Genomic DNA, 252,144 nt, shown 5'->3' with positions numbered 1-252,144 from the left:
CTGCCCTCCTTGTGGAGAGGGTAGGATGTAGAAGTTTAAGCTTGATACACATCTCTGAGTCAAAATGCATATGTTGCCCTGCTAAGAATATACACCAATATGTGTCTGAAGAAGAACGGTGTGGGAGACAGATGGTGAAGGCCAGAGAATTGAATTATGGTCGAATAGTGCAGGAGGCGAGTTGTTGCAGGATCCCTCCCTCGTGTTGCAGAAGTTGGAAGGTGGCCCAAGACCCACAGGAAGGACAAAGAAGAAGGTGCTCTGTGTGTAGGCTGTGGAACCACTGTGGGTGTTTTAATCCTTGCTTATGCCACGTTGTTCCTAAGTGGTGTTGCACAAGTCATCTACTAAAAAAACTTCCAAGCATGGTCACTTTTTGTAGTTTTGTGGATGGACAATTTCAGATAGCCAGAGCATTCAGAAGTGTGTCTGCAATCAGTGGGTGCTCTGAACAGAACACAGAAAAGGCTACAAAAATGCTGCCTAGTCTGAGAAAAACAACCCCAAATATATGACAGTGGGCAAACAAAATGAGTTTCTTATAGGCATTTAAGATTTTTAGCTCAAATCATGCTGTGTCTTATTTCTTCTTTGTAACAATATATAATGCTACCCGTGTGCTTGAGAGCGGGGCTTTTTAACATTTAACTGCTGTTAAATTTTGAATTTGTAATTTTAGACCAGCTGAATTTAGATCGTAAAGCCACAGAAGAGCCCCTGGGGTTCTGAATTCCATGAAGTTGGCGGATGTGAAGGGTATATTTCATAGGAATCACAGGTTAAATGAGATACATGAAATGAAAATATTAAGTACGTGGTGATTGTTGAAGAGATTAATATCAACCCTCTTTAAAATTAATTTGGGTGTGTATTTACAGGTGACGTCTGTATGAGAAGGTCACACCAGAATTGCAATAGCAAATCATGTCAAGTTTTACAGCTTCATTGTGCAGCATTGTAGCATCTTCTGTGTAGGGGTTTTAGTAACTCAGAAGTACAAAAAATTTATGTAGTATAGTTCAGTGTCTTAATGCAACTTATTGTTCCGAGGGGAGTTTTAGTTTAGAAGGTTCACAGTGCGTATTACAGAACCTAATTTTACACCTCATTATAATTAAAATGACATCCATCTTGGTTTTTTATTGTTTACCCATAAAATGCAACCCAAAGCTAGGAGTGAAAGCAAAGTTTGCCCCCACCTAAATGGTAGTATTTCACAGGTGTTTTTTTCTCTTTTGCAAAAGATATGAAGATTGCTTTCACAGAGTAAAAAAACCCATGTGTTATCTTACTACTGGTATCTGGATTAAGGCATGAAACAAAGTTAATCATGACTTGGAATATCTGAGCAAACTAAACCCCTCAAGGCAGTGAAGAGAAGAGGGCCTCCACTGCAAACTTGACTCTGTGCCCTGCAAAAAAAAGCTTGGTTTTGCTTTTGGTCTCTCTTCCCATTTCTGAAAGTACATGATGTTCCTGAAAAGTAGCCCCATCTGAGATACAGGGTAGTGTCTCATTAATCCAGAATATAATAAAAAAAGGAAAACCTGGTCCTTTTCTCCTCCTGACTGACATGGCATCTTTTATTGTTCTTACCAAGCAAATAATTACTGGATTATTTTTTTCCTCCAAAACATTTCTTCAAAACAAAAGTTTGCTGTCTGCAAAAGTTATTGTCTCTTGAAAAGATTGAGGAGATCTTTCAGAGTGTAGCCTTGTCCTGAATTATGGATTCCCGATTAAGTTTTATGCTGGAGAGAAGATAATTTTAACAATTTCAGTTTTCTTGCCGTGTTTAGAGGTCAGAGCCACTTCAGGGCAGAACATCCACAAACCCTCCACAAAGAAGGTGCTGTTCCAGCACGGCTTCAGACCAGCCAGGGCAGGGCAGAGGGATTCAGGTCTGCCTACATAGGTAAGTGCAGCCGTAATTATAGATGATTACCTTCCAGGTCACGCTTCTCGAACTCTCCGTACTGTTGATGTCTAACCCTGGAGACATGTACAAGCCGTAGTTGTCTGTCTGTCTCATATCTAAGTTCTCACCCTTCTGGGTGAGACTCTACAGCTTGTAAAGTAGATGTTCTTCATCCAGTCTTGCCCAGGAGCCTCACTTAGTAGGTATTCTCACAGCGTGTGTGACAGGCTCCATGCAAAATTTAGGTTTTGTAGAAAAGGTGGTCAAAAGAACCATAGATGGCATCCCGTATGACAAAATTACTCAGAACTTAGCGGACTTCTCTGGAACAAGAGATTTTCTTAGAAACAAGATGCCTCAGTGCATCCTAGTACTAGATTTTTTTTCTGGACCACTCTGTGCTTTGCCAGTTTATCTCCAGCAGATTAAGTGTAAACTGTGAACATTTACGTGAGACAGGATAAAAATGTTGATGCAGTAACTACCAGTTCAGAAGTCACGTACTGGCTTTCTGGAAATCTGGAAAACAATGTCATGTGCCTGTGCAAGGAGACAAAAGCAGCGATGTAGAATAGCCCTGTGCACGTGTCCTAGCTCCCAGATACATACGACATGGATTTTGGCTTGTGTGTGGGTAGGTGTTGCAGAACACTGACTGTGGTGTAAATTCACTCTAACTGATTTCTCAATAGTTTCTCTGGGTGAGTATGTCTGTCGTTTTCACTGTCTGGGCTTTTCCATGCAACTTGGAGATTTGTTTGGTGACCTGGATAGTATAGACAGAGACAGCTTCTGCTTTCAGATTGGGAAAGGACTTGTTTGAGGTTTCTTCATCTAATGTAATAGCGATGGGCATTACAGGACCCTCTGGATGGGATCTGATGCTAAATAAATTCAGATGTGGAATACTATGCACACTGTTAATATGGAGGACAATCATCTTAGAATTCCCAAACTTAACTCATCTAAGTAACAGCAGTGGTTTGGTGGATATTGGCACCCACAGTGTGTGTCAACAGGGAAAGTCATGATTACTGACTGTGTGTCTATAGGCAGAGACATCCCATATTTGTTCACTCCAATATGTTCCTGGCTCTGTATTCTCCAGCTCTTTGTAGACCAGAATCTAAACCCCCATTTTTATCTACTCCTTTTCAGGTAGCTGCTGCATTTACAAGTCTGAATATAGGGCAATGGGAAGGTTTTTTTGTACTTTCAGCCAGCTATGGAGTAACTTGAATTTTTTTTGCATGTGTATAAAAAACCCACATAGGCAGAAATTTGCAACAACTACTGCGTATTTTATTACCACCACCTCAAGTACTGAACACGATTTATGTAAGACTCTACACATATTTCCTGCTAGAACATGAACACATCATTAGTGCGGACACTTAACTTTTATTTAGAGCAAGATAACGTGTTACAAAACACAATGTGACACCACAGTAGAAATTATTCCTCCCATTCTTTTATCACTGCCTTCTAATGAATACCAATAGTCACATTCTCTTTTACCTAGGGTGGTTCAACCATTGCCACATGTCAGAAACCTTTAAACAGTTGTTTGGGGCTTGACTGATTAATTTGCAAGATGCTACATTATGTAAAGAATTAGAATTGCATAATTAACAGTTCTGTGTCAGCCAGAAAGACTGCCCACTCCACGCAAGGCAGATGTCTCTGCTATGTGAGATTTCAGCTGTCTGCCCAACTGGTTTGGGGCTGCTGTTAAGTCACTGGGAAACACAAGGAAGACAAAAACCCAAGACTTCACGTTTGCCGCTGTGTTTGCGGGCTGAGACTCGCACAAAGTGTGCTAAGAAAAATAACTGTAATCTGAGAAGCCTCATCGTCACTTATAGCACAAATATCCTGTAAACTCTATTCCAGGGTCCCTTAAGGTGGAGAACTCGTGATTCGGGATTTAACTCACTATTGCATTATAAAGGGATAGGATGGAAACCTGATGAGGACAGACTATACCATATCTGCTTACTGCTTGTACCTTCCTCAAAAGCACCCAAGACTAGTAATTTTGGATTTAAAAAAAATACAAGAATTAAGAGAATCCTAAATCACAAGTAGGGCAATATTTCATATATGTGGGCTTAGGTTTTTTCTGGGTCACCTGCAAAATTGATGTGACTTCATAGGAAACATGGCATTGCCTTCTCTTTGCTATTTATTACAACTGAGAACTCTTTACTGCACAGCAGGTCCTCTCTGAACATCAGAGATATTTAGACTTTGGCTCTACAAGACTAATATTTAAATAAGGTTAATTATGTAAACAGCACCATTAAATGTAGTTTTAGAAACTCCTAATCTACAGCCAAACTTGGTGTTAACAATTGTTGTTGTTGTTGTTGTTGTTCTCAACGCCAAAATCTTTTAATGCCTGTTGTTGACTTATGAATGAATTAGTTGAACAATGAGGTGATTGAATGACTGGACTACACAGAGGAAACTCTGAAAACAACTGTAGGCAAAATACTGTTAATACGCAAGCTAAATTAACTGGACATAAATAATGTTTTCTTAATGTGTTCTTTCTTTACTCTGTTCTGGTGGTATTTTGATCAACGATGCTTTTAGTTAAGACAGACACATGAATTTAGCGTGTCAGTGTCAACACAGAAAATTTCAAAGACCAAGGACAATCTGAAGTTTTTGGGTAGTGATGAGACCATTGAGATATATGTTGTGGAGAGATTGCAGACCTTGGAGCATTCTGCTGTTTTACTGTGTTAGTATACAAGTTGGCTCCATGCCTTGAAGGCAGGAATTACGGTTGGATACGAGATGTTAGCAAACATATTTAATAGCAGCTTTTGGCTTTCCACGCAGGCTCCTTTACAGCTTTACATTTTGGCACTGTATGACATTGTGAAGCTCCGCTGTATGGTAAATGCAGGATTTCCTGACGTTAGTGACTGATTAAAGGATTACAGAATGCTGAAAGTGCTTTGGTTTTCTAATAGCGTCGCTGAATATTTGCTGCAGAAAAGCTGTCCGCAGCCTTCCTCGGATTTCTCTTCTGGCTAATCCCCATATTGACTCAGCAGTATGGAAGCAAGTTAGCAGCTTACCTTATCCAGTTCCTAATGCTCTGTGAAGGTGCTCACTTAATAGTCCTTTCTGTCATTTTGCCATCGCATTTAACTGACTAACAGATAATCTTCCCTGTTTTTCTATTTATGCATGTTTGTGTTCAGTGAAGTAGTTTACAGCTCTCACAAGTCATCAGACCTTCCAAAGGCAACTCAGAAAGGGCAAGAAGGAACAGGGCTTTTATTCAAGGGTGTGTCGAAGTGTCTGGTGTGACCGTGGAAGAGGAGGGAGCTGTGGAAGGGTGTGTTTGGGCAAGGGCAGCCAACCAGCCCTAGAAGCCCAGGGAGTGGCTTGGAGTGGGGCTGTATAACGGGCAGGCTGAGATGGTTCGCCCACTGCCCGGACACAGACTGGTGAACCTCAGTGCTGACTGCGCATCTACCAGTGCAGATGGCTCCACAGACTGGCTCCACTGAAAAGGGGACGCAACCTGTTTCAGCCTTTCTACAGCATTTCACTTGGGAAGAAATCAGAAGCCACAACGGCCGCGGTCAAAGTCAGGAGCAGTGGCTGGTGATTGACAGGAAGGTTTATGATGTCAGCAAGTTTTCCAAACACCACCCTGGAGGCAGCCGAGTGATTAGCCACTATGCTGGCCAAGATGCTACGGTAAGGTCTAGGAGGCTGGTGGAGGAAGGTGGTTCCATCGGCAGGGCAGGATGACATGGTGGGGAGCGCTGGTGGTAATTGGCACCGTGCCTGGTCAGATAATGTACTGCACACGTCTGTGCCATCTGTAAAAATGCCCTTCTGGTTACCTTCAAGGTCAGAGTTACCCTCAAGATCAGAATTACCTGCTGTGCAAATTGTAAAGCTCTGTTTAAGTTCATTACCCCCTGCTGTGCCAGAATTCTCTTCATCTTTTTTTGCTATGTATAGTTGTATTACATCCCTTTGAAGAGAGAAGGACCAGAACTACGTGCAGTAGTCCAGACTGTGGGTACACTGTGGATTTATGTTGCATTATAATGACACTCTTCTGTCTTGCTCTCGATTTTTATTCTGCTAATCTTTATTATTCTTTTTGCTTTTAAAATGCTGCTATGTTCATATATTCTGAGAAATACACACTTTGACAGAAAACCACGACTGGAAGGTGTCTCAAAAACTCATCTGGTTCATGACTTTGCCTGAAGTCAGGATGCAGCATTTTTTTCCAAGTACTCTGGACTCTGCTAGAGCTCGTAATTGTATATATATCGTGAGAATTATCTTCCTCTAGAGCTCATAATTATATATATGTGTTGTGAGAATTTTCTTCCTCTGTGTGGCTTACTTTGCAAATATAGATAATACGCATTGCAGAACATTACATTGATGCCAAATGTTGGAGGTCAGGTGCGTTGCAGATGATAGTCCTTAAAGTTAATCTCTCATAAGATGATAATAAGGGCCTAAGAGCAGGGAGGAGAAAAGACAGGTTGCAGGACTGAAAGGCTTGTGTTTCTGTGATAAGGATCTGTGATGCTGACACTGTGGATAGAAACGGCTGTTTTGAAGCTGCAGTATAGATACTTACAGCTTGACTCAGTTTTTGAATTCCTCACAAGAGGGAGCTACATAAAAATGTATAAAAAACTGTAGGCTGAGGGGCACAGAATCATGATGGAAACATTTCCCCAGTCCACTGGGTCTGGATAGAGTTACTCATTTGTCACTGTGACAAAGGGCCACTGGATATCTGTAGAAAGCTCAGCCGTCCAAAAAGCCACCTTGCTCTGACTTCTTCCAGCCTCACGTACTCAGAGGTAGACTGTCTCTGAACAAGAGACCCCAGAGGAATGTCAGACTGCACAAGGGAAGTCCTCTGCCCTCTTCCAGGGGCTTAATCCTGACCAGATGTGTGCAGACTTTTTTTTGTGTCATGACAACCCACAGTGATTTTCAGAGTCAAAATCAGCAAGTACCTGGCTGCTCAGGCACTGAGGATTTTGTTATATCTACTCTTTCTGGAAGACAAAAGAGTATGGTCAGGCTCTTTACCTTTCTTCTGGAAAATTCACTGAGGACATGAATTAAATAAGAGGTTTGGTTTATCTGGCATTTCATCCTTTATTCCATAGTTTATATTTGATTTTGAAATTGGTATTTCAGACGGTTCCTGGACAGACCCGATTGTGTCACTAGTGTTACCCAGTTCCCCAAAACATCAATCAGCCTGAAAACTGACAGGGAACTGTAAGAGATACCCAGCTAATCCTGCTGCGTATGGAGCTTCGGCAGATATTGCCTATGGCCCTAGTGTAATAAAGACAGGATTTTAAAAACATCATCCTAAGCATGGCAAAGACACACCTCAGCCGTTGACGTGTTTTCCTGCTCCTGGTTCCCATCCACAGGGCAGGGCTGCTGGCTGGAGCCTTCTAGGGAAGGACTGTGCTGAAACAAGCAGATGAAAGAGCATGTTTCCCTCTGCAAAGGGTTTTTCATCAAGCACTTTCATGTTCGTTACGAGCCTCACCCAGGTACTTTTATGAAATGTACTTTCTTGAAACTTCTCCAGCTTCCTTGGGCCAAGCTCCAGCTGACAGCAAAGAACGACAGGAGCAACCAAAGGGACGAAAATGGACAGAGGAAACTGGATTATGTATTACATCAAAGACCTGGAAAAAAGAGAGGCTCAGCATCTGGTGTTTAGTCACATACCCTTTCTAACCCCCTTTGTGTGTTTTTCAGGATGCCTTTGTAGCATTTCACAATGATAAGACTCTGGTGAAAAAATACTTGAAATCTCTGCTCATTGGGGAGTTGGCACCAGATCAGCCCAGCTTTGAGTCTAATAAAAAAGTGAGTGTCCTAGAATCCAGCTGTGGGAACGGCTTGGGGTTCAGGATGGGAGGAGAGGGAAAATAAGAGCGCTAGCAGAAGTAATTTCTGAAGCAGCATGCCTGACGCTGTGCCATAGGCTGGGTGGTGGGGAGGCAGCTGGCAGTGCATGGAAACATGCACCGTCCCGGAATCACAAAATCCGCACCTGGGGGCGAGGAATGAGCCCTAGAGCCCCAAACTCTGGTCGGTTCTTCCCATTGCGATAGCTCAGTCACAGAGCTTGAGCAAGAGTCACAACTTGTTTTCCAGTGTCAATGCAAAACCAAGATCTGTTGATCTCATGCTCATTTTTGCACAGAGACCCCTCTGATAGAATATCTCCATGGCTACTTCGGGACTCCTGGGTCTGCTGTGTTACATTTTCAAAGTAGACACTGCATTAATACTCACTTTACCCACAGAAATCACTTTTAGAGGATTTCCGTGAGCTGCGCTGCACCATTGAGAAGATGGGACTTCTGAGGCCAAATTACGTCTTTTTCTTCCTGATTTTCCTTCACTTTGTGGTACTGGATGCTGCATCCTGGCTCACGGTCTGGTACTTTGGGATATCCTTCGTGCCTTTCCTGGCTGGCATGGTGTTCTTCACCATTGCTCAGGTAAACTGCTGACAGCTGTCCAACACTGCAGATATGTTTGGTTCTTCCAGATGGAGAGGATTAATGAAATGTCTATATCCCAGTCACTGCTCTTCTGCCTCTTCTTAGATCCTGTTATCTGGCTGAAGGCAACAAGCACGTTCCACATCACAATTTTTGTTGCCTCCAGTAAATCTCGTTTTGCTGACAAGCTGCTCACTAGGCTTGGTGGGGTGTCGTGGAGCTGGCAGGTTTATGAGATGGGGTGAGCTGATCTAATCACTTATCCCAGCAGAAGAGGGAATATTTCACTCTGAACTCCACTTTTGGCTCCATGTTCCTTCTGTTTACTGTCTGATGGCTCTGGTGTTTGTTGGGTCTTTACGAGCCAATTCCACTCACTAGCCCTGAACAGTTTTCTGCTGGATTAGTAAACTGAATCATAGAAGGGCACGATACATGTCAAGGTCAGTGTAGGGAAGGGGGGAATAGGACTTTGTGGCCCTTAGGTGGGAGAAATTGCAGTGGGAGGGGAGGAAGAAAGCAAGATTTTCTTAGTTGCACTGAAACCTTAGGTTTGCTCAAACACCCATGGAACAAGTGCAGAGTAACTCACTTTTTTAAATAATCGGTTGTATTTGCCTAATATCTGCTAAGGCAGTTATTCATCAAAGAACATTCTTGTATTTCCATGGGAATATGAAATGCAATGAAGCTATGGATTTGGAAATTCTTACACTTTCTAGCTGGTTACTTGGAAATTATATGTTTGCGATGGGAGCAAAAGACTTCCGTGCCGTAACAGTCAAATTAATTGTAATGATGCTTTGCTGCTTTCCCTTTAGCTGCTCCAATAAAATCAATATCTGGTTTTGAGCAGCTTTAGTCAACAGTAGCCTGGAAGGAAGGTCTCAGCACTGAGCAGGTAAGACAGCAGGGAGTGTTTCTTCCCCAAACCAGAAGGAAGACACGCTCACACCATGACGTTACAGACTCTGGAGGCAGCTGAATGCACTGCCCTTCTGATTCTGTTTCCTCAGTGATCCTTTTGTCTTCCAGATCCAGATGGGCTGGTTCCAGCACGATCTGGGTCACTGCTCTGTCTTCAGGAAGCCTAAATGGAATCGACTTCTGCAGATTGTTGTGATAAATGTTCTGAAGGTAATTGCCTCACGGTGGGAAGATTCTCTGGGGCTAATCTGGACTGAGCAATGGTTGGGAGTGTCCCTACAATCAGGCAGTATCACCTGTGAGGAAAGTGTAGTGGAGCCATCAATAATAGGTGGATAAATAGTGATGCAATTGTTGATATTGTTCTAGTCTGAACCCCTGGTCTTCAACTTCTCCTGCAGGGATTACCAGCCAGCTGGTGGAATCATCTGCACAACCAGCACCACGCCAAACCCAACTGCTTCCGCAAAGACCCTGACCTCAACATGCACCCTCTCCTGTTCAGCCTGGGAAAGCCGCTCTCCGTGGAGGTGAGCATGGGGACGCCCGGAGAAGCCAAGGTTTTAAGGACAGAAAGCTATAGAGCGAGGTTTAATAACAACAACCCACACCGTGCCTTTCTGCAGAAACTCATGATAATTCCCAAAGTGTTCCAAGGTCTGAGTCCCGTGGTTATTATGATGCTTAGGCATCAGCTCCTGAGAAGCAAAGTCTTAAAATCAGTGCTTAAGTTCTCTGTGTTGATAGAAGAGCAGGGTAAGCACCTTGAAGGCAGGCCAAAGAATGAGTCAATCCACTTGCATTAGTGTTAGAAGTTCTTAGTGATTCTATAGATGGTGAGTCAGATGTTCTCTCTGGGTCCTTTTGGCTGTGGGAGCTGTTTGGCACCTAAATCCTTCAGGACCAGTATAGCTGCCATGCACAAAACACAAGTATAGCAAATTATTTCTTAATCACAAATTTTATGGCTTTCATAAAAATAAAAATCATGAACAGACCCTCCCTGCATCCTTATGACTTCTGATATCATCAGGATAGGCAAGGTCTCTTTTGCCCTTTCTTTCCCTGGCAGTAAACAGGGAAATTTCAGTTAAAATTTCAGAAAAAAACCACTAAAAATTCTGTTTATTCATGGGGTGATGAAATGGCCTCTTTGCTAGATAACCAGCCTCTTAAAATAATGTCTCTCTCTCCTTTAGCTGGTAGTAAGCAAAGAAATTCCAACTCTCCAAGGCATCTGGAAAATTCCGGCTCTGCTGTCTCAGAAAGACTCCTGTAAAGGGAGTTGGTACAAAATACTTATTCATAGAAAACTGTTAGTTGCAACTGGGAAAGATTTTGTCAGTGATCTTCCAAAAGCTCATTCATGGCTATATATTCTATGTGAGCATCTAGAGTGAGCTGGCTGTGCTAGATTGGGTTCGATGGAAGTGAAAGTGTAGGAAATGAGTTCTCGTGTTTTCCTGCTTTTTAACAGAAAAGGGTCAGGCACCCTGTGGATGGGCCAAATGGATTTCAGTGGTTTCATTTAGACCAGTTCATTTGTTTTGTTTCAATTTCGATCCAGTGAAGACATCTTTGAGGTGTTCAAGGTTTTTTTCTCAGTAAGAGGGGACCTCTGGAAATAGTTTGCTTTGCCTCATTATTTTGTCCTTTGAAGAATCACAAGCACAAAATTTGCAGATAGTGTTAAGAATCCTTTTGTGCAAATAGTGAAAAAATGCACTGTGAAGAAATAAACTTTGTGCTTTTTGTAAATATTTCATCTCTTTGCTGTTTCATGTACTTGAAGGCAAAGTACTCGGCCAAACAAAAAGGCAGATGTCTTTATAGCGTGTTTACTACTTTGATCTTGCGGAAATGATTTTACAGCCATTATAGGATAGCATCCAAATGCTCATGTAATTTCTGACCACTATCTCCTCTGTTACTCAAAAATCTGGAATGTCTGCACCCTATCTCATCTGATACAGAAATTCAGATGTAGCTTTCACAGCAAACACCTCCTGCATTCATCACCCACCAAGTTTCCTGGTTTTCTTGTTAATAACTTGTTCCTCCCTCAGCACTGATAGTCTCAGCACTCTATGGTGAATACAGGGAATTAGTTAGATTGGACTTTCATTACCATCACTAGAAACTTCTCCTACAAAATTCAAGTGACCTCTGAGCATTTTTGTGATTTTTGAGTATTTTTGTATCCTGCCATGAGTTTTGGAACTCTCCTAAAAAAGGGGTCTGTTCTCACATTGGCATAACATTGATATCTGGATACAGAGGCTCACATGAAATCTGCTCCTCTCCATTGCTTTGGAACTTCAGTACCTGCTTTTAAAGAAGAGGGGTTGAATTAGAGAGATCGAGATTAAGAAGTAGCTCTCGATGTATTCATTAGACAGGAATAAGAAATACCTTATGAAGTCTCTCAGGTCTCCAACTGGCCCATTACAATGTCTTTTCATTTTTCAGCTTGGAAAAAAGAAGAAGAAGTTCATGCCTTACAATTACCAGCATAAGTATTTCATCTGTGAGTATCCCCGCTTCCTTGCAGTGCTGTAGGAACTTCCCCTAAAAATCCTGACTGCATCTCCTCCCCAAAATGAAGGTTTTAAAGATAATCCCATTGAACTCACAGCTTCAGGAAGCTTTCTTCATGTTAAAGAAGGTTCACATGAGGAGGAATTGCCCCTTATTTCTCTGTTAGGATTATGTGATGTTAGGTACTAGATAGGAGTGAATCAAGTGTGAGGAAGAAAGTGATGGGAAAGAGATGAAGAAGTGGTGAGATGAAAAGAGGAGGAGATTATGTGGACACGTGAAAGTCAGTCTAAATGGAAGACAGCAATTTTTCTTCTACTGGAAAGAAGAATCTTTCTTCTTACAGCAGAATATTCTGTAAGCGTTATGATGCAGTGAAATTACAAATGTCTCTCTGTTTTCATTCTTTCCTTCAGTTTTGGCACCACTTGCAATTATACCCTTCTTCCAGCTGTCTATATTCTACTATGCAATCAAGAGGAAAAAGTGGTTGGTAAGCACTACTTGTATTGGCTAGAAAACCTTACAAAAATGTCACCGCTCCGCGGCTGTATTAACCTTCAACTCAGGTGATTGGGGGGTTTAAGATAGAAAAGGCTGATTCTAGGCTTGCTGCAGCAGGAATGCAGTCAACGGATCCAGGGAGAATTTTTTAGAAGGGGCCTTTTACCCCCTTAGCAGCTGAATAATATTTAACAGAAAACTATCAGACCTCGGCAGAGTGTGATTACAGGGCTGTTTCCTGGTCTTTAGTTACTGGTGGTAAAGTGGGAAAATATTTCTGTGGGAATATTTCAGGGATAGACTCAACTTGAGGCAGAATGATGGTGTGGAGCTTACTCTTGATGAGTAAGACATCACAGAAAGATCGTTTTTTATGCTGCGGTTCAAGTACAGGGGAGAGGAAGGAGTGGAGAGAGTTCATCAACAAAGGTGTTTTTTTGTTTGTTTGTTTTTTTACAGGACCTGTTATTGATTGTAGCTTTCAACATCCGAGTCTGTCTCATGTATATTCCTTTAATGGGATTTAACAATTTCATGGTATACTACTGGCTGTCCAGGTAACACGCAACATACCCAAAGTCCCCATGACTAATATTTGTAAACAATATTGAGCTTCAATGGAAATAAATGAAAACTAGTCATACTTACTACAATTTTCTCAGAAATAAATAGCCAAGAATAAACAGTATAATGTCAGGGGGGTGGTGGTGGCTGCTCAGGGACATCTGCAACTACAGATTGAGGGGTTCTCGAAAGAAACTCCAAAATCCTGAGTTACATAGAAGTGCTCTTTTACTTAAGATGAGACTCAGGAAAGTGTTTTAATGGTAAATTTGGATGGGATTAGAGATTTGATAAGTGTTTCTGTGTTTATCTGCCCAGGTACCTAGAGAGTAACTGGTTTATTTGGGTGACGCAAATGAATCACATTCCAATGGACATTGATTATGATAAGAACAAAGACTGGGTATCTACGCAGGTGAGAATCCCCTTTCTTCTGGAGGAGTGGGTCTGCAGTTCTGCATTATAGGACAAAGACAATGTTGTTATTCTCTTACCTTTAATACTGAGTTAATGAGGTTTGTCCCTGCCATTCATTAAATAGGCATGCATTTCTGTAGTTGTCAAGACATTTAAAACCTTAGTTGGAAAACAGTACATCTAGATTAAAAAAACAAATCCTGTTTTTTCACTGAAAGGTTTTGACATATTTTTCACAACACTTTTCCCTTCCTATTATAAAAAAAAACCACTGATGGTATAACAGTCAATATCCTTTTTAGGCCAACTAAAGAGAAGCAAAGTGGGACTGGGTACATTTATTTTTCACCCTACAGGTTACAGGTTTACTGCAGATAAAATAAATCTGACAAAATTTAGGTCTGATAAAAATGAATATGTAAATACAACTTTACTCACATCTATACTGCCTCCAGCAGTATAATCCCACATAGTGGGTTCTAAGCATTTTTTCCTATATTAAAAGACCCAGCCTGGTATTCATCTGACCAAATTTGGATGTCTACATCTGAACGCCTGCTACATTCATTGGAGAGTAAGAGCCATTTCTAGAGCACGATTCATCTTACTCTAATATACTTGTACTGGTTTGAGGAAGCCAGAAGAATGTTTTTTGTTTCTTTATTGGGCATCTTTTCTTTCCATCCAAGTGCGAGATGTAAGGAGAACCTCTTAAAAGAATCACAGTTGGGGCTGTGTGCATGCCAGCAAAGCTTTTCTTTCTGAGCAAAGAGCTAGCTAAATTAACCTATATCCCAACAACCCATTTCAGTCTAAACTTCGTTTAATTCTTCAGGGCAATGATGGCTATAACCCCTGACACTAAATTGCTTTTTATGCTAGATGAGGATGGGTAATGATTGCAGGGGTTCAATTATCAGACTTGCAGAAAAACGAAATCATTTCTTTCTTTTGTCTTTTTTCCTCCCAGCTCCATGCAACATGCAATGTGAACCAATCTTTGTTCAATGACTGGTTCACTGGGCACTTGAACTTCCAAATTGAGCACCAGTGAGTATGATTATGGGGACAAGAGTGGGAATAATATGGGGCACTTAAAAGCAAGAAGGGCCATGTAGTCTCACATTAAACCATCTCAGGAGACCCTTTGCTCTCCTTCTTGGGGAGGGCAGGGAAATATTTTGAATGGAGGGAATAGAGAGTGGTGCAAGTGAAGTCTTAAAATAACTCTCTCTTATTCAATGCTGCAGCCTTTTCCCCACAATGCCTCGACACAACTACTGGAAAGCAGCTCCTCTGGTGAAAGCCCTTTGTGACAAGCATGGCATTGAGTATAAAAGCAAGACTTTACTGACAGCCTTTGTAGATATTTTGCAGTAAGTATCAATTAACAAGACAGTTTCGCACTGTAATAGCATGCAAGGGTGGGGGGCATAGGCAACCATTTCAAATCAACATCCATGGAGAGATCAAACCTAGAGTTTATTTAGGTTTTTCTAAAGACACACTTAATTTTCAAACATTTTCAAAGTTTCAAAGATTTTTTTCTCTTCATTAAATCCTCTCAACTCATTCCCTGTAGTCAGAGTTGGCTATGAGATGTCCATGCGGTTTTCAATCCATTTTTTCCATTTACATCTAAACTACAGTTTGCTTCCCATGAAGTTGAATATTGTCTTCCCATAAGTGATTTTTTTACTTTCTGTTCTTGCAGTTCACTGAAGGATTCTGGGGAGCACTGGCTTGAAGCATATCTGCATGGATAGAAACTGGCAATGCTCAAAGGGACCCTCTTCACCAGACAACTGCTGCAAAGAGTCAGCACAGACCAACAGTGTGTGTGTGTGCCTTCTGGCATAGAAACTCAGGACCTGGGCAAAGCTAATTTCAGTAAGAATGGGTGGGAAAGTGGGTTAAAGATACATTTTTTCTTGTTCCAAACCATGAACCTTTATTTTTCCTGCTCTTAAACTCAGCATTTAGAGCCATGATGAACTGGGCCTTTAAACCTGGGAGAAGTAGCTCTTGAATCAGCTTGATCAATTTACTTCATTGGAAGTGCCAGCTCGTTGCTTATGGAAAAGGTTTGAAAGGAAATCCTTCACAGAGTCATAGAATCACAGAATGGTTTGGGTTGGAAGGGACCTTTAAAGATCATCTAGTTCCACCCCCCTGTCATGGGCCGGGACGCCTTCCACTAGACCAGGTTGCTCAAAGCCCCATCCAACCTGGCCTTGACATTTTCTAATGTCATTTATAGCTAATATAGTCCATTATGAGACAATTGAGCTATACTGGCAAAACCTATATTATGCTGTATTCATTTAAGCGACCTAAACCCATGAAGGTAGTCTCTAATGGCAAATAAGTAGACAATTTGCCCATAAAGGCAAGGGCCGTGTGGAAGAAAAGTGGTTCTTCTCCTCTGCCATTCACATCCAGAACTCTGTGCTCCAGCTTTCAGTGGACAAACCACCCAAAGGAGGAAAGTGTGAAAGATCTTAAAATGAGATACCACCGTGAACGAGATGACCCATCTGCAACCCATTGATAAGCAACTTACATGTATTACAAGCTACAGACAGCAGCAGCCTTCTTCTAGGTAACAAAAAATATCAAGCCCAACACACAAAGCAGAAGGAGTTTGGACTTTTTATTTTTGCCTTTGTTTTTTAAGAACATCTCCATTTATTCTTTTGATTTATATTTTTTGTGTGTGTTGGTGCAGGTACTAATAACAATGTTCTGGTTATTTCCTAATAATAGCTGACAGATGCCATTGAAAAGTGTTCTGATTAAAGAAGTAGTTATTAAAAAACTGCTTTGAATGTTATTTGAAAATCCCTTCTAATTCTAACTAGTACCTAGAAAAATTCTGTGTTTCCATATCCAAGGTTGGTTAGAATGGTGATATCCACAATTGTGTGCAACAGTAGTAACATTTTATAAGTATTTAAGTGAGAGTACTGTCTTAAGATGAATGCAGGGATTTCGCTGCATGCCCTATTTGCTAATACATGAAGACATTTTAAAATGGATGTCTTGGTAAAGGTAATATAACTATTAAGGCTTCCTACTTTTTTTACCAGTGAGACTTGAAAGCTGTGCTGAGTAGAGCCTGAGTCCCACTGAAATCCTCTAAATACAAGAATGACTCAGAATGGTTCTTTCTGGTGTCAGCCTCATAAATGAAACTGATCATTTGTTGCATTTAGTTAGCATTCTACTCATTTGAACATAGTAATTTATTGAGTTGGTCTTTTTGCAACCTCATTTTAATTAAAAGTTTCTGTCTCTTTAACTGGTTCAACAGGCTCCTCTGTGTGAATAGTCATTTCTTTATCATCTGCTTCATAAAGGTTATTAACAATTAAGTTGGTTTATCTTTATCAATTTCTAACACGGTTCACAAACTTCAAGGGGTCAGGGTAACACCTGATGAGAAGTTGGCAAGCTACTTTGTTTTGCATTCGCACTGAGGTCTCTAATAGTCTGAACTTAATGAGTAATAATTGGAAATTGCCCCACCTGTAACACTGGTATAGAAGGAAATAAAATGTGCACAGTGAAAGCTTCTTCAACAGAAAACTTATGTGACTGAGAGTAAGAAGATTGAAATTTGTGCTTAAACAGTCTTCTGGAGACTGTAATCTTATTCATCATGTTTTTCATAACTGTAATGTTCCCTGAAAGACAATACATGCAATCTGGAATACCTGGAAGAAACAAGGAAATTAGGGAAATAGTTTGCAGAATCCTGCTTGCTTCAGAAGTTTGTGCTGAGATTCTGCTAGTAGTGACTTTTCTTATTCAGGTAGAGCAAAAGAGCAAATGAAATGTGGCACAGTCACTGACAGTTGTTCAGAATTGAATTATGCTTGTGCAAGAATAGCATGTCACGCAGAGTAATGCAGCATGCTTTTTATTCTGCAGCAACCATATGCCCAGCTTCTCACAGTATTTCAATGTTTAATTCTAATTGAAATAATGGGAACTAAACCCCTTGATATTGTCCAGCTTGTATACCCAACTGTATTTGCATCCTCAAAGTTCCTTTGCCTTAATTCAGGGATTTAATGTAACTTTATATTCATAATTAGTCAGCTTGTCAAACAAAAATATTTGTTTCAAGGCCTTACCTTTCTGAATGGTCAAAATTTCAAAGAAACCAGAGACTTTTGAGAAAAAATATAATCCAAAGGCCAACCTCTACTAAAATGTAGTTTTGAAGAAATATCAAACCCAAAGCAAGTCTCCTGGATCCGCCATTTCAGTAATTGTACAGATAAGAGTAAATATAAGAAAGTGCAAATAAGGTTGAAGATCTAGGTCATATGTCTGGAAGTCTTTCTGGTTTTAAGTGATCAGACTGAAATGCAATATTCCAGAGGATTCTTTAAATTGGTGTGCAGGAAGAACTAAACCACTTACATTCCTTCTCTTTCTATTCTAAACACCAAGTCACTTCTTCAAGCTGCTGCTCCCTTCATCTCTTCTTCTAACTGACTGAGCAGGGTCACTTCTCACAACAAGCTTCTCTCTCAAGCTGGTAATGGACACTCTGAGTCTGTCTCCCTCCCACCATCCTCAAATACTTCACATACCTGATGATGTTTAGGCTTTTTTAATAAGAAATATAGACAATCTTTTCTAGTAAAAGGAGGAAGAATGTAATAAATCTGTTATTTCTTCTTCCACCTACTTTCTTGTTCCCATATTACGCAACTCTATTTCCCATTCACTTCTCAGCTTTTCTCTCACTCTCCTCTTGGATAATTTTACTCATTGCCTCCTTCAGCTTTTTTCCAAATGGATTTCCATCAAGCTCTTTCCCACCTTCAACTCGTGAATATTTCCTGTCTCCTCGCGATTAGACAGACTCAAGGCTTCCTACCCTGTAGGTTCTTTGAAAGATTTGAAGGATGCTGACTTGGTGGCTGGTTGTACAGATAAGTAATGCCAATGAAGCTGCAGCAAATGTACTTACACAGACCAAAAAGGATTATGAAGCTTTGGGGATAAGGATAAGCTTGGCTTAAAGCTTATTTCATGATGAAGGGAGGCATATGCGGTTACAATCCCTCTCCTAAATTTATATCTTTGCTTTTGTTCTTCACTCAGGCTCTAGATTTAGGGATGCAATTGGATAAGATGGTTTGCGTGGAATCTGACTGAAACAATTTAGAAATGGAAAGAACAACTCCCTTTTCTACTGATGTCTTGCTCTGTGTGGCAGGACCTCAGCTTAGCACCTGCCCTCTTTCCTCCCACCAAAGGGTAAAATGATTCCCATAAAAAGCTTGTGCACTGACTCCTCTTACCACCCAAGCCTGCCAAAAAATGCTAGAGTTCTTCAATTGCATAAAGTCTTAAATAATTGATTGGTGGCCAACCTGTTTGTCGCCTGACCTGAAGGAGATTGCAATATATGTATATAATGTCTATCCGTTAAAAGACAGTCAACCAGAAATAGAGGTGATATCTACAATGAAGTCTGATGACACAGGCGACTATATTTCAGCTTACCACCTAAAAAGCCTTTTCTTCAGGTGTTGCCTACTGCTGGCTCAGTAGGTGTGTTCTGTTATTGCTCTAAAGCTCTTTAAATGCTGAGCTATGCTGCTGTGCGTGTACAGAACCGCCTCAGTCTGAGCAATTTTCATCTTATCACCCACCTAAGGGTGGGGCATATTCGGTTTTCCTGTCTGCCGTATCCCCAGAGGGGCCTGATGCCATAGACATGCTCGGAACACGCTTGCCATACTGGCAGGACTGTGCTTTTCAGACAACATTCATGTTTGCTTTCTTTCTAAAATAGAGCTGGAGGTGATCCTCCACTTTTTCATAATGCGGCGGTTATACAGTGGTTATGGCAGTATAATTGCGGAGGTTCAATTCTCTCCCTAGCAAAAGTGATTCGAAGCCATAACGCCCACCTCCCACCCACGTATGGACTGGATGGGGACATGTTCCCCCCGCCTTGCAAGGCGTACCACAGCGCAGCAAAGAACTCAAGACTGGCAGGACTGGCCTCTCGTTTACGGCATTTCTTGTCTCGTTCTCAGAATACTGCTTGGGCAGGAATTCGATCCCCATTTTAGATGCTTTCTACGCCTTAGATTCAATGGCTACTCGTAATTGCAAGAGCAATTTCCATCCTTTGTAATTGCATTCATAAGAGCGCTACGATATCTAAGCTGTTATCTTAGGCAGCCTGGGCCTTTCAGTTGTACTTCAGAGCCCGCCTGCGCTCAAACTCCACAAGGGACTGGAAAATGGTGTGCCGGGACTGAGTCAGTTGTTCCAATGTTGGGTTTTGGTATCCTTTTTGAGGAAATTGCTATCAAGGGACATACCCTGTGCACACACTGCAGTCTGAGGAGCACTGTGATGGGTCTCTGGCACCAAGAAGAAGCAATTTAAAATCAGGATAGTGCCTCTACTGCCTCCCCTTCTGCAGCCATTACTGCCACCTAGAATAAAACAATGTGCCTTGAATACTAGAGGATGAATAGTCGTGTGCGTTAAGTCCAGGAGAAACTCAGAGTAAGAACCAGGGAGATTACTGGAGAGCCTGCAGAAGCTTGTGCAATATGAAGTGGTAACTTTCATAATGCTGTTGTAAGAGCTAGTTGGAAACGTCTGTTATGGTATATGATGTCTTCTGTTACACAGGGCTGGTAGAGTCAGCTACAAGTTAGGCTCTGCGTGTACAAGTTCAAGTCTGAATGAAGCCAACATGCTAATTCCCTGCTTCTCAACGATGTGTTTGGTGCTGAACATGCCAACTTTGCCCTGCAGCATCTTCAAGAGCCAGTAATGGGCTCTTTAACAAACTGTTGAGTTCAGGTGGACACCTGGACACAGGGGATAAGGTGGGGAAGAGGCCAGCGTGGTGATTCTACGTTAAGATGATATGTCCTGCAACGTAGGCATTCTTTTAGGACTGGCAGTGCTGTTGTATTGACAATGGGTATAGGGGTGTTGCCAAATGCACTTCCATGAGAATAGTGGAATCTCTGTGCTTAATGTATGTAACTACAAGAAGAACTAAAGATAAAGTCTGATATGCTCTCTTTAAGATCTGTAAGGGTAGGTAGCTTTTATTTCCTCAACACTCTAATGTGAACTTAGAAAATTATTTAAATAGCAATAAAAAGTAAATTAATTTGTTCAGCTCTTGCAAATTAAAACCTACTTTCACCACTGGGATTTTGCATGTCAAAGAAACCAACAAATACCCCTAAAATAAAGGTGAAAAAAGAGTCAGTACTTGCATTTCAGAAGGTGCCTGTATGCTTGAGTTCTCTGGTTTTCATATCAAGAAATACTCAGCTTGCAAAACCCTGCTCAGGAGGTAGAAATAATCAGAGATGGTCTTTCCTCATGATTGAACCGAAAAGGGTACTAACCTACAGCAGTGTTGGGACCTTTATAAAGTCCAACCCCAGCTGCCCCTGCTCCAAAGTTGGGGTTTTTTGGAGAAACTGAGTAGGATTATTAAGAGGATAAGATGACAGATAAGATGATGGAAGGATACATTCTTTCAGAATTCTGTCAGTAATACTGTAATAGCCATGGTATAATAAATACAGTAATAACTACAACACAGGTAAGGTTGGCAACTTGCTACAAAGTCATGAAGCAATTCCTAACAAGGAAGAGTTTGTTCCGTATTTTTAGACTTGGGTTGAATCTTGATGAGCAGAACATTTCCAGCTGGTAGCCAGCCTAATGAACTTCTGCAGCTTCCAGTTAGACACGGAAGAATGTTTCTCAGTATATTCCTCATCTCCCTGGATTGGAGGTTTCTGTTGCGGCTGCTTTGTGTCAGAATATGAATTATGTCACTATGCTTCAAGTGTTCTTTTTTGATGAGTTTTGAAGACGTTCCTCATTTGGACCCTTGGTCCCTTAAGGGTATTTGTAGCTTATCAGAAAGATGGTGTGCCTGTTATGGCTGAGGATACATGAGGAAAAATGAGATTCAACTGAAACAATCGTTATTGATTTGACTGGCCACTAAACTGAATCCAGTAACGTATGCTTTGAAAAAATCGTTCTCCCCTGAAGGACCTACATCCCTTCTTGGAAGTAGCAATTAACGTTTGAAAACACATATACATGTATGTGAAAATACATCTTTTGGGGATGGTTTAGGTTCCTAGGCAATTTAGATCTTTCCCTATTGACTGCCCTATCCTTAAATATATTTACCACTCAAGTAATACTTACACTATCTGTATATTTATCAACTGGGTGGTTCAAGAGATGTGTAAATGCTTGTGTAAGGAAAAGCAGCAACAGGAACTTTGTTTCTTATGTCATGTGGTATCAGAGAGTCGCTCAGTTTGATTCCCTAAGTGCCCATTTCTGACAGCAGCTTTGCTCTGCTTTGGTTTAAGTATCTAGTGTAAAAAATGCTATGTATTTTAGAGTTACCTATTTATCACTGCACAATTCTTGTGCCAAAAAAATGGTGTGCTGATACACATGGTTTTATACCAGTGCAGTGTGGAGAACATTGAGTAAGAACAAGCTAATTATGCAAATAAAGTCTATATAATCTGCAAGAATTACCGCATACAGAAATCTACGTGACCTTAATTTTCATTCTGACTCATAATTCCATTTTTGTGAACAGTATTGTGCACAGCAGTTGCAGACCATTTGGTATGTAACTGGGGCTTGCTTACGTGGGCATTTCTACCCATTTACAACCTCTTATATCAGTGTAACACAGACTCGTTAAAGCTTCAACTACCTCTGTCTATGGGGCTACCTAGAACAACGAATAGGCATGAGGTGGCATAAGAGACACCACGTTAGATCAGAGCAATATTCCAGCCAGCCAGCCCAGTGTCCAAAAAGTGGATGCCTGAAGAAGGCTATTAAAACAGATTCATTAGGCATTAATTACAATGTCTATTTTATTATCGTACATGGATTGAATACGCAGCGACTTAGTGTGGGAAGGAAAACAGTAGCAGCTCTTGCCACTAAGACTGTTGCTGGCAGTGATTTAAAGGGTAGCTCTTCTCAGGAATTACTCATTCCACTCCCACTGACCTACTAGGATCTTTGAAATCCCATGCTAGATGTCCCAAGTATTAGTGTAACCTTCTTCTATTCCTCTTGAATTACAAAATAGCCTAAGACACCTTGGCCTGTTGCAATAGAAATGTATTACCAGGCTGCAGCTCCTCATGAAGCTGAAAAAGGATTTGTCTTCATTTTTTAACACTTGCTGAAGTGGGCACTAGAGCTACACACACGAGAAAAAAAAAACCCGCAGTAATAATATGTATGAAAAAAAATCATCACAGCTTTGTTTCTGTGTAATTTTTCCTTCCTGCGTATTCGGAGAATGCACACTCTTAGCTATAACATCACAGTAGGAGCTTACCTAAAAATAGAGAGCTAGCCCATAAAAAAAAGTGATTTCAGACTACGATTCCCTGTATTATTCCTGTTATGTCAGGGTGAGCAGAGTCAACCAATTTTGGAATGTTCTATCTTGCTTTCTATCAGGGCCTGCTGGGATTTCTGATGCACTGTTTCAACACACCATTATGAAGCCCCAATTTGCTGAATCAGAAATGCTTTTATTCATCAGCCATGCACATCAATGAGCAAAGCAAAGCAGGCATGTACTACCCATAAAAATACTCATTATAATAGCTTTAAATGTCAGCTGTAGGACATGAGCTAAAAGTTTGATATTGCAGCATACAAAATTTGCTCAATGTATGGGGCGATGATGTAAGCTTCTTAAACCTATGGATAAAGTTGCAAGCTGTGGGTGTGCAAAAATGAAAGATTGGTTCTCAGGGTACTTTGTAATCCCTTTTTATTAACTCACTTCTTCTTTTTACTGCCCTTACCAACTTTTAAATAAAAAAATACCTTCAGTAAGAAGCTGTGACATGCTGACAGCCAGGGAGATAAAATTCAGCCTTCAATCACCGTGTGACCATCCAGCCAATTCCTTATCCACTGAATAGTCCACCCATCAAATCCATATCTCTCCGTTTTAGAGAGAAGGATGCTGTAGGGGACCATGTCAAAGGCCTTACAGAAGTCCAGGTAGATGACGTCCGTACGTCTTCCCTTGTCCACTCATGTAGTCACTCCAGCACGATTTATTCATTCCTCACTCGCCAACCTTATACATTACAAATTATTTAATATTTTTTTGTTTACCACTTATAGTAAAAAGCTACTATAGACACAAGCGGGACAAAAAACCTTCAAAATGGCAGCCCTCATTAGAGTGAAAAAAATAAATTCCTATGTGTAGCTTCTTTTACAGCTTTCTTAACACAAGGTTGCTTTGGAGGTTTTGCAACAGCATGGATTGTCCCTGCTATTTGCCTGCTGGCAGGTTTAATCTTGCAGAATTCATCTTCATTCTGATGAATTAATTGTGTCCTACATCTATTTTAGATTATAAAATAAAATGAAATATTAAAAGATTCCACTTGAAATTGGATTGATGCCCCTGCTTTTTAATCCTTTGAAGTATGTGGAAAGACTCCACTTTCATTTAGTGGTCTCTAAAATATGTTGCATGAAGGATGAAAGAGGAGTGATGGGTACGTGGACTGAGCATGCAAGTCCAGTGTCAAGCCTCACAGGTGCTGCATCAGGCTTGCATTTTATACCAATATCTATAGATTGCAAACCTGAGCCATGTATGAGAATTTTATTTACTGCGCAGGAAGACTTGTAAGCAGGGTTGTAGGCAAGTTAGTAGTCCACAGCAATTACTTACTGTCTAATGCACATAGTAAATGACTGGGATCAGCATGGTGTTGGAAAAGGGATCTTCTGTTGCCTCTCCCTGGTTGCAACTAAAACTCTGCAGTATTTCCTCCCCAAGTTGTCCTTCTTTGCTAGATTTCTTCTGCAACAAACTACTTATGTTGAAAGCAGGCTCCAAGCGCTGCTGAGTTTGAAGGTAGGCCACTTCTAGTTAGAAGCAGTATGTGCTTTTTATGCAGAGGATGTTAAGGCAGCAGGCTGGTAGAACATCCTGACTTCTGTGCTCTCTGGCATGAGATGAAATTTAGCAGTGCATAGTAACATAGTAGGAAAAGTACTGAGGAAACTTCTCCCTGAGTCAAATAATATGTTCTTGGGACTGTGATTTACAGCTTGGCCATCCCTCTAGAATGTGTCCTCTCCAATCAAGCAAGGGACCTGTGTTTCATGAAAAATCTCAACTCTTTTTTGTTCCTTTAGTCCTTTTAATTCCTCGTACTATGAGCATGAGTTCCTCATTTTAACTAATTATACTTAAAAATATTTGGTGACTAAAGGCACTCTTTTATTTTTAACTAACATCCCCCTTTTTCCTGTATGGACTGTTAATTTGGACCCTTGCTACACTTACCAGTTCAAAATCTGAATATCCCTAGATAGTTTAATTGTAGTTGTAAATAGGATCTGTATAAGTTATCTTGCCACCTTCATCTCTTGCTAATAACAACTTGTGAAGGGATTTACCTCTGGCCTACTACCTCCACTTTTGTTACTCCTGGTATTTTACCAGCCTTTCTTCCCGCTGTAAGATGATTTGATATAAATACTGGTGGGATATCAAGTATAATAACCCAGGTTTGGTTCTACATGCCAGGCGGTTTCTCCTTTCTCACCAGCGTTCTCCTTGAGTCGTTGTTTCCCTTGGTCGTGCTCCCTGAGTCTGTATTGCTATAACCTTTCTGTGTCCACCTCGGGGATCTGCTACCTCCTTTTCTCTCTGCACCTCCCCACCACCATTCCAACTGGATTCCCTCCAGCTCCAGTCCTCCTTCTGGTCCTGTGAGTAGGACATGCCCAGTGCAGGCTGGAGTGCACTTTACCCTGGCATGGACCGACTGCCCAGTATCAGTGTGGCTGGGGATGAGTCATGGGAATAAAAGCTTGCCTTCTGCTTTTTTCTTAATGGAAGTGTGACTTTGGAAAAATAAGTGGAATATAATTGCCTTTGCTGCTGCTTCTTCAGAACTGCAAGTCTTGTGGAGCAGAAGATTCCTGGAAAAGGAATACTCTCTTGATAACCAAATTTTTAAATATGACTTCAGATATTAAAAGCAGGGTTGAGACATTGCTGCCTTGTTTATACAGACTATTTTATTGTCTTCCTTGAATGTGTTGTCAGTGTTTAGTTGCATGAACCAGGGTGTGTCTTGTGTTCTTCTCGCTGTAGCGTCTGCATCTGCTGACAGCAATATAATATGTCTTGTCTCTACAAAAAAACCCTCTTAACATGTTTCCCACTGGTAGAGCTACCCTGGGGACAGGGCAAGGTTGCACGGATTTTAAATAAGATCTATGGCAAGGCAATCACGGGTTGTCTCTAATCACAGAATGGTTTGGGTTGGAAAGAACCTTTAAAGATGATCTAGTACAACCTCCCTGCCACGAGCAGGGAAATTTTTCACTAGATCAGGTTGCTCAAAGTCCCATCCAACCTGATCTTGGACACTTTCAATGATGGGGCATCCAGAAGACTGCTACTCATTTTTGTGCCTGGACTACAGACTTTGGTTTGTTAATATGAGGGGGTTTATGGTAAGAGCTCTACAGACAAAGAGAAAAATTAAGCAGTGACCAGAAGCTTCTGTAACTCTGCAACAGCAGTATCTGATCATTCCACATGTCCTTTTCATGCATTGATCTTCATAATCCTTTTGGGAGCTGGGAAAATGCTATATCCATCATAGGGAGAGAAGTCTCAACAGCTGCCTCTAAATGGTTTGAGTGTGCAATGAGTCATCTATTTTTATAAGACGACTGTGGCAGAGAAGGTAACTAAGTCCATATTTCTTGCATCACTGGACCCTTTGTGAAAGCAAATGGCCATATAGATGTGTCTGTTAATATGAAGGGGAGAGATTCAGATGTAAAAAAGATGAGAAAGACGTGCAGAATGGCAAGTTAGAAACAGGTTGGAGACCTTTGAAGACAAATGTTTGCACTAGTAAGAGAAGTGGGCTCAATCCCTTCTTGCCTGACTCTGTCTTGTGTCTCAGCCTACCACGTGGTACTTCTGTCATCTGCTTTCTCTGTACGCGTTCCAGCACCCTTTCACAACATTTCATTGTGATATTCACTTCATTGTGATATTAATGCTGATGAAAAAGTACATTAGCTTGGTGCTAACTGGTGAGCTGACACCTGATAAGCCCAGCGCTGAGCCCAGAAAAATTCTACATTTGTCTTAATGAGTGCTTGCACGGTGGGACTGCCGGGAGAAGGTGGATGGTAAGACCTCCTTCTGTTTACTGGCAACTGGAGCTTCCCATTTATATTGCCCTATAACTTGAACTCACTCTCCACTGAACTCATCTCCAAACTGAACTTGTCCTTTGGGTCGCTGCTTGATACTTTTAGCGTCATCCCCATCTGGAACTGGGAGCAAAACCTGCCTGCTCCAGGTGCTGTCTAGCTCATGTGCTTGCTAAAGCCAAATAGTAGCCGTGGCAATGTGCTCCCCCCAGTGGCAAAGGCATCAAAATGAAGATTAAATACATGTCAGGGTACTACTTTGCGTTTTCTGAAACGAAAAGGCAATCAGTTGTAGAAAAAAGAGGTCAGGGTGCTTAATAATTTCAACACAGTTGTCCACGTGATCTCATTTTCTTTGTAGAGATAAGCATTTAATGCGTGCGTGGGAAAAAGATTGCTCTTCTCTTAGATTTTCAGGTGTAAATTCTCAGGCCCTTCTTTGAGGAGACTATTTCTAGACAATATGGAGACATGGTTTTCAATGTGAAATTACCTTATTTTGGAGTGCAGTCCTCCACTACCTGCTGCGTTTTACCTCAATTTGGGAGCCAGCAGTTCCCCTTATGACCTCAAGTAAAATCAAAGCTTTTTATTATTTACAAAGTGCTTTCAAGGGAGTGTTTGACTAGATCCAAATCTGGAGAAAACTGTTGTGTCTGTCTTTACTCACTAGGGACAAACATCTGAGTTTATAATTGATTGATATTAGGACAATTAATGAGAGGAAGGCTAGAGAGCCTCAAGAATTTGATCAGAAAGCTAGAGGGGTTAAGAAGGTCAGAGTAGTATGCACATAATTTAACTTGAATATATTTTAGTAGCAGAGGCTTACCACAAACACCGTATAAAGAGGGATGCAGTTTGGTGCTTTGAAGGATCTTTGCCTCCTGAGTGGTAGAGTATATACTGATGCACTCAACAGGAGTGATTATGGTCTTTGAATTAGATCAAATCTTGGTCATTGGATCAAATATTTAATTGGTGGGCTACAGTATTCTGTACTTGTTCGGTCTTTCTCTGGCTCAATAGGTCTTGCACCTTTTGCTGCACAATAGCAGTCTTGCTCATAGAGAATAAAGGATTTCTTTCTTTCAGTATGGAAGGGAGTGGGCTGAAAAGTGAGGAGAGACAGCTCTGAGTGAGTTGTTTAGCTATCCATCACAGAATCATAGAACGGTTTGGGTTGGAAGGGACCTTTAAAGGTCATCTAGTCCACACCCCCTGCAATAAGCAGGGACATCTTCAACTAGAACAGGCTGCTCAGAGTCCCGTCCAACCTGACCTTGAGTGTTTCCAGGGACGGGGCATCTACAAACCTGATAACCCCATAATCATAAATGGCATCTCTTTCTCTACTCTTTTGCTAAAAAAAGATGGACTATGTCAGGGCCTTGAGTACACTAACAGGTCTTAACGACCCTGACCAGCCTCACCTGGGACCCACACCACAACCAGGGTCACCATGTAAGCTCAGCTCTGAATCTTCAGCCCCTCCTTGAGCTCGGCTAGGTCTGGCCACGGACCCCGTTGACCCTGACCCATGGACCTGCTTCATCACCATAAGCTTTCTCCTGGCTTTTGGGACTTGGTTGAGCCTAGCTGCCATCCCAGGCCTGCCCTGGTCACCTCTCAGGTACTATGAGACAGATCCCAGCTGACATGGCCCTGCTAGCGGTGGCCTTCCCACTCTCCATCTTGTGGGGACCTGCCCGCCTTGGCCGCATCCTGACAGACTGCTCTTGGTCTGCTGCTATAGCTTACACCTTGAGTGCCATCTAGGGCTTTCTGTGACTCGCTAAAGAAGCTTCCCAGAGCATTCAGACTCTTCTGAACTGACTTGTGTCCTGATCATTTCACTTCAAATCACAGAATATCTCGAGTTGGAAGGGACCCATAAGGATCATTGAGTCCAACTCCCTTCTCCTCGCAGGACTACCTAAAACAAAACCACATGAGTAAGAAAGAGCGTCATCCAGATGCTCCTTGAACTCTGACAGGCTTGGTGCCATGACCTCTTTACTTGTTGAAGTGCTAGAAGAAGTGGAAGATCCTGGCATGATTTCCACAAGAGGAAATTTATTTGCAATTCGCATAGTTTAGAGGTATAGCCTCTCTCAAGGAGAAAAAGAGGAAAAATAATCCAAGTTTGCCTCCTTGTGGTACTGTCCCGCTGTTACACCTAGAAATGGACTGCTTTTTCCTTTTCTTTGCATGAGTTCCTCCCTGTTTGCTGCTGAGACCGAACAGCTGTGTTCTTAACAGATTGCTTAGAGCATCCCTGGCCTTTCAGGTCTTCAGCTGTGATTTTGGAGACTCTTAATGCCAGCCAGCATTGTTCAGCCAGGACAAAGACAGAATGCAGTTTTGCCTGATAATATCTGATACTACAATGCAGTGCTCCTGCACTGAAGTCCTGTGTGTGTAACACAGAAATGCTATCCAAAGACGTGTAATGACAATACAAAAACCTTAATATCCTTCTCCTGGATTACTACTGTTATAATTTCTATTAGGTGTGTTTGAAACTGAAAAGGCGATGTGGTTGTAACAAATAATTTATGGCACACAGTTATGCAGCTGGAGCTGTTCAGTCAAAGCACTGTTCTGTGGGTAAAAGAACCCAAACTGTCTTCAGCAAGAGAGTATGGTAAAATTTGAAGGAGAGCAGGAAGCCAACCAACATTAAAAATATAGCTGAAATACAAGGACTTGCAGGGAAACATAAGGAATTATGGGGAAAGGCTCAGGCAACAGTTAAGGGCTTTTTTCCTTAAGCAGCCCCCCCCCATGGATGAAAGGGAAACTCGTCCTCTGGCAGTTCTATGAAAAATCTTATGCCCAGAGAGGACTGGAACAACATTCTTTGAGACCGGTGGACTTACTCACCAGCACATCTTCAGCTCGCTTACCAGGTACCCGTGATCTTTGGTATTTTTTTCAGCAATAAACAAACCCATGCACAACCAGAAGTGGAAGCCACACCAGGCTACAGACTTTTCAAAATTATTTCTGAATTACACATTGCTATCAGTCTTCTTAGGAAGTAAGGAACTTTGCAGTCAACAGCTGTAATAAACTCATACAAATGAACAACAGGAAAATGTTGGACAGCCTCTGAATCCCAGCCTAAGAAAATGCAGAGTACAGGAAGCCAAATTCTGCACTTCTTGTTTAGAAAGCATGATTGTCTGAAAGACATTAAACAAAAAACCCATTCTTTCTGAATTTTGCTAAAAGTATTCAATTAAAAACACTGAAAGATCTCTTCCCCCAGGACAATGGGCAAGTTACAAACCCCACAATGGTGAGCGGGCAGACCACATGCTGGGTACGATGCTAGCTGTGGCCACGTGAAAATACCAGTTTGTAAGTAGCTCATAAAAGAGAGAAAAAATGAGATGAAAACAGTAACCTTGTTTGTGGGTTAATTTGTAAAAACAGCATATTTGGAAGCCAGGACTACATGGGACTTAAAATTTACAATCTTAAGCCGAAAACTATGTATTTAGAGCAGCCATTCCAGCACCTGTACAAGAAGGACAGTTGTCCACATGGAAATTCACAGTGTGAAGTTCCTAATAGTGCCTTGCTGCAGTTTATTCCCCCTCTGTGTTCTGACTGCTCTGCATCTTGTCCTTTATATGAATTTGACTCATATGTTTTTCCAACAAATGGTGAGGGCTTGTTCATAAACTAGAGAACTTGGCAGATACTTGCCTACACACCTTACTTGCCTGCAAGCCTAAACAGGGTGGTTCAGCATTCTCACCTCACATGGAATTAGTGTTGCTTTTCAACATGATGTGGAGAAAAGAGAAAGCAACAGGCATGTTTCTCTAGCACCTTCTTTTTTGACATAGTTTTGGCTACGGTAAGGAGTTTGCCGGTGTCCAGGAGGACACATGTCATCTCTGAGTATGTGTCTTGGTAACCACAGAAGGTGTTCTTTGCTATCAGCTTACGGAGCCTCATTTTCTGAGGGGGAGAGACTCAGGGTCTGGATGACAGGCCAAAGTCCTCGAATTCTCTTCTGCACAAAACTCCTCCAAAACCTCTTCTCCAAGAAATGGACTATAGGAATAGCTACAGGGCCCCTTAGACAAGGAGCCTCTTCTTTCAATCCATCTTGCAAAAAGTGGAAGGGGATTTACTCTGACAGCAAAATTTTGATCTAAAACTGCAGTAGACAGCAAGACACAGACAAAGCCTGGCCAAGTTGAATATTTAGTTATTCTGCGCATTGTAATTTTTAAACCTGTTTTAAGCTGGCTCATGAATGTTGTGGAAACCCAAGGATGTTCCTTTCAAAAGCAGGTCCCACTTCCTTATGCAGGGCAAAGGGACCTTTTCTAGAATACGTCTAAAATCAGATTGTCAAACCCAAAATTCAAGGTTCAGAGTTAAACTAAGAGTATAGGGCTTTTTTAATCCTACAAATACCAACAATATTTTAAAAATTAAAAGAACATTTTAAGAACTTCAAAGGAAATGCGTTCTTTCCCCCTCTCCTACCCCTGCCCCAAGAAAACCTTCTCCCACCACTCACCAGTTTCTGAGTTCCTCCTATGCACAAAGGTCAAGGTTGCAAGCTTTTCTGAGGAAACATAAGGCACCTTTTTTCCCTCTTCTCTCCACTCCATGAATACAGGTTTTTGTTTGTTTTGGTTTGGTTTTTTTTTTTTACTTTTGTGACTGCTGGGAATGGAACTGTTAAGAAAAATACCCAGAACTGCAGGGCTCATGATAGAATAGCAAGTGCTGATACCACCACTGAAAATGCATTTTGTCCCAGGACACTGGGAGGTCCTGCTGTATAGAAGGTCATATTTCAAGATCCAGATCTCCAGGTAATCCCAGCTGCTGTCAGGCTTTATGTTTCATGCCTAAAACCCAGCACTTGCAGCACTGGGCCAGCCAATATATTGTGGAGTGGTTTGCGTGTCTGGCATCACTGCCTCCTTAGGTTTATAATCTGTCATCAATCAGTATATAAGCACCTAGTAGCTTCCCAGGGCTAAGATTAAACAATTAGTACTCCACTTGGATTTTCAGAAGTATCCCACAGGCAGAGTCCAAGGCCTCTGCCTAATCAAGGATTAGAAGCAATTAAGAGAAGTAAAATGCAATACTTGCATGATATCCACTAATATCCATCACAATGGGGTGGTGCAAAACACTTAGGAAATGTGGTTTTAAAATGCAATCAAGGTCCTCCCAAGGTTAATCCTCCAGGTGGATCGTGGTGCACCTAAAGAAAATACCGTATTAGAACCTGGTGTCTATAGACATAGAAGAAAAAAGCATTCCATCTCATTAACCTATGTAACAGTAATCCAGAAATCCAGCTAACGATCTAGGGTCTGGCCCTCGATGAGTTAGTTTCATCTGGGAGAGGATAGCTCTTCATCCATCAGTTCAAGGATGTGGAGCTGAAAAGAAACGGACCGAGGTCCTGTGCCTGAAATTCAGCAAAGGACTCAACATATAAACTCTGACCCATGTTACGTAGGATGTAACGTCAGTTGGTCCATCAGTCCTTGCTGACAACAGAAAAGGGACACACCACAAGGGTTTTTGTGAGGACAAACTGGATTCTTCTATGCATACATATTTTCTCCCCAAATATTTACATGGAAGTTCACGGTATCCCTTCTCTCCATGGCAGCTGTCCGGGGAATCTCAGGGACTGGGAGATGGGATACTTCAGATGCGCATGAAAATTCACCTTCTTAAGCCCACATTGTTTTCCTGTTCTTTATTCTTATCAGGCACTATAATTTTCCCAGTTCTTTTTGAGTCTGGGCAATACTTTTGCTTACCTCGGTAGCTGCTTTGTCTGCCTCAGTTGTAACATTTCTTTATCTTTTAAGGATGCTTTTTTTGGCTTTTTACCAAAACCTTTTTCCCTTCTGTTTTGCTTAGAGAGTTTTAAATTATGCATACCCTAAAAAACCTCCAACGAACAGTTTCTCTTTGTTACCTTTTGCTGACCAGTAATTTGTAAAAGCTGAAGTAAAAATCAACTGGAAATAGTTAAACTCCTGTACTTTTGCCACTTTTCTTTCAATAGTACAGGTCAGCTTTCAATGAAGAGCATAAAATAATCTTCTAACAAAAACAAGCGAGCATGAAATAATCTCGTAAGCAGAAATAATCATAAGTGAGGACAGGTTCCTAGACTTCGAGCAACTGAGTACCTACATCAAATAATTAGATTCTTGAGCTAACTGATCTGATGACATCAGAAAAGAAAAATAAAATACTGCACAGTTGATCCATGGAAGCTATGCAGGGATTGTGCAAGCAAATATAAAAGTATTTGTCATAATTTAGAAATGTTTTTTTCTAATGACTGTTTGAGACCTGTCAAACTTTCCATCCTGTGCTCCTAATGCTGTAGGTAAAAAACTAAGCATAAACTGTGCATAGAACAGCTTACATGTAAACATTATCATAAGGACCCTGGCAGCACATCCATGAAATAAAAAATTTTACCATAGTAGGTATGAAACTGCTTGTAACAGTCTAATAGGAGCTGTAAGTTGTACATTGCTGATTCTAATAATCAATTCTATTTGCGGTATATGCTGTCCCACATGCTCAGTTGCTTTTGCAGTATACAGTTTTGTAACGGTGATGGTTCAAATAAGTTCCTGAACATTAAGCATTGAGGGAAAACCCCTCGATGTTTCACCCTGCTGAGGAGCGCAGTAGTTTCACCCGCTTCATTTCAAAATTTTCATTCATATGTATGTGGAAGCAAAGACTTTCTTAACATTCGAAGAACACACTGACGACTGGGTCATTGTCACGTTTCAGGTTCTTAGGGACATTTCAACCTGTCCCCAGGTCCCATCTCCTGTGGGCATCCAAGGTTGGGGGGGGGCATCCAAGCCCTAGGGGGGCCAGCTATTCTGATCAAGGGCTTTCTAGGTTTTGCTAGCACTCTTATTTGAGTCTGGACACCTGGGGGGCCCTTCATGAAAACAAGGCTACAGAAGGAAATGGTGCGTGTCTGGATGTTTCCCATGGCATTTTTCCAAATTCAGGCGGTGGGAGCACTCTTTGGCGTGTTCGTGTGGGTAGAGCTACCAACTTTCCCAACTCGTGGTACTTATTCTGCACATCTCAGAAGTTAAATTTGCTTACCAAGTCTAAGTCCTCTTGTCTCCTGGTCCAACCCTGCTTTCCCTGGTTTCTCTGAACTGCGGGGATTATCTGGCCCTCCTGGACTATGCACTGTGGATTAAAAATTGCCCGCAAACCTTAGGGACCATGCAGTCCTCCTTAGATAGGAATGCCAAGATTATTTATCTCCCTCTGTCTGGTTGGTACCCTTGGTCTGAAGATAATTAGGCCTGGAGAGGGGGAAGGGAATGGGGACAGGACAGAAAGGAAGGGAGGAATGGGTGGCACTGGCTGAAGACAGTACCAGAGGAGTAAAGCCAAAACGTCCTCTCTTCGTCTCAAATAAGCAAATGAAAAAGAAAGAGGTTGAAAATTGTTTTTCTATATTCAATTACGTTTATAGATAAAATTAACAATTTTAACCTTATAGATTCTTTAAATGTTGGGTTTGGAGAAGACAATTGAAAATTCTGTTTGAAAAATAAGAAAATTTGATTATAGGTAAGTAGGACACAGAAAACTTTGAGCTTAACTGAACAATGCGCAACTGTTCATTTTGTGCCTGAGCATGAGCAACAACATATGACCATTTCCAGCCCTTATATGAGATGTTTCTAATGTAATAACCCTCTTAAAGGAGGTACTGCAATGCAACATTCACTTATCTATGCTAAACTTCTTAACACTACTTATATTGGTTTATTGAATTTTATTATCTGTTCTTTGTATGTTGACCACTACACTTCTTCCATAAAGGAATTATAATTATATAATTATTTTTATGGTTCCGTATCAATGTGTAAGAAACTCTCAACAGATATAGATTATTGTTATACATATTCAAAGGCACAGATGAAGGTAACTTGTCTGTGATTTATATGGCATTGAATGTTTGATTTGTAGCCTTGTTTTACAACACTGAAGTTGGAGTTAATAAATCCATGCGATTTCCAGAGCTAGTTGCACTTACGGGCCTGAGGACGCAAAGTAAGTTGACCTATACCTAGGCCATCTAGACAAATTTATATTTCCAAATGCAGTTGCAACCCAAAGTCTCTGTTAACCTGATAAATTCTGTTTGGCAAGCAAGAATGATTTGTGTGGTTTGGCTAACATAAGAGCTAACATTAATTTCCCATTTCTGCTTCTTTCACCTTAGCGGGGAAGCAGAAGGAAGATGATCCTAAAAGAAAAGACAAGGTGTGATGAAATGTGGATCCAGCCACTTCAGGTGAAACAAGGCAATTAGGTAACCTAGTGGGTGCTAGGCACAGGTTGTGCAAGGAACCAGTCCAGCTACAAAATATAGATCCTCCCTTTTAATCTTGATAATGGTTCCTAACTGACAGAATGAATTATATGGCCCTGCTTTGCTCCCCCTCGTTTCCCTCAAATAAAACTGACTACATTATTCTCACAGGGTGAGTGGGTGTCTAGGATTTTGTAAGACAATTCTTAGTGTGCAACACGCCAATTCTTGGTTGAGATTAGTTGAATAACCTGATCGTGATTTTAATATTCTGCCTCCCTTGGGGAGAAAAAAGAAGAATCATGTAGACTCATTACTAAAAGTGAGGGACGGTGAATGCACATTGGGAATTGTAAGAGATAATTGTAAGAGAGTAATTCTGCAAAAGGTTATTTTAATTGTTTGCTTTTCTATTTCAATTGCTTCTTCAGACTTTTTCTGAAATTTGTTTCAATCATTCAAATAAAAAAGAAAAGGTTGTGATAAGAGCCGAAAGTACAATTCCTTAAAGAACTCTGTTATTTCACTTATGAAAGAGAAGAGGAAGAGGTAAGTTGGTCACTGTCCATAACAAAGGAGTACAAAGAAAACCTGAGTAGATTCAAGTGCTTCCATTTTCTTTAAATCTTAAACTTGTGCTGCCTCCAGCAATGACTGTTTAGAGAAAGAATATTATCATCAACCCTAACATTGAAGGACTCATTGAATAGGATTCATCTTGCTTAGCTTTATGAAGTTAAGCACCTAGTCTAAGCTAGTGTCCAGGTTCTCTTCTCAATGAAGCGAGATAGCCATCTCTAGATGTAGTTTATGCTGTCCATTTTTCTCAAATTGTTATAGAGCAAGAATAAAATAATTTAGATTATGAATTTTTAGACAGCTAAAGCTAAGTGAATGAATTCGTTCATTGTATCTGAACTATGCTGATGCTCACATCATCCTTTTTTGAGACAGAGAGGTGCCATGGAGCACTTTCTATATCTATGCCACCGTACAGCATAATCCTTAAACCTGTAGATGATAAAAAGAGGTTAGTTTGTTAAAGGAAATAATCTACTTGCAATATAGTGAAATAAAGATGAGTTAAAAATACTTATGGTTACCTACTACTATGTTTAAGTCTTCCCTTTTTTTGTTATGGTTTTGTAGTCATATTTTTCCATCCTTCATTTTCAGGTCATTCTCTATTAGTCAGCCACAAACAGAGCAAAGGAAGCTGCTAAAATTAAAAGTACTTTTTCTACAGTCTGCACATTCAGTATCCCATATATATTGCCTGAGCACCCTTTAGTGTAAGTGAATATTAATATGCCTTTTTTTTTTAAAAAGTATATTTGCAGTGCTACCACATTGGCTGTATTAGCCCAAGAAAACGTCATGTGGCTTTACTGCTTCCAATGCCTGAATTACCTGAAAGACTTAAGTCTAGAGCGATATGAGCTCAGCCTCTCTAAAGATAACTCGTTCATGGAGAGTGTCTAGAGTCTGTATACATGGGCACGGAGTTTCTCTCTGTGAACCGCGGGGAGCTGGACTCAATGATCCTTATGGGTCCCTTCCAACTTCAGATATTCTACGATTCTAACATGATCTGGCTGAGTTCACACAGGAATTCAACGGCTGAGAAAGAAGACAATAAATTTCCAAATCCTGGAATAAAATCCTAAGTGCTGTTTTCATTAATGATGTCTAGAGAGGGACAGTGCTACTGTCTGATAATCACCTACAAGCAACAAGAGGGGGAAAAGCCACAGGAGAACAACGCTGTCTGCAAGCCAATGCTGTGGTGCACCTCTGAAAAAGAAAAAAACAAACTTATATCAGTCAAGGAATTATCAGTAGTGAAATAAAAAAAATTAGTGGTCTTGTACAAGACTGGGGAAATCTCTTCTAGATGATTGTGCAAACAGTTGGTTGCCCATTCTACAGAAAGATTAATTCCAAACTATAGAGGGAGGGCTACTTGGTAGATCAGAGAAATGCTATGTTTATTGCACAATTGAAAGCTAAAAGAACCTAGCAAATTTTCAGGTGACTTTTCCAGTGTTTTTCTCCAAATGAAAAGTCAAGAACCAATACAACTGTAGTCCATATATGTATGTATTTAAATTTTGTAGAACAATATGATTTTTGGCTGTTCTTTGTAGGAGCCTAGTAGGTGCAAAGAAATACTACGTTTGCTCTCACTGATGTAGTGCTTAAAGAGGGGAAGTACCTTTCCTGAGATCTGGTGAAAGAAGCACATGTTATGCCCATATAGTTATAGAAGCGACTTCTCGGAAAGGTAATTTATAGTGTTGTGCAATGTATTTGCACCTACTATTTGATGTGACTTGTCTGTACCTGTTGACACACCTCAGAGGGGCAGGCTGGGTGGATCTTATGAGGCAAGTTGTAATAACCAATTTTCTCCAAATACAATCACAGACAAAGCTTTCTACAAATTATATCTGTGAGTCTACGCAGAGTGTGGACACGGACTATAAGCTCCACGTGCAGGAAATCATTACTGGCTGCTCCATCTCTTGAAATTCACAGTTCCTGCCCTGCATAGGAAAAAGAGAGGCATGTACATAAAGAATGCCCTTCTCTTTGTCTTCGTCTCCAGGACAATATGTGTAGTTACTGTGGACGCTGTCACAAGTTTCTCTCAAGATTTACTTTAAGGACATGAGTGATTCCAGGTTTTTCTGCACTTCTCCCTCCCTGCCACTGCTGTGATGGCAACATAATCACTTCCCTTGCCAAGGCTCTCTGCTGACTTCCCATCACCAGCGAGGACCATGTCTCACCTTCTCCACCATATCATTTGAGACTGGTTTTGTTCCTCTCCTTTCATAATTCCGATGGTTTTTGTTGCATTTGCTAAAACGTATCTAGAGTTGCGAGGCTGTTTCTTTGGCCTTTTCCAAATACGATCTTTGTTAGAGCATCGCTTTCTGAAGATTAGGAAAGGAAGTAGTTATGGCTATTTCTGAAAACCAAGGACTAAGAAATTAAGAAGTATGCAATATTAACCCCTCTCTCCCTCACAAATTGGTGATGTAAAGTGGAAATGAGCTGAGAATATTCCAGGTACACGTAAGCAGTTAATGAATGGGATGGCAAGAGGTCAGTTTAGCAATGCTGTGAAACGGGATCATGTGGAAGAGTCAAGAATTTCTAAGGGATTTCAGCCTCTCTCTGACCCTTTTGTGTAGAGAGGACAGCGTTACATGTAAACTTTCAAATACTCAGCCATAACTCATATCTGTGCTGGTTTGCATAGGTTATATGAAGTAGCAGAAAATAGGGATTCTCTTGCTGTGGAGATTACCTGGAGTAAAGCAGTTGTTATTTGATGGTAGGGAGGTGAAAGTGTAATGCCAGGATCCTGGCCAAGAGACTGAAAGGATCCAAATTTTGAGACAGTGTAATAATCTGTATGGGGTAAGCTATGGCCACAGAAAATTGAATCACCTCATTGCACTGGGCAGGGAGAGTCTAACTGGCCTCTTAACAGAGGCAGTTAACTGAAGTTAGACACTTAAGGTTAGGTATGATGAGTCTAGACCTAAATATTTGGCCTCGTAGGGAAAATGTAGACAAATTCTGTTCACTGCAATTCTAAAATAAAATAAGAGTGTCTGTGTATGCAGGGGGAGAGGAAGGAAGAAAGGTACTGGTAAATTAGGACATCATTCAAATAATGGAAAGATCTGGGCACAACCTTAACTCTGTCTTCAATTCTTCACACGACTGAGTTTGAAATACTTTAACTGTTTCTTGATTTTCAGGTGTTTGAGTTTGTAGAACAGCTACTCTCTAAATGGAACAGGATAACACGAGAGAAAGTTATGTAGACTAATAAAGCTTTCAGTTGCTGAATTTCCTACTTCTTGTTCTGAGAGTAATGCTTCCTGTGGGACTAAGTGGTCATGCATTTCATTTTATGTGTAGGTTTTACGTAGAGGTGGTATGTGATTCTTTATTATCTCTTCCCTTTCTGTCCTCTGTTGTAGCAGCAAGGTAATTGCTGTCAAGCATTGTAAAATTTGAGGTGTGAGAAACAAGAGAGAAATCATTTCCCCATTAATGCTGCAAAATCTTTTCTATTATACAGCAACTTTAAGCGTGCGAGTACGGACGTCTCCGTAACTTTTGTACCCAGCATCTTTCTCAGCTTATCTTCCATTTATCCTATTAACAGGACTAGAAGTTATTCCATGTTAACATACACCAGGAAGCAAAATGTTAGGTGAATGCCTGTTTTCTTTGCTGTGCTGCCTGAGCTGGAGAGAAACTTGAAAAATAAAGTCAGACGGTTTGGGTACTGAATGAGCTTTCCTTCCCCACTTGCAATATGTAGTAATAGTTCCCACGAGCTACCATGCCACAAGGAATATGCATTCTTTGTATATTTTGTTCTTCTCTTCCCTATTCCTGTGACATAGTATTCATAGCTTGGCTCCAATGACTTTCAAATATGTTTTGAGTTCCATGGCACTGGGAAGCTTCTCCTTCAGCTTGACATTCTTAACTGCCTTGTTCAGACATGCAGAGCCACATATTTAGTGCCTCTTCAGCACTGAATTTGTGACAGGGAACTTCTGGTCTGATTTAGATAGAAGTATGGTCATCTAGTGCTTTGAAAAGCAAGTCGGAATGAAGTAAATAGGAATAATGCAAGATTTTCTTAAGAGTTTAAGTTGTTACAAGTGAGGGAAGGTTGGTGGGAAAATGCTTCCGTGTGTTCCCATAATTTCTTCAAGGGGTTAAAGCATCCACCCCACGATTGTGGGTGCAGTTATCACCAAAACAGGGCATAATCAGCTGTACTAGCCAAAAAGGGTGTAACATGGTGTGACAGAAAAGAGATTATATCACTCTCTCAGCTCAGCAAGTCTGTGCTGCAAATCTTGAGTCATACGCTGATGCTTTTTGGGGGGCAGTAGATAAGATCTCTTATTATGAAAGAACATGTTACATCACATGAAGATGCGAGGATACAATTCTGTCAATGCCACCCATCTGTTCATACTGTAAAACCTTATATCTGTGTTTCGGCATAGATAGCTCAGGCAAACACGGCCTCCATAGCACAACTGCTTATGTGACCACCTAGAGTGGTGTGCAGCAGCAAGTTACTAGGCATGAGCATAAGAAATCTTTCAGTCAGAATACAGTTTTTTCCTCTGAACTTCCAGCTTTTTCACACATTATGTCTTTGCTGACCTCCACTAGGTTCCATTACTTAATCTTTCAGAAATTTCTGCAAAGTAGCAAAAACAGAAACCGCCTTTGCTGTGTCATTACCCAGCGGACGTCTCAACACAGTGCTGGTTGGCCAGTGGAGCACACCCAAATAATGGGGAACACCTGGAGAGAATATGGTGAGCATCAGCTCTGTGCCACATCAGCTGCTCCACTAAAACACTATTTATCAGAGCCTTGCTCACCTGAGTCTTTTCTAGACCAGCATTCAGGACCATGAACAAAGTGCAACGAAGAATTTCTCAAGATTTATTACTAAAAGTCCTTGCCAGCATTGTTATTGCTCCAACAGCGTGACTCTGCTGTGTGGCTCTGGAGGATGTGTTTGGATTAAGCTACATGCCACTGGTGATCTTTTCCCTAAAACATGATCTTCAGTTCATAGCAGAAAAGGGAGAGTTTGTGGTCATCAAGTAGTCCCAGGAAGCAACAACAGTTCCGATGTTTTGGACTGGAGGGGAATATGGATCAGCGTGCTTAGGATTCAGGTTTTATGCATATGGTGTGCCACCTCTCAGGTTTTTTGCAGTGGTCTTGTAATCAACTTTTATGAGAGCTATAAAGAGTTTAAGGGATGTTCTGTTATACTTTTACACAAATTCGTTGCTATTTACACTTGTCAGCTTGATCAATGACCAACGAAAATGATGGGCCATGCCACAAGTTGTCTGGGCAACATGTTCCACTCTCTCACCACCCCTACCGTAAAAAATTCTTCCTTATTTTCAATCTAGATCTACCCTCTTTCAGCTTAAAACTCTTTTTCCTTGTCCTGTCACTACAGGCCTTGGTAAAATGTCTCTCTACACCTTCCTTATAAGCCCCCTTTACAGATTGAAAGGCGCTGGACGACATCTTGGTATGCTTGTTGATAGATGCCAACCTTGGGTTCATAACACCGCAGAGGAGCAGAAAGATTAAAACCTATTTTGGGCATAGGCAACTAGCATGAAGCTTTACAGGTATGTCCATCAGGAGATCTCAAATTCTTTCAGACCCATGGAAAGTACAGTGCCTTCTCCATAGCACCAGTTTGGCTGAACAGCCCCACATCAGAAGTCCACCGTAAAACATTAGGACCTTTTCCAGTCCCTACCACGGCAATCTTTCCTGCTTGCTGCTGTAAACTCCAAGAAGTAGCACTGATCCTGCTTCTCATTCCTCTAACATCTTGCACCACATAAGCAGGAATAACCAGAAAAGAAAAAGGAGGAACAGGAGTTATAAGTCCCAAATAATTACTTATGGATAAAACTTGCATTCTCCTCCTATATATTGCATTGTTATAAATCATGCTTTATTTTGTTTATCTATATTTTGTTCTGGCTTACTCAGCTTAATTAGCACTTTTTTTTTCTTTTTTTTTTTGTGTGTGCGTGCTGTTTTCAGAAGCCCCTGTTTATGGAAATTTTGGAGTATGTTTTGTGGCTGGCTGCTCTGATTCTATCCTTCAGTTACCTGTGTTGTTGAAATTCATAGCATCATTTATTACTGAAGTTTTTACTGCTGCCTACACAACTGTAGCGAAAGAGGAACGCGTTGAAAAGATTTTACTGACTCACAGTAAAAAAGGAAGCGGCCTACACAGTCTACTGAATTGATTTTTTACCAGTCCGAAATAGCAAGCAGAGGAAGGCACTTTGAGTCTGATACGCCACTTATCAGGCAAATCAATACCCTGGCTTCTTTCTTGCTGTTCACCACAATTCAAAATCTTTTTCCAAGGCATATTGTTGCAAATATATTGGCAGTTGCCACTTCTGCCAGGATAAAAGAACAAGCCTATGGCACAAAATAGTGTATTAGCAGATAGGGACACACTGAGTCTAAAGCATGGCTGCAATGCAAGCACTACACAGCCCTAATCTCCTCGGATTACTTACTAGGACATTTTCCGAATGTGGGAACTGGTTATGGAGTCCATAGGTATTCAGCTTGTACTCCTGTGGAAATACTAAACTCTAACTCTTCAGCATTTGTGCAGGCTAATGCTGCCTCATATGTTGGCACACCTAAGACTTTCTGAATCAAATGTGATCTTGCATTCTGTTTTCCAAATGCACGTGGCACCCATAATTATATGTTGCCCCATCCTGTCAAGGTTCCTAAGTCATGGAAGAAGGGTGAGGTAGCGGTCCTTAAACCACAAATGGGCTCCTACAATTGATCGATGATCCTACAGCAATAGGGTCCATCAATTAGGGCTACATCTGGCTGGCGACCAGTGGGTCACCAGTGATGTTCCTCAGGGTTCAATTCCAGAGCCGAGAGGGCGGTCAAACACTGGAACAGGCTCCCTAAAGAGGTGATCGATGCCCCAGGCCCATCAGTGTTTGAGAGACATTTGAGCAATGCCCTTAACAACATGCTTTAACTTTTGGTCAGTCCAAAGTGGTCAGGCAGTCGGATTAATGATGGTTGTAGGTCCCTTCCAACTCCACTCCACTCCACTGTTCTATTCTATTCTATTCTATCCTGCCACCAGGGGAGAGAAGGTTCCTGCTTGTACAAATATGAAGGTGTTTGATCTCCCCATGTCTTCGGAGACATTCATCTAGCTAATGTTTCTCTGGTGTTCAAGAATCTGCCATGTCCTGGGATGCAGAAAGGGAACTAACAGAGTTCCTTTGAGAGTCAGCAAATATACTAACTACCTATGAGGTGCAACAGCTCAGTTTGGAAAAATCAAATTTCAGATCTTAACCTGCACGCAGGATTCATTTAGCCCCCCCCCCTTTTTTTTTTTCTTCCTGTTCAGCTTGATGATGTGTGTATTAACATGGTCCGAAAAGGACCATAATGCAGGTTTGGTCCACTTCACCCTGATGTAAGGAAAGGAAGAATGGATTACAGAGCCTAAAACTGTGGGATATGTGAAAGAACAAGTGGATGTCAGGTAGGTATCAAGTCATAATCTGGTGTTTGTCTTTTTAGCAGCTGAGATCTTTTATTGTGAAAAGACAGATTGCAAAACATCTAAAGCAGAGAGCTGCAATACTGGAAATGCCTAAGTTTAGCTTAGTGGGGAGTTCCAGAAAAAACTGTGTAGCTGGCAACTTGAAGTAATAGCTGTGGTTCAAATTAATGAAGTGTTTGTTACCAACTGTATTGTTCCATTGTAAAAATTGACAGATACAATAGCAATTATTAGTATTATCAGCATTTCTTATCAGTAATGCCTACAGGCTGGTACAATAGTAATGTCATGAGTGCCATACAACCCATGTATCAGTCAGCTCCTTCTCTGAACAGGTTATGTGGCTCAATCTGGAGTAATTAAAGCTTCGGTTATCCAAGAGTTTGACATACATCCATGAAAGGACTCAATAGCCTGGGTACCATTTTAGGTACTTGAGGGCAGTTCTTAAAATCAAAAGCTCCAGCTAAGCTGTTGCCTTTCTCCTGAAATCGCCAGGTTCTCAGTGCTGCGTAATACCTCTCACTAAAGTTCCCAAACCCCAGTTTCTGAATCATGCACAGAAGTTGTTTTGGTTTTGGTGTTGTTTTTTTTTACCTCTCCTGTGGCAGTCTAAGGGCACACACATCTTTCACTCATTCAAGAAGCTTCCTAGAGGCAGCTGAGCAGCCGGGTGCTTAATATACTGAAAATATCAGGGGCAAAAGCTTTTCCCTGCCTGTCTTATTGATCCAGTGGAAGCTGCAGCTTTACATCGAAGATGACAGAATGTGCTGGGTTTGGCTGGGAGAGAGTTAATTTTCTTCATAGTAGCTGGTACTGGGCTATGTTTTGGATTTGTGCTGCAAACAGTGTTGATAACACAGGGATGTTTCAGTTGTTGCTGAGCAGTGCTTGCACAGAGCCAAGGGGTTTTCTGCTTCTCACCCCACCGGTGAGGAGACTGGGGGGGCACAAGGAGTCGGGAGGGGACACAGCCGGGACAGCTGACCCCGACTGACCCAAGGGATATTCCAGACTGTAGGACATCATGGTCAGCATGTAAAGCTGGGGGAAGAAGAAGGAAGGGGGGATGTTGGGAGTGACGGTGTTCGTCTTCCCAAGTCCCCGTGAGGCGTGAGGGAGCCCTGCTGCCCTGGAGATGGCTGAACATCTGCCTGCCCATGGGGAGTAGGGAATGGATTCCTCCTTTTGCTTTGCTTGTGTGTGCGCGGTTTTTGCTTTACTTGCTAAACTGTCTTTATCTCAACCCACGAGTTTTCTCACTTTTACCCTCCCGATTCTCTCCCCCATCCCAGCGAGGGGGAGGGAGTGAGCGGCTGCGTGGGGCTGAGTTACCAGCTGGGATTAAACCACCACACTCCTTTTTGGCACCCAACATGGGGTCTCTTCAGCATGTGCCACCTCCTTCTCTGGTGATATTCCGAAATCTTCACCTTCTGGCCAGTCCGTGATCACTTCCAAGATTCTTGGGCGATGGGGCTTTCCTATTCGAGCCTGTTATGCAATCAGTGCAACCCACTGGCTCCAAATGGCATCAGCTGCATGATGTGTAGAAGGGACGCTCCCTTTGGACATCCAGCCCAGCGCTGGCAGTCGAGAAGGTAATTTTATATTTTACTCAGCAACCTGCGATTCACTGAAAAGGTAAAATATCAAGGGGATTTGAATTTGTTTCTCTTGTGTTTTACTAGATTGCCCTGGCCATCTGAATATCCTCAGAAAGGTGGAGAAAAAGATGAAATAGGAAATCTCTCAGTGATGTTATTGAAGCAATTTAACTTCGTGCAGGCTTTTGGGGTCAGAGAAAGCAGCTAAGGAGGTTTGAACGTAGGACAAGGGGGGTTGAATTCTCCCTCCTTTTCTTCTGAATATTTAATGTTGAGTATTCAGTGTAGGAGGGAAGCTAAAAGGAACAAGTTCTGTACTCCTGAAGGTGTGTACTGGTGCACTGGAGATGGCTTATCTCAAATGTTATGAAAACATATTCTGTAAAAAGTACCAGACGTGAGCCTAAGGGATGGCAAAGCCCAGGAACGAGAAGGAAAAGGTGCTTTCTGATGGCCTGCTATGACAGGAGGGAAGCAGAGAAACAGATCGAGGATAATGACTATTAAACTTCTTTTTAAGGCATCTTATTACATTGGCTGTCATTGGGAGCTGGGCTGAGAAACTGACTTTAGTCTTTTCACACCTTCTTATAAAGGGGAAAAGCCATAAACACGATTTAAATGACATAACTGTGGTAATTATATGAGACTTCTCCTGGTTCTTTACACCAGTATTTCTGACTTGAAATACAGACCGAGAACTTTACTAGCCCAAGCAGTCTCAAAAGCAAATGAGCACTGAGGAAAAAAAATATGCAAGTAGATGTGTGAGAATTGTTACAGATGTATAGGAACTAATTCAAATGGAATACTGCAAACCATCGAAAGATAGTAACTCAGAGAAATTAATTTCAGCTTTGATCACATGGTTTGAAAACTCTATCCTAATTGTGTGCTCCTCCATCTGGGTTGATGCTGATGTGGGCTTTAACATGTGGTTTTTTATAGACTAAAGAAATTATTGACTCAGTCTCGGTTTTATAATGTTTTCAAGATTTGTGGTCTGTTTTGAAAACAGAAAATTATATGAATCCTATGATTGCTTAGAAAGATAGGAAAAGCCAAACCAAGTGTTGTTTTGCAATACTAATTTCCTGGAGTCCCTAAGCCAATAGTTTAGTTAATAATTTTACAGATAAGAAGGGGGCAGGGGGAGAGGAAGAAAAAGCAGTTTCACAACTTACCATCAGAACCTGGTATAACATTTTGTGTGTGCCACCCCAGATTTATCCAAGGTAACAGAAGCATCAAGTGCAGAGCTCTGAGGATTATTACTGCAAAGGGCACTGTGGAAGCCTCCTCTTCCCTGCTCCGTCCTTGCTCTAAGTGCAAATACAGAAATATGGGTTTTCATTAGGTTTTAAATATTATAATGAGTTCTTAAGACTGGCATGGTTTGATTGGTTTTTTTAATTGGGTGTAAGAGTGTGCATAACTCATGTTTCTTCCAAAGGGATTCATGGACTGTATCATCCAAACGAGGCTGCAGAGCGCTATTATTTTGCTGGTTAATCCGAGATGTATTTTAAGTGAAGTTTTCCCTGACTGTCAGAGCCCAGTAAGCCTCTCCTGGGACCAGAATAAGCCAGCTGAGAAAAAAAAACACACAACAAACCAAACCCCAAGGGGATCAGATGCTCCTCACCTGTAGTTCCTGCTCTGCATCCTCGCATCGCACCGCGGCTGCCAGAGCCGGGACAGCGAAGGAGCAGGGTTGGGTTTTTAAATTTTTTTTTGGTGGGGGGGGACATGGCACCCAGAGGTGCTGGAGCTTGTGGAGGACAACACCCCTCGGTTTTTCCCAAAGCTTCTCCGCAGACCTCCCTGGGGGAAGGAGGGCGTGGTCCCGGGCGGGGCCGGGGCGTGTCCCCCCCCCCCCCGTTATATACCGCGGTGGGAGCGGGCTGCTGGGGCTGGCCATGCGGGAGGGAGGAGGAGGAGGAGAAGGAGGAGGAAGAAGAAGAAGGGAAGAAGGATGGATGGTACCGCCGCGGGGGACCGGGGAGGAGGGTGAAGAAGAGGATGGGGACCCCGCGGCGGGTCCGGGGCTTCGTTTCTTTACCTGGGAGGAGATCGAGCAGCGGAACGGGGGGGGTCCGCCGCCTCAGGAGCGGTGGTTGGTGATCGAGAGGAAGGTGTACGACATCAGTCACTTCTACCGGAGGCACCCGGGAGGGGCCCGTCTCTTGGAGAGTCACGCCGGGCAGGACGCCACGGTGAGGGGCGGCGGGTGCGGTGATGGGGGGGGGGGGGGGGGGCGTCGCTCACCGGCTCCGTTTTGGGGATGTGGGAGCCGAGGGAGCCGGGACACGGGCAGCATCATGCGGCGAGAACTCGGGAGGTGACTTGGGGGGGGAATCTGGGGGGAGCCGGGGGTGTGTAATGTCACCGGGGGGGGTGTAATGTCACCGCTCCGTCCCAGTTTTCCAGCCTCATGCGATGGAAACAGGCAAATGAAGAGGGTTAAGCCCCTGGGGCAACCGGACTGTAACGGTTTATCTGGCTGAAGTCTTTCTGATTCCTCTTATCTCCGGATCTTGCCTTTGCAGCTGCTGTGAGCGGCAGTGATTGCTTCCAGCCGGGGCGAGGTGCCACAAAACGCGCATCAGCCCTGGGGCGGCGGTGGGAGCTGCTTCCACAAACGTTCCTGTAGGAAAGGGATCCCTCCTAAATGCCACCAGGCGTAACTTGGAGGGAAAGCAAAGGCGGCAAGCTTTCCCGAGCTGTCTTCCAAAAAAGTTTCTGCAGTTATTGCGTGCGGTCCTTCTGACCCTCGAGGTGAACAACATGGAAAGAACCAGGCAGTTACCGAGTGTCCAACTGCTGGCGAGTTTGTGTGCGGGCAAAAAGGCTTCTGCTCATCGTGTTTCCTTGTCTGACTGCTATTTCAATGCCGTAGAAACTTGTGGTAAATGCACACCAAAACGTTCAGAAGGTTCCCTGGAGTTCTTGCCTTCTGGTACCTGCAGAAAGGGTAGAAAAATAGCCATAAATTAACATCTATACAAAGATGTGACTAATGCGATTGCTTCCTTCCTGTGTATTTTGAAAGAAAAAAAACAACCCAAGACAAATAGTTCCCTGATCTTCCATATATAAGGGATATTTGAGGCTCATGGCAATAAAAATAATTTTCAGTCTACTAAGTTTAAATTTCAAATTCTGTATTAGCTGCACTTTGCATTCTGTATTTTCCGTCATTCATTTGGTCTAGTCAGTCCGGTCAGATTTCTTTCACTTTAGCATGCCGGAATACCCCAAACAACAGGTGAACTTGGAAAATGCAGATATTTTATTTCAGGGATCTGAGCTGGTTCTTACAGGTTGGTTCCATGTCCAAATCATGAAGCACTGCAAGACTTCAGCTGCTTGTGTGACACAACTGTCTTCACACACAAGTGTGAAGCACATTAAATAGGCTGTGCACGATAATGGAAAAATGCCTGCTTATTTCCCCTCTCTCTTTTTAAGCATAAAAACTCCAGCTCAGGGGCTGTAAGTGAAATTAATAGGAAGGGGTTTTATTTTGCTCTGGAGATGCTGAAAAACACATAAATCCTTTGGATAACAGCATCATCGCTTCTGACAAGGGACAGTATTCAGAATCTGTATTTATTCCAAATTGATACCTGTGATACTGGAGTATCTTGCCCTGCTTGACCTCTGCACGCTTGCAAGCTGTGTGTCTTGGCCTCAGCAAAAACTGTGGAAGAGTAAAAGCTGGAATATTTGCTACAGGCGTGTCTGTAGTGTAGGTTTGGGTAATCCAGTCCAGAGCAAGCTGTGCTGGTACTAGTCAGCCTCTAACAGGAGGAGGGTAAATCAGTGTGTGTGGACTTCTGCGCTCTCTTGTAAAGCCTGATTATGTGTAAACTATCTGGTTTAGAGCAGACTTGGTTATATCCACGCTGAGTTGCAGTGGAAACATATCCAGGACATTGCAGGTGAAGTAAGAAACTCCTCTTCATTACTAAGAGCAGTTTCAGGAGATAGTGTGAATTTAATAAGCTCTTTAGTTAGTCTGTAAGGCAGAGACAAAAATAAGTGAAAGAAGCATATATTAAGAAAATCCCTAAAACTTTAGTGAGGTCTGTGCATCTTGGAATAGGTCAGTTGCTTAATCTTTTGGATGTATATTATGAAATATTGAGATGATCTTAGTTGGACTGGAAGATTTTTACCAGGAGCCTTGAAAGATGATAACTTCAGAGAGGATGAAAAAACACAGAAGGTGCTCAGTAAGAAAAGAAACCTGAGAAATGGAAAAATGGGTATAATTAATGCCACAATATTAGTAAAGGTGACACTGCACCGAACTGTGAAGAGGAGTCCTTTTATTGCTGCTTTCTGTTGTGGTGTTTTCTCACAAAGGGTAAAAAAGCAGAGTTAAGGAATGAGGTGACTTAGAAAACAGGAGCAACAATCTTGCGACTGGAATTTTTGGCTGAATTTGGCAAAATTTGGTTGAATTTGGGAGACTGTAAAAACATCTGGTGTTGCAACATCATGAAATAACCAGGTACTTGCAATAGATTATTTTGCAGAGAAACTGCTGCTGATTTTTTGATTCATCAGCAATAGCAATTATGTGCACGGTATTCAAACCCACTGTATGTTACACGTATGCCTGTGTTAGTCATGCAGTTGCTCAAACTTATGCCATTGTGGTGTAGAGGACAAATTCTGTGGCAATTTGCTCAAAGAGATTAGCTGGACGACAACTCCTTTTTGTCACGCAGCTGTTCTTAATAAACGTTTGCCCAGAGTAACTCTGGGGCTGGAATGCAGTAAAGCACGGATTCTGGTCTGGTTAGGATGACTAAATTGAATCAGATGAAAGACGACGCGAAAGCAGGCGTGCAAGCAGATCAGTGAGTTGAAGGCATGGATTTACAAAAGCAATTTTGCATGGTTGGAGAGTCTTTAGGGGAAGTTCCTTTCCTACAGCCTGAATTCCCGGCTCAGCTCAGGCTCAGCTGTGCTCCAGGGCCCCAGCTGCCCCCTCCACGCTCTGTCACTGCAGTTGTCCTCTCCTCTGCTTTTCTGCATCCTGGCCCCAACCCTGCCTAGAGGCTATCACAACATTGCTTTTAATGCTCCTATCTTTGAGATCGGCAACACCAGGCCTCTGCTTATGAATTGTGTCCTTGCATTCATTTCCTTCTGAATACTTCCAAGTACTAGAGAAAAACAGAAAGTTCTCTGGTATCGCTTGGTCCTTGATGAAATGCTTCCAGCCTTAATTTAGGAGTGCAATTCTCTACCCTGTGACTAAGAGGAATGACATTTTTCTTTTAAGTGGTTGGATTTAAAGGGCAATTTTCTCTTTTGACAAATTGCACAACAAAGAAGATTCCAGGCTGCTGATCAGAAAGGTCTTTTGGGCACCTGGATGTCCAGGAAGATGGAAAAGTCACTAATAATGGGGTTGAGAAGAGGGGGAAGAAGAAAAGCAAGGGAACTAAACTCTGCTTTAGGTGTACAGTGGAGATCCATTCAAATTTTTGTTATGGAGCTTGCATACCTGTAGTAATTGCAGTAGTGGAAGTCAGACTTCTTCCGTTTGCCAGCTGAAATAAGATCTCCTGTAAGAACACAGGACAAACATGAGAAGAAAAAGGTCAGAAAAAGCTTGAGGAGTTAGAAAGGTAAACCAGCCATCTTTGCTGTTGTAGTTCCTTCAGAGTGAAATTCTTGCTGTGCACAACAGGCTGAGGTTAGTAACGTAGAATTTGTTTTTCTTACCTCTTCCTTTAATCTTGTGCTTTTGCAGGATGCCTTTGTAGCATTCCATGTCAACAAGGTGCTGGTGAGCAAGTACTTGAAGTCACTGCAGATTGGGGAGCTGGCACCAGATCAACCCAGTATTGAGCCCACTAAAAACGTAAGTATCCTTGTAAATCAGGTCAAAGATAGATTAAAGGGAAATATTCTGGGATTAGGTCTTGTTCTTTGTATCAGCATAGCCCCTGGAACAATGGGACCCAGGTTCTTCACAATTTTTTGTGCTACTAATTAAAAACAATGCATGAATATTAGTCAAAATCCACATTATGTGGTTGAGAATGAGATTCCTGAAGATGAATTTTTCTTATCACAGCAACTCTACAGAAATAGCAGAGCCTTGTTTTGCTCTCATGAACATCACAGCTATCACCTTTTCTTCTTTCCCTTGCTTTGAGAAAGAGCTAACCAAGAAGGAAGTAATCCTTTCCAGCTGATGGTAAATTTTCAGACTGTACTCCCTTCCGTTGTAGGTAACTGTAGGAAGAGACTGCAGGCAGAGTGTTTTAGCCTTGAATTAAGTTTCACAGGCTGTACTGGCATTGCCCTTTTGGACAGCCTTCTTGTAGCAGTCTCAAGGTCATTCACAGCACGATCATTCACAGAAGCGCTGTCGATGGTTACTCTCATGGTGCCAATCTGGTGTGTCAAAGAAAACCTCATAAGAGTGGCACAGACAACAGAACAGGAATAGTCTTGGAGTACACACACTCCCTGGGCTGTATGGTCCTTGCTGCTTCCCATTATCCAGGATTATTTGTTTCCCCCCATTCCTTTTAGCCTGCCCTGACTTTTCCTTTGCATGTAGTCCCACACTGCATGCTGAAGGGGGCAAGATGATACGTGGCCCCATGTAACTCAGACATTAGAAAAACAATTTAGAGCAGTCTGGCTGTCCCAGAATGGCATGGCCACACTTCCTATGTAGGTGGGAACCTCATGAACCCTCATACCCATCTGTGGCCATACCTTGCCTGTTTCTGGATTCCATAGCTGGCCTGTACCAGAGCCTGCATGTGCCTTGCTCCATGTAAACTCCATTTCCCCAAAATGATTGGGAAAGTAGGCTGGCAAGCTCCTTTGTGGGTTGGGTTGCATGGAGATGGGAATAGGACTTGGGAGGCATCTGCAGAGCTGACAAAGACGAAGGTGGATTCGTCTAGCACCAGTGTTGTGCTCGTTTCTTCTTCCATCCTCCTTCCTCAGTGCTCACCAGCCTGAGGCCAGCTGGGCTGTAGGTGCCATTTTTCATACAGGCATTTAACCCTCCCCTGTTAACGTTGGGAAGAGTAAAGTGAAGTCATATGCATTGATCTATTGGAACTGGTGGCAGAAGAGGAATAATGTCATCCAAAAGTCCTGCCACAAGATGGCATGCTGTGTTCATGCACATACAGTACAACTTCTTCCATCTGCGCCCTGCGTTACCTGCCAAGAAGGTGATGGAAGAAGCACCAAAGATACCGTCTTAGGGGTTAGGGGTGCAAACATTGTGCTCTGTGATGGCTGCTGCTTGCTCCTCTGCTCTGCGTACCTTATCAGGCAAAGACACCGAGAAGCTGTAGGAGAGCAAGTTTACTAGTGTGCAAGCCCAGCTCTCGCCCATTTGGCCGGATCCTTTGCTCTTTCTTTCCTCCATTAAAGCGGTCCTTGGCTTTTGAGGCTGCAGTGCTATCCCCTAGAAACAGGGAACCTGTTAACACTGGTGCTTCCCACAGAAAATGCTGGTGAAAGACTTCCGAGAACTGCGGGCTACCGTTGAGAAAATGGGACTTCTGGAGCCAAATCGACTCTTCTTCTTCCTGCACCTGGCTCACATCCTCCTGTTGGATACTGCTGCTTGGCTCATTCTCTTCTACTTTGGGACATCCTTAATGCCCTTTATTGTCTCTCTGCTGGTGCTGACCATTTCCCAGGTAAGCAACTAAGCCCACAGCATGTGCGCACAGACTTGCATCAGCTCTCATAATACACATAATACTATTGCAGTGTCCTAGTCCTCTGTTTCCTTACTTGGCATAGTTTTCCTTTGTCGTAAGAAGACAACCGCTATATGGCATGTGTTTACAGAGGATGTAAAGAAGAAATTCTGCATGTGGGGAGCTTCCACTAAACCTAGCAGGGGATTCTTTCAGCAAGATATATTCTGGGGGAAGCCTTAAGAGTATCAGGATTTCATTGTTCCTTTCCAACTGTGACTTTGGAGCAGTGCCTGAAAAATAAATCTTGATATTTCAAGGCAAAGGATGGGTGTGGCAATGTCCTGGTCTCGACTCCTGTTTTTTCTCCCCTCCTGATATTTTCTTTTTCCTTTTCCAGGTCCAGGCTTCATGGTTACAACATGATTTAGGGCATCTTTCAGTATTCAGGAAGACCAAGTGGAACCACTTGCTGCATAAGTTTGTGATGTGCCACTTGCTTGTAAGTACCTGACCCTGGAAAACTTTTTCGATTTGATGGCTTTCCTGTAAAAGTGGGTGTTCTGAAGACTCTGGGGGGGAGAGCGTGTTCAGCATTGGGCAAAGGAGGGCAATTGGAAAGAATCTGGCTCTGAAACCGTTGTACTTCTCTTACTTTGTTCTTCACTAAAACAGGGGGCATCGGCCAAATGGTGGACCCTTCTGCACTCCCAGCACCATGCCAAACCCAACTGCTTCCAGAAAGATCCCGATATTGATATGCACCCTTTCTTGTTTACTTTGGGGAAGAAATTGTCTGTGGAGGTCAGTGTGTGTGTGCGTGCGTGCGCTCACGTACCAGAAACTGGGAGGAACACCTTAGTCAACAAAAAGCACGCTGTACTGTAAAGATCTAAAACTAAGATGCGATGACAGCTTCTGAAATAAGATTGTTTTTATCTGTGTCTACTTTCTTCAGCCTTTGTAAGCAGGTCACAGTTCACATTAAGTTCCTTTAAGAATTTCTTGAACAGCTGACAAGTAGTTGTAAATAAATTAGATATGATGTACATGCATCATTTATAAGGTGGAAAATCCATCAGCAAAAAGGTTACTAGGTCATTAAGTTGCTATAGAATATATCTCAGTAATTAATGATTATTAGATAACTTAGAAGCGGGAATATAAAGTGTGTCTGCAGTTGGCCTGGGATTATTACTTTAATATTAAAGTCTGAAGCTCAGAGATACAGGTGGCTTTGGCATGGCTATGCCTTCTAGGAGAAGGCAGAAGCCTTGCTGTGAAAGGCAGCCAGCACAGCAGGACTGAATAACCGAGGGCTGTTCCTGTAGCTCCGCAGGACTGGTTGTTGGCAGGTCCTTCTAGTGAGCAGAAGTCGTTTGACCACAAAGGACGTTCTCGGCTTGTGCTGCTAGCCCGCTTCCAGGAGGAACAACCTGAGACAATGCTGAAACGCTTTTGCTGTAGTACTTCATCAGTCCTTGAGACCCTCTCAGAGTAGCTACAGCAGTGAAATATTTTTTTCCTTGAAAAACCTTTGCCATCATGAAACTGTCATTTAAGTGTACAGAAACAGAGAAGGCGGGGGGGGGGGGGGGGGGAGAGAAAATACATATGACTATTGGTCAAAAATAATACAACTTAGCCATGAAATATCTAATATTTCACAAAACAAATCATGAATGTGGTAAGAACACAAACCCAATGAAATTCACTAGATAAAATTCACCTTGATCCATCCTCAGAATTATTTTTATCATAACTTACAGATCACACCATCTTTTAATGGATTAAGTGTTCTGGTATAGGTTTTTACTACATCATTCCATTCCAACTCATACCATGGTGGTATCTGTAACAGCCGTTTCCTTCCTACCATACACCAAAGCAGGTTTTTCTTACAGGCTGTTACCTCTATTTTGACTTGTCATAAGCATATCTAGAACTTCTTTTCAGCAATCACTTAATTAATTTTCCCCTACGGGAGAAAAATCTCATGCTTGCTTAACAGTTTATCTCTGAAGGACTTTACAAAGCTGTAAGGCATTAAAGCCTTATACTAATGGAATAAGTGTTTATAGGAAAGGTGTATTAGGTATGTAAACTAATAGGACATACACAAGAGGGAGACAGTAGGAATGAGGGTTGTGGGAAGTGTGCAGGATGAGTGCCTCTGGGGAAGGAAGAATGGAAAACAGCAAGTTACCTGTGCAGATTGCTTAGCTTCCACTCATTTTTTTTTTGCTGTTACTTTTCACAGCTTGGGATCAAAAAGAAGAAATACATGCCATACAATCACCAACATAAATACTTCTTCATCAGTGAGTATCTCCATTCTCCTGTAATACCATGAGGGGTACTAATGGGGCTTGTAGATCTTGCTTTTGACCTGTAGGACTTGAGCAGAACTAAGGTGCCTGCATCAAAGAACATAATAATCAGTTTGCATCTAATTTTTGGAGGAGTTGAAGACCTGACTGGGTAAAACCCCAAGTAACCTGGTCTGACCTCATAGCTGATGCTGCTCTGAGGTCCTGAGCTCCTTTCCAGCCTGAATTATCATATGATCCTATGTGAGATCAGATTTCTGTGCCCTTCTTGACTTGAAACACGTTAATTTGCTTTGAGAATTTCTAACCAAATAGTTTGTTCTGGGGCAGAAAAAGTAGTGGGTTAAAATGATCCCAGGTCATCTTAAAACTTTATTGCTTTGCAAAAACAAGTCTACATCTATTTGGACAGTGAAAAGGAGAATGACTCTTAACTCGCTAATTGAGGAAGTTACTTGGGTGAGTGAGATGAGGGCTCCAGGGACTGTTTGTGAGCTGTGTAATGTATGGCTAATAAAGTGCATAAATGGAGCAGAGGGAAAAATTCAGAATTTCTCCACTGTCGATGCCCTGATCTCTAGGCTCACTCCTGCCTGCTTCTTCGCATCTTAGCGAAGCTTTATTCCTTTTGCAAAGCAGCACAATTTCAACACGGGACAAAGATATTGCCTCTTGCATCTCTCCAGAATAGTCTGAAGTCTGCTGCTTAGGATGCTTGCCTGAAAAGTGGATGGAATGAATTCGACCCCTAAAACCAGCAGAAATGGGCATTTTCAAGGTGTGATTCATTTGACCAATTTTTTCCCTTGACCTCTCAGGATGGCAGGAGCTGAATTCCAGCAGCAGCTCTTCTCTCAAGTGGCTGGACAGAACTAGCAGGGTTAGTTCAGATATGCATATCTTGGATATGCAACTCCAAGATGGCTGGTTAAGGAAGGTGATCCCATGTTACGACGTCATACCACATCTTTCAGTAGTATTCAAATGTAAAGAACAGTCTGTGGGGGGTTTTTTTGTTGTTTTGGTTTGTTGTTTTTTTAAGTACAACTGGGATGTCCATTCAGAATGTTGAGTCTGAGTTCTTCTTGCAACCCAAAATCCCTGGTAAGCAAGGGATTTCATATGTATTCCTGTTGTTCCCCTGTTTTGAACAACTGAATGGGGAGCCAGATAAAGTTTGGAGCTGTGGTAGCCACTTCTTGGAATACTACTCTGTGGCTGTTCCTCAGTTAGAAGCCTAAAATGCAATCTCAGGTTTGTAAGCACTATCAGATTAACAGACATACCTAGAAATGTTTAGAGGCACTAATCATAGAATCATAGAAAAGTTTGGGTTAGAAGGGACCCCCAAAGCCCAACTAGTCCAACGTCCCTGCAACGAGCAGGGACATCTTCAGCTAGATCAGGTTGCTCAGAGCCCCATATAGCACCCTAACCAGTGTCAGTCGGTTGCCTTCTTGCAAAGTCGTTACTGTGGTACTCAAAAGGATCATTAAGTTTCTGGGGTCTTGTCCTCCTTATTTTGGGGGATTCTCCATACCCCTTCTTATTTTCATTCTTTTCTAAAAGAAGCCATGGTTAGGTCTCCATGAGGAAAGGGGAGGCAATACTACCTGTGTTGACAGGTGACAGAAGCAGCAGCAAGCTCTTATGCTGAAGAGCAGGAACCGTTCATCAGTGAAGCTTCCCAGAGCTTCTTGTCTTACCTGTGTTTTACCTCTTGAGGTCAGCAGGCTCCCAGATTTCTTACTGTTTGGTTGCGTTGATGCAGACTGATATCATCCAGAAAATTCTGCAGCCCTAGAACTTCTCGGAATATTCTCCATATTGAGTAGCTGTTCAGAGATCCTTTGCTTCCAGTTTGATTGCCTGTCATTCAGTCTGGGACATGACCAGTGATGATAAATTCTCCCTTACAGCTCTTCCTCCGCTCCTGTTTCCCACCTACTTCCAGTGCCACACATTTTATATTGCATACACAAAAAGGTATTGGGCGGTAAGTATTGCTACTTGTACAACCAAGAAGGGGTCAGTTGTAGGTCTCCAAACTTTCTTCTGAACGTGGAGCCAGCTTCTGTCCAGAGCTCAGTCCCTGCTGTGTGACACCGTATCCCATTCAGTTAGGTCTAATATGACAGTCAGTTTGGTGGAGTGTTTTCAGTGGCTCTGCAGTTTCTACTAAACCCATTATGTTCTGCAGATTGATGATAAAGGCCTGAAAACAAGCAACAGGCTGTTTGGCTTGTACTGCTTTGCTTCATTTGCAGAAGCACCAAGTGTACTGTCTCCTTTGGGAAGCAAATTGGAAGGTCCGTAGCGGTCAGGAATGGGAGGATGTGGATTCGTACGAGCTGTTGCTGTTGATTTGTTAGCAGTATGCATATACTTCGCATTATATCCTATGCCAGGCAGCCAGAATTAATGGTTCGTTCTTCCTTCTCTTGTGCATGTTATGCATACAAGAGAACAGAGCAACTTCCAGCCAAAATGAGATTGCTAGTCTAGCACTTAATTCACTGTGGAGTCCTGGGCAATGATTTGATACAGGTCTTCAACTTGTATTTCTGAATGCATAGTCATTTGCTAATATATTAATCTACTCACTGGGCGTGAATGCTTAGATTCAGCTCTATTATAGCAAGCTGTGCAAAAAAAGTGTTATTAGCTTACGGTAACTTGGATTGCTCCAGATGCTTCAATTTAGCAAAAAGCTACAGGAGCTGAATGTAGATTGTTTTCTTGTACACATAACATGAAGCTTAGAAAAAGATTTCAATGAATGTAATTTATAATTATTTTCTTTTCTTGTTGTCTCTGGTTTTGGTAGGACTTGGCCTGGATGCTGACCTTCTATATCAGATTTTTTTTTACTTATGGAGCATTATTAGAAATAAAGAGTCTCCTGGCATATTTTTTTATATTCAGGTGATATCTCCTTAGAAGGTCCTTCAGCCTTCTTCTACATACTCTTTCCATCTGTGCCTGCCTGCCTTTCTCTGCCTTTGCTTATACCTTTCCGCATTCTCCTTTACCATCTCATTTTTTGCTTAGTTTTTTAATTCTGTAAAGTTAAACTAAGACTCTTCTGCTCAATTGCCAGTTCAAGTTTTATGTTACCTTGTTGGCTCTGGCAGCAAAGAGACTTCACTGAGTGCTGACCAAATTGAGAAATACTTACCTTACACAAAATTCAGTGCTTTGGGTGTTGGGTCTGCTACTGGTTAGAGAAAGAGAACATTTAACAGAAACAGCTTAGCCTGGGCTTGCAAATGCCCAGACATTGCCCAGCAGCATTGGCTTGAATGGACAATATGCTCTCCACTTGGATCATTTTACTGATTCTAATCAGTTTGGTCCTTGGCTACAGATAAAACAAGATGTATACCAGGCTACGTCAGCTTTATAACATAACATATTAAATAGTCATGAGTTTCATAAGGAAGTATGAAACTTCCAGGTTTTGGAAGTTCTTCCAGGTGCTGGATTAGCAAGGCTGGAGTTCAGCCATGTGTTTGTAAGCCGGGCTATGCTGTTATTTCAATGGTTCATCATTGACTTACTTGCCTGTTACTGAATTCTGGCCTCTTGTCTGATTGCACAGGATGCTGGAGAGCAGCTGGTTTGTCTGGGTTTCACAGATGAACCATATCCCTATGGATATTTACTATGACAACAATTTGGACTGGGCGTCTACTCAGGTAAAATATTTTCCATTCTTAAGAATTGTGGCCATACAGGTACAAATTCCAACCATAAGACAAGCAACTCTTCTATTGCGTTAAGGCTGAAAACCTGTTGGTAACTGGGAAGTGAAGGTTCATAGGATAACAATTCATAACATCAGAATAATCTTGGATAACAGGATTCAGTCATGGCAACAGTAAAGGAGGACAGCAATGACAAGTTCATGGGCAACCTAAAATCAAAGCTAGGACCCAGCTCTATTTCCTAAACGTACCCACCTCCCCGCTTACTGCATTGATCCGTCTCGGAGCTTTTCCACTTATGTGGAGATGGAAGTTTGTGTCCTGCTCTTGCTGAGCAATTTTGCACTAGCAGAATGCCAGTGGGGTGTCCCCTCTTTGCAGAGAGACTTATTGGAGTCCAGCAGTGAAGTCTGACCACCACAGAAGTACCCTGCCATCTCTGCTTTTTCTGCAGACACAGTTTTGAGAAGACCCAGGAGGAACTTTTGACTGTTCACATGCTTTTTCACAGGAGTACAGAGCCAACTCCTAGTTTTACTGTGGTCCATGTTAGCCAGTCTAGGTACATCTGCTGGTCCACAAAGCTGAAGGAGGATTATGATCCCTAGTTGGAGGTAGCTCAGCTTAGGCTAAAAGAAAACAATAGAACAGAGTAGCACAGCGTACTGTGCTCTTCAGTCAAATGAGAAAGTACATGTTGGTGACTGCAGCCTGACTTTGCTTTCCTTTCCCCTCCTCTAGCTCCAGGCAACGTGCAATGTTGAGCAGTCTCTGTTCAACGACTGGTTTACTGGGCATCTGAACTTCCAGATTGAACACCAGTGAGTATGCACCCTGAGAGAGAATTTTCTTCCTTTTTTAAAAAAATACTTTTTCTTTTTTTTTCTTTGTCCTATTCTTTATTGCTCTGAATTCTACAAATAGTTGTGGGGCACCAATGAGTTTGTCTTTAAAATGACTGAAAACCCTAAAGAGAATCGTAATGTAATTCAAAACCTTCACTGAACCCACAGGAAGGTGAGAATGACTAGCGAAAATGGAACATGGGCAGGATCTATGGAACCATACAGACAGCAGCAGGGTCTATCCAAAGTAGTAGCTTGTAAGCATTAGTGAAAATGTACATGCTAAGGCACCCTGTCTTTAGTCTGACCCAGTAGTTTAAGCCTACCTATACTGACTACTTACACTATGACTCTGGAGACCGACATTGCAGCTGAAGGATGGGCTTGTCTCCTTTTCTGTGCTATGGAGATGGTTACTTCTGGAGAAAGGGGAGGCAGGGGAAGTAGTTTCTTCCAGTTTATGGCATCACTTAATTTGGAGAAATGTCACTTCAGAAATGCTAGAGACAACTGTGGAAAAATAATGGAGGGGGGAAGCAGGGAAGTCTTAGGAGTTACTTGTGCTAAAAGGGGAAAGAAGAGCCAGGAGCAGCTAAAGACCCTACTTGGTGTGAGCTGGGTGATTCCTGGGAAGTAATAATGAATGTGAACTTGTGAAAGGTAATATTTCTTATGGAGCTCTGGAAGAGAATTTTTCTGTCTCCTGTTCACAGCCTATTCCCCACAATGCCAAGACACAACTACTGGAAGGTGGCTCCTCTGGTGAAGTCCTTGTGTGCCAAACACGGCATTGAGTACCAATGTAAGCCGTTGCTCACGGCTTTTGCAGACATTGTGCAGTAAGTAACACCACACTGGCAAAAAAAAATTGCAGAAGGCTGTAGGAGAGATTGGAATCCTAAGAACAAGAGCTGGCTTGTTCTTCTTGTACAAACCAACACAGAGAAACCCTCGTTTCCCTTGTTCCCACCAACTCTCCCCTAAGCAACCCTGCATAATTTGGCCTCTTGTGCTCTCTCTTTCTCTCTCAGCTCTCTGAAGAATTCAGGAGAGCTCTGGCTTGATGCCTACCTACACAAATAAGACAAGGCTCGATGGTACCATTTGCAGCCTGCCACATCTTTGCATTCCCAGCAAGCTGAGGAGCAGGGACCACAAGGGAGACTATGGCAGAAGAAAATGGATAAGAACTGAAGAATGATTCCAATAGATATGAAGTTACCTGAATTTTACTTCTGGTCTTTCCTGGTGTTTTGCTTCAGATGTGTTAAGAGTGGATAGGGAAAGCAGGAGATGAATGGTTAGAACAGGGAGAAACTCTTTGCTAATTGTGTCTGAGTAGATACGGCCAAAGCATTTTGGAGCCTGAGTATGTGTTCAAGTCAGATCATGGACTACTGCAGCTGCACACACTTAACTTCATGTCAGGGTTTTTTTTAGCTACTTCTCATAGGGAAGGCTTAATGCTTAATACAACATTTGCTTATTTGAAGTCATATGAAATTGCACAGGATTTTGAATTAACATGGTGTTCCAGCAATGTGCTTAAATTATAATAAATTATAATAAACTACATAACACTTGGAGTATATAGCAATTGCAATATGCAGCTGACTAACAACATAACTGTGTTTCCTGTTACTGTTCTCTAGAGCATCCTCATTTTCACAATGCTAGGCACCCCCAGTTGTCAGGAAGAAATACATGGGTTGAAACTGGCTCAAGCCCACTGCTCTCTTCAAACCTTCTTTATTTGTTGTTTGTTTTTTGTACTTTGAGTTGGGCTGAACCATGTATACATTCCCCATGCTGGTCTGGTTTATAACCATGAGGTCTCCAAAGCCAAGTCTGTGCCCCAAAGTGCTCTTAAACACTTCATGCTTGTGCTCCTTCGTGCCACATCCTTTGTCTTTGCTACTCAAAGCTGCTACTATTATACCAGATCTGTATTCTGTTATGTTAACAGGCAGCTATATTTCATTCTACTTAGAGTGACTACTTGTTACAGGTATCTATATAAGACAATGATCATACTATAGAAAGATAAAATAAAAGTAAAATAAATTAGCCACAGACATTTGGTCAAATAGACAAGTTGGTTTATTTGGTTTAGCTGCAACAGCAAAGTTGCAGACAGGCCAGTAAAAGATCAGACTGAACAAGCCTGACAAGCCTCAGTTCTGAGGCTGTGCAAACTCAGTACAAAGTTGAGCCATGATTTGGCTCCACATAATTCATATAAATCATAAACCCATGACAATCACTAAATAGCTCTTCAGGCTCACCTCAGTCTGTGGTGCTTGCACTGCACCTTGACCAGATGCTAGTTGTAGGTGAAGTCACAGCGGGTAAGGTCACTTGCTTAGAGAATGACAGGGCTCTACCAAAAAGTATAGAAGCAGCAGCTAATGGCTAATATAGTTATGAATAAAAATTACTATCAATTAGTGTCATAGGTTCATAGTATAAAAGCAGATCCAATACATACATAAGCCATGTTACTATAAAAGTAAGTATACCCCTTAAACTAGTTTTGTCCTGTTGTAAGTCTGCATTTCTTTGTCAGGGACAATCAGTTATAAAGTGGTTGTTACACTTAGCTGATATAGCCATTTTGTCTAAAACAAAGGCACCCACTCACTGGTTGGGTGGTCAATTGCTCCATCGCTCTCCCCGGAGTCTCCATGGCACGTAGTCTCTGCTTAGCCGCTCTTCAGAGCATTCCTTGTCTGTGTGTATGTTTCTTTGATCTGTCACGTTTCACAAATCTGATCCAAGCTCTTTAAGTAAAATAGAAATTTTCTTTTGGCCTTCTTTTGGAAGGATTTTTTGAGAAATGTTAGGGAAGGGAGCATTAGTAAGTAGTAAGAACAGTGAAAGTCAGCTGCTATTAGTAGTAGAAACTCTCTAGCCCATAGTTATACTGATAGTTATTAGCCATAAAGCTAAAAATAATAGTATTATCCACTACTAGATATGAGTAATAAACCTGGACATAACACAGCTGAGTTCCTGGACCTGAGCTCTCTCTCAATCAAACATGGATTGTTGCTTATAATTTTCTAGTTATAAATAATCCTGGTTTCTTTATTTAAGGATGGCACTAGGAGAAAAGAGTGCTCATATTCTCTTCTATTAGGGAGGCAGCACCAGAACAGACATTGTGTCTTGTACACAGCCATACTGTATTTCTCTCTTGCCAGAGAAGCTGTGATTACTGGGACTAAGGGTGCTAGTACACTCCTGCTATATATTTTATCCTGTACAAAAGAAACTTACTGTATCATCGTGGTTTAATCCCAGCCAGCAACTAAGCACTATGCAGCCACTTGCTCACTCCCCCCTGCAGTGGGATGGGGGAGCGAATCAAAAAAAAAAAAAAAGTAAAACTCCTGGGTTGAGATAAAGACAGCTTAATAGGACAGAAAGGAAGAAAATAACACTAACGATGATAATAACAATAATAACATGACAGTAATAATAAAAGAATTGTAATATACAAAACAAGTGATGCACAATGCAATTGCTCACCACTCACTGACTGATGCCCAGCCAGTTCCCCAGCAGTGATCCACCCCTCCAGGCCAACTCCCCCAGTTTATATACTGGGCATGATGTCCCATGGTATGGAATATTCCTTTGGCCAATTGGGGTCAGCTGTCCCAGCTGTGTCCCCTCCCATCTTCTTGTACCCTGCATACTTTCTGCTGGGGACAGGGAATAGGGGTTGGGGTCAGTTCATCACACGTTGTCTCTGCCGCTCCTTCCTTCTCAGGGGGAGGACTCGTCACTCTTCCCCTGCTCCAGCGTGGGGTCCCTCCCACGGGAGACAGTTCTCCACGAACTTCTCCAAGGTGAGTCCTTCCCATGGGCTGCAGTCCTTTAGGCACAGACTGCTCCAGCATGGAAGAGAACAAGAGCACAGGATCCAAACTCCAGGTTTTAAGTAAGCGAGACACTGACTTTTGTGTGTCAAAGCTTACTAAGGCAAGGTTTATTAACCTCCAGCTTATCAAGGCAGTTTCGAGAGTTCAAGAATAAACTGAATTACCTGAGTGGACTCAGATTTCAGCTCTGCCAGGCAGAAGGAGAGCCAGAGAAAGAGACTAATCTAGGTACTTTGAATCACCCTTGAGAGGAGGCAATATCTTTCCATTAATTAGTAAGACAGTGTTTCTTTGTCTGAAGTGAGTACTATGGTGACTACATACTCAGACCCTGAAGAAATAAAAGACAAACTCTTGGAAAGGGGACTTTGAGAACAACAAAAAAAAATTTATCTGAGTATCAGTAGTTAAGACTACTTTCTTACAATAATGAAAGTGATGAGGTTAATAAATAGAGATCTTGCCTGGTAAAAAAAGATATAAGAAAGCCTCCAATTAGATAATGAATGGACTTTGTATTGTTTGTGCAATGATTGAATTATATGTGCCATGCTCAGCACTGACTTTTACTTAAAAACCTTTAACCCAGTACAGCCAGCCAGAACATGTAAAAGATTTATTATTAAACCATTTTCTGCCTTGGAAAATGTGCAATATTGTTTAGAGTTTAACAGCACAAAGTACAATTCCTGAACCATGGGAGTAAAAGCAGCAATTCCTGAAAATTCTGTGGGAGAAGTAAGGAGTGAAGCAGGACTCAGAGAGCTATCAGTTATTCACAAACACATTTCCACTATTTTAGAAAGCCTTTTAAAATTACCTTAAGTAGTCTTTGAAAATAATTTCCTTGGGTAGATGGGAGGCCCAATTCTGAAGACCAGAATTTGATTTTGGGAGCTTTGACATCATTGGGCTTCTAGCGCAATTTGCATCCAGGACCCCTGTAAGTCAAAATGCAAAATAAAAATAAATAAATAAATAAATAAAGCTGCAAATGTTTTCATTAATTCAGGACCCAGCTGAGGAAAGGTGAGCAAGATTGAGACGAAGGGCTGTGGATAAATGTGGAATAAAGCCTAAGCAATATGGATCAATGCCAGAGCGAAGAGAGGGAGTTGCCAAATTTTCCCCAGGTATCTTCAACTATTCTTATCAGTATGGTAGGTAGCATAGGTTTAGATGAAAGGCTGTCTGTAATTACCTCAGGAAAATATTTAATAGCTTGGTGAGATTTTACAAAGAGGGTATCACTGCGAGGGCCAAAGAAGGAAACATATACAAATTAGTTATACAACCCAACAGAAAGCATTAAAAAAAAAAATTACTCTTATGTAAAGAAGTTACGGTACTTGAAAACAGAGTGGAAGTAAAATTAGTACCACTGCTAGACTATCTTCTCTAAATGTGAAGAATGATGGAAATAATATAAAATATTAACTGACTTCTTATTCTAGAATACAGCCTTTATTCCTGCAACTCTGAAACGCAAATTCTATTCTTCTCCAATGGTCACATCTTGAAATCGGAGGTCCAGGACAGACAGTTTCCACTGGAAATAATATTGAGAGTTTGAATTTAAAATGAAGTATTTTTTCTGATAAATTCTCTCTGGAAAAGGGTATGTTTTAAGAAATATCAGTCTGTGTGAAAAATTTCATTTTATATATGGAACCTCATAGTAGTAGCTAGATGTCAAGTAAATGAAATAAGCACATTCACTTTCTTCTATGTTATAAAGCTGAATGGTAAATAATAAAAAAATCTTAATCTTTAAACAAGAAGCTGTGTCTATTAAAATGCTGACAGATCTTAGCCAATTTTTTATTGTATAATCACACTGTTTATTTTGTGGAAGTGTTGAAACTATTCCTCATCCTGCAGTCTTCACAAACTTGTACATATATGCCTATCAGATGCATAACTTCACTAAAAAAAAAAATAATCTTGTAACTTGTTTTAAATCTAAAGAGCGAGCAGCGTTCAGAAGCAATGAGTGTCAAAAGCACCTTGGACTCTCCCCATATGCAATAAGTAAAGCAGGAAAAATGAGCAGAGATTTCTTCGTTCTTGCTTTTCCAACTTCCCCCACAAAGCCAAGAGCATTGTCAAGACCCTGTAGGCAATAAGAGCTACTATTAGGTAGAGCTACATTGTTTCATCTCCTTTGTATGTGCCAGTTTTGATTTTCCCCCTCATCTCAAGCTACACAAAAAGTAACAGCAGAGTTATTGCCTTATTTAACTGGGTTTAGCAGAAAGATTAGAGGAAAAAAAATGCAAGCGAGGCAAACTATGTTAGACTCCTGTTAAAGATTATGCCTTTAGGCAGAGCAACTATTGAGTAACTGAAAGCAGCACTGGTTTGGCCAGCTTGTTTGCCAGGGTCTAGGCACCTGGTACTTGAGCAGAGCCAGCTGGGAACAGGTCGTGCAGACCTCTGCTCAGGCAGGGGGTCAGCCGTGCGCCATTTGGGCAGGTATTCGCTAAAACAGTCAACAAAAGATAATGTTTGATCAAACAGGTGATTTACTCTGCATATTTTCCTTTGATCTATTATATCAAGGCAACGATAATGGGAAGAAGCAACATGTTTTAAAGGAGTTGTTTTCTAAAAGCGAGGAGGAATCAAAAAGAAGGCTGGACCTGATCTATGAAGGTGAAGTAACGGCAGCGGACTGAAAAGAGCGAGCTGAGGGGGAAGCGAGAGATGGGTGTTTGGGTTCAGGTCTCCCAGCAGTCTGTCTCCTAGACACCCTCAACCCTTCACAGTCTTACAGACCAACACAGTCCAAGTACAGAAAAAGAGATATTAACTTCCCCAAGAGCTCAGTTACCCATTTATTCACACATTTCCAATGGCAACCCCAGCAGCATCTGTGAGTGAAAGCCAGAATTACGGCTGAAAATTCACCCAGCTACCACCCCAGGGAAGGCTGCCTTAAGGCATTTTGTATTTTCATTCTGTGTGGGGAGTGTTGCAACTTAGTCTGTAAACAGTATCTACCATCATCCTTATTCCTCAATAATTCTTACAACATATATGCACAAGGTCAAAGATAGATTCCTGAGACTTAAGTGCAGAAGAGAGATGATTCTTCCCCAGCTATTTGTTTGTAGAAGAGTGTATCCACTTGTGTGTCAATGCCATTGCTGTCAATCCTGATTCAACAATCACTGTGAGACAAGCATTTATTGCACTGAAAAAAAAAGAAAAAAAAAATCAATAAAAAAATAACAAAGTTCCCAATACCGGTCAAAGTTTTAAAGTGGTGAAATCTGAGAAGAATGAGCAAAGAATAAACACTGAAGTTCACAAACACAGCAAATCCATATAAAGCATTTTTGTGATTAATCACATGCTATGAAACAGGAAATGAAGTTTTTCTTCTGACTTGTCCCATTATAGCTTTACAGTATTTGAATCGGATCATTGGATCCAACTTTGATTATAGCAACCAAGCAAAATGCCTTTTATAATCTTGTAATGGTTTGAATGAGATGGATTAAGATCAAGGTGAACAGTTCTGAGGTTTTTGAGAAACTATGAAGACATAGTCTGCAAATTCTTCTGAAAAAGACACAAAATAACCTGTGTCTACTGTTCTCTTCCAAGGTAGAGAGCACAGTATCATCATTTAATGAAACAGGTCAGGCTGCAACTTAGAGGCTGAAAAATGTCACCATTAATCTTATAACAGTACTAGACCTCCTTGATCCAGCTACTTTGCTCTGGTAAGCAGGATGTAAAAATAATTTACTTTTTTTTATTAAAAAAAGTACAACTATCAGTTTACTAAGCTTTAGTGCATGACCTGAAAATAAATGTCAGCACAGCTCCTGAGGGCCTGCTTGCTTTCAGACTGCAACGCAGTGAGATTTCCAGCTGCACTAGGGTTGAAGTTTGACTTTGGGTGGAACCCCACCATGACAAAGGTCAAATTTTTATCACACAACTAAACTGTACCGGCTCTACACAGCAATCCAGGCTGTAAAAGTGTCATCGTTACCAGTGAACAGAGTTATCAGGCTGCTTCACTTATTATTTTTACATCACTGCCTCATTCTTTAGCCTTGATGATTAGCTTTCCCTGAATACATGAATATACAACCCATTACAGCCTTTTGCAAACGTAGGGCTTTTTCAGGAATCTTCTTCAGTCTAAATGGCCCATCCTCACAACTGAAATCATCCTGAATTAGAAGAGAACCTCAGAACTTCTCACGTGGGAGAAGTGTTCACAGGAAAAGGACATTGATACTTTCTTAAGGGGACAGAAGAGAAAGGGAATGCAACAGATGCTTTGCAGGTACCTTAAACAGCTATTTGTGAGAAGATGGTACAGCATGGATTATAAAGGCCTTTAGCTCTTAGTCTGGATTCAAGAGCTAAGTGGGAATCTAGTAATTACAGACAGACAAACCACAAATCCGGCAAAATTGCCTTAATTTCATTTGCAATCATCAAAATAGAGCTGTACTTTTCCCAGTTCTGTCCAAAATGGCCTTATGCAACTGCTTAAGTTACATCCTCAACATCAGTTGAGTCAAGGCTATACTCAATCCAGCTTTGCATATCATGACGACACAACTGTGAGCCCAAACATCAGTTCAGATTAAGTTCTGGAGTATTGCCTGGGAGGAAAGGTCAAGCTTTACCACGCACTGCATATCTTCATGTAACCTATTATCTGAGAAATAAGAACATGCAACATATCACTGGATCGATCCACTTCTGCAGTACTGGTTTGAAGCCCCAAAGCCCACAGCAAACAAAACTCAAAAGTACAGAAAGAATCACAGAATGGGTTTGGGTTGGAAGGGACCTTTAGAGGTCATCTAGTGCAACCCCCCTGCAACGAGCAGGGACATCTTCTCCTAGATCAGGTCGCTCAGAGCCCCGTCCGACCCGACCTTGGATGTCTCCAGGGATGGGGCATCCACCACCAATCTGGGCAACCTGCTCCAGCGTTTCACCATCCTCACTGTAAAACATTCCTTCCTTATATCTAGTCTGAATCTAACCCCTCTTTTAGTTTAAAACCATTATCCCTTGTCCTATCACTACAGGCCCTACTAAAAAGTCTCCCCATCTTTCTTATAAGCCCCCTTTAAGTACTGAAATGCCGCAATAAGGGCTCCCAGGAGCCTCTTCTTCTCCAGGCTGAACCACCCCAACTCTTTCAGCCTTTCCTCATAGGAAAGGTGTTCCACTCCTCTGATCATTTTTGTGGCCCTCCTCTGGACCCACTCCCAATGGGTCCACATCTTTCTTGTGCCGAGTTACAGAAAGGTTTGACTTGAGGCTAGGGTATTATTGCCTTTAAAAACCTGCAGAGTTAAGGCACACGAAGGCTGAATGATGAGTTCTGACTCATACTGCGTGCCAGAATACCAGCCCATGCAGCGCGTGTGCATCCAAATTAGACCCCTCAGGACCTGCTCACTTACAACTGGGAAATACAGTCACGGGGCACACACCCGTCTTCTTCCCATACCCTTTTTCCCCTGAAGAAGACTAAGCAATCCCATATACTCACCCACCTCCTGGCACAGCCCATTGCAACAAACGTCCACTGAGATTCTGGAATCCGCTGCTGCATTTGGCTACTCAAGTCCAAACATTCTGGAAAAGGGAAAAATGACCTAGGAATAAAGGGGAAGGGCCCATGAGATGGAGAGGTACTCCGGGAGAAGCTGTAATTTCCAAAACGTAAGTCTCGAATTCATTCCCAATTCCACTGTTACAGATGTGCATCTAAAATAAAACAGTAATAGGAAAGTGTTGAGCAATTCTCCTTTACACATAACTGAAAATTGTATTGCAACAACCTGTCAAAGGAGTATTCGATTTTACTTGAGAAGAACACCAAGTCAAAACACAAGTGAGATTGTTTACATGACAAGACACAGTCTTTTTATTCTCACAGTAAGTAGCCATAATTGGATTTATCACCTTGTGTATTTGAAGAGCATTATTATTCTTTCAGTGTTGCCTAACCCTCTCAGTGCCTTTTGAAAAAGACAAATTTTACTGTATACTACTTGTCACAGTCGGTTTAGCAGCACAGAACATAAGTCAGTCTTTCAAGCACAGCTACACTGAAATTTTGAGTTTTCAAAACAAAGGTAGCTGCAGAAGGTACATACTACCCACCTAGCCCATTCTGTCTTCTCAACATTACTGCATGAGATGTTTCCTCTCTCCTCCTCATTCCCTAGTGCTTGATTTTCTTTTCTGACTTGACACCACCCAAATTTTAGCCTAACCTCTACTCTAAACTAGTATAAATCGCAGTAGAATTTATTAGTGATGATCATTTATGGGCATAGTCAGATAAAGGCCACCTGGAAAAAGTTAATAAAATAGCTGTCCATGTTAAACGCCCTACTAAAACCTCCACAAGTTCATGTCACAGTGCCCTTTCCACCACACAGTTGGTAGGTGTACTTATCCACTGTTTTGGAAAGGTTACCTTACAATGCACAATGAGGCACGAGGCACACAGTTCCTTACCTGTGAAACAAAAAGTAGAGATCTAGGAACAACGTACTGCAACAAGAAAAGCAGAACTGAACATTCAGGTAATACAGATGTAGAATAAATCTCTATACTGACAGCTTTTTAAAAGGCTGTGTGGTAGCTTTGAGACAAGTGCTGTATTTCAACTCTGCATATTCTGTTAACTTAGTAAGAACTGTCCTTCACTAAAATTTGAGTGAAATGTGATGAAAAAAAACCTTAGATAGATAACCTCATGACAATTCTGTAAATTGCCACCAATGATTTTAGATCAAAAGATTCTTCAGCAAACAGAGGCTTAAGACAGACATCATCAACAAAACCCACAGTAAAGCAGGACAACAACTTCTTCCCATCCATACAGTACACACAATTGTAGGCACTGCTGTACCACAGACGTGAGCAGCATTGCCTGTTCTGAAGGCATAGGAAATTAAAGAGAAGGTTCCTAACAAGTAATTTCACATATCAGAGCTGAGCAGAATTTAGTGCTTGACCCCTACATGCGAATTCCAAGCATCAGCACTGAGTCCAAGGCCTTTGCTGGCAGTCAGGGCCTGTGCAGGGCAAATAACGAAGTTCTGAAATAGACGCCAATTACCCAGAACAGCCTTTGCATGATCTCAAAAAAACAGGTGAAGGTATGAATTTCCCATATTAAAATAAACTATTTGAAAACAGTCACACAGAAAACAGACAACATGCTGCCAAGAGATTTTTAAATTCAGTTTTATTTCAGAAATAAAAGAGGAAGACAATATAATTCATTCAGCAGACACAACAAAAATTAAAGATTAAGCCTTGCTTATTCTTTTCCAAAACTCATTAGGGTTCTATGTTCCAGCAAGAAATATTCCCACCCATTCATGTAGCTCTTCCAGCTCCCACCTGTCTGATCAGGTAAAAATCCAATTGAATCCCAGAACAGAGTAGGCTATCAGTTTGTATTATTTTACTGCGTCTGTATCACAGCTTATTTTTCACAATAGACTGGTAGATGAATGAGATGGAGAAGTAGCTTTCTACAATTTAATGGAATAGCTCTTAGTATCTACTCTTCTTTATTTATCTGCCATCACTTCTTGGAATTCCAGTTCACACTTAAATCCCAAATCAGAAAGTACTCCTATTCAAAATACAACTCAACACAGACCCAGAAATGCATTGAAAAGAAAAAAAAACCTGCTATGATTTGACATTTGTGTAACATTTGCTTGAGCTAAGCGCTAGTAGCTGGGCTCTGAAATCTTTTGTATTATCATTCGTGCTTTTTCCAATTCAAATGCTCATGAGGCAGTGTCAGCAGGCAAACAAGGAAAGCAAGTATCTCAAACGAGGAGTAATGCTGTGCAACTGGGATCTGCACTAATTACACATACACACTTATCTTTCTCTTTGGCAAGGGAAGAGGAAGAAGTAGCAGGCAGATAACTAGCCAGGACTTTAGATGCATGGTGAATTGCCTGATCCTCCTGAGCACACTTCTGAAACTCTTTTGGTCTGTTAGGACTAACTTCAATGTGCAACAGGTATGACAGATTTTTTTGTTCAAAACTCCAACAGTCAGCTTGGACACTAATTACCCCATAACTGGGTAACAATTTCCAAATAATTAGCTAAGAAAAAATACTAGGTGGGATTTTGGCCCTTATATAACAGTAGTTTAAGCCTTGGTTTTGTTGTACGCTTGCATAGAAAAGCACTCAGATACTGACAACATGTTTTCTTAGGCGACCACTACTAAGATTCAACCAAGGTAGTGTCCAGAAATTCCATAATTATTATTTAATTATTGCTCTAAGTTCTCGAATATAAACACTTCCATTCTGTGCCAATTAGTAAGATCTGATTATACTCCAAGACTGAAGACAAAAATAATATTACTAAGCTAAAGAAACTCCTTCGGATCTAAGGAATAACAATAGGGAACACTTTTCAATCCAAAGAGTTCCAAAATCTTTTGCACTGATTAACTAAATTGCAAACACTAGGCAACATTACAACATGCCTAAAATCAGGTTTTATACGTATATCTAGCTATGGATACCCACATTCACATAAACATGCCACTTCAATTAAAGTCTAACTCTGAAAACTAGCTCTGGCTTCATCCGTAGATAGCAATATCAGATTATGGCAGTAAAATAACAGAATTTCAGGAACTATTGGGAATAGTTTTGAAAGTGCTTGAGCTGGAATTTGGCAAGATAAAAATATTCATGCATTTGGAGGTTAATTCCTCAGACACTTGGAAAATTAATGTTTTTCTACTTAATTCTTACAGATTAGAAAGAACAGTTCCCCCCTAAAGAACTGTAAGATGCAAACAAGTTAGTTGTTGTAAAGTGTATGTAATAAGAAAATATCCTTTCCTATCTCTCTTAGGTCAGTTATATTCCAACCTACCATTATTAAGCAAAGATTATCTTAAAATATATATTGGGAATAAAATTTACCTATGTTCAGATAGCTAGTTAGCTTCATTTTGATCATAAGGAATGAGACATAACGAACATTTTACCCAAACTACTACATATCATTTTACTTCTGGAAGGTCAAAAATGAAATTCAAAGCAAGTGTCGACAAATACATACAGATAACTATTTTATTAGAAATACTGAGCAACGTCAACTTTTTAACATGAACAAGTTTACCCGTAAGGATAATCACAGTATTATTATAGAAGTTCTATTGTGTGATTTAGCCAGGAAAGTTTTACGATAAAAAATGAAACAGTATTTTGATTCATCTTATGTTTGTTTCTAGAAATGAAGACAACTTTTAATCATGAATTTCCTTAGAAACACCATATGTTGTTAATAAGCAGTAAAGAACTAGTGTTGAAAGGCACTAGGATTGTTAGCTTGTGTTACCTAGTTTCCAATACAGATACAGGCACTTGAAAGCTTAATAAATCAAGCCTGTAAAACACTTCTGTATTTGTGCGGAAGTCTGCTACATTCATGAACATCTTCAATAGGTTGTTCTGCAGTTGTAAGGACGCAAAATTCATAGAGGAAATCTCTGCAGCACACCTTACAAGTTGGATCTTTCTTTGGCAGACACAGGAGATGTGTTCTGTGTGTATGTCCTAATTATATCCTGAAAGTAATACAAAAGAAATATTCAGAGCAAGTTCCATTAAAAGTAGTTAGCAGAACTTCAGAAAAAAAATGAGCACTTGAAGCAACAATGTTGATATTCTCTGCAACAAGCACTGAGCCCAGGAAAGGCTTGTGGAAATGTTTTGTTACCAAGAATGGGTCATCATTTGGTCTGAAGAATCAACCTGAACACATCGCATATCACATATATTTATCTTCAAGAAGCCTTAAAAAAAAAAAAACCAACTGGAACAAAGTAATTGTACATCATTGGTTAATCAACATTTAATTAAACATAATTAGAGTGATGTTTCCTCATTTTGTAATTCTACATGCACCAACTTCTCCCATTTAAACCAAATGGAAATCAAGACCAATTTCTCACTTAGTTGGATTTACAAAAGAAGCCAAGACAATAATTCACAGTCAGTCAAAATTCAACTACAGAAATCATTAACATACCTTCTTCCCACTTTCAGCATTGTATTTGTCCAGCAAAACCTGAATACGGGCACCATAGTCAGGATGAACATCAGTGAAGTTTTTCACCTAAAGAGAAAGACAGAACAGAAAAGGCAACAAGAACTTCTTCCTCCACTTCAAATGTGTTCTTTAATACCTTTTCTGCTCTGTGGCCTGCAAGCAGTACATATCATAAGGAAGAAGTAGATGAAAACCTTTCCCCAAAAGTTTAAATCTGACAGCCAGAAAGGAGCTACAAACATCTTCAAACACTATTTCTATTATCTCACATAGACCTCTTTCCTGATTAAAACAAAGTTCCATTGGGAAGGATAAAGATCCAATCACTCCCTGGCACTCACTGCCTCCTCCTTGTTTAGAGCAAAATATTACACTGGCAGTCACCTGATTTTTAAAACACCAAGCTAAACACATAATGACATCTTTGATGTTCAACATCAATCCCATTCTTCCCATCAGGAAAAAGTGACTTTAACATGTTATACATTATTTATGTTATATTATGCAAATAGGCACATATTTAAGTGTTCTCTACCAAATTCCTGCATAAGAAAAATCCAGAAGTTGCCTTCTCAGATAAGAATTCCTGATCTTCCTTTCCATAAGCATATTGCCATTTTGACAAAGTTACTAGACTGCAAAAAACCTGGAATAAAGAGCAAAGGCTAAAAACCAAGCAGGCCACTTACAGCTCTCTTCTGAATGAAGAGTTGTGCATCTTTAAGATGATCAGCAATATTTTTACACAGCCTTTGGCGTTCATCCTCCTTCAGCACTTTGGTATAGAATTCTCGCACCTTACAATTGGAAACAAAGTTTTAGTTTGAAATTCCCCAAAGCAAGTCATTCTACCTGTAGCAGCCAATAATACTTACTAGACTTCTAGGATTCATTATTACTGAAAAAAAATAGCTTTCGCTTACTAGTTGGGCAACACTTAAAATACTCAAAACACTTAAACTCAAAAGGCAACCAATTGGGCGGGGTGGGGGTGGCGTGTGTTTGATTGGTTTTTGACAAACCTGCTAACAACTCCTTCCATTTCTAGCTTGAAATAACTGTTGCTTACTGAATTAATGAAAACAAATATTGCTGTCAGGGTCCAATTTAGGAATTCATCACGACATTACATGTATACTCTAGTTTGCATATCTGCAGATGTTAACCGCAAGATGACAAAGTCACAACCTCTAGATACCAGTGCCCAGAATATGGATGGCAAAGGTCTGTGAGAACTCACTAACTGTCCTGTCAGCAAAAATTCAGTTATTCATGCAATTAAGCTGTATGGAGGTCTTCCAAGCTCTCATGAGAGCTGAACTTCAGATTATCTCAGATGCTTCAGAGAGGAGCCATGTCTGAATGATTCTTCTTAATATTCTTCAAACGCATCCTATAAACTCATCTTATGTAACAAGCAATATAAAGCCTTTTTCATACATCATACCTGAGTCACATTATCTTCATTTGCACTATTGAAGCGCTGCACATCTCCCGAAACAGACATACGGCTCTCCTTTACAAAAGGCTGATCTTCCGGACCAGTAAAACTATTTGGATAATAGTTTGGGGCTCCACCTGAAAACAAACAAAAACAACCCCACAAAACCAAAACAGTCAGATGCCAGGTCTCTCAGACTAAGTTAGAAGACAGAAAACGTTCTTTGCCTAGAAGAACCTAAATCAATTACGCAGTTATAATTCACTTCATTAAAAACAGTTGTCAGCATTTTTCTGTTCAAGTACAGCTCACTATCAGGAGCTGTGTCTTCAAGCCAGTGCTTATCAGCACTTGCAAACAGAATTTGAATAGCTTTTTGGGGGGAAAAAATTAACTTGTTTCAGAAATAAGGAGATCTGGCCACTCTCACAACAACATTGCTCAATTTTAATAGACAAAGTCATGGAAGTTATTCAAAGTTTTAGTCCAACGCAACATGAAAATACACTGTCATCTGCATATTTGAAGTACTACTTAACTATGCAGCAGGCTTATTTTAAACACATAATGAATTTACAGAACTGCATAAAGAGAAACTTATTATCTGTTCTTGGACAGAAGCAGCGGTTCTCAAGTTCTTGTTTTCCAAACATTTCCCTCTCTTCCCTCAGCAAGTATTAGAATTGATAGCCCAGAGGAATACAGTGTTTTGGCATGAAACATAGCTTAAGTATATCCTTGTTTACTCTCAGGTGTAAACAGTCATTACCGGGCAAATGCTGACAGAACATAACCTGCTGAACAGAGGCAAAGTTAAAGCTCTAGTCTTGGCATTTATATTCTTGCCTTTCACAATCTCTTGGAAATCAGAAAGCAAAGCAGTTTAACAAAGTGGACTGAGTAGATGAAGGTCAGTCTTTAAGTTTAAAAAAATACAAATGCAGATTTCTCAAAGACATTTAGGTCACCTCTTATTTTTAGAATAGATTTTTACCTAGAAGTAGAAACAAAGAGGTACTAATTAACTTCTGTGAAATAAGTTCTCTGGCATGTTTCTTCATTTTAAATAATTAATATTTCAGAATTTTTTCATTTAAGTCCCTTTAACAAGCATGTTTCTATAAGTCTTTAAAGGAACATAAACTAGGCACATTACTGAATTCATTTGACTGGGGGTGTTCTCCTGCAAACCCCTTTTCTCTTAAAAGGCCTATTTGTAAGTTTTTAAACACATCTTAAGCTTCGCTTGGTTTTTATGCTGTTAAACAAACTCCCCATTTGCTGTCAAAACATTCAAACAAAGTCTCCTTTCCTGGATTAATAAGAGACACATACATCCATTCTAAACAAGTATGTAAAGATGACAAACATTCTACCTTTCAGGAACTAAGAACCCCCATGCCCCCCTTTATCACCCCGTTGTTAACAAAATTAAAAATTAGCCTGTTTGTACCAAGTAGAAGTTACATACATCAAACTGAAAAACACTTAGAGACTTATACAACTTCAGTCTTGTGTGAAATAGTTGATAAGGAACATCCATATGCTTCTTTTAAAGTCTTAAAAATAGACATAGAGAATGCATTCTGTAATCTACACAAGCATGCTTATGCTTTACAGCAGAATACATGTACAAGACCGACGAGACATACAATGGATACACAACTAAGAGCGATGAAGGCAATATAACATATTCAGATTTAAGAATGCTTTCAACAAGATCCCTCAAACAAGAGATAACAGGATAAAAGTCAGTATCTTGTCAATCAGCATCATATCAAGAACACAGGAAACAGAGGAATAAAAGGTCACTTTTTGTAGTAGGAAGAATTAATCAGGTAGACCCTCCTCAAGGATCTGTGTGAGAACTAGTACTATTCAACACATTCATAGTTACCCAAAAAGGGAGCAAATAATAAATTGACAGTTTAGCCTCTGTGAACTTTAACTTAGTCAAAATCAAAGCTAGCTATTTATACTGACACATAATTTCATGATACCAAATCAGTGGATGAAAATTGCTTTTCTGAAAACAATTTTATTTGCAATGTAATTCACATGGGGAACAGAAATACATGCAATTTTATGCATGCACAATCATGGGTTCTAAGATATGTCATTACCTATCACAAAACAGTTCTTTAATTTATTTACAATAGTTTGAAGTAAATTACTTTTTGATTGCTGCTAAGCACTGAATGAAAGAAAGTATTAGGAATGGCACATGGACAAATTCAGGGCACTCTACAGAAAAGAGCATTTGGTGGATTTGTAACAACTGCAGGTGAGGCCTACTAAAGTCAAAAAGGATCTAGTAATATAAGGAAAGGTACTAAAAAGTTGACAAATATTATGAGAGGTAAGGAACAGTTTCCACATAAAAGGAAAAAAAACAGACTGGCAAGTCTGAAGCTCAAGAAGTTATATAGTGGTGTTTGAGTTGCGGGGAAAAAGTCACAAGAGACACTGAACGGTTGAGGAGAAAAAGTAGCATTTCTTATAGCATAATAAATAATATCCAATAAAATGATCTGTTTAGTCAATATCTTAAATCCCCCATGAAGACAAAAGAATTCTGCAGTACATGCATAAGTATCATTATATTTAAAGAGACTTCCATTACTACCTTGGTTGTCAGAAACGCACATTGGTCCATCCCTCTGGTAATTGGCCACACGAGCTCTGAAGGGGCAGTTCACAGGAATTTGTAGATAGTTAGGTCCCAGACGGTGTCTATGAGTGTCAGGATATGAGAAAAGACGACCCTAAAACATTTACCACAAACATTAACTACTACTTGCTGAACGAGATCACTTAAGTGGTATATCCCAATTCAAAGCACTATACGTTAAAGCGTGAAAGGGAAAAGACCATTTCCTTTGCATATATATTCTTGAATACTTCAAATTATGTCCAAAGTGACACTGAGCCACAAACTAACTTTGCTGGAATACCAGTGAAGAATGGCAGGTTGAGTTGCATTTGTGCAGATTGGGCATTTCCTACCAATTTCAGAATGCTAAACCTATTCCGAAGCAGGAAAATGGTTACACATGTAGAGATGAAAATGACTGTAACTGTGCTAAATATCACTAAAGAATAATATAATATTTTCCTACTTATTTTCAAGCTTAGATTTAAAAATTGATTACATCTGAAATACAGTAGTCCCTTATTTATTAACTGAACCGAATTTGAAGCAGTTCTAGCGATATCTGGATGCCAAGAAGACAGACTGATTCTGAACATGAAGTTTGTGGGAACAAAGAGAGCCAAAACAAAAGAACTGCATAATGGTTCAAGAGTTTATCCTGTTAAAACTGTCAAAATACTTTCTTGTTTCCACAGATATCATTTGAAACAACAATCTGATTTTAATCTGAAAAATCATAACATGCAAGCATCTGTGACTCTGCAGATAGTATAGTCTACTGCAGCCAGTCTTATCAGATATTCTGACCTGTAAAAAAATCTGATACTACTTCTAGAGAATAGTCTTGCGGTTTATATCAGGGATTAGTTATATCTGTATTTTAGAACATTTGAGGTCCACCTCTCACACTCCTAAGAGTATATAATTGTAAGCTATACTCTAAAAGCATGAATAAATATGCACTGCTGCTATGGTTTTATCCCGTAGTTCTCAGAGTGACAGATTTCCCCATCAACGTTGATAGTTGTTGCAGATGCCCTCTAAATTCTAGATTTTCTATTCCTTTAGTTTTTTCCCGTTCTCTTTATATTTAAATTTTGGATGAGTACATCAAATGGTGATCATTAAAAATCAACCACCTAAATAAATAAATAAATAGTTGCTTTCCATCTGTCAGGTTTACTACTGCTACACAAACAGGAATAGGAATGCTTTCATAAACAGCAAAGCAAACATAATGCTCTTCAGGTAAAATCTTATGTGCATTGTAGCTTACCTGCAGCATTTTATCAGGGCTAGGTTCAATACCAGGTGGCATGTTGCTAGGATCATATGCCATCTGTTCCACCTCTGCAAAGTAATTGACAGGATTCCTGTTCAAGACAAGCTTTCCCACAGGGATGAGAGGGTAGTCACCATGTGGCCAAATCTATAAGACAACACACACACACACACACATTAAAATCAACATTATAGTATTATGCAATTTAAATAATTAGTAGGCAGCATTTGCTTGATTTAAGTCTTGATTGAGAAAATACATTACTGAAGAAATTTATTTTTTGCTAACAAACATTGAGAAATGTCTTATTTAAGAGTCTTTTGCAATTAATACAGAGTATTAATGCAACTTATTTCACCATCCCAGCATAATCTCAGCACTTGAGTACTTAAATGAAATACCCACAATCACTTGACAAACTGCCTAGGAATGCAATATCATCAGTGGAACTGGTAGCATGATTGTTTTCAGCTACTTCAAAATGCAACTAGTTTAACTAGCCTTTTCTTTGGTATATTAGCTTTTCAAGTGTACTTTCAAGTTTAAAAGTCTTTAGCCATTTTGGGAGAGCAATATTAGTGGAATAAAAAAAAGTAATAAACAAGTTTACAGTCTTTCAACAAGCCATTCCTTGGAACAGCAACTGGAAGTCTGACAAAATCAGAGCAACAGTCAGAAGCTATGTTATCAACAACACTCAAAACTAGCGAGCTCAGGGTGTGACTGTATGATCTGAGAACACACTTCAGAAGCCCAGTGCAGCTGTAATGCACAGGCCTGGAATCAAGCTCTATCCATATTTCACTGAGGAAGAGTAACATCAGATATAACATCAATGTAATTTCATCTCCAGAGTTTCTGACTCGTCATGACCATATAATAAAGGGTACGCTTAAAAAACACAAGGGAAGAATAAAAAAAGACAGACTAACTTTATTGATGGGCACTAGTAAGAAAACAGTGCTACTCCATGGAAACTGTTACACTTTTTTATATATAAACTCAGTTCTGGCATTTGCTACATTTTGATCTCATGACCTTTCTTAAACTAGCTGAAATTTAATATTCACAACAGCATCAGAGATACCTTAGTTAAATCAAAAGGATTAAATGGAAACTTCTCTGCTTCTTCAAATGTCATAACTTGAATGTAGAAAGACCATGACGGATAGTCCCCCTTGGCAATGGCATTGTAAAGATCACGTATTCCATAATCAGGATCAGTAGAAGCCAATCTTCCTGCTTCTTCAACAGAAAGATTTTTGATGCCCTGGTCAGTCTAAAAGCAATAAAAGCAGTAGCGCCAGTTACAAAATGCAAAAAGTATTACAGAAATCATTAATAAGAATGTGCTTTAACAAAACTTATAATCCAAGATTGTGATTGTCCATGTTCCAATCCCCAGTAATTTGGGTTCAGAATAATAGCACATTCAACAGCTGCCTTCCAGATAAAAATTAGTTCTCTGATAAAAGTAAATTAAATACGTAATGCTATACCACAGAACGCAAGACATCAAACTTGAAGGTATGATCCCTGCAGCACATCAAGTAAAGAGGTTTCCCCTCTCCCCTTACAGGACAGAGTGCTCCTTTGCTGTCCCATCATCCCACCTTTTCCTACAGATCACATGCTAACAAAGTGAGAAAACAGTTGCAGCCCCAAGGGCTGAAAGTTCTGGATTCTACACAAATCTCAATTTTCCACCCCCCACCCCTATTTCTGTGACATCTTTAGCACTAACTAAAATCTCATTTTAATAAGCTTTTGACAACTTGAACACTAAAAGCTGCTACACAATCACTCTTAGTTTAACATAATGGTTTCCAAAGTCTTGCTTCAAAGGTAGATGTCCAGCCTCCACTAAAGTCTAATGAGGTAAGAAGCTGTGTGGCCTTTAAAACCTCAAAGGGAAGCTGTTTTCAAGCAAGATATGCTGGAGACTTTTTTCTCACAAAAGTGTGGAAGTTATGTGAGGTTCTGTGAGCTTCAGCTTCAGAGCCCTTGGAAACAGAACTTTTATATTTTGGAATACAGTTGAGGTCACCTTCAAAATACTAGATCAATGCAGCTCATATCCAGAAGATAAATGGGCACAAAAACCAGATCTGGACTGAGAGAACTTTTACCTGAAGGAGCACCTGTTGAACCCAAACTACTGTGTAGCCATGAACATGAAACAGGAACATATCACACACCGAATAAAATACATTTCCAGAGGGCTAGAGGATTCTTGCATCTGCACTGAATGATAGCAAGGGAGTCTGATAGGAAGTTCTTGCACAGCTTCACACACAAAACACCTAATGGTATGAGCCTGAAATGCTGAGCTAGATACTCAGAGCTCACCGCACAAGTAGACTGAGTTGTCCAATAACAAGAGACAGTTCCCTAAAGAAGAGTTCTTTATAGTCTAGTAAATACCTATTATGTCGTAGCAAGAACAATGATGTCAGTCATATTTATTAAAGGCATGCAGCCAATATAAAAAAACCACACACACCTTTTTGATTGAGTCAATGCACTAACAAGTCTTTTCTGAATTAAACTTGAAAAGTCACAGAACATTTTTAGACAACCAACCTGTTTAAATTGTTTTTTTAATCCAATATGAGGTATACTTCCAATAGATAACTGGAAAAAAATATCAATACCTTCACATGGAATTTGCAATAAACTGCTCTTCCACTAGCATTAACCAGTTTAAAAGTGTGTGATCCATATCCATTCATATGGCGATAACCATCAGGAATACCACGATCACTGAACAAGAAAGACACCTGAAGAGAAGGATCAAACAATATTAATGGACTCACCAGATCAAGGATAAAGTGACCATTCAAGACAAAGCTCGTTTACTGCATTAATATGCATCACTGGAAGCTATCTTAATGTTATGCATTCCTTGAAGAATTTCTAGTTTAAGTTTTAAGAGTGTTAATGAAATAAGACTGCTTTGGTTTTGCACAAAGAACAATTGTGGATTAAACCTGTGTGAAGTTTTATGCCCACATGATATATTTGGTGAAGACATTAACCTAGCGAGAATGTTATGATTTGCCCTGTAAGCACAGAGGAGGTAAGCATGGATAATTTAAGTTACACATATAAATAACAACTCTTCCCAGGTTAAAGACAAAATCTGAATACTGAAGTCCTTAACAACTAGTTCTTCAAAGTCTTCAAGCAATAAACATACCACCATTTAAACATATTCAAAATGCTCCTTTTCTTTTAAGTTTATGATCACAAAAAATGCTTGCGGTGGTACTTTTTCCAATTACTAATTACTGGAAGGCTTCTGCATGAACCCATTTTCTTTTAGAAAAATTACAACTGCATTTTTAATTTTATATTAGCCTTTTTTGCATATCATTCTTAGATACAAATACATTTCAATAATTAGAATGCACTGTTAACTCCAGTCATTTTTGGAGTTGACCTAATATGCTACACAATATACAGCTTTAAATAAACTTATATGTGGTAGCATTATTTTCCCAGTATTCTCATGTTCTCCAACATTAACACTTTGCTGTTCACCAGTACCTCCACTGCTTTAGTGTTAGAAAACTTAGCAACTTCCCATTCATCCCTATATAAAATACAATTATGAAAACAGAAGAATCCCACCCATTTCATAGACTCTTTAAAAGAAAAAAGGGTAGATACACATACTAGTAGCCTTAAAAGTTATTGTAGGTCTTTCACCTTTACTGTTCCTAAAAGATTATGTAGGCTTCTAGATAAAACATAAGAAAGAGATAGTTAAAAATATATGCTTGTCATAACATGATTTTCTTAATCATACAAAATAAAGTCAAAGGAGAACCTTACTTGATGCAAAGACTCAGGGCGAAGACTCCAGAAGTCCCACACCATGTCTGGATCCTTCAAATGAGTCTGAGGGTTCCTCTTTTGGCTATGGATGAAGGATGGAAACTAATTTGTCCAGAAGTGGAGGAGGGTGGAAGGAGGGGGGAGAAAAAAAAAACAAAAGTTCTGTAACACCTCCAAATTATATAGGGTATACTAAGCAACTCCTGGTACAAAACAAAACAAGACAGTTTTTTCAATACACTTAACTATGAAAGGAATAGCACACGGAAAGATGAGACAAAGTTGTAAGATCACTGAAAAAAATCTTCTATTGTCATACCCCTCCTGCAACCAAATTCATTCACAGACCAGTAAAATTAGGGTAAAGCAAAACATTTACAATTAGGATAAACAAGCTGTTCAAAGCTAAAGAATGCTTTCATTCATTTTGGGACCGATAAAGTAAGAGGAATCTTTTCAAATTTGTGTATCTGAATTCTACTGAATATCTGGCTCATAAATGAATACAGAGATACCATAAAATATCTGTGCAGAACTCCTCCACTCAAGGAAAGCCCCTCTACTTACAAAGTACTGTTAAACTTATACTAAAAACAAACAAACAAAAAAGATTTAATAAAAAGAATTTGCAAGAAGCTTTTAAAGTGAAAAGTCTTTCCCCCGCCTCCAAATAGCCTCAGAATGAAAAAACTGTCTACAGAGTCAAACAGCTAATTTGAACACCAGTGAAACTGATTAGATCTGAAGTTAAAAACACGATAATGTATGTACTTGCTGGCTATTCTGCTGTGGCATATGCACTAGCAAACACAAAAAAATGCGTGCGCTATTTGTGGTATGAAGCCACATAAGTAATCAAGCATTAGTTCTTAAATGTATGTATTTATTTAACACCTTTTCAAGTCAAAAATGTTCAGAACATCTACCAAACAACAAAGTTGAAACGTGTCAAAACAACAGCTTTTGCTTCTCAGTGAAGCAAGAACAAGATGTGAACAAACTTTTGGACGCTTTCACAAAGTACCGTCATCTTTTGTGCTTACTCACCAACATTGCATCCCGAATAAAGAAGATGGGAGTATTATTTCCCACAAGATCCCAATTACCCTCTTCTGTATAAAATTTCATTGCAAAGCCTCGAGGGTCACGAACTGTATCAGCAGACCCAGATTCTCCAGCTTGAAGAAACACATGAACATATAGAAGTGTTATAATAGGAAATGCATACAAATTGTAAGCATAAAAACATAGAGCTTGAGAACATGCCATAAAATCTTAAAAGGGTGGGGTTTATTAAAGTCTTTTCTATACCAAGGAATTTTTGGTGTCTTTTCAACAATACTTCAGGCACTGGAAGTTTCCAAACTGTGAACAGGCACCCACCCAAGCATTCGGGCCACAGTTAAAAGAAAGAAAAAAACCAAGTACTTTCCACTTGAAACAATTAACAGTGGAATTTGCATTATCACTAACAGAGACAACACCAGATTATAAGGCTGAATCAGCTAAAAACATATTAGTTTCTATGCATCAAATGCCAGTGTGAAAGCTCTCATTTGGAAGGTAGCAATCTAAATAGCGTGCCTAATAAAAAGGGAATTTATTATAGAAGAGTTGTAACCCTTTTAATTCCCCTCCTGCTTTATTCAAAACAGTCCTTTTGCTCTGGTATAAAGTTACCCATTGAAAGTGCCTACTGCAATACCCGAGCAAAAGCCTTCCAGAAATATTCAGGAACAGCTAATGATGAAATAACAAGGACACTCATTCTCTCATTAAAAATCGTGTACTACAGAATAGCTAGGAAGAAACATGTTCAAACAGAGCAGGGAAAGGAAAGGTAACGATGCAACAACCCACTTCAGCACACAGTCCACCAATCAAACTCAGCCACATGTCTTTCCCCAGTGTAACATTTCATGACTCCTTAAGTTTTGGTGACACAGAGAAAAGCCAGTAGGCCAAACCCAGCAGCTCCTTGAGCCTTGCTGGACTACTTTGTTCTCTCCAATACTACTCCCAGAACTGAATCCTCATTAGGATTTCTCTTCTTTTAAATACAGATAAAGTAGTAACACATACATTTTGAAAGATCATTTTTCTATCAGAAAATATATTGATCATAATGCATGTTTTAACTAGTATCATTTAAGGTTTTGCTAGTTTATGCATTCAGCTCTTCAAGAAACAAGAGTTTATTTGTGGAAGATTGTTTATTTTTCTTTGCCTAGTACTTACTTTACAGCATTTATCCGCAAAACATTCCCACAGCATAAGAGATTATAGGTACTTAACTTTCAAGTGTTAAACTGCAGTATGCAACTGTTGATTATGAACCATCCAGAAACAAAGCAACCTTTCTGTCAGGAAAAAAAAATAGCTCAGGCTATCCTTCACTCACATTCCAGATGGAAAAGTGTCTACAGAGAGCTCTGACAAAGATGCAGAAGCTGCTTAAGGTCTTACAATTTAAATGAAATTCACAGAAGAGGAACTGGTTGGCAGGAAGCATTTCAAACTACCTTAAGTACATTAAGTGCTCCACAATGCAAACATTGCTATCAGTGTAACTATGGCACACACATAAGAAGATACACAATAGCTTTAGAGCCTTACCAACAGTGGAGAATCGTATAGCAATTGGAGTTCTTTTTCCAATGTGTTCAAACACTTTTGCCTTACAATATTGGGTAATATCATGAGTGACTTCAAAATAGCCAAAGGCTCCTGAAGAAAAGTAATTTCAAAATATCAGATCTAGATACCTTCCTTCCACTCACAGCATATCTGTTCTTCTATTGTGGTCCAACACACAACTTTAAGTCAAAAGGAAACATGGAAATATACCAGTTTAAACACAGTTCATATCTATGTACTAAAACACTCAATTTATTTTCACAGAATGAAATTTACTTAACACAAACTACTATTTGCATGGTGCTCACTCTCCCCTCCTTAACTGATTGTTAACAGTTCCTAGCAGCAACACAGACCTCATTTCTGTATAGCAGAATAACAGACTGTAGCTTTTTGGATGGATGCTCTTCAGCCAAGATTTGCATATCTATCTCGGAGCAAGACAAGTATTTCTTTAATCCTTACAAGTATTGCAGAATTTTTGGTCTACCTGTAAGCTGGATGAAGCAACAAAGTTCTTCCCACCCCCACAGAGGAATTTTTCCCATGTATATTCACATTATAAATTCAGTCCCATGTTTTCTTCTTCTAGGGCAACACGTAACAAAAATCAGAGGTGCCAGTTCTACCCTACTAAGATCAATAACAAATTTTAAAATGAGTTGTTTTCATTTTTTTTAATTTAAATATCATCTTGCTTTGGCAGATAGATACACTGGATGACAAAGACAAAAATCTCTATCAAATAACATGCAAACACACATTAAAATAGAGATGGGTAAGTCTTCCCTTTCAGAGGAATAGGGTACTGTGGAAGAACAGATAGAGGAAGCAGAGATTACAGCAAATACAATAATATATTTCTCTCTCTCTCTTTTTTTTTTTTTTAAACAGTTTTTCAGTGCTTCAAGTTTTGGCATTGAGTTCTTTTAAACCAGGCCTTACCACTGTTGTTGATATAGAATTATTTATTATAATCTAAAATACTAAATTATAGGTAACATAATGCAATTTATCCATCACAACCTATGTGTTAACTCAAAAGCTTTTTAAAGTCTAATTCTACACAGAGAAAAAGTATGTGTTTTTAAACATACCTGCCCCTTTCGCATGCACAACTCTTTCAGGAATCCTCTCTCTGTCAAAATGAGCCATCTCATCAGTGAAAACAACATCTTGAACAAGAAGAGGTCCACGTGGCCCTACTGTCAGAATATTAAGCTTATCCCCTACAGGGTTCCCAGCACCGGTGGTCAAGACATCTGGTTTCTGGAAGCGAGAGACAGTCAGTATCACATCAGAAATTAAAACCCCTCTATATTTAAGCCACACAATGTGCATGGGTGTTCAACCATTATGTGTCACAGGACATATAAACAAGTATATAGCAAAATGACATAAGATTCTGGAACTAGTTACAGAAAATATAGATGTCTAACTACATCATCATGGTACTATATCTGGGGCTATTTAAGAAGGGGAGTTCAAGTCATGTATAACCCAAGAATGTTTTCCATGGTTCAGAAATATTACTTGTTAAGACTACCTATCTTGCTTAAAGAAAAATATGAAGTGTCAACCTTAAAACATGTCTTAAGGTTCAGTTTGCCCCCACCTCAACAGGAGAGGATGGGAAGAGAGAGAGCTAGAAAAGGAGTAGCTGCTAGAGAGTAATAAGGGAGAACAGAGACAAAGAAGGTAATGTCAGTACAGGGACAGAGGCATAAGGAAAGAGCTACAGTCACACAGCATCAAGACTGAAAGTAGACCCACGACTACTGTTGGTCTGGAAGAGCTATGGAAAATAACATAAGCAAGAGCACCTGAGGAATCATCATTCTAGACTCTTGAACCATGGAATGACTAAGATTAACAAAAGCCCTAAGAAGCCCTACTGTCAATAAATGTCCTGTCAAAAGGACAGCAAACCAGAACTTTTTTTTTTTGTTTTATTAACAGCTTTATTGTCTTTAAAGAAACTGCCCAAGATAACCCATACTTATCCTTTCCCCATTCCTTCCATAACAAATTCAAGTTAACCATTCTCATAGGCTACTTAGAGCTGCAGCATCTCATACTGTAGGAGTGACCCTATACCTGAGAAAACAGTCACTCCAAGACAACTTCAAGAAACAGCTGCTGGAACTCTGTAGCATTGAGTGTATACAGCAACTCTGTATAATTGAGTGTACTCCCACTTGCTTAAAAAAAAGTCCCAGTAGAAAAGACTTTGGCTGTATCCCATATGGGGTCATATGCTCCTCTAAGGCAACAATCCTGTTTTACTGGATACTATGGAAAACAGGAAGAAAGGTACATCAGCTCCAAACACCTGATGGTTGCAGGTGCCAGTTTTTCCTGGAGCACATTTATTGTTAGGAGCCAGGGCGATGCTTGTAAAGGACTTAGAAGAACAGAATAGAAGTTAGTACAAAGAAAAAAAAAAGTTTGCAACAGGGTGAGCTCAAATATCTGAGTCACAGATTGTGACCAGTTAACACCAAATCCACAGTTACATGTTGCACTAAACTGACATACATCCAGATGGGCTCTCTATCTGTAACATCCTAACCTCTTCTGCCAGTAGCGTGCATGCACCTGAACCACAGGAAACGCACCAGATTAAACTCACTCATCCCCTCCCGACTAGTTCTCCTTCTTTTAAAGTTCTATAAATGAGAAGGGATGGTGAAGAGAAGGAAAAAATAACCCTTAATGAGGTGGTCTTCATTATTATATCAGCAACTTTATGGGGTTCCAACTTCTATACTGACAATCCAAGTTTTGCTTTAAGTGTTTTATTTACTGTAAACAGGCAAAATTCCCATCTGTATCTCATGGAGTAGTATACTGAACTAGACTAGCCTCCAGTTTGGCTTTTTTTTTTTTCCTCCAAGAGGCAACCCACAAAGGCAGGCAAAAGAACAATTACTCATACATCTACACCCAGAGTTCTGAATGAGGCAGAGTATACAGGGAGAGTTATATCCACCTTTGTTTAACTTGGGTACACAAATAACCACATAAAAGACATTTGACAGGATAACTGCATTTCCAGTGTGTTCTTACTAATACGCAACACACAGTAGTCTAGCTGGCTTCGATTACCAAAATATCTAGGTTCTTTATTCTTCATTCACCACTTCATTAGCACAAAGCTATATGCATAAATTCAACTCCTTAAGTATGCTTGAAATCCTAGCCCACACTGAAATTTTTACAAACATTTAAAAAAGACAATATATATCTGGTTACAAACAGGAAACTGATGTTCAGAAACATACAGAAAAGTTACCTCTTTAGCATTATTTGAAGTATGCTTAAGTCAAAGGAACATCTGCTTAAATCAAAACATTATCTATAGTTTGTCAAGGGAAATATGCAAGAGTAGAAACTGTTCTCAGTATTCTTTCCACTGCTTCTATATCACATGCTTCCTACCTTATAATCTGCTCAGTTTTAAGCAACCCACCTTGACACCTACTCTAAGCCTCTGATTTGAAGAGCCCTCTCTCAGAACACGGTACAGTTTGCAGATGATGAGACTATAAAATGCTTACACATCACAACATTTTTAATTGAACTTTTTGGTCAAGAATTTTTTTCAGAGTTTGCTTAGGGAGAACTACTTTTTTTTTTTTTAATCCAGCTTCCAGCACTACCAATATTTTCATTTTATTTTAATTAGTTATGCTAATTAAAAGCTTCAAGTTTCTCACAGATAAAAGCCAATGTATTCATTTTTCTAATAATAAATTGATTGATTTTTTTTTTCGTATTGATGACTCTGTCATACTGATTTAAGACAGGCAAGCTCGCTGTAATGTGATGAAAAAGAACAGATCCTACCAATCCTAAGCTTCTGCATTTTCCTCTCCAACCTTCTTGTGTTATCATTCAATACAGAAATTTCCATCCTTCCCAGGTGTTCTACGCACACATAGAGACTTCCATTTCATCCTTGCTCTAACGCAGCCTGTGACACAAAAACTACGTGTACAGCTTCAGTACTATTTATGAATTCTGACTACTATAATTTTAAGAAAAGCAAACTTGAGGACTGGATTCTGGTAACTCTTTTTTTTTTTTTTTTTTAAACATAATACATAGCTCTTAAGACCCCTCCAGTCCATACAGCAACTTTTTAAAACCACTAATACTTATGTCATTTTGAAGCAGTGACCAAGTTTCACTCAGTCCATTGAGAAACACAAAAGCTATGTTGCATTAGAGTCTCATTTATCCTGGAGTTCTTCATAAATTCTAAGCAGTCCAGTAGCTTTAACCATGCAGTAGTAGGACTATAATGCATATACCTACACCTATGACCTTCTCCTCTACAAAGCCCTTGCAAGAGCTTGGTAAAAGAGAAGAAAACAAGAAAAAGTGTATCCTTAGTCTTAAGGAGACTTTCTGAGGCCTTTTGATTCACCTATGCTTTTATAATACCTTCTGTGTGACTACCTCAAGGGTAGAAAAAAAACATGCATACTATTTGTAAACTATGCATGCAACAAAGAATAATGGTTTGTAGAAGTAATACAGCCCTTCTCAAACCAACAGGTTAGACTGTTGTCTAAAACCCATTTCTTCTATAATGCTAACATTTAAGACTACTAGAAGTAGTAGCTAAACCCACAACTTTTTGAAACTAAAGCCACCAAAAAGTTTAACAGCTTTACGGCTGTAAAGTCTCTTTTGTGTAGGCAGACTTTCAGAAAGGCTCTTTCTAGCATTCACGTTAGAAGTACAAACACTTTTTTTTTTTTTTTTTTAAATGGTAGGATATATTTACTTTAGTTTCAGGTTAATGTTATGCAGGGCACACAAAACAAGTCCCATCAGTGTGAAGGGAGAGAAAAAAAAACCTCATTAGTTTTAAGAAGAATTCTCATACTACTTTTGGACTTGAGTTTGTTTGATGCCTATATGTTCATACGGTTGGGAGCTGCAAACAGTCGAAACCTTAAAAGATAGCAACTTTTGAATCTGTGTATGTATTTCATTACAGCATTAACCTGCCATGACAGAAAGAAGGGAAACAAAGCCAGGAGAATTTTAGTCACAGCTGTTGTAAACACCATACATCAAAGTACATACTTCCAGGCATTACTGATACTTTGCACCGTATACAAGTCACTTTAAAATTCTAATAAGTCCTCCCTATTTTCTATCTTAAGGTCTCATGACTCCTTATGCAACACAGACTTTGGGTTGCCTCCCAACCTTCAAATTAACCTTGGCCTGTATTCAAATAGTGCTTTGTTACAGAAAAGCCAACATCCATATGAAAAGTGTTACTTAAGGTAGAAAAATAAAATATTATGAAATACACTAGAATATGATGAAGTCACAATTCATCACTGAAGGTAGGTTTCGTACAGTACCTTTTAAATCCAAGGGAAAAAAAACACAACCCAAGATGACTTAACAACTACTAACAGTGGGAACTGAGGCATCCACTGGTGTCTTGCAAGACTGCTGACTAGTATAACCAGCAGAAAAAGTATTTAATGCCAAATATACATTTCTGCCAAAAAATACATAGCAGAAACTGTCACAGTGATCTGATAAAGAAGGGAAATCAGCTCCTGCAGTATTTATGCTTTTATCCAAATATTTTGGGGTATACTCCACAACTTCAGAAGACCGAGTGCCATGCCGTTGATTACGTGTTCTCATTATTTCGCTCAACCACTTGCCCCAATCCACTTCAACCTGGCAAACAAGTCTCCACATACTGCTGAGTGTACTTTATCTTTCACAGTACTCCCCAGTTACATTTTCACTGGGTTCTACCAACGTCATAGCAGAACTGAAAATGCGAATATCCGATTTGAGACCAAAAAAAAAAAAAAAAAAATCTCTGCCCAAGGACTTGCCCGCTGGGGCGCAGGCGAGCCCCATTCCTGCCTATGAGGAGAGCCTGCGGACAAGGCCGCCGTGCCAGCAGTGCTGACCGTCCTTGTCGCTCCCTGCCAGCTGGAGCTGCCAGCCCCTCCGTGCGTGGGCTTCCCCGGGCACAGCACCAAGCCCACAGCTGCCCCTTTACGGGGCGAGGGCTCCTCGCCCTCCGCCGCTCCCCCGAGGGATAACCCGGCCTGCCCCCTCCCTTTCACCCCAAGCCCCTGCTCCCTCCGGGCTGGTTTCCACCCAGGCCGGAGGAACGCCCCGGGCTCTGCGTCCTCCAGCACCGGGGCCCAGCCGCTCCCCACAAGCGGGCAATCCCGCCCGCGGGCCCATCGTCCCTCCGCCATGTCCCCCCCCCCACCACCACCACCACAGCGGGCCGGACCGTTACCGCCTCAGCCAGCCGGGCCGGACGGAGAGCGGGGCCCAAGGGCGCAGTCCCTCAGACCTCCCACCGTACGGCGGGAGGCCCTTCCCCGCGGAGCCCCGGCGGGTACCTGAGAGACCCTCTGGCTCCGCCACTGCTTCAGCTGATCCGAGGCGTCGTCCCGACCGTCAGCCATTTTGCAAGCTTAGGCGACCCCCCAAAAGGCTGGAAGGGTGGGGTGGAGAGAAGCAAAAGCGGGGTGGCCCGGCAGGACCGTGATCATTAACCGGCGAGGAGACAGGGCCGGAGAGATCACCCCGCGGGGAATCGCCGCCGCCCCGCGCCCTGCAGCAGCAGCTGGAGGTAGCGGGAGTTACCGCACCTACGGCTTCTACCCCCCCACCTCCCACAGCGCTGCGCCCGCCCCCCGCTACCTCCTCGGCCAATAGCTCTGCGCCCAGCGGGCAGCCCGAGCTGCGAATGGGTGAGAGGAGCGTCAATCAGGCCTTGTGAAGGCGGGAGGGGGGTGCCGGCGGCAACCGGTCGCCTCAGCTTGAGGGCGACGGCGTGAGGGGAGCGCGGGGTTGTCAGCGTTCCCTCGTTACTGGGGTTTGAGTGCGTGTAATTAGCTGTGTGGAGGTGTGTACATCACTTGATTTTTGGTGTGTGTTTTCAGTTTTGAGATGTCGGAACTTTCTGAAGCTGCGGATGGGGAAGAAGTTATTTTGCGGCGTAGGAAATTACAGGATGAGGGCACTGCGAAAGCTGCAATTACTTCAGGAGTTTCAGAGGCAGGGTTTGTTTAAGGGGGAAAAATATGTTTTAAATTGCAAAATCAAAGTGACCAAGTGTATAGTTAAATGTTCTTCTATCCGTACCTCAGATAAGGCACAGGTGGTACATTAACATTGGTCATAATTCATATGCGCCTGATCGTAAACAGTATTTTTTTGGAGGCCTGAATTTGTAACCTAAACCCCATCCACTTCAGGTTAAGAATAATAATAAAACTCCCTGGGTTATACCGAGAAATAATGAGCTAAATACAGTTCTCCCGTTAGGCAGCTGGAGTTCTGCTCCTTAAAGCGCCGTCTGTGTGCTGAGTTTTCTGTGCTACAGCCCACAGGTCCATCCCTTGTGCTGTAACATCCGTCATTCTGGGGGAGGTCACCTGGCTTTGTGCCTAAAGGATGAGTGACAGGTGATAAAAGTGGTTAACAGACGGTTATTTTTCCTATTTCTGAGGCAAAAACCTTTCAGCAACAGCAATAATCTATCTTAAACTATTAGTTTACATGACATTGGGAACTTGAAAGCTAGGTGAAGATCTGTATCTACCAGTTATTCTGTGGACTTGCCCTTCATGGCACATACTTCTGTATGGGGTTCTTGGACTCAGACAGGTGGATAAGACTACATATACATGCTAGGAAACTATATATTAGAAAACTAGTATATATATACTTTTCCTCTTATTAGCTGTTCCCTAATGGCAATGATTTGGCATAATCATAGCAGATAGGAGACCTGTCCAAACAAACAGAAATTGCCCAAATGTGTTTTGCAGGAGTACTGGCTTATAAAAGAAACTGAGCCAGCAAGTTTTGTGTGTGGGGTGGTTTGGCTCCCCCCCCCCCGCCCCCCCCGCCATCATTCTTGGTAAGAATCCCAGTATGGTTCTTTACAGAATACATTACAACAATGAAGCAGAGCAGTTCTGTTTACCCATAGCCTGTCAGAAAGAAATGAAACAGGGAAAATGCTTATCTGCAAGATTGTGACTACGTTTTTTTCTCTTAACAGATACAAAGAATAGTCTAGCTCATTATTTCAGTTAGACAATTGCTTTATCTAGCATGTGTTATTATGTATTAGAGGGCTAAGACTCCCAAATTTAGGTCTGTACTACATAGGGAATATCACTAATGGTACTCCTTTTCCTTAGTGGTAGGAACAGCAAACTCCCTTTTTTCTGCTTCAGCCTTATTTGGGACATTTCTTTCATGTCTCCAAGTCTCATAATCTTTTCTTCCTCAACATGATAACCAACATCATAAAGAAAAGCAAGAAAGATACATCACCTATGTTTCTAATATTCTTATTCTAAATATACATCATCAGACTACACCTACTACTGCATCTTCTGTGCAACCACTGATCACTTCCATGTACCAGACTTCCACTGCACGGAGAAGATCCTTGGTAAAGTTAAACAGGAGTAAACCCACAAAGATCTAAGCAGTCCTTGTATAGAGGAAAAAACTCTCAATAGTATCAGCCAAAGAAAAAAGTATCCAAGCTTCACAACAATGTCTTAACCCACAGAAACTTTGTTTTCAAGATGTTAGCTCCCATTCTGCAAGCTGTTTGTAGGCCTCACCATCAGCCTTTCTGAGGACATTTAATGATCTTTTCGGGTACTCATTCAGATTTATGTGGTGGTCTTCCATAGAGCTTTTATTTTTTAAGATGACTGTTTTATAAAAGTCTTTTCATAAGAAAAGACTGATTGACAAATCCTATAGAATTAATATTAGGAATGCATACATACATTTTTTAAAATCAAGTAATTGCTATTTTGGTTTGCTTAACCACCAAAATGAGGGAAATGTGGATATTTTCATAAAGAGTTATTGTTTGTTTTTCCTTTAAAGTTTAACACTTCCTATCAACAAACGTGTGTAGATAAACTTGCTTGTCACAAATCTGTTTCAAAGTAAGAGTAACTTGCAAAAACTGCTTCTCTTTCATTTCCCATAAACCCTTCTTATTGTAACTGTAATGCTAGAGGAAAGGATATATGTGTATATACATATGTGTATGTGTGCCTAAAAAACAAGAAGAGATTAAATACTGGCCAAGAAAATATACAAAAAAAAAATAAATAAATAAATCCAAGGGAGAGCAGGTGGCAACATCAATGGCATGTATTTTGATAAATGTTTGCACTTTAGGTTTGCTAAACCCAAGCAACCACGTTTGATAAGAAAGGTCATATACAAAGCTAAGTTAGTGTGAAATAAATACGAAATTTTTCTCTCGTCTTGCCTTAATCTTCTATCTTTTCAGTGAAGAAAGCAATGAGTACTAGTTTAAATTCCATGGGCACCTTGCTGTGGGTATCTTTATTTATTTCTTTTTTTCCCCCTTCTATTTTGATATTTGATTCCTGCGGCATCTTATTTGCCTGCGTAAACCTCCTGTTATATATGCATTAAGTAAACAAACTTCAAACAATTCCAAATTAATCATCTTTATTTACCTGGGGAGACTGGTTCTATGTTGTTACGTGTCTTTCTGAGGCATAATCCAAACCACACTTCACCCTTAATTAAGATTTTGAGAGATTAAAAGTCATAATACTTAGCATTAGTGTTTTGTTTTCTGTATTTATTTAAAGTCTATTTAAACACAAACTACAAGGTCAGTTTTACTCACATATATGCACACACACACAATTGTGCTGTATGTAAAGTTTACATGTAGTTCAGTCAGTTACACCCAAGGGAATGATCTAGAATCAGTCAAGTAGAAGGTCAATAATATCTGTTGCTTTTCTAATTAAGTTACATGAGCACCTAAAGCTTTCATGCTACATGTATCAGCCATCTCGGCTGGCTGACTTGGTACCTACCTCCTGCTTATGATTAATCAGAGTCATAAATGTTCCCATGTTCTCTACAACAACTTTTGGGTAGGTATACTCAGAGTGCCTCTACTACATAGCCAAAGCATTTAACTTCAGCACAGAGCATGGGGGCCCCAATGACTTTTATTCTAAAAGATCAGGAAAGAGAAACACGAGACAGAGTGTGCTCATTTTTAATTAAACTGATTATTGGTAAGAACACTTATCACAGGATTGGGGGACTTAATTTTTCCCCCCTTCTACTAGAGATGTTCAAACTTGTATCTTCCAGAGTATCCAAATTATGTATCTAGAGATGAGGCTTGGATACATTTTCTACCTGTGCCACAAGGATTAAGGTCAGAAAGAAAAAAATAAAGACTCTGCTTTAGGCTCTTGTAATAAAAATATAATTGATATTATTGAATATATTTTCAGTCATGAAACAAATTCATCTACTGCATGTACTCCAACTATGAAGTAATATAATGAAACTGTTTTCAAGACTTGAAATAATAATTGGCCTTGTTATAAATATCCATCCTTGGGATATTTACAGTACCTCAGGAAGCTCTACAAATGATTTTTCCACAGATCCTTTAGCTGTCATGTCTGATGTAAGCATCAGGGCACAGAAAAAGCACTGAAAGAGGAACATATACTACTACTTAACTGTTCACTTACATGACAGAGGATTGAGGGGTAGGTATGGCAAGTACAGTCAGAAGAAAAATGTTGCTATTATATTTTAGAAAAACAGAGAAATATTAAAAAAAAAATGACAGATTGATGTCCATTGTAATACAGTAAATGGAACATATTGTCTGTCTTGATTCCAAAGTGACAATACACACCCAGAGCAATTTTATATGTCGAACTTGCAATTAGATAGACATGAAGTCCATGCTATTAAAGGCCAGCCAGCATCTGGGTGACAGGTACTAAGGTGTTAGGCATAGTACATGGTGAGAAGGAGAGATGGAATGTGAGATAGGTAACAGTAAACTGGGGATCTCTCTATATGCTCTGGAAGTTACGTCTGAAAACATTTTACTGGTTAAACTATCATGATAGTAAGTTTATCATTCAGTAACTTGCGTTATATGTAGTCTTTGATTTTGTATTGTCAGTCATCAGATCTAATGGAAAACACTGAAAATGCTGTGAAATATAACATCTTCAGAAAAGGTGGACTTTAAGGGATTATTGAGAGAATGATACTAGTGGAAAGGGTAAGCAGACAGGAAGTAAAAGCTGGCTTTTATGGAAAATAGCCCATGTATACTGGGCTGTCAGCTGACGGACTGAGAAACTGAGATGCATAGCAAAGAGAAAATGTGGACTTCTGAGAAAACACATGCAGAAGAAAATCAGGAAAAGGCAGATAGAAAACCTCTTTTTTGTGTTTGAAATTTTCCACCATCCTCTGCTGTAGTTATTAGGGCAAGGTCTTAATTTAAACCACTAGAGAAAAAGACTAACCTCAGAGATAGAAAAGTGTGTTACAATAATAATAGTTTATATGTTTCAAACAACAAGTTTTTCTTTTCCTCTGCTTCTTTCATTCTCCATAGACAATAAAGACTTCAGTGATTCTGGAGCAGACATGTCTTCAAACTTTAATAGTGTATGTGGTTAGTAAATGTCAATGGATACACCAGTCCTAGAGTCCGTAAATTCTGCAGTATCTTTACCGAAAAGAGAATTTCATTCATCTATATTCATGTTTTGCAATAATTTATTAATTTTCATAGACAGTGCTCCTGATCACCGTCATCAAGAAGTTGTGTTTCGTATTTAGTGCTGGAAAGTCAGCTGCAATATACTTCTTGACATAACTGAAAGAAGAACAATAATAGAAATGAAGCACTTCTCAGCTGGTAAAGTATTCAAACATGTATTTAGCATTCTGGATATCTCAGTTTTGTATTTTTATTCCTAGAAACTACATTATTAAAATTATTTCACATCATATAAATACAATTTTCTTTTTTTAATGCATTTGCTCTTATTTGATTTTCTTTCAAGCTAGAGCACCAATAATTAAGCTTATGAATGTTTTTCTGCATTTGTTCTCTGTATTATTAGCAGCATTGTCTGAAGCATTTACCTAATAGCAGTTAATAAAGCCTCTATTTTGAAACATGATTTTGCCCATTAATGCTTCATTCTGCATAAGAAAAGATTTAAAGCTAGGCATAGCAATATTATGTTGTTGTTGTTAGAATCAGAAGCTCTTAAGCTTTTAAATGGGTCAACCATCCAGTATGACTTAGTCACATGTGCTTTAAATTACTCAAGTGCTTAATTGGCTTGCTGTATGTTTGCATGTATAAATATAGATGCTTGAGCCAAGAGATACCTTGATACATACAACAGAGGTCATTTTGTATGTTCTAATTTTGTAGAAAGAAGAGAATCCTAAATGAACTGGTTTTTCAAACCAATTGAATTTTCAGAAAGTTAAATGCAATTAAAAATGTTGGCTGCCCAGCAGGACTGGAAAATCAGGCTGTTATTTCATTGCCAGTAAAAATTAGATACATGCATTTGAAAATTTTAGATATATGTCTGTAGCTAAATGCATCAGTATGGCTTTAGACTGATATACAGAGATTATTCATAAAATTCATTAATATGCCAATCAAATGAACTAAACTGAAGCTGCTACTTGGATGTATGAACAGAATTTGTTTGCCCGTTATATATGTTCTATGATCTGTAAGCAGAAGAAAGAGCAGTTTAATGCTGTGCTGAAAAATATCAGTGTAATATTTTAGATTAAAACGAAGAATTCAATGCTGCAAGTGGGATTGTTAGAGGTCTACAGAATGTGAAGTGAACAAAAGAGATTGCATATATGCCTAACATTTAGGTTGCAAGGTTAATAACACCAGTAATGATGAAATTGAGCATGGTTCATAACTCAACTTTCAGTTTGTTTTGGTACTAAAACAATGTTAAAATTTGTCATCTGATCACACATTGTTCTTTACAGCAGTGATTTCTGAATTTTGCTATGAATATAATATCATGGTTATGACTCGAAGAGACAACAATGTGATCATAGGAAGCTTATGGGGGAAAAAACCCAAACAAACCAGCCAGTGGAATGGCAACAAACGAGATGGATTTGCTGTAACCATGGCAAATGTGAACGCTGGGAAACAAGAAAGGACAAAGAAGAAGGTATGTTGCATTCGTAAGGTACAAAACCAGAAAACGTCACTATCTTTGAAACCAATAGGCAAGTAGCTAGACATTCTCCATACATGATCTAGTCACTAAGTCAAAACCGTCAAACCTGAGAGATTTAAGCTGGGCATCTAAGTAATGTTTAGGATCTAAAGCAAGCTGGATTGATCTTTTTCTATTTAAGTAAATTGTGAAAGATGTGACGCTCTGCAAGCAGAGATACATCAAAGACTTACAATGCATGTGACAATCGTAATAGGTACATGTGATACTTGTATGCTAGAGTATCAGTAAGCATTTTACATATATAATAATCTAGTGTGCTGACTTGATGGATCAGTTTCCCATGGAAACACCTGCAGGTAATTGTTGCAAATTCCCAGTGCAGCGATTGCCTGCCAGGATTCTATTAAGATAATAATATTTTCTAAGTTCAACATGCTTATAATCCACATGTAGTTTAGTATGTTTTCTTCTTCACTTTTTTGTCCTGAAAATACAAATACACTTTAAAATATTTAATGGAAGCTAGCTCATCACTGATTCATTTTCATTGTCTTTAAACTAGCAGATTAACAGATGCTGAACGTAACACAGATATTTTAAGATACTTTCAATGAATTGTGAAATAAATGCAGTTTTTAAAATCTGCTTTATTACTGAAGAAGAATTGTGGCTGTCTCTTTAGTTGGCCTGTTTAAGAGGAATAACAGCAATAGACGTAACACTTGAGGTTTGTCCCTTGAGATGGTCGCAAATAGAACCAAGGGAATAATTAATCCTAGGGTGCTAGCACACTAATTAGTATTGTTTGAATTGATAGGAGTTGTAGGTTCTCAGTATCTTTGAAAATCTGTTTTTATTTTGGTGTGAATATTTTAGCCTTTTTTTTCCACTTTAAGTAGCTGTCATTCTCAGTATATTTTACATCATAATAGGAGGCATCTAAGGATGGAATACTGGTAAAAAGTCTGTATACCATCTGCTTACATACCTTAATTTTGACAATAAGAAAGACTACAAAAAATTCCGGGGTCTTATGAGATTCAGAGAAGCAAGGGGCACAGGCAGAGTGAAATACAGCACTGTTAGTAGCATATTAGATAAATATAAAATAGCTCTTTTAGCCTGGAATAATTGGTTCACCACAGTGCCTGCCATATGGCCAGCAGCTTGCTGATGCCCTTTGCCCCAGCTGTCTTGTGTAATGGCAGCATCTGAGTTGTTGTTCTAGTCATTCTGATAAAAGCAGTTTTTCACACTGACTAGTTATATATCATTATAGCTTGCAAAGATGGCCATTATTTTGTTTAAGTCTTATGGAATTGCCAGGGGCTACTTCTGATTTCTGCTGAAGTAGAATAAAAGGCCTGCATAAGCCCTTGACTGTTTCAACCACAGGCAGATGCATGGAACATAAACAGAGCAGCATTTTTTCTGTGTGTGCAGGTATGGCGATTCTTAAAGCCAAAGTTCTCTTTTGTACACTTGACCTCATTTTTCTAAGGTTTTCTGTTCATAGAAAATTTATTGCCTCAAATAGGTAAGCTGAAATTATGGAAGCATGTAATATATTTTAAAAAAGCTAAATAATTCCATAACTACAGTAGTCATTACAGCATTTAGTTAGACATTAAGATCAATTTCAGACATCCTAAAAATTCTCTGTTTTTTACATGTATGGAGAGTTATGGTTTTAAAATGTGTGCCTGCTTTATAAAAGTTGCTGGAAGAGATAATAGTTATTTTGACATACCAGCACAGAACTTGGCTGTTTCATGACAGCCAAGAAGTGGTGAAACTTATCTGGAAACTGCAACAAATTATTAGTTTGTTGGTTTTTTTCCTGGAGGTTGACATTAAGTTACCAGGTTAATTATACTGATACGTTTCTTTCTAGCTACTAATTGTCCCCTGCACCCTGGCTGGCCATTTACAAGATATTTACAGGAGATTTACAAGCCATTTACATTGCCAAGAAACTTATGATATAGGGATAAAATTGAAATACAGATCATAACTTACCAACCGTCAAACTTCTAAACACGCTAAAAGCTTCTAAACAGATCTACAGTGACTTATCAGCATTCCTATCCAGCTTTGTTTATATGCATTTCCTATTTTTGTTGGATTAAAAGCAGTGTTTGTTCTGTGTTAGAACAGCACAGTTGGTTCTGGATTCATAATGTGGACTTTTAAACTATTTTAAGAGGAATACACATTTTTCACTGCACATGCTGCCTTCTTTTTTTTTTAATACTTCTAGTCTAAAAATGTTTGATAAATTTTTACAGCTACAAGAAAGAGTACTGTGTGATACCAACTGTGTAAAATAGGCCAAATTTGACCACCAACTACTTTCAATTCACCAACAGTGAAAACAAATATTTTTCAATAGTCCTCTGGTTATCATATTATTTGCCTGAGGAGGTTAACATTTTTTTTCTTTTCTTTTGTTGTTAATAGGGTAGGGGGTTCTTTATTTGTTTTTTTACAGTGTGCTAATACCTCTTCTGTTTGGTATTGCTATTCATACATTTGCCTGAAATCTGAAAATAGGTTTCAAGATACAGAAGGTTGAGGTATCTTAATTTTCTGTCTGCATGACAGATTCCAGTAGCTTTTCACCATCTTCTTCAGTATTGATGTTTTTGCTCCTTTCCCTGCTTACCAGTCACAGGGATTGTAACCAATATATCCTATTGACAAAAGGCTCCGTTGTACTTGAAAGTTAATTGCCGAGTATCCTCCTATGGATTGGAGATAGACCTTGGTCTATCCCCCTGTATTTTAATGCATGTGAATGAGGAGGTTTTTGTTGTGAACCAGTTCTAATGACTTATCATATGACATCCACCCTCCATTCTTCATTTAATGTATTTATTTTGTCAACCTCTGATACATCTCTGATTCATCATTTTATTGAGCGCTGATGGATCCCATACTTCATAATCCTGGCACCAGCCCTTCTTTTACTGAATCATACAGACTATTCTTATATTTTTTTCAGGACCAGTTACTGAGATGTGCTATGCATAGAACATTATATAGCACTGTGATACTTCCATTACAGATGATGTGTCACAGGTATGCCTTCCCAATGACGTAGGTGGAAAAAAAGGGAGTTGGTAATTATCTACCCATTGCTTACAGCATATGTTTCATCCTGAGCAGCAATAACAAATTGGCCTGTGTCAACAGTCTCCTTGTTGGAAAAATATTCCTGGGTTATATGATAACAAGCAGTCCTGTGTCATAACTGGAATTAGGTATATAAGAAGGTAGACAGTGTTATGTTTATTAAGGCTATGCGTTGACTAGGTGGTTCTTGAGCCAATAGTGCTAATTAATAACTCAGCTACGTGTGCATGTACTGAACTGACAATGAGTTTTGGAACCTTATTATGTGATTGTTTTCCTACTGTTTTTCACATGATTTTACTTTTGGGGTTGGAAGTATGCATGCTCTCCTGCTGTAGCAAAAACATGGTGGTATACACATTCAGCACCTTCACAAGAACAGTGAGATGGTAAAATATTGTTCATTCACATAAAAACTAGGAAAAAGCATACTGCAAAAGTATGAACAGTGCATTATGTAAGGTACTTTTGACTGTCATATAAACTCAGAAAGTTTTCATTAATTAGTACACTCACTTGGTCAGTAAGTGTCCAACTACAAATTCCTGCTCCAACATACTGAGATTAAATCTTCTCATTGAAGAAGGTTTCTTAAAATTTTGAATGTGGGCAATATAATTTGGTGATGAATACTAGTTACTGTGCTGTTATGATGTGATGTAGAGTAAAAAGATTTCTTTGTGTCACAGAATCTTTGAGAGAGAAACAAAGATTTTACCTCTGTCTCAAACTTTGATGTTTCAGTGGCCTACTAGTGTTACAAAGCTTTGTTTTCCATTTTGTTTTTCATAAAAATGCCAATATCTGCATGCTAGGTGAGTTATATAGCACTTTTCACATATGCCTTATAAATTTTAGATATAATTTTATTAAAATTTCAGCCTAATTTTGGGCAATCACTTACTTACTAAATCAGCATTATAAGATACTGGCTCTGAGGTATTTAAACAATATGAAGTATCAAACTGAAAAATTTATAAAATTCTATTCTAGGTTTATGTGCAGGTAGGCAAGGCTTTCTAGTGTACACTGGGAATGCCTAAAATCTCTTGAGTTTATCAGAGAAATCAGAAAAAAGAAAATTAAGGGTCACAAAGTAAAAAGATAGGAAGTTGTTAGTGAAGAGAGAATTCTGCAAGTGAAGGTGTTTCATTGTGTTTTCCTCCCCCCTTATTCTAACATGTTTGGCATTCTTTTAGTAATTATTTTGTTGCTGGAAGTACTGATTCATTGTAGTTTTTCCCACAAATGTGTTTGACCTTTTCTCCCCCTACATTCCAGATGAGTATTATCGTGATAGTACTTCAGCTGTCTGTCTCTCTTGCTTGCCCTTGCTGCTGTGCTGACTCAGTACGTTATTATTGATTCACTACCAAACCAGAACAGCAAATGGTGGCTAAAAGAGTTTCATGGAGTATGGGAAGAATCAAGTTCCAATGCTAGATTTAGACAAGCCTTAAAATGAGCCATGTGTGCCAGATGACTACTCTAGCTACTAGGATTTCCTGGATACATCTGCACTGTCCCTTCGCATAGCTCTCTCACTCCTTGGCCCGGACCTCCATGGTCTAAGCTGTATACTTTGTTCACTCCTGAGGTCTCTCTGGATTGAACATACTAGGTCCCTTGCTGATGAAGCCCTGGTGTGTCTGAAAGAATAGTTGAAAGACAATTGTAAAGACAGTGTGGAGGGCACTGCACAAAGACTGACTGCCTCTGCCTGACTGTCCTCCAGTGCCATCCCAGAAGGTACCAGACTCTGGTCTGCTTCATACCCTGCTTTATTTCATGCTAGACTGTACCACACCTAGCCTAAGCGGTATGGCTTTCTGGAGGGTTGCTGGGCAACCTTGTCACTGCTCAGGATAACCGGAAAAACAACCCAGTAAGTCTGAACACAGAGCCATCAAAGTTTAATAGCTTTTTGGCTTGGGCTCATGAGAAAACTTGGGCATAGCTCTGTTATACCTGAAGATGGCCTAGACTGGAGGTGTCACTTCCAGCACCATCAGCCTAGCACACTGCTAGCAGGTCTTAGGACAGCTTGACATTCCTGAATTCTGTCAACAGTGGTGAGCAGGGCCATTTTAAATTTCAGAAAATGAAGGCAGAATATACATGAAGGAGAGCATGTGACTGCATTAAACACAGTAGGATGCATGCATTGCTTGGCAAGAAATGGCTCTGACAAGCATCTATACATTCCCATGCACGTATTGCCTCCTTGGAAACTTTTCTGAGCAGATCAGAAAAAGTAATGCTCCCTGGGTACAAACCCCATTCCACCTGTACTTCCTATGGAAACAACATCAACAACATGCTGGAATGCAGTTTATAAAATTACGTGATATCATCTTGGTGAAGGGATAGTCATCACACCTCCTGTCTTTTCCTATTGATGCTTTCATGTGCATTTCCTATCCAAGTCCTTTCCGAGGTTCCTAATTGCAGAATATATCTTCCCATGGGGCCGTCACCCTAGGCCACATGTGGCACTCTAGCAAGGATGGGAGGAAGAATACTTAAGGCATTACAGAGTATACATTGTAAGACAGGGTAGGCACTACTGACCTTTTGGTATAGGGCAGTCTCAAAACACAGACGGAAACAGGACAACTTAACACAAGCATGCCTTCTCTCATTAAGTTTCAGCCTAGGATTTCTGTTTCTGAGTGGAATACTGTGTACATGGTGACAGATGTGCTCACACAGCATAGGGAATGCCGGTTTACTCCTTTTACAGTAGGCACCCAAGGTAGCTGCGCACCCACGAGTTAACCAACAGTGACCACAGGAGGCCTGGTAGGACACTGTGGTAGAAACAATTCATTGAGAGTGGAAGGCGTAATGTGTACCAGCTCCACGGCAGACAGGAATGTACACTGCTAATCATCTCAAAGGCATATTCCAATTCAAAATGAGGCACCTGAAGTGTCACAAAGTTTTTGATTCACTCCTCACTGAGGGCAGGTTAGAAAAATACAGCAGCAAAGTTCCGCTACCACATTACACTTCTCACAATATGCATCAGCTTGATTTTTACCCTCACTCTGTTTTCCTGTCCCCGTCTCACTTGCTTTTTCCTTCCTTTTTCTTGCAGTTGCATTTTCTTGCTGAGGAACATGTTGCTGCACAGAGAGATGCCTAGGTCGGTAGGCCTGACACCTTGTCATGATGGGCTGCCTCGTCAGGAGCTGCTCTGGGAACATGATCTGCAGATGACTTAAGTTTAAACCTCCTCCTCATGCAAAATTGCAGGTTTTGTCTTTGTGAAGCAGGTGTCAGTGCACTATGCTGTGTCTGTCTTGCCAATACGTTGTGAACAGAAAGGGGTGCTTCCGCTTCCAGAGGCTTTATGCTTGGGATAAGGAAAGAAAGCAGATCTCTATTTCTAGTTTTATAAATAGAAAGTCATTGGCTTCACTATCATGCAGTTCAGATGTTATGCTGGGCAATCCTGCAACTATTCTAAGCAGTTATGTATGCAAGGTGTTGCGCACTTGTTAATCACTCTGTGAGGCAAGACACCTTGTGCTGATAGTGCCATATCATAGGACGTGCTGTGTTTGAAACTGTGCCACATGTGCGGTGCCTCATCAGTCTTCACATGCACCCCCACTACATGAGGTGTGTCAAACAGCAGTTGTTCACACAGCAATGGGAAAGCTGGTGTTCATCTTTCCCCTGAGCATTCTTCATTTTGCAGTGAACTGCATTACTACACATTTGATAGACACCCTGGAGCAGTTTAAGTAGTGTTGTTGCAGTATTTCCGTACAGCCAGCCTCAAGAGGGAGTCAGTGGGTTACTGTGATTCAGCAAAGCTGCCTAATCCTACAAAGTTTGGTATTCCTTGGGAAAATTAAGCTCTGACTAAGCACAACCAGAGGAAAGCAGAATTTGTGCACGCGGCCTGTATAGACTGTGATGGAGTAGTAGCCCTTGTGAGGGCTGGTAAGAACCTTGTGGTATGAGATCCTGTATCAGCACAGAAGCTGTTGCTAGACTGGTGTATGTCAGTACCACAATAAATACTGCAGCTGTTGTCCTAAGGCTCTGAATGATTCCAGACAAGGTAGAAGACATTTTTTAGACTTGGGTTTTGCTCTGCATTTCCCCTATCGTTTGTCTTCAATTCTTTTCAGCATTATGCCATTCAGCCACTGCATATAACCACTATTCTCAGCATGGACTGATATGCTCTGGGGCATGCCCTTTATAGCAGTGTTAGAGGATTATACTTTATTTGATTTCCTGACAGTTTCCTGACTGATTATGAAAAATACAATATTTAACTATAAATGTCTGTATGGTTATTCTTTCCATTGACTCTGTGATCATAGTGGTTGACTCTTGATAATGTTATTGTCAATACTGTATTACTGGCTAATAAGAGAGAGTTGAGGACATGGACATTACTTTGGTACACACGTGCCAGGAAGCATGACACACATCCGTTGCAATCTATATGTGTAATTTGCTCTATCAAGTGCCTCATGAGACAGGTTAATATTACAGCCAGTGAATGGCTATAGTAATAAGTGTAATTTTGACATGAAGTTCATCCAAATATGTGAGTATTCTGGCACATGGGACTGTAGCAGGTTTCCACACATACATGATATAGTAGTGAAAACATGACATGTGACCCCATGACCAGATAAATGAGACTACTGCAGGTGCCTCCAAAGAATTATTTTACACTGGCAGCTAATCATATATAGACTTGTCAGACCTGGTGTTATATCAGAGCTAGATATCTAGCTGATTAGGGAAGTTTATCCTGCTGTAATTTTGGATGTTATAAATCAATAGCTGTTCAATGCTGAAGAACAACATCATTATTTGCAGCTATTTTGGTAATGTCTGATGACTCCAGGAATGTTCTAGTTGTTTCATCCTTGCGTAAGAAGGAAAATGCAGGCACTGTAAAATTTTAATTAAAAGTAAGAGCTGAAATAAGAAGAAAAGTGGTGGAAAAATAGGCCTCAGTAAGTTTCAGTACATCACTTGCCTTGAATAATATCATATGATGAAGCAAATACTCTTCTATCCCCTTCATTTGATCTGATTTCAGTTGGTATAATACGATTCCCCCCACCGACCCTCACTGGTAAGACCTTGCTGCTAGCGATTCAGAAAGTCTGATCTTGTACCAAGTTATCATCCAGGAATTCAATGCATTTTTCAGATGCTAGTCTTTCTCATTCTGACAGTTTTCTCCACCCTTTGTCATCACAATCATTTTATTGTGTTATTCATAGGACAAAAGAATCAGATGTAGATCCATAATTTTTGTAGTTCCATAATTTTCCCAGATAAGGCCTACTATAACACTTGTTCAGTTGTCTGGTGCATTTAAAACTAAAAAGTATTTTTATACCACCTTGTCTTCATACACTGCAAATTTCTGGACAGAAATTTTCAATGTTTGTTGAGGATTACATTTTAAATTAGGTGAAATCTCATTAGTTATTTCCAAGATTAGCTTGCTTTTCCTATGTCAAAATGTGTTATATGTGAAACTGCTACTGAAGAAGGAGGCTATTTCCTACACCTAACAAGTGTAGGAAATATCTTCAATACTACTTTCATTCTTGGAAAGTGTTTGATTTAAAGATGTCTTCACCTATAAAATGTGTGCTGAATTAAGAGACACTGAAACCTAATTTAACTGGAAATGTTTAAGAGGATTCAGCAGCAGTGTTAAAAACACTAGTGAGGAGAGGGATTCCAAACGTAGGCAGAGGACCTGACTTTGGAAAGGGGAAGTTGTGCCGAAAAGGATTCATCTAGGTGTCCTTCACAGTGTGAAGAGCGGGATTCATAGAATCACGGAATTGTTGAGTTTGGAGGGCACCTCAAAGCAGGGTCAGCTAAAGCAGGTTGTCCAGGACTATGTCCAGTTGGGTTTTGAATATGTCCAAGGATGGAGACTCCACAACCTCCCTGGCCAACCCATTGCAGTGTTTTACCACCCTCATGGTAAAAAGTTGGGGTGTTTTTAATGTTTAAATGAAATTTTTTGTATTTCAGTTAGGGCCTATTGCTTGTTCTTGTTCTTTCACTGGGCACCACTGAGAAGAGCCTAGCTGTCTTCTCTACTCTGCCTCCATCTGAGTATTTATACAAAAAGATACTCTCTCACCTTCTCAAGGCTGAACACTCCTAGATCTCTCAGCTTCTCATTAAACAACAAAAACTCCAGTCCCCTAGTCATCTTTATGTCCCTTTGCTGGACCAGCTCCAGTATGTCCATGTCTCTGTTGCACTGGAGAGCCCAGAACTGGAGTCAGCGCTCCAGATGTGTCTGTCTCATCAGTGCTGAGTAGAGAGAAGGATCACCTCTCTCCACCTGCTGGCAGTGCTTTTCCTAACACAGTCCAGGATGCTGTTGGCCTTCTTTGCCACAAGGATGTACTGCTAGCTCATGTTCAGCTTGTTTTCCACCAGGACTCCAAGGTCTTTTTATGCAAAGCTGTTTTCCAACTTGTCGGCCCCCACCACGTAACAATGCATGGGGTTATTCCTCCCTAAATGCAGAACTTGGTGCTTACCTTTGTTGAACTTCATGAGATTTCCTGTTTGACAATTTCTTCAGCCTGTTCGAGGACTCTCTGAATGGCAACACCTGCTGTATCAATCACCCCTCCCATTTTTTTGTCACCTGCAAACTTGGCACCTGGCCTCCAGTTCAACTTGGTGATGCTGATCACAACCCCTTAAGCCTGGCAGCTTAAGGAGCTTTCAGTCTACCTCCCTGACCACTTATCTAGGGCATAATTTATCAATTTGCCAATGAGGATGTTACAGGAGGGTGTGTCAAAAGCCTTGCTGAAGTGAAGATAAACAATATCAACTGCTCCTCCCTCATCCATCATGCTAGTGATTTCATCACAGAAGGCTGTCAGGTTAGTCAGGCATCATTTCCCTTTCATAAATCAAAGCTGACTACCCTAAATCACTTTTTTGTCCTTAATGTGTTTGCAAATGGTTTCCAGGATTATTTGTTCCATCCCCTTCCCAAGGATAAGGGTGAGGCTGACCAGTTTCTAGCTAGTTGCTTTGAATGACTTCTGGAGAGCACAGTACAGCCAAAGCTGGCCAGTTAAGCTGCCTGTACAGCAGCAGTAAATCACTTTTTTGTTCATCTTGGGAATCTGATGTACGTGTGCACAGAGATTTCATTCCTAGTTCCTTATCTCTCTAATTATATCTACTACAAAAGGCAGCTTTTGAAAGTAGAAAGGTGTTTTTTTTATGTTTCTTATGCTTTTCATATCTGAAAATGTGTGTCAGAAGCAGGCTGATGTATAAAATCTTCAGCAATTAAAATTTTTTAAATGGTCTTGCTTAACAGTCACTATTAGTCATGATAGAATAATTTTGAGTAGTAGTACCTTATCTGTCATTACAAATAACTGTAAAGCTAATCTGTGTTGATTTCTTATGATAAGCAAACTTACCTTACTGAAAAAAAAATGTAGAGTGATCTTTTTAAAATAGAAATTCTGTTTTAATTGACAGTCTAAGGATATCATTAAGGCAAGTTATGTAAGGACAGGCAATGTCTTTTATTAGACTAACTAGTAGAATAGAAAAAAAGTAGGCAGTATTTGTTAGGCAGGAGTGTTTCTGTGGAAGTCTTAATAGCAAAACTTAGTTTTAGCCTATGCTAATCACAGATAAAACCGAGACAGGGAGATGGTAAGATTGCCATTTATCAGCAACAAGCCTGAAGATTTCTTCAGTGTACTCTCTGTAGAAGATTTCAGTGAGTTCTAACTACCTGAAAAGTTTACACCAGGAATAGTAGTATTTCTGAGGATTTTGAAGAACAAAGGCTTGGCCTGAAATTATATGTTCATGAGATTCTATCTTATTTTAAATTTTAATTAGTGCTGTCAAGTAAATTTACCTATGAATTACCAATTAACACATTCTGAAATGTAAATATTGTAACCTTTGAAAAGGCCATTCTGCACAGAATGAATGGGGGAAGAAGGTGACTTAGTACATGTTGGAAAAAGTCTGTCTTCAGCTGGGAAGATACAGCTGATACCTCCATTATTATTTGGTAGTTGGTGAGGTCAGCAGTGAGTGTTTGGTAACTTGCTGAACTGGACGCTCAACTCCAGTTAGACAATAAAGTGAGGGCCTTTGCTGGATGGGGATTTTGCTGTACTGTAGAAAATGCACCAGATGTACATTATCTCTCCATCAGTTTTGCATTTGATTTAGACCTAATATGTGATTCACCTGCTGTAGTCATGCTTCATCTCTACTTTCCCCCCACATCTTCTGGTGTGTGGGCTCAGACTGATTTTCAGGCATTGGGCAGCAACTGTTAACAGAGCTACAGTTTAGTAAAAAAGATAGTTCTGAATGTTGCAGGTAAAATGTAGTTGAATGCCATCATTTTACAGTGGACAAACAGAATTAGCATGTGCTCAAAATAAAGACAGCAGCTTAAGAAGGCAATTTCTAGCAATAACTGTCAAAGCAGTTCGTGTCCCATGGAGAAGCCTGGCTAGCTGTTGAGCCTTTTGGCTAATTAACACCTCCGCCCACAGCTGCAGTAAATAAGGCTTGGAAGTGGCTCCTCTGCCAGGTGCTCTGTAGGTACTACTTTAGGATTTTGGTTGCACCATTCAAGCAGCTTTTTTTTGAGTGCTCTGCTGAGGAGAGTGGTGTTATTTTTTTCTTCTTTTTTCCTGGTGGAAAAGCTTGAGTCTTCATTACTTCAAGTGAGTAAAATAAGCTCATATGGGACCTAGTGGTAAGGGATGTTTATACTGCTCAGTAGCATATATGTGAGTGTTATTTTCTAGGAGTACACTGAACTTTGTGGTTTGAACAAGTAATATTAATCTAGCTATTGATTTGGAGTCTTTGGTACAGGTTAAATTTATGGGGTTTTATGTTTGCTTTGACTGTAATGTTTCTTTTAAAAAAACAAACAAACAAGTGATTGATTAATTTTAAATCAGTTTGATGTTATTTGCCTAGTTGCTATTTGTGTATCGGAGAATGCTGATGCTTTTTAATTCTAATTAATTATGATGTACTTTAAAATTAGAGTTTTACACTACAGACTTTGACAGAATTTTATCAGAGCTAGAATAACACTTGTATCTGAACTCTTTACATGAAGGAAAATGAGGCTTCTAGAGTGCTGTATTATGGGACTTCCACTGTTATATCCTTTATCTGTTTTTCCTATGTTTCTGAAAGTCTTCTGACATCTTCTACTTTCTTTACGCTTTAATTTTAGAGATAAATGATTATAAGAGAATCTGTCTATAGAAAGTTGACTTTATTGAAAATAATTTGCAATCCCTAATGGGACTCCCAGTTGAAACATGTGCAAAAAGAGCCGAATGCTTATTGTGCCTTATAAATCAAGGAATGTTAAGTTGTTTTTATCGGCATTTTGATGTATGACTTGTAATCTTGATTATTTGGGTCGGCAATTTTGTGTTAGCCCAGTATTGTAATTGGTTTCTGGAAATGTACCTTAGTTTTCATAACATAGTCTATAGCTTCGTTACAAATATATGTGTCTGGTCTGAAGGTGAACTATTTTCTTTTTCTTCATATAAAGAAAATAAATTGATTATTTCTTTCCACTCTCATGCTTCTTTTAGCTGTCCTTGGAAATCTGTTACAAAACTGGCTATTTCTAGTCTCTGATACAGACAGTGAATTAACATTGAAGAGCACAGAGCATGTGCTGAACTTGTTCTGTCACGGATAAGTAATGCATGTGAAATTGAGAAGTTCTAGTAGAGAACCCTTATTTGTCTGGTCCTCTTCCTCCCATCCCAGTTTTGTTTTTATTTTTGTTGGGTATGTTGGAGCTTGAGGTTTGAATCTTTGGTAAGGAGTATCCTTTCCATGCTTGGAGGCTTCTGTGTTCCACTGTTTGCCTTTGGAAAAGGCTGGTGATACCTTTGCAGCAGAGGGAGAGAAGGATTTATCAGGCAAAGTGTTATCATATAAGGAAATACTACATGTGAGATTCTAAAAATTAAAAGAGTGTAACTCCTAACAATGAGAAAACACTGCATGAGGGAAGTAAGAAAGCAGATGCTGTTGTTAAGCCAGATGATTTTTGTATTGTTAAATTACTTGGGATGGTAGGAGTAACAAACTGTGTGGGAGTATTGGAGAAGTGTGATAAAGAATAGAAATGATTTGTAGAAATATGTCCAGCACTTGCACAGCTGCATTTTTCCCAAATAATGTCAACTTCCCATTGGCCAACTATGTAGTGATTCTCAGTGGCAATTTATGCTTGCTTTTATGATTGAAATGAATCCCAAGATGTAGACAGAACAGGATGAATTTTAGAGAAGGCTTTTGCAAAGAGGCATCACAAAACAAAGCATAAAGGCTTTTTAGTGAGAAAGAGGCGATAGAAATTGGTCTTACTTCATGCTTCCCATTCATATTGAGTTCAGTGTGAAGACATGAAGGGGGGGGAGGAGGAGATGTTTCTGTGCATGATCTTAGAGAGATGGACAAGGAACTGACATAGTTTGTAGTACCCTTGTTTTGAGGAGGCAGTGGGGACATGTGGGAACAGGAGGGATGGACACCACGTGGTAAACTACCAAAAAGTCAGTTAAGTCTACAGTAGTCCATGGTACCCAATATATACAATTAAATACAGATATAAGAGTGGAAAGATAATCTCTTAAAAAGAAGTGTATTGACTGAATGCGCTGAATGCATGAGACTTAAAACTGTGTACTTTGAATCAGTAATGCCTTGTCTTACATTCAGGCACCTATTTACCATGTGTACTGTCAGCTGTGTTGTCTTTGCTGGGCTTGAATTTCTTGAAAATAGTGCTCAAGCCTGAAAAATATGACAAAATAGCAGAGTTAGCTTTGATCTGTAAAACAACAATCGAGTGAGGTAATTTCTGAACTGTCAGTGGAGCACAAACAAACTGCTGAGGTGTTATGATTTTCACATAAATTGGAATGACTTTGAGAGAATTATGTCTGGTTTTATTGGACAACTTATGCTTCATGTTCATGCTTTCATGGGGAGAAGCTATGAAAAAGCAAAGACCTGTATTATAATTGGGCTTAGATCTAAGAAAGATAAAAGAAGATGTAATATTTTTAAAAAGCAGGTTTGAGGGTCAACCTAGTAGGAAGTCAGTATGCCCTGTTACTTTGTCTTTTAGTATAAACAGAAGCTGCTTGATCCTGTGAGCAGAAGTGCATAAGTAAGAGATAGGGTTTTTCAAGTATTTCATTCATAAATAATAGTTGTTCTGATATATTTTTTCAGTGACACTAAGCAACATGTATACCACAGTACAAAAATAGAAAACAAGATCCCGTAAGGCGTTATGCTTTTGAAGTAGGAAATCTCTTGTATTGCAGATAGGAGAAAAATCTGTGGAACAGTGAATTGCCAGCCATGCAAATAGGTGGTCAATAGCAACATCTGCTCAAAGTATTCATTAGCTATAGCCTTCAGATGAAAGCACTGCGCTCTAGGTCAGATTGTATGCAAATACACCCTTTTGCTTGCTCTATTGCCAGTAGTCATTAAGGGAAGGCATTGCACACTGAGAATAGATTGCTGCTCCATGAGTGTGACTGTAAAATATTTACCTCTAGAGTTTTTAAATGCACCTTTCTAGGCACTGTTTTAACAAAAAAGAAAAAGCTAAAACCTTTGATGTGTTCATTGTTGCCTTGTGAAGTGGGCGTTGTTGCGGTCAGCCTGCTGTTACAAATTTAGACCACTTCAAGCAAAACCTTTTGGCCTTCTACAATTAAAAGACAACAGGACATGACGCTCAGTATTTTTGATTGGAATCTATTTAGTTGAAGACTGAAGAAAATACATATACTCTGCAAGAGCACAAGAAATACCGCCCAGGCTGTCCTAAGCGCAGGATGCCATCTATGGAAGGCAGAGAGAACCGCTGCTTCGTGCAAGTCATTGCAGCGGTGGTTTAAGGGTAATGGGTGCCAAAATTCCTGACTGAAGTTTCCTTCCACAGGTTTTAAATATCAAACATCATTTGAGAGAGAAAACGAGCACAGAGCTTCTGTGTATCTTGGAGAGCAGAAGTGAAATGCCATGTTTGCAAATAAGAGAGCTGTTGAAAAATCAATGCTTGAAATATGCTAAATGACAGATCCTCGCAGTGGCTGCAGTTTCCTGTGTGGAGGAGTGAAATGAGGCTGAGCATGAACAAAATGGACTCTTGGCTACCTTGGCTCTCCGTGTCGGATCCTTGTCACCTACCGCTAACCTCATTTAGGGCTCCATGCCCTGTGCGTCTGCCTGGACGGTTTTAGGCTGAGGTGGCCGTAAATAGTAACGGGCTTGTGATCTTTGGGCGGGGGCGGTTTACTTCTTGTAGAAGGATGTGCAAACTGCATTTAAAAGTTGAATTGCAAGAACTTGAGAACCTGATGTGGGGGATAAGGTCTCTCCTGCCTTTCCCCGTCCCCGCTCTCCCGGCGCGGTGCAGCCGAGGGAGGGCGCCCTCGGCCCGGGCAGGACGATGGTTTTTTGGGGCGGAGGGAGGGGAGAACCAAACCAGCCACCTCCGTTTCGTACCCAGCTCACGGTTCAAGGTCAGGGCCGTGTAAGCCGCCGCACAAAGGCTCCTTTCAGGACCCGGCGCACCGGCTTCGCGGTCGCCCGCGCAATCCCCCCGACCCCCCCCCCCCACTGCTCAAGGCGGTGACCCTTCTCGGGGCCAGGCGTGCGCGACCCTCGCCCCAGCGAACGGCCACAGAGCCCGGCTTAGGTCCTGCGTGGCTCCCGAGAGCTGCCCAGGGCGGGCAGCCCCCTCGGGCCAGCGAAGGGGGCTCGTCGTCGCCCGGTACCGGCGAGCGTCCGCCGCCGCCGCCCGGCTGTCCTCGCCTCCCCTCGCCCCTCCCGCCCGGTCTTATTTGCATACTACCCGCCCAGCTCGGATTTCACTGGCGGAGACTATCCCCACCGCCGTCGCCGATTGGTGTTTCTCCTCGCAGGTCATTTGCATGCGGCGGTGCGGGGAGCCCGGCAGACCCGCGGCGGAGAAGTTGAGTCGGAGCCGCCGCCAAGTGTCCCGCCGAGCGGCTCGCGCGCCGAGCCCGCCTCAGCCCGCCGCGGGCCCCGCGACCTGCCCGGGCACTTGGCGGCTCGGTCCGGTTCGGTCCGGTTCTGCCCGGCGGGACTCGGCTTTCGACCGCCGGTTGCCTCCACAACCGTCCTTCCCCAGGCAGAAGATGGCTGAGGGCAGCCTCCCTGCGGGATGGAGGTAGCTGGCCCTCGGCGGAACCGGCGTGCGGTTCCTCGCCGCTGTGCTGTAAATCCTCCCTCGCCGCCGGTGGGGCGGGCGGCTCCGGCTCGGTAGGCGCAGGAGGGATCTTCCACCCCCCCCGCCCCCCCCCACGCCAGCCTCACCTTTCGTGGTCTTTGCGGTTGGCTTAACCCGTCTTTCCTATGGCTGGGATATACAGCTCTACTCTGAAGACCCTGGAGGATTTAACTTTGGACTCTGGTTATGGGGCAGGGGATTCCTGCAGGTCCCTTAGTCTCTCTTCTTCCAAGTCCAACTCCCAAGCCTTCACCTCTTCTCAGCACAGAGGCAACTGGTGGTATTACTCGGGCTCGATGAACAGTAGGAACAACAGCTGGGATACCGTGAACACCGTTCTGCCGGAAGACCCCGAGGTTGCAGATATCTTTTCCAAGTGTCCTAAGCTGCCGGATCTAGAGGAATACCCTTGGACTGATGAAGACATTGGCAGAATTCTCAGAAAAGGGAAGGGAGATGGCAACGCCAGAACCTTTTCTCAGGAAGCTGTCAGGCGGCTCTCGCAGCTCCTGAGGCGAGCCTTGATCAGGGTCTCCAGGGAAGCTCAGCGCCTCAGCGTGATGCACTCCAAGTGCACCAGGTTTGAGGTGCAAAGCGCCATCAAGCTCATCCAGAGCTGGTCGTTGTCGGAAAGCTGCGTCTTGGCGACTGTCAAGGCGCTCTCTCTCTACAGCATGAGTGCTGGAGACGGACTGAGGAAAGGGAAATCGGCTAGATGCGGCCTCACCTTCTCAGTGGGGAGGTTTTTCAGGTGGATGGTGGACACTAGGATCTCGGTTAGGATCCACGAATATGCAGCCATCTCTTTAACCGCTTGCATGGAAAACCTTGTAGAAGAGATTAAGGCTAGGGTTTTGGCAAGTCAGAGCCCGGATGGTGGAGGAGGGGAGATCTCGGCTGAAACCCTGGAGATGGTTATCAACAACGATGCTGAACTTTGGGGAGTGTTGCAACCTTACGAGCATCTCATCTGTGGGAAAAACGCTAATGGTAAGACCCAGCTTTTACGATTTCTAATCTTCATACCGGCAAGCTTTACGGTGAAATTGTTGGTTTCTATGGACTTGGGTTTTTTTTTTGTTTTTCTTTTCATATGAATTGCAACTTGGTCGTGGTTTTTGTGTGCATCGAGCAGACGCGACAGTGTTACCAGGCAAGAATGATCCTGCTTTATTGTTAAGATGATGTACCAGTTTATAAAAGGTGTGGAGGCTGTGGGAAACCAAGCCCCGTTGTCCTAACAAATGTCTCCTGACTTTCTACCAGCTGCTGTTTTGAGCGTTTTTACTGTAACTGGCATGTAAACATTCTTCTCTGTAACCATAAGATGAAATGTGCTTTATAAGCTGCTCTTCAGAAAATACCACTATTGTTTTTAAACAAAATTTATATTGTAGTGAGTATCTTGCAGTTTCATCTTAAAGATGCTTTTCCCACATACAGCCTGGAGAGGGAAAACAACATTATTATTATTATTATTTTTTTCCTTTGTGGGAGTATCATTCAGTTTCTGAGCAAAAACTTATAACTACGTGTTACTTGGACTTCCTTCTAGTTTAGCAGAAACCTGTATTGTGATTACACCAGTGCAATAAACAAGAGCTTGTGCTTGGCTTGCCAAAGTGAGTCTGTAGGATGGTGCCTCAGTAATGAGAATAACATAGCATTAAGGTACTTACCTCTGTAATTTGTTTAGAAAGCAGACTTTTTGAACAGTTAAGCAAATAAGCAGATAGAGGAATGTTGGCGTCTTCCTATGAGACTGAGGAGCAATTTGAAAGGCTTAAGTCATGACAGTTCTGTTAAGAAGCTGCACTGTTTATTTTACATTGTCACACTGAGGAGTACCATATTTTTCCATGGAAAATTTAGAGAAACATTCAATTTAGAAAACTATTCTGTGTACCACACACAGTTTCATGACTTTTGCTGGCCTCATTGTTACGGTCAGATATTCCATGCCTAATACCTTTCTGATTTAACTCTTTATAAAACCCAGTGGACTGGTCCTCTCCAAAAGATAATCTCATAATGAGAGACAAGTAAAGGAGTGGGTTTTCTCTGAGGAAAAAATATACCTTAGGTGAATGTTAGTAATGAAGCACTTTGTCAGAGAAGGGGTGACTCAACTTCTGCTCCTTGGGTGCATCGATTTCCTGCAGTTCTCCTTTACCAAAGCAATAATGTCGCAATTCAGATCACTAGTAGATAGGTGCAGTGACTGTCCCCGTTGGGTCAGCCTGGTTCAAATTACAGTCTAAGAGGATGGCTGCTATTAGGGTGCTCACAAAAACTCTCTTGTGCACTTTGTCTGCCCTCTGTCCACTGACAGTGTTACTAAATGCATATGAAATAAATGTGAAGAGCCCTTTGGGATGTGCTCTTGGCACTGGTACAAGACATAAACTCTAAAAGTCAAACGTAGACATCTACTTTTTTAAAAACAAGCTCTTAGATGGAAGACTATAAAGGTATGAGGATATCTTGTCCTCTGCCAAAACACTTGTCATAAATTTTTTGTATACTATGGAAGTATTTGTCACCGAGTCCAAAAAGAGGACTCGGTTTCCTCTCTTGTTCCTTATTTAGGGAAACCGGAGTAAATTATTGTTGTTCTGTAAAGTAAAACATGCACTCTCTGCTCTGTGCTTCTGCTACACAGGTTCTGTGTTTAAAATGGAGAGGAAGAGTCAGTTCCTCAGGGAGCTTTTTTTTCTTTTTTTCTGAAGAAAAATCTTCTTGGAAAAATTGCAATGAATGAATGGAAGCTGGTGTTCAATGGAAACATGAGTGACTGCAGGGAAATGCTTATAAATATTCAAACCACCAAATGGTCAGTTATGATAACGCTTGTATGGTGTAATACCAAGCAGTCACTGGCCACAGAAGGATTGGCTTCTGTTGCTTCTTTTGTTGTTCCTGTCTTTCAGATCAATTCTGTCAATAATTGAATGCATTTTTTAAGTCTGAAAATTGAATAAAACTGCACATGAAGGTATCCTGCAATTTCCTGTGACAGTCTGTCACTAGTATTTTACCGGACACAAGTCAGTGAATCTTCTAAATGGCTTTTCTTGCAGTTGTAAGACCACAAATGGTTTTATATGGATGCAAAAAAGCTTGAAATAACTTCTTTATTCTTCTCACTGTAGGAATTGTAAATTAGGACTATTCACATCATTCTCCACAGTGCTTTCAAATGATCTTGTCTTTCACGTTAATTTAAATCTGAGCTAGATCAAGCAGTAAAATAACTGGAACAGGAAAACTTGCTTTACTGTCATTTTTGTTTCCTTTATAGTAAGAGCATTTTAATGGAGTACTCGTAAGTTGCGAACTTGGCGTATGTTTGTTGGTTTTGTTTTATAGCACCGAGTTTGATGTTAGAGATAAAAAGCACTTAGAGGTTAAGTTCTAACTCCAGTCAAGCATTGCAATCTCTGGATGAAATCCATGGCAGCGTACTATGCAGAAGATTGCACTGGATTATCATAATGGACCTTTCTGGCATTATGATCTATTGAATACTATTTTCATTATTAGATCAGGATAGCATGCTTCTTTGGAGTCTAAGAAACAGTAAGTAAATAACATAAATCTTCATAAAGTCTCAAGAGACTGAGGTTTAGACCTGTATTTCTTCAGTGACTAAGCTCCCAGCAAAGACCATAGTCCAGTCACTGTTCTTAGGGCTTTGGAGGCTGAAAGTGTAGTATTCTGTATTGTAACAAATGTGTTTTAATCAGCACCTGGTGTGTGAAGGGTAAAGTTTAGAACTCTGTGAATGCCTAAGGGGAATTTAAATATTATTTTTAAATACATAATAATCTGTGGCTTGCTTATTTATTCGCCATTTCTGGAAGGCTGTTCTTTAATCAACTATTTGCTGCTTCTATGAGACATTTTCTGTTGTCAGCGTGAGTTCTGACTTCATGCTTGGGACTCAGTCTCTCTGCCTTGGAAGGAGGAATGTCATCTGAGCTTATGGCCATAAGGAGTTCTGTAAACCTCTCTGGATGTGTTAATGCCTCCAAAGGTGAAGTCTTTTTAGGCAGAGGCTAGGTGGAATGTTGCAAAAAAACCGCAACGCAAGCCAGAAAGAAAATGAAACAAAAGCAGCAAAAATGATAAGCAGCTACTAAACAACATAGCTACTGGAAGGTAAAAAAAAAAAAAAAAAAAAAAAAAAAAGGAAGTTGTGTAAATTGGAATTAATCGTTTATTTTCTGTTTTTAATTACATGGGAGTATATGAAATGCATTGGTTTGATACAGCTAAAGTAGAGAACGCATCCAGTAGTTTCACAGGGATTTTGAGACATGCTAATTTGGAATATTAGCATCTACTCATTTAAAATGTTTGTTGGGAGATGAGGAGAAATATGAATTTACCTTGGAAGTGTGATTCTTTTACTTGATGTTCCTGTGTTTGACTGATGCATGGTTCATTAGAATCTGAACTGTCAGCACTGCAAATACATTTTGATATTATTGTCCTATTAACTACAGCACTTATGTTGTAGTTAACTACATGGTTATTGCTGAACATGCCTGTGACAGCCAATACACCTGCTGTGCTATTTAATGCATCAGCACATCCTGGTGTTCTGTAGATATGTGTTGACAGATGTTTTTGCAAAAAAAAAAAAAAAAAGGGGGGGGTGGGGAGGTATTTAACTTGATAACACTGTTTCTTCACATATCTTTTAGCTGAAACACTTGAAGTTCTCTGTGGAGGAACTAATCCACAAATTAGCCTGTTGGTTTGCTCAGCTGATGAGCAGTACAAACAGAGTCTGAAATAAGCTCTGCTTGTGTCTTTTTCTTAGAAAGGGGTTGAGGGGGGAAACATGTAACCTTTCCTCAGGGTGGGAGGGAGGGAGGGAATGATTTGGACTCAATAAAATTAGACCAGGGATGAATTTTCTACTCGCTGATACTAAACACCGCGGCACACCCTACCAAGCATCAAGCATGGACTTTGGATTTAGTATCGCTAACTAACCCCATTTTCTTTTATATTTCTCACTGCACTAATATAGGTTAAAAATTATAGCTGATTTTAACACTGAGGATTTTTAGACCTATGGCATATAAAAATTCCTTTTTATAGTTATCAAAATGGTCTGAAATAACTTTTTTTTTTATTTCAGTATAGTCATGGTACTGTACTGAAATCCAGCATGGAAAAAAAATAATTTAATGACATTTCAATAAATAGAATGTCCTTTTGTTATCTGAACTGAACAAACTGGTATGCTCATAAAAAGCCTCATCAATTTTAATAAGCTATCAGCTTTGCAACTATTCAGGAAAAAAATGCATGTTGGAAGGGTGCATTTTGGGGAATAGAGCTGCAAATGCAATCTATAAACTATGCTGAGCAGAAATACAAGGCTAGTACAGCAGTACCATGGGTGATTTGCAAATAGTTTAAAAAAAAAAAATCAAAACACACACCTCTGTCTTCTGTGTAGTCATATCTGAAGCAGTAGTTTGAAACAACGTTGCTTACTGGGGATTCCCGGGCAGGAATGTGATAGACCTACGCACAAGCTTCCATGTTAGGTGAGCTGGTCATAGCTATGATCCTATTTGAACTATGGCTTTGTTCACCTCCGTAGAAATGTACCCCCAGCGTACCTTGTGTGCTTCTACTCCTACACATTCAAGAACTTAGATTTATATCCACAAACCCACAGGGACAAATTCTTTACGCCTAAATGTTAGTGCTTGTATATACATGCTCACCGCTCCTACAAACGCAAACCACTAGATGCACAATTAAAAAATACAAACATCTGCAGATAAGTATCTTGCTTATGCTAAAGGGTAGATCAAGGAAAGCTAAAATGCCTTTTTTTTTTTTCCCTTGTAGTGGTTTTTTTTTGTGTGTGTATATGTATTTCATTTAGTGATAGTAAAGGAAAACTTCATTAATGAAGTAATAATGCTGTCTTAAATTAATCCTTCAAATTGCTGATATTACACCATGGCAATAAAACTTGTGTCCTTTCAGTGCAGTTGGTTAAAGAGCAAGTGCTGAAACTCCCTCAGCGTTTAACTACTAGCAGCAAATGCTGATATTTGGATTTCAGGTGGAATTGGTGTAGGTGACAGCTTAACCTTGTGAAACTGAGGAGCTAGGCCTGTGAAGAAGGAACCTGTTGGAGAGAAAAGTCTGTGATCTGTTGTGTCGAGGCTGAGTGGTTTTTCCACGTACCCCATCTAATTTCTCATGTGATTTGAAACCTAAACTCATCTGATATGGGGAGAGTTGATGGTTGTCAGTGAACTTCCCTAACTGATCTCTAGCGTTACAAATTGCGTCCTCTTTCTTGAGATCGGCAATCAACCAGTGCATGGATGTTGTATATATTCTAGCTGTTTTGAAATTTTAATTCTACCCAATTTAGGGCTTTTCTAAAACTAAATGCAATAGTAACAAAGGGTGGCAGTGAATTTTGAATAAATAGTGTTTTGATTAATGGGGTTGAGATGAAAGATCTTTTTACACTGAAAAATCTTGTTTGGTTGTTAATGTTATTGTAATGTTTTCATGTTGCAATAATTTATTTCCGCTGATGTACCTGGTATGATTCAATTAATCTATTCAATTAATTAATGGTTCATTTAGAGGTTCCTTCCTTATCTGTTTCATTTTTCTGTCTGTTTCCCTAGCACGGGTAATGCATGGGTATGCAACACTGCAAGGGAAATGTTTAAGCTTATAAAGCCCTCTGTTGTATGACACGTAAGAAATAAAGTACTGAACATTCCTATTTACAATAGACTGTATAAAATTCACTTACTATGCAATTACCAAGTTGCAGAGGGGCGTGGGCTTAGGACTCAAGCACTTAAAGAACTGAAGCTCAAAAGTGCCTGTTTGCAGTTGGAAGCTTAAACCCAAGATCTTAATATTGAACTAGAAGTTAGTTCATTTTTAAAAAGAACTCATCTTAAAGCAATGCAAGAAGATGAAAAAATAAGGCCAAAGGTACTATTAATCCTGTGATCTTCACTAAGTTGATATGTTGTCCTTTCTTAAAGTAAAATGAACAGGTGTTTATCTTGAGCAATTTGTCCATTGTGCCAGCAGAATTCAAAAGAAGAGAAGCAGAGGCTTCTAAACACAATAAAACCACTAGATACTCAGCAGTGCCCAGCAAATCCATCAGCAATCTGTATTCTGAATGTTTGGAAACAAGATAAAAATAATTCTTTGTTTACATTTTGGCTCTCACTTTGCATTTAGTCAGTGCTAAGCTTTTCAAGTCAATATATGTGGTCCTTGTTTATAAACATTTTCACATTGTTACAGGCTCAGGACTTTGCAGCCTTACACTCTGGACATTAAGAAAAACCTCTCTCATTGACTAAGTTCTACTCCACCAGTAGTCAACAGAAGGAGATGGCCCTTTGCTCGCGTTGAACTATGAGAATTCAGGCTGATCGACAAAAGAATAAAACCAATAATTTCTGATGCTCTTCTTGTTTTAATGGGATTAATTTACATGTTATTTTGAACATAAGTGCCTAACATGACATTCGGTTAAATCTAAGCAAGCCTGAGGCAATGGTAAAACCAGTACAATGGTGGCTTCATGCTTTCTCAATTTACAAATTGGGACAAAAATATTTCAACAGAACTCTGATTCCTTCCTTTACACAACAAAAGCTACATTTTAAAAACAAAACAAACCAAAAAAAAAAACCCCAAAACCCCCCAAAAAACCCAAACCAAAACCTGCTGGACCTTGTTGAAAGCATCTAAATCAATTTAAGGATTCCAAGCTGTGCATTTGTGAGTTTGTCGACCCTTTTAAACGGAGTCTTCTCATTGGCAGTGCAGGCCTTATCACAAGAAAGCAATAACAGAAAGAGGAAAGGATCCCCAAATGCTGAAAGGTTTGTTCCTTTCACCCAAATGCATCCAGACTTGCCTTCTGACTTAGGTCACAAACCAAGCTGGAACTGTGAGCTTGTTCTGGTCTTTAGGAAACGTTTGGCTACAGCGGGTGTGACTTGGTATGCTTGGCAACTGGAACGAAGGAAAGACCAGTGCTGGGACAGGCCGGCTATGGGCAGGGCATAGCTGAGGGTTGTTTGTCAACCTGTAATTAAAGTGTCTGCCTGCAGCCTGCTAGGGTGGTGGTTGCAGCTTTTGTGAGCGTGGAGTATGTGGGATAGAATTAATAGTGTGAAAGTAACTTCTGAGGGAAGGGTATGCTGTAACTGCTGCTGTCTTCAGGAGTGGAAACGAAGGATCAGTCCTTTCAATTCAAGTTAAATGGAATTCTGAGCTATAAAATCCTTGTCTATTAAAACCTACTTGCTTATGTGTTTTACTTGCAGATGAAAGCCCCTTAGAATTGTAAACTTCCGCCTCATCTGCTCAAAACCTGTTACTTAATGATGTGATTTCATTAACGATAGTCTAGCTGATGTTTTTTGTGGTGGTCCTCGAGGAGGCAGTTGTTTGGATTGGTCTTTACTATGATCTTAACAAGAGACATTTCTTTGAAATAGACATTCAACAGAGCTGAGATTGTGGACTGTAACCTGTGAGAATCATTAAATCGGGTCACAGGGACCGCTCTCAGTGTTCTTACCTTCTTCCTGTTGACCAAGCAAAAGCTGTCCAATGTTCTCCGTATGGGTTTGACACAGACAACTCATAGGTTAGTTGTAAGCCTGAGCACTTGTCTGTCTTGTTCTGGTTGTTTAATTATTACACCTGGACCATTTCTTTCTTAAAACTTGTTTGATGTTCATCAGGCTACTTAACCTGCTTTATTGAGCAAAATAACAGGTTCTGGAGGATGCTGCAAGGTTGCGTTCAGTCATCTGTGTAAAGTGCTTTCAGGCTGTGGAGTGATAGGGACAGTAGAAGGCAAAGCATCTTAATCATCTTGGGTCAGTGTACATCATTTGTGTGTTTCATGTGAGGCTTTCTATGCTAACTGTGCTGTCTTACACTGAGAATATGCATCTTTGCTTCTCTTATGCACAAGTAGCAAGTCAGCTATTTGATCGGTTTGTGAAAGTGAAATTGAAGTCTAAGCCCTGATTATTTTTCTTCTTATTATTTTATTAAAAAAAAAAAAAATAGAAGAAAGCTAGAGAAGTTTCCAGGTGGCTAAAGTGACACTTTTTTGGTAGTGTTACAGTGCCACAGCAGTATATCAGGAGACTGCATTTGGCTCTCCCTGTCCAAAAACTGAAAAAGTCTTGACATAAGCAAAAAAGAGGAAAACTGTGGAAAATGTGCTTAAGTAATTGCTGTAGTTTTTGTGTAGTGACACCAAACTGCTTGAGATGATGAAGGGTATTTGTGGTATAATCATGGGATAGAGACTAAGAACTGAAGCCAAATAAGCATTTCAGACCAGCTCTTCAGTTCATGCATGTAGATTTATGACTAACAACTGATAAATTTGCTCTGGGGCTATTTGAGATCAAAGTAAATGTTGTTTATGATATTTCAGGGATGAGAGGAAAGGAACACTACTGAAGACATAATCTGTTTGTCCTATTCTTTAGTGTTTATAACATTACAGTTCATGTTGGATACTTCTGTTACTTTCATTTCTAGCCCAATCTGCAGTCTGTTGCCTGGGACATGGAGAATAAAGAAGAAAATATGACTGCATGTTTATGCTGGGACCTAGACATTAAAAAGATAAACATGCAGAGGCATAATTATCTATTATTTTCTTTATCCTATAGAGCTCTGGTTTTTTTTCTGAATAATTCCAAGATGACAGTGAATATATTTTCTTCTAATATTTGTATTTTATTGCTTGTGAATAAAGCACACTTTCAGCTGAAGGGCAAAAGTTGAATATTGGCAAACAGCTAAAGTAGGGAATTAGGCCAGTTGCGCCTCATATTCTTTCTTCAAACTGTTTTGGATTTTTGATGTTTTAATAAAATTTAGAAGAATTCAATTTGTTGTTTGCTTGTTTTATTTAAATGATTGCCCAACACTCCATGCAGCACAGACTCATGTCAAACCTAGTAGCTGAAAGCAAACCCCTGCCCTTCTAGTTGCTTTTAGACAGTTCACTCATCTTTAGCTTTGATTCTGCTTGGACGATCCGCTGATGGTCCTGCAGCCTCTCTTAACCCAAAATAGTGTGTCTCAGCCTTCCCTGGTGGGTGAGGAAGCGGTGTCAGGATGCTGCTGTGGCTTGTGCGGAACAGGGACCCGAGCAGGTGTGGAATTTCTGTGGTAGGTATGCACACGTGTGGGCAGAAAGCACCCCTCTGCGTGCCATTATGCTGGAGTGTTGACTTCAGAGGTGTCTTTTTGGAGTGTTTTATTGTGTGCTGAATTTGGGAAGAATTGGTTACGCGCTTCATGAGAAACATTAATGGACTGGTGCACACTGTAAACTTGTCCTGAGAAGTGCTCATCCGTTTCTGCGTCACAAATGGTTGAGAGGTTTCCTTTTTCTTTCTTTTTCAGTTTTTGTGCAATTTCCGGAGATAATACCACAGGTTTAACCAAAACGTTAGGGATGTATGTATGTTGTAATAATATAAGAGATAATATATAATGAAATGTATTTCCTCTGTGGGGGTGGATGTCTCTGGTTAATTGCACACTGAATTTCTGGTCTTTGGTTTGAATGTTATCTTCCCTCCACCCCCCACCCCGTTTTTGTGCTCAGCTTGCACCGGCAGTTTTGTTTAGTCTAGTGATCATAAAAATCGCTCTGGAGTTGAACTGATACAGTTTTATTATGGTCTTAGTATGGTTTCTGGTACTCTTAAGTAGTTATATCAAATTTATAAGGTGTCTTTGAGTATTTTCACTGAAGTGATAGTTTAACAGTGGGGAGAAGAAGATGGAAAATTGTAACAGTTGGCAATCAAGACATAATATCTTTATATCTTTATTAGTTATTTTTAATAAACTGTTTCATTCTATTGTGAATATGTAAAGACTTCTGAAGCTTATCTATGGGCTCGTTTTTTTTTTTCTTTTTTGCAAGGAGTGTTATGAAAAGTTCTCTTATGCTGTGGCAATATACGTGGAAATTTTGGCTGGAGTGAGTATCAGTTTCGTTTGAACTTACACTTCAGGGTGATGACAGTAAGATCAACGAGTAGGAAATTTGTCAGAATTGTTGTCAATGAACTGCTACTGAAAGCAAGCTCGGAATCCGTGCGAGAAGTGCTGCTTACCTTAAAGTTTAATCTTGCTGGAGCCAAAGGAATCACTTCCACTAGCTTTAATGGAGTTTTGATTGGTATACAGAGTAGGTTTGTGAATCTCTGAGTTCTGAATAATGGTTCTATCTGGTGTGGTGTAGGTAGAAGAAGAGAAAGTCAAGAAAACGGATCAGAGTTGTGAACTAGACTCAAGGGGAAAAAATACAGTGTGTTTATTTACCAGTGCTGAGGGACCGGAGGGTTTCATTATGGAATAAAGCAGTGGCTTACAGATTTTAGTCTGTGATTCCTTATAATAGCAAAGGAATGATTTTGCTTATCAGAAAAGACTGGATTCTTTCTGAAGCAGTTGCCTGGGCCCTTCTGCTGTAATCACTTGGATTGAGTCCATGTGTTTGTCTGAGGTGGTTTTGTTTTAGTACTTTGTAATAAACTTAAGGGCTTTACACCTCGAGGTGGGAGAAGCTTTGATGGTGACCGTTCATTCCATGGAAAACCTGGGCGTCCTGTCGTGTGTGTGAGGAGGAGGGATTTAAAGCATCTATATGCTGAGGTAGTTTTGTAGAGTAGTTTTTGTAGTAAGTGCGATGTGGGTGACTGGTGCGTACCTGTTAATATTATTCCTCAAAAAATGTGTGTCCTTCCCCCCACCGCCCCCCCGGCCCCATTCTCTCAGGGCAATGCCAGATGCAGAATCTCTTATTAAAGCTACTTAAGGAAGATTCATGTTTAACACTACGTTTCCCAATGGAAAGCAACCCTGCCATTGTTTCTGGCACTTTTTTCCCTGTGTATTATAATCTTGGGTCTCATATTTTTCTTGCGGACATGTGGAAATGTGGCTTTTGTCATAGGGTATTTTGTAGGATGATGTATGTGCTGCACATCAATAAATTTAGGGAGGGGCCTGTTTTGCTTTGTTTTTTATACAGTCGCAGTGACCTGTGACCCGCTGGAATTGAGTGATAAAACTGTGTGAATTTTCTTCTACCTTGACAGCAGTTCAGAATATAATTTTCCTTTTATAGTACGATGATGTATATGTAAGATTGTGGGTTTTTATATTCACTAGAGAAGGCCAGAGCTTCACTCAGGCAAGCACGATTTATAATTAAAATGAATATCATTTATTAGCATGAAGGTAACTCTTGCCAGATAGCCAAGACTTAGATAATGCGTATGTTATGGAAGAAGATACTAAATTGGCACAGGGCATTTGGCCTACCACCATCTGCAAAGCCTGCACTCCAATTTTCTGCTGTTGCCATGGGTTGCAGACTCAGACAGGAAATCATGGTAGGATGGGAAAGGGTCCAAAATATACACAGCTAGTATAAGGTTTGCAGTTAAAAGAGAGTCAGAGAACAGGCTATCTGTTCTACTGAACAGGCAGTGCAAAGTAAAACTGGCTTGTGTGTGTGCGTGTGCGCGCGCTTTAAATGTCTTTTTTTATTTTATATGCTCATTTTTTAAAAGCTTGAATTTTTTCCATGTAAAGTAACGTGTATAACTTCAAATGATCCATTTATAGATGAGGGGCCCGATTCAACCCTTGCTTAATTGGCCACGCTGGTCTGAAAGAAGACTAAAGCAGTGGAGAATCAGGCCCCTGACACACGTGAAGTAACCGCACAGAGTTTTGTCTTGGCACATCAGACAAAAGAGCAGCCCCCTGCCTCTCCTTCTGTCCCAGCACTCACCACGCTTTGGGATTTGGTTTTGTTTTCAGGGAATGAGGCCTGGGTTCGGTGTACTAATCAAACGTACAGAGTCCAAAGGATAGCTGTGGAAAGCTCCGTGTACGATCTGCCAAGAGAATGGGATGCAGAAGGTGTTTGGTTAGCAGAGCTGGATTGCTTTCTAGTGCTGGGTGGATCGTAGGGTCAGAGTTATCAATGTATTTTCTTTGAACTGTAGGTTGAATCATGGAATACTGGGGTGAATTGAGACTAAGCATAATAATCTATGGGTAATGAACTGCACTGTTTGCAAACCTTCCAGTGTGTCTAAAGAGTAGTATACTACCGGTCAACATATGCTCCCTTGACAGATGATGGGAGAGAATAAATTCTCCATCAGTTTCTGATGTCATTTTTGCATAGAAGATACTCTTTACTGAAAAATAACAACAAAACAACACGGATTGTCATGCTAGTGCCACATTCTGGACTGACAGAATAGGAGCTCAGCAAACTTCTTGTGGCAAAAACCTGAACTAAAACTTTTTCTCACAGGCTCATCTGTGGTTTTTAATTCTAACTGAAGGGAACTATACAAGCGGGTGGTTGGTTCTTCGGGCATTTTTCAACCATAGCTTTTATCTGGGTGTAAGAACTTCTTCCTCCTTGCCCAAGTTGTGCATGTAGTCCCTTTTCGGCTGCATGTAAGAATGGAACTGTGAACAGGAGTAAGGTGAGGTCTGTGTGTTACAGTGCCAAATATTGCTGGATGCAGTGGTGATGTATCTGCCAAGAATGAGACTGAAGCTACCAATTAATCCCATTTAAAAATCAAATAATTTAGGTAGCATTTAACCCTGGGGCTGGGATCAGTGAATGAGGCAGTCTATTTCATGACCCTGTATCTTCCAGTAACTGCTGCTTTTTTATGCATAATATAATCTTGAAAAGACTTGCTGATTTTTATTTTTTATTCTAAATAAAATCTGAATGGAGACAATTTTCAAATTGCGAACTGTCTCAGCCAAGCCATCTGCCTGAGTCTTTAGCAGCGCATTGTATTTCTGAAAAGCGTTCTAGCGAAACATCACAATTCTGAAAAGTTTGAGCTGATTCTACATTAAAAGAGGTGATCCAAAAAGCTGCTGCTGATTTACATGTGGACACTGCCAAGTATTTCTCCGATGAGAGTATATAACAAAGAAATCCTCGAGTGATTGAGTAAGGCTGACTGGAACAATCTGTTGTGGGTTATAGCTCCTTCTGATATTCCACAATTGTGAGAAGCTACTGTCACTTGTATCTTCAATCTGTGTTTTGCTTAGAGGTACAAAATCTTTTGTTGTCAAGTCTCTTGAGCCAGTTGTGGGGGAGATACAATATTTCTTGCTTAAAAATATTCATGAAGCTTGCATGGGCTAGCTTAATCTGACTTTGTCACCCATAGTGATTTCTAGAAGACGACAGAAAAGTTGTATTTGATTTGTCTTCATTAGGGATTGATAGACAAATTCTCATTTGACTTTTGGGTCCAAATATGGATATGAATTAAGAATCAATTGCTTTCTGAACCTTGCTATTTTCTTAACTGTTACTGAAGGAGCTTGCTCAGTGAATATCTATAAAAATGTATAGTATTCATTGTGTAGGACTGGTTCATCTGAGGACGCTTTTCTGTTGTTCGGGGACAACAGGTTACTTTCTGGGCTTGTTATGTGATGAACAGAGTGAGCTTTAAAAGACTCGTGTGGGAGTGATTTCTTCTACTTTTTGTGATTTGCTGTTGAAGAGAAATGAAGCAGTTCATATAAAGCAGCTGCTTATTTTGGAACAAAATCAGCATAACATATTAAAGAACCCATTAATCACTGAGCTTGACCTTAATTTATTATTTAAAAAAACCTTCTTGCATCTATTGTTCATTTTAGTATGCCAGGGATGCTAAGACATATGTTATGTATTCAGATCTACAGGTTGAGAGCATCAAATTAAGTTACAATAGGGAGCAAAACCAAAATGGATTCCTGTTGAAGTATTGGCTCTCCTTCTACTGATTTTTTTTTTTTTTTTTTTTTTGAGTAGAAGGTCTGTATAAATACCTGCACAAATAAAGAACTGCTGTGAACTCTCCATCTTGTTAGATAGTTGCCATGTGTAAATTTTTGTCCTGGGATAGTGGCTTCTTCTATTTGTTCAAGCCTTGCCAACACAAAAGACCTCACTTTCCTGCAAGTCTTTCAGGAGGGAAAAAAGATAAACAAACCAACTTCTCCATCTCCCGTTGTCTCAAAAATCCCAATGCTCATTTTACAAGAGAACTTATTCTGTATTTAGACTCTTAAGTTCCTTGGCAAAGTGTCTCTCTTAAATCCCCTGTGTAGTCCTGATGGTATCAGAAGAGCTTACTATGTTATAATCATGTTAACTTGTTGCAGAGATTTTTGAGTACTGTGAGTAAACGGATCAACCATTAAAACCTAGGTTAGTTTTGAGATGGAGGAAGGAGTCAGTAGATGACTTTTCAAAAAGATTGAATGATTTGGTCAGAGACCTGCTCTATGATTGCATAGGAACATAATACAGTTGTCTATTCCTGCAAACCAAAATGTAATCATAACCACAGGATCAAGCTTTCATTCAGCTTTTAAGGAAGGTACTCAACCAGCATTTTCATTTTATTGGGAGGGTACAGTCAGGTTTGTGGTGTTCTTTAATATATAGTAGTTCATAAAACTGGCGGCCTTAATTGGATGTAACAGTTAGTAGAAGCATATGAGGTGAACCAGAATGAGATCTCTTGGGGTCTGAATTGCGTCTTCTCTTAAAATACGCATGGCTTGGCACAGTGAGTAGCTGAGGTCAAGAGCAACATAGTAATAATTTTGTCTGAATAATGGCATTCATGTAGCTATGTTAATGAGCTGTATTCTGCTGTCTATCGTACAGATTGTGGACTGGACTCGGAGCTTATTTTACATCTATAATGACTTCTGTCTGCAAGAGAGCTTGTCTTGATATACAGTGATGTAATGGATCAGAATCTGACCTTATTGCACTGCTTTCCCACAACTGTTGTGCAGCAATCACACAGCTGTTCACAGATTTTTATTTTATTTTTTTTTTAAATTTTTCTTTTCCCAATTGGCTGCTTTGGGAGACATTATTCTTTGGCCTCAGCTTCCTAATGCAAGTAATCAGCTGCTCTTTAGTAACAACATTCAGACAGAGCAGGCAGTGGTGTTGAAGGCATTAAGCATTGCTTAAGTATTTGGTTCTGCTCAAAATGCTCAGGCCTTTAATGAATATTAGGTTTGTTTTCATAGGCAGTGAATTATGTGCTTCCTCCCTCCCTTTGCCCCTATCTTTTCCTCAGCTTACAACAAACTAATGCAAAGCAGCACAAAGACAGGAATGAAGTGTTTCATATAGATATATCTCGTAGGCTTTTTTTTTCATTAATGACACGGATACAAGCTCTGTTAGATTCAGCATCCCCGCTGACTTCAGGGAAGTTGCACGGGCTAGCAGTTCACTGCTTATTGTTTTGGTTTATTTTTTAAGTATCTTTGATTCATTCATTGTGAAAGTACTGTGAGCTTATGAATTAGACCCAAGAAAGGGTGGGAGGAGGAATATAAATGAATACTTTGGGAGCTGGAAATCTTGACTGCACTGCATAACTACTTGGTCCCATTAGAATCACTGAAATGCTGGTTAGGAGGAGCTCCTGGAGGTCGTCTAGTCCAATCTCCCCCCCATAGTTGGACTCCTGCCAGAACTAGATCAGGTAAGCGATCGCTTTGCCTCTCTAAATCTTGAAAACATCTGTGTGGTGGATCCTATAGCCTCTGTGAGCAACCTACTCACTTTTTAATGAAGTTTCTCCAAATGTCCAGCCTGAGCCTCCCAAGCCACAGTTTGTGGCCAGTGCCCTTGGCTTGGCGCACCCTGTGGTGCTCCTGAGAAGAATTTGACTCCATAATTTTTGGAGCTACCCTTTGAATAGTTGTAGGCTTCTTTTTAAATTGGCCTTTAACATCCTTATAGCCAGCCTATACAAGCCCAGCTCCCCCACCCTCTCCGTGAAGGCTGTGCTCTGTAGGTCCCTGACCATTTTCAGGCAGAGACCCTGCTGGTCTCTCTACAGTTTATCCACATCCCTCTTGAAGTGGGGAGCCTAAAACAGTGTTACCCACAAACTTGCTGAGGCTATGAAGCTATTAAACAATATGGACCCCCAGTATCAGCTCCTGCATTAGCTGCTCATTATCATTCTGCCAAATGAATACTGTATGCATAATACAGTACTGTATATTATGTGGTCTACGATCATCTCCGCCTCACCTTGAGTGCAGAAAGGCCTTTCTGGTTAGAAACTGCTGTGGAATTCTGCCCAGGCAGAGTGCAGGGGAGCAGTGGCAGAGCTCCACAGATGAAGAGGTGGAAGTGTGGCAAAGAGGAGGCAGCGATCGGGAGGCTCTCTCCAAAGCAGTTGGCAATCCCAGGTTTTCTGACTCCTGTCTGGTTTCTGAAGACTTGGCTTCTCTGTGGTACTGAGCTGTTGTACAGCTTTCTGGCCATGTGATTTTTTTTTCCCTCTTTCTCTCTGTGTCTGTTCTTAATTCATGTATAAAATGAAGCTAATGATGCCTCTAACCTTTTGTAGCGCTTCTAAAGTTCAGTGAATGAAAGAACTTCACAAACAAGTGCATTACATCACCTTGTGACCACATGTTCGTATTTAGCTGTCAGTGGCTGTCATGTCCCCTGTCACTTACAGAATGCCTCACATTGTATGTTAGTGTCACCTGATCTTTAATGATATGTTGTTTGTACTAGAGAAACACCTGGAAACCCTATCTTTGGAGCATGCATGCCCTGGCTTGGATGCCAACACTTTATTAGGCATCATCTTTGGGCCAGAGAACTTGCAGTGCAGTTGGACAGAAAAAAGTGTTTGAGGATGAAGTGTCGTATGACTACTCTGTGGCAAAAGCAAGAATGAGCCCAGACCAATTGGGTCCAGGCTTACCACTTGCAATTACTGTTGCCCTCTCTCCTGGAGAGGGACAACATGTCCTGGTATTGCTGAAGTCCTAGACTTGACAGACCGTAGTGAGCGAGATTGTGGCTTTGTGCATGGTGAACAAATCTGGGAAAAGAGAGGCTTCCAACACAGAATTTTCTTCCTGCCAGAGCACGAAACTGAGACATCCCTTGCTCTGAGGAGTCTCCAAAGAGAAATGACTTCATCACTACAGAGTGAGCTTTTTGCTACTACAAGCAGCAATTCTTGACTTCCCTTGTAGCAACTTGTACAGTCCAAACTATTTCTGATGTTTAAAAAAAAAAATCAAAAAATCAAAAAATCCCCCAAACAAAAACAAACCAACAAAAAATCCCCAAAGTCTTCTGTGTGGCAGTCAAACATTACTACATGCTTCTTGCAAATTCCTTTAGCTCTCTCAAATGAGTTAGAGCTATGGTGTCAATGTTATTGCAGCGTATGAGAATATCAGTATTTTCACTGCCCAGACACCTTCAAAATCAAGAGTTTGAAGTCTGGCCTGAGGTCTGCTTCTGCCTGAGATCTAGTCTCAGGTTTCAGTGTTTTGGTTTGGTTTTTTTTTGGGTTTTTTTTTGTTTTTTTTTTTTTTTCTCATTCCCCACAACCAGTGTTGAAGGCACAACCTGCATAATCATTTTAAGCTTAGGAGATGGGAAAGTAGGATCTGTTGGTTATAGCAGACTGCAGACTTAGGTTTGTTGTTGTTCTTTATCACTGACTGCCCTTTTAAAAGTTGCAGTCACTTACATGAATGCTGCCTATATGTACTTGGAAAATTGAGTTACTCTGCTCTATGTAAGTAGAGAACTGAGAAGTGAATATTTTAGTTTATCTACTGCATTATGATGTGGAGCATTCATGAATGAAAGACTCATTCGATATTTTTTTTCGAAAATATGGCTCTAAACACTAGCTGCCCCTTCTTCCTTATACCAGCTGCCAGGAGAACAGGTACAGGATTATGTCTTAGCCTTATATAACCCTTAAAAAACAGAACATCACCTACAAAAATTAACGGACTAATGATATATAGGGAAGCAGTTGAAGAGAGCTTTATGCCAATTAAAATAACAATGCTGCTGACTGTGCAAGTTTCAGTGTACCCACACTGCTTTTCTTCCATCTTTCATGTATTTTGCTTCTAGGTTATAAACTTGTGAAGAGTGAGGTGGAGACCAGGACACTGACAGTTACTCTGCATTAACCTTGTTCAGCTCTTGGACAAAGCTTTTAACAAAACCTGAGCTCATAAAGTAATTAGTAAAAATAACTGATCATACTTGTCATTTTCTCTTCTGTGAAAATGTTGAGATTATGCTGAAACGTTCCTCAAAGAGGCTGGATCTCATTAGCCGGCACTATCAGTTCTGGATGCAGGGTCCCCTCTGAGGCTGGCAGTACTGACGGAAAAAGAGAGTAGAGACATCTTTTTGACATACTTGGAAACTCTGGAAATGTCAGCAGAGATAATCCTGACTAATACATTTTATTTAGCAATGAGGTATAGACTGCAAATATTGCTATACTCCAGAAAATGGTGTTCTCCCGTCTTGAGTAGTGTAACTAAATTAGGTTTGCTAGTAGCAAGAGGAAACTTGTTCCCTACATACAAATTCATGTCTGTCTTTTTCTAATTGAAGTAAACCCTCTGTGAAATTGCTACCCAGAAATGACCTCACTAAGGTTGTTTGCTCAAGCTCTTGGCAATCGGTTTTGAATACTCAATGCAGTAGCCAGAAAGCAGCAAACCCCCCTATAAGCTAGAGAATAAATGAGGTGGTGTTGTCCATTATACCAAAATGCTCTCTAGTTCTTCTCTGCTTTTAGTTCCAAAAACGATTAAAATAGTATTCTAATGTTGCATTTATTAGTTACACCCTGCCATGTGAAACCCGAAGAAATGGCTCTATATAGAATGCTAAAATGCCAGAGGTTAACTGTGCTTCAGTATTTTATATTAACCCAAGTAACCGTAGTGAGCTACTTAAATGCAAACATTAGGAGAAAAAATCCTGCACTATTCTAAGTCTGTTGCCAGTGAGTCTTTGAATTTAGGTAATTTCATGCATGCGGAGGTAGACTTTATTTTTCCTTCATCAGCTAAAATAACAATAAAGCTGAACTTGGTGTATTTATTTAATGAAACACAGGATCCCTGCCCTGATGGTTTTAATCAGTACCCTCGCTATGTGGTAATTAGGGGTTCTCTCCCATGGTTCTGTTTTTACTTAACTTTCAGAATGTGTAGCCGGTTTAAGTTTCCAGAGATACTTGCAACTAATGTTGCCTCATTTACATGCAGATTATCCAGAGGGGACTCTTAAACACACACTCACGTTACAGAAATGCAGATGTTTTCACCACTTTCTTATTTAGTGAACAGTGTTCTTGAGTAAAATGTTATCTTTTGTAACTAATTCATTCCACTCTGTGGATGTGACCAGCTCTTTCATTTCTTGCATACAAGGATTCAGAAGCTGAAGAGGGCTGAGAGCCAGGGTTGTCTGCTCTCCGATGTGCCACTGGATACAGCTCTACTAATTTAAAAGTACACACCTGAAATCAGGTTCAGGCTGTAAATTGGCCACAGAGAAGCCCTGTATGCAATACAGGTCAAGAGATGGGCCATTGCTTTCTCTGGCTAGACACAGCCCATCAATGGAAAAGAAGTCGCAGCAGGCTTCTCGTCTTTATGCTTAATAGCTCCCTAAAAGTGACCTGAGAAATGTTCGTATTTGTGTCTCTAACTGTACAGCTGGGTACCATTTGCTCCTGGCAGTTCATGGAATCACTGGAGATGTGAGGAGGTAGAACAAATATATAGCATTTAAAGCTCTTTAAAACAGCTTCCCTGCATAATATGCGATGTTAAAATACTAGGTGGCAGTTTGGTCCGATATAAAAGTTTTATTGGTATGAGTTTGGGCCAGCCACGTTATTCAGGAAGCCACTACTGAGTTTTCAAGTCGTCCGAAACGTGTGCTAGTAAAACCCTTTTATAAAGCAGTACAACCTCATGCAAGCTCCCTGTATGAGTAGTCATCTGTGTCCTGAGATTTGGCTAGTGGGATGTTTGTGATGTGAATCTCAGTTGCTGGTTCGTACAGGTATACTGCCTGTGAAGCCAGACAGAAAGAGTGAGCTGGTCCCAGGCTTTAGCAAAGGGATTACAGAGGAACCACCTTTGTGTCATGCTGAAACCTATTAATTAAACCTTTGTTATTGCAGAACTGAGTCTTGCTGCTAATTCCTTTCCCTTCCTGAGCATTGAGATTAAGAAGGAACTTTTCAGGTTTTATCCAGCACACTGTGTACTTACGACTACTGTAGGATCAGAAACGTTTCTCACTGTGGGTGTATGGTGCCTCTTTTATACGAACAGAAAAATCAAAAAGCCTTCCCCAAAACATGACCATTGAAGTGATTGAAGCTGAGACAGTGGGGCTTGATTTTTGGACTGCAAAGGAAAAAAAGTTCTATCGTGCACTGTGTGCATGTTGGAATAAATTAATCTGAGAGATTAACGCATTTTGGTTGCAAATACAAGTCAGTAGCTGGAGCGATTTGGGGTCAGAACAGGAGGTGGCCGGGCTGGACAACTGGCATATAAGCGTTGTTTCCTAAATGTGGATATACACCCAACTGGTTTTAAAGGTCTCTGAGACCATCACTGTATCTAGAATATCCCCCTCCATTCTTTAGGAATACTGGTAATTGTGAAAATGCTCTCACAGTAGAAATGCAGTGTTAAGATGAAGGTATGTTGCATTCTGATTGCAGTGGAATCTCTTACTATTTGTCTGAGAAGCTGTTTAGATTCCTAGCTAAATAGGTCTTTCCAGGCTTGTTCACTCACTTCTTTGATCTGGCTTGGCACTTTTCTCTTTCATTCTCTTGTAATTTTTTTCTTTGCAGCTCAGCTGTTCTTAATAATAACAGCTTATGAATTTGGGTACGTACTTTAGCTCTCACTTTGAAAATGAGGGGTTTCATCTTTACAGTTGTATCACAAATAACAAAATTAAGAAATTGGTAATAAAATGTGCTTTAAGCAGTTTCAATAGGAAAGCCTGTTACAGTTCATTGTCAGAAACCTGTTTAACTGGTACCTGTAACAGTCTACTAACAGCAGCTTAACTTTAAACCTATGCTTACTAAACACAAAAATACCATACGCTTACAACAAATGTAATTTTCTTTTGTGAATAAAATATGGATACATAAGTTCTTTTAAAAATAAGGTTTGTTCTTACATGTTGTGGAAGAGCTGGTGTGTGAATACAGACTGCAGTTTGGAAACCCGTAAGGAGGTAGAGATTGTAAAAGAATTGCTCAAAATTCTTCCCCTCCTTCATACTCCTCGCCCAAAAAAGGGAAGGATGACTGAGAATGAAAATTATTGTGAGCAAACAGTAGGGAGCCCAGTACTGAAAGGATTTACTGTTCCAGTGTAGCACTGTACCAGTAGTATACTGTACTCGCTGTAGTGAGTTCTGTAGTAGCATCCCATGAAGAGCACTGAACTGGGAGAGGGGGGACTAGGGCTGTCTCCTGCTTTCCAAATGAAGGATTGGATATTATTCCTGCTTTTATGTTGTCTGAATGGCCAGTTGGTAATACTTAATCATTGGATGCAATCAAAATGTTTGCAAATCTCTCCAGGTTTGGCCACATTGGTTCTATGTGAATGTAATGGTATGTGGAAGGTTGTGGGTGAATAAACGTGACAAGCTATAGCCAAGGCTTGAAAACATGAGACCTGCATTCACTGCTGGGGCTGTTCTGTTGGAAAAAGGAAAAGGAAAACGGATGCCTTGGGGGGGTGAGAAAAGGAAAAGAAAAGCAGATCCCTTTATGAAAATGAGAACACATTATAGGATAGCTTTGCTTGTATTTGAGTCACTGTTTTTTTTTTCTAGCACGGTTTGACTTCATTTGATTTGAATGTTGCGGCTAATAGTACAGCACCATACCCATTGAATTGATGTGGCACATTTCAATTGGAACTGTCCAAGGCCACCTTTCAAGTCAGCGTTAGGGTTGGGATTGAATTCTAGATGTTCTAGCTGTTTTAAGTTTTGAGCTTTTGTGCTCCCCCTGCATCCTCCCCTGTCCAGCTGTAATTTTAGAGGTTGTGATTATGGACGGCAAGTTGCACTCAGCACAGCACCAGTTGACGATGAGATTCTTTAGTAGTGCTTTTATACCACGAGCATCAAGCCTTCAATGAAAATAACAAAAACTGCAAGACCTTACTGTGATAAAAATCACTGGTGTTTGGAGTGCTTTCCACAACTTCTTTTAACAGCTTGCTTTTCTAATATTTTTTCTCTAGCCTTGTAGGTTGGGACAGTCATGAAGGACAACAGTGAAAATGTTAGTAGTTAGTTAACTCAAAGGATTTACTTTCTGCTCAGCTGTGGCATTCTGTCAGAAATAAATTTAGTGTATCATGACAAAATATTTTAAGACATACTTCTCACTGTGCAGTCACCCACATTTGAGTAACATTTCCATGTTGTAGAAAAGCAAACCACTGTGCATACTCATTACAGAAACATGTTTGTGCAGCTCATCATAGATCACATCCAGCAACAACCTACACATTCCCGTCTGGTCACAAATGATTGCTCAGCCCAGCAGCAATCCCACTTCTGTTTTATGATAAGCTAGGTGGTTTCCTTATTGCAAATTATGGGAAGGTCTCTTTCTCTTTCTTTCTGAAGCACATAGTCATCTATTTTTGGATTCGGTTTGTATCGCATTCATGATGACTCTTGCCGGGTACGTCAGAAAGCTTGTCATCGTTCTTTTTTTAAATATTATATAGCTGAGTAGAATTAGGGCATACCACACACATGAGGAAACCCTCTCTTTTCCCTTTCAGCTATACTGAAAAGCTGTATTAGTTCACTATGTGTTTATACAGATCACTAAGCATTGTAGGCAGTGTAATAAGAGGTGGAGAAGCTCTTGTGAAGATGACACACAAGAGTTTCGGTATGCTGCTTCTGCTTCACGCCCTGCTTACAAAATATTGCAAGGACTCAAGCCAGGAGCTGTAAACCTATTGTTGTTATAATAAATAACTTGCGATTTTTATAAAGTACCTTTTGTTAGTGTTTTACAAATACTAAATAAGCCTTGTAGCACCTTATTAAGGCAGAAAAATATTGCAAATTTAAAATAAAAAAAAAAGGAAAATTTGAAATGTATGCAGAGGTGATTTGTTTAAAATTACACAAAAAACAAAGTGGCAAAACTGGAAAGAAAATCCTCAAACATGTCTCAGCTGATATTGTGGTGCTACCTAATGGACAGGTGTGCTGTTAGTTGAGGGCTTCTGCCAGCTCATTGAGAGCTGAAATAGATGTGTCCCGAATGTGCTGTACTCTGTGCTCTCTGGCCAGCACAGCAGCTGGTATGAGATTGTAGCAAAATGGAGAAGCTTCTAGAGCAACCCCAGGACTACATGAATTTGCAGCCCACAAACAGTGGAGGGGGGACACGACACAGCAAAGCATCTTCAGCATTTCATTATATCTCCAAACAAGAAATGGGATGCTGTAGTCTTGAAATTCCTTCTGATATTGCATAGTTATTAGAGGGTGGTCTGCATGAGACTTACGGACAAAAGGTTGTGCTATGCTTAGGCCACAGGGTGTTAACTGTTTATTTTAAGAAATTCTTATGATTAGAGGTCTTGCAGTGAATTTTGCTGGAGAGACGTGCTCCTGCAGCTGAGTTGAGAATGGGGGCTACCTTCTCAGATCGAGCAAATTCTCAGTGCATCACACAAGTTGGTTACAAAACTCCTTTCCATGTTGAAAGTGAAATCTCAATCTGTTTCCGTTTGGTTCTTCCCAGAAGGGGAGAGTTTTCATTTTTTTACTGCCCTGTGGTAGACGCTGAAGATGAAGGGGGATGCACCTGCTGCTGCATTTTTCTCTTTTTATGCCTACTGCATGTGTGGGGCTGCATAAAGAGCTCATTACTGTCTCTTTTATAAAAACTTTACCAAAAAAAGAAAAAAAAAATCTATGCATGAAACTGATCCTTTGTTGTGTTTATGGCTCCTTTTTAGGACTGGACCACAATTTACTGTTACATTAAATAAGAACCATTTTAGCTTAGGTAAAAACAGGTTCTGTCATTAATCAGTTATGAATCATATTTCTTTTTTTAATTACAAATACAAAAATCCAAAGGCCTGAGGAAGTTCACTAGTGTAACTTAGATATAAAACAAAAAGTTGTGACTTATTACTTTCAGATCAGGCTCTGACTTCATAAAATGTATCTGGTGTTCATCTTCGTTACAGCGGTGTATCTGAAATGAGCATCTGGACTCCTATCTCTTATCTACAAAGAAACTTGTTTTAAGCAATGGCCCTTCAGACCAATAAAAATTAGTTACTTAGTAAACTTGGTTATTTAAGGTAAAAAATGAGTTCTGCATGGAAATTTAGGCTCATTCTGTAAATGTGTGTGACCATAAATTTACCTGGTTTAGTAGACTTGGTACAACAGCCTTAAATTAGACATTTCAAAGAAAGGATTTTACATAAGTTGTGCTAAACCTCTGGAAACGTTACTGATTTATGAGTGGCTGAATTTCCTTGTTGCTAAATTTGTTTTAAGATCTCTTCCTCTGGCGAAAAATGATTCCATATCATTTTAAATTGTTGGTCTTGCTGGTTATGCGTAAGCTGTGGGGTGGATTTACTCTCCAGTGTGCCTTGCAGATCTGGTCTAACACCTTCCTGATGTTCCTGCCACAAGGCAGGACAAGACTTGAGCGTGCATCTCCACCTCCTCCCCAATCTGCCTGGTTGCCTGGGCTCCTAAGTTTTCTTCTAAGGAAAGCAGGAGTTTCCAGTACGCTTACGGTCTGCATAGTTGGGGAAATGATGACTGCAGGGAGTCCCTGGAGTGGTCCTGTTCTGTAGGTTAGGCATGACTGATGATGAGGACCAAATGGGGCCATGCTACAACAGGGTAGTGGTTACACCAGAGATGTGCAAAACTTTCCTTTTCTTTGGATAGGTACAGTATTTTGACATTCAGATTCATAGTTTTGCCTTACTTCTGCAAGGAAATGAGACAATTGTTCATAAAAGAGGTATTTTTTCAAGCAGATGCCAATAAATAAGAGCTTAATGAAAGGTAATTGTCCCATATGGGGAAAAAGTTTCATTTTCATCACTGCAAACTGAAACCATGTTGTAGGTGGCTGCTTGCAACAGAGTCCAAACTTGGCCCTGTACATTGACGCTGAGAACTGAGCTGGTTTGTCCTTTCCCAAGAAAGGTTCTGGAGTGCAAATTATGCCTTTTCAACGTGGGTGGCAGCTGCACTGTGTTGTGTTTATGCTGCTGTTGATGGGTTGGTATCCCAAAGCAAGCAACACCTGTGTTTAGGTGCAATAGGATAGAGCTTGGTAAAGATAATCCCATCCTTCTCATGGGCCTATGATCCAGACTGTTGTGGCCTTTTTCTTTGTGACTCCTAGTCTATAACCAGTGGAATATTTTTCCTAGTGAAAATTTCTGGTGCGACTTCCCCCCGCCCCAGTTATAAGTGGAGTGACTTAAAAAAAACTGGTCAAGTTGAAGTAATGGGACAAAGTGACTTGCACAGGTACTACCCTTCCCTTTCTGTGTTATTCTAAGGTAACATACTGTGACGTTAGTTTACAAGGGCTTATATTGTCTGTCAGCACAGTTGAACTATAAAGATCAGCATAAACACATTCTCCTTTGCATTGATTCTTGAACTGCTAACAGAACAGAAGAGCAAGAAAGGCTTGATCTGTGCCCTAAGAACCGATGAGAAGGAACAGAGCTGTTGAGTAAGAGGTTATCATTGCTTCATAGTAATTTTTCGAAGTAGAAACACTCTTGAAACTGGAACTTGAAGAGTCAGGTGCTAGTGGAACCAAAACCAAATAGAACACTTGTGATAAAACAAGTTAATGGCACCCTCCAGCTGAACCTTGCTTTGAAATTGATGAGCAGAGTTTTGTTCCTGTAACTTGAATTGGGTTTTATTTTTGGAGGAATACTTACTAAAATGTGTATCGTTGTTCAGAGTTTTTCCATTTGAGGATTTCAATGCTAAGTAAGCGGTGGTAAAAATTCAGTAAGGCTATCTTAAAACTGAGTGGAGCTGCTCTGCATTAGTTAGGGCTGTCCCCAGAAAGAAAATAGCATACAGAAAGTTGTCTACATTTACACTATGGTTTGCTGATGAATACGAATGCTTACACAGTGTAAGCTCTGAAATATAACTGAACTCTGCAGCTGAGAAAAAAAGATTCTCTTTCAGACTATTCTTAATACCACTGAACAAAGAGAAAAGATCAAAGCCAACCAATCAACCCCATTTTTTGTTTTATTCAATTGATTTCTAAAGGCCCCTGTTACTATAGTAACTCCAGTAGGTCTTTTAATTACAAAATTTGTAAAAACACATCAATTATTCAGAACTGCTGGGGGGTAAAAACAGTGGCACAAATGCTTTTAAAAAAAAAAAAAAAGAAAATTTGCAAACAAACTATTGCAAACAAAGCTTGACAGACTTCCCGTTAAGCATGACAGGGAATAACACAGCATCAGCATAAACACATTGGGTTCAAGTTCTCAGAAAGCAATCCCCTGTTAGAAGGTTCCCCCTTTGGCTAAAGAGGGGAAAAAAAAAACCAAACCAAAACCATTGCTGTCCAAATAAAGCACTTCCCTCTCTACAGATACAGATGGTAGAGCTTATTTTTTATAGACCCTAAATTTAATTACAGTGTATCTGAGCAGAGCAGTTGTGTTATCACATTAATTAGCAGTTTAGAGAACTGTTCACTGCTGGAAGTATTGAATACCAGTGTGTGTTGCAGGTACTGGTTCTATCAAAGAGGAACCATTTAGCAATAATGAACACCTTTCAAATAATAATTGCATTTAAAATAGATGCTGTCATCTCTTATCATCAGGTATGTTTGCAAAATGGATTTATACTCCAAACACACTTATATTGACCATACCAGAAGAGAAGAATTTGAGGCATATCATGTGAGCAATTTCTAAATGCCATCTCTTGACTTGAATACTTACTGAGTTGACGTATTTGGCAGACCTGATGTAGCTGTGGGAGGCAGTGCGTTCTCTGAAGCCATAGGGGAAGGCAGTACTGAAATTTTGGTTGTGAGTCTGTAACTTTTTAAAAATGAGATGCTTTTAATGACTGATATTTGGAATATCTCTCTCTGTATCTTTATTTTTTCCCCTCTGCAGGAAAGTACATATCACTTTTGTCTGTTGTATTCCTTGGTCCAGTATGTCATGCATCCCAAACTTTTATTTCATCTTCTGACAAAGATTTTAATTGTGTGTCCAGGTAGTAAGCTAATTTGAATTTTAGCCCAAACCTAAATGGCTATACCTGTACTAAACTACTACACTCTGCACTGACCCCGCTTGCTTGCTTGCTTGGCTTTGTTGGGAACAGAGACTGCTTCTTTTGGAAGCTCATTCTTTCCAGACTTCCATTTTTTAATTTTTCTGTTTACATGCCCCCTTCTTGCCCCCTGTATGTCAAAACCTGCTTGCTTATATTGCATGGCCAGGGTTTAATCCTACTTTTCACACTGTCTATTCCATTTCTGCAGGACTTGGATCCTCTCAAGTGATAGGAGATGTAGCTATGTGGGCTGAGGAGTCTAAATTCTGTTTAACCTACTGTGCAAGTGCAGGGAAAAAAGCATTTTGATTTTTTTTAAAATAAGCATCAAAAAGCTTGATTTTTTTCTTGAAGAAACTAGTTAGGATCCAGTGTTAGAAGTGATAATAATAAGGAATTGCCAGTGCTGTATAAAATAATAATGGGTGTGGATACCATTCTGACCATGCTAATTAGCACTTATCTCTCAGCCTCTTCATTAACCTCTGACAGTTCTACCACCCCTGCTTTATCAAGGTAGCACTGTGGCTTAAAGTGCACGTGTGGTTGTAAAGCATGATTGGGTTGCAAGCAGGTTTGGTAAGGTTTGTTTTTATCTTTGGAAGTCTAGACCTAATACCTGCTGCATGCAAAGATGCAGGTTTTGGGGACAGGCTTCACGGGAACTCCAGCATATCAATGGGAGATGAAGTTGAATTCTTCCTTGGTCATACAGCAAGCACTCAGAAGGTCTCGGAACAATCTCCTTCACACTGTCTTCCTTCAGCCAATTATATTAATGAAAATAAAATACTTTGTGGGTCTTCCAGAATCTCAGTTACATGAAATTTGTCACATTTATCCTTGCTTCGTGAAACAACAAGCAAAATTAAGTTACTACTACTGTGGGAGTATTATTGGTTTTTTTCTTTTCCTACTAGTGTAGTTCCTATTAAAGTAGGAAGACAATGTTCCTACTATTAACTGAACATGTTTTTATATAAAACAGAACAATAAGGGGTGTTTGTTAACCCCCTAGAATGTTTTGGGGTGTGCTATATTACTTGGCCAGAGTGAAAATGCACCAAAAGTTTTTGAAAAAGCCCCTAAGACCGGTGTGTTTACACAGTGTCAGCAGGTTACAAAATTATTCCTTTGAGATACTTTCACAAACATCACCCTGGTACTGTATGCTTTTTTTCACATTTTTCAAACTCTGGAATTATGTAAATCTAAGGAGTTGTCGTTAACAAAGCTTCAGTGTTGGTGAATTCCTGGGAAAGAATTTGTCCCTCCTTAACATCTTCCATCTTAATGTAAGCTGTGAAGGGATCGTGTAAGTACTGAGCAAATGATAACTTTTTTCACCTGATGCATAATCCATGCTAATGTAAAAGGAATCCTGAATAGTCTAGCCAATCTATTACTCTACATGGTAACATGAGTTTCATGAATACGACTTCATTTCCAGGATGGTGGTCTCCAGTGTAAATGTGTTAAGAATATTAATGAATCTGTCCTTGTAAATGGCTTTGCAGTCTTCAACTGCACATGCAAATTTTAACTCTGCAGAGCTGTACCACAAAGAGGCCCACACAAAATATTGCCTTGCAGTAATGCTGCTCATCTTTAGTGATGATCAGAAACTGGATTAGAAACTTAATTTGAGAACGTTTTGCTGTCATGAAGGTGTGTCTGTTGGGGTCTTCTAAGTGATGAGCTTTGCAGCTGTAGAAGTACTGTTCTGAGAAACCTTGCAACGGCAGAGCCGCTTTAACCTGTGGGCTAACAAGCTGTGGGCAGTATGGAAATGTTTGCAAAGCAGTACCTTGATGTCCAGGAGGCTGGCCATGGCTGCCTGCAGAGATTTCACAGGACAGTCTGATTCCTTGCATCACGCAAGGAGAGATTTAATGATTAATCCTTGCAGTTGAAGGATACCATTGTAACCTGATGGACTGAAAAGAAATTGGAATAAAATTTATATTGCTGTTGAGTATATATTTTTAAAGAAAGGAAAATGTACATTCCTTAAAAGATTTGAATGTGCATGCACAGAGAAAAGAATCACTAAGCTGTCTTGTATCGTTAGCTGCCCAAGATCCTATTGCACTGAACGTGTGTTGACAAACTAGTGTCCGCTTTCCAAAGGCTCCTGAGCATGTGAATGCAGTGAGGCTCCCCTAATTAATCATGGGGCAGGTATGTGTGTAGGAAGCAAGGCATGTTTCAGAAGCTGATTCAAAGTGAAAAGTAATTTTTTTTTTTTTTATTAGGCAACATTTCTTAATGGATAGACAACATTGACCTGGGGCTTAAAAGTAATATTTGCAAAGTTTAATTTTAACTCGGAGAGGTATTCTTCCGTCAGCTCCATGCTTTGAACCATCCCCTCGAGTAGCTTCCATTTTAGACTTAGTTCTTTATTGGCTTGCAGATCATTATTTCTCAGTGTGTGAAGCAGAGCTAATGATACTAAGTTTCAGGACCCATAGCTGTGAAAAGCCCTTGGTTTTCCTTTGTCTTTAAAAATTGGGGTTTTATTCACTAAGAAGTTTTTGAATGAGGACTGTAATTTGGTGGTATATCAAGAACAGTGGAAACAACTGTTTGAATTGGGACTTTTTACAGTTGAAAGTAGCATGTCTGTTGTGTCGAATGGCACAGCCACCTTAAGTTCAAAACTGACACAGATGATGAAGTTTCCATTAAAGGATAATAAACTCTGTATGTCAGTGTGACAAAAGAACTCTCTTATCTCTTTGGAATAAGAACACTCTTTGAAGAGCTTCATAAAAGACTGCAGTATGAAATAAGTCTAGTGGATGGTGATTTTGAATTTCTATAAAGTATATCAACCCAAAGGCTAAAGGGATTATCTGTTAAGTAACAAAATGTGAAAGATAAATGCTTTCCTTCTATGCAGTGAATGGCATCTCTTTTAGAAAGCACAGGTATAAATTGTTCTTTCCCAGCAGTGGTTCAAATTGGGAATCATTCCTTGAAATTAGTGGAGCCATTCATATCCAAGGGATCTAGCTACAGTTGAAGGCTGATTCAGTTTTAGGTTGAATGTAGATCTCGAGTGTAAATAAGTAATAGTAATCCTGATCCAGCGTATGGTTATCTACCTCTGGAATTGGAACACCTTCTTTCTTTTAGCTTTGCTTATGCTTTTAGGTGAATTAAAGTGACCAGGAACAAGGATTAACTAGAATAGGCATATCCATGCATGAATTTACTTAAGAATTGCTCTACCTGAACTAACTAAATGTTTGCAAGCCTGAAATGAGAGGTAGGTTGGATCTGAACGTTTAAATTGGCCATAGTCATATTTGGTGTTTATGGATTACTTTTTATTACTTTTTAATTCATGAACTAAAGACATGAAGCTCTTACTCAAAGACAAAGATCTAGTGGTAGTGAGGCTGAGGAGAGTGTGCTGTTTTGCTCGCTCTTGGCCATATACACAAACAGAGTGCATATCTAACCTGAAATGAGAAATTATTTTACTGCTTTCAAGATCTAGTGCATTAACCATTTGATGACTAGGTACATATGTTGTTTTCTGCTTTCCCCAGGATTAATCTGGGGTATTACTTTTTGAACTGAGAAACTGAGAATTAAAGAGTAGATTTTTTTCTTTTATTTTTAGCTAGCAAGGGAGAAACTGTTTCCATCTCATAATATTCCTTGTGTGCCAAAAATGTAAAAGTCCCCTTTAAGAATTTACAGTTTGGCCAGTGAGCAGTATTAAATAGATCGGGCAAATGGCCGAGTTGTATGCCAGTTAATAACTGGACAACAGTAAATAGCTCTTTATCTGAGAACTGGCATATTGTACATAATGAAGATGATGAGAGGAAAAATTTTACCCTCCTCATAGAAAGGCAATAGAAATAAAAAAAACGAGCTTTGGAAATAATTGCCACAGCCCTATGCTTTTATGAAGTATATATCCACTGAAATCAAAAGGAATGTAAAACTTTCCTTGGGCTAAACAGCTTCTGTCATCTCTGCTGAGAGCCTCTGCATCTTTGCTGACAACTCCGGAGCTCCCTTATCTTCTAATCACCTTAGCGAAAAGCAGGCTTGGTTCGGTGGATGAGTATCTGTGGATGAGGGGCTTAAACACAGAATAACGTGGCCTCTGGAGATGAGCAGAAGGGGAATAGAGATGGGTGGTACTGGTGGATAGCCAAATTTCAATTTATTAAAACATTTGGATGCTTTTAGTACTATTTCATTCATTAAATGCCAGGACACTGGGGAAAAAATAAAAGGGGATGTGGGCGAAAGCTACTGGAACTCAGATTCATAAGCCCCCATCGTTCCCAATTATGTTTGGCAAATGGCAGAATAAAATTAATGATGCCAAATTTTCCTTCTATGCAGTGTGCGATAGCTTAACTATTTTAGCTATTTCAGTGTTGTAAATTATGAAACTGATAGCACACTAATGTGATTCTTTCAGGCTTCTTATTTATATTAATGAGTTTTAGTCATCTAAGGCAAACTGATAACTACTGATTAATAGCTCGGCAACTTTCAAACTGGCATCAAAGGCTGATCTCTTCCTTTTTTCCCTTCTTTTTCTTTTTTTTTTTTTTAACTCCTTGATGGGTTGTGAGTTAAGACAGTTAACAATTAACTCTAGGCTTAATTGAAATCCAGATGTTAAATTCTTGATGGAAGTTAATTTTATTCTGATCATGGCTATAGCTGATTTCAGTCGGGATTTTTTTTGTTTTTTAAAGTAGCTTTGAACTTGCAAAACAAGAGTGTGATTCGCTTCACAATTTTTTTTTTAATATTTGCAGTCTGTTGAAGAGAACTTGCTAAACTAATATTGAACAAAGATAAATTATCATAGAAGCATCAAATAGCTACTAGCAAAAGCAATTGAAACCCCTCAGAAAACCTCAAAATTATCAAGAAAAGGCAAACTGCTTTTTTAAAATCTTTAAGCTGTTTTTTGATTTCTAGATACTTGTATGAAGAGCAGATACTATGTTTTCTGAACACTATGTAATGGTAGAGACCAGAATGAGAGTTACAGGTATGTGCATGTGAGAAGTCAAATAACCATTACTTGTTTAAGAAAATGGGTGGGAGGCTTTGGAAGAAAAATTACTTGCGTGTGAAATAACAAAACCAAAGTCAGTCTCTGAACAAGACTGGGGTTTTTGTATGCAGGCAGCTGCTTACAGGTGTAATCTTTGAAAGCTTGATTGTACAGTATTCAGTCTCTAGGTTTTCTGTTGCTACAGTGAATACAGAATTGACCAAAGCTGTTAGAATAGTCAGTGCAAGTAAGACATCATATTAATATGGGCTATACTACACTAATACCTATATTAGGCTTCAAAACATTCCACTTTTGAAGTAGAGGTTTCCAAAAGCCAAGCAGACAACAACCTAGTAGAGAGTTTGTGCAATTATTATTATAAATGCTCTGCGTTTTTCCTGGACTGCTTATGAAAAATTACATCAAGCAGCTGAAGTTCTTGCCCTGACACTCAGATAATCCAGGTCAGCTTCTGCTTTTCAAACAACTGCCTTCATTGTTTTTCAGGAGGAATATTGGTACAGTTTTCTAAATAAGCCATTCCTCCAAATAAGGAAACCCGATATGCTGAGAAACCTTGGCCTGGAGATCAGAATCACCGTTCCCTAATCAGTATTGCTTTAGAATATATAGTGATGTTGACACTTCCTCTTGGTGCCCGGTGTTTGAGCTTTAAGGCTGTCCTACAAATGGCTTCACGCATTTGATGTGGACAATGATGGGAACTAGATTTGCAAAAAACCAATCACACTGGAGAAAGGGGGAGAAAAAAAAGGGTATTGGTACATATTTAGTCTTCACTTAAGATCAAGACATTTTACAGTCACTAGATATTCCAAACAACATCTGCTAGAAAGATAAATCCATTGTAGTGGAAATTAAATGCATATTTTAAATTCAGACAGTCTTGTATTGTATTGTCAGTGATGTAGAGGAAAAATAAATGTGAAAGCCATTTAAAAAGCTTGTGTAAAACTTGCTTGTGTGCTAAAGAATGTTGTCCTTTAGAATTAGACCCCAAATCAGACTTTCTTGTCAGATTGACTGATTTGTTTCTAATCTTAAGAGTTCTTTTCATCTTTAGAAGCTGAGTTTAAAAAAACTTTAATATTCTGCAACAGAATTATACAACTGAACAATGAGCATCTGCTGCAGTTTGAGATTCCTTCTTCGCTTGTAAGAGTGCTCCAGTTCAGAGTGTGCTGCTGATGTTGGTGTGCCTGACAAAATCTGGTTCAGGCTGTTAACCATCAGGCTAGCAGTTAGCGACTTGCAACACTTGCTGCAATATCCCTACCAAGTTTCTAGCCCAGCTTTCAAAAACTGCACAAAACTACCATCTTTACCAATTTATCTTTTGCTCAGTTTTGAAGAGGCCAACCCAAGTTTAAAGTGTCACTTAACTCAAGCTAGATAGGTTTTGTTTGAGCAGAAGCCAAGTTAGTTTCCTGGAAAATGTTAAGTGAAGATCTGCCTGGCAGAAATAAGATAACTACAAAGTGAATTCTTAATTCCAAATTTTCTCCCCAGAGCTGTCGTAAGATGCAGATACCAAAATAAAAAAAATAAGAAATGAATAGATGATAGTATAAAATTGGGATCCTCCTAATATTCAAGTTATTAACCACAGAAGAAACGAGCACAGATGTAAGGAACTTAATATAAATTACTGAAGCCTTTCAAATCCAACTAACTTAGAAGGACCCTTCTAGCAGAAAATACATTATATATTGTTTAGAAATTGAAGTTAGTCCTAACTAAACTAACTAATACTAAAGATTGCAGGAGCAAGGACTTGACTCTTCTAGCGCGTTCAATCTTCCAAAATCCTAACCTGGCTATCCAAAGTTAAGACCCGGGTTTTTAAAACAGAAAACCCAATTTTGGTTAGGTTTGTTTTCTGGTATTTTTAGCCTGCAGTATTTAAGTTATTCTCCTCATCTGTAAAGCATGGAAGGATGGATGTTTTGTTTACCTTTTTTTGTTCTAAGAAACATTCTTCTATTCATTTGATACTAAAAGTCTGGGAGATGTGCTTGAGAATCACAAAAACTCCCCACTTTGCAACAGAGTGGCAAGTATTGACAAAACTACTGTACTGGAGTCTTGACTTCACACTGAAGGCTGTTAAGAGCTTCCATAGCCCTAATAATAATAATTTATAATTTGGATAAATCTTGCTTTTACGGAGTTTTAGCTTTTGTGAGAAGGTAAGACACTATTTTTACAGTATGTGGACCAGGTTTCATCAAGAATGTCTTGTGATTGGTCTCTGGATGGCTTGTTCCTCTATTTCTCCACTGTGAGCTTTGTGCCAACCTCTGTAACCGCTTACATGCGAAAACCATTCTAGCAAAATACTTAACATATACTTATTTTTCTCAAATGGGAGGAAGAGGAATCAGCCACATATGAACAGTTACTTCTTCATAGCTGTCCAGAGATATCATTCAGTATCCTGTGAGTCACAGAACACAGCTAGGAAACAGTGTCGTAGAAAATTCAGGGTGCAGTTTTATATTACACTGAGTTCAGTCTAAGTTTAGGCTGCCAATGAAATGAGATCCTGTTCTCCCTGGGCCAGCCATGTGCTTCCACTGTTTGTGTTTTCTCTGGCAACTCTCTGACTGTGGGCAAGTTGGATCAGTTTGCTGACTTAATGGAAAACTTGCTTTCAAAACTAAAAGCAAGTTTTCCATTGGATTGGATTGCTGACCTGAGACAGAAAACTGCATAATCCTGTGCAAGACTGAGGGTGAGAATACGTACCTTAGGGAAAAAGAAAATAGGACTTCACCTTTCAACAGCAGCCAGCATAACGTAAAACTGTGACTGTAGGATATAAACCCTAATTCCATCTAGTTTAAGTATACAGAATACTTAAGACCTTTTTAAAACATCAGTTGGCACCTACAGGGCGAGATCCTGATTCTGTGTTATTGGATGTGAACTACCCCGTATGGTTATAGCACTGCATGTGGAAACACTGAAACGGATGGAATTTGAATAGGCAAATACAACATCCTTGGTATTGCTGACTCACTCATTGCCAATGCATTACCTGAAGTACTTGAGCAGCTGTTACATCATGGGTATTTCCTAGAGAAAAAGGAGATAAACATGAAACTTCCCTGCAGTGTAACCTCTTATCAGAGGGTGTGGAACAAGTCTTCGAACATCTTTACTTGACTCAGACAAGCAGGAAGAAGCCTGCTACAGCCCAGGTTAGTGTTGTGGATGAGTGCTTCTCTTTTCAATTTGGGAACTGGCTCAACCAGCAGGAGACTACAATGTCCAGGGTGAAAACAAATGCTTTATGCTCTCAACTCCTGTGGACTAATCTAATCCTTCTGATTCATAATACATGAAGTGCTGGATGGACACACTTTTTTTTATTATTATTATTATTATAGAAGCTTTATGCAAGATCTCATCTCATTCTGATCCACTTTGTTTCCGTTCACTTTGATATGGATCAGGAGTCACTCCGTTTGAAGCCAAGGCATTTATGGAGCATAATATTATCCTTTAGCTTTATTCATGGAAGTAGTCCCTATAGGTAACCTGATGGGATATGCACTGCAGAATCAAACCTTAAGTCAGTGAAGGTGATGGTTTGTTGGACTAAGTTGTATTTATGGTGGGAACGGACACTGCAAAAATAGTATGTAGTAACAAATATGTTATGGTACTTAAAATTGGTGACTGCCATAAATACTCACCGTATCACTCTCCTGCTCCTTGACAGTGGAAAGTAGAATAAAAAAATTAATTTTGCACATTCAGGAGAGCAATAGCCCTACTAGATCTATCATGGACCTGTGAGCAGAGCCAGTCTGGTGTGGCTCCCCAGAGAAATTCTTATCACTGGGAGGAGTAAAGCCGCACTTAGCAGACCTTTGTACATTTTTAGGGGGACTGTTACAGAAATTCATTCTGCTTTGTGCACTCAAGAGCCGGAGCTCTACAGATCAATGTTCTTTATTACAGTAGCTAATAAAAAGAGCTTTATCGGGTTACCTTGCTGAGTAGCTGGTTCTTACATCTGTCTCTGTTAAGCGTTTCCCCATTTACTGCAAGGGCAATCCAGTCCTGTGGCTGTCAGGGCAGCTGTACAGCAACACAAGTGTAGAGTTATCACACAAACAGGAGTTTGCATTGAACAAACTAGCAGGAGCTCACCAGTAAATTCTCTTCTCCCAGCTATTCAAATGAGGCTGCAAATTTCCTGTGCCACAGCACTCATTTTAACTGGCCTGAGCACTTACATCATGGTAAAAATTGTTTAAAAAATGTCAAAGTCATGCTATCAAATATGAGCTGACTGTCCACTGGAAGTCAGAATGTACAATCCTAGCTTGGCGTGTAAAGCATGGCTTTGCAAAAATAGTTTACAGCTGCACTAAAAATCCTTGTGCTTACCTGCTTGCTTTCCTTCAGTTACGGAATCAGGTGGTAACAATGATAAACTGCCTCTCATGGCTTCATCAATGTGCACAAGTGCATTTTTTTGAAGTTGCATTTTAATCTAAGTATAGTTCATTATTAATACACAAGGAACAAATACAAATATGAAGGCTAAACTCCAGGCTTTTTTATGAAAATTGTACATGGAGAGAAATCAGAGTCACAATAGTGTAAGCAAGAGCAGAGCCTGTGCTTTGACTCTTGAAAAAGAATAGGAAATTCCAATGGATGATTCTTTTTGGTCCTTTGCACACACCGGAAGATTGGGAATATTGCTTACCAGGACTGAATTTTGCTGTAACGTTCAGGAAATCTTATTTATTTATTGTATAAAACTCCAGTTTTCCCTAGCCTGTCTGTTTCATAAGCCTTTTTCCTTAAAATTACTAGATTTCTTAATTTTCAGTTTTCAGGTCTGATCAATGAAAAGGATAGAAAGTGTAAAAGTTGTTATGATTTCTTTCAGTATAACCTCTAGCCAGAAATACATGATACTGCAAAACAGGAAGAAAAAAAATGAGAGAAATGTGAAAGCTATTGGTATTCTAAGTGGAAGCCCTGCTCCCTGAAGGATAGAGCTATTTCAAGTTCCCCTTTTCAAATGGAGCATTACAGCATATAATGCAGCAATTATTTTGTTGGGTAGGTGTTTCATTACCAACCTGGGCCTTGGAGGTGATGGGAGAAAATTTGTCTTGACCTTCCAGGGAAGCCATAAAAGAGAAATGATGTCTAAATAATAAATGTCTGGGAGAAATGTGAAATGCCTAACGGTGTTGCACTTAGCTTTTGTGACATCTGTGCATTGTAGTATAAAGAGCTGGTATATGGATCATTTCAAAAGCAGGAATATTTTCTATTGTTTCTTTGCATTTTTGACCTTTCTTCTTCTCCTGGTTCAATCCCTCTCAAGTACAGTTTAATTTTTTTTTCTGCAGGATGTGCGTTTTCCTGGTTTTCCCTTAGGACGGGAGCAAACCACAAAAAGCAGATTTGGAAAAAAACCTTTGATTCCAAAGTGAGGCTGATGGGGTCACGTTCTTATTTACTATACTTTGCCATATGTGCAGCATTTGGTACTGGTAGCCACACAAGAACGAATCTTGCCTTCTCCCTTTGATGATCCTATGACAGCAGGACCGATAATAGTGTGGAAGAGAGCATGCAGGGGGAGTAGCTGCTAGGACATGTGGCCCTGCTTTTTATCACTGCTCAGGGTTCGGGGGTAGGAGTGCAGGTTGCTCTTCGTTTGGGGTGTTGTGGGGTTTTTTTCTTCCTTCATTTTCCAAATTTAGATTTAATAGTTTTTAGGACCAGCGGTTGAGGCTGTTGTCATTCCTAAGCTCTGAAATTTATAATTCTGTAGTGGTGCTGTTTAGTCCCTTGTTGAATGACCATAATGTTTTCTACGTTTCTGCTCTTTCCAATTGCTTTGGGAAAGGCTGATTTCCTCTCTGAGTGATCTATGATAAAACTGATTTTAATGGAAAAATAAATTGCCCTAGAATAAATAGTCCATTAAATGCTCTCAGTTTTAAATCTTTCCTTCTAAACAAGTATGAGTGTTGTCATGTGCTGTTTTTCTTATTTTATATTCCTCTAGATGTAATGGAGATGAAGATTCTCTTTTGCCAAGTGAATGTAATGCCCCCAAAGAATTGCTGATCTGGACAGATAAATGATCGTTATGTTGAGCTTTATTAATGTTCCTAAGAACCGTTGCGTAACGTTATCCATCATGCCAGAGTGTAGGAGTAACTTCTGATTGTATCTGGCTTGAGTGATCTCCCTCATTCACTGTGAAGTTTTACATCCTCAACGATTTCAGATAACGATCGATCAGCTGTTTTTCTGTGGGTGCTTGGCAGCCTTCATTTTACTCCTAACTGAAGCGTTTCTCTTCTTGGCTCAGACTCGGATAGAAGCAATCCTTCAGAGAAGTAAATACTGAACAATTTATCCACTGCTTTATTGCATCCTTACTTGTGTCAGCTAGATCTCTCTGACTCTGTAGAATTTGCAGTAAGGCTTCTTGACACAAAAGGTTTGCAGTGATTAGAAGAGGTGCAAAGGAGAGTGTTTAGGGAGGTCTTCAGTGCATAAAGCAAAACGCGACAGGCGGGAACTTAGGCTGTAGCATCTGAAGTGCTGTATCTGTGAGAGGCAGTGGCTCCCAGCTGCTGACTTCAGAATGCAGCACCAGTGGAGAGCTACTCCCTCTTGTAAAGATAAGAAATTACTGATAAGGAAATAACCAGGATCTTGCCTTTTTTTGAAGTCAGTTTTTAACTTCAAATTTTTCTTTCCCAAAGGGAATATAATCTGATACGTTGGTCTCAAAATGTTGCCTGTGCTAATTCTAGCTTGGAGTCTAAGGAAGCACAAATGATGCTAAACACTGTCCAAAAGGCTCTCCTTGACGTAGAAGCTAGCCACTAACCCTTCACATGATGCTGCTTGTGTTTCTGAGGTTCCCTGCCTCCAAACACAGCTGTACTTCTCCTTTCTTCCCCCTCCATTTTCAATCTCACTTTTCCAGAGTTAGGAGACTTGAGTAGCTTCCCTCTCAGCCCAATTCCAAACCTATTGCATTTGTGCACACTGAGTGCCCTTCATCTGAACTGACCTCAGTGGCCTTCACTAAATCCTCTTTCCATTCTTAAGACTTACTCAGATGCTATTCTCCTTCCTTCAAGGCTCCCTTTCTTCACTGACTTCTCTTCTACTTTTTCATAGCTCCTTTCCACACACTTGCAAATACTAGTGTATTGGATTATTGCTGCTTTATTTGTTCTTTGTCTCTTCCCTAGTATGGCCTTTTGGCAATAAAAAGCCCTTGGTAAATGTTTATGTGAAACATGTCCGTTATAAAACAATTCTGGTAGCTGTCATGTCCCCGTAGGCGTATGTGGACAGAGATGACGTGCTTCTGTGATTTCAGCCATAGCTGGCACGGCTCAGTTTTGACCTGTACACTCAATAGTGTGCTATCTGAATCTTGTCATCTTTTTATTGAGGAAATAGGTATCTAAAGTGATTTAATGAGTATTGGTTTGTTGGAGGTTTCAGATGACTCAGTGTCATATACATGTCTGGGGCGAATGGTAGGGTGATATATTAGTTGTAGAAGCAGAAATGTGATGAGTTGCGAGGACAAAAAGCATGATTCATCTCTCAGTTCATGTCACTATTATAAACCCAGAAAAATACCCAAGGAGTGGCTGTAGCTTAACTGATCTCAGCTGAGAGTTGGTTTTGATCATTGGGAGACATGGCAGTTCTTCTCAGGGCATCTAGAGAGTCTTGGTACCATTCTGACATCATGATGATTGTATATAAGAATGTTTAACAAGACTGTCAGTATGGTGTCATACATATGTACATACATGTGTACATACAAAAAAGTTTTAAAACTTTCATTGTGGTTCTTTAGCTCACGACAGATACGTTTTGCTTTACTGTGTCTCAAGGGAACAGCATCTCTGCTGGCATGTTTTCTTTGCTCTTTTTACTGCCTTTTAGTCGTTTAGTTTTGCCATAAAGAGGTGGTTTAAAAAAAAAAAATAATCTACCAATGTCTATGTTTAGATACATTTATGCATGTTTCCTGTTGGCAGATAGTTGAGATAAGCAAAAGCATGTTCGCTGGAAGGGAGCAATCATCGTTGCCCTTCAGCATTGCAGTGGCAGTATGGATCACAACAGCAGCTTATTATGCAGCTTTTTGGTTTGGTTTTTTTTTTCCCTTCAGTCAAACTGACAATGACAATACCATGTCAAGTGACTTCCCTTAACTCTTGGCATGAAGTGACAGTTCAATCTGTACATATACGTACTTTATTAACAACAACAGCAATAAGTCCTGAGAACTAAGCCATGTGGTTTTCTTCATTTTATGAGGCTACTCAGTAGGGGGTCTGTGTAATGTATGTACCGTGAACACGAAGATGTTTAAGATACAAAGATGTTACTCAGGTTTAATACTGGTTTGCATAGAGCTTAAGAAGAATTAGTTGAACAGTCACTTCCCCCAAAATTACTTGCAGATAGTAGGAAGAAATGCCATAGTAGCTGTGAACATGTTCTCTCTGAAGCCCTCAAAGTAGGTAATGCAGAAGTTACTATTGGGAGCCAGACAGTCAAATACACTGTAAATAGTTAAAAGCTGTCTCAATCTCATGATAAAAAGTCACCCAAAGCTCAGCTGGGCTGACAGCCTTGTTACACTGAACTACCGAAAGAAATTGAAACTGTCTTGGCTTATGTTTTCAGTCCTTTCTGTCAAAATGCTTTATTGCTAAGGTTTAATGTTAGAGAGCTGTCTTGTCGCTTTCTTCACTGGCAGTTGTGGACTTGGGTGCTGAGCCCATTTCATTCTATTTAGGTGAGCATCATGGAGCATTACGTGAGTTGTAGTCTCTGTTTTGAACAAGAATTTCAGAGTTTTACCCAGGAAGAGAGAATGTATGGCATCTCTCCATCCATACCTGAGAGGGAGGCAGGAAGCCAGTGGGGGCAAAAAATGCAATTGCGGGAAGAGCGGAGTGAAGATGAGACGACCTGCTCTCACCTCTGGGATCTGGCTACCTCACTAGTGGAGATTTTGGGTTTTCATGAATTTCCCCAGTTCATCTTGGAAACGCAGTCGGAATTGCAGAGCCCCCATGTAATTGTGAGGGAAGAGTTCTCCCTCTTGCCCCCTGCAGACACCTTCAAATGCCATCTTGACGCAGACTATGATCCAAGATTTTTTTCCTAACAGGTGAAAGTGAGTCCTGGGCACGTGCAGGATTGCTATTATGAGTTTGTCTCACCTGTAAGTCTAATCAGCTCCATACTGGATTTAAGCATCTGTTATGAATTAAGCTGGTTCGTGCAGACCAGCCCCCTGACTTTTACTTCCATTGTTACTGTTTTTCTGGGCTTTGTATGCCTTTCTGTTTGTTGATAGTAAGTTCTCTCCACAACATATGGCTGCTGAAGCATGGTGTCTGCACAAAAGCCACCCTGGAGGATAAGATAAAAAAGATTCTGTGTGGGCAACTACATAGGAAGAATCTTCAAAGAAGTGATATGAAGAACATCCCTTGAGACTTAACTCCTCTGATCAGCTAAACAAACATGGGACCAGTTAATCTTTGTGGCCCACTGGTGAGTTCACAGTGTCTTTCAGAAGTTTCTGACTGAATGCACTTCTCTTGAAAGAAGTGTTAGATGTATCCTACCTAGTGTGTTTGCTCTTGATTTGTGGTTAAAACTTGAGTTGATGGTACAACAAGAAGTATTACTGCCTCAGAGGGGAAGCTCTCAGTAGTGGAAGTGTGGCTTCTCTTTATAGGAACCTGATGGCCTGGTAAAGGCCAGTTAATCTCTGGGATGCCAGCCAACATAATTTCTGGATTTATGTCATGTTGCCTGTTACCACTCTAGCAGGCTTGTCTGTCAGAGCTGGTGCTTCCCCTTCAGAGGGGTTAATTTTGTCTCACTTTCTGAGTACAAGGGAATAAAACTTAGCCTCTTTATTCTTTTGTTCTCTCTCCATTGCCCATGTTAATTTAATTTGACAGCCTGGCGAACAGGATTTGTCAAATAGTGTAACCTTAAGCAACATAGATATTGAAAACTGTGCTTTAAATTTATATAATCCAGATGTGAGAACCAATAAAATGCTCAGATGAAATGAAATGTCAGGCTTCGTGGGGAGAGAAAGGGAGAAATACTATTTGCCACTTATTTTTCCACATGGCATAAAGTGCAGAACAGGGTTCAATCAATTGTATTAGTCTCCAAGAGGAGAGTAGTTTTTCTCGCTTCAGTGCTGGTAGCTAATAGTAAATATAATCGATATTAAAATGCTGAATCTCACAAGGCTTGTTAAGTAAAAACAATTTAGTGTTTGGGCAGTGAAAAGGTTAGACTTGGTAAGTTATTTTACAGCTAAGTTGCTGAGATGATCTTCAGCTCAGAATGGTAAAGTCTAAGTGAATCCTGTAGTATCATATATGAAGTTGTTTGATTACCTCTCTTCCTATCAACACAAGGCACCACTCAAAGAGATAACATTTGTCTCTCTTAGTAGTACTAACAAAAACCTGGTAAGATGTTGCTGCGTGTGTGCTGCATAAGTGAAGTACAACGTCCTATTTAGGAATTTCACTTCTACAAAATATATTCTCACATTATGTGCATAAACCAACTTCTGTTTCTGCAATATTTGTTCTCCTGTATGTAGGAAGAGCCTGAAAGATGGGTAATAATTATCTTAAACTAATTTTCAGCTAAATCTCTTCATTCCCTCTGGTGACTTTTCTTTGGCAGAAGGGAAGAAATACTGAGTAACACTAGGCAATATTTATGAAATAGTTCATTCCCCAAAAGTGCAATTTAATTTTAGCTAAAAATGGGTATTCATCATAGGCCTAATAAGTAGGATTAAAATTTGAAAAGTTTAAAACATTTCCATTTTATAATTAAAAGGCAAAGATTTTAATGTCAATATGAATTGTCATCTTAAATTTGCCTGCATTTAATATAAAAGCTAAAGAAACTTTCAATCAAAACAAAACAATTTTTCATGTTTTTAAAATAATTTGATAGTAAGCCTGAAGTTGTATGCATAGCTCAATAAGTAAATGCTGGTGAGAACACTAACTTGATTTATCTGTACTGTATTGTGGTGGCATGATAAAATACGATTGGACTGTTCTTAGACTTATTTCCATTCTCCACCATATGAATTAGGTGTCCAGAAATAGGTTAGATATTAAACTGTATTTAAACCACCACCTTCAATTCTGCTCTCAGAAGAAACACCTTTCATATTTGAATAAAGTTAGACCTGAGTTGAGACCATCTGTGGTTTTGATCACACAAAATCAAAACACGTGTGATAAGATTTTGCAAATCCAACCCAACTACTGGCTTTGTGTGTCTGTAAATGATGATTTGCTTAAATCAAAAGCTGTAGAAAAAAACCCTCAAAAGGTTTACTGGAAAAAAAGTAATATGAGAAGGTGCATGTGTCAGAATTTTTCTTACTCCTAAGACACCGAATTAGAGCAGCTAGGGAATGCATCCCCCAATATCAGCACAATTAATAAAATCAACTGCTCATGTTGGAGCCTGGTATTTTGTAAACTGAGGTATGTGGAGTTAGTGCATTAATTGACTGGGACACAGCAGACCTTAGCTAAGTTACTCAGTTTTTCAATGACTTTCTGCATTGTCTTAGCACAGAATTAACTCTTATTCTATACCTGTAATATAAGGCTGCTACTACTTCTTAAATCTGAAGGGAGATTTTTTTTATTTTATTTTTTGATGTTCACAAGCCTAATAGGCCATTATGTTGAAAGAGTTTCTTCAGGCTGATAGAAAGGCAAAGCTTTTATCAAAGATAATTGTTGGAATGCAGGTTTGGGACAAAGTTTGCAGTTTCTGCTGGACTCTCCCAGTATCCCACACTTTCCAGGCAGCACTTGTACATTTTGCATGCAACCAGCTTAGAAGTTTGGGCTGATATGACTACTAAAAGGGCAAAATTTGAGCAGATAAAATTTCATAGCCCTGGATGTTTTCCAAGAGAAGTATCCTGTTAGAAATGCAAGGTGCCAGAGCTATATTTGAGAGAGAGAGAATGCTCCCTAAGTTGTTCTGTCCAGAGTTTTGTATATGCTGTCACAGAGGAGTTTTTGCATTAATCACAGCTAATTCAGGTGGAGACAACGCTGCTGAAAGATGTCAGTGAAGGCCGATCCACATTGAAAAATTCCATGTTTTTTAAACAATGCAGTATCTGTCTGGATTCTGGCTCTTTGAAACCTTAGCATAACCAAGCGCAAAAACCTAAGTAGTAGAAGTGCCATTTAAAAAACTCAGTCCCATTCAGCTGATCATATGATCTAGCCTCTTGGGTTTGTTTGATTCATTCATTAGCTGTGTAATCCATTCGTTTCTGCTGTGGTTCCATAAATCACATGCTTGCCAGAGTGGAGAGAGTTATTTGAAAGGATGGAAGAACCATTAAGTAGAAATGAGAGTATGTGTAAAATGTTCACCCTACATAGCTGGGGGGAATGAGCACTGGCCTCTCTACAGTATGGAGCGGAAAGACCAGCGAAACCTCAGCCATTTCCCCTGTTTCTGGTTAACGTAATAAACATGGTACTAGGCTATTCCCAGTAGGGACATACTGCAGCTTCCAAAACTGGAGATAGCTTTCTTCTGTCATGCTCAGCCGTGGCTTTGTATGTTTTTCCTCCAAATTACAACATGGTTTTAATCTAAACAGACATCAGTTCTGTACGCCAAACACATCAAATATATATTGCAAGGATAACAGAATGGAGGAAAGTAACATGGCTCACAAAGTGACCATGTGATAGTACAGGGAAGAGGAGGGGGAATTGGAGGAAAGGGCTGAGCAGGGACCGGACCCCCTGAAGCAAAGCAACTAATGGAAAAAGTGGTCAATGAATAGAGGTATTGTGTTCAACTTCGTGAAGGAGATTCCCCAGGGAAAGGTTAGGTTCCAGGATAAATGAAATCTCCCCTCAAGTGGCATTCTTCCCTATCCAGATACAGGCATGACAATTACCTATTAAGAAACAGAATTGAGAGTATTTATTGCTTCTGTCCTAATTCACACTATTCTACAAGCATCTTATTTTGCCCTGATTGAAAGGGCTGTGTCGTCAGGAGATTCTGCCTTTCTGGAAGATATTTTCTTCTAGGATATCTCAAGTACCTCCTCCAATTTTTTTTTTTTTTTCTTCCAGCTGTTAATACTTGGTGTTGGTGGAAGGAGTATAGGCTTGTTCTACAGTCACTGCAAAACTATCTAGAGAACAGAGTCAGCACTGTGTAAGCCTCCATAGCTTGGTGTCTCTCCACGTTTTGGGGATACCAGATAACAACCAAAGAAGGATGAAAGGTCTGTCACTTTTATTTTCTTGGGCCGCCCGCTGTGTCAGAAAGATTAGGAGTGGGGGCTCCCACAGGCAGAGAGATTGAAGGGTGCCTGCTCTGTACGGCTGGGTGGTAGGTCGGTGCGTGGGAGGTACTGGAGCAATGAGTGACGGCACTGTGGAAAGAAAAAGCTCTTTTGGAAAGGGAGTGTGAATGGAGAAGTGCTGGCTTTGGAAGCCTTAGGATTATTTGTCTTGTGTGAGCTCACAAATTAGTACAGACAAGGGATATACAAATGCTTAAGAAGGCTGTCATGAAGAGTACATGGGACTGAGGAGTGAAGAAACAGATGGGACGCCTCTTGCAACCTGCTGCAAGGCCAAAAAGCTGTATGATGTCATGATGTCATTCTTGTGACATGGTGGTAAGCTCTGTTTCTTTGGCAGTTGTGTTTGGGTTTGTTTGTTTGTTTGTTTAAGTGATTGCTGCTATAATTAGAAAGTTACAGGACAACTTCAGTTTTTACTACAAAAGAAGTTGGTTCTAGCTCCTGTGATAGTGAAATGTCTTAAAAACTGTGGAGTGTAGTCTAAAAATGCAGAAACCTGAAAGTTCCTGAATCTTAGAATAATATCCCAGGATTTTTTTTTTCCAATTCTGCCCTCCCCGCCGCCTTGTTTTTCAACTCCTGAGTGCGACCAGTATTTGCAGTAAAGAAATATATGTTAGCCTGAGCATGGCATATCAGGCACTGATTTTAACTGTGTCTAGTTGAACATTGGTGTTTATGTTGTCATAGCTCTTTAGAAACTCATGCAAGTACTAGATGAAGTGCACTCATGCCTTATGGACTGCTTCAGGTTACTCAAATCCTATTTAGTTATCAAGCATGTAGATATGGTCATCTACTTAGTAGATCAAAGGTATTAAACCAGAATTGTCTGCAGTTGTCACTAATGTGGTGATACAGAAGGACTGTGGTACTTGCATTGTTTTTAGAAAGTTCTCTTGAACTTTTTGGAAAAAGACACGTTACAGAAGTAGTCATGCGGGGAAACGGGCACAAAAAAGCCATTCTCAGAGTGTGAGTGAGAGTGCAAAGGAAACAAACTATGCGTAGAAGGTGTAGAAATGGCTTAAAAAAAAAAAATTCAAGCTGAAACATGTTCTCTTCAATCTATGGTCTCACTCTACAGCTGCTACTTCTCCAGCCAGGCATGCAACAGTTTCATTGCAGCACTCCCTAAGGACTTGGCATTGCTTCGGCTGTCAAGACCAACAACAACACAGTGCTGCTGAAACATATGAAGCACCAGTTGCATGGTGCCAACACTTTATAATGTTACAGTTTTTACCTAAATAGAAGAATCCTGCACTGAACTGCTTTATGTTCAGTTCTTTTTACAAATCTACACCTCTGACTTGTACTTTGAGAAATGTATTTCTCTCACCCTGTGGCTTTTCAGAGATGTTGCACGTTCTCGGTTTTATGCTTTGATGTACTGTATTTTGACAGTTGCTTCAAAGTTTAAGTGGATTGGGCTCCAGAGGGTTGTAGATTCAGACTACAATTTCAGATGGATGAGAATGAGGGAAGGAAGTCAAGTATCGTAACAGCGTCTGAACCCTGGGAAGCAAAACGGTACTCGGTAGCAGAGCCAATACGATAATATAAGAGCAGAGTGCTAGAAGCAGAATTACAGGACGATTGGGACTAAGTCACTTATTTCTGAAAATTTTCTCTTTGGAGCTCCTTCAGTTTGTTTTATAGAGCAACGGAAATGGCCTAAACTCAAGACTAAGGGGAAAATGCTGAATTTCAGATATGCTTCTCCCTGACTCTCCCCTTGCGACCACAGGTAAAATGTTTTGTTTCCAATCTGTAAAACAGGTCAGACGCTTACTTCGCCTCCTCAGAGAGATGGTGTGGGAATTAGTGTCCACTTACAAAGTATTTTAATGTGCTGTCATTCTTTATGGTTCAGAATGGACTTTAACCATAGAGATTTTTCTTTGTGGCTCAGAAAAGACCACACCTACCACATTGCTCTCAGCCTTATTTGAGTTGCCAGAAAAAAGCTAACAAATTGGCATGAGCTCAGAGGAGAGCAATCCAAACAACTTGGGGACTGGCTGGAGGGGTTAAATTAATAACGCAAGATTAAAAGAGATAAATATATGTAGTTTGGTGAAAGCTGTTCCCCTGGAGTTAATTATGCCATATTATTTTAAAGATGTAAATGTTGAAGGATTTGCTTAGTGGTGTGCTCCAGAGAGGTAATTGGCAGAGAAAAGAGGAAGTAAAAAGGAACTTCAAGTTGAATACCAAGGGAGAAGAATTTCCTGACAGTGGATCTGTTGCACTGTCAAGCAGACTTGCAGGGAAGTGCTGAAAGCTCCACTGTTTGAAACATGAAAGTCTCCTAGATGAGGAAGAAGCCCTGAACTGAGATAAAGAAGAAACCCAGTGAGTCTTGTCTGTCTTGATTGCTGTAATTTGAGAGACTCGGATACCATTATTGATATAGCAGCAATGCCCAGGAGCTCAAATCAGAGATGCATGCTGTAGAAACACACGAACAAGCTTTCCGTATCTGTTGTAAAATCTGTAGAGCAGTCTGGATCTAGGCTGACTCAGAAGTTAGTATTGAAGGGCCGCGGTCAACACTCGTATGGATATTCTGCCTTTTTCTGTTCCTACCCCAGCAGAGGCACAGGGGCAGCCTCCTGGCAAGACCAACATGTCTAGCACAGCAGAGCTGCCCTTGGAGTACCCGAGAGGGCAGTGGCAACCAGCTCCTACTGACTCATCCTCCATGCTCAGACTGCAATAGCATGCACAAACACAAAAATACTGTCCCAGGCTTCCCAGGTCCTCCTGATCTCTAATTGTAAGAACAACTATTGGAAAGTTCAGAAACTACAGAGAAGACTTAAGGAGGAAAACTCAAGGAAAATTAGTTTAACTTCCCAGTTAATTATGAACATCTTTTCCCTTTCTTAAATACTTTTGTTTCTGTTGGATTCCAGGTGTTCCTATGCTGCAGCACACACTAGAGTTGACCTGAATATTTGAGGAAGGATAGCTGTGGTGCCCTGGAGTTCCTTGCAGGCAGATTTATCCTGGTAGTCCTAGCAGGTTATGTTAACCCATGTTTAGTGCTGTGCTATTGCAATTACTGTGCTTCCAGTGATTAGGCTGACTTGTTTAGACTTATCACAAGCATCTCTGCAATGCTCAGCAGTCAGCTAAGCATTTTTCCTAGAAAACAGCATCAGCAAACATCAGTATTTCTGCCAGTTAAATAAGACTGAGACCTAAAATCAAACTACTCTGATTGTGCAGTTTATTTAGATCAGGCAAATCCTGAACTCTGGTCTGTAGAGTTAAGGAAGAAGTCAACCTTGATCATGGCTTTTAACTTGCTAGGCACTGGGTTTGGTCAGAGAACTCGATCAAATGTCCTTCATAAACAAAACAGTACGTTCGAAACCACATGTGAGAAATTGTAGCTATGAAGCCTTAATCATATTGCATGGGAAATATCTAAGTTATTCATTTAGCTAGGAACATTTGAATTTCTGAAAAAAAGTCTGAAGCTAGTACTTCAACGCAAAATCCTGTATTCTTTTTGCATCTGTGATTATAAGTATACGTGAGATCTTATAAATAATGCTTCTGCCAAGCTTCATTACCTATGCTGATGAATGCTGCAGGATTTTATTCCCAATCTGTAACAGAGCAATAGTCCAGGAATGGAAGTCTAGTTCTATTCCCTTCCTCTGTCAGCATTTCATTGCTTATCTTACAGCTTTCTGCCATACTAAACCTCAGCCATAGCAGAACAACTCTTAACATCTTTGTCCGTGATTTATGTTTAGCAATGCATTGTATTTACAATGGTGCGTGAAGCTTTAGGGCATCTCAGATGGAGGGTCTACAAAGGGAGCTAAAATCCAGAGAGATGCAGGTGTGGAATTTCAACCTTTTCATGTCGTGGTTTTTTTTTTAGTTTTTTGAGGCTTCTGTTTTGGGGTATTAACTTCAAGATAACTCGTTTAGAAAGCAATCCTAGTAGAATGAAAACAGTGAAATTGTTAGTGTTGCTGAAACTCTAAGAATCAATCCCCTGCTGTTCCTGCGCTGGGTAACTCTGATAGATGAACATGTACAGGCAGCATTTTTATCAGGATGTGTGCTGCCAAGCAATTAACTAAATGTGAAAAAAAGATGTGATCTGGAGTGGAGTGCATTTGCTCTATTCTTTCCAAAAAAAAATGTAAAAAATGCATGCCATATAAAAACCTCCAGAATATTGTTGTCCGTATTCTGGTTAATTAATGGAATAAAAATTAGAAAAGCTGTAATATTTTTGGTTTTGTTGAACTCTTCACTTCAGACTCACTTCTTACCAGGAAAAAGTCTGGTGTAGGCCCTATGCAAATTAAATCCAAGGTGGCAATTCTATTCCCAGGACCAATTCTGGAAGTCAGAGCAGAGTAGCTGATATATCCAGGCTGTTTTAGCTTTCCTTATCTGCTCCCTGCCGTCTGTACACCAGAATTTGCTCTCTGCAACCCGTCACTAACACTGTTCCAAAGAGAAATGCTGTGATAATAAGTAGTAACTTGGCTGTCCCATTCATTAGATATATTGTGACTTAATGATAACATTAATTGAATTGGCTGAATAAGTGCTCTTTGGGCAGGATGCCAGTGTTTTCTGGGAGTTTGTGTAACAGACGTGCTTCTAAGGAAGTGAATGAGATATGAATCCGTCTTACAGTAGGCACCGATTTGGTGTCTGTTCCTGTGGTTCCCATCATCTTACGGCTCTGAAGTGATAGGAATAAAAGTATATGGCTGCCTGTAGTTTGGTGCTTGCAAGCACTGGGTTGTTTTTTTGTTTGGGTTTTTTTTTGTTGTTTTTTTGTTTTTGTCACAGTGATGATGATTGGAATTAGCACTTCGCAGATGGTATTCTCTGCCCTGGTGGCATGTTCACCACCAACCACACTTTTTCTTCCCATTTGGCTCCTGACTGCTGTACATTCCTGGCCTTGGTGCAGATAGGTCAGCGGCTCTTTCCTCTACCTCTTTCTTTACCTTCTGCCCTCTTCAGGTCTCTGGCATAAGGGAAATCAGAAGGCAGGATTACATTTTTGTTCTTTCAGGGATTCCTGCCAGCAGGTTTACTGTTTTTCCTTTCCATTCACTAGACCTGTGCATTGTCCCCTGCTCGTCCTCAGAGCTTTTTTAAGGGAGTGCAGCAGTGCTTCGGATAGGGGGCTCAGCTTCCCTGTGAGACTCCCACCGCACCGATAAACAATAGCTACTGTGCTGATATTGTCATCATGAAAGCTGAGATAACTCCTTCTGATCCGTACTAATGCACAGTGTATGTATGTTACCAAAATCTGACTTCTTTCATTATTTAACTATTATTTTCACTCAAGCACAGGTATTTATAATAGGGATCATTTAAATCATTTACTGCTTCAGTTGGTTAGATGTTCCTTGCCCTTAACTACAAACCTTATATAGAGGCAACAAGTGTGGGTGTATGTAGGTAGAGAGACAAGAGAGGATCTCTTTAGGTATTCTGTTGTGTTCTGAACAGGGATATTTTTTTTTTTTTTCCCCTTCTCTCCTCCCTTCCCCCCCGTCAAACTTTGAGCTTCAGCAAGCTGCTTCTAACTACTAACATATGTCTGGGGGTGGGGAAAGAGATGCAGGAAGGAATACTCCAAGGGGTACAGTAGCATTTTTGCGTTCAGTAAGTTAGTCATCAGCTCTATCAGTTGTAACACAAAAAATAAAATGAATGATCTGTAAAGGAGCTGTAAATCAGAGAGCAAAGTTGCGCTGTTTGTCTAGTGATCACATAGCAGATCATAACTGTCATTTACCTAGTGTTTTCATTAGGAGGATCTCGGAGCACTTCAGTGCTTCGAAGTAGCGAGATGTTTATTGCATCTACTTTACAAATGAAAACATGAAGAGCCAGATGAAGCTAGATCTTTAATATCTTGATTTTCAGCAGCCATTTACTGTTTTCAGTGTGAGATGCTGTATGGAAGGAGTTTTGAAAATTCAGCAAGTAGTGATTGAGTGGGAGATGAAACTGTCTGAGGTGGTGAAGACGACCAAGATCTCTTACTTCTTAATTTGTTCTTTGAACCCCAATATCTTAACTTTTGTCTTCAAAGTCAAACTCCTGTCTGTCCACAGCTCCTGCCTGCCCTAACCAGCCAGGGGCTGTTCTTACTTGAACTTTTTGAAATCTCTTCATTGAACTTGCCCTGATGGTGATGCCAGTCAGCTATCAGAGTTTTGCTTTAGTGCTTTGGCCTTTTACTGTACAAGCCACAACCTGGGGGCCGTCTCACCACCTCATTTTCCCACCTCTGCCTTTGAACACTTGAGAATATTCTTTCTGTCTCCACCCCTCCCAAAATAAGTATTTTTTTTTCTTTTTCCTGTTTTAAATATGACAGACATATGTCTATTTACTTATGCTCCTTAAGGTTGTGATTTCATTGCTGTCTCCTGAGTATCTCTTGGGAAGGCAGGTAGCTGTAGAAAGAAGAGCACTAATAGTTTTCTTTTAAATCAAATTACTTTAATGTATGTTATGTGTGCGGTCAGTATCTCCATTAATTTTTGGTCTCATCTTATATTTGAGTTGCCCATAAAACCTCTATGACTCTTCCTGGGAGTGAGCCAAGAGAAACAACAGCTACAAGGAGTAGAAGCACATCTTCTACATAATTGCAATCACGTTTGAGGTCCACTTGTACTGCAGAATAAGCTTTCTGCTTCTGTATATTCCTTCATTGTTATCACCTGGGTTTCAGCACCGTGGAGGAGCTGTACTGGGCTGAGGCTTTGGTTCAAGTCTCATCTTGAACACATGCTCAGTTTTTTGGTTTTTTTTTTTTCCTTCTTTCTTCTCTCCTTTGTGTTTGCTTAGACTAAAAACTTTGGTTACAAATCTCAGTGAACAAGTCCTTTGAGCTGTGCCAATTGTTTCTGGAAGCTAATTATTGTGTGTTAGTAAATGAACCAGGTAGAAAGAATGTTAAATACATCAGACTTGCAGCAACAAGTCTCCTGTCAAAAGGAAAAATAGTAACCTCTCCCTAACTGATATCAGCAGTTACAGCCACCAGCTGGTAGGAAGGTGAGAAACAGAGTATACCAGGAACAAGAATAGAATTGTAAGTATTATACAATGAGCTTCTTCATGTAGAAAAAAGTTTCTGAAAAGCAGAGACCAAGACTGGTTCCTGTACCACGCGTGGTTGTGTGCTGCTAGTACTGTAAGGAAAGCCTCTTTTTTTTTTTTCTTTCTTTCTTTTTTTTTTCTTTTTTTTTCTCTTCTTCCTCTTGCCCCTTCCAGACTTAGTCAATGCTGCAGTGGAGCAGGAATTTGAATGCTGACTCAGAGGCATCAGCATGTATTCTGTCCTGGTTGGTTTGATTCCTGCTTTTCCAGCTATAGCAGGATTTCTGCAAATGAAGTTTCAGGCTCTCAAATGCATCCACTTGCCCAGAGGGGAATAATGAAATCCAGAACATAGCAATTCAAAACATTCCTGATTCCAAACCAATCCCCTGAGTCACTTAGTTGAAGGGACACAATTTTAAGAGTGAGCTCAGTTCAAAACAAACCTGGAGTTCATTATCAATTTGGACTGATTTAATCTCATAACCCTTCTATTATTCCTTTCTTGGGACTCTCTGAGGTTAAAGTTGTTGCATCTTCCACTGTAGAAAGAAAGTGATGTGCTGCATAGCCTACTCATGTTTATCTGACAAACTCCAGCACTTTGCAGTCCAAAAAGGAAGCTCATGCTAAAAGTAGGGCAGGGTCAAATGGTTTGCCACGAGTCTGACCTCCTTGTGCCTCACTGTATTTATACATAAAATGGATGTGATAATTTCAAAATATGCACTTCATAGTTTAAATACATCTGCTCCCCTTTTTTTTTCCCTGCGTCTATAACATGCCATGTGAAGTAGTTGCTGCGTCAAGCAGATACTGTGCCAAGGTAACAGATGCTGAGACAGTATCAGGTATCTACAAAGTTCCCTCCTCTCAAAGAGTCTGGCCTCGTAAGAGTATAGCTGATAGTGAATTGATCTCAGGTGTCAATGGCTGTACTGCATAATTAATTATAACTTTATATGGCAAGAGAGAAACAGTAATGCTGTCTGTGTTTCTTAATGGTAATAAATGGATCTGTTTACTAAGGATCTATGTCACAGTTCAATTTTTCTTTTAATCTTTCCACCGGTTTATCATTTCATCCAGACTTTTCCATTAATTAGTTATGTCATGGTTAATCCTTGTTGCTGTTCATATATCTGTTCCATCCAAGTAAATTTGTCTTACTTAGGTGACTAAGAACAAAGGCATTTATGAACTCCTGTCTGTGCAGAAAGTGACCCCAACTAAACTATACTTTTAATCCTATGGGTATTGGTCACTTCTGCTCCTGTGAAGTACATGTACCTCTGTTGTGCAATAATATGTCTTTACCTTTACACACATGCTGTAAACTTCTTTTCAGTGTGTGCCTTACGGAGCCTGGGTGGGGTATTCTTAGTGTCACTGAGAAGTGGGATGCTGTGGATGTGGCATGCCACCTGCTCTGTGGCTGGAGTGGCAGTGGGGAGGTAGGGGTTCCTCCCGCAGGTTCGTCCACTATTTAGACTCTGGAAAAAACGGGGGCAAAGCTCTCATTCCTGCTGGCACTGGATGTTCTTCTCGGCTAGGAGTTTGTGCCAGATTCCCATGCATGTGGTAAGATGTGGTCTGCTGATATGGCGTGATTCTTGCACACGAGCAGCAAGTGACATGCCTTGTTATGGGAGCTTTGTCCCTGACCTGTGGACCTGTGAATTTGGAGGTTGGGAGCTATCATGATATTTGGATTAGGTTGACTGTCGAGAACGTGGCCTCTCTTTGCTAAGACCTCTCCCTCTCTGGACAGTGAACGCGTTCTAGATGCGCTACATGCTTTTCATGAATTGGGACAATGGCTAAAATACAAAGCTGTTTTCACTTACAAGCTACAAAACTGTGCATGTTTTCCAGTTGTAACCTAAGGATGTCATTTAATCTTGAGACTCTCCAGCTGCAGAGTAGCCATGAAAGCTCAAGTGAGAGTTTTATTTTCAATACAGAGGAAAGGTGTATGTATTATTCATGATGCAGAATGTAATGCAGTAAGCAGGTATTTGTGGTTTCATTCAGGTCAGTTATTTGCCTCTCAAAAAACCTAGCAAGTAATAGGTTTGGTTTTCCCCCCCTCTGCTGATTATACTTTATCCTCTTTCCTCATACCCTTCTTATCTATTCTTAATTCTCTATAGAAATGCTTCACTGAACATGTCAGATGCTTAGTATTCTGGTGTTCTCTGCATGGGCTCAGACATTTTAAGCAGTTGCTTTAGAAGACCTATAAATTGATTAACTAAGTATGAATAATCTTATCTTAAACTGTTCTGCTTTATCAAAAATAAAGACACAGGAATTGTAAAGAAAAGTTCTTGGTTAAAATTTGAGCATGAATCAAAAATTGCTTCTAAGGATATCTGAGTTTTGATTTGTTTCTAGTGCAAATGATGCATAGTCAAATTTTGATCTGATTTGAAACCCTGGCAAACCTTTGATGTCAGTGAGGTTATGCAAGGCTGGCTTTGCAAGCCTCTCGCCGTTTCCTCCTACGAATACAACGCAGACTCTCAGTCTCTTCAAGATGAGCAAATGGTTCACTGGGAAGTTCACTTGGTTTCACCAAGGTTTTCCCAAGTTTTGATGCGTAAGGCAGAAATGAATATAGGCCATCAAAAGCAAGTTTGATGTATTAACCCCACAATAGCTGGCCTAGGAGCGTAGCGCTGGCTGAATGCCCAATGCATGAACGATGGGTATGTGTATGTATACTTTTGTTTCCCTGCTTAACAGTGAGGTAGGGGGATTCTCCAGTTTTGAGAGGGAAGAAAAGTGCATGCTTAACTTGTCACTGGCCAGGCAAAATAAGGATAATTACCAAATTGCATTGCACATTATTATTGTTGTTTCTTGAAGGTAAGAGATCTGGAGGCTGCTAAAGCTTTAATAAGCATGTCTGCAGATAATGGCATGTACTGCATAGCTCAGCTATTGCCTGTGCTTTTTTGCAAAGCCTTTCATCTGTCAGAATAGGGCCTGAGCCTTAGTCTCTTTTTGCTCATACTGATGTTGGTACATCAGTTGCATAAGTCAGTGGCGTCACAGCATCCTGGTGTACGCAAGAGGAGAAATAGCTCTTTTATACCTTTGTTACAGGTGAGAGTCTTCTCAGCATTGCCGCCTGGGTAGTCCTGTTGTTGCAGTGGGCTGTCTTCAATGTGGCAGTTCAGTGCAATTAATAGGCTACTTAAATATGTGCATGCTTCCATCTGGGATAGTTTAGGCAGAATGTTTAATAGTCCAGCGTGCTCTGTTGTTGCAGTGGAGAAGGGACCATAGGTATTTTAGTTACATGTGGCAGCAACTGTTTAAAAGATGAGCTGTTATGCACTGTAAGCAGAACCAGCCCATCATAAGCTTTCCACCAAAGCCAGAGCTCACCTCTGGGAACTGTTTCCATGTATTAAGACCCACAGTGCAAGACACTGCATTTTCTGTGCGAAAGAGCTTTCAGTCTGCGATGAGCTCTGACTAGCAGTTATGACAACCACAGAAGAAGAAATAAATAAAACAGGCGGATGGAGATGGTCTAAGGAGAGGAGAAGAGGGGCTGCATGTCCAGAGAAGGGGAATTATGGCTGCTCAGTTTGGCAAAACAACTCAGCTAACTGTTGTCAATAGAAACTGGTCCTGCCTTTTCCCTGACTGTGCCCCTGGCAGGTGTATATCCCTTGACTTGCCAGTGCTTGTACTGACGAAGCGTGGTCAGTACAACGAATCCAACTCCAGCTTGTGCCACAACCTCTCATAGGGAAGGGTAGGATTGCTGTAAAGAGCCTAACAATTTGGGATTTGTTTGCTTTTGTAGCTTCTGGACATGGCCTTTCCTGTAGGTCTCCCATGACTCTTGAATGTTCAAATAAGGGAGACTGAGGCCCCCGGGGGGCTGCTGATCACACTAGCCTTATAGTAGAGGCTAACAGTGGTAGAGTGTATGTGTTTTTGCTTGTAAAAAGAAGTGGAGCATGTTTTTAAGGAGCATATTTCCTTTCTGCCTCCCCTCAGTGCATACAGATGTTATTTCAGAGAAAACTGTGCCACTAGACTGGTTTGTAGAAATCGTAGGCTATGCTGTTTCCTAAAACCCGCTTCTCAGTCTCATGCATCTGTGCATGTGCACACTCTTATAACTCAGAAGGGCTATTCTTATAGGTTCCACAATGAGATTTATTTTCTGGGACTTACTGGAAACATTATCAGAGAAAACTCATAGCTAGTGCCCCAGCTATGTTGTGTTTTTCTGTCTGTTTTTTATTATGCTTGTGGTTTTCACTAGATTTGCTTCAGCTGTGATTTATTTTAATCTTCTACTCTGGCATTTACTGTTTAAGCTTTTGCATATTCCATGCATTTTGTTGAGTGTCACTTTGTTTCTGTTCTCCAAGTTGTGGGATTTTTTTTAGGTGACATCCAGGCCTTTGTTTTTCTCTGACGTGCATGGCACCGGTTGTCCAGATCTTTGTCACAGCCGGATTCCAAGTCGGCTCGGCATCTCCCGCTTGACTTGGAGTTTTTGCTGCCTTTTTCTGTCACCGTTACTTTTCTGAACCTGAAAAAGTACTAAAACCCAGGGTCTTCTGGCTTTGAACAATGCTTTGTATACTGATCACACACTGATTTTACCATTTAATGATTGAAAGCTGAAGAGAAATTGGGTGAGAGAATGCCTTTTGAGGCTGTTGAAAGGATTAGCCAGGGTAAAGGCTGAAAACAACAAATACTTCTGGCTAAAGCTGCCCCATAAATGCCAAATGGCACAAGTGATGTATCTTTTAATGCTCACGTGTTGGTGCTATATCTGAACATCCACAGCAGAATCTGTAAGCTCTGCAGGTTGCATGCAGGAGTGTGGCTTTTACTGGTTTAAACTGACAGGATGACCCGCACTGAGCAGGGTGGAAACAGCTCAGGCTTCCAAAGGGAGCAAAGGACTAAGTCAGTTGTGCTGACAAGAATTGCTCCTCTTCAAGGGAGCTGAAAGTCCTACTGTGAAGGTGACTTTTACACAGAAAATATTAAGACAAATCCTCAGCCCTGTCTTCTCCAGGGGCTTTTGTTTGTTTGTTTGGTGAAAAATAGCTGGGAAACTGGTGATTTTAGTTAGGGTGCTTGTGGATTTCCTTAATGTAGTAAAATAACAGTTTGGTGGCATTCAAAGGTATCTGGGAAGATCTTTAAATCTTTTTTATTTAATTAATTATGCACAAGTTCTGGGGCAAGTTTTTCAGCAGAGAGATTATTTTCCCTGTAGGTTTGAGGTGGTTCTATTCTCAGAGATAGATAAAATGTGACAGTTACAGAGCCCAGGATGTCTTTTATTTTTTGCTGTTCAGTGTGTCTGTTAGGGGCTTCCATTTTTTCAGTACTGTGGGCTTTTTCTAGCTCTTGGTCTGTGAGCTCAGCGCTGTTGCCTACAAGACCTGTAGTCCAACACTGTGTGTATTGTTTGGGCAGGAACTTTTACCATATGAATCACAGCCTTGCTGTGATACCAGCTTATGTCATATGTGTCCTGCTCCCACGCCCACAGAGCTCACATAAATCCTCTACTTTGCTTATATTTGTTTTCTTTTGTAGTAAAAAGGGTGGCTGGAAACCTTAGGTGTGGAAAGCGAGTGTGGTCAACTATGACAAGGTTTTCTGGCTTTCCTTTCTCTCTTCCTCCATGTGCGCATACATACAGAGCACAGCCTTGTCTTTCCTTCCTCAGCCAGGATCCAATTACACTATATCCCGGCTTTTTTCCCCTCTCTTCCTCAACTACTAACAGAAACCTGTTTATTAATACAAGCCTCGTGTATGTTCTATATCTTACTGTAGTCTCCCCTACAAAACTTGTGCAAAAGATGCTGTCCTTTCTGCCAGCACTTCAAAAGCAACCACGCTGGTGCTGCCCTGCTAAGCAGGCTGATGTTACGTTAGTGACTTAGTCTGACTGTTCCTTTCAACAGCCCATGCCACTCTTGTATCCAAGCTTAACAGTTTTATCCTCAGTCATTCCTATGCAGCAGGGAAGTGTAGTGTCTCACAGAAATTAAACATTAAGGTTGTCTGCCATGGCTTCTTATCTTGGGGCTCGAGCTTGTGCGTATTGCCTGCTTGTCAGAGAGGATCCTATGTCTTATCTTCAGTGAGCCACCTGGCAGTCAATTAGGGCAAATTTGAACTGAAGCTGTAGCCTTGGGGATGGTATTGGTGCAACTGGCACTGGTCACCTGGCCAGGGACTGTGAGGCCGTTAGTGGAGGTGCTCTGGATACGGCCAATGTCACTCATCAAAGGTCCGAGGGGAGACCTCTGTGTCCGATTGCTGTTTTCAGCAGAGTGTCAAATGTATAGAAACCAACCCAAACCCTTGGTGAACAGCAGGATGCCGCATCAGCAGGGAGCAGTGTGCCCAGCATGGGCGATAGTCTGTCTCGTCCACCGGAGAGCTGGCACCCACAGGGAGATCCAGATTTAGACGTCTGGTAGTAGACTTCAGGACAGGGCTCAAGTACAGATATACTGCTGGCCCAGATATACTGCTGGCCCAATGTGAATTCCTATTGAAATTTTATGGGTTTTATTATTTCAAATGAAACTGTGTAATCATTTAAACCATTTCATTGTTTGCAAGGCTCTGTCCCTAAGCAGAAGAGCGGAGAAGCTAAGTGTTAGGCAGAAAAATGTGACTGGTAAACCACAAAAACTGGAAAAGAATTTAGAGTGTGAATAACCCTTTCCCTCCCCTTTCAATGAGGCTTCAGTTTGATGCAATCTAATGAGCAAAATGCAGTAAGTACTTTTTTGCCCTTTAATTTGGTATTACCAAACCGACTCCCAGGTAGGCTTTTGTTGCCTTAAGAAACTTGAAGGGAACCACTAACACCCTCAGGTTCATTTTTCAGAAGACGTAGAGAGATCACCAAGAAACTATTTCACTCGTAGTTTCTGCCTTAATAGTTCTGAACCATGCAACCCTGTATGATTTAGTTGGTGAAAGACTGCATGAGAACATGATTTGGACTTCCCTGGCCAGTATGAAGCAGAAGATACTCCAGTGAAGCTGATGTAAAATTGCTTTGACTTGAGAGTGGTATAAAGTAGAATATAGTGCTGTGACACTTGCACTGTTTGACATCTTGGGAAAGCGACAGGTTAAAAGCGAAGCCTCCAAAATAAAGCATCAGGAAAGGGAGATTGGTGTTCCCTGTGCCAGACAGAGCAAGTCTGACATCTCTTCTCCTAAATGTTTGCTATGACAGAGAAACTAGTAATTGTGTGAAGCTGCAGGAAGTCACAGTTACAGTTTCGTAAATAGCTCTGATTTTTTCATAATTTCACATGGAATTGATCTCTTTCTGCTATAGTATGGCAAATGATCTTTAAAATTTATTATTATTATTATTATTATGGAGCGCTGTAAACGTAAAAATGACAGCAAGGGCTGCCTCCTTCCCACCCCCTCAGCCCTTGTTTCCAGTGGTATGAACTACAGCTAGTACATTAGCTCTTCTGTTGTTTTGTTGTGTTGGGTTTTGTTTTTTAAATGGATAGCTATCCAGACTTTCTATGTGGCAGGATAAGCTGGTTGCAATGACAGGCTGTAAAACAAATTAATAATAAGAAAAAGTTATTTCAAGCTAGTTTACGTGGAGTGATTTATGGGCATTCCAAAATCACTCTACTTCCATAGTGCAGGATCAGACAGATGATGTTGAATAATAAAATGAACGAGGAATGTTTATTTAAAAAAAAAAAAAAGACTGTGCAGCAGCAATGGCATTCTAGTTGGTTGGGAGAATGTATGAATGTTGAAAAGAGATTAAAGAGGCATTAGGGTGAGCCAAGATGTTACGCTTTTTAAGAGTGGGGAGGGGAAATTCATCCATTCCACAGTCTGGCTGTGAGCCTGCCAACCCTTAGTCATGGCCTTGTGAAAGGGAGCAGAGAAGCTGAACTGACCATTTACTTGCCTTTTATTTTTGGAAGGGGTTCGTTTGGAATAATAAAAAAAAAAAAAAAAAAAATCAGTCTCTTTTACATGACGAAATAAGCCATTTTTCCTTGGCTACTATTTGAGAAAGGACGGTTCTGCCTGTCACAAACTTGGATGCAGTTCAGACTTGCTGTGCCAGAGCCCCCCAAGGGGATGGAGCGGCAGGTCCCAACAGGGATGATGTCATTAACGTCAGACGAAGTTGAAGTTGCTCAGAACCAGGCAGGGAACGTGGAAAGCTGCAAGGAAAGAAATAACTTTCATTTAAAGATGACAACTTAAGTCACAAACAAAGTGACATAGAGAATGGTTAAGTGCAGTTTCAGTATGGATTGGTTCCATGCAAGAGGTGACGGTGGAGCACGTGAGTGTAGCTCTGTCATCCAAATAGCTGTCGATACAGTCAGGCGACGGCAGGGAAAGGCCTTTTCCTCTAATAAGAAGTTAAATGGATCACATGCTCTGGCTGGAAGCCATCCGGATTCATTACTCATTGCAGAATTATGGTAAACTGTCCTCTCTGGAGCCTCTGCTCTCTGAGCACCCGCAGGAACCTGTTCTCTGGTGGGACGCACTCTGACTCTTATTTCATCCACCTGTGGCCCTTCCAGGGTATTTGCTTCCCTCTCCTGATTTTGCCTGGCTCATCTGGTGTTTGAAACCAGTATAAATATGAGACAGAGAGAAGCTGTGCTGCAGAAATGAGCCTTACACATAAAGAATACATTCTCCCATATTGAAAATGCAAATATGTAATAAAAATGCCCATATTATTCCTCAGTTCCTAGGTGTGGAAAAGGAGGCATGGAGTAAAATGTCCCAAAGACCCTGAACAAAAGACCTAACCGGGGATATAATCCGAGAAGCGTAATGCCCTGTTTCTGGGTCTAGAACAACATCCTTCTGTAGTCTACCTTGTGACAGACCAAGCCTCGTGCTCATCTCTTGCTGCAAGATTCAAAGTTTCAAACAAAGTGAAGCTTTGTGTAAAGCACAAAGTGAAGATGGCTGGTGAAGCTGTGTGTCTTTTAGTCTAACCACAACAGATTTTTTTGGTTTGTTCCCCCCCTGCCGCCCTGCCTCTAGTCAGACACTGGCAATAAAGAGAATTTCCTATGTGTGTAACTGGTGATCTTATAAGTCATTTGCCTGCTCCCACTGGCATGCCCAGGCTTGCCTTTCATCTCCGTTCAGTCTTTTAAAGGCCCAGGAGAGCACAGATAGATTTTAGCCTTATCTCATAATTTGTTGTAAAGCAGCTTCTTTGCTGAATAATTGGTTTTGAAAATATTTTCTATCAACATAAAAAGATTGCATTTTCATCAGGACCCAGATGTTGCCACAAATGTAGAGGCAAAGCTCAGCCCATGTACTTTCATGGTGGATCTGGACAGAACACTTCTGGGCTGTCCCTTTGCTCTGCCTTGTGGTCTGCATAGGTTGAGAATTAGGGTTTTAATTGTGAATACCAGACATCTGCAATTGCAGCAACACCTACCTTGCCATAGACAATAAGCTGCTTGCTTTTCAGGTTAATACTTGTATTGAAAAAGCTGCTTTTTCATGACTGTATCTGTTTGCTGAGGGTTGTCTTGCTGTTTGGTTTTGTTTTTTTTTCCCCAAGAGTACTTTGGAGGAAAAAGAGAGTGATGAAGTAGCCTTGCTTTGAGGCTGATATATAGCATTATATATGTTTTATATATAGCATTATATTTTATATAAAGCAACAAACTAATGCTTGGCTTTTTGTCTCAGTGGATCATGAATTTAGTGTTCACGATAGGATCTTGTCCCTGTGAAGACTGAGAGCTTTTGTCTGCCATACCGCTTCCTTCCTCTGCATCTCAGAGCGTTTTCCAAGCATCTCTGAGGCATCATAAGTGGGAAGCAGTATTGTTAACTGTTTAACAGATGAGAAAACTGAGGGAAATGCCTTAGTCACATGATTTAGTGGCAGACTGGAATAAATTCAATATTTCTGCTGCTGAGTCCCATGAGCTATGTACTAAACCTACTGTTGCCTTTACAGCCTCCGAAGTCTTTTCCCACTATAACCTCTGGTTCAGCACAGTCTTATGGTTTATAATGCTGCCCCAAAATAGTTTTCCTTTTCTTCTGAGAATAGAGAAGTTTTTCTTCAAAATACCTACCCTCCCCCAGATTTTATTTTTAATCATCCCCTGCTGAAAAACTCCACATCAATCTGATCTCAGCTTGTCCTTCCAGCAGGAGAGAGGGGTTTGTATAGGCCCCATCCAGAGCAGGGAATGTCAGCGCCTCTCTGGGTTATTTAAGATACGTCTACGATGTAATAAATCTGATGTTGTCATTCTAATGGTACAATAACTTGGAAATGAAAGAAGTCAGCTGGGGGAATATGTGTGCACTGGAAAAATCATCCAGAATACTGTGCTGGAACAGGGGTTTGGAGATTGTTGTGGAAAAATCTTGGACGCCGTTAGTCTGGTGCACAGAAGCAATGAAGCAAAACAGTGATGCTTGTTTAACGAAGGGGGAGAATATGAGAGGCGGCAGACTTCATGCGTCCATTCCTTCTAGACTCTTTTTCATTCTTTTTTTGTAGTGTAGGTTGTTGGCACTATCGCTTAGGAGAAAGTGAGCATAAAGTAAGCAAGCCAGGGGGTAACCAAAACAATACTGAAGTAGACTCTAGCACTTGAATTGATTTATTTTTTTGTTGTACCTCCCAGCTGAAGACACTGAGTAAACTATATCTGTGTGGAAATGCCTTGAGCTTTTAGGCTGTCAACCAGGTACCATGTAGTATGTAGCATAAAGCTGCTTGTTGAAGATGTGTTTCACCTGGAGACTACACCAGGTACTCTGTGTTCACCAGTAACTGTGCAAACAGGAAAAGAATTATTGATAATACCTTCTGTTCTCCCACCGTTTTCCCTGGAGCATGTCTGATTTCCAGAGGACTGGGTTTCCTGCTCCACCACAGTCCTGGGGACCGATGCTGGGTAAGGGCTTTGATGCCTGTGCCTCCCTTTCTCCTGCTGAAAAACAAAGACAGTGATACTGATCTTTCTTTTGTACAGGAGCTTGGATAGCTAAAGAAAGGGATTATGTAGGTATTGTTTAAAACTTAGAACTGCTTTAAAAGGAGGAAGGGCTAAGTTGATTCAAATACATAAATTGGTGTTCCTGCAAAGAGGGGTTTAGGTCTATTCATTACATCCCAGAAGAAAGGGTAGGAGGAATTCTTGGTTTGTTTTTTCAGTGTGTTAGATGAGAAGAGGTTTGGAGAGACCTCTTCCTTCCTACCTAAGAAATGCAGAGTTGGAAGCAGTTCCTAAAGGTCCCAGTTACACCTGAACCTCAGAACTTTAATCATGTTTGAAAAAGGAATCGACAATGATGTCTTTGATGAAGCCTAATTCTGAACCAGATTTTGATAAATATACTCTTCTCTGTATAGTGGGCCCATATGTTCCCTCACAGACTTTCATGATTGATTGAAAATTGAGTCTTCAGGTTTCAGGCAGTGTACAGGAGTAGGTAAAAAAAACCCCAAACATTTTCCTTCTCAGTGCTCGGTGGAGAGAAGAGAAATGCTAATATTTCTAAAGTGCACTTCCTTTTGTTATAAAATACAATGAACAAAATTGGGAATAAAACCCAATGCAACAAATGCACTTAACTTTTATTTGTGGAGACGATGTCTGGCAGCACAAATCAAAAAGACAATATGGCCTCTTTGAGATAGATGACCTCTGTTTGCCCTGTAAAATTTCCTGCATTCTGCTTTTCATTAGCTATTTGCTTATGAGATTTATATACTGTATAGATAAAAAAATATATAAAATATGAACTATGGTACGATTTAGACCTTAACACAGACCTTAGGGATCAAGTTTGTAAGAACTGGACTCTTTGTGGTTTGATGCAACACCGTTCTTACTCAAGTTGATGCGTCAGATCACTGAAATCAGTGAAGGCACAACAGCTTCTGTAATGATGGCTGAAATGCTCTGTCATGCATACTTAGGAGTTGTATTTTTCCATCTGGGCATGCCCTTGGTATTCGTGGAGGTATCTGATAGGGAGGAAGCTTGCTGGTAACTTGGAAGGAGCCTCTTCGTCCTGGGCAGATATTTGATGATTTAATGAAAACGTTAGCTCAGATACTAAATGCTTTTGGTTCAGTGTTACAGCCTGGAACTTCCCCCAGCCCAAAAGGATTAAGAGATGATTATATTTTTTTCCCCAGAATGTTAGTTCTGGTGGGAGATTAATGGGAGATTACTGGAGATGTTTAAGAGGATTCACTGTTGTAAGAATTGAATGTTCAGAAGCTGAACCTCATTTCAGGTCTCCTTTCATCAGAACACGCCAGTGTGTATGGGGCGGGGAGAGATGGAGAAGGTAGAAAAAGTCTTTAAAAAAAAAAAAATCCCTTTTACATTTGCCTAAAGATCTTATTTGTGAAGAGGTAACATACTACCAAATAGAATTTATGTATAGGCAGAAAAAAATCTTAAAAGAAAAAAGTCTTGCACAGAGGGTGTCAAGAAGTTTCATGGAAACCCGTGTTCCCACGTCCTGATGTTTGCACTATACTAGGCAACAAAAGCTGCATGCGTGTGAGCAGAGAATTTCCTACCTTCTTTTCCTCAGTTGCAGAAGTTTTTTCTTTTTCTGTAATGTAACAGTGATGCTTGTACTTCCGCAGCTTTTACCCAGAATTGCAACACATTTTAAGATGACCAATTAGTCAACACATCTGTGTGAGTAATGTCACAGATAGTCAGAGATCACATCTTCCCAAACTGCCCTGTAACAGTAGCCTTCAGGGCTGAATATGGTAGCTGTTAAAAAGCATACAGCAGCAACTTTACACAGCAGTTTAGGCCAGGAAATGAAGAAAATTTTAAACTACACATGTCACAAGTGAGTTAAAACAGTTGGAAAGATACTGTTCACATTAAACCGTATCAGGATATTTCATTAAAATTTCAGCTTTCAGAAGGCAAGCGACGTGAGCTTGAACAGTTGTACCTCTCAGAACATGGTATGCAAATTCACTACATTAGTAAAGAAATTAATCGTTCAAAGTTGGGAAAAAGCAGCCTGTGGGTTATGTCCAATTCTGTAGCATTTGTGTCCTCAGCAGGCATAGCCAGACTGAGTCACAGGCCTGAAAGCTCACGCGTGAATCCTATGTCTGCACAATTACATGAAAGCCTTTACTTTCATTTGAAAACAATGGTACAAGAATAAGCTTCGGATCGCGTCCTCAGTGACTGAAACACTATAGGAACCTCTGCCTAGCTGAAGAGAGTCTGAAGTGATTGCTCTCTCCTAAGCTTTTTAGGCCAACGCTAAGGCCCTCAGAGCATCGTCCACATGTTTTGATGGCAGCGATGGACTACGTGTGGCAGCCAAGCCTCCCGGCTCCTCAGTAGATGCGCTGGCTGGCCCAGCACAAGTACTGTGGCGATGAGCATAGACTCCTCCGTGTTTCCCGCTTCTCTGTGACCGTTTTTGTGGGGAAGGAGAGAGGAGGAATCCTGAGCAGGCCAGGGCTTTAATGAGCTGTGGCACTGGGAAGCGCTTTGGACTTGCCAAATGTGCTAGTCCAGCCCCGAATTCTCAGCGTTCCCCACACTGGTTCATAAGAACAGGCGAACATTTTGTATGTCCGCGGGATAGTAGTTTTCCTTTCTTAATTGGTAGGACAGCATTGCTGTGTGGGGGCAGCTACTGGTTTTTGTTTTCCTTTCACCCCAGCAGTGGCTGTATTTCCTTTTTTCCAGGAAGCACTGCCTATGAACTACCTTGTTTAATGTATAAGAAAGTTCTTTTAGATACTTCAAGATAAAAGGCATCCGTAACACTGCTTCAGAATTAATGATGTCATGCCAGCTCCATCAGCGAGTTTATGAGTCTTGGCTTCTTAGACTCTCGTAAAATAGGTAATTTACCAGTTGTGCTAAATGAGAGAAATCACCCTCCAGCTGAAGTTGGGAACATGCATGCTTTGATTGCTTTGGTAGAGGAAGAGAACATTATTAGATGAGCTGTCATATTGTAACTAGATCAGTGCTTTATTTTATTTTGGAGTGAAATTGTCTAAATATTGAAAACGTGTTCTGTAATTATGGTCTTTAAAATACTTAAGCATCAACTGGCCTTTTTGCATGTGTTGTGTTTTCCATTTTTAAACACAGCACCACACATAGAGTTCCTTGGCATGCTGGCACTGTACTTAAGTCTAACTCATCATCAGCACCAACGGTTCTATGGCTTTTGGATTGGAGCTACCTTGCGTTCATCTATCTTTAAGCCTGAACAAAGAAAGCTCACGTCTGAGAATGGTAAATTCTGGAAGTATTAGTAAGAGATGCTCACTGTCCTAAGAATCTTAAGATGTTTTAAAAACAAACAAAAAAACCCTCAAACCAACCCACCAAAAGCCAACCTCAGGAGTAAAGAGAAGAAACGTCTTCATTTCTGGTTACAGGTAGTAAGTTTAGAGGCAGAGTAGTGGACCTGCCCATCTCCCTAGCAGAGCTAGGGAGAGAACCCAGACCTCCTGCAAAACCATTTCTCCCTGCCTTTTGTACCAAGCAACTTGCTAATTTGAGAGTAATATTGTTCCAGTTCTCAGGCTATCTAAGCTGATGTAATATTTTGGCTGCAGTCAGGTGGATCATAATAAATTTTCTGGAACCATTTCCAGTTCTCTGTTTCTTTTCTTATAAACAACTTCTTGCATTTGGCAAATTCAATTTGTCTGAGAATGCCAAAACTACGGATAAGTTTTCTGCTAATTTCTAAAAGTAAGTCTTTTACTATTTTCTCTAAAAGCAGAAAAGGTAAATTTAAGGGATCCTACTTAATTTATGATTTTCAGTATTTCAGCAGTTTCTGTTATTTCTACAAGATGTTGTGGCAACGTAAGGGTGTGATTTTTGTGACAGCTTAAGCCAAAGTAAATTGGGTTTGCTGCAGTCTCGCCCGTCCCCTTTTGCCCCCAAACATGTTCCCACTGCCCCTTTTATGCCTGCACTTGCATTTATGTGTTTATACAGTGCTCGTGCTGAGGTAAGGAGTTGATGTGACCAAAGCTAAGCCTACTGAGAGAGACAGCCCTCTATTTCCTGAAGCATCTTATGATACACTGCACAAATTCCAATTCTGACAAAAGCAGAGGCCAGGAACACAAAGCTCGGGGTCAAAGTAGAGAGGCAGGAGCATGGCTGCTCTAATATCGGAGGTAGTTCAGTGGAAGTTGAAAACAATGTAGGTGGTAATGAGAGTACCAAGCCTTCAGTTCATTTTTAATGCTCTAGGTCTCTTTGAGATGCTACCTCTTATCTGTGTCAGTCTGCATGGAATGGGTAATGTGGAGACGGATGGGTGCAGTCTGGCCTGAAGCACGTTATAGCGATGATCTTTCATCAGGTCAGCTCTTTAGAGAGGGTGAGAGGTGATGCAGTCTCCAGACAAAGATAACAGATTAGGCAAGTGCCTGTCACCTGTGGGGTAGGTTGATGTGAGAGCTGTGATTTGAGTATCCCATGCTATTTGCACCGCAGATCCAGAGCTAGCTGTGAGAACAGCCGGGGGATAAAAAGCTTGTTTTTACTGACTTGAGTGTCCAGGCACTTCATCTAAGACATAACACAGGGACTTGTGTTGCAAACACAAACACAGGAGAAACATTCTTCTTTTCTTTTGACAATTTTGGACAACTAATAGCCAACTCTTTCACATCTGGGAAATGAGAATAGTAGAGGCTGCAGGAGTTAGATGTATTTCCTGCTCTCAAAAGCTGCAGCTTTTGCCACCTGTCAGTGACACAATGGATTTTTAAACACTTTATAATATAGCTCTAGCTACTGCATATGGCCAAACCAGAGAGGTTTGGGCCTGACTCACACTAAAGTTTTCTCTGTGCATACCAATTTTTTTGCTGTCTTCTGGTTTTGGTAAAACTGCAGTTGCCAGATTTGATCCAAACATCTGCTTTTTGCTGCTGGCTTTGTATAGTTTTATACTCTAGCAACATCACCAGGTACTGAGAAAGCTTTTCTGTCTGGTCCTTGGCTAGGTAAGTACTATCTGTGACTGCTGGTTTACTGGTAAAAATGAGATTACAGGGAGAAACTCAATGAGAAAGTGGAAGAAATCTCTCTCCTATACTCTAGCGATAGTTTGGTGGACACTGCAGTGACATTTCTCAAGGTGAGGTGAAGGAGATGGATTGCTTACACCTGAGTGAGACACCCAGCAAAATACAAATAGAGTAATAGTGGAGCTGGAGCTCAGGATTCCTACTGGCTTTACACAGCACAGAGATTTCCACATTAGTTGCTGTCAGCATGGAGACCCCTTGACATTATTAGGTCAAAGAAAGGTGCTAATCCATCACAGAAAATGGCTCAGCACTTGATTTATATTCATTTATCTTTGCTCTGCACAAATGCTTTGTTCCTTATCCTTCTTTGAATCAGGCCAGCCTAATATATTGGCATCTCAATCATCATTTGGCTCCTACTGAGATGAAGAAGCAGTGGTCGGGCCTGCGGGGCTGTAACAGTAAATCAGTGATTTATTAGTAAGAATAGGGCAGGAAGGTGAAGAGGATCTTGAAGAAAATAGGTAGTTAGGAGACTGTAGCATTTTTATGTTTGTGTTTGTCTGATTATTCTGCCCTCAAGAACTGTAAAACAGCAAAAACAAAGCCAAGTGTCTTCAGGTTTGAAAACACAGTATTAAAAAATTGATTCCTTTATCTTTGTATCTTATTACGGTGATCTGGAAATTAGCCCATGAAGGTATGTGTGGAAACTGAGTGACTTTGCCCAGATAGCTACAATGGATATCGGGTTCCATCCGTATTAAGAGAAGGCATGTCCAGCTCTGCTGGATCACCCTTTGTTTATTGTGCCGCTTTTCAGGGAGTGAGGTAAGGGGAAGAGAGACAAATGATTTTGGGGGTTAAAGGATATAGAGTGTTCTAAGTACCTCAAGACCCTGGAAATTCTTAGGAAGAATAAGATATTTCCAAGATAAGAAAGCAGAAGTGGCTCTTACTTACTGGACTGTTTTCCATTGCTCTCCCATTCTTTCACTAATTCCTTCATCAGGGAATGTTTTGGGTTTTTTCCTGTTCCTTTCCCACCATTCTTCTCTCATGTATCTATTTCCAGCCTTTCTGAGTCTCCTGTGTGCTCCCTTCCATTCCCTGTTACTGTTGTATTTCTTTTTGGGAAAAAGATGGGTCTAAAGTAAAATTTCAACTCCAAATAAATCTATGTTGTGGAGCACGTGGGTTTCAGATCAGCGATGTGTCCTGTCTCCTATTCCAACCTTTACTCCTATCTGCATTTTGAAATTCCCTAAATGGAGTGCAGTCTAGTTTTAGCATTTACCAGCTTGTCCTGTTTTAACAGAACATTCTCTTATTTGAACTGTTGCTTCAATAATTTGGTGAAAGGAACAGAGTGCCATTTGAGGGAACAAAAAGTATTCTTGGGTAGTTGAGCCTCCCCAAATCTGCATCTGCCATGGTTCTAGCTTTTGCTTTCCTCCATGACAAATTTAAAAAGCCTTCTAAGACATTTTTTCTTGGCAATAGTCAAAGCTATTAATGTTACTAGGATATAGTGGTTGCATACAAACAGCTGGATCCAGAAAGTGATTACTTATGTGGCATGGGATTATTTATGTGGTATGGACCTTTGCTTTTCAAGTACTTCCATGCTGTGCATCTCTGCTATACAGCAGTAGAGATGCTGCATGTTACCATCGGAGAGAAAATCGTAATGTAGAGCAACGTAGTCTGAGTTCAGCAGGGAACCAACAAAATAAAAAATATTAATTTTATAGTCTAATGACTACAAAGGTTTTATAGACAGAGGTAATGCTATGATCATTTATTTTATAAGAAAAAAAAAAGTTTTTCCAGCTATGCTATTTTTTTTGTCAATGAAAGGATCTTCCTCTGAGAGCCAGTTTTCCATTATTTTCCTAAGAATTGTGGGAAGGTTCCCTGTAATCTTAATCTTCACCACTAGTGTGTGAGATGCTGCCGTAGGAATATCTTCACATTTAGGAGCGGGCTTGTTCATTGTTGGAAATGGGTGCTAGCTGAAAAGGGGGAGAGGAATACAAAATGATAATAGCTGCCTCCTTTTTTAATTGCAGTCAGTTTGTGTCCTTCCTCAGGTCATCTTCTTTAGGAAGTACGTTGCTGTGGTCCTGCTGTTTGAATAGCCCCTGACTATGACTGTGGGCATGTTATTTTAGCACAGTATAATTCAAGATTACTTGAAAGATAACTGACTTCCTGATTTTGAAAGGCATTTAGAAGAATGGTCCGCACAGCCGTGGATAAGCAGGTAGGCAGTCCAGAGTTTGTTTCCTACACCTCAGGTCCCGCAGAATTTGCCAGCAGTGAATAGGGATGGGGCTGAGCTGCTCTTCTGGCAAAAGTGCAAGAAATGCCACTTTATTTTGCAGTTAGCAGCAAGGGTTCCATAACATTTAAAGAAAATTATTTTGGTTCTCTCTCTGGTAGAAATGGTGAGTGCAAAATCACATTATTTTTGCTTATTGTCTGTGAGAACAACCACTTTGGTATTTGGAGCGCTGGCTATGCCCTTGCCAAAGCTGTTCTGGCACATGTGTGCTCACTCTCTCAGCCACACAGTATTATTCCTCCTGGGGACACTGTCAGTGTGAAGGAATTCACCTCTACAAATAATTATGTTCCAAGTGTCAAGAAAATAATTGCGTGCTATGAAATGGTGTAATTGGAAACTCACGTGCAAGAAAGCTTTAAGAAGATAGCACACTGGCAAAATCAATTGAGTTGAATGGTTGAATCCATTACAGATATAGTGCACGGGTGTAATAAAGATACTAAAATGTATTTTCCCTGTTAAAAAAAATAAAATAAAATAGAAGATTGAGATTCTAATTTTCATCCTCTACGCAGATGCTGTGTTAAAAAACTGAAACATGTGGTAGTGTTTCCAGATTCTTCAAAGAACTATGCCCATCCAGTCTGAGCACTGTAAACATTGCTGCTTTTTATGCTTATGCAAAAAAGATGCTGTTCTAGAATAAAAATATAGGCAACCTGTTTTTCTTCTGAGCTATTTAGAGTTCTAAAACAATGCTGGGGATCCATTAATCTGAGTGGTTTCCTGACCAAGTATTTAGATCTTAATGTAAATGTCTATAAATAATATAGTGCCAACAGCATTCTTTTGAAAACGAAATTCAAAGAGGCACTGTTTGAAAAGTGCATACTTGCTTAGGGCAGTTATATTTAGGGCTCTGATGGAAGTGTACAAGTTATGCTTTTTATACAAACTATAAATGGCTACAACCAAGAGACTTAGACTTTGAAATGCGTTTGGCACTTAGGCAATGAAAGAGAGAGGCCAGAGCCTTGTAGTGGAGTTGTTGGGGTTTTTTTCCTGCTAGCTTTACAAATATTGCCAAATTTTTAGAGTGTTGCTACGCCTAAAGGGTACGTTCAAAAATAGATATTGTATCTACTCTTGTTTGTAACTGGTCTAGAGCCTTGAAAGGCTGAATCCTGGGAAGAGTACAAGCATGATGATGATGAGTAGGTGACGGTGGGGGGACAAGAAAGAAGAATGCGGATGCAGTAGTAGAGAGTAAAATAGGTGCTAGAAGCCAGAGCAAGTGACATACCTCATGGAAGAAAGCCAGGCATGAATGTTGATGGTATGAGATGTTCCTTTAGTACCACACATGATGTGAGAAATAAGGGATTGCAAAGATAGAGGGCAAAATTCAGCAGTTGGTGAGTAAGTGGAATTCCTTAACTCTGCTTCTGAGTCTCTAAACAATTGGTCATTGTTGATAAGATCTCCAGGATGCTTTGATGTGAGGAAGCAGAAAGTTGCAAAATACTATCATTAGTAAGCGACTGATTTGCTGTATTGTGGGGAAAATACTGCCAAATAGTTCCAAGCGTTTGAGGAAATAAAAACTAAAAGAGGAATAGCTTCTGTTCTGAGACAGAATTCTTGCTGGTCTTGAGCACTATCAAAATGCTGCTAGACAGTAAACCCTGTCTAATGGTGCATGTCAAACACTAACATTGTTATCTGTATGGTGGAGGTTTGTGTTTATACGTGTCCCAAAAACTTGCGCTCACCAAAGCTTATATTGGGCTTCAGGCAGTTTTGGGGTAAAAATGACAAAGCTTGTGATTCATGAACTACTCATGCATGTAAATGCTGATGTGAGTAATTTACTGGAGCTACACTGACAACAATATTGGAGATTAAACTCTAGGTATCAAACCTACAACATACTGTCTTTTTTCTAGCGAATGACCCAGGATACACCCGCCCCAAGTTTTGTGTTGTCTGGCCAGTGACTCCAAACCTGAATCATTTTTGTCTGCAGGCATGGTATGCATGTGATCATCATAGCGAGACTCCAAACCTTGCCCTCCTGAGGTCAGACTTTATGGTCTCAGGACTGTGCTGTGTTCCACTTAGATAAAATTTCAATTTTATATTGAGTGACAGATGCATATTTCACCCTGACAAAATAAAAACTGCGCGGCTGTGCATCAGAGGGCTGGCGTTGCTGACAGCTAATGGAGACAATCCTTGAGTTGTCTAAAAAAGACCAGTCCTTTAGGAGCAGTAGTTTTGTTACTGTTGCGTTCCTATTTCCTTATAGCTTTTCAAAAATAAGCATAGAATAAACAGTTCTTACGATGCTCTGATATTTTAAGTCATTAACTGATGTAACTGCTGTCTTGATGTTTATTATTAAGTGATGATAGTTTTTAAAATTTTATTTTAATGGCGTATTTACTACCGCTAGGAGAGTCTAACGAGGGTAGATTTTATGAGGCCAAGGGCTCACCTGTATAAAGAAGTTGATGGGCAGGGGTCGAGTAGAGTAAGCTCTTTCAAAAGATTACTCTGGAATAGCTGAGAAGGGATTGCGTGGGATTATTCTGGAGTACTGCCCTGGTCAGATTCTCCATCTCGATGTTCCCTAAGAAAAGGAACTGGGAGTGACAGAGGATATAAATTTACTATCCTCTTTGTGTTTGGCAAGCATACAGATCATGGGATGTATAAATAGAAGAATTGAATGCAAGTAAAGAGGGGTCATTATGGCATGTACAAAGAGCTTAGTCAGACCACATCTGGAGAACTGGGCATGAGTCAAAGACCATATTTCAGGAAGGACAGTGAACAATAAGGAATGGATTAGAAGAGGGTATTGTAGAGGGTATGAGGGTTCTAGCTGGTGCCTGCAGTTGCTGCAGTCCCACTGGTTACTCCAAATGAAGCTGTTTTTACTGTAAAAGCACCTAAACTGGAGACTTCTAAAGAATTCCAAGGCAATGGAGAAAGTGATTTAAACCTCTTCTCCCTAAGCTTTCTAATCCCCACAGTAATGCTGCTAAAGGACTTGGTATTTCTGGAACTGCCACTGTTTACCTGTCGTCCCCACCCCACCCCCAAGGTTTGTTTTTTAGCTTTCTTATATTGTTTCTTTTGTTTCGTGTGTGTGTGTATATATATTGTTTCTTCTTTATAATTTCTTATGGTATTTTTGTTATGTTTGCTAGACTAACTGTCCAATCTTGTATCCACATCGGAATGTCTATTAGGCTTAAATCCATTTTGCCTTTCTTAACCCTTTCAGTTGGGTAAAGCTTCTCTTCTTGTATCATAAGCTCTATTGAAGTGGAATTATACATTGTCACAACATCGTGTCCTTTCATCTCAGAAGTAGCTGTGTCTCAGAGAGCTTTGGGATTGTTGAAAGTAAAAAGGGCTATGTAAATGAAAGATGGGACTGTTGCTAAGGGACAAAAAATGTGCTATTGACACATACGCGAAATGAGGACACTGCTGAAATGTTGAGTAGCATGCAGGAGTGAGATGCGAATGAGCAATGAAGCAAGAACGCTGCTTCTGTCATAACACCCTTAACAGGAATGAAGCAGTTATCCCCATTTTCCAGATAAGTGAACTGGGACACTGAGATTGAGTTTACACAACTAGTTAATGCTAAGTCTTCTGCCTGTTGGACCACAGTCATTTTTTGGCACAGGATTCTGGTTCTGTATTTCTTTCACAGTGTTCATAATCTATTTATACCATGCCTCATAAAACTTTCTCTCTGTTTTTTTATTGATGTTTATAGCCCAGCGTGGGGTTTTCTCTTTAACACGCTTTACTGGATCCTGGAAGTAAGAGTCCTAGAAATGTAGGTAGTTTTGTCTTTCAGCCTAACATTACAGTCCAATGTGGGTCTTCACTTGTCCTCAGACCCTGTGTAGAAGATCCAATGCCTAGAAAGCCACATGTGCAAAATTGTAATGAATCAACCTAGTTTTAGGGTTGTACTTGTTGACATGCTAGCACACACGCTGCTCTTCAAAAGTAGTTGTAGTCATAGTACTAGGAAGCCTTTACAGTTTATATTTACAGATCATGTTCTCAAAGTTCTTTTATTATGACGTATAAAATAGGTAGCATAGTCCTAAAAACCTAGACTAAAGCCTCACAGTCATGCCATTTATTTCAAATCTCTGGATCCAGGTTGTGAGACCAACGGCTCTATGATGGCCAGTTTCATACAGGCAAAGTCTAATGGCACAGGGATTCTGAACTGGGAGATCTGGACTTTGCGAAGAGCTGGTTCTGATGCATGAGCTTAGTACTTGCTTCTCCTCCTTTTGGCTCTGTTTCTCCATCTTGGAAATGGAAATGAGGATAATCACCATCTCATAAAAGCACTGATACATTTTATCTTGCGAAGTATGCTGCTGCTGCTAAACATAAAATTTGCTATGTTTTTTGGCAGTCATTAAAATATAAGCCAAGGATATGTTCCTTGTGCTTATGTTCAATTAAGCACTTGGGGCCAAGCCATATTAGTGGTTGTCCAGAAGACCACAGGGATATGGAAGTGGGATTAATGACTCAGTAAATACTGACTTGGTACAAAACCAAGGCCTTTCTCCTGCATTTATACTCATTTGCAATCCTGTATATCTGCTGGACTCAAATATAATAGTTCTTACAGATACTTCCTACCTTCTCCCCTCCAACTTCCAGCCCAATTCCACCATTTTCATAGCAAAAGTGAGGCAAAGTATGTTGAACGCTCGCAAGTGTGGGATGAGGACAGGGCATGGTTAGTTACCTAGGAGTAAGGAGGCATTAAAATATTTGTAGTGACTGTCAGTAGGCTTCTCCTCTTTCTGTGGCAGTGCATACAGAAGGGTAGCGTTGCAGCTTGTGTTGCACTGCAGCAGCTGTGAGCTCCGCTGCTTTCACCTGCCTTTGGAACATGAGGTGCTGCAGTGACTTGGACCCCTGAAAAGGGGTAGTAGTTTTTGAGAGTGATTTAAAACTCTGTTTTGGGGTATTTTGTTACTGCCAGTCAACCAATGCTATGTGGTTGACCAGACCACGTAGCATTGAGCTACATGGAGGAGCAGACTGCGTGCTTTAAGGCAGCACATCTCTGATAACATTCCTGAAGTCCAGGCAAACTGCGTTTTATTAATTTGAAGGGGACATTGTCTTTACGAGCAGTTAGACCAAGACCAGGGATCCCATGTGAGGGCTGTGTAAGTCAGACAGATCTGTCCAGAAGTGTCCAATTAGGACAGCAGTTCTTCGATGGAGAGATTCAGTTGAGCACTTCCAGAGGATTTCAAGATCTTCTCTCTCTGCTTGAAGCTCCTCCCTCTTCTGTTTTTCCTCCTGTTTTCAATCACAGAATTACTGTTTAATGTGGACGCAGATACAAGCAACTGTGTTTGGTTTTTCTTACTGCTGACAGAGACAAACTGAAAGAGATGCCTGCCTGCTTTATAGCAGAAGCCACGTTATTTTCCTATATGTTAGCAATTATATGCATTGTTTCCTGATCACAAGTCTTTCTCACAATCTACAGCATGACTGTAGTTGATTATAGAGCCTGATGTGTTTAGGTTTGAGTGGAGTTCTATCAGGAATACTTCGTTGCCTGTTTTTTGGGGGGGTGGGGGAAGCCTTTGTTTATATTCTGTCAGAATGATTCTGTCTCATTTCATAAAATAAAGGAGAGTTGAGCTTTTCTAGCAGTGGTTTTCTTCGGGAAGAAGAAAACAGAGCTCCAGGAATTGGCATTAATTCTAGGTGGTGCCCAGTACTTTGAATTGATTGGCAAGAGGGAACTGCATGGCATTGTGTTGCTTGGTAGAATGGGAAACAAAAACCAAGGAGAGCCTTGAATGCTCTTTGCCATGAAGAATTACAGGACTTTGTGCAAGGTGACAGCTCTCCTGATGTCACGGCCAAATTCCAATGTGGGAACTGCAGTTGCAATTGGATGAGGTTTTTACCAGGTCCATTGAAATCAGTGGGATTTGGCTGTTCGCTTTGGTGTAGTCAGGTCATCACCATCTGCCTTCAAAATTTTGGCCTTTCAAATCACAGCTCAGTTCACTGGGATCAGCTATCATTCTCACCTCGCAGAAGGTTTCCTATAGAATTTATCACAAGCCAAACATTGCACAAGTACACTGCTGCTGGACACCAAGACCATTTTTTCTTACTTGGTTTCCTAATACATTTTTCTAGCATACTCACAGCAGTTCTGATTTCGTATATGTGGCTTTTTGTGCTATTAGAAACAATTTCTGATGTATAAAGACAATCCTGAATTTTCTGAGGGCTTTTGTTTCTGGTTGGTTTTGCCAAATAGATACTTGTTTCCTGTTGTCCTAATTTGTGTTACGGTAGTGATCAGTAATGATCGCCACTGTTTTAGGTGCAATGCAAACACAATACACAGAGACAATCCTTGCCCAGAGAACCTTTTTTATTCTGGCCAAAGGGAGAAATCAATATACATTGTATTGTCTCATAGACTTTACTAGGTTTACAGAAAAAAAAAGAAAAGGCACTTTTTCTTTGTCAGTAGTTTACAGTGTATACCCCTGTCCTAATTATATTCCTGATTCTTTGCCTAACCTGTCATGAATACAGCCAGTGCATTTCTTGAAATAAGGGAGTTAGTACCTTGGGCAATTTCCGTGAGGAATCCCAGACAGCAGAATTGGAGTGCTTTCCAGACAAAGTCTCCTTGGCCCTTTGCCACTTGTGAGTAGCCTCATCTTAACCTCCAGACATCATGTAAGTTTTTGAAAGGCATCAAATGGCTGATGAGTTAATCACTATGAAGTTGTCTCCCAACATGAAGGATTTAGTTTAAAGTAGAGAAAGTGCAGAGAAAATTGTTACAGCAAGGTAAAAATGATGGCGAGTCCTTTTTCATGAATGTAACATGCAAACAGCTTGAAGTGTGAGGATAACATGGGTACTTTAAAAATTATTTGAAGTAAGGTTTTTAAATATTCAAATCTTAAAATTCATAAAAGTCTGCATTTGCTTTTATCTTGATATCAAAAGAGCAGAACTTGATGCCAGCATCTGAATTACCATGGACCATTCAGAGAGGGAGCCAGGCTTGCTTACAGAAGTTACCTTGCTTGAGGACTGGACCGGTTGCCCAGCTCAGGGAAACCACACAAGAGTTTTGCACAGCCCTGCTCCTGGGAACAATCACGTTATAGCCAAAGCTCTCAGTAGAACTGCTGCACCTCTTAAAGCAGAAAGATGTCCAAGAGTGTGAACAGACTTTTCCCTGGACCTAGCTCAGACTGTGGAAACATTTTCAGTTGCTATTAAAAAGCATCAAATTACAGACAACAATTTCAAAATCTTTAGGCAAGCAGAATAATTTGAGTTTAAGGAACTGCTTAACTGGAATTTCACCCAGTCGTGACTGCCTTTTAAGATCATTGGCAGCAAGTGCCCATGAACAGGTTTCATATATTAACTGAAGTAGAATAAATATGCCTTTTTTTCCAGCTGCTATTGCAAAAGCTGTGGAAATATCAGAAACAAATTGTTAGCCAGCCATGCCTTAATTGCAGTGCTACGGACGTGCTTTCAATTGGGCTGCTACAGGGTGTTGCCTCACGCCATTCTGGAGAAGTGACTTCTTAGCTCCTTGTGCTCTTGAGGTTTGATCTAAGCCGTGCTCTAATAATAGACTCTTACTAACTTCACCTGGGCTTGGATCCCATACTTAAAGTCTTGGTTAATTAAAAAAAAATTGTGACCAGAATGCCAGGATACAGCCAGAGATGTGTAGGAAATGCAACATAGCCCACATCAGAGAAAATATTGTAAGAACAGTGGTGTGCATGCCTGAATGGTTCATTCCTGCATGGTAATTACGTGCTGTTTCACATTGTTGTTTTGTGGGGAAAACACATTCTTGAACGTCAGGAAATAAATCGGCAGTTTTAACGTGATTTCAAACACAGCGTTTTGACACGAACTGATTTATTTCAGTTAGTTTTGCTTATTTAGTTAGCCGTGATTAAAACCAGTGTTGCCACAAATATAAAAATACAGAGATGTGAATGCCAGATAGAAATAGAAATTGCTCCTATGGTTTATACCATTATAACACCTTTTGGCTGCAAATTTCTCGATTTGGGTTGGGAGGAGAGCAGGTACTGCCATTTGGGGTACAAGTAGTCATCACAATGCAGTTGTCTCTGTTATCAAACAATGCTTTTTTAATTGCTATTAAAGATTAAGTCCTGTTCCTAATTATAATACCAGTGGGCAAAGCTCGACTGCAGATGTCCTCGTGCCTGAATTTCTGATCTGAAGAGCAAAGATGATGCTTTTTCAACTCTGCACAGTTACTGGAAACTTTTTGGAGAGGAAATCCTGATTAGCATGCTGCAAGACATAATAATTGTGGGGTACATTTCTACTTGGCTGCCCATTCGGTCACTGCTCTCTGTCTCAAAAGCAGTGTCGAGAGGTGTGTTTTCTCATTCCCAGGCCTGCTCGTACCTATCGAGACCTGCCAGGCGTGGGGTGCCTTTGTGAAATCTTATGTAATGAGGGCCTGATTCATACCCCACTGCAATCCTAGGGAAAATCCCCAGTGGCATCATTGGGCTTTGGCACGTGACCAGAGTCTCGGTAACTTCCTTATTTCTCTCTTGTACATAGAGGATATTCCTCAGCTATACCAAGGCAGATGAGACCACAAATCTTGTCCGCAACTATCTTGTATGAGCAATTTTTCCAAAAGTAAATAAATCATCCCTGTTTCCTCTTACCCACAGCACCTGGCAAACTGTTAACTGAAAAACTGAGAAAATGTTGTTTCATTTGTGAGCCAACTGAAATCGTTCTACAAATCTTTATTTTTAATTCCTTGTTAGAAAACAGAACCAACTGAAACTGGCTGGCAGAGAAAATGTGCCTTTTTTTTTTTTTTTTTTTTTTCTTCTTCTTTTCTCTTTCTTCTCCCCCTCCTCCTCTGCCTGGCTTAGTAATGTAACTGCCAGTTTCTGTTTTCGCCTCTGTAGAATTATATGGCTGTATTTGAAACTTTTGACAAATCAGTCTATTTTCATTCTCCCTCAGCCATAAATTCAATCCATATGTCTTTAAAACATCCTTTCATAGCTTTAACATGGAAAAGGAAGTGGCTTGGGCTCTGTATAGGAGGCTACAGTGTATTTAAAGCAAGCTCTTCTAGTTTGCATGCATCGCTTCTGTTAGCTCTTAAAGCCTCGACTTCCTAATTATTCAGGTTACAGAGGGCATTGGCAGAGTTTTCTCCATTAACTAACAGTGATGTACAGTGAAGCAGCACAACAGGATAAATCATTCCCTTATCCTCAAAATGTCCAGGAAGTTTTTGATGCAGCCCTTGGCTTTACCACCAAGCAGGATGCAAAGAGGATGTGAAAAGGGTAGGAGAGATCAATTCAGCATAAAATTTCAAAAGAAAACATCAAGACAAAGAAACAAAGGTCTTGCACAATGCACTGCCATTCAGCTGGCAGGGTTTTGTTTGACAAGAATACACAGCACCTATGTGACAGGAGGTCACTGCAATAGGAGTAAAGTATCTCCACATCTAAGGCTGAACCGGGGTCGGAAGGTGAGGGTGGGAAGGAAATATGGGTCTAAGCTGAAGTATATTGGTATGGCTGTGAATGGATCAAAGTTGAAAAATCAGGAATACAGGATGCAGCAGGGTAAAAGCGCAGGCAGTCGTGGCTATAAGCGTCTTCGTCTGAAATCATGGAAAATTTTGGGTCGGGGTGTGCTACTGCAATTGCGGGATAGATCCGTAATTAAAAATATGGTGGCAGCTGGACACAACTGAAAATATGGTAGCAGCAAGGGTACAGGAACACTGGCTGAGTGGACTGCAGAAGGCTTTTCCGAGTCCACCCGGAGTGTGGATGCAGTGTCACGCTGTGTTTCATCCGATCCACCCCAGGGTGCCAGCAGCAAGGCAGGTCTGCTCGCCCACCCGGCCTCCGTCACATATCCATGCTCCCCACCTCACATCAGCTCTAGAGGTCACATTCCCACCCTTCCCTCTGTGCCACACAGAGCAATCATGTGGCCAAAGGATGACAAAATTCAGCTTGCTAATTTGAAGCGAAACTATTCAGCTGATGGATTTCTGGGAGGAAAGCAGCAGAGGCAATATTTTTTTGGATCTGTGTTACCCTGACTTCCATTGTGGTTGCAGATCTGCCATGCTTGACCAAAGATAACGGGTGAAAAAGATGATTGGGAGGAGGTGAATGACTGCCCCTTTTATAGACTGTGTGCATCTTAATGTGAAACTGTATGTGAAGTTTTTTGTAGCATCCCCAGTCTTTGCTGCCATTCCCAGCCAATTCACCCAAATGGTCTCTAATTTGCTATCAATGCAAATGAGCTGTAGGGATACGCACAAAGTAGGATGAGGTCCCAATAACAACTACGCAAAACTGCTTGCAAATCCATTGTTCTATTCAGTTACTGTGCATTAATGCTCACGTGTGCAAGAAGATAAAATGGAAGGAGTGTGTGTGTGGTAAATGCGTTGTGTGCAATATAATTATCTTTCTAATCTCTCTAGTAGAGGGGTCATTTATAGAGATGAAAATCTAGTCAACCTCAGAACTTGTGGGAGTAGTCTGGCGTATCCAAAGGTTCGCACATGTGGAAACCACCGTCTGCGCATTTGAAACTGCATGCAGGTTCAAAGAACTGGCATAGCCCATGGTTTTGTTTTCAGAGTTGCAAAGATTGCAACTACCATTTACCTTGGATGGGCTTGAGGTTATCTTCCACGCCTCTCAAAATCAAGCCTTTATATCTAGAAATCTGCATACAGCTGTTCAGAACTAAGCTGTCTGTGCACAGCTGAGTTGTTGTATAAACAATATTAGAGACTTCACTAAAGCTTTTCATGTAGTTTTATCTCAACTGCAATTTGTTTCTAGTTTTTAAAGGCTGTAGAAACATCTAGCCTTATTCCCTAGAGCCTAGTTTCACTCTTTCAACCATTCCAATGGTATTTACAGCACTGTTTGATTTTATTTGAGCTATTCAAAAGACCTCAAGTCCCCCAAGAAAGGTGTGAAACGTGTTCAAGTTCCCTATCGCTTCTATCGGTAGCGAGACTTGCTTTTCTGCTCCTGTAGCTTCACTTGTAACAGGACTGTTCTTTGCTCTCATCCCCAGGTGTGCTGTCTCTGCCTGCCTACTTTAGCCCATACAACGATGGCTCTGTGTGCAGTGATGGACGGGCTGATGCTTATGCCCAGTTGGAACTCCGAACTTTAGAGCAGTCTCTGTTGGCAACTTGCGTTGGAAGCATCTCTGAACTGAGTAAGTTTCAGATGTAATCGAATGCGGTTTCTTTCAGTGAAGCAGGAGAGCCAGTCCCTCTGCTATTGAGGTCAGTGGGAGCGCTGCCATTGTTGACAGTGTGAGTAGTATTTGGCTAACGTTGTGTAAGATTTAATTGTCTCATGGGGCTGTTTATGAAAATCAGGTTGTTTCATTAGACTGCTTTATATTTAATTCACCTTGGAGATGTACGAGATGTGGCTTTTCTAGCCTTTTCGTAGGTAGTGGTGTTAGTGCCAACAGAGGATGGATGCTTTTGCCTAGATGCCTCTGGAGGTTTTCTTGTACGTTTGTGGAACACAGCAGTGGCACCTCCCTCAGATGGCAAAGAGGGTTCTCTTTGTTAGTGTTTGTGCAGTGGAAACGTCAAGGGTGCAGGATATTCAAGGAAAAGCTTTTTGGTTACTTAAAAAGTGGAGGAAAAAAAAATCTGAGAGCACTTTGGTAACAAAAACTTGTTTAAAACCTTCTTTTTTAATGCTAACCAAATGAAATGTTCCATTCCTAGACTACTCACAAAGCCCCTTTAAAGTAAACAAAAATGATTTGTGTTTTCCCAGTCTACTTTTCCCTTGCAACGTTTCTGCTGGCATCGCTTTCTTAGTCTCCACCATCTGAATGCTAATGAATGTCAGGGCCAGCAAGGAGTTTGTGGGTTTCACCATTTATTTTGCAACCTGCCTTAATTTGAGGTTTTCAAATTCCTTTAACACACCTCTATTTATCCTGGAACACAAGAGAACATTTGTAGCATGGGCCTAAGGTTGAATACAGCTTCCTCTCTCTCTTCCTCTGTCCCTGCTTTGGCCAACTTGGTCATTACATCTAGTGAATAGACCTCCTGATACAGTTGCCTACATATTTTTTTTTTTTTTTTAAATGTTGCTGCACGTTGCCAGAAAAATAAAGAGCGTGAGTGTGCAAAGGAGAAGGAACGTTATTCCGAGCTGAAAATTTGAATTCCAGATGCACTTCTGCTATAACTGCGCAGACTTCTGTGTTAGCACTAGTGCTAGAGGATTCATGATATTCTCGTAAAACATTTAGATCCTGGAGAGTCGGGAGCTACTGAAGTGGAAAGGTGGAGATATCGGAAGGTTTTTCTATTCTGAGGTGGGTCCTTAAACTGAATGTACTATGCGACAAATGAGGGGCATACATTTACATTGCAAATGGAGATTTTTAATACTCCATTGATCTGAACCACTAATAACGTTGTCATGTTTAGACATACAGTAGCTTTGTAGGGGTTTCTCCCTAACTTGTGTAATACTAGAACTCCACGGGTTCAGCAGAGGTTGTTTGGCAAATTCAGTGTATTGCTGTTAGATATAAATAAACAAATAATAACTTCCTAAGAATTTCAGAGGGAGGTGTGACTAATTCATATGTGGCACAGCTAAGTCCAGGGCGCTTTCTCAGGAACCAGCTTTGCGATGGGGCGACTATTTCAGTTCCATCCTTTCCCAGTATTGTATCTGTAGGACACAATAGAGTAACGTTTCCTGTGAGAGTTTTAGGGGACTGTAAAACATAAAGCAACAGAGGATTCTCCCAAGGTAAAAATAGATCCTAGCTATGTATAGTAATCTATGGCAATCATTCAGCTCACTGGTATGGTAGTCACACTACTCAGAGATGTAGTGTCTGAAGCCTTTATTGCAAAGCTCTTACGAGTTTGTAATGCACCACAATAAAAGGAGAGTAAACAGGGTGTGCCCAAACCAAGCTTATTACACAAAGACCAGCTTTATGTGACTGCATAGCTGCTGTCTTGGGGTCATTGCTCTGTCAACCTTTTAAAAATCTGCAGCCTTAAAATCCTTTCTGAGCAGAAACTGTGTAATACAGGTCGTCTTCTTCCAGGCCTCCTCAAGTCCACTAGTACTCTGACACAGAGGCAGGTTGGCTCGAGTTCAAAGACCAAGAGGACTGAGTAGCCTAGAAAGCTCCTGGATTGAGCTTCTTACAGGGCTCAGGGGCAAATTCTGGCAACTTGTGACAGTCAGCATGATAAAGATTGGCTTTTTAATAAGAGAGTCAGGTCTTGTTATTCTGGAGAAACCTGCAGCTAGAGTGAGAATGAGAGAAGCAGACCCTTAAAAGAAGGGATTTCTATATTGAACATAACATCATTAATTTGTCACAAGTGCCTGGGTGGGAGGGTAGAACACCGTAATCCAGTTGAAAGAAATGGGAACGATCTCATAAAATGGTGATGCCGGCAGTGAGAGTAAAGTATTTGTACTGGTGTTACTGGCTTTGCCTTGTGAAAGCTACGCTCTGAGGTTGGGCAGTGGACAATTTACAAAGATACCACTAGTTTTTGTAGGCAGGCAAGAAACTGGTATCTGTGGTTGGAAAGAGGAGAAAACCAGCATTAAAACAGGATAGAAAAATCACTGTAAATCTGCTGTTCTGAATGTGTGGTGACTGAGAGAACTTTCATTCTGTATTTTCTAACTAAAACTTGTCATTTGAAAGGCAGTTAAGTTTCCCATACAACAACCTGCAAAGTGGCAGCTTGAGGACAGCTTATGCCTTAGTGGAGGAAGAAGATTACGTGCACACACAAGACATTTCTCTTAGCTGCGAGAGATTTTATTTAGCTCAAGAAGTGTACTTAAGAGGACTGTGGATGAATAATAAAGAGATGCTTTTGCATGCTTTCTCTTTGTGCAGGTGATTTGGTATCACGAGCAATGCACCACATGCAGTGCTTGAACACCATCCGCCCAGGAATGAGCCCCATTCGGCAAACTCGGCAGCAGCAACCCATCTCCTGGTCCCCTGATGCTCTCCACACCCTCTACTACTTCCTACGCTGTCCTCAGATGGAGTCCATGGAGAATCCCAACCTTGACCCTCCTAGAATGACCCTGAACAATGAACGGTACGTAGGTTGGTCAACTGTTAGTAGTCAGGGAGTTAGGCTAAGGACGTCTCCTTTTGTAGAGTAACCGCGTGTGCACGGGCAGCTCAGGCAGCTTTGTGGGATGCTACCTATCAGGCATCAGTTATTCCTGCAGTCAGGCCAGATTACGTTGTCAGCTTTGCCAAATTTATGAAGCCTTGGAATTGGAACTGGAAAGTGAGCTGTTTTTTCATGCGATCTTTCCGAGCGAGGCACATACTGTATGCTGCCAGCAGGGCTTGTCTAGAGATGCTGCCAAAAGTACGTGTGGTTGCCTAAAGCAGTAAAGACCTTACCAAAGAAAATGTTACCTTCTGAATAGCACCAATTAACAATTGTCATCATTCTCGGGAAAAGCAATGTAGTTTGCTGTGGAGAGGTTTGAAGGGATTTATGAACATCCTTCTTAAGGATTACTTCAGTTGGTACTGCCTGTCTGGTATAGAAAAAAATTTATATAGGAAGCCAATAACTAAACAGAAAATGCAGTTGGTCTCCCTACCTTCTGCCAGCACCATAACTGACTCTGAAAGCAGGCCCATTATTAGAGTGGTCAGAAATTTTCCAGCGGGATGTTTTTTCTGTTAGAAAGCTCCCTGGTTTCCTTCCTGCCCAGCTCCTTGGCAGTCTGCCTGGCAGGCTGGTGGCAGCGGAGAGCCGAGGAGCCTGAGGAGCCCCGGCCACAAGTTGAGTTCCTTGACAGGTCAGGCAGCTCCTGCTCTCCAGCTCCTCAGCTCAAAGGCAGACTGATAGCTGCCTTGCAGTTGCATCCTGCAGGGAGACCCAGGTGCCTCTGGACTTGGTAGGTTTCCCTAGTTCAAAGTGCATATCTGATTGTGTATTCATTTCAGAAATCTTACCTCAATGGGAGATTGTGGTTTCTGATTAACTCTACCCAGTATTTATGCTAGCTTACTCTTTAGATGTCTTTTAGCCTGCCGGACATCAGGCCGATGGCTCTATCCTGGCCCTTCCCAAAAGCAGCCTGTGGTTGGGAAGTTCATAGCCCAGTGAGGTGTGGAAGCCTGGGGAGGGAGGCCACATTCACAAAATAAAAAAGCAAGGTGCTTGTCGGACAGGCGAGCAGGGAAAGGAGAACATCTCTGCAGCTTTGTAAATAACGCTGTTTCTTCCTCCCACCTTGGGCTTTCCTGTACTCAGCCCCAGCTTCTAAAGTTGGTGTGAAATCACGGTAACATACAAATAAATAATTCTTTGAATTCATTCTAAAAACCTACAAAAGTTAGCCCTCCCTCACTTCTTCCTATCCTTTTCTGCACATGTAGGGATTACAGTGCTTTTTTCTCTGCTCCATGCTGATAGCCTGTTGGTTTTTGTTTTTTTTTTTTTATTGAGATGCTTCCTAATTGCTCTCAAACTGCACTGTCTTCAGTCTGTGCATTTCTGACGCTGCAAGTCAACCCTGTCTCATGCAGATGTACGTTGGCCTGCACCAAGCCTGCTGGCTGATTTCAGCAGCCCTAAAGGCTTCTTGTAGCTGCGATCCACCACCATTGGAGCTGTGGCGGATGGCTTCATGGCCAGAGCCTAGCTGGTCAGGAGTAAGAAGACCTCTGAGAATAACAGTAGATTGAACTGTGTCCTTTTAAGGCTCTGAATTTTCAGGCCAGGGTGTAGAAAAACACACTGGACAGAAGTGGCTAGTGGTCTAATTTCAGGCTTGGTAAGTTACTTTAGGTTAAGGGAGACTTCATATAAGGAGAAAAATATAAAGTCGTCACTCTTAAGCTACCTGCTCTGCTACAATATTTTGCATGTGGCTGGTCTGCGTAGCTACATCAACTGGTCTCTTGTTTTCATTCTCTTGGTTGCTGAATTATCTTTCTGTACTTTATTGTAGTTTGTACTAGACCAACCTCTTTGAGGTCTCAGTCTGGCAGGAGCTCAACTATTTTACAAAGTAAAAAAGATTGTCTTTCTGTTTGTCTGACCCTGCCCTAAATCCTTTCAAAAAGAACAATCTGTGAGCAGAACTCAGTTATCAGAGAGGGAACTGCTGTACACGTGTGAAGAACCAAGAGGAATTAATTGAAGTTGAATAAAATAGGAATAGGAAGAGGCATGGCTGCACTACTCAGAGCCCATTGGTAGCTCTGTTTTGTGGGCTCACTAATCTTAGTCAAATGCCCTACCTAGTGCAAGGTTGTTTATTTTGCATTTCATGTTTGCACACTGTGCAAAAAATGAGTTTTCATGAGGCCAGATTCTGTAAAGTTGTATCACTAGTTCCCACAGTTGTACAGCTGAAGCTGCTAAACAGCTTGTATCAGAAATGTAGATTAAGCTTTCTATTTTGTGTTGTGTTCTTTTCAGTACTCTCAGTATAATGATGTTACTGCACCTACTTGTTTTGTACGCTGAGGATAATAAATGAGTTAAATCAGGAGAGCAGTTATCGCTCCAATTGCTCCCAAACAATGCTCTTCACATGGTTCACCGGAGTTTTTTTGGAATGCAGGCTGCAACTCTATTCTATTTTAAAATCCGCACTAGATCCTATAACAGCTGGTGTAAGGGAAATTTCTGCCATTTTTTTCTGACCAGTACTTAGCTGTAAAGGAAATTAAAGAGGATATATTAAAATGGAGCAAAACCTGACATTGGGGGTGGGGCTGGGGTGCGGAACCAGAACCTGAGGACTATCAGGTTAAACAATTGGCTTTGAAAAGTTTGTGAAACCTGGAAATGCAATTAATACTGCCTGGTATACCAGAAATGAACATCCAACCCTACCTTTCATTTGTTCCAAGCTGTATTTGTATGTGTCTTACTGTATTCATCTCTGTGCATATTATTTAGCATAGCCAGTGGAATAAATATTGCTAGCAGCACTTTATAGAGGAGATAGTCCACACTTCCCTAGCTTGAGAGGAGAGATGATTGAGGCTGCGTGTGAGATGCTAGTCTCGTGGCATGATAGATGAGGACACTGATTCACCTAATGTGACTTGGCAAAGCTGTGCAGCCCAGTTCTTTTATTCTTTCCTGAACTGTGCTAAATCAGCTGCAAACTCTGCATTGCTATTTTGTGCATTATGCACTCTCTCTCTCTCTCTCTCTCTGGAATATACTTGTTATATGCACTGCAATCCCAGTTTGTTTTCTACTGAAAAAAAATCTCTGTCACAAACAAGGACAATAATGCTGACCTATTCTGCATTTGCTTGTGCTTCAGCTTCTAGGATCCTGTATAAATCTATCAGTATTGAATACCAGTCTGAAATTTAGCAGAGACGGATGGCTGTTAGAGCTGCTGACTTGGTAAAACCTGATCTTGGGAAGATCTGTGAGCCAGGTTGATTCAGTGGAAGGAACTGCAGTTGTTCAGTACATCTAGTGATCTGACAACCTACTCTCTGTCTTGCTTGGCTTTCTGTTATCTGTGAGCTTTCTGTGTGTCACACTGTGATGCAAAGTGCTGTGAAAATCATAACGCTGTAGGGTCTGGAAGGTCTTTACTTCAACATGAAGGCAAGCATAGAATTCAAGTTCTGAAACCGTGCCTAATGGAGGGTGTCATATGCCATAACGGGCTTTTAAAAGCCTAGCCGAGCTCCTGAATGTGTCCTGCAGCAAACTGTATGAGGTATGAAAACATACACGCTTACAGTGAGGTATGGAAGGCACCCCAATGAACAGAGCCAGTTTAAACTCCTATAAGCTATGTGCCTTATCCATGCTAAACACCTTGGCAACTAAAGAACTGAGGTGGGTAAACTGTAGAGTCCTGCAGGAATGGGGTGGACATCGTAGTCTTTCTAGAGCTTGGCAGATAGAGGAGCTTTCTGGTTTGGCCTCCAGCATGTGAATGATTTGGGATACCAATAGATTGAAACTCTGGGAGGTTTGTGGGTTGGTTCTGTCTGGTTCCGATATTTACCTCCAGGTGAAGGCATTGAAGCAGAAGGAGAGGAGGCAGAATTAAGAGAGAAAGCACCCAGGTATCTTAAGCAAAATATTTGAAATATTTCCACAATGAATGCAGCTGCTTGCCATATGACCAAGCCATGAGCCACTTGGAACCCCAAAAGGAGTTTATTTGTTGCACAGAGAGTAATCCATCTGCTGTTTGGTGTCAAATAGGCCACCTGAGGAGGTGTTTTGCAAATACAGAGTGCCACTTGTGCAATACTTTGGCAAACGAATTAGACCCTGAGGTGAGAACAAGCTGCTTTACTCAGTAACGATACACCTGACTGCCTGAAGGCTAAGAGCTTGTCTGTGTCATCAGAGAGCACATCTGTCTGTGTTGCTGCAAAAAAAGTGTCTCTGCAGGGCAATAAGATTTTTTGAGTTTCTTAGAGATCATATTGTGTCGGAGTTCAGACAATGTGTTTTTGGACCATGAAGAGTGAGTGGACGCGTGGCATTCCCTCCCTCTCTGCTCTGTTTCTGCTCTGGGTTTTTTCCCATTACTTATATCAGGCTGGCTGAGCTTGGGAGCACTCTGCAGTGTGAGATCATGTCCCAGAGCAGCAGAGCATGTTTGCTGGGATTGTTTGGGATACTGTGACTTGAGAAGGGCCATCCAAAGGTAAACGAAGTTTTTCTCCCTTCTTCACTTTTTCCCAAGTGGAATATAAAGCTTTTGCCTTATTTTTAATGGTGTGTCAAGGCAAGAATGCTCTCTCAGTGATACTTATCTTAAGGAGTATTTGTCTGCTCCCTATAGAGCACAAATTGAGGTCAATATTATAGTCTTACTTTACAGCTGGGTGGACTAGTCTACCCTAGGTTAATTAACTTGGCCAGGATACTGGTCCGGCCTTAAAGCTAGGAATAGACACCATTGACTGCCCTGACCCTATCTCTTTTTGGTTATTATGTGCGTACAGCATTTATTGTAGGAAAGTTAGCATGATCTAATACCTAAGAATAAGCAAAAAAGTTGGATTCTGCTTCCTTGTGTAGCTGATTATCTGTGAGTCTTTGGTAGGCTGAGCTTCTTCCTCTGCCAGCTACCCTATTTAAAAAACCTATAAATTGTGTTTGCCTATCATTGATACTGTTGGTCTGTAGATGTTCTAAAAGTAATTCTGGGCTTGTCCAACAGGGCCTGTGGATCCGGCCATGTCAGACCTTTCTGAGCTATCCATGTTGCAGACATGCCAAGTTTTACATGTTGTCTGAGTTTGCTGGTGCATTATTTTATTCCAAATGTCAGTGAGTATAAAACAATTTACATCAGCAGAAGCACACAGACTGTACCCATCTGACTCTGTCGGTGAAAATCCAGTAAAACTCTAGTGACATTCCAGAGCTGATGTAGGATTTGTCAGCTGCCAACAGTAAAATTTGGGGCTTGCCAATTTGATGGAAATTCACAGCTCTTCAGCTGGAAAAGCTGTGGACACTGTAAGAAGCCAACTACAATCACACAGGGGGCCACCTCGTAAGAAAAGAGAAAGCTTCATTCTGTTTTCCATGTGCAGGCGTCTAGAAGGCTTGCTTCAGATTTGCTACCTCTCTTGAGGAGTCTGTTTTGTGATATGATTGTAAACAAACCTGGGCTCACGCAGTTTCTCCCTTGTCTCATGAAATCCTTCCGAAAGGCTGCTGCTCCTTCTGCTGTCAGCTGGACGGCTGCTTTTATCTGCAGGGTTCAAAAGTGACCTAAAATAATTTCTGCTTCCAACAGGACTCCTCCCATTGCATCTGTTACCTCACATGATCCAGGGCCCATGGATAAGCATGCAAACCATATTTTTCAATAGGGTCGAGCAGGAGAAATGGACTAGTGCCTACTCTCCTGTGCCACGTTAGCTGGGCAGTAGGAGGAAGGAGCTGAGCTATCTACTTGGGTTTTCTCTCTGCGGAGTATTTCCAGCAATGCCTGCTCTGAAACATTATTTATTGGGAAAGGATGAAAAATGCATCTGGTACTGCCAGAAGAAAAGATTGTAGCCCTTTCGTGCTATTTTTGAGTGCTATTTGCTCAAATGCTATATTCTTCCAAAATTTGAGCTATTGATTTAAATCGTCATTGGCTAGAACACTTGATATTTTTTGTCTTGCGGCGTATAATCCAAATTTACTCTGGCTAGCATGGAAACCAGAGATGGGTCTAAATTAATAGTTCCTGATACAGCGTCAAAATCCTGTCCAAGCACCCCTTGATTCAATGGCGATCAAGTTTGCATCTCAGCCTATTATGCTCTTAGATTCAAATAATCATGCTCAGACCAGACTGAGTAGACCAGTGGCCTTATGACCTTATTTTATCTTTCATACTTTGTAAAATTCAGTCTGTCCTCAGATACATCAGAGACATGCCATTGACTTCGTAGACAAGGCACTTCAGGACATGGTTTAGTGGGTATGGTGGTGTTGGGTTGACAGTTGGACTCGATGATCTTAAAGGTCTTTTCCAATCTAAACGATTCTATGATTCTACTGAGAGAAAGATAATCTCCAAGTTGTTTGTGCATCTGCTTTCCTACAGTGCTACTTTCAAGAGGCTTCTGGCGCAGTTTCCCTGTCAAGAGTCTTGCAGTGGTTGATGCAAATAAAGAGCCCCTGTGCTGTGGCTATTTCTAAATGCCCAGTGACCATCTGATGAATGGTCATCACATTTTCTAAATTTCACATTTTGAAAAAGCATTACTTTGATCTTACGTAGTACCTTTTTACTTGATGATCTCTAGGTACATCGTTAGAAGTAATTAGAGCCTTCAGCTCTTTCCCTCACGGTTAGCTGTATTCAGAAAACACCTGGCACAACTAAATGTTCATTCTGAAATTGCTTGAGACTGGATCAAATTTATACAATGATATCAATTCATATTAAAGAGAATACTAACATCCCAGTTATTAACGTGAATGGTCTCCAGAAAGTCTTGCTCTGTGTTGCATGGGCATCCAACTGGCAGAAAAGGAAGGAAAATCAGGAATAACCTGCAGAGCCTGCTGCTGAGTCCTGTGTTTGCTTGAGCTGCATCCTCAACACCACTGAGAAGTATCGCTGCTTTCAGAGCTGGTTAAGGATTTTCAAGACAAATCTTTTCTCCAGATGGATGTTTCCAGACTCTCGCTGATCTGTCATGAGGCTTTTTTCCCCCCTCTACTCTTTTTAACTGCAGGTTTGTGGAATTTTATTAAGTGCAATAGCTACATCATTGTCTGTCTTTTAGATTTATCTGTGTCCTAGCCTTTCCTATTTCAAATTTAATATATTTATGTCTGAATTCTTTTATTTTACAGCCATGTCCCATTGTTACCATGCCACATCAGGAACAGAACTTGATACACTTAGTTCAATGGGCTGTGTCTTTGAAAAGGTCTGCAATAAAACAAGTTCTGGGATCTCTCATCTGAGAGATCTTAATATTTTTCTATTCTGTCTACAGCTGCCTCACCAGTCAAGAATAGGTATATACGAATAATAAAAGTAGACCCTGATTAATTTGCCTTGAGACAGAATAATGCTGTAATCATACATTCATGTTTAACAGTACTTAAATCCACTCAGTATCCCTGAAGTCAACGGGGTGATTACAGAAAGGTATGTCAGTGAGCATATTACAGTCCCACCCCCATGCAATAGTCCCATTAATTTGTATTTTTTTTTCCTCAGAGCTATTTTGGTATAAATATACTGATTAAATATGGGGAAGCAGAAGGAAGCCTTACATTGAGCTGTGCCATTATGGCATTGCTTGTTCAGAGTGGACATAAAAATGTGCCCCTCTTTGTCTTAAAGAAAAAAAAAAGCTATTTGCTATTGATGAAAGATTAGTTTGGTAGATTTATTAGAAGAATAAGAAGGCTATAAACAGTTAAGAACAGCTTCCTTCACCAACACTAAGGAGAGAAGCTGTTACCATGTATTTTTGCCGGTTTCAGACTTGGACCACTTAATGTCAGACTTGCAATTTTGAGTTACTCATGCACAAGGAAGATGGAGTGAATGGCCCTATTTCAGAGGCCAGTGAGCTACAATCAACATGTATCTATTGACTAAAATTAACTGTTCATTGGCAGTGGTGTTCCTGACCTTAGGCAGGATTATGTATTTGTTGAGCCCATACTGAATAGTTGCAATATATTGAATATCTTCCACAGTTTTGAGAATCGAGAACATGTATCATTTAACAGGAGGAGTCAGTAGCTTTATCACACTTGCGGTGAGCAACTTTCACCTTCCTGCTCTTTATGGTGACATCTCAGTAGATGTTACAGCAGTAAACATCTAGCCAGAAAAAAAACAGGAACACTTAGAAGCTACTGACTTTTTAACAGGGTCAGAGCCTGTGCTGGTGGGACTCCTTCTACATATGTGCTCCTGGTATCCTAACTGAAAGACTGGAGAGAGATCCAGGATGAAATGTTTATGTTTGTTACTCTGTGAGTGTGTCCATGCATGCTCTGAGAACCATAGCATTGGATATGTGAAGTGAATTAAAACCAAGTCAGGTTCAAGTCAATAGGTGACAGACAGTAGTTATGTTTGGGGTCCTGGTAATATTCCTGCCTTTGCCTGGCATCATCTATTGACGTATTTTTAAGTTGTAATTTTTTTAATTGTTCATTTCTTTATAGTTCAAAGATTGCAAAATCGGAATGTGAGGGATGACCTTGGCAGGGAATTAACTGCAAACCCTGAGGATCGAATTCATCCAAGTGTAACTGCTGAAACTGGCAATGCCGTCTACTCTGAATTAGAGGGTTTTTTTCCCCGCCTCTGTCTTTTATGTTGTTTGTATAAACAAACACTCCTCAATTTTTTTTACCTCTGTGTATCTCACACCTGGGACAGACTAGCCTTTCTTCCATATTACCGGCTGTAAGCAATTTGTAGTGTTATTGGAGTGTTTCCAAAGTAGCCTGTATCTTCTGATCTTTCTCTATTGGAGCAGGGGTGTGGTACAAACACAGATTATTTAAATTCTCTGCAAAATTGCAAGGAGAAGAGCTTCACTGTATACGAAATCGAATAGCCCAGAGCAGACTGCACGGAGTGTAAAGAGACTGCTCTCCTATGCCAGCCTTGGCATACAGGGAAAGCATTACAGGTGAAGAAGAGCATACACACCGAAACAAAAATCTGATGCGAATTAATGGCCATATGTGAAGCCATGTGCCAAAAAGTCAGGCTCTTAGCTGTCTTGAAGCCTTGCTGCTGCTTATGCACTGCTTTCATGGACAATAGTTAAGGATGGTCTGAGAAGTCTGAGGGGTCACAGATACAGGGGGGACAGCTCACCTGAAAGATTACCGATTTCCCATGGTCCTGGGCAACCTGCTCTAGCTGACCCTGGTTTTGAGCAAGGGGGTTTGGTCTAAGCAGTCCCTAGGAGTGCCTTTCAACCTCAGCTGTTCTGTGCTTCTGTGGTTCTAATTATAGTGTTTGTCCCTTAAAGTTGTTTTATGTGCGTCAGCCTGGTAACTTCCCAATCATGGATAGGTATCAATATATTGTTTCCTAGAACTGGCTATTCGGGTAAACAGCGGGTAGTAGTTGATCCTTACCACCTAGCTAGGGAAGTAATAAGGCATTTGACAGTCTTTGTCCTGTCACTTACAAAACATTCATTTGAAAAACACTATTTTCTGCTTTCATAGGCATTTTACAGTAGACCTCAGTGCTTGCTGGAAATCCCCAGAAAGACTGTCTTTGACCTAAACCATTTCTGGCAAATGCCCTCTATTTGTAAAAATGTTTGAAAACTCCATAGATGATCTTTGGCTGTCTTGTTTAGCAATGAAGAGATGACAGCCATTGTGCGTGTGTGTGTGCTACCGCCCTGCAATTACTACAGCTACAGTAATTACTGTAACTACTGTAAAGATGTCCGTGTTAAGTTCTTGGCTTCTGCTCTTCAGTTTCCATCTGTTCAGATAAAAAAGAAGGTGCAAGAAAATGAGAGTCTGGCAACTTAGCTGCCTGGATTCTCTGGGCTGGTACAAACAGAAATCTTCAGTGCCTGTAGGCACCCTGTGTTGTGTATTGTTTATTGTTTGCTGTTTCATGATGAGAAGACTAAGCAGCAAGCTAGCACCAGAAGTGAAGGAAAAATAATCCAGGGCAACTTAAAACAAAACTGTTACAGCGTGTGTTATTAAAAAGGCATTATAGAAATATGGAAATGAATAAGACAAGGTCTCCTGGCTTTTTCTTCCACCTTTCGGACAGTGACTGCCCATTGAAATAGGAGAGGACTGACTGAAAGTCTAAATTTCTCTACTTGACTCTGGCTGGTTTGCTGTCATTTAATATCAGCCTGTCTCCATTTTTTCCTAGGCATAGATCCTTAAAGATGGTGTTGTGATAGCAGTGTAGTGCTCTTGTAACTAATATAAGTAAAAAGCAGTAGCTCTGTGGATGAAAGGTTCTGAACATATTGCAAAGAACAATGATGGTCACAAGCCAACAAGTTTCTTCTTTTTCAGTAATTGCTGTTTCCAGCTGAAGCTAATGTTATTTCCTATTGGACTACACTACAGACCTTCACTTGCAGAACTTGCCTGTTCCCTGACAAAGGAGTTAGCTGGTGCTTTTAACAAAGGCCACGCTAAATAAAGACGCAATTCTGAGCTTTTGCTGTGCAGCAGCCGGGGCTGGCAGGTTGTTGGGGGTTTTGCTCTTATTGTTCCTGACATCTTTGTAACAGAGAGCTAAGCTCTTCTGAAGAGTAAATGTTTCTGGGTATAATTTATGATAATAGCAACAATCATTCTTTCTCTTTGACCTCGTGGAGATTAGAAACTAAGCTTTCCCTGGGGTAATCCTAGATTGGTATGTCTCTGCTTTGTTTCCTTTTTAAAGGAGACCCTGGCAGTTTGCACTTACTCGTCCTATACCTACGAGTGCATGTACTGCCACGACCTGGTGGTCGCTTACAGAGCGAAACTGTGCTGTTTTCATCACATGTTTTTACAGTAAATGCTGAACTGACTGTTTTAAAAAGCATGTCTGCTCTGCAAGACAAATCCTATTCAAATGAGTTACATGTCTGAGCTGATTCAGCTTCGTGGATTTTTCTGGGGCTAAACAACCTTGTGTTGATACAATGCACGCTGGTCTAACGTGTTTGCTTAGAGAGGAAAGAGACGGAGCTGTGTTTTGCTCGTACTGCTTATCAGTCTAAATCTGGAGCGATGCTGCTGAAAGGGGTAGTTTCAGTTACGGGGAACTTGAGTTCCACTGAAGAGTTTGTACCTGGAGTTCTTTCTTCCATGGGTGAGAAAGTATATCATAATGGCTAGAGAATAGAGGGGGGGAGACAGAAGCTGTAAGTTTTTATTGCTAGGCTTGCTGGAAAACCCTCTGCTACAGTAAGGAATTCACTTAGCTATTCCTCACCTCTTCGGCTTCATTCAGAAATGCAAAAGATCCTTCCAGAGAAACATGGGGTCCTTCTGAGACCTTTAGAAGTGCTAGGATTTTTCAGTAGGAAAGGATGAGTTGTCCATGATGCAGTACTAGAAGATAGTTAAGCTAGTTGAGAGAGCGAGCACATTAGCATGAAATTGTAACAGGACTAATATAACCTGCTCAGAATGTATCTTGTTGTAATTATATTGCTTCCAGCATCCAGACTGTGTGATTAAGAGTTACCTCTGTGCAGCGCTGCACGGTGCCAGGTAGTCAGTGCTCAGTTCCCTGTTGTGGCTGCCAAATCCTTCAGGAAGGATCTCCCTAAAGAGTTGCATTAGATCACAGAAACAGAAGTTCCTTAAGTGACTTTCCACCTGGGCATCCCATTCTTCCTTATACAAGAAGTTACAATAGTTTAATTAACTCACTTTAGAACGTCTTTTAGTCTGCTAAACTCTGTGTTGAGACACCCAATATGCTTAAGGGTAAGAGGCCAAACTAACTTAATCTGACTGTACCTGTAGGAAGGGTATTTGCCCCAGTATAGTGATGTGTTCAAGTTTTGGCTATGAACAGCTTTATTCACATAGTCAGGGCTCAGAGGTACCCGTTGTAAAGAAAGGCAAATGAAAACTAGTTGATTTCTCAAATAATTTTGTTTCTTCAGTTTTCTTTGAGGTAAAAACTCTGGGAAGAAGGATACCTGCTTCCCATGTTTTGTATACATTTTATTGATTACTCTTCATGTTTGGATGGCACGGCACTGAGTGTTGATAGAAAGGTTTATTCAAGCAACAGGTAATGAAGTGTAGAGCAGATGAAGACTTTGAATGATAATATTTTTCTCAACAAGCTGAAAAAGAATAATTCTACACATTGCACTTGGCATTAGAATTGATGCATGTTTAACTTCGTAATTTTTAACATATCGTTCATTGACGCTTCTGTGGTTTTAGATCTGCTTTCTGGCAGCAGGATTTTAACGGGGCTGAAAAGAAAAAATATCCTTGTTATTTGGTATTAGAAACAAAAATTATTATTTTGTCATGGTAGTCATTAGCTGAGTGGGTAGCTGGAGCCTGAAATTCCTCCGTGTTCCTGTAGTAACCACAGTGCTGCACCCTCTGCGGTGGTCAAAATGAAGCAGGTTGGACCTGTTGCAAGAACAGGTTTTAGCTGTGTACAAGAAAACTGCACCCTCTTACCCCCCATTAGATTGTTTATCTAATCTAAGACTATTTAAGTGTGCCTTTTTAGGGAGAGAGAGAGATGGAGTAAAAGAAAACCTTGATATGGAGAGTTGTATGACAGTTGGGTTTTTTGATCTGCCTCCTAGCCTGTACTGCAGATGTCATGGGTACAAACAAACATTGGTAGTGTCTTACTCAGTTATTTGCAAACTTGGCATAAAATCTGCAACTCTGTAGTTCAGAGTACATGAGATGTCATATTACCAAAGTTTTATAAGTTGCTTTGTAGGAAAGTATCGGTTATGCCGCTGTGCGTGCTGCTGGCCTCCTATTTGTGCTAGTGGTCTTGGCAACTGTGTGCACGATGGTGTCAGGATTTGAACGTAAGTGCCTTTACGGCTCTCGTTTGCAAGATTGTCATTTGTGAAGATTCCCCCTACTTCTGGTGTTGAACTACATGTGTTTTGAGGAATGGTTGAAGTTGCCTGCTAGATTCTGCAGTGCATATTGTGGGTAATGTTGTCCTTCTGGAGAAATGGGAGAGCACTGAAGTGAGTTAGCTTTATGAGCTGACAGTGTTCGAAAGACTTTGAGACCAGACTTGCCAAAGTTCATGATGTTTTGTCAGCTATGGCTATTGTCTGCAGCACATAAATTCGTTATAATAGGAACTCTACAACTCTGGCCTTAGATCTATAGACCTTTTCCTAAGAGAAAGCAACACAGTTTTTATAGTTCTGTAGCGATGTCATGAGGCTATGAATAGCCAAGGTGGCAAAATCTTCTTAGCTTAATGTTACATGTGTCCTGCCTGCGTCGTTCTTGGTTAGACCAAACTGTTATCTGCCGAAAAATCTCCTGCAGGTATGTATTGAGGTATTGAACCATAACATTATTATTTGAAATTTACTGAAAGTTCATACACTGTAACAGTCAAAGCAAGAGACTGTTCAGCAGCAGATCTAATTAACCGTGTTGAAAGCAGACTTAATAGCTGGAATTTGTGGCATCTGCTGAGATGCGCTACAGCTCCAAATGTTGAAATTTAATGCATGCATACTCTAAATTTAGGATCTTTGGAAACTGAAAGAATTTGAGCTTGACCAATGAAGTCCACCTATCACAATCCCATTGTTAAGCAGTTATGTCTGCCATTTGTAGTGCTACTTAGGTTCATTGATATCCATTGATATGACCATAAAAAACACAGTGACAGAAGCATAAAAAGAGTTTGAAATTGGGAGATTTCACAGTATTAAACACAAATGGAGGAGTAAGGGGATTTCAAGTCTGGCACAGAAGGACTGATTTCATCACAATGGTTGTTTTCCTTAAATTCAGGACACTTCTGTTGCTTATATTTCTCATATCTATACATTTACATGGCACTATTTATTTAATTATCTAAGGCAAAATGCAAACATATAACTCATTATGCTTTCCAGTAAAAACCAAACACATTCATTCACCTCTGGTACCAAACATCTTTGCATGCAACAGAACTCTCTCTTCATTTCTGCACAGCAACTCTTCAATATTTTAAGACAAGAACTAAGGAACAAAACATACCTCCTTGAAGGTATAGGTGAAATATGTTCATTGAGCAGCTTGCCATTAGGACAAAGTGATGTTCTCTTGCAAAATAATAATTTAAAAAATGCCACACTGGCATCTATTTCATCCAGCAGTGATATTACTCCTCCTTATAATCTTTCATGGATGACAGATCTTATGTGTCTTACCTGGCACTGACTTAGAGAGAAGACTACTGCCTATTCATTCACAAATGCTACACCCCGTGGGCTTGATTGCCTTTTATTCAAGAAAATGGACTCTTAAATTTTGGCTGTTTTGTGAGACCACCTGTGATTGTAATACAGCAGCCAGAACCTGGATTGTGTAATTACACTATTGGGTGGAGTGGGTACCTGATTTTAGTGCACGCATTGCATTCTTGTACCTAAGAGAGCTCCAAAATCAGTTCTTTTCATCCGCATGTATTGGTGTGTTCCTCGTGCCTTCATGCTAAATTAGTTTCTGGAATTTCTCAGATTCCAGGAATGTGAAAAGCCAAAAGATTACTTTTTCATTAAGATTTTAATTAAGAAAACACTGACGTCAGCATTAGGTGAGATTGACGTTACAAGAAGGCCATGCTCACAGTAGCGTGACGTGCCACAGAAGTGTAACACCAGTCAAGCAAGTAGAAAAATAGAAGTTTCATCAACTTCTTAGTCCTGAAAATGAAAGAATCATCTTTTAGCCTTGAAATGTTTAGCCTCTAGATATCATTATTTTGTGTTTGAAAATTTCTCTTTTGAAATACTAAGTTTTGGCTTGTGCCATAAGGTAAATGGGAAATGTTTCCCTATTTATTGTGGAAAAACCTTTGCTTTGGTGAGGAATGTCTTTGTTTAGCTGAACAAACTTTGCAGTTATAATTAATTAAACAGTTTTCAGTATTCCAGAACTACACAAAAATATTTATCTTTCTGGCTCTTTGTTCACACAGTTGTAACTCCGGAGCTTCAGGCAATTTTCATACGCATGGCAATGCTCTGCCTTCAGGATTTTACAACCGGGCCCTGAAAATTAGTTCTATGATTCAATCTGGCAGATTGGTTTTGGCTTGAGAATCAGCATATGTTTTTAACATACGCATGTTGGCAAATCAGATTGAAGTCATAACTAAGAGGCCTGTTATCTCAATCCTACTACTGCTTTTGGGAATTAAATATAATGGGCAAAAAAATGACGAGGGAGGAGTCTCAGCGCTGGGTAGTGAAGAACCGCACTGACCCCAGATAAATCTGCTTGCAGAGAGCAATGTTTTTTTGTTTTTTTTTTTCACTTTGCCAGCATAGCTGCTGGAATGAACCATAGGAGTTACCTCTTGGTTTTTCTGCCCACAGGATCAAGGCTAATCCAAGAATAGCAGACAACCCATTCTGGCGCTCTGCCCGTGTTTATCGCTGCCTATCACATAGCATGCTGTTACAGGCTCATTTCTTTAATGCATGTAGTTTGTATTCATGTCCTGCTCCAAAATGTACCAGCATTTAGCTTTGCAGGAGGAATTGTTGCACATGGCAAGGTTCCCTCGGTCAGTCTCCTTGGGGTCGGTCATAGGTATCAGGTCTCCAAATGTCAGACTGGTTCAGGGGAGACCAGGATGTGCCAGCCGTTTCTGGTCCTCCCGCAAAGAAAAAAAAAAAAAAAAAAAGTAGTAGTATTTAAAACAAGGACACGAAGGGACTTTTAAAGATTTTTCCATGTGAGTTGATTTTGAAGTTTGAGGAAGTTTGTGACCTGCTGTGTAACCCAGCGCAAGCACGTTTGGGCTTTTAGAAACTTAAATTGTGAAAGCACAAACAACAGACAGCAATTTCTGAAGGGCGTGCAGATGCGAAGCATCCTTTCTGTGGGTCAGGGCACGCCCAAGGGGCAGGAGCGAGGTGTATTCCCACCCCACCTGCCCAACAGGCACAAGCACTGTTTCCTTTAAAGCAACTGCTGCAAAGGGGCTGGGCCACAGCTAGATCGTGTCCGGAAAGCCTTTTGGGCTTGGAAAATGGAAAGCTTGCAAGCCAGGGTAGTCACCTTTTTTGTAAGAGTTGGGAAAGGCTTAACAGATTCGGTGCAAATGACCTGGGCAGAGCCCCCGTCCTGTGGTGGGAAGAGGCTGTGTCTCAGCGACAACACGAGGATGCTCTTGGCTGGTCAGAGATGGGGTTTAAGACCCAGGTCCTATGGAGGAGATCTGTAGAATTGAGCTCTGCAAGCCTGGTGGTACCAGCTGACACGCAGAGGTGACTGGCAAGTGCTGTTTTCTGTGTCTGATATGAGATTCAGCAAGTCAGTCCTAAGAGTTGCATCTGATCTTCTTGCAAGTGATTTAAACGTACAGCTGAGTATTAACTGAGGTCAAGACTGCAGTTAGGTCCAGAGTCGTGCAAGAATAGTTCATCTCCCAGATTGTCTGCAGTAGTTTTCAGCTTATGGAGAATTTTAGGATGTCGAGGAGTCGGGAGGAGCAAGAGGAGCACGATCGGTGGTTTCCCTTCCTCCGCGTTTCCTCTGTTGAGGTGGCTACTCGCCGTGCCCGTCGGGGATCAAATGCTCTGTGTGTGTCTGGGGGAGGCAGATGGAAGTCAGTCACATCCCTGACCGCATAACTATGACCATATTGTTGTAGTTAAAACTATCGTGTATATCTATCTGACTCTTATCATCAGCTATATACAATTTCAGATGGTTTTAATTATTTTCTCTCTGTCTAGAAACCAAGAGTTCCTTCTGCCACAGCATACAGATGTTACAAATATGTTTTTATAACAAGACACATGGCACATTCCAAAGCAGCACAAGTACTTGTTTTCAGCCTGAAAATGGAATCTTTTCCCTGTTGTTAAAACAAAGTTTGTGAAATGTGATTATAATAAATAAACAACAGACTTGATGGTCTTTTTTAAGATTCATAGTGAGTTCCTAATGATTACTTCATGGTTTTTTTTTAGTGAGTTTCAATTTAGTTTTTACTTTGATTTGCAGTTAACATGAAGTAAAACCTGTCTGATGCTGCACCTTATTTCTCTGATGCTGCACCTTATTTCTAAGTGCGGTTTGCAGACAAGGGTGGAAAAGGGGGTATTTCTGTCTGTGGTTACTAGGATTGGGAAGAAAGATCAGAGCTGCCAGTTCTAGATTTAACCTATTCTTGTACCATTTTATATTCTATAAGCAGAGGAAACCGTGAAGGCAGATTCAGTGGAGAAAGGATCCCAATAAATATAATATTATCCAGATGTTTTTCATTCCATTAGTGTCTGACTGAAGGATAACTCGCTAAACTGTGGAAGTTAGTGTTGTGGCATATCCAAGCCAAGACCTTAGTAACTTGATAATGATCCACTAAAATTTGAGACGTCTTATCTTCTAAGATGTGAGCCAGTTATTGTTTCAAGGGAATTCAGAAGAAAACTTTCTTTTTGGGCCAGTTGGCTGTGATTAAATTTCATCTTCCTTTTCTGTGAAGATCTGGGACCGTCTGCTTTGAAAGACGTGGCATTTGTTGAGATGATCCTTGAATCAGATTCAGCATTGTAATTCCTATCTTTTCTCTGTAAATGTGGGGGAGTTTTGCAAATTCAGTAAAATATTTTGAATCTGAAAGGAGTGGATCCTGACTTAAGCTGGTTGTGTTTCGGAGCAAAGATTTTGTGTTTTTTTCTAAATCATCATTTCTGTTGTTATTTTATTCACGTATAATTACATACTCAGAGTTTTGTATTTTTTTTCCTGCAGCTTGAAGAGGGGTTTAGTGTTCGAGAATCCAAACTGTAAATATGCCACTGTTTTCCACATCAACATGACATGGTTTAGGTTTTGGATACTCTGTCTTGCCTCAGAGTCTCTTCCCTTCTCCAATTAATGAGACTTCACTCTGTTCTCTTTTTGACTCTGTTACCATCCTTGGGGTTTTTCCATCTTGGTGTAAAGTTCAAACAACGCCTCTTCTAGCTACCCTCCTACATGATTCACCATTTTGTTGCAGATTAGTCTTACTCCTGCCTGTTTTTCCCTTAAATAGTTCTGCTCATTGTATGGGGCTCTCCCAGGACCCCTAACTAGGAGCCTTGAAAAGCTATGAAAAAGCCTGCTTGGCTTACTGGGCAATCTGGCAGTCACTCTCAGTATCCCTGCTAGTCACATTACTCCCTTCTCTGTGTGCACATGTGCAATATGACTTTTAAGCTTATTCATTTTAAAAAAATACAAAAGAGAACAGGTGAGACTGAGCTATAGCTTTTTATAGCTGTTCTTAACTCACTTTGTGTTAGTGACTTTGAGCTCTGTCATTTTAGGGTAAAATGGGACTGAACCATAGAGTTTTGTTCCAGCATTAAACTCAAATATTAGCTCACTGCACTGCACTGAAAGCCCTTCCTCTTTTTTCAGTCGCTTGCAAAAAAATCACAATGATCTCTAAAGATCTGGGATTCTCTGCATGTAGCCTCTGTATATTTTCAGTAAACCAAATACAGGGGAGTTATTGTGGCGTACCCCACTTGGACCAGAAGTATTCTGATATTTACATGTGCTTTGTGATGCTAAAGTTTGTGTGTGTTTAAAATGTTAGCAGGGGCTTATAGAGCAGTTGTTACAGATGAAGGGGAGAGAAAGCTGTCCAGTCAAACCGTTTAGAAGACTATGGGACGGGCTGGGTGAGAGACTGTCTGTTGCGTGTGTGTCTCAGGACCAGCTCAGACTGCCAAGAGGGAGACAAATTTTGCTGTTCTCACCTGCTGCCGTTGGGACAGTGTTTTCTTTCCTGCTTTAGAAGAAGGAGATTCTTGTTTAGGAGAACACGGTGTTTCTTTCTTGATGTTGCTGTCACTGTTGGCTCCCTCTTTGTTTTGCTGGAGCAAAACAGGAGGTGATGAAAAATAGAGAAGAAGAGAGGTGGCTGCAGGCAAAATGTCTCCTTGCCTTCCTCCTCTTTTCTCCAGTGATCTTGTCGCTGGACCCTCCTGGGGACCTCCTGGGCACCTCCTGGGCATGGATAGCATGGCTGTTTCTTCTGGGAAGACCTACTGTTTTCCTCTGAGACAGCAGGTATTCCTCACCTCTGAAAGTCAAGCTCCGAGTGTGTTGTCCTAGCATTCAAAGCAGAGGAAGGATGACATGGTTTTCTAACTCCTGTGGAGGTCTTTCCTCTTTTGCATACAATTAACTTCCCTCTGCCAAAAATCTCTTGGCCCCAGGGCCAGTTTCTTTGTGATGCCTGAGTTAACACTGAAAGTCTGTGATCCCACAGCATCTCCTCCAGGACTGCAGCACATGATCTCCGCATGCCAGTCATGTCCTAGGTCATTCTAATCAGATGAGCATAGTACGTTTTCCAGGAAAAACTTACAACTTGCTATAAATTCTCTGCCAAGTGCCGCTGCCATCAGACTTCTCGGTTATGTCTAAATAAAACAACGTGTTTCAGTTCAAATGAGGGGAAAAAGCCCACAATAGAGTCCATTCTTTCTCAGAGCATGTCTCACCCAGCTCCAACCTCAATCCCCTTGGGAAGGAAGCGACTGTCCAATTCTAAATGGAGAAAATTTCAGAAAACCTACGGATAAAATATTGACAGCACATGACTGTATCAGACATCGCTGCAGTTCTTTACAAGGTGTGTAATAGATGAGCGGTGTCCATTTTACTTTCCCCTGCTGTGTGCTTTCCCATTTTACGTTTGGCATTGCTCAAAGACAACTTCATGGCAAGAAACTCAACAAAGCCATGGTGGCATTCTTCTTCACAGAAAACAGAGAGTATGTGTCCCTAGTGAACTACTGCTGCGAGTGTGACAGATTCCCAGGGCTGGATCACTTCATGTGCAGAATTTAATGAGCTGCCAAATGCTTCTAAATGTCAGAAAGTCCAGAGGAAAATGCACAGTACAGAACATGGCACAGACAGAAATCAATTCTTTAGCTTGCAGCATCTCCCAGTTAATTTTCCATGAAGGTTTCTCCCCTTCCCCTCCTCCAGTGTTTTTCAGACTGTGAAATGATCAGTGTTTCCCTAGAGGCAGAGAGATGCCCAGGTTAAGGGCCACAGGGATGATAATTGTGTTTATTTTCTAGAAAAAGAGTAATTGCATTTATTTTTAGTGTGATGCAGTGCCAATGTTGGAGTTTCATTCAGTTGAACTGCATCTCTTTCTTTCTGCTCAGATCATGCGATAATACAGCTTATCTGATGTAGTGTCAGTGAGCAAAAAAACACAGAGCTGTTCCCACGAGCATGCCCACGCGGACAGTATGAAGAGAGGAAATAGCTGGATAAAAGAAGAGTGTGTGTGTCGGAGGGAGGGTAGAGAGCCCGTCCTCAAGCTAGAAATTTTCAAGAGAAGTAAAGCTTCTAGAGCGAAATAGAAATTAAAGTCATTGTAGTCACTCCTGATAGAATAATGATTTATCCAACTTGCACAGCAGTATGAGTAGTGGGGTTGAGACAAATTAGGATAGCAGTACGAGGAAAACATCCTTCCTGACATTTCTTTTTGCAATCCAAAGTCTGCTCTCCTTCGGGCACAGGGTAACTAGGCAGTCTGTTGAGCTGTGAGTTTTAAAGCCTTTGGAAAAATCTGTTGAGACTAAAAAAAATAAACAAACAACAAAAAAATCTTTCTCCTTTCTATTCATCCGAAACCAGGTTTTCCACGTTCAAGGTCTGCTTGTGCATGGAAGCCATTTATAACCCTGGCACATGTGAATTTTTTTACAGAATGGAAATTTCTTCATGATAGGTGTTAGTTCTGGTGCAGACTCAATGGTATTTTCTGTTGGCTGACCACAGTCTCTTGCTGCCTAGTGCAGTGTGTAACAGTTACCAAGGTTTGGCTCCTTACCTGAGAAGATCATCAGGACTGTGCTGGATCAACATGGTTCTCTTTCTAGCAGTGTTCCCACCATGAAAGTGTTAGGGAAGCTGTAATGTGGCCTGAATAGCTTATCTACCACAAAAGGTGGTAGATATAATTGCTTTTAAGATTCCTTTTTCCATTGCAAGATTAGTTTTTCCATCGCTCCTGACGTGTTCGCCCCATCTAGCTTTGCGTATTTAATTCTGGTGCTTGTAGCCTACCTCTCTGGCCTCACCACACCTCGGGAGCTTTGAACTCTATACTAGAGGCTCTGCTGAGTACCTAGAAAGTCTAGAGAGTTCACTTAGGCTCCTCCCTTAAGTGTCTGAATTTTAAAAGGTGTAAATGCCTCTCCCAAATGCCTGTTGTGGTGAATTGCTGCTCTTCCCTTAGGGAAGTCAGTCAACTCTAAAGCTGCGCTGGAGGGATTCATCCCATCCCATGTGTCTGGGACAAGTTAGAAAACCTAAACAGGTTGGGGAATTCAAGCTGGGCTTCCAGAAAGTCTTTCAACTGATGAGCTACTGGGTAATTTTCAAAGTAGTGAATGTAGCAGCCCTGATGTTTTGACTGTTTGGCATAGAAGTAAACTGGTAAAAGCAGTAAGTAGGTGTCCCGTTAAAAACACCCTTGTGTTGGCAACCCAGGATTGATCAGATGCTTAAAAGGACCTCTGATTTTGTAGATGCTGCTTTGTTACTCGGAAGAAGAGAAGGAGCAGAGGGAAAAATTGCGCACGTTTGTAAAGAAATAATGGCAGTGTTTTAGAGTGCACTTTGCAACCGGCAAAATGGAAACAGATGGCACATATTTTACAGAGTGGAGTTATTCCACCCTGAAGGATGTTCAAAGTCACACAAAGGGAGTTCTGCTTGCAAATCCCATTATTGATAAATGGTTTCTAACGGGATTGGTGCTGCTTACTCTTACTGTGCTTGCATATGTGCGCACACATATACATGCACAGCTTTGAAAATGCCTTTCATGGGTTCAGCTCCTTTCATTAATGCCAAAATCATTTAATATTTTCTGATATGTATCTTTTTTTCTCTGAACTTTGTAAAGGAATTGGTACCTTCTCCCCTCGGTTATTTTCCTTTGAACGCTTAAATGAAAAGGGCTTTTTTTTTCAGCGTTAATAAATTCGTTACTGGAAACGGGAAAGATGTTTTCAATTACAGCTGGCACGTCTGAGCCTTCCACCAGGGTGGCAGGTATCCTTGGGGAAAACCCAAGCAAATAACAGATCAGTCTGGCTCGATCTTGAGAGGATGGATGAGATATGTGGTGTATGAGAGTATTACGGTACCCATATATTATTGTGTAATCTCAGTACTGTGTTCATTCTTATAGCAGGAGTAAAGGGGACCTCTTCATAAGCTAGTCCGTGGCTGTTATTGCTCTTGTTATTACCTTATTTATATTCCTTCATTGCCTTGCAACCCTTTGTATCAAGTAAAACCTCACTGTGTTGGATGCTGTACAAATTAGGAACAGATAGATTGCTTTTCCACAAATTGCTTACAGTTTAAGTAATGTTGTACATTTATTCTCGCACAGAGATGTCTCTACGTTAGTTGTTACCTTTTTGATTCTACTCATTCCTTCCTAGCAAAACAGTTCACATTAAAACATAGCTGCAACAGTTCTGCTGTGGTCCAGAGGGTCAGTTGTGCAAAAATGGATGCCTGAGCTCTGCATGTAAGAAATGTAGGATGTGAAAAGCTATTGGATACTGATAATGTAACGTAAGGATCAATGGAGGTAGTGCTGAATTAGCCTGGTTTAACTGAAGTTTCAAACAATCAAGAATATTGTCAGTGTTACTAAGTGGGCGGTGGAGCAGCCTGTACATATGGATTATTTAGAACAACAGACACAATTATTGTATAAGCTGCACCGATGAGACGAGAGCCCTTCTGGTCCAAAACAAAGTGTTGGCCCCTTGAGCTAGGGGTGCCTGACCTATAGCTACTAGTAGAAATAGGTCCCTTATATTCAGTCTGGCCCTATTTCCCACAGGGTAAAACGTATTTCACAACACCAGCATGTCCCGGCATGACCCCGTTTTGGGTAAGAAGCAGTTCAGATAACCAAGGCTGAGCAGTTCCAGTTCCTTCCACCTGCTGTGACCTGCTAGTCTTGCTGAGCACAGGGACAGAGTTTGCCTCTGCAGGTGGGTTTTATCTGTGCCGGCCTCCCACAAGCATGCCCAGGAAGCAATGAAGAGTGCTTTTGCATCGCAGTAAAAGATAGCAGGCCAATATTAACTGTGATGTATTTTTTTTCCTTGTTTGCACAGACCCTTCATGCTTCTGCCGCCGCTGATGGAGTGGATGAGAGTGGCTATCACCTACGCTGAGCACCGGCGCAGTTTAACTGTGGACAGTGATGATATCAGGCAGACAGCCAGACTGCTCTTACCTGGACTGGACTGTGAGCCCCGGCAGCTAAAGTATGTGGACTAAGCTTTATAAGCAGCTAAAGTAATTCTTCTTACTGTATTTCATGGGAGCCAGGGCTCCAAATACTATATGGGTGATACATGTTTAACCTTTTAGTATTCCAAGAGATAAAGAAACTTCGGCGAAACACTGCAGCTGGGGTAGAAAGACTTTGTCTTGCCAAAAGTTACGTAGGAAGAGTGAGACAGAGAAGGATTGAAATACAAGTATTTGGGGTTTTATGCCTTAGCCTTAATGACAAGATTATTCTTTTGCTTTTTGAGATGCCTTGATGAAAAGTGTCAGAACCTTTTAAAATCTTCCCCTTGCATATATGTTGAATAGGGATTTGTAATTAGCTTGGTTCATTAGCACATCATAGGTATTTTATTCAGGTTTGTAGTCCTTTAAGTTGCTGTCATTAGCACTGGTTTTGATATCAGGTTTACATCTTGAACTTTAATATAAGGTAAATTCATGTTGCTTGAGTGAATTTGTCCCCCATATACCTTTGGGTTAAATGAGTGGGCGGGACACATTAATAACAATAAATAATACTTTTATCGTGCTCCTAAGTGATTGTATGATCACCTGAAAAGATAAAAATACACCACCATTACTCTTAGAATTATTTTTCATGAACAATAAAAGCAACAAGAGGCTTTTTAATCAGGAGTCCTGGATCTGTTTTTGTTGCTCTTTACCTTTTCCTTCTGGCAGTCGGAAAGGCTCTTGCTTTTTGCTACATCTCTGTCTCCCCATTTGTGAATTGAAGGGTAGTACTTATCACTCACAAAACCTAATGCGAAGCTAAATTACTTGGCGAGTATGGTGGTACAATTAGATGACTGAGTGTTTTGTTGGCTGCAGCTGCCTCCTAGTCTTATTCTCAGCTCTCGGTTCCTGCCGTTCTCCTGAGAGGTGGTACCTGACCGACAGAGAGTGCTGCCAGTCTTTTTAAAAACTAAGTTAAACAGGTGATCCTCAGCAGTTATTTAAACTCCTTGGCTTCAGACTGGAAGGGAGCAGCTGAACTTGGACTTGGCATCTACAAAGCAGCAGTTGTACGTTTAGTCCTGGAACACTTTTCTTGTCCCTTTTCTCTGCCAACGTACGTGTGCTCTGTGTCAAAGCACACACTACTCTGGCTTATGGGTGGATGGTAGGTGCTAGTGTAGGCAACTTAATATGGCTAAACTAATTTTACATATGTGCCTAATGCTTGCCAAAACCTTTGAAATTCTTTGATGAACAGTGCCGCAGAAGACTAAACTAATCCCAAGTACTTCCAGTCAGTTTCATGGTTTTTCTTTCAGTCTCTCCTTTAGAAAGACTTCTGATTTCAAAACTGAATTCAAACGTTCTGCTTCAAAGGCATCCCATCCTATCTCTGCACTGTTTTTTTGTGCACATTAACGCACAAAGCACAGGTAGTCCCTTACTTTATAGATCCTGTACCTTAAAAAACAACCAAAAAAAAAGAGGGCAGGGATTTGGGTGTTTGATTTTGCTGCTGATGTGAGCTAAAAGGAAACGCTTAGAGACAGCCTTTGTGAAAATGGAGTTCACCTCAGTAACTTCAAACTGAAGCCATAATGATACAGCTATGAAATGAAGGTCTTGATAGCAACCCAGGAGGTCCAAAATAATGTAGACAATCAATAAAAGTGAGAAGCAGGTATAAAGGGCCTCAGCCACACTATGTGGGATAATGCAGTTGCTGGATTGTTAAGGGTTAGCAGTACCGGCCCAGGGAAGGAGTATGTTAGAGGTTCCTATACAGTTTGTTGTTATTACAGAAAGAATGGCAATTTTGTAAGAAAGCTAAGATGCTTTCACACCTTTTACCTCACTGAACTGTTCCTCCATAGGGACGTATGGAGTGTGCATTCCCTGCAGGTGAAACAACCTCTGCTTTCAAGTAACACAAGTTATCTCTGTAGTAGAGGACAAAAATCAAAGTTAAGCTTGACCAGGTCTTTGTTCTGAACTGTCTTGCCTGAGTTTTATTTTCAGAGGTTTAAGGATGTCCTGTGATGTGTGGTATGAGACAAAGAGCATTATCTTTTTGCTGCATGAAAGATTGAAACTAACAGAAAACCACCGTGAGGAGAGAGCAGTGCCTCATTTCCAGTGCCCATTATATGATCTTTTAAAGCAGTCATTTGTATCTCGCCATTACAGCACATTTAGGGGAAAAGGAAATCTTGCAACTGAAGCCAACTTTATCCCTGGCTTGCTGTGCGACTATAGGCAAATTGCAACTCGCTTTTCCTCATGATGCACAGGCTAAAAGTCATATAATGATAGCTCCTTGCAGTGGTGATGCATCAGGTAGGGTATGTTGAAATCCCTGAAAGAGTTGTGCAGAAGAACAAAGTATAATTAGTATAACCTGAAATGCAGACGTCTAATATCTGTTCTCTGACACAGACTGATTGGGCAGTATACTCTTCCACAACAAGTGGTTGTGTATTAGTGGATGAAGCCTTCTAATAGGATGCTCTCAGTTTATGTTTGCCGGATAATTTAGGAACATCATCAGTACTCACCTGTTGTTACTGGTTAAATGATAATGTAAGTGGGGAAATGCTAGATTACAGAGAACTGTGTTTCTTTTCCACCTACTTAAATACAAATGCTGGGATTTTAATATTAAGTTGTTATCACACACTGCTTTTGAAAAATATTTTTTCCTCACTGCAGGCTAAATTTACATCACTCACTACCAGTAGTTATAGTAGCAGTTACTGCTTATGAAACCCAAAGAGCTCAGCAGGCTCCTGCTCCCTCCAAGCTATCCCTTCCCAAACCAGGACCTCAGCCCCATCCCTTTCCCTTCTCTCTGGGCTCTGTCCCCCCATCTCGATGTCTCTCAGTCCACCTTCAGTTCTTCGGTTTATCCCCTGGGCACAGCTCAGCGTCCATGGGAGCTGCTCTCTGGGCAACTGCAGGAGCACAGGCTTTACTCTAGGAAGCGTGCAAGAGTTTGCCTCTCTTCTCCACAAGATAACAACTCACACGTGGAAAACCTGCTGTGGTTACAGCTGCTGCACAGCGGTTGTGCATGTGCGAGCTCTTTCCCTCCAGCTCTGGTAGGATGCTCTAACTTTTATTGCACTCTAACAGAAAAAGCTACTTTGCAGCTATGATAGAAGAGCGTGCTGTCAAGCTACCGCTACAGAACAGCAAATGTACAGTAACTTTTGCATGGGCTGAGCCTGCGAGTCCCCCAGGAGTAAAGCTCACAAATTATAACTTCAAATTCTTGTGCCTGAACTGGCCTCCTGGCAGCTCTGCACCAAGAACTACATCCACCTTTTTGCTGGGTCTCTCTGACAGCTCCGTGCGACTGTTTTGTTTTGCTGTTCGCTCTGCAGGGCTCCTTGGTGAATTGTCCCCCACCACCCTTGCTCCAACAGTGCCTGTAAATAGCACTGGGTGGAATCATGCCTGTTAGCAAAACAAACAATGTGCAAAGACAGGTACCATCCCTTCAAAAGCTTTTAGTTTCTGAGGTTTACTGGATTTCAAGTGATGTCATTTTATTTCACTTTTTTGCATAGGATTCTTCTTCTCATTATTGCTATACAAAGTCATTGCATCATATTTTACATAATCTTGTAGCTGCATGATACCGTACCAATTACCTTAGTAGAACAAGATTACTAATTTGCTAGCCTAGCCCTAGGATTTATATATGTCTAGCATTAAGCCTTTTACCTTCCTGTCTCCTTGAGCTCTGTACTGTATGCATCCTAATCTAGTACCTGGGTGCTTCAGAGATCCTGTCTTCTGATGTACTCATCTGCCTTGGAGACACATTTTATTTGCAGATGTATCCCCAAAGAGCTAGTGACTCCAAGAGTGTCGTTTTGCTTCCTTGCTGACTGTTCCCCAAATCGTACCCTGATGTAGTTCCTTTCTGAAAGCAGCTGCGGTGAGATGCTGGTTTCCCCTGTACAATGTGACCGGTCACCAGGCTGTGGAGGGATCTTTGTTAACTCAGCATATTGTTCATACCATCTGCTCACCATTTGTCATCCACTATCAATGCAAGTTCAGAAGCATTAAAAAATGACCAGCTGAATTAAAACTTGAGTAAGATTCCTCTTGAGTCTTCTATGTGAAGTGAGGAGCGTTTTACTTATCTGGCAGGCCATACAAAGTTTCCAGAAGAGGTTACCCTTGCTGAAAGAATCTGATTTTTCAAAGGAACTTGGCAGGCTGATATCTCACTCACTGAGAGTTTGCACAAGAGCCTCTGTTGAAAACCAGACAACTAGTAGAGAAGGCATTCACCCTGAAATAACATCAAAGGGCTGACCATATCAATACCCAGCTGAGATAGGAAACACCTCCAATTTGGCAATGTTTCTTCAGTGAAGGAGATACACTTCAGGTTTGGAATTCAGAAGTCTCTGAGCAGATAACCAGAGGATTTACAGTAATCCCTGGACTCCTTCCAAATGAGATAAAGGTCATTTGATAGTCATCTAAAGGATAAGGATTTAATAGAACCTCATAGAAATGTTAACATACTTCCTTTTATTGAGGCATTGCAAAAGAGTTGAGAATGTTCCACTACCTAAATTTAATGTTGATTTCATTTTTTTTTACACCCCCCCCCCCCAAATAATAAGGATCATTATCTTCTTTCAGAAATGCCTTTTATTTCAAAATTATAACTAGTCTGGTAAACAGACAGCGTAATTGTTTCATCCTAGAACTACGCTGGTATTTTATTAGATAACACTTTCTCTCCACCTCTTTCTCCTCCTTGCAGTACGTTTTGCTGTATGTTTGATGGACTATCCTATAACAAGTAAGAAAATACAAATATGATACCCAACATATATACAGCTAATTATTTAAAACAACTGGGTTTTAGTGGGGTGTTTTGTGAGAAGCAGAACTAAGGAAACCTTGTTGCTGCTGGTTTGCAGCCTGTGACACCAGTCCTGCCACAATAACCCCAGTTGCTCGGTGCCCGTTACGGTATGGGCATGTTCCAGCATCCCTTTCCCGTTCTGCTGGGTAAGATGTAGCAGAAGCGGTGCCTGGTCCAGAGCTACCCTTCTAGTGAGGGCCTGCCTGGAAGCTGCCACTCTTGGCAAGGAGTAAGGATTTCTTCTTGCCTTTCCCTTGGAGGAGGGCACCGATGAGGTTTCTCTACTTGGACACCTTTTAAATTTTTTTTTTTTTTTTCCAGTGTTTACATGAACTTACTGTGTTTCTCTGAGAACTAAAACTTCTATCTCCAGTATGAGTGAAGTTAGCCAGATTTTTCAGAAATGATTACACAGTGGGGAAGGAATACTATAGGTAAAACCATGAAAATTTGTAAGCCTGATTTCTGCAGGAGACAGGGCTAAAAAAGAAAGAAAAAACCCTCAGAAATTATTTTGTCTTTCACAGACCTGAATGCTGCTTTAGTTCCTTCCGGAGACTGGATGCTAAGGCTGCTACTGAAAAATTCCAGCAGGATCTGGGCTTCCGAATGCTAAACTGTGGAAGGACAGATCTGATCAACCAAGCAATCGATGCACTGGGACCTGACGGGGTTAACACCATGGATGATCAGGTATGCCATATAACCACACACACACAAATTCTTTGCATGAACAAATCGCGTGTTCCTTTCCACGTGGCAAATCAATACACGAGGTCGTGTTAGTTGCCTCTCCAGGGCTTTTCTAATTCTAGCTTGTGTTTTAGTCTGAAAATGTATCCCTTAAAAAAAACCAAAAAAATAACCCCCCCAAAAGCCAGTCAAAGCCTAGAGTGAATTGTTTCTTTATCAGCTGGAATGTAGGTCTGTTCCTTGGATGGTGTCTCTCGGACACTGATGGAAGACAGGTTAATACGCTGGCTGGGAATGGAAAGTCTGATGTTGTCTTAATGCTAAGACCATGTCAAAACAAAGTGGGTTTTGCCACTGACACTCTCTTCTGGTTCAACAGCCCAAATCCAGTCTGGGTCAGTGATGAGTGACCAAAAGGTGTTACTGTCTGATGGCTTTCAGGTGCGAAGTGAGTTAGTTACACGTTCTCAGTACAGGCTGGCATATAAGAAACAGGACCGAGAATCCCAGTGGCGTTGGTATCACTCAGTATTAGCTTTGTTGAAAGTCCGTCGCGCTGATGTGTCTATTTTTTCGTTTTTACCTGTTCCCTGCTCAGCTACATTGAACCGTAGGGATTTGGTAGTCTGGGGAGTCTTTGGCTGCTTCTGCTTGTGCTGTCAGTCCCGTCAAGTAACAGCAGAGTCCATTCTCTGGGGCATCATTCAATGCATGGAATTAGCTTTTAATTTAAAAAAAAAAAAAAACAAACAAAACCAAACCCTCCCCCAAATCAACACTCGTTATAGCTGTCACAGCAATGAGAATGTGCTGTCATGTCTCAGAAACAATAGGATGTTTAGCAGTAGGAAGGATTTACGTTCAAGTAGAGAGGTTTTCTCATAGACAGCATTTTACTGTAGTAGCATTTCAGACCAAATTCTGAAACTGGCACGTCTTCCATGGTACTTTCCACGTCTCTGCAATTTTAAAGGAAATGTGAACGTGTACACAAATACAAGCAGAAACAACTCCTGCACAAGCTTATATTTAGGTGTGTAGTTGTCTTATTTACATATCCAATACAAGAAGCTTTGTGGTCACAGAGGTGGGGTATTGCATCATAGGTGCCCTTGATACTGACTTTATTAAAGTGACAAAGGCAGCAGATTTATATTAGGAAGGTCTGCCACTCACTTCCTGTATTATTTTTTTAAATAAGTTTTTGCATTTTCTGTTTATGTAGCCCCTGAGGCCTTTTGTTCTCTCAAAGCAGATTATTTTGCATTGTGAACCTTACTCTCCTAACACCAAAGACGCTGGTGCCAAGACCATCGCTTCTCACTGCGGGGTGCTTTTTACCTCTCTTCAGCCAGCCAGCAAACTGGGAGCTGTTTGGCTTTCGTGTGCATAAAGACCCTGCATTCTGTAGGCAACTCACTGGAAAGTTTGAGGAGTTTCTGCTGTCTCTTATGGTCTCATTGTCATCCTATTGATGTCACCCTCTAGCCAGTCCTATTGTGAACAGGGGGATTGCAGCGTGCTGGCAGCTCTGTCTTCTTTGCAGAACGCTGCTCCCATGTCTCAAAGCAGTGTTTTGGCACTGACCAAGTTGGGCAAGACAGGCTCCCTCTGGAGACATTGTTGCTCCAAAATTCTCCGCTTAAGTGATTCTGGAGCAACTCATCTCTGCAGCTACGCCAGTGTTCTCCACTGCGCTACCAGTCCCAGATAGAGTTAAATCCAAAGTCTAGCAGTGAACTCTGCCGTAGCTGGAATGTGAAACCAAATCTGAACTTTGGAGCTAGCTGCTTTTGCCCTTCCTCTGAAGGAATAAGCCAAAGCCAGATGCCCAAACTTGGGAAAACTGACTTAGGCGTAACAACAGAAAGCGGGTCTCTGTGTCCACACTGGCACCTAGTAAGCTCAATTCATATATCTGGATTTATTTTGGTCACGATGAGTCTTCTTAAGGCACCTCTGAGGCATGGCAAACAGGTGTGACCATCTCTCACCTGACGGGTACTGCAGAAGTTGTGTGCAAATCCTGACAGACAGAACCCTTGGACTAATTTAACTTATAGGCTTTAGATCCAGGTTCAGATGTTGACCACTCCCAGAACATGAGCGTGTCCAACGTTGAGGTGTGTGTTCAGACTCACTTCTACGTGTATGTGTACAGAGAGATTTTTAGAGAGGGAGAGAATTCAGAACATATCTTCAGACACCTGAGTTTGGAGCAGGACCCTGTATTCACTTCCAGTGGGGACCAAGCAGCACTCTGGTTTCCCAGGATTTGAGGTGTTTAGGTAAACAACCTCTTCTTCCCTTTGCATACTGAGGAACAAGCAGGGAATGCAAAACTGATATTAAAAAGAAGAAGAAAAAAAAAAGGAAAGGTAAGTCTATACAAACCTGGTAGTTTTAGAACTTGACTGTGGCAGAAAATGTGGGCTTGTGCCTGCAGACCTGAGTTTTGAATTCTCAGTTAAGTTTGTCTGTAATGAGAATGGATCCTCTGAAGCCCATCAAAAGCCAAACCCCACCCTCCCCGCACCATCAAAACATCTTTGCAAATGTAACTGCCTCAAATGCAGGAAGCTTGGAATCGTGGCTGTTTTGAAAAGACACCTTTGCAGATAGAAGATCAGAACTCCTCAGTGTGAGGTGTAATTCTATGATCCATGTCCATCTCTAAAGATGAACCTGTATTATTAGACAATGAGCAGCAGAGATGCTGCGTGTGAAAAACTGAAATGCTCACAATAATTAAGGAGGGGGGAAAAGCTGTAGGATGTGAGCTGGAACGGATTTTACTAGGCCATTTCCTTTCTGTCCTTGGCGACTTCTGGAATGAACTCCGTAAGTAAGGCTCGTTTCTCTCATAATTCATCTCTGAGCCGTCATGGTTTGCTGGTTAAGTGGAGAGAGAGAGAGAGATTTATGGGATTGAAATGCTGAAATATTGTGGCAAATAGGATTTTAGCAATGGGGATAAGTTGCCAAATAAATTAATCTTGTGTATTTTTGTGTTGTTTTCTGCTTTCGGTTCATCTGGCTACAAATGATCCAAGAAATGGTATTTCTTTTTTGGCAGCCTTGAGAAGGCTCAAGAATTGTGGACAATACACGGCTGGGATTTTCAGTGATCCCTTTTGTATTCTTGCAGTCTTGTCCCCTGATGTTTTGTCCGCATCACTTTCCAATACTAGTGCATTCTGCCCACTCTGCATAAAACCCAAAATGTTTTGAATGTATACATATGCTCTCCCTACTCACATGCACGCACGCTCTTCTGTACATTAAGATTCAAACTCACTGTGTCTGTGACAGCTTCATTGTTGATAGACTTTTTTTTCTTCTTCTTCCTGAAGGGTATGACCCCACTGATGTATGCCTGTGCTGCTGGAGATGAAGCCATGGTCCAAATGCTTATAGATGCTGGAGCAAATTTAGATATACCAGTGAGTAATAGAGGACCCTCTCCCCGTAATTATTCATCTGTAAACTAACAAGAGCAGTTATGAAATCTCTCCTAGCAACTGAAGGCTTCATTTCTGGAAGCTTCTGAGCAAGCCATTTCTTTCAGAAATCATTGCTTCAGGGATTTGGGAGAGGGAAGAAAACCTTCAAAACCTCTTGGAGCACTCAGTGCCTCCAATTATGATTGGCATTGGCAAGTCTAATGGGCACGCTGGGGGTAAAGGGGCCTCCCTCCTGAAAGAGCTGCCACTAGGAGAAACCAATAAGCCCATTAAAAAGGCCCAGGGGACTGGACAGAGTGACTAGTGCTGGCAGTGTTCTCTAAATGGCATAAGTTACCATTCCCTGGGGTTGTCATTTACAAAGAAAAAAAGCCAGTTATGTACCAGTCTAGAGATCACAGCAGACAGATACTGCAGTGGTTAATAACTACCTGGTTCCTTTCTCCCAGGTTCCCAGTACCTCTCCACGATACCCTTCAGTCCACCCTGACAGCCGGCACTGGACCGCTCTTACCTTTGCTGTTTTACACGGGCACATCTCTGTTGTTCAGGTAAGCAGAAGAAATCCCCTGGTCGGGAATCTTTACAGGAGACACGGAGGGACTGAAGGGCAGCGCTGGGAGCTGAGACTGTCAGGCTTCCTGAGCACGGGTCTGTCACGGGCTCCACGTGCAGCTTGGTGGAAGCCTTCTAAAAACCAGTAAAAAATTGCATGCTTTGGAAATGAGAAGGCAACTGATGCTTTTCTCAGGGAACTGTGAATTGATGACGTAATTCCTAGCAAGGCCTTGATAACAAAACACAGTATGTTTCCTTTATTTTTCTTTGGTTTCAGTATTGGTCCAAGACTTCCAGAACAATACTGCACAATCATTTCTTTGGTATTAGATAAACTAGTGCTTCGTGCGGAGTGGTTACAGGTAGACTTGCTTGATCAGGATGCTTTCTGTCATGAGATGTTAAATGGCTTATAAATTCACATGTGCAAAAATTCAGTGTATGCTGATTTCTGCTCTAATGGCAGCAAACGATCTGTAACTTCCTGTATAATCCTGGAGAATTGCATGAACAGGACTTAAGCTGTCGTGGGAGTTGAGCCTCTCGCAGCCTCCCCGCTCCCTTTTCTGGGGAATTAGCGCAGGGGGTAGCGGAATGGGGTGGAGTTCTGGAAATCCTACCTGAACTTCAAGAGGAATTCAAAACTGATGACAGCAGGTAGTCAATTGCTGGTGAAATTTATTTACCTTCTGCTCAAAGGGGGTAAAAAAAAAAAAAAAAAAAGTGTAAGCAAATGGAGGCTGCACACAGTCGTTTTTTTGTTTGTGTACATTTGTAAGTAATTACAAAGATTAGATTGCACCTGGCAAATTGCCAAGGCAGCCTTTGGTATTACAAAGGTTGGACAGCCTTAATTTACATGTGAGATAAGTGTGTGATTCTCCCAGGAAATGTAGCCAAGTATATCAGAGCTCCTGTTGGAGCTCCCATGTTTGTTTCCTTTATTTTGGTTAAAACTTCTAAAGATTACATAAAATTTTTTCATTCGGCAACTATTAATAAAAGGGTAGATATCAGCTTTTGCTGAAATTGGTGTATAAAATCGCCTTTCCAGTTAAGGTCTACCACGCAATATTTGCATGGAATAGCTGGCATCTCAAGAGAGAAACAAAACAGCAGTTCTGCTCTGCGAAAAGTTTTATAGTAAAAATGTGAAGGTATGTGCTGTTTGTGCCAAGGTCATCACTAATTGGGGATGGCTGAAACTTAAATTGTGACTGTGCTAGAGGATACAGCCAGCTGGACTCCTCTGCGCAGGGGAAGAACCTCCAGGGCTGGCAGCACCTACAAGCAGTGCTCTGGGTGCCCCGATGCCGTCTGCCAGCCCTTGCTGGTCGTAAAAGTTCCCCATCATCTTGTAACCTTCTCCCCTTCATCCGGGAGGGGGGTAATTTCCCATGCGAGCAGTTTGGTGCATTCAACGAAAGCAGGGTTCTGCATGCGGCAAATCACCGGAGCTGCCAGGGACTCCTTATGCTGGCTCCACGGGGCCGGAGAGACCAAGAGGTATGTTTGGCCAAGAGACCAAGAAGTATGTTTGGCCTCCAGGGCTAATTCCCTGCAGGAACCCTGTTTCCTGAGCACAGCGTGAAACTGAATAAGATGGACTTCCTGCGCTGAAGAGAAGCTCTGAGCGCAGAGCTTTTTGGAGTTGGGAAATTACAATTGTGAAACCACGTTCATAAAGGAGATTAGGAAAGAAAAAAAAAAAAAAGAAAAAAAAAAAAGGTGATGCTCTCCAAGCCACCGGTTGAGCACCTTTCCAGCATAAAGTCAATATCGAAAGCACAGTAAAGCAAAAGACAAGAAGAAAACTCTAAATGGACATTCATGTGGAGACTTTAGCCCTCGGCTGAGCAAGGGAATGCAAGAAAAATTTGCCTTGTAATAGATATTTTGCTTTAGCCTTTGAGATGGTCCCTTTGTGTGCACGCACTCTTCATTATGAATCTACTGGTTTTCCTCTCGAACACACAGCCTCTTCTGTTTTGTCTTTCTGAATTGCTCTTTTCTCAACTCATCATCTTTCATGTGTCTGTTGCAGCTGCTCTTGGATGCTGGTGCCCACGTTGAGGGCTCTGCTGTTAACAGTGGAGAAGACAACTATGCTGAGACTCCTCTTCAGCTGGCTTCAGCAGCAGGTAGGCTCAGTGCAGCCTCAGCACGCTCTTGCTACCACAGAATAACCACAACCAATTCACGCATGGGTCCCGTGTCTGTAAAACACGTTAGGAGTCACTTTGCACCGCATTCTAAGGTACCGTGGGTACCGTAAAAATATCAAATGGGTAGCACAGTGAGCTGGCTATGAAAAAGCTGGCATTTTTTTCATTTCTAAAATACTAGTAGGAACCCCGTCTGGGTTGGCAGCAACTAACAGCTGTCGTCATGTGGCAAGAGCTTGATAGGCACTAAATGAGTGTCTGCTTTTGCAACCAGCCCCAACACTTACCTCCTGCCAGCGGCCTCCGTAGTAAAGCTGACTGAAACAACTCCTTTGCGCAGGGCACTGTCAAGAAACATAAAACAGCTACTGTCTAGTCTAGGCATGTCTTGGATCTAAATAACTTCCAGATGCAAAAATTAACAAGTTTAAATTCAGCCTGGGGAAAAATAACGGCTATATAAAGAAATTTGCTTTATTAATGTATTAAATACAAGTAAAATTCTGCATTTCTTCTACCTAACCATCAGGAGTTCAGCATTCTGTGAACAAGTCTGTGCTAGCCTAAAAGCACCTGTGGTTTTTCAACACTCCTCACCTCTAACTGTTTTTACTTTTTTTCCTCCATTTCTTTCTGCTTCATTTTTGTGTGTTTATGAAGACGAGTCTCTGGCTTGCTCTGTACCAGGCTTTATTGAAGGGATAAAAAACCAGCCTCCTCCCCTCTCAATGACAGATACTCATTGTGCTGGCTCTCTTGCCACTGCTCACTACTACATCTAATGAAAACGGTGAAAAGGAGGCCTGGCTGAATGTGGGCTGCACTGGTGTACTTGGCTGCAGGGTGGTTTTATGAAGCTGTGGCCAGCAAGCGCAGCATAGAGCAGCTCCCGTCTGGCCCTCTCTGTTATCCTCATCCACCAACTGAACAGCCGAGACTCTGATCCTACTTAAACTGGTTGCCTACATTTCTGCTGGCATGTATTGAGAGCGCCAGACCAGTTTAATTCTCTTTTCATTCTGCCTCGAGCTAGTTGTGCGTTATTAGGTAATCTAGGTGCTTTGTGACTCAGTTTCTCTCTCTGAGATGTTACAAAGACAAAAAGCCTAATGCATGCTTGCAGGATGCTCTGAACGCCTTAGCTGGTAGCATAAAAGTTGCTGGTACAGTCTGTCTGTTATGGGTCCTGTGTTATGTGCTTTCAAAGAGGTAATAGACATGGAATCATCATTATGTTTCTGTCAATTTTTTCCTAGGGAACTACGAGTTGGTCAGCTTATTGCTAAGTAGGGGTGCTGATCCACTCCTGAGTATGTTGGAAGTCAATGGTATGTCTTCGTCACTTCACGAAGATATGAATTGCTTCAGTCACTCGGCTGCACATGGGCACAGGTAAGGCTCCGTTCATGTTCGGAACAGGGTTTTTCTGCCTAAGGCTATCACTGTAGGTATTCCTATGTGACTTTATATTATGTGTCTTATACCCAGATCCTCGCGTGTGCAGTTCAGAAGACGATGTTAAGACTCCCCCGATAGCAACCATTTTTTAGTGCAGCACAGTTTCTCAGACTATTCTGATTCTGATGTAGGTAGTGCCTTTTGAGCATTTATTCTTTAAACTGGTAGTTGCTCTCTGTTATATCCCTTTGAGAAAAAATGATGCAAGGCTTTAATTATTCAGCAGCTATAACTTTGATAAAAGGGGATTATATTTTAGTCAGAAGCCCAACATACAACAGAAAGATCTTTCTTTGCTTTTTCTTACTCTCTCACTTGCTGGCCTAGCTCTACAACACCAAGAGCGAGTAGGAGCTGGTTCCAGGCCACAAGTGAGCAGACTAAGTTCCACCTAGCAGTAGGTTATGAGATTGTTGTTCGTGTTCTGAGACAGAATCTAATCCTGTTAAGGTGGCAAAAATAATCTGCAGCAGAATTTGCCTGACTGCATCTCTGGTTTTTGGATGGCTGACCAACAGATCAGTTGTTAAAATGCCAAAGAGCCAGCCTGGGCTTTCCAACCCTGTTTTCAGGGTAGTTATTTAGAAATAAGACATTACTTACAAACTCATCCAGAAATCCTTCTGTTCCCAGAACAAAATGTTAGCGTAACAAGCCAATTAAAACAGCCCTGAAACCGCCCATGTAGATGGGCTGAGAGATACCCACAGGGTCGTACAGCAGTACAGCTGGCCCTTTCAGTAGTACGTTAAATAGCAGCTACCTTGCTTGCACACAGCTGTGCTTTACAGTGGTGCCAAAACTGCACCTCCAGGTACATCGCACATCTGGATACACCAGGGAAAACATCCCAAGCTCAAATGAGGCCCAAACTCTGCAAAGCTGGAACGGCCTAATGCAGTGATTTACAGTGTGAAACTACACAAACACTGTTCTGTTCTCAATTCTGTTCCCCTCCCACAGTCTTCTGCACCATCTAACCATGCAAACTGTGAAATTCAAGGCTTGTTCTCCAGTCGGATAGGTCAGGGGGATCCGAAAGCACAAAATTAACTGGTTTTAGTCATACCAAGTGGTGTGGGTGCAAAGAGAGCACCAGCTAGTGGCAATTCAGCGTCACAGCTGAGTACTTGGGTGGATTTGCTAGGATGAGGAATTCTGCTGCAGATGGTTCCAGCTGTCTGTAGAGACACCGATGATGCAAGCTTTCTAAAGTGGCTGGACACAAACACGAAGGCCTCTTTCTTGCAATTGCTGTGTGAAATTCCAAACCAAAAAAATTCTCCCTGGATTTAGTGATGCAGAACTGTCATTTTTTTATGGTTTCTATTTACCGATACAGGAAGCGGGTCTGACTAAAACAACGTAACAGTGCTTCAAGATGGTCATTTGGGAAAACAGCAAGGGTTCTAACAGATGCTCTGATAAATCTTACTTCAGAGCTTAAGATGTTACCACACTCACAGCTGGCAGAAGGAAGCGTGCTTCTGCACCAAAGTATAGACTGCAATAAAACCCAGTTTGCCCTAACTCTGAAATATGCCCTGGTACCACTAAGATACAGGAGCATATGCCGTGCTTTTGCTCTTGCTACCAGGGCATCAGTTTCTAGCATGTGGGACAGGGAAGGAGAAGTGGTTTAAATGCTGCTCCGTATCTGCCAGCTGCCTAGCACTGGCAAGCAAATTATTATTTACGAAGCCAGACGCCTAAACCCAAATCACCATAGTCCTGTTGGAATTGTTGATACTTCATTTATTAATAAGCAATATCTCTTCTTCCTCCTCAGGAATGTTCTGCGCAAGCTCCTGACCCAGCCCCAGCAACTGAAGGGAGATGTGCTCTCACTGGAGGAGATTTTAGCTGAGGGAGTGGAGAGTGACACCTCCAGCCAGGGCAGCTCCAGCGAGGGGCAAGTCAGGCTGTGTAAAACAAGAATGAAGGCTCTGCAGGAGGCCATGTATTACAGTGCTGAGCATGGCTACGTAGACATCACCATGGAGCTCAGGGCACTTGGTAAGGTGTTTATTTTAAGCATTGTGCGCATTTAAGGCGTCAAAAGCTTTTTCCTCTGCCCCTTTCGCTTGGAGAAGAATCTGTAACCCCAACTGCAAAGCTATCCCAAGCGCCTGGGAACCAGTTGTCCGATTTAAATCAAAAAGTGTTTAAGGCTCCTCACAAGTTATTTTTCAAATTCCGACTGATCTGGGATGTCCCTCACTTTTGACTGGATCCTCTGTTCCCAAGTATCAAAAGCAAGGGGGATGTCTCTTCATCAGACACTGACACCTAAAATTCAGTGGTAAAGAGGCTGGTCTCAAAAACAAAGATAACATCAGAGATTAAATGGTTTAAGGTAAAAGAACAGATTTGATCTAAAGGTAGGAAAGAGAAGCTTTGAAGCTTGTGTGTCTAGACTGTTAGAGGTAACCAGGAGAAAAGACCCTGCACCATGTTTGTGTAGGGTTAGGTATTCTTACAAGTTCAGTTCAAATTTATTTTGTAATTCTGACTAATCATGAAGCTAAATACACAATAGGGAGTCTCTGGTCCTTAACAATCAGCAGAAAGTTCCAACTTACGGTCCTGGTACCAATCCTTTGCTGTTGTAGACAAGTCACTTAATCTGTCAGTGACCCAGTTCAGTCATCTTTAATATCAAGACAAAAATGTATCTGCTGTTAGGGTGCATGTAAAGATCAGTGCCACTAAGTGTTAGTAATAGCAGCAGGACAATCTACTCACAGGTGCTTCAGCAAATCATTGTCTTTCACTGTCTTTTTTTGCTGTGGCTATAGGAGTCCCATGGAAACTCCATGTGTGGATCGAATCACTACGGACAACCTTCTACCAGTCTCGTTACTCAGTCGTACAGACCCTCTTGCGGGAATTTGTTACCATTAAAGAAGAGGACTATAATGAAGAACTGGTTAATGAAGGGTTGCAGCTCATGTTTGATATCCTCAAAACCAGCAAAGTAATTATTCGTTTTGTAACAGTATCAAAATCAAGTGTTTGGTTTTTGCTATTGTACAAGGTAGTGCACAAGAAGAACAAGTGAACGCCTACGCAAAGTCCCTAATGAGTTATGGTATGAAAATGGCCCCAGTAGCATTTATCTAAATTCATATCCAGTCCTCACAGTAAAGACATTAATTTCAATAGAAGTGAAAGCTATTCTGTTGAAGTCCAGTTCAGCAACTGGCTTTTGACACCATGTGAATGTAAGAGGAAGAGTTATCAATACAGTACTGGGCAATTCAGGTTCTCCCAGTAGTATCTTCTAGGAGTTTTCTGAACAATGCTTTTGTTCAGTGACATTTTCCTTCTAGTTCTTTTTTTTATTTAAAGGTTGCTTGTGACTCTTTTTTCCTTGCTTTTCAAGGCATGTCTAGAATGGATTTTATGTGTGGTATATAGTTTAGCTGTCCCATTTTGCAGATAATTTCACCCGGTCTCTACCATGTTCTCTTCCAAGAGGCTGTTGTCTTTCATGTTAGGAGGGGGATGCCTGCATTCTGGCTGTAGACGGGATACATTTGAAATGCACAGACAGGGGGAAGCTGAGGAGTCTATACAGCCCTTGATACCTCCATAATAGGTCATTACAACGTACACTGTAACTGTCCTTTAAATTAAAAGCAAGAGATATAACTGGCTAACTAAAAACACCTGCAAACTAGGAATGGGGACTTGGTATCTGACAGTGAACTGGTAGCATGAATTGAATCTTGCTGAGGACACACTTGTGGGCTTACCTGTTACACAGATGAGCTTCTGCTGATGGAGTCTTTCCCTTGGCAGAGGTTGGCCCAAAAACTGTTGCTGAGAGAATTCTGTCAGAGCATACTTGTTCAGATCATGCTCTTGTCCCTCTGGAGGTTATTTTTGTAGGGTGCAGTTGCTATAAGCCTCAAGTGAACTGTTACAGCATGTTTGAAACCTGCTCAATACAAAGTGGCAGATTGATGATTCCTGTTCCATCCTCCTTACAGAATGATTCTATCAATCAGCAGCTCGCATCCATCTTCACCCACTGCTATGGCAGCAGTCCGATACCCAGCATCCCTGAAATCCGAAAGACACTGCCAGCTCGCCTAGGTAAGATACTCACCTAAACAGTGAAGTTCTTGTGATTTTTTTTTTTTTTTTTTTTTTAAAAAAAAAGCATCCACAGTTTAAAAAAATATTCACCCTTTTTTTTCCCCCCCTTACCCTAACAGATCCTCACTTCCTAAACAATAAAGAAATGTCTGATGTAACTTTCTTAGTAGAAGGAAAGCTATTTTATGCACACAAAGTCCTGCTGGTTACTGCATCTAACAGGTGAGTTGCTTTCCACAGCTAAATGTTAAAGGAAAGTTTGGCCCTTTAGTCTCTCATTTGTGTGACTAGCTCTGTCCCACTCATTGCAGTAAGGAGCTGCTAAGGTTACAGACTACAGCGCATAATTCAGGTCTGCAGGACCAAGCCACACCTTCTTTGCTACTATTAAGAATAGTAGGAAAGTAAAGATGAGTTTTTCTAGCCACTCCTAGTATGTGTTAGAGATTCCCAGAGCTCTGTTGACAAACTAACCAGTAATCATCCCTAAAAACCTGTGCCTTAGTTGGAGCGTACATATCCAGCTGTTCACTCCTCCCTTCCATTCCCCCTCCCTGAGTTTGCTAGCTAGAGCTACACTTGCTCCAGATTTTCTGGAAGTCTCACCCCTGACCGGGTACTCTTGCAGTTATTAGTTTCTTTCTCTATTATTGGCATAGTAACCGTGTTTTGCAATTATTATAGGGTGGGACTGGCTCAGACCCAAGCAATTTACAGGTTAAGTTGTGCCTGAAGTTCTAAACTAATTATCAGTAAATTGAAAGAAAAGTTTAAATTTTCAACTTGCAAACAAGAACAAGGAAGGATCTTTATTTTCCCCGTGTTTAGGCTGTTTGTCAATAGGTAACGAGTATGTGAAGCACTAATACAGAAATCTATTAAAACCATTCTCAGGTTTAAGACGCTAATGACCAATAAAACAGAACATGACAGCCACGGCAGCAAGACTGTTGAAATCAGCGATATGAAATACAGTATTTTCAAGGTATGTAACTTATTCTACCTTTTCTTTATTCATCTTCTCACATACTTGGAGGCTAGGACTAAGCCAAGGCTTAATATCATAGGTAATTTACAAGTAGAGATGGAGTTCATTTCAACATGCCTGTATTTCAGGAGTATTCTGATCTTTGTCAAAACTTTTCAGCTAGGACCAACCTTAGAACAGAAACCTCCAACCTATATTCTTATTTTCTTACTAGGCAGCTGACTCTTCCGTAAAGCAGGAGAAACTAGTGTTCTACGGAAAATAGTTTTGTACTTTTTAAGGCACCATTTTCATGCTGTGCTAAGCAAAAAGTAAACTTATTTACAGCAGGTGGACTGCCAGGCTTCATATTAATTCAAATCAGATGATCAGAAATCAATGGTGTCCCTTTCAAGAAAGGCTTAAAATTGAGAACTGCACTTTGCTTTTATGACATTTCTGTATTTAATGGACCTAAGGGAGGTTCATTCATGGAGGGAAAGCAGGTTACTTTACACACACCCAAGGAAAAAAAACAAGTCAGTGAAATATGATAGTTAAGTTATTCCAGCTTTCCAGATCTGCATTTCAAATTTGGATGAAAGGTACAGAACAGGGAAATCTGAAGGGCAGAATAGGTTGTATAACTGTTTCACTACAGGGTTGAGGCTTTTCCTTTTTTTTATAAGCAAACAAAACAGCAAAGCTGTTGGTCAGCAGTAGTCATCGCACTTAGAGGGAGTGATGTTGACCATAAGAACATCTTTGTTCTACTTGAAAGGGGCTAAACGCATTTTGTGTTGGATAGATGACATCCAAATTTTGCAGCTCAGGCCACGACAGAAAAAAGAAAACGCAATTGAGTATATTGAAACAAGCCTCCTTAACAATGTTTTTACATCAAAAGGTTTCTAAAGATAAAACTGTTGCTTCACTGGAGAGAGCAACAAATCAAAAAGAAGTTAAATACTTCATGGAATTAAACAACATGATGGTAAATAAAATCAAACAAGTTAAGGAGATGATGGCATTCTACAGTAAGCTCAGTTATGGTGCATGGAAGATGCTGAGGCACCAGAGATCTGTGTTCTGCTCAGGGCTCTGCTGGAAAGCAGCTTTGCTCCCCTGTAGTTCCGTTATACAAATAAGGCAATTTTAAGAGTAGAAGCTTAGTTTTGTTACCACTACTGTTAGAAATGGTAAGCACAGCATGCAGCCCCCGTACCTGCTTACACAGCACCCAGGACACTGGAATGACTTCTCTTTCCAACACCCAATCTAGTAGTTCCCCAGATAAGACAGTACTGGTTTAGCTGGGGGTGTGCACATGTAGATCAAAGAGCAGAAGCGGACTCTAGCTCTCCCTGCAAACAATTAGGCCTTTTCCTCTGGCCCTGATGGGGGGGCTGGAAGCTGATTAGAAGCACAGCAGGGGAGGCAAGTGGCTGGGAGGTCCCCGAGACACACATGCTCATGGCGTGGCAGTTTCAGTGCTCCAGCTCGCTGGCAGCTCTGCGTGTGACCAGCCTGCAAGGCTTTACAAAACTGGATCCGAGGAACCGTTTTTACAAGGCCATTTGCGTTGCTCAGAGACACACTGTCACCCTCGGCCTAAAATCCTCAACAGGGCCCTTTTCAGAGCCCGAGGAAGAAAAGAGTATTAGAAAGCAGTAGATTTGCAACACCAGAAGAAAGCCAACAGTGGAGGCGAGAGCCAGCATACCACACGATTCCCGTCTGCTCAGGAAGGGGAGCTCAGTCATTCACAGCCTCTTGTGACTTCGGTGATAACAGCTTCATGCCTGGCCTTCTTCCCATTTCAGATGCTGATGCAGTATTTATACTATGGAGGAACAGAATCTATGGAAATTCCCACCGCTGATATCTTAGAGGTGAGAGTGGTTTCTTCTAAGTCTTGCCAAGTGCACTGGGGCATAAACAGAGCTTTAAGGCAAAACTGAGGAGCTAACAGCAAGCTTCCAATCCAGGAGTATACTTAACACTTTGAAATGAGCTTAAAGTTTCATAACAGCATTGCTTGGAAATAAGAAGTATCAATTATTTTTTATTACGTCCATGAGATGCTGGGGGGGCCAGGGGGAGGGTGGTGGCAGGGAGGGAAATCACTACAGCGCTTTTGGTACCCAGAGTTGGGTGGAAGTCTCCTTTGTACCATGTCCTCTTGGTCCTGGGAGAAGGAAGCGGGCAGAAGGAAGCTGTACTTTTGGTGGGGCACAGAAAAGGTGCAGCTGATTCACCAGCTCTGGTGCCCACAACAGGCCCAAAACCAAGGGGCTGGAGATTGTAGAGAAATGACCAATTTCAAGCTGAACTTCTGCAGGGCAGCTGATGGTACTGCAAAGACTGGACTAAGAGCACTTCCCCATTACAAACAGGGCCTTTTACAATAATGCTGCTCAGTCACAAGTAGTCTGGTGAAATTAAAGCTTGCAGCTAAAGACTACACGGCTATTTTTTTTTTTTTTTTTTTTTTGAGAGGAAAGGGGGCTTTGAGCAGTCTAGAGCTCGTACGTCATGGTGACAGAAGGTAGCACAAATACACTCCCTGCAGGAGCAGCAAGCCTTTACTAAGAGGGGAAGTCAGTCTGTCGCTTTAGCTAGGCATCGAGTGGCCTTTCTGCTCTTTTACGGGGACTTGGCCATTAAGAGGGGGAGTCAAAGATTGTTCAGAGAGGAAATCATTAGTTCTGTCCATTTGCCTTCCCTAAGCCTTTCCAGGCTCATGATCTCAAATAGCTTCTCTCTTGTCCTGATAGCTGTTGTCGGCTGCCAGCCTGTTTCAACTGGACGGCCTCCAGAGACACTGTGAAATCCTCTGTGCCCAGACGATCAGCATGGAGAACTCTGTGAACATCTATAAATATGCAAAGGTATATGCCAAACGGCCTTGTTTAAGACTCACAATGAAACAGCATGCGTGCTTTCTGCAGTCCTGTTTTGGTAACTAAATACAACAGGCACAGAGTGGGCACCTGCTATGCTGGTAACTCTACCCCAACCGCAACCACAAGTGAGATGTACTCCAGTTCCAGTCTGTAAAGTCCTACACAGCCCTACTATGTTTTCTTGTCTAAAGCAATCATGTATGAAATTGATGCAAGATCCCTACAGAGAAGGGGAGAGGTGTCCTAGCAGGCTGATACAGCAACGTCATCCAGCAAAGCCTAAGAGATTCAAATCCTCAGAGCAGCAGCAAGGGGCGATCGATCATAGTACAGCAACTAAACAGCAAACCCTTTCCTAGCACACCTACTGCTAAAACGTATTCTTTACAGCTCCAGAACTAGTATATATTCTGTTGTGTGACATAGATATTCAGCTCTATAGCAAATAATCCATGCTATCAGTTAATCATGGAGAAATACTCTGCCACTCCTGAAAGTTTGCAGGGTCAGATCCCTTAAGCAGAAAGACTACACAAAGGGCTGATTACGATGCACACGTTTACTTTGTGTGTAGTGTCACACTGATCCTTTTAGATTCCTGACTCTCACACTGGGCCATTTTTTTCTATGGAACTCAGGCTGGTTTCCTTCAGGACCTAAAATTTAACAGTATGCAGTGGTAGAGAGGGGGAAGGAGCATTCCCTACTGGCTGCCTTTACTACTTTTCCTTAAATTACTATTTGCACAAAGTTTCCAGAAACGGGGATACGTGCGTGCACAGTGCTTCTTAATACTGAACTTGAGTTTCATTGTTCTATTACTGAGCTTACCCCACTGCTTCTGAAGCAAAGGGAACCAGATCACAGCCAGAAATCCACCTAACATGCTTTAGAAGTGTAACATCCCTATTCTCCTACATTAAGCTCCTTTTTCTAGGAGTTAGGCTTGCATCCTATCAACCATATTCTTATTGCCACGAGCTGTGCACACCATCTGGCAGCGCAGGGTTTTATGTTGCGGCCCACGAATTCCCCGCCTGCACAGCTAAACAGGTATCTTGGCCACTTCATCAGCCAGCTGCTCTGCTCCTTTAAGAGGAAGAGACTGGAGTGCAGGCCAGCAGCTCTGCCAACAGCAGGCCATCAGGGGAAGGAATTAGAAGAGCTTGAATGCCTCCCTGCTCACACCTGTGCCTGCAAAAAGCACCAAAAGAAATTATGGGCCATCGCTGGTCCTACCTTCAGTGCTTCTCCACTGTTATTACCATCCTTTTTCTGTCTTAGAAACCACTAAAGGGAACAGCATTAGAATGAGAAGAGGCTCAGGTATGTCCTTTAGGTCTGGGACATAACAGAAAAGGCTAATTGATCTTCCTCTCTCCTGCAGATTCACAACGCGCCTGAACTAGCCTCCTTTTGTGAGGGCTTCTTCCTCAAACACATGAGCTCTCTTCTAGAACAGGACTCATTCAAACAGCTGATCTACAGCAGGAACAGCAAAGTGCAAGGCCTGGACCCTCTGCGGGACTTGCAGACAACCCTGGCCGGCCGCCTGCACTCCGTGTACGTCACCTCCAGGGTGTGAAGCAGGAGCAAGGCAGTGGCAGGAGCACTGGTTCAAACTGCACGGGGATGCGTCGTCAGGCAAAGCTGTGGCTTTCCTCTTTGCCTTCTGGATCTTGCTGAAAGTCCCCTCCAACAGATAACCCCTAGGCAAGGGTGCTGTGCCTCGTCCCACTGACGGAGGGGGAGCTGGCTTCTCTGTGCTACTACTGTCACAGAAACACTGTCACAGCGCAAACAAGACCTGAGGATGCAAGTGAAGAACCTGAACCGAAGAGAAGATCTACGCTGCCATTTAAACAAGCACAATGCAGGGCTGTAGAGAAGCGAGGCAATTTACCTAGACCCAACACCTAATATGTAGTCTTAAGTGTCTGTCTACACACCATAATGGCCACCTAGTTCATACGCATAGATGTTTTACTTGTAAAAAGGCTGCATAGAAGGAGTTTTCTAATCCTATGGACCACTGCCCATTCAACGAGTCATCCGTCTGAACACAAAGGCTGGTGTACGCAAACTACTTCACTGTAGTAAAAACCACCAGTGTCTGTACATGTCAAGAGACTCTGCCATCAATCTTCCCCCAAACTGTTTGCACCTTGAAAAAGAGATATTTTGTAGATGTTCAAAGCTGAGTAGAAACTAATACTAACTCTGAAATGACTCACTCATTAAACCTAATATGAAGAACTGAGCTGGGGCAGGGAGGAGAGGATTGGGGTTTTTTTATTTTTTTAATACAGTTTCACTGTGCTAGTTGTTAATCTGGATCCATTTTGAGGCGGGGAAAAAAAGGCTGTCTACCCTTTCCACTATCGATGTTTGATAGTCCCAATCACTTTCACCTTAAAAACCTGTTTCTGAACATTATCTGTGAGGCCTGACACCATAAAAGATTCTTTCTAAGAGACTCAGGTGTAGTAGGAGCTAGCACTATGCTGAAAAACTGTCCAATAGCATAAATAGCAATAAAAATCTCCCGAAGACCCTGAGGAACATACAGCTTGATGGTTTGTTCTCTCTCTGGAGCTAGTTGGGATTAAGAAGCTCTGACCTCTATAGTCTCTGCTTCCACAGCCTCATCCATGGAAGGATGTTGTTTCCACAGATAGATAAGCTACCTCAGGGGGGACTGGGCATAGTGCACACCTGACTGCTTCCTCGAGGTAGGCTGCAGTCTGACATTTAGGCAGCAGCACTAAAACCAAGATGGCTCAACTCAAATGCCCAAGATTCACATTTTTCCTTTGTTCGCATTGGACGCGTTTCTGGTCCAAAAGGACTCATTCTAGGCCGCCTTCTAGCTGACATAGGAGAACTAAAAGGAGGCAGTTCAATCTACAGTTTGGAGTCTGAAGCAATGTTTTTGTGTGTGTTTTTTTATCTTAAATAATCCCAACCATAGGAACACAGTTAGTTGTGTAAAAACACAGACCTTGCTCTTACCAATAGCTTTAAGGAAAGACCTTCAGATATTCCCACTGATCTTTGTTAGCACCCACCAAAAGCATTTGCTAAGATGCTTTCATTCGTTATAGGTGGGTGAAGGAGAAGAGGAAGCCAAGGTTGCAGCGGAGAACTACTGCTCCTTAGATATTCAACAATTAATATTGTAACTGAACACACTGGAAGAAAGAGGCTCAGCTGGGCCCAAGCTTCAAAGCATGACATAGACATGGTTTAGGTAGATGAAGGGAAGGAGAACAAACTCCAACATCTCCCAACAAATCCATCAAAATCTGACATCACCTCATTCCTAAAGGATTTACATGAGAGGCAAATTGCATGCAAGAATAATAATGGTTAGTCTAGGCTCAGTAAGCTGACAGACAAGTTGGTCAGGGCACACTCCAATTTGTCCTTTAGGTACACATTCATTTTTGAAGATCACCAGCTTCAATAACCCTATTTATTATCAGAAAGCCATACAGGTGTTTCAAAATTATCACTGGTCTGCCTGAAAAATACCACAAAAGGCTTTATCTTGGAAAGTATTTTCAAGTAGCTGCTCCACCTATCTGTACAAATATGTAGGTCCTCTTTTGTTGCTGTAATATTACAATGCTTTGTTAATTGTACATTAATGTTGTCATTTATGTAAATGTACCAGGATTTTATTAACAACATAATTTTAAAATACACAGCTGCTGTTATTTATTCTGCTCTTCTAACAACAAGAAATACCATATTTAAAGACACTTCTGTGGAAAAGGCCATTGCAGTTTTAGCATCTTAAAATTGTTTTGGTATATATACCAAATGTTATGCATTAAAACAAGGGATAGAGAGGCATTCATTTCCCCTTCCTAGGCTCAAACATTTTTTGAAGTACTAAGTTTAACTTGCCTTTACCCTAGCCAAAGTAAGTCTACCTGCTTTCCATTGAAAAGCAGCAGATGGTAGCATCTACGGAAAATCCCAATTCTAGGATCCTGCTCTGCAGCAGAAGAGACAACAACTATTAACGCAGGGGTATTCAAACAGGCCTCAGAAGGTAAACATCTGATTTGCTCCCACATCTAACAAGTAAAATGTGAAAAAGCAGGCGACACTTCCTTTCTGAGTCGCCTCAGAAGCCCAAAGGCTAAAATGGTTCTGGCTGGTGCACACACAGGGTCTGGTGCTTCACCGAGGCAGTAGCAGGATTCCTGTCAGAGCAAAGAGCATTTAAGAACACTCTGACAGCCACGCAAAGTCAGCCACGCAACAGTATAGGAAGCAAGGGCATTTATTTAACTAGGAAGTAAGTAATATACAGGTTTAAGAGCAAGAATTTCATTCAGAACTATCTTTTTTTTTTTCTTCCCTAAGTTTACTCCATAAATCTTCCAGACCCCTGCTGAGTTTGGGGATAATGGCTGAGCTGTAACTCTGAATTTGGTGCTACTTCTGCAAGACTCAAATACTTTCTTGGGACACTAAGCACATTTCAGAGGAAACCGTTAGTACAACCAGGACCTGTACTTGGCTGCCGAGGATCCCTTCATAACTGTTTCTTTCCTTGCATTTCCCACCACACATCTAAACAAAGGAAACTGTGCAGCTTTATCTCTCTGGTGTAGCAAGACTTGAAGGGCAGTTCTATAGTTAAGTTACTGTCATTACAAGCATTTCTTAGCATTTGATTTACATCATCCGAGAGAAGTCTGCTGGAAATGATGCACGAGGGGTGCCTTCTCTTGCATCGTGCCATTACACCAGTACGCTTGGAAACCCACCAAGACAAACACTGACTTGTTCTTAAGAATCATGGAATACAAACACCTAAGATTCCCTCTGGAGCACTTTTACTCTAAAAAGTAGATTAAATAGAAATTTCCTATGAAACTAGTTGCATACTGCCTCTATTTTATGTAGCGCTGCCCTTGTCATCCTAGAAAGTAACATAGAGTTTGCCCATAGCTTTGGGGAAGTGCAAAACTTTGCTGGCTGTAATTGTATCATTTCATGGAGCAGAGGAAATAAACAGAGCTGACACATCTGCCTGAACATACTCGATGACTTGCAGACTAAAATATAAAGCAAAATGGTTTTAATAAGCATTTGCACAGCAGGCGAGCACTGGCTAATGTAGCACCACTACTAACTGGCCCTCTGCCCTCACCAAATGCTGCCCAAGCAACCAGACATTGCTTCCTGCACCTGCCGCAACGGAGACAGCCAAGGAGACACGAGAGGGAAAAACAGGAGAGTGGCGATTCCCTTGAGGATCGGGGGCAGCAAGCTGCTGTCGCCACTGCCTGTGGCAGCAAAGAGGACTCAAAAGCTAGATTTGCCTCCCCCAAGGGCAGGTTTTGAGTATAAGGGATCCATTAATCCACGGCAAAGGAAAGAGAATATTGCACTTGGCACTATTTACCCAGCAAAAGAGGGGCAGAAAAAAAGGTTTCTGTCATATGATGAAAAGCCATAGCACAGGGAAAAAGGCCTGCCGGGCTAGCAGCAACACCCAGCCCCGGAGCTGGAGTCATTTCAGTGCGGTGGTCCGTTTTCATACTGTTGGTAACTAGGAAACGAGCAGGCCAGTTCACAACGGCTCGGCTGGAGTACTGGCCTCGTGCACGGGGCAGCCTACGCTCACTGCTTCACCTGCGCGCTCACTGGACGGGCAGCTTACTACACCGAGCACCGGGTTTCACCCAACGCTCCCATCTGCGTGTTTAGGTCAGGCAGGAGAAGGCTACCTGTGTCCCTCACCACCTCTCTCCATCCCGAGCATTCACGTGCCTGCTAACAGAAAGCAGTCGTTAGAAAACGCACGCTACGAGGCGCGTGTCGTTTTAGGGCCCTTACCAAGAGACAGGCTCGTGATTCAGAGACTACATAGGGAAGAAGTAGTGACATAGTCAAACAAAAATCCAGCTGTGGAAGCAAAA

At 40.8% G+C, this 252,144-nt stretch overlaps 4 protein-coding genes across 5 annotated transcripts; 3 read left to right on the top strand and 1 right to left on the bottom strand.

The window, feature by feature from the left end:
* Window positions 1-5,291: 5,291 nt before the first annotated feature.
* Window positions 5,292-16,890, top strand: LOC142040416 (acyl-CoA (8-3)-desaturase-like). 2 transcript variants are annotated; one of them, XR_012653211.1, is made up of 13 exons: window positions 5,292-5,641; window positions 7,709-7,819; window positions 8,263-8,460; window positions 9,499-9,600; window positions 9,792-9,920; window positions 11,860-11,917; window positions 12,345-12,421; window positions 12,892-12,989; window positions 13,315-13,411; window positions 14,384-14,463; window positions 14,664-14,789; window positions 15,128-15,303; window positions 15,390-16,890. XR_012653211.1 is itself a non-coding variant. In XM_075048318.1 (12 exons), exons 1-12 carry the CDS (start codon window positions 5,423-5,425, stop codon window positions 15,177-15,179), a joined length of 1,347 nt encoding a protein of 448 aa, XP_074904419.1. In that variant the 5' UTR covers window positions 5,292-5,422; the 3' UTR covers window positions 15,180-16,887. The 2 variants fall into 2 exon arrangements, 1 of the variants encoding a protein (XP_074904419.1); XM_075048318.1 differs by having other exon boundaries at window positions 15,128-16,887.
* Window positions 16,891-46,805: 29,915 nt separating this feature from the next.
* Window positions 46,806-61,062, top strand: LOC142039967 (acyl-CoA (8-3)-desaturase-like). The gene is made up of 12 exons (XM_075047122.1): window positions 46,806-47,079; window positions 50,637-50,747; window positions 52,366-52,563; window positions 52,967-53,068; window positions 53,242-53,370; window positions 54,827-54,887; window positions 56,816-56,892; window positions 57,724-57,821; window positions 58,498-58,594; window positions 59,345-59,424; window positions 60,162-60,287; window positions 60,480-61,062. Exons 1-12 carry the CDS (start codon window positions 46,843-46,845, stop codon window positions 60,529-60,531), a joined length of 1,368 nt encoding a protein of 455 aa, XP_074903223.1. The 5' UTR covers window positions 46,806-46,842; the 3' UTR covers window positions 60,532-61,062.
* Window positions 61,063-70,565: 9,503 nt separating this feature from the next.
* On the bottom strand, window positions 70,566-91,984 carry CAT (catalase). The gene is made up of 13 exons (XM_075048316.1): window positions 91,703-91,984; window positions 86,393-86,564; window positions 85,275-85,385; window positions 83,706-83,836; window positions 82,656-82,760; window positions 81,473-81,598; window positions 79,906-80,097; window positions 78,813-78,965; window positions 77,510-77,648; window positions 74,890-75,020; window positions 74,132-74,239; window positions 73,422-73,508; window positions 70,566-72,957 (listed from the first exon to the last, which is right to left on the bottom strand). The coding sequence occupies exons 1-13, from the start codon at window positions 91,766-91,768 to the stop codon at window positions 72,892-72,894; spliced, it is 1,587 nt and encodes a 528-aa protein (XP_074904417.1). The 5' UTR covers window positions 91,769-91,984; the 3' UTR covers window positions 70,566-72,891.
* A 22,636-nt stretch (window positions 91,985-114,620) lies between these two features.
* ABTB2 (ankyrin repeat and BTB domain containing 2) lies at window positions 114,621-249,947 on the top strand. The gene is made up of 17 exons (XM_075048320.1): window positions 114,621-115,871; window positions 198,521-198,667; window positions 201,371-201,581; window positions 224,855-225,007; window positions 230,415-230,580; window positions 233,934-234,023; window positions 234,494-234,595; window positions 236,647-236,743; window positions 238,024-238,159; window positions 240,015-240,241; window positions 241,024-241,202; window positions 242,221-242,326; window positions 242,449-242,551; window positions 243,224-243,314; window positions 245,120-245,188; window positions 246,074-246,187; window positions 247,590-249,947. Exons 1-17 carry the CDS (start codon window positions 115,007-115,009, stop codon window positions 247,785-247,787), a joined length of 3,054 nt encoding a protein of 1,017 aa, XP_074904421.1. The 5' UTR covers window positions 114,621-115,006; the 3' UTR covers window positions 247,788-249,947.
* Window positions 249,948-252,144: the final 2,197 nt, after the last annotated feature.

This window comes from Buteo buteo, chromosome 16, assembly GCF_964188355.1.
Source record: "Buteo buteo chromosome 16, bButBut1.hap1.1, whole genome shotgun sequence".
Taxonomy (NCBI): domain Eukaryota; kingdom Metazoa; phylum Chordata; class Aves; order Accipitriformes; family Accipitridae; genus Buteo; species Buteo buteo.
The sequence above is the reverse complement of the archived record's forward strand: the minus strand, read 5'-3'. Positions and strand labels throughout refer to the sequence as shown.

What these genes read in the sequence shown, in the direction of transcription:
- LOC142040416 (XM_075048318.1), top strand. Translation starts at nt 5,423, where the DNA reads ATGGCTCCACAGACTGGCTCCACTGAAAAGGGGACGCAACCTGTTTCA. An exon ending in TCAAGAGGAAAAAGTGGTTG is followed by an intron (nt 12,422 to 12,891) that starts GTAAGCACTACT and finishes GTTTTTTTACAG; the next exon opens with GACCTGTTATTGATTGTAGC. An exon ending in GTATACTACTGGCTGTCCAG is followed by an intron (nt 12,990 to 13,314) that starts GTAACACGCAAC and finishes TTATCTGCCCAG; the next exon opens with GTACCTAGAGAGTAACTGGT.
- LOC142039967 (XM_075047122.1), top strand. Translation starts at nt 46,843, where the DNA reads ATGGTACCGCCGCGGGGGACCGGGGAGGAGGGTGAAGAAGAGGATGGG. An exon ending in GTATTGAGCCCACTAAAAAC is followed by an intron (nt 50,748 to 52,365) that starts GTAAGTATCCTT and finishes TGCTTCCCACAG; the next exon opens with AAAATGCTGGTGAAAGACTT. An exon ending in GCTTTTGCAGACATTGTGCA is followed by an intron (nt 60,288 to 60,479) that starts GTAAGTAACACC and finishes TTTCTCTCTCAG; the next exon opens with CTCTCTGAAGAATTCAGGAG.
- ABTB2 (XM_075048320.1), top strand. Translation starts at nt 115,007, where the DNA reads ATGGCTGGGATATACAGCTCTACTCTGAAGACCCTGGAGGATTTAACT. An exon ending in GAGCAAATTTAGATATACCA is followed by an intron (nt 234,024 to 234,493) that starts GTGAGTAATAGA and finishes CCTTTCTCCCAG; the next exon opens with GTTCCCAGTACCTCTCCACG. An exon ending in CTGGTTACTGCATCTAACAG is followed by an intron (nt 242,552 to 243,223) that starts GTGAGTTGCTTT and finishes AACCATTCTCAG; the next exon opens with GTTTAAGACGCTAATGACCA.
- CAT (XM_075048316.1), bottom strand. Translation starts at nt 91,768, where the DNA reads ATGGCTGACGGTCGGGACGACGCCTCGGATCAGCTGAAGCAGTGGCGG. An exon ending in ATCCTTTTGATTTAACTAAG is followed by an intron (nt 78,966 to 79,905) that starts GTATCTCTGATG and finishes GTTGTCTTATAG; the next exon opens with ATTTGGCCACATGGTGACTA. An exon ending in ATGAAGATAATGTGACTCAG is followed by an intron (nt 74,240 to 74,889) that starts GTATGATGTATG and finishes TCCAATTGTAAG; the next exon opens with GTGCGAGAATTCTATACCAA.